Source organism: Chlorocebus sabaeus, chromosome 1 (assembly GCF_047675955.1).
Source record: "Chlorocebus sabaeus isolate Y175 chromosome 1, mChlSab1.0.hap1, whole genome shotgun sequence".
NCBI lineage: Eukaryota > Metazoa > Chordata > Mammalia > Primates > Cercopithecidae > Chlorocebus > Chlorocebus sabaeus.
In genome coordinates this window covers 647,340-916,358 of record NC_132904.1, presented here as the reverse complement: position 1 = coordinate 916,358, position 269,019 = coordinate 647,340, and the positions used below count along the sequence as shown (strand labels likewise).

At 57.0% G+C, this 269,019-nt stretch overlaps 9 protein-coding genes and 1 pseudogene across 36 annotated transcripts; 4 read left to right on the top strand and 6 right to left on the bottom strand.

The window, feature by feature from the left end:
* Positions 1 to 33,872: 33,872 nt before the first annotated feature.
* Positions 33,873 to 38,934, top strand: LOC140708619 (mucin-6-like). The gene is made up of 3 exons (XM_073004803.1): positions 33,873 to 34,024; positions 37,398 to 37,460; positions 38,597 to 38,934. The coding sequence occupies exons 1-3, from the start codon at positions 33,973 to 33,975 to the stop codon at positions 38,839 to 38,841; spliced, it is 360 nt and encodes a 119-aa protein (XP_072860904.1). The 5' UTR covers positions 33,873 to 33,972; the 3' UTR covers positions 38,842 to 38,934.
* Positions 38,935 to 51,460: 12,526 nt separating this feature from the next.
* MUC6 (mucin 6, oligomeric mucus/gel-forming) lies at positions 51,461 to 70,033 on the top strand. The gene is made up of 3 exons (XM_037998791.2): positions 51,461 to 67,622; positions 69,385 to 69,487; positions 69,766 to 70,033. The coding sequence occupies exons 1-3, from the start codon at positions 51,533 to 51,535 to the stop codon at positions 69,941 to 69,943; spliced, it is 16,371 nt and encodes a 5,456-aa protein (XP_037854719.2). The 5' UTR covers positions 51,461 to 51,532; the 3' UTR covers positions 69,944 to 70,033.
* A 1,130-nt stretch (positions 70,034 to 71,163) lies between these two features.
* On the bottom strand, positions 71,164 to 162,385 carry AP2A2 (adaptor related protein complex 2 subunit alpha 2). Of its 3 annotated transcripts, none has more exons than XM_007997935.3 (22): positions 162,173 to 162,385; positions 126,173 to 126,241; positions 113,339 to 113,481; positions 112,256 to 112,449; positions 107,992 to 108,121; positions 103,780 to 103,881; positions 100,033 to 100,141; positions 99,207 to 99,357; positions 97,598 to 97,766; positions 96,184 to 96,321; positions 91,807 to 91,989; positions 91,110 to 91,207; positions 90,541 to 90,772; positions 90,281 to 90,454; positions 82,872 to 83,038; positions 79,354 to 79,436; positions 76,665 to 76,754; positions 75,143 to 75,266; positions 74,072 to 74,188; positions 73,891 to 73,960; positions 73,392 to 73,526; positions 71,164 to 72,789 (listed from the first exon to the last, which is right to left on the bottom strand). In XM_007997935.3, the coding sequence occupies exons 1-22, from the start codon at positions 162,237 to 162,239 to the stop codon at positions 72,712 to 72,714; spliced, it is 2,823 nt and encodes a 940-aa protein (XP_007996126.3). In that variant the 5' UTR covers positions 162,240 to 162,385; the 3' UTR covers positions 71,164 to 72,711. The 3 variants fall into 3 exon arrangements, with proteins under 3 accessions (XP_007996126.3, XP_007996202.3, XP_037854718.2); XM_007998011.3 differs by having other exon boundaries at positions 99,207 to 99,354; positions 162,173 to 162,384; XM_037998790.2 differs by lacking the exons at positions 107,992 to 108,121; positions 112,256 to 112,449; positions 113,339 to 113,481; positions 126,173 to 126,241; positions 162,173 to 162,385 and adding an exon at positions 107,111 to 107,365.
* Positions 140,303 to 140,403, bottom strand: LOC119624579 (U6 spliceosomal RNA; annotated as a pseudogene).
* Positions 162,386 to 178,373: 15,988 nt separating the features above from the next.
* CHID1 (chitinase domain containing 1) lies at positions 178,374 to 218,481 on the top strand. 5 transcript variants are annotated; one of them, XM_007997659.3, is made up of 14 exons: positions 178,451 to 178,487; positions 180,600 to 180,703; positions 185,399 to 185,552; positions 187,038 to 187,187; positions 187,825 to 187,957; positions 189,143 to 189,187; positions 190,003 to 190,109; positions 190,715 to 190,776; positions 194,899 to 194,991; positions 203,889 to 203,990; positions 204,633 to 204,788; positions 217,686 to 217,766; positions 218,073 to 218,115; positions 218,287 to 218,481. In XM_007997659.3, exons 3-14 carry the CDS (start codon positions 185,442 to 185,444, stop codon positions 218,383 to 218,385), a joined length of 1,182 nt encoding a protein of 393 aa, XP_007995850.1. In that variant the 5' UTR covers positions 178,451 to 178,487; positions 180,600 to 180,703; positions 185,399 to 185,441; the 3' UTR covers positions 218,386 to 218,481. The 5 variants fall into 5 exon arrangements, with proteins under 5 accessions (XP_007995686.1, XP_007995850.1, XP_037854717.1 ...); XM_007997495.3 differs by lacking the exon at positions 180,600 to 180,703 and having other exon boundaries at positions 178,374 to 178,487; XM_007997576.3 differs by lacking the exon at positions 180,600 to 180,703 and having other exon boundaries at positions 178,475 to 178,573.
* A 2,660-nt stretch (positions 218,482 to 221,141) lies between these two features.
* Positions 221,142 to 244,933, bottom strand: TSPAN4 (tetraspanin 4). Of its 8 annotated transcripts, none has more exons than XM_007997041.3 (9): positions 244,804 to 244,932; positions 240,446 to 240,545; positions 237,421 to 237,500; positions 225,410 to 225,601; positions 223,705 to 223,779; positions 222,614 to 222,715; positions 222,403 to 222,534; positions 222,232 to 222,315; positions 221,142 to 221,683 (listed from the first exon to the last, which is right to left on the bottom strand). In XM_007997041.3, exons 3-9 carry the CDS (start codon positions 237,481 to 237,483, stop codon positions 221,615 to 221,617), a joined length of 717 nt encoding a protein of 238 aa, XP_007995232.1. In that variant the 5' UTR covers positions 237,484 to 237,500; positions 240,446 to 240,545; positions 244,804 to 244,932; the 3' UTR covers positions 221,142 to 221,614. The 8 variants fall into 8 exon arrangements, with proteins under 8 accessions (XP_007995232.1, XP_007995399.1, XP_007995482.1 ...); XM_007997208.3 differs by having other exon boundaries at positions 244,669 to 244,814; XM_007997291.3 differs by having other exon boundaries at positions 244,674 to 244,810.
* A 28-nt stretch (positions 244,934 to 244,961) lies between these two features.
* On the top strand, positions 244,962 to 247,470 carry POLR2L (RNA polymerase II, I and III subunit L). Its single transcript, XM_007996398.3, has 2 exons — positions 244,962 to 245,281; positions 247,194 to 247,470. The coding sequence occupies exons 1-2, from the start codon at positions 245,187 to 245,189 to the stop codon at positions 247,300 to 247,302; spliced, it is 204 nt and encodes a 67-aa protein (XP_007994589.1). The 5' UTR covers positions 244,962 to 245,186; the 3' UTR covers positions 247,303 to 247,470.
* A 1,356-nt stretch (positions 247,471 to 248,826) lies between these two features.
* On the bottom strand, positions 248,827 to 254,617 carry CD151 (CD151 molecule (Raph blood group)). Of its 11 annotated transcripts, none has more exons than XM_007996048.3 (9): positions 254,509 to 254,578; positions 252,700 to 252,761; positions 251,777 to 251,867; positions 251,482 to 251,673; positions 251,085 to 251,159; positions 250,574 to 250,678; positions 250,310 to 250,468; positions 249,649 to 249,735; positions 248,827 to 249,545 (listed from the first exon to the last, which is right to left on the bottom strand). In XM_007996048.3, exons 3-9 carry the CDS (start codon positions 251,858 to 251,860, stop codon positions 249,486 to 249,488), a joined length of 762 nt encoding a protein of 253 aa, XP_007994239.1. In that variant the 5' UTR covers positions 251,861 to 251,867; positions 252,700 to 252,761; positions 254,509 to 254,578; the 3' UTR covers positions 248,827 to 249,485. The 11 variants fall into 11 exon arrangements, with proteins under 11 accessions (XP_007994239.1, XP_007993783.2, XP_072879592.1 ...); XM_007995592.3 differs by having other exon boundaries at positions 254,513 to 254,578; XM_073023491.1 differs by having other exon boundaries at positions 252,704 to 252,761; positions 254,509 to 254,565.
* A 922-nt stretch (positions 254,618 to 255,539) lies between these two features.
* Positions 255,540 to 261,014, bottom strand: CRACR2B (calcium release activated channel regulator 2B). 5 transcript variants are annotated; one of them, XM_073023324.1, is made up of 10 exons: positions 260,920 to 261,014; positions 258,788 to 258,984; positions 258,598 to 258,709; positions 258,014 to 258,200; positions 257,427 to 257,573; positions 257,222 to 257,309; positions 256,846 to 256,938; positions 256,504 to 256,670; positions 256,240 to 256,311; positions 255,822 to 255,999 (listed from the first exon to the last, which is right to left on the bottom strand). In XM_073023324.1, the coding sequence occupies exons 2-10, from the start codon at positions 258,950 to 258,952 to the stop codon at positions 255,822 to 255,824; spliced, it is 1,209 nt and encodes a 402-aa protein (XP_072879425.1). In that variant the 5' UTR covers positions 258,953 to 258,984; positions 260,920 to 261,014. The 5 variants fall into 5 exon arrangements, with proteins under 5 accessions (XP_007994397.3, XP_072879425.1, XP_072879344.1 ...); XM_073023243.1 differs by lacking the exon at positions 260,920 to 261,014 and adding an exon at positions 260,266 to 260,364; XM_073023300.1 differs by lacking the exon at positions 260,920 to 261,014 and adding an exon at positions 260,112 to 260,211.
* Positions 261,015 to 262,396: 1,382 nt separating this feature from the next.
* On the bottom strand, positions 262,397 to 267,859 carry PNPLA2 (patatin like domain 2, triacylglycerol lipase). The gene is made up of 9 exons (XM_007995471.3): positions 267,470 to 267,859; positions 265,538 to 265,770; positions 265,381 to 265,446; positions 264,783 to 264,992; positions 264,006 to 264,066; positions 263,748 to 263,909; positions 263,478 to 263,610; positions 263,177 to 263,299; positions 262,397 to 263,090 (listed from the first exon to the last, which is right to left on the bottom strand). The coding sequence occupies exons 1-9, from the start codon at positions 267,654 to 267,656 to the stop codon at positions 262,802 to 262,804; spliced, it is 1,464 nt and encodes a 487-aa protein (XP_007993662.3). The 5' UTR covers positions 267,657 to 267,859; the 3' UTR covers positions 262,397 to 262,801.
* Positions 267,860 to 269,019: the final 1,160 nt, after the last annotated feature.

The following is a 269,019-nucleotide window of genomic DNA, read 5'->3' as shown; positions in this document are numbered from 1 at the left end:
GCCCAAAGGGCAGGGCCCTTCAACATCCCTCCACCCCCGCCCCCTTCTGTGGGTTTATTTCCTGCATTTGTAATACATTTAGATTGTTTTGCCACATTCTGCATTTCATCTGTGGCATCCCTCAACCTCCTGAATATTTTTACATTTGCGTCCATTAAGAGTCACTCTTTGCGCTGTTAAGTTTTCTGGATTTTGCAAATGTAGAGCGTCAAATATCCACCAGGACAGAATCACTCTTTGCGCTAAGTTTTCTGGGTTTTGCAAATGTAGAGTGTCAAATATCCACCAGGACAGTAGCATGCAGAATGGTTGCACCACCCTAACACATGCCCTGTCTCAGCTATTCCATCCTTCCCCATAAATCCCTGGCAACCACTGGTCTTTTTTACTGTCACTATAGTTTGGGCTCTAATATATTTTTCTGATTAATTTTAAATCTCTAAGAGCCAAACAACTCTAGAATAACATGCAGCCACTATAAATTATGACTCGGATTTTATGTTGCAACGAGGAAAACACTTAGGATTTACTGGTGAGGAAAGTGCATTGACACAGACTAAAACAGCTTAACTGAGGTAGAATTGACATACAATAAACTGCACATGTTTACGTGTATGATTTGGTCAGTTTTAACATAAATAGGTTGAGCCTGTGAAACCACCACCCCAATCAGGATGGTGAATATGTCCACACCCATCGCCCACACAGGGCTCCTTACACCCCTTTGGAATTTCTCTCTCCCACCCTTCCCCACTCGGGAGGTACCCAGAGTTTCTTTTCCTTGGCATTTGTTTGCATTTTCTAAGACTTTGTAGATTTGTTTGCATTTTCTAGGATTCTGTGTAAATGGAACTACAGTATGCGCTCTTTGGCCTCTTCCACTAAGCATAATTATGATGAGATGCTTCCAGCATTGCTGTGTAACTAGCTCATTCCTTCCTGGGCTTATTCATTTCCTGCTAATGGACACTAGGCTCATTTTCCATTTGAGGCCACTACAAACAAAACTGCTTGGAACATTTGTGTAATCTTCGTGTGAACATACACTTTGTTTTCTGCCAGGTAAATACCTGGGAGTGGAGTATCTGGATTATAGACAAGTAGGTCTATGTTCAACTTTTTGAGAAATCGCTAAACTGCTTTCCAAAGCAATTGTACTTTTCTACATTCCCACCGGCAGTGTATGAGACATCTGTTATCCCACAGCCTTGACAACACTTGGGATTGTCGGTCTTTTTAATTTTAGCCACTCCAGTAACTGTGTGATGTTGTTTCATTATTACTTGAAATTGTATTTCCCTAATGACTAATGATGTTAAGAATTTTTTGTATGCTTATCTAATATCTATATGTCTTTTTTTCTTTTCACTGTTTAAAAAACTTTATTTTAGACTAGGCACGGTGGCTCATACCTGTAATCCCAGCACTTTGGGAGGCCGAGGCAGGCGGATCACCTGAGGTCAGGAGTTCGAGACCAACCTGGCCAACATAATGAAACCCCATCCCGGGCCGGGCACGGTGGCTCAAGCCTGTAATCCCAGTACTTTGGGAGGCCGAGACGGGCGGATCACGAGGTCAGGAGATCAAGACCGTCCTGGCTAACACGGTGAAACCCCGTCTCTACTAAAAAATACCAAAAAACTAGCCGGGCGAGGTGGTGGGCGCCTGTAGTCCCAGCGACTTGGGAGGCTGAGGCAGGAGAATGGCGTGAACCCGGGAGGCGGAGCTTGCAGTAAGCTGAGATCCCACCACTGCACTCCAGCCTGGGCGACAGAGCGAGACTCCGTCTCAAAAAAAAAAAAAAAAAAAAAAAAATGAAACCCCATCCCTTCTAAAAATACAAAAATTAGCCAGGCATGGTGGCGCACCTGTAATCCCAGCTACTTGGGAGGCTGAGGCAGGAGAATCGGTAGTACCTAGGAGGCAGAGGTTGCAGTGAGCCAAGATTGTGCTGCTGCACTCAAGCCTGGGCAACAGAGTGAGAGTGTCTCAAAAAAGAAATTATTTTATAAACCTCTATTATATAGTTTTGTTTTTTCAACAAATACGGAGTGCTGTGTTTAAATATTAAGTTCATTATAGAGAAATGTTTGGTAATGTACTTGTGACTAGTATAGCAACTACTGTCAAAGCACTTTCTCCTCACATCCTTGTGTGACTGTTTAACTTATGATATCTAATTTCTAAAAAAAAAAAAAAAAAAAAGCAGTTTAATTCCGGGCTTATAAGCCCCATATGTCTTCTTTAGTGAAATGCCTGCTCAAATCTTTTGCCCATTATTTATTGGATGAACGGGTCAGGGAGGGATGGATGGGAAGGAGGGATGGATGAAAGGGTGGGTGGATGGATGCATGAGATGGATGGATGGATGGATGGATGGATGGATGGATGGATGGATGGATGGATGGGTGGGTGGGTGGATGGATGGGTGGGTGGATGGATGGGTGAGTGGATGGATGGGTGGATGGATGGATGGGTGAGTGGATGGATGGGTGGATGGATGGATGGATGGGTGGGTGAGTAGATGGATGGGTGAGTGGATGGATGAATGGATGGATGGATGGATGGATGGATGGATGGATGGATGGATGGGTGAGTGGATGGATGGGTGGATGGATGGATGAATGGGTGGGTGAGTGGATGGATGGATGGATGGATGGGAGGGAGGGATGGATGAATGGGTGGGTGGATAGATGGATGAGGTGGATGGATGGATGGATGGATGGATGGATGGATGGATGAATGGATGGATGGATGGGTGGATGGATGAATAGGTGAATGGAAGGATGGATGGATGGATGGATGAATAGGTGGGTGGATGGATGGATGAGATGGATGGATGGATGGATGGATGGATGGATGGATGGATGGATGAGTGGATGGATGGATGGGTGGATGGGTGAGTGGATGGATGGGTGGATGGATGGATGAATGGGTGGGTGAGTGGATGGATGGATGGATGGATGGATGGATGGAAGGATGAATGGATGGATGGGAGGGAGGGATGGATGAATGGGTGGGTGAATAGATGGATGAGATGGATGGATGGATGGATGGATGGATGGATGGATGGGTGGGTGGATGGATGGATGGGTGGATGGATGAATAGGTGAATGGAAGGATGGATGGATGGATGGATGGATGGATGAATGGGTGGGTGGATGGATGGATGAGATGGATGGATGGATGGATGGATGGATGGATGGATGGATGGATGGATGGATGAGTGGATGGATGGATGGGTGGATGGATGGATGAATGGGTGAATGGAAGGATGGATGGATGGATAGATGGGAGGGAGGGAGGGATGGATGAATGGGTCAGTGGGTAGGTGGATGAATAAGATGGATGGATGGATGAGGTGGGTTTCTTTTTAAGATCTAAATGTTATTTATGTATTCTAGATACCAGTCGTTTATCAGAGAGATCCTTTGTTCATATATTTCACCCAGTCTGTGGCTTGTCTTTTCATTCTTTCAATGGTGTTTTTTAAAGTAGGAGTTTTTAAATTTTGATAAAGTCCAATTGATCAATTTACTTTTTTATAGATTTTGCCTTTGGTATTATGTGTAGGAAATCTTTGCCTAACCCAAGGTCACACAAATATTTTCCCCTATGTTTTCTTTTGGAAATTTTATAGTTTGGGGTTTTACATGATGCATTTGGAGTTAACTTTTTATATATAGTGCAAGGTATGGCTTGAAGTTTATCTTATTATATATGGATATCCAATTGTTCTAGCACCATTTTTTGACAAGGCTATTCTTTCTTCATTGCAATACTTCTGCTCCTTTGTTGAAAATTCAATTAGCCAGGTGGGGTGGCGTGTGCCTATAGCCCCAGCTCCTGGGGAGGCTGAGGTGGGAGGATCACTTGAGCCCAGGATGTGGAGGTTGCAGTGAGCTGAGATCATGCCACTGCACTCCAGCCTGGGCGACAGAGTAAGACCCTGTCTCAAAAAAATGTTTGTAAAAAGAAAAAATAATTATTGTTTATATACATGAATTCGTTTCTGGACTTTACTCTGTTCATTGACCTGTTTGGCTGTCATTATGCTAATACTGCACTGTTTTGATTATTGTAGCTTTGTAACAGTTCTCAATCCCAGCCAGTGTTTCAGTTTCCTTCAACTTTGCCCCTTTTTCAGGACTGCTTTGGCTCTTCTATGTCCTCAGCACTTCCCTCTGAATTTAGTCTCGATTTGTCAGTTTCTACCAAAAGAAAGCCTGCAGGGATTTTGACTGAAATTGCATTAAATATATTTATCAATTTAGAAAGAACTTACATCTTAGCAATATGGAATCTTCCAGCCCATGAACAAGGTGTACGTCGCTGTTTCTGCAGGTCTCTAATTTCCCAGTTTTCAGTGTACTCGTCTCTCACATCCTTTGTCAGATTTTTCCCCAAGTATTTCATATTTTTGTACTATTATAATGATATTGTTTGTTCCCATTTCCAATTATTTATTGCTAATATAGAGAGATACAATTGATTTCTGGGGACTTTTTATTATGGAAAGATACACATGACAGAATTTCTCATCTTACCCAGTCTTACGTGCGTGGCTGCTTTTGTGTCTGGCTGATTTCGCTCAGCGTCGTGCTGTCTATGTATTGTAGCCTGTGTTAGAATTTCCTTCCTTCCTTTTCAAGGCTGAATAATATTCCACGGTAAGGACAGACCACATTCTGTTTATCCCTTCCTCTGTCAAAGGGAACTTGGGTGGCTTCCACGCTTTAGCTGTTGTGAATAATACTGCTATGAATACGAGTGTGCAAATATCTGTTCAAGACCTGCTTTTAAATTTTTTTTTTTTTTTTTTTTTTTTTTTTTTTGAGATGGAGTCTTGCTCTATCACCCAGGCTGGAGTGCAGTGGCGCAATCTTGGCTCACTACGACCTCCACCTCCCAGGTTCAAGTGATTCTCTTGCCTCAGCCGCCCAAGTAGCTGGGATTACAGGCACCCACCACCACACCCAGCTAATTTTTGTATTTTTAGTAGAGACAGGGTTTTGCTGTGTTGGCCAGGATGGTCTTGAACTCTTGACCTCAGGTGATCCGCCTACCTCAGCCTCCCAAAGTGCTGGGATTACAGGCGTGAGCCACCGCACCCGGCCCCAATTATTTTGGCTCTATACCAAAAAATGGAATTGCTGAAGCATATGGTAATTATATGTTTAAATTTCTGAGAAACTACCATACTGTTTTCCACAGCAGTTTTGCCATTTTACGCTCTCACCAACAGTGGACAAAAGTTCCAGTTTCTCCACATCCTCAACCACATTTGCTATTTTCTGTGTTTTGATGGTGTGAGGTGGTGTCTCCTTGTGGTCTTGATTTCCATTTCCCTAGTGATTAGCGACGCTGAGCATCTTTTCGTGTGCTTATTGGCCATTCATATAACCTTGTTGCAGAAATGTCTGCTCAAGTCCTTTGTCTATTCTTGAACAATTGTTTTTTGTATATTGATCTTCTGGTACCTCTAACCTTGATAAACTCTCCCACTAATTACACAGTGGGCCCTCTCTATCCCAGGGTTCTGCGTCCTTGAATTCAACCTCAGTTGGAAAATACTTGAGGAAGAAAAGTTTAAAATACAATAATTAAAAATAATACAAATAAGAATACAGGATAACAACTATTTATATAGCATTTACGTTATATTAGGTATTGTAAGAAATCACATACATAGTAAATTTATAATGCCTAATTTTATTTTATTTTATGTTAATATTTTATTTTATTTATTTTTTGAGACAGAGTCTCACTCTGTCTTCCAGGCTGGAGAGCAGTGGCATGATCTCTGCTCACTGCAACCTCCACCTCCTGGGTTCAAGTGATTCTCCTGCCTCAGCCACAAGAGAAGCTGGTATTCTGTGATACACACCACCATGCCTGGCTAAATTTTTTTGTATTTTTAATAGAGGTGGGGGTTTGTTACATTGACCAGGCTGGTCTCAAACTCCTGACCTCAAATGATCCACCTGCCTCGGCCTCCCAAAGTGCCGGGATTACAGGTGTGAGCCACTGAGCCTGGCCCCTAATAGAAATTTTAAAATGATAAAGATGATTTAAAGTATACAGGAGAATGTGGCCAGGTGCGGTGGCTCATGCCTGTAATCCCAGCACTTTGGGAGGCCAAGGCAAGTGGATCACCTGAGGTCAGGAGTTCAAGACCACCCTAGCCAACATGGGGAAACCCCGTCTCTACTGAAAATACAAAAATTAGCCAGGTGTGGTGGCGGACGCCTGTAGTCTCAGCTACTCAGAAGGTTTAGACAGGAGAATCGCTTGAACCCGGGCGGCGGAGGTTGCAGTGAGCCTAGATCACGCCATTGCACCCCAGCTTGGGTGACAGAGAGAGATTCTGCCTTAAATAAATAAATAAATAAATAAATAAAGTACATGGGAAGATGTATGTAGATTATATGCAAAGACTATGCCATTTTATGTAGCAGATTAGCACATGCACACATTTTGTGTCCTAGGGTTGCTAGAACCAATGCCCCGTGGATATCAAGGGACAACTGCCGTTGCCTTTTATAGATTCTCGACTATGCACAGTCACATCATTTGTACAGTTTCACTTCCCGCTTCCAATCTAGATCTCTTACATGTATCCACCTTCCCGATTGCCTGGCTATGCTTTCCAGCACCATGTTGATTAGAAGTGGCGAGAGCAGGTATCTCGGTCTTATTCCTGATTTCAGGGGAAAGCATTAGTGTGTAAGTGTGATGTCATCTGCAGGCTTTCTGTAAATGCCATTATGAGGACGAGGAAGTTCTCCTCTATTTTTAGGAGAGTTCTTATCAAGGGTGGGTGTTGAATCCTGTCAAGTGTGTTCTGCATTGACTGGGATGATCATACGATTTGTCATCTTTAGTCTGTTCAGATGATGAATTGCGTTGATTTTTAATGTTAGACCAACTCTAGATTCTTGGAATAAATCCCCTTTGGTTATAATTTTAATAAATTGTTTGATTTGATTTGAAAACATCTTGTTTAGAATGACTACACACGGATACAGGGAGGGGAACAACACATACCAGGGCCTGTTGTGGGGTGGGAAGTGAGGGGAGGGAGAGCATCAGGACAAATAGGTAACGCATGTGGGGCTTAATACCTAGATGACAGGTTGACAGGTGCAGCAAAACCCACCATGGCACACGTTTACCTGTGTAACAAACCTGCACGTTCTGCACATGTATCCCAGGACTTAAAGTAAAATAAAACTTTTTTAATTTGTTTAGAATTTTTACATCTGTGTTTATGAGGGATGTTGGTTCATAGTCTTCTTTTATTTTTCTTTTTTTTTTTTCAGAAATATGGACACTTTATTTACGTAAAAGAGTCAGGAGACGAACTGGCCACAGTGGTAAAGTATATTATCAAAATAATTGGAAAACATAGGAAAAAGATTAACAGGAAGTAGTATACTGTGTGTTTATTAAGTTGGGTTGTAAATAAGAGTGATAAGAAAACCCCTTCGGCCGGGCGCGGTGGCTCAAGCCTGTAATCCCAGCACTTTGGGGGGCCGAGACGGGTGGATCACGAGGTCAGGAGATCGAGACCATCCTGGCTAACACAGTGAAACCCCGTCTCTCCTAAAAAATACAAAAAACTAGCCGAGCGAGGTGGCGGGCACCTGTAGTCCCAGCTACTCGGGAGGCTGAGGCAGGAGAATGGTGTAAACACGGGAGGTGGAGCTGGCAGGGAGCTGAGATCCGGCCACTGCACTCCAGCCTGGGTGACAGAGCAAGACTCCGTCTCAAAAAAAAAAAAGCCCCTTCGCCCACTCTTTTCCCAATGATCTCATTTCCAATACCTTCATAAGCCCTTTCGTTCATTTGATACACAGTCTTTCATTTGAAAGCAGTCCCACATGTTAATGTGTCAGATAAAGCTTGCATCTAAAGACTGCTTTCAAATGAAAGGTTCATAGTCTTCTTGTAATGTTTTTATGTGGTTTTGAAATTGGGACCTGGCAGATGCCACCTGAACCAAGGGGTCAAGGTTAACATCCCCAGCAATGGGAGAGGCGGCATCATACGCTCTGATAAGCTACATAAGAAGAGTACGTGGCTGGGTCCACTGGCTCACACCTATAATCCCAGCATTTGGGGAGGCCAAGTGGTTCTCTCCGCTTGAGGTCAGGAGAACTGCTTGAGGTCAGGAGTTTGAGACCAGCCTGGGCAACCTAGGGAGACCTTGTCTCTGAAGAAATGTTAAAAAAAAATTAGCTGGGCACAGTGGTGCATAGACTCTGGGGTTCCCAGGGGTCTCAGACTCCACCCCAGTAGGGCTGGACCCCGGGTGTGGCCTGTGCCGGATGTCGCTGGCTGACATTTGCTTTCTTTATGACTCCCTTCCTTTATTGCACTATTTAATTGTATTAAATGGTACCCGAGGCATAAGGTGCAGGATTTTATGGCCTCAGGGTGACCCTGCAGCGAGGCCTGGCCCTTTCCATCTTTACTTTGTGAACCCGGGGCTGCCCTGCCCTCAACGGTGATGCTAGGGAAGCCCTTGACTCATGTACCAGGAATTGGGAGGGACACCAAAGTCTGTGCTGTTTTCCATGCAGAGCCGTGGCACTCGTTACAGAAACCAGAAAACACAGAACCGTCCATGGGTAGAAGAAAAATGTCCCTCTCCCCTTCCCCCCGAGAAGCCGCTTAATCCTTCAACATCTTTCCCACCTTCTGTGCAGTTCTGGGAGATTCCTGACACTGTAGTGGCCATTCCTGGGGACAATTCTGTAGCTGGAGTCTTTTCATTAAATGACATTTGACGTCTCTGAACATAAAGCAACACACGTGCACTGAGGGAACGTCCAGATGCAGAGACGTGTTCGGAAGCTCCAGCGTCCAGTGTCAGCAGCCTGGGGTCCCCAGGCAGCAGCGTCGTTCCAGGTGGGGAGGGGTCCGGCTGCTGGGTGCCGCGGCCTGACAGTTGCTCGTCTGTGATGGGTTCTGGACGGCAGCACCCTTGCTGGTTATGGGGGTGAACAGTGTTCGTGAATCTCTGCCAGGCATGGGCACCCGTGGGTGCTCCTAAGTTCTGGTTATTACTATAGATTGTTTTATAGCTTCTTTTCCACCACAATATATTGGGGAAATTAAATATTTGCTAAGAACATGATTATTTATTTAGTTAGTTATTTAGTCATTTATTGTGAGGTAGGGTCTTGCTCTGTTGCCCAGGCAGGAGTGCAGTGATGCAATCTTGGCTCACTGCAGCCTTGAACTCCTGGGCTCAAGCGATCCTCCTGCCTCAGCCTCCAGAGTAGCTGGGACCACAGGTGTGCACTACCATGCCCAACTAATTTTTTAGTTTTTAGAGATGGGGCTGTCACTATATTGCCCAGGCTGGTCTTGAACTCCCCGTCTCAGGTGACGCCCCCGCCTCGGCCTCCCGCAGATCCAGTACCATCTTCCCAGGCTTTCTGTTTTCCTCCTAGGAGAGCCGTGGTTAAGAGGTCAGCCCGGCCTGACTGTCGTTCTGCCTCTGCTACTCATCACGGCGTCCACATCCCGCTCGCCTCTGACAGCTGAGAGCCTCCGCTTGGCCGTCCCGGGTCCATTCTTCCCATTGCGACTCTTTTCCAGCTGAGGGGCTGTGGCTCCCACTGTGAGGTCTGCAGCCCTCAGAGAAGAGCGGCCCAGTGGTCTGTCCCTATCTCTATCCCCCTCACTAATCTGGTTCCCAGTGTAGGGAAAGGTCTGTCTTCTGGACCTTCTGTGTGGGGGAGGAGGTCTTACGTGACAAACCCACCCTAGCCTTCCAATCTCCCTAGGCCTTTGTGTCCTGTCCTCCACAGTAAACCGAGGCAGGTCTGGCATTTCCAGTTTAATGTGGCCCCTTTTCTGTCTATGTTGCACCCAATGGAGCAGCTGGCGGTTCGCGCCCTGCTAACTCCCCGAACCACACCTCAAAAGGCAGACTCTGCTTGGTGGGCGCCTGCGGCATGCTCAGCATGACCTCCTCATGGTCCTCCCACACCCCTTGACCGCATTTCTGTCTCTGTGGGACGGACACGCCGCACTGCTCTTGCCATGGGTCACCTCTGTGACTTGCACTCAGCCTCCGGCTCTGGGGCCTGCTGGACTTGAGTCAGCACCTGGGATCCCGTCAGTGAGGATCACACCCCTGTTCTTACGCACGTGTTTTCAGGGTGGTAACACATTCCTCTCTTTTTTTATTATTTCTTCCTTTGTATGCTTAGAAAAGTGCTCTTCGCTAAAGATCAGATAAATTCTGACTCTATTTTCTTCTCTTTTTTAAATGATCCTCCTTTTTCCTTTTTACCATATAAGCATTTCTCATGTTAAACATTAAACATTATTTTTTACTAAACATTATTTTAAAATTTAAAATTATTTTAATTTTAATGGGGTTTTTTTGTGGGGTTTGTGGGTTTTTTTCTGGGTTTTTTTTTTGTTTATTTGTTTTTTGAGACGGAGTCTCGCTCTGTCGCCCAGGCTGGAGTGCAGTGGCCGGATCTCGGCTCACTGCAAGCTCCGCCTCCCGGGTTCACACCATTCTCCTGCCTCAGCCTCCCGAGTAGCTGGGACTACAGGCGTCCCCCACCAAGCCTGGCTAATTTTTTGTATTTTTAGTAGAGACAGGGTTTCACCGTGTTAGTCAGGATGGTTTCGATCTCCTGATCTCATGATCTATCCGCCTCGGCCTCCCAAAGTGCTGGGATTACAGGCGTGAGCCACTGCGCCTGGCCTTTTTTTTTTTTTTCGCAGTGTAGTCTCACTCTGTCACACAGGCTAGAGTGCAATGGCGCATTTTTTGTGTTTTTTCTGGTTTTTTTCTTTTTTTCTCTTTCTTTTTTTTTTTTTTTTTTTTTGGTGATAGTCTCTCTCTGTCACCCAGGCTGGAGTGCAGCGGCACGATCTCAGCTCACTACAACTTCGACCTCCCAGGTTCAAGCGATTCTCGTGCCTCAGCCTCCGGAGTAACTGGGATTACAGGTGTGCCCCACCACACCTGGCTAATTTTTGTATTTTTAGTAGAGATGGGGTTTCACCACATTGGCCAGGCTGGTCTCAAACTCCTGGCCTCAAGTGACCCACCTGCCTTGGCCTTTATATTCATGGTTTTTGAATAGGTAAAGAACAGATCATGAAAGCAAACTTCCCTCCTGCCTGGTCGTCCCAGCTCCCTTTCCCCTGCCTGGAGATGACAGATCGCCATTCTCTATACTATTTTTACAAGGATTCTACAAGTCTAAAACGATTTCGTGGTAGGAAGTCTGTGACGATGGTCATTATGGAAAACAGCATGGAGGTTCCCAGAAGCCCAAACACAGAACCACCATGTAATCCGGCTGTCCCACTCCCGAGTGCGACAGGTGGAGGCCGCATCAGTATGCGGAAGGGACGCCTGCACCCATGTTCGCCGCAGCGCTGTCCACTACAGCCACAGACGGAACCAGCCTCAGCGTCCAGCAGCCAGGGAAGGCGCATCCACGTCAGAGAACTGCTCCTCCACAGAAGAGGGAACGTGTCACTGGAACTGCAGGACTTTATGCGGAACGGAGGAGGCCAGGCCCAGAAAGATACACACTGCGGGATCTCACTCATACAGGGAACCTAGAAATGCTGAACTCACAGAAGCAGAGAGGACCCGGGGACATAGGGGCTGGGAACTGGGGAGGGGTTGGTCCAAGGGTACAAAGTTTCTGTTACAGACCGGGAACAGTGGCTCATGCCTGTAATCCCAGCACTTTGGGAGGCCGAGACAAGTGGATCACCTGAGGTTAGGAGTTCGAGACCAGCCTGGCCAACATGATAAGACCCCGTCTCTAACAATACAAAAATTAGGCCAGGAACGGTGGCTCATGCCTGTAATCCCGGCACTTTGGGATGCTGAGGCGGTCAGATCACGAGGTCAGGAGATCAAGATCATCCTGGCCAACATGGTGAAACCCCATCTCTAAAATACAAAATTAGCTAAAAATACAAAAATTAGCTAGGCGTGGTGGCAGGTGCCTGTAATCCCAGCTACTCAGGAGGCTGAGGCAGGAGAATTGCTTGAACCCAGGAGGCAGAGGTTGCAGTGAGCCGAGATGGCGCCACTGCACTCAAGCCTGGCAACAGAGCGAGACTCCGGCTCAAACAAACAAACAAAAAAATTAGCCAGGGGTGATGGCGTGCGCCTGTAATCCCAGCTACTCAGGAGGCTGAGGCACGAGAATTGACTGAACCTGGGAGACAGAGGTTACAGTGAGCCAAGATCGCACGACTGCACTCCAGCCTGGCTACAGAGTGAAATTCCATTTCAAAAAATATATATATATCCGTTAGACAAGAGGAATAAATTCAAGAGATGTACTGCACAGCATGGTGACTACAGTTAATAACACCATACTGCGTCGTCCTTGAAAATCAATAAGAAAGAAAAAAAAGAAAGAAAATCATTGCGAGATTTGTAGTGTTCTCACCACAAAAAAACGGGAAGTATGTGAAGTCGTGTGTGTTATGCCACTTGATTTAACCACCATGTAAACACGTTTCAAAACATCAGGTTGGACATGATAAATATATACAATAAAAGAACAAAATAACAAAATACATTTGCAAAATGAAGTATTCTTATTGTGCGGGCACTGCTGGTCGCCTGGTCTCAGTTCTGGTCTTGGCAGGACTCTGGGTCCAGTCCTCTCTCTGCAGCGATTCGGCGTCCGCTCGGCGGACAGGATCCCTGGCCCCGCTCGCCGGACAGCGAGCTCATATTCTCTCTGTCGATTCAGTGGGAAGAGAGGCCCCTGGGGACAGTCCAGATGTCGAACTCCACATGGCCAGCACCTCGACCCTGGTGGGAGCGCTCCTCCCTGAGGAAGCAGGACCTCCAAGCTAGAGTGAACGGTAGCTGTGTGAGCAGGCGGCTGGTGCCACAGGGATGGTGGCTGTGACTCCCACCCGTGACTCCTGGATACCATCGCCACAGAGAAGCGGCACCGGGCATGGATGGCGAGCATCTGGTCTGTTCCGTGGGGTTGCACCCATCCTTTCGTGGGGCCTCCCAGCCGGCGCCATAGCTGGTCTTCAGGGGCCGTCCCATGCTCTATTAACCCACTGCTCCTGGGAGCACGGCCTGAGCATGGGATGGGTCCTGCTGCGGGAAGCGGCACTGGTGGGGTGTGATGGACAGTGGGGGTGCTGTCGAGTCCATGGACGGAGTCATGCGCAGGCACAGCAAGTCCACACTCAGAAAACTGCGAGGGCCTCTGTGACAGCTGACGACCCGTCCCTGTCCTGTCTGTAGAGGGCCAGCGAGGCAGGCGAGGACCCGTCCCCGGGGAATGGCACGATGAGGGGCGGGTTGCTGACCCTGGAGTCAGCAGGGCACTTGTGCTGTGGGGCCATGCACAACCCCCATCCTGCCACATCCCAGCTTCCTCCTGGGCCCCTGGGGCCTGCCTGGCGTGGCTGCTGAGCGACCGTGGACGCTGACTTGTGACCATCATGAACACACCACAGGCCGCACTGGCTCTCCCATCTTCTGGATCCCTCCACGTCTTTCACGCCCTTGACACTTTTGAGGGGCGCTGGGCAGGTGTGTGTAGAATGTCCCCTTGTTGGGGACATTGGATGTTTTCTTATGATTGAGATTGGGGTTACGCATTTTTGGCCAGGAAACTGCAGAAACCACATGCTCTACTTTATTTTTGTTTTTATTTTATAGACCCAGGTTGGAGTGCAGTGGTGCCATCACGGCGTCAGCCTGAGCCTCGAGTGGGGACAGGATGATGAGAGCTCACCCGTGTCCCAGCGGCTCTCCAGGGCACACTCTGGCTGTGGCTCGGACACAGACATCCTGGGCTCCGGGGGAAGCTTCAGCTGCATTCTGAGCTCCTTTCTGGAGACAGAAGTCAGAGGATACCAAGACCCCTCCGGAGGTCCCCTAGGGCAGGTGTGGCTCAGACCCCTTCAGCCTCTAACCAGACAGGAGCCAGGGCCTGGGGTCCCCAAAGGAAAATAAGGGGTGATTAATGAGGCTCAGGAGACTGGGGTGGGGGCATCTCAGGGGGATGCAACTGGCACCTGGTTTCAGGGGCATTTGCTGTCCACCTGGAGCACCCCGGATTGACCCTGGCCCTTCCTCCCCCTGGAGCAGCATCAGGGAAGCAAAGGGGCTGCCCCGTCGGGCCATGCTGGATCTGAGCACACAGGAGCGCTGTGAAGAGGCCAGGCCGCTTCTCAGTTTTGTTATGAAGATCGTTTAGGGCCCATGGTCTCCCCCGAAAGAATCTGGGGAACCTCCAGGGACCCGTGGGCTGTGGGAGAGCAGCTGAGACAATCTGTCACCTGAGACAATTATTAGTATCACCAGGTGAATATCAACGCCTGGGTGGGGAATTCCCTGGAGCAGGCAGGTGGGAGCTGGAGGAAGTGCTGTCTGCACCGCCACCCTCGGCCCCTGCAGAGCTGAAATTGTTAGAAGAGGCCACCCCTACCTTTTCTATCAACTTCCTCTGTCCGAGATGGGGCTGGGCCCTGGAGGCGACTCGCCTGGCCCAGTCCCAGCGCAGGTCAAACAGGCCCCCTGCACCTGCTCCCTGCCTTTTTGGGGCCTCAGTTTCCCTACCTGGCCCCTGGAGGCCTCTCCAGGCTTGCAGCCTGCTGCTGGATGGAGCTGGTTTCGGGGGGTGGACAGCAGGCGGACCCCCAGGCCTGCAGAGGAGCTCGCAGGCAATGCACCAGCTCCTTCAAGGAACAAACAAAGGCTGCAGTTCCCAGGAAGGGCTGACAGCTGCGGGCCAGGGCGGGGAAGAAAGTCCACAAGGAGGTTCAGCGGCCCACCCCGCAGCCTCGCCCTGACCGCGTTTATGGCCAGATCCTGTTGGGGGCACAAGTCCAGCTCCACCGCCCTCCCTCCTGCTGGCATCTTCCGGGAACTGGCAGGGGCAGCAGGAACCCAGGGACCCGGGAGCCAGGAGACGGGCCAGGATCAGCATTTGCTTCTCATTACTGGAGATGGAGGAAATGGGCAGCTTGTCCCGCTGTCCAGACTGTAGGCCTGGGGCGGCATCATCAAGAGTGGAAGATGACGTCCTCCAGCTCCCCAGACTCGGCCCTCCCGGAGTCCAGGGCTGCCAGGCTGCCCTCTGGCCCAGGGGGAAGTGCCTGTGGAGGATGAATGAAGCCGGAGGGGGCTGGGGCCCGGTGCCCAGGCGTCTGTCCATTGTGTTCTGCAGGGAGCAGCCTCCCAGGGACCCCGCTGCCTCCTGGAGCCCCGGGGGGGGGTGGATGGCGGTCAGGAGGACGTTTACCAGGTGGCATCCGGTAGGAAAGTTAGGGTGAGGCTAGCGGTTAGGGATTAGGGCTTGGGGTGTAGGGCTGGGTCTAGGGTTAAAGTGTTGGGGTCAAGGAGTTTGGGTGGGGGCTTGGGGTGAATTTAGGGCAGGGATAGGCTGGGGTGAGGGTAATTTGGGGTGATACGTTAGGTTAGGACCCTGGGGCCACGCTGGGTCTGACACATTCAAGGGCACTTTGTCAGCCATCAAACAGGGCAAGACACACCACCTGGGCAACACAGGGCCACCCAGCCCTGCACCTGCACCTGAGGCCCCTCCTATGACCACAGGGCCTCCCCTGGTCAGCTGGGAGGGCTCTGCTAGCTGCCTCCTATCCCTAAGTGGATGCAGTCCCTGGACACCCAGCTGACCACTCCCCTCCGGGCCCAGGCAGTCACCAAGGGGGTCAGCTGTCCTCAGTCCACTCAGCCACACAGGCCTGGCCATGGGTGGGGTTGCAGGACACATCTCCCCTACAGCTGGGCAGGTCCATGGTGTCCAGGCAGCCTGCCCTGGCCCTGCCCCAGGTCACGCCTGGCATGCAGAGGACGGGAGGGCGGCAAGACCCCTGCTTCCAACCCCCTTCTATGGCCCAGATAAGGTTCTGGGGAAGTCACTTCTTCCAGGCCCAGCTTCGGGAGGGTTGCAGTGTCCACACATACCTCCCCCTGCAGCTCAACCAGGCACCAGGAGAGGCCCCCAGACAGCTGTGGGAACTGCAGGAAGGAGGGGAGGCCAGGAGAGGGCAGGAAGTAAAGGAGGGAGGAGCTGCCCAGGCATCCCCCAGGTAGGGGTGCAGGCTCCTGGGGACACTGGGGACCCCAGGTCCTCCATGGCCCTTCCCAGCTGGCCCACCTTTGCTCTGCATACAGCCGGTGCTCTGCATACAGCCGGTGCTCTGCATACAGCTGGTGCTCAGCAAAGCTTGCTGCTGCTGATGGACGATTCCATGACTCACTCCAGCATCTCTGTGCCCCAGGAGACGGTGCCCTCCTGGCCCCAGCCTGTGCCCTCTGCGGCCATCAAGGGCCCGACCAGGCCTGTGGTCACAGGTGAGGCCAGGGCAGGGAAGAGGCCCTGACCACAGCAAAGGGGTCTGCAGCAGGGGAGGCATCAGCGTCCAAGTGCCCGTGCCCAGGGAGGTGCCACCTCCGACAGGGCGTCAGGCTTGGGACACAGTTGCCGGGGGAGCAGCAGGGACAGTGAGGGGCGGAAACCCGGCAGCGGGTCAGCTCCGTGACTGCAGCCCCATGGGGGCAGTGGCTTTCAGGGACTCACAGCCCAGAAGGGCCTCACCTTCGGCCCCTCCCAGCAGTAGCACCAACTGCCGTGGCCGTCCACACTACCCTCGTCCTGACGGCTGCCCACACCAGGCCCTCTGTGGCCAGCAGTCCTGTCATCCACATCCCTCTCTTGCTGAAGAGCGGGCAGTGAGGACACAGGAAAGCCAGGCTGTCACCCGCCCAGGGCCAGAGCCAGGATGGGTCCCCCAGGTGGGAGAGGCCTGGTCTCACCCCCAGAATGGCCCACCCTGTCCCACAGCCAAGATCTAATGCCAGTCTCCCAAGGAGTGGGCACAGGGGTGGGGAGGGAACTGTCCATGGCGGTCCAGGGGCTGGGGAGCCTCAGGGGTCACGAGAAGCTGGTGGAGCCAGGGAGCTGTGGCCACAACGTGGGTACAGGTGCCCCAGGATGGGGAGGGGAGGGCATGGCCTTAGGTGCTACCAGCTCCCGCACCGGCACTCAGGCAGCATAGGGGCACATTTTGGGCCTAGGGGACTGTGCCATTGTGGCCAGGAGCACCTTGAGAAGCCAGGAGGGCCAGCCAGGGTGGGGCAGAGCAGAGCAGGGCAGGGACAATCTGCCCAGAAGTCTCACCGCCCCTCAGACATCCCCAGACTTGCCTGGGCCAGGATAATACACAGTCCACGGCCCAAGGCCCTGAATTAGGTACCTGGGGACCTGCATGTCTGGCCGGGACCCCTGCCTCTCTGTGCAGAATCCTGATGCCCCCTGGCAGGCCCGGGGGTTCAGCAGAAGCAGGTTGCAGCCCCCACACCCCTCTAATGGGCCACATAGAAGGTGGGCCAAGGGCAGCGGCTGTGGGGCCTGGGACACAGCAGCTGCGACACTGCCGCAGACAAGGGTCGGGTCCAGGAGTGGAGGACCCAGGGCAGTGACGAGGAGATGCAGACAGACCTGGCTTGAGATGATGTCTGGTTGGAAGTCCAGGGGGTGGGGAACCCAGCTTCCCAGGCGCCGGGGAAGCCCCCGCCCTAGTCCTCGGTGAGCTGAGTCTCCAGGGTGTGGTGCTCCCGGCGTCCTGGCCAGGCCTTGTGGCTGTGGAGGGACAGAAACCAGGCCCAGCTTCCTGCTGGGGGACACCTCTCCCCGGGTGTCCAGGACATCGCTGTGTCTGAAAACGAGCAGGAAAGGGGTGCTCGGTGCAGCCTCAGGGCCTTGGGGACCCCCTTGGATCTTGCCGGCTCCCGAAATGCAGAGGAAGAGTCAGGCAGTGGGGCCAGGGCTGCAGCCCCCATGTCTCCTCCACGTCTGCCCGGCTCTGTCTACCTCAGGGAGGCAGGACTCCTCAGACTGGACCTGGCCCCTACCCGCCCCGGGCGCTTGGAGCAAAGTCTGTGGTCCCAGGCTCCCTGACAGCAGATGCTTCCCTGCCCAGCCCAAGCCATCTGCAGCCAGACCAGAGGCTGGTGTGGCGCTGTGGAAGGTTCCGGAGGGCGAGAGCCGTGATGCTGCAGTTCGCCAGCAGGTGGCAGCTGGCACCCGCACTGCGGCCCGGAGGAGGGTTGGGCAAGGTGTGTGCTCAAGGCCATGCGGCCCAGGTGTGTGCCTGTGTGTTGGCAAGTCCAGTGCCTGGGTGGCTCTCAGGCGTCTTGTGGAGCACAGGCAGCCGCAGCCAGGAAGGAGCACTCTGGTCCCATTGATGGGAGGCTCCGGGACAGACAGCACTGAGAGGAGCTGGGCAGGTGGGGCCGCCAGGGCAGGTGTGAGGGTGACCCCGCCAAGCAGCACAGGGACGATCTGAACCCTGCAGGGCCCGGCAGCACCTGAATAATGAGAGAAGCTGTGCGAGCCCACGTGTGAGCCATGAACAGGCACGACAGCGAGGCGGGCAGGCAAGGCAGGCGGGCGTGGGTCCTGTACACACAGGTGTGGGCATGACTGAGCAACCACTCCCCCTCTCACATCCCCTGCAGTGAGCTTAGGGGCACCGGCCCCTCATTTCTCAGCCCCGCTGGGCCCACCTCCTGCCTGGCCCTCCCGGGGACTGACCTGTGGCCTCCTACCACCCTCGAACTGCAGGGGTTGCCTGTCCCCGCCTTTGTCCCCGCACCTCGGGCCTGTCCCGCCTTTGTCCCCGCACCTCGGGCCTGTCCCCACCTTCCCCACCTTTGTCCCCACACCTCGGGCCTGTCCCCGCCTTTGTCCCCACACCTCGGGCCTGTCCCCGCCTTTATCCCCACACCTCGGGCCTGTCCCGCCTTTGTCCCCGCACCTCGGGCCTCTCCCCGCCTTTGTCCCCACATCTCGGGCCTGTCCCGCCTTTGTCCCCGCACCTCGGGCCTATCCCGCCTTTGTCCCCACACCTCGGGCCTGTCCCCGCCTTTGTCCCCGCACCTCGGGCCTGTCCCTGCCTTTGTCCCCGCACCTCGGGCCTGTCCCCGCCTTTGTCCCCGCACCTCGGGCCTGTCCCCACCTTCCCCACCTTTGTCCCCACACCTCGGGCCTGTCCCCGCCTTTGTCCCCACACCTCGGGCCTGTCCCCGCCTTTGTCCCCGCACCTCGGGCCTGTCCCCGCCTTTGTCCCCGCACCTCGGGCCTGTCCCTGCCTTTGTCCCCGCACCTCGGGCCTGTCCCCACACCTCGGGCCTGTCCCTGCCTTTGTCCCCACACCTCGGGCCTGTCCCGCCTTTGTCCCCACACCTCGGGCCTGTCCCCGCCTTTGTCCCCGCACCTCGGGCCTGTCCCTGCCTTTGTCCCCGCGCCTCGGGCCTGTCCCCACACCTCGGGCCTGTCCTGCCTTTGTCCCCGCACCTCGGGCCTGTCCCCGCCTTTGTCCCCACACCTCGGGCCTGTCCCCACCTTCCCCGCCTTTGTCCCCACACCTCGGGCCTGTCCCCGCCTTTGTCCCCGCACCTCGGGCCTGTCCCTGCCTTTGTCCCCACACCTCGGGCCTGTCCCCGCCTTTGTCCCCGCACCTCGGGCCTGTCCCTGCCTTTGTCCCCGCGCCTCGGGCCTGTCCCCACACCTCGGGCCTGTCCTACCTTTGTCCCCGCACCTCAGGCCTGTCCCCGCCTTTGTCCCCACACCTCGGGCCTGTCCCCACCTTCCCCGCCTTTGTCCCCACACCTCAGGCCTGTCCCCGCCTTTGTCCCCGCACCTCGGGCCTGTCCCTGCCTTTGTCCCCACACCTCGGGCCTGTCCCCACCTTTGTCCCCACACCTCGGGCCTGTCCCCACCTTCCCCGCCTTTGTCCCCACACCTTGGGCCTGTCCCGCCTTTGTCCCCACACCTCGGGCCTGTCCCCGCCTTTGTCCCCGCACCTCGGGCCTGTCCCCGCCTTTGTCCCCACACCTCGGGCCTTTGCTGACACCTGTAAGCTCAGGCACCACGTGGGGCCTGGGACACTGGGGGCCGCAGCACATCGGGGAGGGGAGGCTGCAGTCTGGGCCCAAGGGCATCCAGCCTCTCCACTCCCTCCCTGGTGACCTGGGGCAGGCCGCCCCATCTCTGTGCCTGTTTCCGCATCTGTGTGGGCACAGAAGACGTCTCCACCTGCAGTAAATCCAGTGATGGCAGAAGCGTCCCGCCAGCCGCACACCAGGAGCCCTTTGCTGCCAGGATTGCACTGGGGATGCCTCAGGCTCCGTCATGGCCTAGACCCTCTCTGCCTGGGTACCTCTGACCCAGCGAGAGGGAAGGCCACCAGGGCAACCCCAGAGGCCTGTCCAGCTCGGAGCCAACCCCTCCTGCACCGGGGTCCCCTGAGATTCACCCTGGCAGGCAGCAGGAAGGCACGGTGCCTGGTGGCCTTCTTCCCCCAGGGGAGGGTCTGGGCTGGGCTCTTCTTTGATAGGCCACCTGGGTCCCACCTCAGGCCTGGAGGAAAGTGGAGTCCACACCGTGGCTGATCCTGGGACTGGAGACACATGGGCACCAGGACACACGAGGCCCATGGGGGCCGGGAAAGTCCCCAGAATCCCCACTCACCACTCCGGGTAAGGAAGAGGCGGGGCCAACCTGTTGACGTGCATCTCCTGCTGTCCAGAGAATGCTCCAGACGTCCCCATTTTCCTGCAGAAGGGATGTCCTTGCTGCGGAGCCGGTGGCTGCAGCCAGTTAGTGGTGACTCCCAGAAGGTTCCAGGCCCCATCCAGCCAGAACCCCAGAGCTGGACCTGGGGCCACAGGGCATGACGCAGCTCTGCCTACACGGGGACGGGCAGCTGCCCACGGCCATAGACACAGGCTTTGAGGAAGCGACAAGGCTCTTGCATCAGATTAAAATGCTGCCAAGCGGAAGAGTTGGCAAAAAGCTCTCACGGAGCAGCTGGTTCAGGGCCAGCAGGCGCTGGGGTGGCACGGGGGCCCCTTGGGTGCTGTGGCAGGGCCTGTCCCTGGCTCCCAGCCTGGGAGCCCCAGCAGTGCCTTGCACAGCTGGCCCAGACATGCAAAGGGCCAGAGCCCGGCACGTGGCAGTGTTGACTGTCATAATTGTTATTGCCATAATCATCATGATCATCATTGCTATTATTATATTATCACCAGGAAACTCACCTACCTTCTGCAGGCTGCGGGTGAGGCCAAGGAGCAGAGGGCTGGGGGCTGATGTGGGCCGGCAAGGCCCAGGCCACGAGGGTGCCACCTTCATCCCAGGGATGCCAAGGCCCAGCAGAAGGTGAGCAGGGGAGGAGAGACCCTTCCCCCAGGGTGACCCCATGGCGGGGGCTGCACGTGGGCACCCACTGGAGGCCTGGGGGAGACAGGTGTGGCTCAGACGCTCTTTGGCAAGGTGGGAGCCAGGGCTCCCTTAAGAGGTCCACCTTAAGAGGTCCTCCAGAGTGACCCAGGGAGAACCATTCTCCGTCCCACCCACTCCTGGATCTCAAGCTCCCAGGACGCAGAGAGAACCTGAGCCATTGCCCGGTTTGTGCTGCTTGATCACGGTGGCCCCAGGAAAGCAATTCAAGAGTTGCAGCAATGCTGCCCAGCCCCACGGGCAGGGAAACCAGGGCCAGGAGACGGTGCTGGGGGCTGCAGCTGGGTGGACCGCACGGCTGGGGTGTGTTCGCTGCCTGCTACTCTTCTGCATTTTTCCAGGTTTTATTTAGTGACTATGCTCCAATCTGTATTAAAGAATCAAGATTCCGTTTCATCAAGGACTAGCATGTTTAGCAAAGAGAGTAGCAGAGGCCGGATTTAGCAACTGAAAGACTCCAGGAAACATGGGAAACAATAGCTGTCAAGATGTTGGACATCAGGCGACGAAGAGAGACAGCGGCTCCCTCCAACCCGGCTGCTACCCGGAAACGCCACGGCCTGAGTGGCGTAAAAGCAACAGACACGCATCTCCACGGCTGCGGACGACGGGACGTTCAAGGTCGACGCTCTGGCAGATTCGATGTCCGGTGAGGTCACTCCCTGGTTCACGGACGGCACCTTCTCGCTGGGTCCCCTTCCCCTCTGGTAGAAGGGGTAGGAGAGTTCTCTGAGGTCTTTTTTTTTTTTTTTGAGACAGGGTCTTGCTCTGTTGCCCAGGCTGGAGTGCAACGGCGCGATCTCAGCTCACTGCAAGCTCCACTTCCCAGGTTCAAGTGATTCTCCTGCCTTAGCCTCCTGAGTAGCTGGGATTACAGGTGCCCACCACCAAGCCCAGCTAATTTTCGTATATTTAGTAGAGACAGGGTTTCACCATGCTGGCCAGGCTTGTCTCAAACTCCTGACCTCAGGTGATCCAACTGCCTTGGCCTCCCAAAGTGCTGGGATTACAGGCGTGAGCCACCACCCCTGGCCTCTGGGATCTCTTTTGTAAGGACACTAACCTCATTCTTGAGGGCTCTGCCACCTCCCCAAGTCCCCACCTCCTAATATCATCACCTTGGGCACTAGGATTTCAACATAGGAACTGGAGGGTGAGGAAGACACAAACGTACAGCCCGTGGCAGACAGGAAACACACAAAGGGAGCCCTAAAACTGCCCAGGTCACCGCCGCGAGGGTTTCCAGGACAAGGGGAGCCCTAAAACTGCCCAGGTCACCACTGGGAAGGTTTCCAGGGCAAGGGGCCAGGAAGGGGAACTCAGGAAGAGCTCAGCTGAGAGGCCACGGAGCCCACGGCCGCTGGAGTGCACAGGGCACTGGCAAGGAGAGAGCTGCCCAGAGCAAAGCGTAGAGACCTGCAGAAAGTCCATCTTGAGTGTTTGGCAGAGAACCTGCTCAGCACACGCCTAGGAGGAGACTAAGGCTGGCGAGCAACCACCCGAGAGCAGCGGCGCTCACACAGGCTGGGAAAAGCACGGCTCCCGCCAGCGCCACCGAGAACCCTCGCCACTCAAAGTTCACGGTGCAGTGGGCAGAGTCTCTGTCCCTCAGGGTCTTGCCTCAATGGTGAGGAGTAGTTTGCCCTGGACTCGGCACTGCTTTGATGCCACCTACAAGTCACAAAAGGCCCAGGAGGCCCCTCTCCAATCCCTTAATTACATCCCAGAACAAAGCTCCAAGACACAAAAGTATCCGGCAGCCCACAAGGTAAAATTCACGAAGTCCGACAGCCATTAAAATAGTATCAGGCAGGCAAAGAAAGGCGATAACTCCACCCATAACCAGGAGAAAATTCCACTAAATCCAAACCACAAAACCAACACGGATGTTGGAATTAGCCGATGAAGACATTAAAACAGGCGTTACGACAGTATTCCATGTCATCAAAATGCTATGCTAAAAATTGAACGGATTTAGTAAAAAACATGAAACATATAAAAAGGATCCAAATTAAACATCTAAAGATAAAAATGACTATGTATGAGATGAAACACACTGGACAGGATTAACAGCAGATGGGACACCGCAGAAGAGGAGGGTGGTGAACTCAAAGACATAATAGAGACACAGAAAGACAAAAGAATCCAAAAAATAAACAGCTCCTTAGCGAGCAGTAGGTGGAAAAGCTTCGCGCAGTCTGACACGTCTGTAAACGGAGCCCACGAAGGAAGAGAGGAGGACAGGAAAAACTGAAGAAATCATGGCCAAAATTTGTTCAAATCTGATGAAAACTTGGCTGGGCGCAGTGGCTCACACCTGTAATCCCAGCACTTTGGGAGGCTGAAGTGGGTGGATCACCTGAGGTCAGAGGCTTAAAACCAGCCTGGACAATCTGGTGAAACCCCATCTCTACTGAAAATACAAAAATTAGCAGGGCGTGGTAGCGGGCGCCTGTAGTCCCAGCTACTCAGGAGGCTGAGATGGAGGGACCGCTTGAGCCCCGGAGTTTGAGGTTACAGTGAGCCGAGATCGCACCACTGCACTCCAGCCTGGGCAACAGAGCGAGACTCTGTCTCAAAAAATAATAATAATAATGAAAACTAAAACGCAGAGATACAAGAAGCTCAATGAGCCCAAAGTACAAGAAACATGAAAGAAATGACACCAAATCCTAGTCAAACAGAACCAGTGTTAAAGAGAAAATCTTAAGTTGTAGGGTGGGGGCGTGTCACAAAGAGGAAACATATTAAAATAACAACAGATTTGGGGGTTTTTTTTGGGAACTCGTGCCAGTAAGAAAACTAGGGCAGCACCTTTGCAGTACAAACGGAAGAAGCTATCATCCTAGAAAAACATCTTTCAAAAACAAAGGCAAAATGAAGACATTTTCAGACAAATAACAACTGCACTGTACATTAAGAAATAAAGGAAGCCCTTCAGGCCAGTGGAAAAGGATGCCAGATAGAAATACGGCTGTGTGGCTCATGCCTGTCATCCCAGCACTTTGGGATGCCGAGACAGGCGGATCATGAGGTCAGGAGATCGAGACCATCCTGGCTAACACAGTGAAACCCCGTCTCTACTAAAAAAAAAAAATACAAAAAAAACTAGCCGGGCGAGGTGGCGGGCACCTGTAGTCCCAGCTACTCGGGAGGCTGAGGCAGGAGAATGGCGTGAACCCGGGAGGCGGAGCTTGCAGTGAGCTGAGATCCGGCCACTGCATTCCAGCCTGGGCGACAGAGCGAGACTCCGTCTCAAAAAAAAAAAAAAGAAAAAAGAAATATGGCTCTGTGGCTCATGCCTGTCATCCCAGCACTTTGGGAGGCAGAGGCAGGCAGATCACTTGAGGTCAGGAGTTCAATACCACGCTGACCAATATAGTAAACCCCCACCTCTACTAAAAACACAAAAATTAGCCAGGTGTGGTGGCGGGTGTGCCTGAGGTTGCAGCTACAGCTACTCAGGAGGCTGAGGCAGGAGAATCACTTGAACCCAGGAGGTGGAGGTTGCAGGGAGCTGAGATCACACCACAGAACTCCAGCCTGGGTGACAGAGCAAGACTCTATCTCGAAAAAAAGGATGGACGGACGGACGAAGGAAGGAAGGAAGGAAGATGGATCCACATGATGGAATAATGCATTTGAAACAGTAATTGTATGGGTAAATATAGTTTTTTACTATTTAAACCTGTTTTTAAAATAACTAATTAAACAAAAGTACCAACAATGCAGTGTGCTATGAATCGTGTGTAGAAGTAAAATGTGTGACAAGAATCGCACAACCCGCGAGGAGGGAACTGTGAGGCACTTTTTTTTTTTGAGACAGTCTTACTTTGTCGCCCCAGCTGGAGTGCAGTGGTGCAATCTTGTCTAACTGCAGCCTCTGCCTCCCAGGTTCAAGCGATTCTCCTGCCTCAGCTTCCCGAGTAGCTGGGACTACAGGTGCCCGCCACCACGCCCAGCTAATTTTTGTGTTTTTAGTAGAGACGGGGTTTCACCATGTTGACCAGGCTGGTCTCGAATTCCTGACCTTGTGATCCACCCGCCTCAGCCTCCCAAAGTGCTGGGATTACAGGCGTGAACCTCCGCGCCCGGCCTGGAAGGTTCTTATTCTATATGTGGAATGTGGTAATATCTTTAGAAGGTAGACTATAGTAAGTTGTAGACGTACTATAAACTCTAAGAAAACTACTAAAATAATAAAAAGTTATGGCAGATAAGCAAACAAAGGAGATAAAATGGAACTGTGGAAAAATAGTCAATCTGAGAGAAGGTAGAAAAGAAAGACGAAGAACAAATGGAAGACACAGAAAACAAGTAGCAAGATGGTAGATTTTAACCTGACCACATCAGTAATTACATTAAATATAATAGTCTAAACACCCCCAATAAAAAGATGTGGATTGTCAGACTAGAATAAAAAGCAAGATCACTCTATAAGCTGCCCAGAGAATCTCACTGTAAGGAAAAGACACGCATCAGTTATTGAAAGTAAAGGAATAGAAAAAAACAAACCAGACTAACAGAAAGAAAGATCAAGTGGCAACATTAATACCCAGGTAGATTTTAGAGCAAGGAACTGGCAATAAAGGTCATTTAATAATGATAAAATCATGACTTTGGATTAAGCAAAGATTTCTTAGATACAACACTAGAAGAACGATGAGTCAAGTAAAAAATAGTACATTGGACTTTGTCAAAATTAAGAACTTTGGCCAGTCTAGGTGGCTCATGCCTTGTAATCCCAGCAATTTGGGAGGCTGAGGTGGGTGGATCACCTGAGGTCAGGATCTTGAAACCAGCCTGACCATCATGGTGAAACCCCAACTCTACTAAAAATACAAAAATTAGCCAGGCGTGGTGGCACGCACCTATAGTCCCAGCTACTCCGGAGGCTGAAGCAGGAGAATTGCCAGAACCAGAGAGGCAGAGGTTGCATGAGCCGAGATCGCACCATTGCACTCCAGCCTGGACAACAGAGCACGAGACTCCGTCGAAAGAAAGAAAGAGAGAAAGAAAAAGAAAGGAAGAAAGAGCAAGAAAGCAAGAAAGGAGGGAGGGAGGGAAAGAATGAACTTTCGCTCTTTTGAACAGAAGTTTTGACAGTTAATAGTATCTTCTGACACAATTAAGAGAATAAAAGGACAAGCCCCGACTGGGAGAAAAATCCTTGCCAAGTATGTATTTTTAGTGAAGGACTCGAATGCAGAATATAGAAAGAACTCTCAACACCGAAGCAACCCAGTTTTAAAATGGACAACACGTTAGAACGGACCCTCCAACAAAGAAGATACGCGGATGGCAAATAAACACATAAAAAGATGCTCAATGTCATTAGTCGTTAGGAAAATTCAGATTAAAACCACAGTCAGATAGCACTGCCCGCCTGTTAGCATGGCTAACATTTTAAAAACGGACGACGCGAAGCATACAGGAGGGTGAGGAGGGGCTGGAACGCGTATCACGGGTGGGAGGCACAATGGCACAGCCGTCCCATTAAACAGTTTGGCAGTTTCTGAAAAATTCAGATGCCAACCACGTGATCCAGCAGTTCACACTGGGAGAAGTGGCAGCACAGGCTCCTCTGAGACACAGACGTGCATGTTCTACTGCTTCGTTTGTAATTGCTGAAACAGGATGAGCAGACGAACGGGCCACGCTGTGTTCACCACCGATGGACACCTGGGTCATTTCCAGTTGGGGTTGTTACAAACAGCTCCTGGGAGCATGTGTGTGCACGCATCCGCCTCAGGCACTGGCCATGCCCCCAAGAGTCGGTGGCGTCCGGACTGGAGGCAGCTGCCACTACAGCAAGGGTGCACTTGGCCACCAGTCTTGAGCCAGGCTCCTGGGTAAGCCGGGGGGTGCTCCTCGGCCGCCCTGCTTGTGCTTTCATCTGGGGGAGGGTTGGGCTTTGGGGGACCCCTGGGGAGCTGCTGAGACAGTGGACGGTGGACATGGGCTGCTCTGATGACCGGTCTCAGCCCCGATCAGCCCTGACACCAGCTGGGAGAGCCTGAGCCTCTGGCTTCCCGAGCCCCGAGCCCAGCTGTAGGGCCACGTCTGTGCCACCTGGGCTTCTGCCAGGCCTGTGTGTTCTGGGCCCCCAACTCCTGACCCTGCGGGCCATGTGCACGGGGCCCCCCACGGGCCACACAGCACTCACGGCCACAGGGCAGCAGATCAGACCCAAAGTTCCCCTGGACCGGCACCTGGTGTGAGTGGCTGGGAAACCGCCTGTTCCCTTCTGGCCTCCACTGTGTTTCCCCCGAACAACACCCGAAGAGCCAGCTGTTGTGAGCCTGGGGGCTCCTTGGCTCTCCGCAGGCCACGCCAGCCATGCCAGCATCCCCCAGGACCCTCTGGACCAGGACCTGCCCCGTCACCCCTGCTTGCCTGGGCCTCAGTGGCTGCCCCCACTGCACGTCCCACCGCCTGGGAAGGGCCCTGGACGTGATTCCTGAGAGAGACTCGGGTCTGGCTGCAACACCTGGAGCTTTTCTGGGGAAAAAAACAAATTCTTCAAATTCTCTGCAGGATCTGTGGCCCCAACGCCATTGCTGGCAAAGGCACCTCTGCCGGGGCACCTGCCCAGACTCTGCACCAGCACACAGCACCACCGCCCCCAAGGCTGGCTGAGGGTCCCTTCCCTGCCCCCAGCTCTGGTCCTCAGTGCACCCACCACTCCCAGCTCACTCTAGGCCAGGACACCTTCCAGCCTAATCTCCGACACCTCCTGGCCCCACCCCGCACCCAGTCCTGCTCCTCACCTGGGGGCCCGGGAAGCCCTTCGTCTCGCCCTGGGCTGCCCAGAGCCCACTTGCTGTGAGTGGCACCTGCCCTCAGAGGCCATTTGACTTCTGCTTTTGGGGCCCTGCGGGGCTCCCCAAAGGGACCCCATAAACGTCACCCCCATGAGAGGGATGAGGATTCCTGGGAAAGAGGTGGTCTCATGAGCCTCAGCTCCAGCTTGGCCTCCACCCCCACCTGACCAGCAGCCTCCAGAGTCCCCGAGTCAGCAGTCCAAGGTCCCCCCACCCTCCTCAAAGCCCCCACACCAGCCACCCTCGGAGAGCAAGCCCTTACTAACTCCCCGTCCAGCCACACTCATTGAAGGCAAAAGGTGCCCCGATAAGCCCTGGCCCCGGGCAGTGTGGTGCCCCACGGCTGCCAGCCCAGAGCAGCCCAGGGCGCCCAGTTCCCAACAACCTTATCTGTTTGCATTTCACTCCTCATCCGCTGGTTATCAGCTCCAGAGCCCAGGCGGGGCAGTCGGCTGGACACCCAGCCGTCCTGGCAGCCTCTCCCTGTGGGTGCTCAGATGAGGGCGCCTTGGGTTCAGGCCTGGAGTTGGCAATGCATGGACATCTGCCCCAGGACATCGGAGGTACAGCCCAGCCCTCAGGATCCTGGTCTTCCCCTCGGGGCTGGTGGGGCACAGTCACCCCGGCACGGAAGGCTCTGTCCCAAGAGGGCCTGCTCAGGGCCCCACGGCAGGGGGTGAAACTCTCGGGGCGGGTCTGACAGGCCCTGCTCCTCCCAGGGAGCAGCTGGGGGCTCTGTACCCTCACCTGTGGCACACAGCCACCTCCCATGGGATGGGAAAAGGGGAGAAGGCATTTGGGGTGCCAAGCGGGGAGATGACTCGGCCACCTACCCTGGGGCTCAGAGGTACCCAAGTAAGGTGTGAGAGGAGCTGAGGCCAGGGGCCTCTCCTGGGTGCCTGCCCAAGGTTACCGGCCGGCAATGCTCACCCAGGGAGGTGGGAATCCCGCCCCAGCTAAGCTCCCACCTGGAGGGAGGGGTGACCTGGCCAGGACCCCTCCTGTGGTGCCGCGTCAATGGCCCCAGCAGCCAGTATCCTGCCCCCGCCCCCGGCTGAAACGTGTCTGCTCCTGAGGGCCCCGGCCCACCGTGACCTGCTTCCTGCACGGGGCATAAGTAGACAAAAAGGACAAGGGCCCGTCTCTGGAGGAGGGCAGGTGGCAAGTTCCCCAGCCCTTTCTGGAACGTGAGTCTACCGGCCTGGGCTGAGCCCAGCGTTAGGCAGTGGTTCCTGCTGGTCACTCCTCAACCTGCCCTGGACGTGGGGGCCAGGCCAGCATCCCAGCCACCTCCAGGCCAGCATCCCAGCCGGGGCCAGGCCCAGCATCCTAGCGACCTCCAGGCCCAGCAACTACCAGGGCCCCTCCTGCAGCCAGACAAGACCTTTGGTCCACTCGAAGCCACACAGTGGACTGTGGGCAGCGGACAGCACAGGGCTGGGGCTGGGCTGGGGGTGGGGGCTATGCACACCTGAGTGTCCGGCTCCTGAAGGGGGTCCCAGGGATACGGGGGAGGGGCAGTGCCCCCAAATCCCAGCCCAGGCACCAAGCAGTCGAGTCTGAAAGTGCAGACAGGTGGATGCCCAGGGAGCCCTGGCCCTCGAACATCACTGGACAGGGGCTGTGGGGCCTCACTGAGGAGGGTGGGCTGGTGGTCGCCCGGGTGAGCTGCCCTCCCGGGGTCATGCTGGCCCTCCCCAGGCCCTGGGGAAGGCCCTCACCTGTGGCATGCAGCTGGCTCTGTTTCTACCTCCAGCAGGGTGGACTCCAGCAGCTGAGGTGGGGGGTCTGCAAGGCTGGTGGAGGAGCAGGAGTTGGCCAGGGAGGGGAATAGAGGTCAGAGCTCAGGGAGTGTTAGAGCCAGGCAGGGCCTCCTCTGAGGTGCTGGAGACGATGAGTGGGCACCACACACGCGTGGCTGCAGGGTGGGGGCCACAGCAGGCCAGATTCGATGGGGGTGGCCACAGGCAGGAACTGGACTAGGAGTGTTTCAACATGCTCAGGAGGTAAAACCGCAGGAAACCACAGGGTACTGGCAAGCTGGACAAGTCCACAGGGAGGTCACCAGTGACGCTCAGGGACGGGGGAGAGGGAGAAGACCCAGGGCCAGCCCCACCCAGCCACACAAGGGCCTTGGAGGGAGGGTGGGGCAGGTGACTTCCCCCCAGGCCTGACGCCCCTTCCCTGCCATCCCCCTGCCCCTTGGGGGACTTTGCATCCAGCCACTCTGTCCCCAGGGTCTCGGGGTTCCCACCACCTCCCCAAGCAGTGGGCTCCAGGACCTGGCACAGGGTCAGTGCCTCCCAAGACATCGGGCATCCAGATCAACAGGAAGCCGTGGCGCGCCCCCTCGGGCATGCACCTGGGCACTGGCTGGCCATGCTGAGCTCTGCCGGCCAGCACTGGACCCGCGCCTCGGACGGGATATGGCAGAGATCCGAGCCTGGGCGCGTGCCCACTCCCGGGCTTGAAATCTTTCCCGAACACTCCCCAAAGCCACAGCTTTCAGTCCTTTGATCTGATGGGGACCAGCTGCCAAGCCTCTGGGGGTGAAGCCCCACCTGTTCTCCTCCAGGGGACGTCACACCTGACCACAAGGCCCAGCAGGGCAGAGGCGGGGAAGGGGCTGGCCGAGGGGCAGGGGGCCACCAGCAGGTCCATCCCAGCGCCTCCGTGAATACGAGTCCCAGCAGACCCAGGGCCTCAGCCTCCTCTGAGGGAAGCCTCCTGGAGGCACCTGCAGGGGTGAAGGCCTCAAGTCCAAGCGAAGGTCTGCTAACACCTGTCCGGGGAGCCCCTTGGGTCTAGGAGACAGCGCCCACCCTCACAGTTCAGCCGGGAAGCTGGGACCCGGGGCCCACCCTGTGCTCCCGCTTCACAGCCACACCAGACCCAGAGTGACCGCTGTTCAGGGCCAGGCCACACAGATGGACGTAGAGGGCGGGGCCAGCGATGGGCATGAGAGGGGACAATCGCCCACTTGTCCAGTCCTCAGGCCCTGTTCTCCAGCCAGGCGGAGACTTGGCTCCTATCACCAGGTTGCTCCAGGAACAACACCTCGCACGCTTATCTCCCCCGTTGCTCAGCGCATTCAAGCGCTCCCCGGCCAGGACAGAAATGCCGCTCCCAGCCATTTGCCACCAAGCGAGTGCATTGGGAGAGAGGGACCCCCAGGCTCTGGAGACCCCATGGTGCCACGATGGAGCCCCCACCAGGGCTCAGGGCCAGGGCCTTCTACACACCCCTGAGTGGCCCTGAGATCATGGGGACAATAAATTCTGGGATGCACAGTTTTCACGGGAAATTCAACACATGCACATACAGGCACACATGTGCGCACATGCATGCACACACACATGTACACAGGCACACATGCAAACACAGGCACACATGCACACACAGGCACACACAGGCACACACACGTGCACGCAGGCACACACACACACATGCACACACAAGCACACACGTGCACACAGGCACACATGCACACACAGCTACACACACGTGCACACAGGCACACACACGTGCACACACAGGTGCACACACAGGCACAGACATGCACACACAGGCACACACACGTGCACACAGGCACACGTAGACACACAGGTATACAGGCACACATGTGTGCACACACAGGTACACATGTGTGCACACACACATGCACAAACATCACACACCTACAAGCGGGCATCTTCACCACAGGCCCAGTGGGCAGCCCCATTGCAGGCTGGTGGCATCCAGCCCCCACCCGCCCCACACCTGTGCAAGCTGCAGGGATCCCCCAATCCTAGGGGACGCTGGGGACTCACGTGCTGAACGTCACGGCCATAACTGCCCTTCAAGGTCAGGGTTCTCATGGGCCCAGACAGGCGGTCAGACAAGCACAACTGCTGGGCCGATGCAGCCACAGGGCTCCCAGCCATGCCACCTGCCCGTGAGGCCCCTTTCGGTACCGGCTGCCCTGGTGCAGTGACCCCACCCAGGGAAGGGGGCCCTAAGATCTCAGCCCCTCTTAGTCTCCACCTCAAGCCCGGGTTGAGAGGCCCCAGCTCAGAACAAGGGCCAGCTGTGAGCCCTGTGTCCATCCAGCCTCAGCATGACAGGACAAGGGCCTCACTCCTGTGCCTCAGTTTCTCACCTGAACCACAGGGGCCACTGAGCGTGTTAAGAAGGGACAGCCAAGGCCAGATGCAGTGGCTCACGCCTGTCATCCCAGCACTCTGGGAGGCTGAGGCAGGAGATCTCTTGAGCCAAGAAGTTCAAGACCTGCCTGGAAAACGTGAGACCTCGTCTCTACAAAAATAAAAAATAAAAAGAACAGATGAGAGCAGGAACACCCAGAATGCCTGGTGTGGGGCTCTCGGGGTGGGTAGCACACGTACAGTAATTTCCTACGAAAACAACTTATTGTAATTTCAAGCAACGTTCTGCAAAACAAGCTGATTTAAGTGAAACACCTGACACCTACCGCGTGGGGCACGTGTGGCCCTGGAGCCTCTTCCGGGGCAGGCGGGGCGGCTCCCCGGCGAGTGGGCACAGGTGGGACAGAGGTGGCAGGCCCAGGTCCCAGCCAGCGGGCTCAGCTCACCTGTGGGACGGGGGTGCAGCCCCATGTGGGAAACCCAGCCCAGGGAGACCAGGTGGCCTCGGGGCCCTCCTGGCTCAGGCTGGGATGCTGGCATGTGGTGGGAATGGCCCCAAGGCCAGCAAGGGCTCCTGTTGGGGTAGGGGGCCAAAATCCCCTGCGGGAGGGGTCCCTGGGCTCCCAAATGAGGCTGGGGCAATCCCGGCGACCGCTCAGACCTCCACCTCCCTCCCACACTGCCAGCCACCGGCACCACCCCGATGTCCCCAGACTTTGCCCTGGCCCCTCAGGCGTGGCACGTGCCTCCACAGGTGAGGCCTCCTGGTCATCCCAGTTCCTGCCCCCAGGAGCACACCAGCGACCCCACAGCCCTGCACAGATGCCCCAGCAGACAAGCGGCCCCTGAGCTTCTGTGCCCAAGACGGCCGCCGACAGTGCTCGGGGGAGAAGAAAATAGCTGTGGAGGGGTCTTCAGGAGCGAGCCTGGGACCCGGCGGGCTACAGAGACACGGTAGCTCCTCAGGCCTCCAGGGCAGCCTGTTTGAGCCCCAAGGCTGTTGTCTGTCCCAGACGGCAAATCCCCTGCTCCCCAATGCCCCCTGGCAGGGTCCACCCAGTCCTCAACGCCCCCTGGCATGGTCCCTCCTGTTGGGTGATCTTTCCTGCTGGGCAGGGAACTCAGGGTGAGGGGTGGACCCAGCTCCCTTCAGGGGTCCTGGGACTCAGGGTGGGGGTGGGCCCAGTGCCCTTCGGGGGCCCTGGGATTCAGGTGTAGCAGGGCTCCCCCCAGCTGGGTCAGCACTGGTCCCCCCAGAAGGGGCAGAGCAGGTGCCCCAGGGCCCCTACCTCCCCCAGCGGGCCTGTCCGGCCACCAGGCGGGTGGCTGACAGGGCCCACGTTGACCCAGCAGCGGGGAGGGCCCGGCCGGGATGGCCCCGATGTGGGGGGTGTTTGCAGGGCCTTCGGGGGTGTGCGTGCGTCAGCCCCCGCTGGGAGTGGGTGATAATGGGACCGTTGCCTGCAGGATTTTCCAAAGAAAGCCGAGTCCTGATAAAGCAGGCCCAGATCCTGTTTGGCCACCGCTGCGCCCGCCAGCAGTGGTGATTAAGGGGCTGGACCGTGGGGCGCAGGCGGGTGCGGCGGGGGAGGGCCCACCACCCTATATAAGGCTCCCAGGACTGGCCATTGGAGCCGCACGGGTGGCAGCAGCAGGCCTGCCGGGCCCAGCGCGAGCTCCTCTCCACCGTGCACCATGCTCCGGCCGTGGCTGCTGCTGTCCTGCTGCGGAGCCCTGCTCAGCACTGGTGAGTGAGGCCGAGGGGTGCCGGACACTGCGGTGCCCTCAGAGGGGCCCTGGGCTTTCTCGCCTTGCCAACTTGGCTGGCCCACGTGGACACTGATGGACGGAAGGCCCCACCTCGGCTCTGTGACCAGCCCCTGCTGCTGGGCCCGGGTCCCCCTCGCAGCCTCGGTGCTGGGCTCTGCCAGTTGGGGTCAGGGACCCCATGGGGCCTGGGCAGGGACGCCCTCCTGTGGGCTGACACAGCGGCCAGCAGGGGAGGACGCTCGGCTGGAGTGGGGTCCGGAGGTCCCGCAGGAACAGTGGGCAGATGTGCTGGTGCCCAGGCCTGGCGCTCTCCCTCCCGCCGTGGGGTTCTGAGTCCCGAGAGGTCTCTGGAGTGTGGGGGACAGAGGCACGGTTCCTGCTGCCGTGGGCCTCAGTTTCCTAGTCTACAGAAGTGGGGGATGCTGCCTCCCCCGGTGTGGCCGCTGTGGGGGGAAGGGAGGGGAAGGTGCGCAGCCATTCTGGGCTCAGAACTGCCGCAGGCAGCCTGCCCTCTCCCCCACGCTCCCCTGCCCAGCTCAGGCAAGATCCAGGAGGGACTGACATCCTGGATCCTCTGCCAACCACCTGCCCTGCGGCTGCTGCAGGTGGCCACCAGTCCTGCCCCAGGCCCCCAGAAGGAGCCAGCCCCAAGGGGTCCCTCTGTGGCCACAGCCTGAGGCCTGGGGAGACCCCTCTTGCTGACCAAGGCACCAGCCCAAGGGCCTCTGTGTTCTGTGCCCCTCCTTCCTCTCCAAGCTGGCCCCTGACCCTCCTCCACAGCCCAGAGCTCCCTGGGGTGGACGCTGGCCGGACAGAGCTTGCCCTCGGAGCTGCTGCCAACCTGGGACCTCGGGCTCAGAGCACAGTGGGACCCCCCCAGGGGTGCCCCAAACCCGCCCCACCCCTTCTCTCCCTTGAAGCCCCTTCCCCACCACGCTGGGCACCACCCTTCAACGGTGGGAGATGTGGGGGTCTCTGAGCCCTCCCAGCAGTACCCTCTGCTTGGACCCCGGCCCCCACCTGCACACCTGGCACAGCTTGGGGACAAGTGCCAGAAAGTGGGGCTGAACTTGCAGCAGAGCGAGACCCCTAGTCCCTTGGGTCACCACCCTGGAGCCAGGGAGGAAGGTGTGATGAGGCCCAGGGAGCCTGGAAGTCTGGGCTGTGGGCAGTGCAGAGGGTGGAGGGCCAAGTGGGGGTGTCCGGCTGTTACCCCAGCAAATGCTCTCTGAGCGCCGCCTCTGCCAGCACGGGAGGGGCCTCCGCCGGCAGAGTGTGGAGTCGGGCAGCTGTGCTGCAGGCCTGGGCCGCGGTGGGCCGGGAGGCAGGGGTGGGTGGCCGCCAAGCATGCAGAAGGAACAGCGCGCACCTGCCGCCTCGGGCTCGTCCAGGGGCTAAGAGGCCGGGGGTGGCAGACCAACCCACCCAGAGGCCCATGAGCCTGGCCGAGGGATGAGCCAAGGGGAAGCACAGCCAGTCTGGGCAGGAACGCAGGAGCCTCCTGCTGGGCTTCAGACAGAGCTGGAGGCAGCCGACTTGGAGCCAGTGGACCCGGGGAACCTCCTGCAGGTGGGGCAGGGCGAGGGCGGTGGGGGGCACAGGGGACGCAGCAATGAGGCACCCACCCGGGGCAGTGGAGCCAGCCTGGCAGGGCCGAGGGCACTGAAACACGGGCCTGAGGTGTCTGTGCTGCAGCAGGGACGGCCACCAAGTGCCATCCCCCATCTGAAAGGTGGAGAAACTGAGTTGCAGGGGGCATTGCCCAGGGGAGACCTGTCACAGCTCTGCAGCCTCCAGAGGTGCTGGCCTAGGGGTGGGCAGCCAACTCCTCCTCCCGCTCAGAGCTCTCCCACCCCTCCCCCACCTGAAGCCAGTGAGGGCTCCATCCCAGGAACCACTGAGTTCCGTGGCTGAGGGTTCCGTGTGTTGCACACTCCTACAACAGGTGCTTCTGAGCCCCACGGATCATCCCTGGAAGGAATGGCAGGGGGCTGAGGACCACGACACCTGCTGGGACCCCCAGGAAGGGGATGGGTGAGGGGTGGGTGCTCGCCAGGCTCAGGGCCCAGCATGAGCCACCCCCACCCAAGTCTGGAGTAAACTCAGCTTACATTGGGGATAAGCCAGGTGCAGCCCATCAGAAAACGATCTCAAGGCCAAAGGAGACCACAGCCAAATGTGTGTCCCCCACAGCCAAGACTAGCATTCTCCTTAAATCCAGTCACTCAAATATCCAACACCTCCTGCCTGTGCCAGAGAGGACTCACCCGGGTGGCCAAGGGGCAGGCAGCCTGGCTCCTCCCTGGACCGTGGGTAACACCATGCCCCAGCCGACAGGCCCCTGCCCCTGCATCACCAGAGACACAGGTGTCCAGCGGTAACGGGGGCAGCACCAAGTCAGTCCCAGAAAGTGGGCAGAGCCGGGGGTGGGAGCGCAGGTGGGGAGTGGCAGGAACGGGATCTCAGAGCTACGTCTGGAGGGAGGTGCCGTGAGTGCCCTGCTAACCAATGGGCAGGGACAAGGAGGGTCCCGGCCCTGAGAGGGGTCTGAAGACGTCACGGGTCCTGCTCAGGTGCCCCACCAGTACTCAGACATCGGCGGCCCATGGGAGCCACAAGAAGGGCCATAGTCCTGGAGGCAGGGTCCGGGGAGTTACCCAGAGGTGGTAGAAGTCTCCCTCTGGGTAAAGGGGATGGGACCTGGGGGGTGTCGGCCCCACCCCAGCCTCCGCGAGTCAGAGTGGGGCATCCCCCGCTGCCCTGCCCTGGAGTCACCATGACTGGGCTATCTGGACATTTCTCTGACAACAGTGGCCTCAGTGCCAGGCCTGACATCAAGGCTGTCTCAAGGCTGACGTGCAGGCAAGTGGCCATGTTTAGAGCCACTGAGGGCAGGGAGAACTGGCCGTGGGGCCTTGGCACAGACCCCTCAGGGAAACCAGGCGGCCAAGCTGGGGAGGTGGGCACAGCCCGTTCTGTTGGCTCCACTCTCAAGCCCCTGCCACCCACACCAGCCCCTCCTCGCCCTGCCCAGGAGCCCCAGGGATGAGTACCCTGCACACAGGGTGCCCATCATCTGCCGAACCCCAAGGGGCTGACGGCTGAACTGGGACTGAGTGGACGAATGAGGAAGTGAATGAAAGCAGGGAAGGAAGCCGGGGCTCGTGAAGGACAACACGAGAGGCCGAGCGCTTGGCCTGCTGTTGAGGCCTTGAGCCCCGTGAGCCATGGATGCTTCTCGCACTCCGAGCGTGTGCAGGGCACAGGCAGAGCAGCCCTGGGCAGAGGTGAGCGGCGCCCTCAGGGATGACAGGGCAGCCCCACACCGACCGCGGGTCCCATCCACACAGGTCTGGCCGACACTTCCTACACCAGCCCAGGCCTCTGGAGGCCGAAGGACTCTCCACAGACAGGTAAGAGCGCAGCGGCCGCTGATCCTGCCGCCCAGACCACCCAGGTCGGGTGTGCAGGAGAGAGGGCCCCCCAAGACACACACATCCAACACACATACACACACATGCATGCACCAACAAACATGAACACACATGCACATGCCAGCATATGCACACATACCAATATACACATGCACATACACCTGACACACACACATACATGACACAGATGCATGAGCACACATCACACACACCCAACACACACTACACACAACCAACACACACTACAGACACACAACCCAACACACACGCACATACACCCAACACACGACACAGACACAACCCAACACACACGACATACACACACACCCCCAACATATACATACACACACACCCAACACTACACACAACCCAACACACACTAGACACACAACCCAACACACATGCACACACACCCAACACACACCCAACACACACCCAACACACATGACCTACACACTCCTGACATACACATGCACACACCCAACACAGCCCAACACACATACACACCCAACACCCACCCACGCACACACATCCCAGACATGCAAACGTGCACACATACAACATGCATGACTTACACATGTGCACGCATCCAACACACAACCCTACACACACATGCACATGCACCTTTGTACACACCCTACACACACCTGAGACGTGCCCAACACACATGCACACCAACACACACGCACACACCCAGCATGTACACACAAGCACCCAACACACATGCCCAGCTCACACACACACATGCACACATACACAATCACACACACCCAATACACATGCGGGTATGTATTGTACACGCCTACACAGCTCTCCAACACACACCCCCAATGCACGCATGGACACACCTGACACGTATGCACACACCCCCAACACACACATACGTGTACACACACACACGTGTGTACATATGCCCACAGCAGTGCTGACTCCTGGCCAGGCATATACCATAGCACTCAGGTTCACTCAGATGCCCATGTCTGGGGTTTCCACAGCCTGGCCCCAACTCTAAAACCCTGGCCCAGGGAGATGAGTGACCTCTCTGCCTGCCCTAGCCCTGCCCGGCCAGGATGGTGGGGACACAGGGTTTTGTGTCAGCACTGCTGTCTCTGTAGCCCCAGACAAAGGCCAGTGCTCCACGTGGGGGGCTGGTCACTTCTCCACCTTCGACCACCATGTGTACGACTTCTCGGGGACGTGCAACTACATCTTCGCGGCCACGTGCAAGGACGCCTTCCCCACCTTCAGTGTCCAGCTGCGGCGAGGTCCAGACGGGAGCATCTCGCGGATCATCGTGGAGCTGGGGGCCTCCGTCGTCACCGTGAGCGAAGCCACCATCTCAGTCAAGGACATCGGGTAGGCCAGGTGGGCTGGGGCCCCGGGGCCCGGGGGCCGGAGGACTGAGGGGCCACCACCGACTGCCCTCGCCCCACAGGGTCATCAGCCTGCCCTACACCAGCAATGGGCTCCAGATCACACCCTTTGGCCAGAGTGTGCGGCTGGTGGCCAAGCAGCTGGAGCTAGAGCTGGAGGCCGTGTGGGGCCCCGACAGCCACCTCATGGTGAGGAGAGAGGGGCCGGGGTGGGCCTGGAGACCCACAGCACTGGGGGGCAGGTGGGACTCTGGAGGGGCTGCCCTCCTTGGGAGTCCCAGCCAGCCCTCAGGCTGCCATGCAGCCAGGCCCTTTGTGCCAAGCAGTGCTGACCCCTGGCCAGCAACGTGAGCTAGGACTGGGTTTTGTGGGTGACTCGGTTTCTCCACTGGAAAATTAGGCTCCCACAAGAAGCAGCAGACAAACAGGGTGGGGGGATGGTGGGGGCTCTGGGTCCAGGAGCAGGAACTGAGAGCCCTCCACAGCGGATGAGGGGCACCCCGGTCCCCTAGCTCCCTGGCCCCCAGCAGAGCCGTCTCCCGCAGGTTCTGGTGGAGCGGAAGTACATGGGCCAGATGTGTGGGCTCTGCGGAAACTTTGACGGGAAGGTGACCAATGAGTTTGTCAGTGAGGAGGGTAGGTGGAGGCAGGGCTGGGGGCCTCTGGGGGAGCCTTTAGGTGGGGGCCAGGGCTGGTGGGGGCCTCTGTTCTGAGCAACAAGGGTAGGTGGGGGTAGGGCTGTGGGTCTCAAGGTGGGGGGCAGAGCTGGGGGGCCTCTGTTCTGAGCAAGGAGGGTAGGTAGGGGACAGGGCTGGGGGGCCTCTAGGTGGGGGGCAGGGCAGGGGTGCCTCTGAGGCCCAGCCCCCACGGTGCTGATCCCTGTCCTGTACCCCAGGCAAGTTCCTGGAACCCCACAAGTTCGCTGCCCTCCAGAAGCTGGACGACCCCGGTGAGATCTGCACCTTCGAGGACATCCCCAACACCCACATCCGGCAGGTCCAGCATGTAAGCAAGGGGGCTCCCGGTGGGGCTGACCCCAGGTCTCACAGGGTCGCCGAGACCACCAGGGTCCCCCACAAGCAGCCCCATCACAGATGCCCTGCCCTGACCTCCCCAGTCGTGGTGGCACGGGGTGTGGCCTTTGCCCCCATGACCCTGAGTGGCCCCCCCAGGCCCAGATCTGCACCCAGCTGCTGACCCTGGTGGCCCCCGAGTGCAGCGTGTCCAAGGAGCCCTTCGTGCTAAGCTGCCAGGCAGACGTGGCCGCAGCCACCCAGCCAGGCCCACAGAACAGCAGCTGTGCCACCCTGTCCGAGTACTCCCGCCGGTGCAGCATGGTGGGCCAACCCGTCCGCCGCTGGCGGGGCCCCGGCCTGTGCTGTGAGTCCAGGGAAGGGTGGCGGGGGGCAGGGAGGCCGAGGGCTCCAGACCCAGCTCTCCCAGCCCCTGGACTGCCTGATGTGCCACCTGCATCCCTCCTCATCTGAGAGACAGGAGATCCCGGCTGCTGCTTCTAGATGGAGGAAGGGCTGGGCTAAGTCCTCCACCAAGCTAGGGTGGGACAGGGAGGGGTCGGGGGGGACCCTCTCACCAGAGCCGTGTGTGCCCACAGCCGTGGGTCAGTGCCCAGCCAACCAGGTGTACCAGGAGTGCGGCTCGGCCTGTGTGAAGACCTGCTCCAACCCGCAGCACAGCTGCTCCAGCTCCTGCACCTTCGGGTGCTTCTGCCCAGAAGGTGAGGGCAGTGGCAGGCACTCACTCTCCCCGGGACCCCTGGAGAGAGCCCAGGGACAAGGGGACGTCAGACTCCACCCACCCCGACCCGGCTCACCCCAACATTCTGCCGTCTGAGTCCCAGCCCCGGTGCCTCTTGCCCTGGGACAGGCTTTTCCCGCCCGGACGCTTGCAGCCTGCAGGTCTCCCAGCCATGGCCACCCCTGCAAACCCACAGGCAGTGAGGGCTGCTCACTGGAGTCGGGGAGCAGCTGAGAGAAGGCAGGGTTTGAGCTGGGCCCATGGGACAGTTACACATCCCTGCCTGCTGGCGGCCACCACTCACCAGGAGCCTGGGCCGGGCACACTGGCACGAAGGGCTGTGCACGCACAGGGCCTGACGTAGACTTGCAAATGCAAGTGCAGCTGGAGTGAGAAGTCACGGCCCAGGCTGGAGGGGGCGTCTTCTCCAAGCCAGGTTACAGGGTGGGGGGCGTCTCCCTGGAGCCAGGGAGGGGCCGCCTAACAGGAGAGTGGGAGGCAGTCAGTCCCACCCAAGCCCCAAGAAGCCCCTCTATTGCAGGTACGGTCCTGAATGACCTCTCCAGTAACCACACCTGCGTGCCCGTCACCCAGTGCCCCTGTCTGCTCAACGGCGCCATGTATGCCCCCGGGGAGGTCACAATAGCCGCCTGCCAAACCTGGTGAGTGGGGCGCTGGAGGGGGCTCTGGCTGGCCGGCAGGAGTTCCGCTGGCCTAGGGCGGGTAGGGGTGTGCTGTCCAGCTCCAGCGGCCCTGCCCACCATGCGGTTGCCCCCATGCCCACCCACAGCCAGTGCACCCAGGGCCGCTGGGTGTGCAGGGAGCGGCCATGCCCTGGCCACTGCTCCCTGGAAGGTGGCTCCTTCGTCACCACGTTCGACGCCAGGCCCTACCGCTTCCATGGCACCTGCACCTACATCCTCCTCCAGGTAGGACAAGCCCTGTGGCCCGTGGGGAGGGGCACTCCTGGTGACCCCACCCATGCCTGAGCGCCACCCCCTCGCAGAGCCCCCAGCTTCCCGAGGACGGTGCCCTCATGGCTGTGTACGACAAGTCTGGCTTCTCACACTCCGAGACCTCCCTGGTGGCCGTGGTCTATCTCTCCAGGCAGGTAAGGCCTTCCCGAGCCCGTCCCTGGCAGCAGGGCTCCGCTCCCTGGCGCCTGCGCCCTGACTCAGGCCACCCTCTCTCCAGGACAAAATTGTGATCTCTCAGGACGAGGTGGTCACCAACAACGGAGAAGCCAAGTGGCTGCCATACAAGACTCGTACGTCCTGGCCCAGTCCCTGGCCCCCCAGAACGGTGCCTTTGGGGCGGGCTGCAGTGGGCAGGGAGGGGGCTGAGACGGCCCATTGAGCACTGTGTCCTGCAGGCAACATCACGGTCTTCAGGCAGACGTCCACCCACCTCCAGATGGCCACCAGCTTCGGGTTGGAACTCGTGGTCCAGCTGCGCCCCGTCTTCCAGGCCTACATCACTGTTGGGCCCCAGTTCAGAGGTCAGACCAGAGGTGAGTCCCTGCCCCTCCGGGTGGCCCTGTTGCCTCATTCCTATGGGGCCTGGCCATGACCAGGGGAGGAGAAAGGTCCAAGAGAGGTTCACACAACCCTGTGTGTCCGGGGAGCCCCCGGGGGTAACAGGCACGTGTGGCCCACGTGGCTTCTCACCCAGGGTGCTATTAGAGGAAGGACGGGAGCTCCAGGGCGTGTGGGCAGGAATGGGTGCAGGAGGAACAGGCTCAAGCTGAACTCAGGCCTGCCGGCTCAGGGCTCTGCGGCAACTTCAACGGGGACACTACGGACGACTTCACCACCAGCGTGGGTATCGCCGAGGGCACCGCCTCGCTGTTTGTGGACTCCTGGCGGGCGGGAAACTGTCCAGTCGCTCTGGAGCGTGAGACTGACCCCTGCTCCATGAGCCAGCTCAATAGTGAGTGTCCGGCCCCCAACTCCCCCTGGCTGCCCCCCAGCACCCACAGTTCTGACAGACCCCTGGACTCGACCACAGGCCCAGCTGCCAGGGTGGGGGGTCCCTGGGAGGAGCCGTGGCTGGAATGGGGAGGGGCCAGGACTCACACCCGGGCCTGTCGTCCCCAGAGGTGTGTGCGGAGACCCACTGTTCCGTGCTGCTGAGGACAGGCACGGTGTTCGAGAGGTGCCATGCCACAGTGAACCCCGCGCCCTTCTACAAGGTGAGGGCCCGAGGGCGTCTTGGGAGGGCTGCAGGGAAGGCCGTGGTGGCTGACATGGTCTCAGGCACCCAAAGGCATAGGTTTGGGGCCCCCACATCCCCAGGGCAGGGTGCCTGCCACCAGCCCATGCTGGCTCTCTGCCCGCAGAGGTGCGTGTACCAGGCCTGCAACTACGAGGAGACCTTCCCCCACATCTGTGCCGCCCTGGGCGACTACGTACACGCCTGCACCTCACGGGGCGTCCTGCTCTGGGGCTGGAGAAGCAGCGTGGACAACTGCAGTGAGTGCCCGGCAGGGCTTGAGCGGGATCACAGCAGGCTGGGCTCATGAGGGGGTGTCCTGGGGCCCCAAGCTCTGAGGCTCTGCAGTGCCCGGAAGGCAGTGGAGCCCAAGCTCACCCTCCCCAACTGGCCCCTCCTGGAGGGTCTGATGCCCGGGTCCCCCACAGCCATCCCCTGCACGGGCAACACCACCTTCAGCTACAACAGCCAAGCCTGTGAGCGCACCTGCCTGTCACTGTCGGACCGGGCCGCCGAGTGCCATGCCAGTGCAGTGCCCGTGGATGGTTGCAACTGTCCCAATGGCACCTACCTGAACCACAAGGGCGAGTGTGTGCGCAAGGCCCAGTGCCCGTGCACACTGGAGGGTTACAAATTCATTCTGGCTGAGCAGTCCACCATCATCAACGGCATCACCTGGTAAGGGGCCAGGCAGGGGCCAGGCGGGGGGTCCCTGCCGGGCCCCGGGGGCTCACGCAGCCTCTCTCTTGCAGCTACTGCATCAACGGGCGGCTGAGTTGCCCGCAGCGACCACAGATGTTCCTGGGTACGTACAGCAGCGCCGGCCACAGGCTGGGACTGTGAGGGGCCCCGGCTTCCTCTCAGTGTCCTGACTGGGTGCCCCTCTTTCCTACAGCCACCTGCCAGGCCCCCAAGACCTTCAAGTCCTGCAGCCAGTCCTCCGAGAACAAGTTTGGGGCGGCCTGTGCCCCCACGTGCCAGATGCTGGCCACTGGTGTTGCCTGCGTAAGGGGGCGCGTAAGGGGGCGCGCAAGGAGCGGGAACGCCCAGGCCCCACCTGGGCCATGAGGGAGTTTCCACAGAACCCCGGGAGACCCGGCCATGTTCTGCCCTGCGGCGGGTGCCTGGGGCTGGCCAGGAGGTGGGAGCAGCCCTGTGGCCGGGCAGCTGGAGGCCCCAGGGGCTCGTCTGCAGGGCTCCCTGAGGACAGTGGCCAGCACCAGCTTGGGGAGGGTGGGTTGTCCACGTGTAGGGGTGGGTACAGAGTCCCAGCACCTTCCACAAGGTGGGGGAAGCTTTGCTAAGGCAATAAGCCCAGCTGCCCACAAAGGCCACAGAGTAGGGCTCTATTCAGGGAGAGGGCCTGGGAGACAAGCCAGGTGGTCTCTGAGGGGCCCAGGGCTGGGCAGCGGCTGGCTGAGGCCACCCTTCCAGGGGCCGCTGACGTGCCTCCCTCCAGGTGCCCACCAAGTGTGAGCCTGGCTGTGTCTGCGCCGAGGGCCTCTACGAGAATGCCGACGGGCAGTGTGTGCCCCCTGAGGAGTGCCCGTGTGAGTTCTCGGGGGTCTCCTACCCTGGCGGAGCTGAGCTCCACACCGACTGCAGGACCTGGTGAGACAAAGCCTCGCTCCAGACGCCATGGGCTCCTGGGGCTGTCTGGGGCAGGCAGGGGCTGCCCAAGGTGGGGTTGTCCCGGAGGTAGGGGCATCCAGAGGTGCAGCCTGGCCTCTCCAGGGACCACACCCAGTATGGCAGGAGGGCCACGGGCCTGCCACCCACACCTGCTGTCTCCACAGCACCTGCTCCAGGGGGAGGTGGGCCTGCCAGCAGGGCACCCACTGCCCGTCCACCTGCACCCTCTACGGGGAGGGCCACATCGTCACCTTCGACGGCCAACGCTTCGTATTCGACGGCAACTGCGAGTACATCCTGGCCACGGTATCCACCGGGCGCGGAGCTGCGGGGCCTGGGGACCCAGAGGCACGTCCCCCGGGGCTCCTCCTCAGTGCCCTCTCCCTGCAGGACGGGTGTGGTGCCAATGATTCACAGCCCACCTTCAAGATCCTGACAGAGAACGTCATCTGTGGGAACTCCGGGGTCACGTGTTCACGCGCCATCAAGATCTTCCTGGGGGTGAGCAGCCAGGCAGACTCTGGCAGGGCGGGAGGGGCGGTAGGGGGCCCCTGCCACATAGCTGGACCCTGCCCACTGGAGCCTCCAGGTCCTGCCCCGAGGTGCAGCTCTCCCCGCCTGCCTCTCCTTGAGGGGTGCCTGCTGCCCCTCCCTGGCCACTCAGGACCAGGGGTGCTTGTCCCCCACAAGGTTTCAGGGGCTGCGCAGTGTCTCCCAGGCAGAGGGGAGGGACTCTCCAGGAAGCCCGAGCTTCAGCCCTCAGCCCTGTTCCAGGCATGCCAGGCCCTTCTGCCCCAAGCTGGTTCTCAGCAGATGCTCCTGTGCATGGCCTTAACAGACCTGGCAGCTCTGCCTCTGAGAGCTCGGTCCAGCACAGCTGTGCCACGGGCCGGGGGAGACAGGCAGTCCCATGCCAACCCTACTCCACAGGGCCTGTCCGTGGTGCTGGCAGACAGAAACTACACGGTCACCGGGGAGGAGTCCCACGTGCAGCTCAGTGTGAGGCCAGGCACGCTGAGCCTTGTCGTGGACATCAGTGTCCCCGGAAGGTACAACCTGACACTCATCTGGAACAGGCACATGACCATCCTCATCAGGATCACCCGTGCCTCCCAGGTACCGCACGCCCTCTGCGTCCTCCCAGACCCTCCCCGATGCACAGTCCCTGGGCCCGGCCTGATGCCGCTGCCTGCAGGATCCCCTCTGCGGCTTGTGTGGCAACTTCAACGGGAATATGAAGGACGACTTTGAGACGCGCAGCAGGTACGTGGCGTCCAGCGAGCTGGAGTTCGTGAACTCGTGGAAGGAGAGCCCGCTGTGCGGGGACATGCGCTTCGTGGCGGACCCCTGCAGCCTCAATGCCTTCCGGCGCTCCTGGGCCGAGCGCAAGTGCAGCATCATCAACAGCCAGACCTTTGCTGCCTGCCACAGCAAGGTGGGCACCGGGCAGAGGGCTGTGCGCCTGCTCCTCCACAGATGTCCGGTGGGGGTCGGGGGGGGCTGGGGGCCGGGCCCTGTCTCGCCCAAGGTGGGAAAGCCAGGCACGGTTCTCCCTCCATGGGATCCCAGACCAGCCAGATCAGGGTGCAGAGAGGTTCAGACCCTCTGCCTGAGCGCAGGGCCCTGACATGGGGCCGACTCGTGCACTGTGGCTGTTTAGCAGCCCCTGGCCTCTGGCCACCAGATGCCAATAGCACCCCCAGACAGTGCCATGAGTCCCCTGGGGCAGCATGGCCTGGTGGGGCCCCCTGCTCAGGAGCCGGTGGTCCGGGAGACCTCCAGGATGCAGTGCATGTGCTTCCTGGCCCAGGGTGTGACCCAGTCATCGGGGTGCAGTAAGAACTGAGAGGATGGGGGCAACCCATGGTGGAAGAGCATGGCACTGGCCCACTGAATGTGAGCGTGGCGTAGGGGAAGCGGAGACCCCGGGCAGGGCTGCAGTGGTCATGGTTAGTGGCAGCGTACCTTGGTCCCGATGGCGGATCTCACGGCGTGAGCTCGGGTCAGGCCTCCATGGCAGCATCGGCTTTGGGAGCGTGACTGGCGGTCAGGGCTGAGGTCCATGTGCTGCCGCTCACCCAGTCCCAGTGCCCTTGCCGCCACACTCTGGCCTCACCACCCTGAGGGCACTGCAGGTGGCAAAGCCTGGTGCCCCGCCATCCCCTGGCGGCCAGACACTGACTGGCACACGGCCCTGCAGGTATACCACCTGCCCTACTACGAGGCCTGCGTGCGCGACGCATGTGGGTGTGACAGTGGCGGGGACTGTGAGTGTCTGTGCGACGCTGTGGCCGCCTACGCCCAAGCCTGTCTAGACAAGGGTGTGTGTGTGGACTGGAGGACCCCGGACTTCTGCCGTGAGTGACCACCCCACCCACAGGTTGCTCCAGCCCCTGACACCCAGCACCACTAAGGACCAGCGCAGGGCTGCCCTCGCCCACAGGCCCCTCTCCCTGGACAGGCACCAGGCTGTGCCCTGCAGGGCCACCCTGGTCCTCCCGCAGCCCCCAGCTGCCCAGGGGAGGTTTCGCCAAGAGGGCCCAGGCCTTCCCCGCCCACGCTCAGGTTCCATGCATGCCCAGGGGAACCACTGGGTCAGGGCCGGGGCCAGGGCCAGGAACCCCGCCAGCTGACATGTCCCTTCCTCCCAGCCATCTACTGCGGCTTCTATAACACGCACACGCAGGACGGCCACGGCGAGTACCAGTACACCCAGGAGGCCAACTGCACGTGGCACTACCAGCCCTGCCTCTGCCCCGGCCAACCACAGAGCGTCCCAGGCAGCAACATCGAAGGTGCCAGGTGGCGGGGAGGTGACGCAGATACACAGGGGGACCCATTCACTCATTCATGCACATTCATTCATTCACACACATTCACTCATTCACACATTCACACATTCATTCATTCATGCTTATTAACTCACACGCATTCATTAATTCACACATTCATTCACACATTCATTCACTCACACACATTCACGTTCTTTCATGCAGATTAATGCACATTCACGCATATTCATTCATTCACACACATTTGTTCATCCACTCACACATTCACGCATTCATTCACGTACCTTCATTCATGCTCATTCATTCACGCAGTCACATTCACGCAGATTCATGCACATTCATTCACGCATATTCATTCATGCACGCACATTTGTTCATCCACTCACACACATTCACACACATTCACTCATGTACATTCATTCATGCACATTCATTCACGCACATTCACTCCACATTCATCCATTCACGCTCACTCATGCACACTCATTCAACATATTCATGCTCATTCATTCACGCATTCACTCAACACATTCATTCATGCTCATTCACACATTCACTCATGTACATTCACGCAGATTCATGCACATTCATTCATGCACATTCGTTCATTCACTCATGCACATTCACACATTCATTGACATTCACACACATTCACTCATTCACACATTCATCCATGCACATTCATTCATTCATTCATGCTTGCTTATTCATTCAAGCACATTCGCTCATACACATTGATGCATTCACTTGCACATTCATTCTTTCACACACAGTCATTCACTCGCTCAGCAGATGCGTCCTGAGCACCTCTGTCCTCCAGGCCAGTTCCAGGTCAGGGGACCTGGCCTTACACAAAACAAACAGTCCTACACCCTGGGGCTTCCCTCCCAGCCAGGGAGAGGTGCCTAAGGAGGCAGAACCAGTGTCAGCCAAGGCGCCCACCATGGAGGGGAGAAAGGCAGGCCAGGGCGGAAGAGCTACCCCATGGCTTCCGTGCCACACAGGGTGGTTGGGGTCCTTGGTGGGAGGCAGACGTGAGGGTGAGGATGGGAAAGGTGAGGCGGGGAGCCAGGAAAGTGTCCAGAGGAGCAGCCAGGAGCAGCCTCGTGCCCAGAACCCTTGAGAAAGCCAGGGCAGTGGGCAGAGCGAGTGAGGGGCACGGGGCTACAGAGGGGTGTGGGGTACACAGAAGTGTGGGATGGGGTGTGCCCAGGATGCAGGGGACTTTGCGAGCCCTGTGGCTGACCCAGGGCAGATGTCTGAACGCAGATGGTCCTGGGATTAACAGGTGCTGGCCCAAGCGGTGGAGGAGGGTGATGTCTGGAGCCAGCCGGACACACGGGACAGATGCACTGGGGCTCAGGAGGGCAATGCAGGGTACCTGCATTGGGGAGCACAGAAGAGGGGTGCCAGTGTCTGAGGTCCAGGGGGAGGTGAGGACTGGAAGATGGCACTGAAGCCCCAGCCTCGGGTGATAAGCAGGAGATGAGAGGCCAAGGCCTGAGGAAGGCATGGCGGGAAAGGAGTGGCTTAGAGCAAGGTGCGCGGGTGAAACTAATCCCTGCACACTGGGAGGCCGAGGCAGGCAAATCACCTGAGGTCAGGAATTCGAGACCAGCCTGCCCAACATGGCGAAGCCCCATCACTACTAAAAATACAAAAATTAGCCGTGCATCATGGCACATGCCTGCAATCGCAGCTACTTGGGAGGCTGAGGTAGGAGAATCACTTGAATCCAGGAGGCAGAGGTTGCAGTGAGCTAAGATCACGCCACTGCACTCCAGTCTGGGCAACAGAGCGAGACTCTGTCAAAAAAAAAAAAAAAAAGGCAGAGAGGAAGGAGGCCGCCCGGGCAGGAAACGTGCAGGTGAGCCTGGCTGGCCACTGGTCACACAGCCTGGCTGTTCTCCACCGTAGGCTGCTACAACTGCTCCCAGGATGAGTACTTCGACCACGAGGAGGGGGTGTGCGTGCCCTGCAGTAAGTCCAGTCAGCTGCCCTGAGAACCCCTGCCCCTGCCTACATGGAGGCAGAAAGCACATCTGCATCCCACAAACAAGGGAGAGAGCCCTCGGGCGCTGTGAGCCTTTACATGAGCTCTGGGACTCAACTGTCCGGGACCCTGGCCCCTTGGGTCTCCAGAGACTCAGGCAGCCTCCAGCCCATGGCAGCAGAGAGAAAAAAACAGCACTGAACCCCGTTGGGCCCTCCCATCCCTCTTCCACCAGCCCCCAGCTCCCCCTACCCTCACCAGGCCTGCCAGGGTGCCTGGGGTAGAGAGTGGGAATCATACTGGGAAGTAGAAAGGGAGAGAGGGAAGGGTAGGCTCCCAGCCCCTCTGATCCCCTCCACCTCATCCTTGGTGAGCATCTCTGACTCAGGCCCTCGGAGCTCCTGGAGGCCCCGTGGGGTGGGGAGGCTTCGAGCGCCACAGGGAGCTGACGCCATCTTCTTGCAGTGCCAGCCACCACACCGCAGCCATCCACCACAGGTGATTGCACGCACACTAGGTGCCAAGGTGACGCGGCCCTTTCCTGGGCTCCCCCTGGCTCCCTGGACAAATCTGTTGGGTGGGAAGCAGGGAGGGGGCAGGCAGTACCTGTGCCCTTCCCAGGTCTAACCTGGCAATTAGAGCTGGGGGAGGAGCTCAGCCCACAGCCAGGCAGCAGCCTGGTCCCCGTGGCCCTGGCTGGATCCACGGATGAGCACACAGTGGGGCCTCAACAGGTGACCGCCGCCATGCAGAAGGCCCGGCCAGGAGCCAGGCTGCACTCAGAGAGCCACGGGCCAGCCCTCAACTGAGTGCCTGGCACATCAGCCTCTGCAGGGCTGCCCGGCTTCAGGGCCAAGCAGGCAGTGGGGAGGGTGCTCCCCAAGGATGTGCCAGTGCCCTGCAGCCCTGATGGCATGTCCGTCCACCCAGGCTCACGGCCCACACAAGTCTGGCCCACAACGGGAACCTCCACCACCATCGGGCTTCTCAGCTCCACCGGACCCTCACCCAGCTCCAAACACACCCCTGCCAGCCCCACCCAGACACCCCTCCTTCCAGCCACGCTCACATCCTCCAAGCCCACGGCCTCCTCAGGAGGTAAGGAGTCTCCAGATGAGCCCATGGAGAGGGCAGCTGCAGGGGGTCCTAGGTACACCTCTGGGGTGGGTTCAGGGATGGCCCCGCTTCCTGGCTCAGATCTGCCACTAAGCAGATTCTCAGCATAGAATTTCCTATGCTTGGGAGCCAAACTGGGAATTTTTCAGAAAAACTTTTAAAGACAAGCTGGTCACGGCACGGGGCATTCCTTGCTGCTGGCTGCTGTCACTAGAAACCATGTGGGACCTACAGGGCCTCTGCCAGGCAGCCTGCCCCTGCCCTACACCGAGCAGGGCCCCATCTGCTGCCCAGGGACCCTGGAGGGGACAGGACAACTGTCCACTCAGCCGAGTAAGGGTGGGTGCAGGAGCAGCTGCAGCCCCATGAGCATGTGGTCACTGCTCCAGCTCTGGCCGCCACAGCCAGGAGTACGGCGGGAGGACCTAACAAAGGCAAGAGGAAGAGTCCCTCCAAGGAGGCTGAGTCCCGGACAGCAGGCCAGGGATCCCAGGAGCAGGGCAGGGGGCTGGGACGTAAGCCTTTGAGATGCAGGCCCACAGGAAGGGGATGTTCCGGGCGGCTGTCCTCTGCAGAACCACCTAGACCAACCACGGCCGTCACCCCACAAGCCACATCAGGGCTGCCTCCCACAGCCACACTGAGATCGACAGCCACAAAACCCACAGTGACCCAGGCCACAACCAGGGCCACAGCATCGACTGCCAGCCCAGCCACAACGTCCACAGCTCAGTCCACAACACGGACCACGGTGACACCACCAACACCAGCCACACCAGGGACAAGCCCCACGCTGCGTAAGTCACGGCGCCATAGGATGCCAACCATCGCGAAGGCACCCGGTCCCACCTCCAGCTCACATTTGGTGACTCAGCCGCAAAGGAGACCCCGTATTTCCCAAAGGGCAAGTGGGAAGGCAGCCCAACAGTGCACGCTGGAGCTAGATGCGAGGGAGGGCCGCCCTGCACCCACAGAGGCAGGCCTGGGGAGCAGACGTGCAGGAGGGCAGGGGCCACCACTAGGGCCACAAGGAACCAGACGGGGATAAAGTAGGGCCTGGGCTCCAGTCACACAGTGGCAGCTGCGCTGAAGGAGTCAGCACTCAGCTCGGGGCAGGATGCAGAGCAGGTCCAGGTGAGATGGAGACACTGGGGCAGGCTGGAGTGCCCAGCAGGGGCCATGTCACAGGACCAGAGACAGAGACAGGCAAGAAAAAGGTCACACGGAAAAAAGGCCAGCAGAGGTCAGGGTAGAGACACAAAAACAGTAACAATGACAACTTCACCAATTCCCACAGCAAAATCGACAAATCAGGAAGTGCCAGGAACAACGGCCACCCAGACGACAGGCCCACGTCCAACCCCAGAGAGCACCACGGGCCCAACCACCCCACAGCCAGGACAACCCACGAGGCCCACAGCCACAGAGACAACTCAAACAGGAATGACCACTGAATACACAACGCCCCAAACCCCACACATCACACATTCCCCACCAGTGGGGAGTCTCGCTGCTTCCACAGGTCCTACGACTGCAACATCCTTCCAGACCACCACTATCTATCCAACACCATCACACCCTCAGACCACACTTCCCACTCACGTGCCACCTTTCTCCACCTCCTCAGTGACTCCAAATACTCACACAGTCATCACGCCTACCCACGCACAGATGTCCACTTCTGCCTCTATCCACTCAACGCCAACAGGCACCATTCCTCCACAAACAACAGTCAAGTCCACAAGGTCCACCCACACGGCCCCACCAATGACGACAACAACCAGTAGGACCAGCCAAGACAGCAGCTCATTCAGTACAGCCAAAACCTCTACATCCCTACACTCATACACTTCCTCCACACACCATCCTGAAGTCACCCCAACTTCTACCACCACCATTACTCCCAAGTCCACCAGTACAAGCACAGGCACCCCTGTGACCCACACCAACTCAGCCACCAGCAGCAGGACACCCATACCCATCACAACACACTCCCCACCTACAGGGAGCACTTCTGTCTCTTCCACAGGTTCCATGACTGCAACATCCGTCAAGACCACCACTACCTATCCAACACCATCACACCCTCAGACCACACTTCCCACTCATGTTCCAGCTTTCTCCACCTCCTTGGTGACTCCAAGTACTCACACAGTTATCACTCCTACCCACGCACAGATGTCCACTTCCTCCTCCATCCACTCAAAGCCAACAGGCACCATTACTTCACCAACAACCCTCATGGCCACAGGGTCCACGCCCACAGCCCCAACAATGACGGGGACCATCAGTGGAACCAGTCAAGCCCAGAACTCAATCAGCACAGCCAAAACCTCTACATCCCTACACTCACAGGCTTCTTCCACACACCATCCTGAAATCACCCTAACTTCTACCACCACCATTACTTCCAACCCCACCAGTACAGGCACAGGCACCCCTGTGGCCCACACCACCTTGGTCACCAGCAGCAAGCCACCACCACCCTTCACCACATACTCCCCACCTACAGGGAGTAGTCCCGTCTCTTCCACAGGTCCTATGACTGCCACATCCTTCCAGACCACCACTACCTATCCAACCCCACCACACCCTCAGACCACATTTCCCACTCACATTCCACCTTTCTCCACCTCCTTGGTGACTCCAACTACTCACACAGTCATCACCCCTACCCACGTACATTTGTCTACTTCTGCCTCCATCCACTCAATGCCAACAGGCACCATTCCTCCACCAACAGCACTCACGACCACAGGGTCCATGCACACAGCCCCATCGATGACGGTGACCACCAGTGGGACCAGCAAAGCCCCGAGCTCATTCAGCACAGCCAAAACCTCCATATCCTTCTACTCACATGCTTCTTCCACACACCATCCTGAAATTACCCCAACTTCAACCACCACCATTACTCCCAAATCCACCAGTGCAGAAACCAGCACCCCTGTGGCCCACACCACCTCGGCCACTATCAGTGAGCCACACACACCCTTCACCACAGATTCCCCACATTCAGGGAATAGTCCTGGCACTACCACAGGTCCCATGACTGCAACATCCGTCAAGACCACCACTACCTATCCAACCCCATCACACCCTCAGACCACACTTCCCACTCACGTTCCACCTTTCTCCACCTCCTTGGTGACTCCAACTACTCACACTGTCATCACCCCTACACACTCACAGACGTCCACTTCCACCTCCATCCACTCAACACCAACAGACATCATTCCTTCATCAACAATAGTCAAGGCCACAGGGTCCACACACACAGCCCCACCAATGACAGGGACCACCAGTGGGACCAGCCAAGTCCACAGCTCATTCAGCACAGCCAAAACCTCTATATCCCTCCTCTCACATGCTTCCTCCACACACCATCCTGAAACCACACCAAATTCTACGACCATTATTCCCAAGTCCACTAGTGCAGGAACCAGCACCCCTGTGGCCCACACCACGTTGACCACCATCAGTGAGCCACACACACCTTTCACCACACATTCACCTTCAGGGAGCAGACCCAGCTCTTCCACAGGTCCTATGACTACAACATCCTTCAAGACCACCACTACCTATCCAACCCCATCACACCCTCAGACCACACTTCCCACTCACGTTCCACCTTTCTCCACCTCCTTGGTGACTCCAACTACTCACACTGTCATCACCCCTACACACTCACAGACGTCCACTTCCACCTCCATCCACTCAACACCAACAGACATCATTCCTTCATCAACAACAGTCAAGGCAACAGGGTCCACACACACAGCCCCACCAATGACAGGGATCACCAGTGGGACCAGCCAAGTCCACAGCTCATTCAGCACAGTCAAAACCTCTACATCCCTACATTCACATGGTTCCTCCACACATCATCCAGAAATCACCCCAACTTCTACCACTGCAATTACTCCACACCCCACTAGTACAGACACCGGAACCCCTGTGGCCCACACCACCTCAGCCACCAGCAGCAGGCCACCACCACCCTTCACCACACACTCCACACCTACAGGGAGCAGTCCCACCACTTCCAAAGGTCCTACGACTACGACATCTCTCAAGACGACCACTACCTATCCAACCCCATCACACCCTCAGACCACAATTCCCACTCACATTCCATCTTTCTCCACCTCCTTGGTGAACCCAAGTACTCACCCAGTCATCATCCCTACCCACGCACAGATGTCAACTTTCACCTATATGCACTCAATGCCAACAGGCACCATTCCTCCACAAACAACAGTCAAGGCCACAGGGTCCACCCACACGGCCCCACCAATGACGGCAACAACCAGTAGGACCACCCAAGCCCAAAGCTCCTTCAGCACAGCCAAAACGACTACATCCCTACACTCACATGCTTCCTCTACACACCATCCAGAAATCACCCCAACTTCTACCATCATGATTACTCCCAAGTACACCAGTGCAGGCACTGGCACCCCTGTGACCCACACCACCTCAGCCACCAGCAGCAGGCCGCCACCACCGGTCACAACACACTTCCCACCTACAGGGAGTAGTCCCCTCTTTTCCACAGGTCCTATGACTCCAACATCCTTCAAGACCACCACTACCTATCCAACCCCATCACACCCTCAGACCACACTTCCCACTCATGTTCCACCTTTCTCCACCTCCTTGGTGACTCCAAGCACTCACACAGTCATAACCCCTACCCACGCACAGATGTCCACTTCTGCCTCCATCCACTCAATGTCCACAGGCACCACTGTACCACCGACAACAGTCAGTGCCACAGGGTCCACCCACACAGCCCCACCGATGACGGGGACCACCAGTGGGACCAGCCAAGCCCACAGCTCATTCAGCACAGCCAAAACCTCTACATCCCAACACTCACATGCTTCCTCCACACACCATCCAGAAATCACCCCAACTTCTACCACCACAAATAATCCCAAGCCCACCAGTACAGGCACTGGCACCCCTGTGACCCGCACCACCTCGGTCACCAGCAGCAGGCCACCCACACCCTTTACCACACACTCCCCACCTACAGGGAGCACTCCCATCACTTCCACAGGTCCTACAACTGCAACATCCTTCCAGACCACCACTACCTATCCAACCCCATCACACCCTCAGACCACACTTCCCACTCAGGTTCCACCTTCATCCACCTCGTCAGTGACTCCAAGTACTCACACAGTCATCACTCTTACCCATGCACAGATATCCACTTCTGCCTCAATCCACTCAACGCCAACAGGCACCATTCCTCCACTGACAACGCACATGACCACAGGGTCCACACGCACAGCCCTACCAATGACGGGGACCACCATTCAGACCAGCCAAGCCCAGAGCTCATTCAGCACAGCCAAAACCTCTACATCCCTCCACTCACACCCTTCCTCCACACACCATCCTGAAACCACACCAAATTCTACCACCATTATTCCCAAGTCCACTAGTGCAGGAACCAGCACCCCTGTGGCCCACACCACGTTGACCACCATCAGTGAGCCACACACCCCCTTCACCACACATTCACCTTCAGGGAGCAGACCCAGCTCTTCCACAGGTCCTATGACTACAATATCCTTCAAGACTACCACTACCTATCCAGCCCCATCACACCCTCACACCACACTTCCCACTCACGTTCCACCTTTCTCCACCTCCTCGGTGAGTTCAAGTACTCACGATGTCATCACTCCAACCCATGCACAGATGTCCACTTCCACCTCCATCCACTCAATACCAACAGTCACCATTCCTTCATCAACAACGGTCAAGGCAACAGGGTCCACACACACAGCCCCACCAATGACAGTGACCACCAGTGTGACCAGCCAAGCCCACAGCTCATTTAGCACAACCAAAACCTCTACACCCCTATACTCACACACTTCCTCCACACACCATCCTGAAATCACCCCAACTTCTACCACCACGATTACTCCCAATCCCACCAGTACAGGCACTGGAACCCCTGTGGCCGACACCACCTCGGCCACCAGCAACAGGCCACCACCACCCTTCACCACACATTCCCCACCTACAGGGAGCACTCCCATCACTTCCACAGGTCCTATAACTGTAACATCCTTCAAGACCACCACTACCTATCCAACCCCATCACACCCTCAGACCACACTTCCCACTCACGTTCCACCTTTCTCCACCTCCTCAGTGACTCCAAGTACTCACACAGTCATCACCCCTACCCACACAGAGATGTCCACTTCTGCCTATATCCACTCAACGCCAACAGGCACCATTCATCCACAGACAACAGTCAAGGCTACAGGGTCCACCCACACAGCCCCACCAATGACAGCAACAACCAGTAGGACCAGCCAAGCCCCGAGTTCATTCAGCACAGCCAAAACCTCTACATCCTTCCACTCACACCCTTCCTCCACACACCATCCAGAAATCACCCCAACTTCTACCACCACAAATACCCCCAAGTCCACCAGTACAGGCACCAGCACCACTGTGACCCACGCCACCTCGGCCACCAGCAGCAGGACACTCACACCCATCACCACACACTCCTCACCTACGGGGAGCAGTACCCTCTCCTCCACAGGTCCTATGACTGCAACATCCTTCCAGACCACCACTACCTATCCAACACCATCACACCCTCAGACCTCACTTCCCACTCAAGTTCCACCTTTCTCCACCTCATCGGTGACTCCAGGTACTCACACAGTCATCACGCCTACCCACACACAGATGTTCACTTCCCCCTCCATCCACCCAACGCCAACAGGCACCATTCCTCCACCAACAACGGTCAGTGACACAGGGTCCACGCACACAACCCCACCAATGACGGGAACCACCATTCGGACGAGCCAAGCCCACAGCTCATTTAGCACAGCCAAAACCTCTACATCCCTCCACTCACAGGCTTCCTCCACACACCATCCTGAAACCACACCAAATTCTACCACCATTATTCCCAAGTCCACTAGTGCAGGAACCAGCACCCCTGTGGCCCACACCACGTTGACCACCATCAGTGAGCCACACACCCCCTTCACTACACATTCCCCACCTACAGGGAGCAGACCCAGCTCTTCCACAGGTCCTATAACTGTAACATCCTTCAATACCACCACTACCTATCCAACCCCATCACACCCTCAGACCACACTTCCCACTCAAGTTCCACCTTTCTCCACCTCCTCAGTGACTCCAAGTACTCACACAGTCATCACCCCTACCCACACAGAGATGTCCACTTCTGCCTATATCCACTCAACGCCAACAGGCACCATTCATCCACAGACAACAGTCAAGGCTACAGGGTCCACCCACACAGCCCCACCAATGACAGCAACAACCAGTAGGACCAGCCAAGCCCCGAGTTCATTCAGCACAGCCAAAACCTCTACATCCCTCCACTCACACCCTTCCTCCACACACCATCCAGAAATCACCCCAACTTCTACCACCACAAATACTCCCAAGTCCACCGGTACAGGCACCAGCACCACTGTGACCTACGCTACCTCGGCCACCAGCAGCAGGACACCCACACCCATCACCACACACTCCCCACCTACGGGGAGCAGTACCCTCTCTTCCACAGGTCCTATGACTGCAACATCCTTCCAGACCACCACTATCTATCCAACACCATCACACCCTCAGACCACACTTCCCACTCACGTTCCACCTTTCTCCACCTCCTCAGTGACTCTAAGTACTCACACAGTCATCACCCCTACCCACACAGAGATGTCCACTTCTGCCTATATCCACTCAACGCCAACAGGCACCATTCATCCACAGACAACAGTCAAGGCTACAGGGTCCACCCACACAGCCCCACCAATGACAGCAACAACCAGTAGGACCAGCCAAGCCCCGAGTTCATTCAGCACAGCCAAAACCTCTACATCCCTCCACTCACACCCTTCCTCCACACACCATCCAGAAATCACCCCAACTTCTACCACCACAAATACTCCCAAGTCCACCGGTACAGGCACCAGCACCACTGTGACCTATGCTACCTCAGCCACCAGCAGCAGGACACCCACACCCATCACCACACACTCCCCACCTACGGGGAGCAGTACCCTCTCTTCCACAGGTCCTATGACTGCAACATCCTTCCAGACCACCACTATCTATCCAACACCATCACACCCTCAGACCACACTTCCCACTCACGTTCCACCTTTCTCCACTTCCTCGGTGACTCCAGGTACTCACACAGTCATCACGCCTACCCACACACAGATGTTCACTTCCTCCTCCATCCACTCAACGCCAACAGGCACCATTCCTTCACCAACAACGGTCAGTGACACAGGGTCCACGCACACAACCCCACCAATGACGGGAACCACCATTCGGACGAGCCAAGCCCACAGCTCATTTAGCACAGCCAAAACCTCTACATCCCTTCACTCACATGTTTCCTCCACACACCATCCTGAAATCACCCTAACTTCTACCACCACCATTAATTATAATCCCACCAGTACAGAAACCGGCACCACTGTGGTCCATAGCCCCTTGACCACCAGCAGCGGGCCACCCAAACCCTTCACCACACATTCCCCACCTACAGGGAGCATTCCCATCTCTTCCACAGGTCCTGTGACTACCACACTCAAGACCACCACTACCTATCCGACCACTTCACACCCTCAGACCACACTTCCCACTCACATTCCACCTTCGTCCACCTCACTGGTGAGCCCAAGCACTCACACAGTCATCACCCCTACCCATGCACAGGTGTCTACTACCACCTTCATCCACCCGTCACCAACAGGCACTATTCCTCCACTAACAACATTCAGGACCACAGGATCCACGCACAAAACTCCGCCAAGGACAGTGACCATCAGTGGGACCAGCCAAGCCCACAGCTCTTTCAGCACAGCGAAAACCTCTACATCCTTGCACTCACACCCTTCCTCCACACACCAACCAGAAATCACCCCAACTTCTACCACCACCATTACTCCCAAACAAACCAGTACAGGAACCGGCACCCCTGTGGCCAACATCACCTGGGCCACCAGCAGCAAGCTACCCACAGGCTTCACCACACACTCCCCACCTACAGGGAGCAGTCACATCTCTTCCACAGGTCCTCTGACTGCAACATCCTTCCAGACCACCACTACCTATCCAACCCCATCACAACCTCACACCACACTTCCCACTCACATTCCACCTTTCTCCACCTCCTCAGTGACTCCAAGTACTCACACAGTCATCACCCCGACCCACGCACAGGTGTCCACTTCTGCCTACATCCACTCAACACCAACAGGCACCATTCCTCCACCTACAACGGTCAAGGCCACAGGCACAGTGTCCACTCACACAGCACCCCCAATGACAGCAACCACAAGCGGGACCAGCCAAACCCCGAGCTCATTCAGCACAGCCAAAACCTCTACATCCCGACACACACATGCTTCTTCGACACTCCATACTGAAGTCACTCCAACTTTTACCACCATCACCCCCAACCCCACCAGCAGAATAACCGGCACCCCTGTGGCCCACACCACCTCGGCCACCAGCAGCGAGCCACCTACACCCTTCACCACACACTCCCCAGCTACAGGGAGCAACCCCCTCTCTTCCACAGGTCCCATGACTGCAACATCCTTCAAGACGACCACTACCTATCCAACCACATCACAACCTCAGAGCACACTTTCCACTCACGTTCCACCTTTATCCACCTCCTTGGTGACTCCAACTACTCACACTGTCATCAGCCCTACCAACACACAGATGTCGACTTCCTCCTCCATCCACTCAGTGCCAATAGGCACCATTCCTTCACCGACAACAGTCAAGGTCACAGGGTCCACCCACACAGCCCCACCGACGACAGCAAACACCAGTGGGACCAGCCAAGCACACAGCTCATTCAGCACAGCCAAAACCTCTACATCCCTACATACACACACCTCTTCCACACACCATCCTCAAGTCACCCCAACTTCGACCACCATCACCCTCAATCCTACCAGTACAGGAACCAGCACCCCTGTGGCCCACACCACCTCAGCCACCAGCAGCAAGCCACCTACACCCTTCACCACACACTCCCCACCTACAGGGAGCATTCCCATCTCTTCCACAGGTCCTATCACTGCAACATCTTTCCAGACCACCACTACCTATCCAACACCATCACACCCTCAAACCACACTTCCCACTCACATTCCACCTTTCTCCACCTCCCTGGTGACTCCAACTACTCACACAGTCATCACCCCTACCCACGCACAGGTGTTCACTTCCTCCTCCAACCCCTCAGGGCCAACAGGAACCATTCCTCCAGTGACAACAGTCAAGGCCACAGCATCCACGCACACAGCCCCACCAATTACAGCTACCACCAGTGGGACAAGCCAAGCCCCGAACTCATTCAGCACAGCCAAAACCTCTACATCCCTACATTCACAAACTTCTTCCACACACCATCCTGAAGTTACCCCAACTTCTACCACCATCACCCCCAAACCCACCAGTACAGGAACCGGCACCCCTGTGGCCCACACCACCTTGGCCACCAGCAGCAGGCTACCCACAACCTTCACCACACACTCCCCACCTACAGAGAGCACTCCCATCTCTTCCACAGGTCCTATGACTGCAACATCCTTCAAGATCACCACTACCTATCCAAACCCATCACACCCTCAGACCACACTTCCCACTCACGTTCCACCTTTCTCCAGCTCCTTGGTGACTCCAACTACTCACACAGTCATCACCCCTACCCATGCACAGAGGTCTACTTCTATCTCCATCCACTCAACGCCAACAGGCACCATTCCTCCACCAACAACGGTCAAGGCTACAGGGTCCACCCACACAGCCCTACCAATGACGGTGACCACCAGTGGGACCAGCCAAGCCCCGAGTACATTCAGCACAACCAAAACCTCTACATCCCTACATTCACACACCTCCTCCACACACCATCCTGAAGTCACCCCAACTTCTACCACCATCACCCCCAACCTCACCAGTACAGGAACCAGCACCCCCGTGGCCCACACCACCTCGGCCACCAGCAGCAAGCTACCCACAACCTTCACCACACACTCCCCACCTACAGAGAGCAGTCCTGTCTCTTCCACAGGTCCTATGACTGCAACATCCTTCCAGACCACCACTACCTATCCAACCCCATCACACCCTCAGACCACACTTCCCACTCACATTCCACCTTTCTCCACCTCCTTGGTGACTCCAACTACTCACACTGTCATCACCCCTACCCACGCGCAGATGTCCACTTCTACATCCATCCACTCAGTGCCAATAGGCACCATTCCTCCACCAACAACGGTCAAGGTCACAGGGTCCACCCACACAGCCCCACCAACGACAGCAAACACCAGTGGGACCAGCCAAGCCCTGAGCTCATTCAGCACAGCCAAAACCTCTACATCCCTACATTCACACACCTCCTCCACACAACATCCTGAAGTTACCCCAACTTCTACCACCATCACCCCCAATCCCACCAGTACAGGAACCGGCACCCCTGTGGCCCACACCACCTCGGCCACCAGTAGCAAGCCACCTACACCCTTCACCACACACTCCCCACCTACAGGGAGCATTCCCATCTCTTCCACAGGTCCTATCACTGCAACATCCTTCCAGACCACCACTACCTATCCAACACCATCACACCCTCAGACCACAGTTCCCACTCACATTCCACCTTTCTCCACCTCCTTGGTGACTCCAACTACTCACACAGTCATCACCCCTACCCACGCACTGGTGTTCACTTCCTCCTCCATTCCCTCAGGGCCAACAGGAACCATTCCTCCAGTGACAACAGTCAAGGCCACAGCATCCACGCACACAGCCCCACCAATGACAGCTACCACCAGAGGGACAAGCCAAGCCCCGAACTCATTCAGCACAGCCAAAACCTCCACATCCCTACATTCACAAACTTCTTCCACACACCATCCTGAAGTTACCCCAACTTCTACCACCATCACCCCCAAACCCACCAGTACAGGAACCGGCACCCCTGTGGCCCACACCACCTTGGCCACCAGCAGCAGGCTACCCACAACCTTCACCACACACTCCCCACCTACAGAGAGCACTCCCATCTCTTCCACAGGTCCTATGACTGCAACATCCTTCAAGATCACCACTACCTATCCAACCCCATCACACCCTCAGACCACACTTCCCACTCACGTTCCACCTGTCTCCACCTCCTTGGTGACTCCAACTACTCACACAGTCATCACCCCTACCCATGCACAGAGGTCTACTTCTACCTCCATCCACTCAACGCCAACAGGCACCATTCCTCCACCAACAACGGTCAAGGCTACAGGGTCCACCCACACAGCCCTACCAATGACGGTGACCACCAGTGGGACCAGCCAAGCCCCAAGTTCATTCAGCACAACCAAAACCTCTACATCCCTATATTCACACACTTCTTCCACACACCATCCTGAAGTCACCCCAACTTCTACCACCATCACCCCCAACTCCACCATTACAGGAACCAGTACCCCCGTGGCCCACACCACCTCGGCCACCAGCAGCAGGCTACCCACAAGCCTTACCACACACTCCCCACCCACAGAGAGCACTCCCGACTCTTCCACAGGTCCTATGACTGCAACATCCTTCCAGACCACCACTACCTATCCAACACCATCACACCCTCAGACCACACTTCCCACTCACGTTCCACCTTTCTTCACCTCCTTGGTGACTCCAACTACTCACACAGTCATCACACCTACCCACGCGCAGATGTCCACTTCTACCTCCATCCACTCAACGCCAACAGGCACCATTCCTCCACCGACAACAGTCAGTGCCACAGGGTCCACCCACACATCCCCACAAATAACGGTAACCACCAGTGGGAACAGCCACGCCCACAGCTCATTCAGCACAGCCAAAACCTCTACACCCCTACATTCACACACCACCTCCACACACCATCCTCAAGTCACCCCAACTTCTACCACCATCACCCCCAATCCCACCACTACAGGAACTGGCACTCCTGTGGCCCACACCACCTCAGCCACCAGCAGCAGGCTACCCACACCCTTCACCACACACTCCCCACCAACAGAGAGTAGTCCCGTCTCTTCCACAAGTCCTATCACTGCAACATCCTTCCAGACCACCACTACCTATCCAACACCATCACACCCTCAGACCACACTTCCCACTCACGTTCCACTTTTCTCCACCTCCTTGGTGACTCCAACTACTCACACAGTCATCACCCCCACCCACGCACAGGTGTTCACTTCCTCCTCCATCCCCTCCGGGCCAACAGGAACCATTCCTCCAGTGACAACAGTCAAGGTCACAGCATCCACGCACACAACCCCACCAATGACAGCTACCACCAGTGGGACCAGCCAAGCCCCGAGTTCATTCAGCACAGCCAAAACCTCTACATCCCTACATTCACACACCTCTTCCACACACCATCCTGAAGTCACCCCAACTTCTACCACCATCACCCCCAACCCCACCACTACAGGAACCAGCACCCCTGTGGCCCACACCACCTCGGCCACCAGCAGCAGGCTACCCACAACCTTCACCACACACTCCCCACCTACAGAGAGCAGTCCCGTCTCTTCCACAGGTCCTATGACTGCAACATTCTTCCAGACCACCACTACCTATCCAACCTCATCACACCCTCAGACCACACTTCCCACTCACATTCCACCTTTCTCCACCTCCTTGGTGACTCCAACTACTCACACTGTCATCACCTCTACCCATGCACAGATGTCCACTTCTACATCCATCCACTCAGTGCCAATAGGCACCATTCCTCCACCGACAACGGTCAAGATCACAGGGTCCACCCACACAGCCCCACCAATGACGGCAACCACCAGTGGGAAGAGCCAAGCCCACAGCTCATTCAGCACAGCCAAAACCTCTACACCCCTACATTCACACACTTCCTCCACACACCATCCTGAAGTCACCCTAACTTCTACCATCATCGTCCCCAATCCCACCAGTACAGGAACTGGCACCCCTGTGGCCCACACCACCTCAGTCACCAGCAGCGAGCCACCTACACCCTTCACCACACACTCCCCAGCTACAGGGAGCACTCCCGTCTCTTCCACAGGTACAATGACTGCAACATCATTCAAGACCACAATTACCTATCCAACCCCATCACACCCTCAGACCACACTTCCCACTCACGTTCCACCTTTCTCCACCTCCTTGGTGACTCCAACTACTCACATAGCCATCACCCCTACCCACACACAGATGTCCACTTCTACCTCCATCCACTCAACGCCAACAGGCACCATTCCTCCACCGACAACGGTCAAGGCTACAGGGTCCACTCACACAGCCCCACCAATGACAGCAACCACCAGTGGGACCAGCCAAGCACACAGCTCATTCAGCACAGCCAAAACCTCTACACTCCTACATTCATACACTTCCTCCACACACCATCCTGAAGTTACCCCAACTTCTACCACCATCACCCCCAACTCCACCAGTACAGGAACCAGCACCCCTGTGGCCCACACCACCTCGGCCACCAGCGGCAGGCTACCCACAACCTTCACCACACACTCCCCACCAACAGAGAGTAGTCCCATCTCTTCCACAGGTCCTATGACTGCAACATTCTTCCAGACCACCACTACCTATCCAACCTCATCACACCCTCAGACCACACTTCCCACTCACGGTCCATCTTTCTCCACCTCCTTGGTGACTCCAACTACTCACACTGTCATCACCCCTACCCACGTGCAGATGTCCACTTCCTCCTCCATCCACTCAGTGCCAATAGGCACCATTCCTCCACCGACAACAGTCAAGGTCACAGGGTCCACCCACACAGCCCTACCAATGACGGCAACCACCAGTGGGAACAGCCAAGACCACAGCTCATTCAGCACAGCCAAAACCTCTACACCCCTACATTCACACACTTCTTCCACACACCATCCTGAAGTCACCCCAACTTCTACCACCACGATTACTCCCAATCCCACCAGTACAGGCACTGGAACCCCTGTGGCCCACACCACCTCGGCCACCAGCAGCAGGCTACCCACAATCTTCACCACACACTCCCCACCTACGGGGAGCAGTCCCGTCTCTTCCACAGGTCCTATGACTGCAACATCTTTCCAGACCACCACTACCTATCCAACCCCATCACACCCTCAGACCACACTTTCCACTCACGTTCCACCTTTCTCCACCTCCTTGGTGACTCCAACTACTCACACAGTCATCACCCTTACCCATGCACAGATGTCCACTTCTACCTCCATCCACTCAACGCCAACAGGCACCATTCCTCCACCGACAACAGTCAGTGCCACAGGGTCTACCCACACAGCCCCACCAATAACGGCAACCACCAGTGGGACCAGCCAAGCCCACAGTTTATTCAGCACAGCCAAAACCTCTACATCCCTACATTCACACACTTCCTCCACACACCATCCTCAAGTCACCCCAACTTCTATCACCATCACCCCCAAACCCACCACTACAGGAACCAGCACCCCTGTGGCCCACACCACCTCGGCCACCAGCAGCAAGCTACCCACAACTTTCACCACACACTCCCCACCTACAGAGAGTAGTCCCGTCTCTTCCACAGGTCCTATCACTGCAACATCCTTCAAGATCACCACTACCTATCCAACCCCATCACACCCTCAGACCACACTTCCTACTCACATTCCACCTTTCTCCACCTCCTTGGTGACTCCAACTACTCACACAGTCATCACACCTACCCAAACACAGATGTCCACTTCTGCCTCCATCCATTCAATGCCAACAGGCACCATTTCTCCACCTACAACAGTCAAGGCCCCAGGGTCCACCCACACAGCCCCACCAATGACGGCAACCACCAGTGGGACCAGCCAAGCCCTGAGCTCATTCAGCACAGCCAAAACCTCTACATCCCTACATTCACACTCTTCCTCCACACACCATCCTGAAGTCACCCCAACTTCTACCACCATCACCCCCAACCCCACCACTACAGGAACCGGCACCCCTGTGGCCCACACCACCTTGGCCACCAGCAGCAGGCTACCCACAACCTTCACCACACACTCCCCACCTACAGAGAGCAGTCCCGTCTCTTCCACAGGTCCTATGACTGCAACATCCTTCCAGACCACCACTACCTATCCAACCCCATCACACCCTCAGACCACACTTCCCACTCACGTTCCACCTTTCTCCACCTCCTTGGTGACTCCAACTACTCACATAGTCATCACCCCTATCCACCCACAGATGTCCACTTTCTCCTCCATCCCTTCAATGCCAACAGGCACCATTTCTCCACCAACAACGGTCAAGGCCACAGGGTCCACCCACACAGCCCCACCAATGACAGTGACTACCAGCGGGACCAGCCAAGCCCACAGCTCATTCAGCACAACCACAGCCTCTTATTCCTTCATATCCTCCTCCTCGTGGCAGCCCCCGAACTCTAGCTCAAGGCCACCGTCACCACCTTCTGCCACCACACAACTCCCCCACTTGAGTTCTGCAACCACTCCTGTTTCTACAACTAATCAGCTCTCCTCCTCATTTTCTCCCACTCCTTCTGCCCAGTCTTCTGTTTCTTCTCATGTACCCTCCTCCCACTCCTCTCCCCAAACTTCATCTTCAGCTGGTACATCTTCCTCTGTCGTGTCCACCCCCGTGCACTCCACAACCCTGAGCTCGAGCTCACACTCCTCGTTCTTCACTCATCCCACGACTGCATCAGGGTCTGCATCTCCTCTTTTTCCTTCTTCTCCAGCTGCCTCTACCACCATTAGGGCCTCTCTCCCCCACACTATCTCCTCTCCTTTCACCCCCTCTGCTCTACTCCCCATATCCACTCTTACTGTGTCTCCCACCCCATCCAGTCACCAAGCCTCCAGCACCGCTGCATTTCCGTCCACGCCCAGGACCACGGCCAGCACCTACACCGCCCCTGCCTTCTCCTCTCAGTCCACCACCTCACGGTCCACTTCTCTCACCACCCGAGTTCCTACGTCAGGCTTTGTGTCACTCACCTCGGGGGTGACGGGTATCCCTAGCTCTCCACTCACCAACCTTACCACCAGGCACCCTGGTCCCACCTCACTGCCTACCACGCAGTTCCTGACCAGCTCCCTCACTGCGCATGGAAGCGCCCCTGCTTCTGCCCCGGTATCTTCTCTCGGGACACCTACGCCCACCTCACCTGGTAAGTGGCATCTCTGTGGCCCTCCTGCTGGCCTCACCTCTGTGCTCGTGACTCCCAGGCAGCCACTGCCTCAGTTTACCCCTCATGGTCCTATGATCCCAGGACCACATGCCTGTTCCCCACCTTCCCTACACGCCTGATGGGTTTTTCCCCTCTCCTCTCTTGGGCACCCTCTATGCCAACGCTTTCTTGGCCAAGCAAGTGTCCGGCCTCCCCGTTGGCCTTTCCCCAGCTAACCTTGACCTTTCCCTGCACTGGCTCACTCCTGCCCCGGTCACTGCTGCACTCCTGGCCTCCCCTCAGAGTGATACCTGCCAAAAGCCTTCCCCGGCTGCCCCTCTGGGTGCTCAGAGGATGTCAGGGCTGGCTGGACCCCGGGGTTCAAGCAGCACAGCCCTTCCTCCAAGTGCAGAAAGAGACATAAAGGTCCGGCACAGCCCCTGCCTCGCCCCGAAGGACCTGTTGAAGGTGAAGCTGGACCTGGCAACCAGGGCGCCTGCTCCTTGGTACTCATGCCAATTCTCTGGGCCACGGCTCTTCCCGGCCTCCACTTGGTCTCATGCCTATGAGCGACTCCACTGCTCCCCAGGCCATGGGATGCCTGGAGACAGAACACACCTCAGGCCTCGTCCACGTCCAACTAACCTCACGTTCCAGGGATGTCCCTCACTTCCCTCCTGGGTGTTTCTCTCACAGCAACCACCCAGGGACTGGGTCCCTCGCATGCATCGACCTCCACCAGGTGGCAACGCCACGGTTGGCTTCGTGGTCTCTCACGTGGGTAGCAGCTCGTTGCTGCAGGCTGAGGGAATCTTGGTTTGGGTCCCTCCCTGAGACCAGGACTTGGGTGCAAGCTGTAACCGGGGAGGTGACCCCAAGCAGCAGAGGTGAGGGAGCAGGAACCATCTGGGAGGAGAGGGCAGCTGGGGACAGCAGGGCCTGTGGAGGCACACATAGTCCTGCCCCCTCCTGGAGAAAGCTCCCTGCAGCGGGCAGGTAGGTTCCAGGCGACCTGTCTTCTCTGTGGCCAGGAAATGAAGCTGGGCACAGCCAGGGGAGGGCACACAGGCAGCAGAGTCCAGCCTTTACCCCAGGACTCCTTTTCCACTTTAACCCACACTCCGCAGTGGCGGTTTCTAATGCTGATGCTGCCACTGCCTGCATCAGTCCACCCTGCTCCGTGCTGCCTGCCACGTGCCCAGGCCTCTCACTGAGGCTGGCTGTCTGGGCCTTCCACACGGGTCCCTACCCCGCCCCTTCCAGAAGCCCAGACCACAGGGCCTGCTCCAGTTCCCTCCTCCCCAGCTGGGGCACATGGAACTTCCACGACACCACTTGTCCCCCTCTGGCGTCACTGACACAGTGTCCTCGGCCCCCCTGCAGGTCCCGGGTCCGGCCAACCAGAGATACCCATGCCCACAGGTCGGTGTCGAGGCCTGGGGTGGGGTATCAGGGAAGCTGGGGCTCAGGGGTGGCTCACACAGGCTCAGGGCTCAGTATCTGCTGAGTCCACTGAGAAAATTCTCTACCTTGATGGACTCCAGCAGAGCGACTTTGAGGGGAAAAAACAAACTAGGATGCTGCTGGCCTTTGCCTTTGGGTATGGCTGAGGTCTGAGCTCTGTGGGGCTCCACAAAGGAAGACCACACCTTGGGCAGGAGAGTCCAGAGACAGGTGGGGACCCCGGTCTCTAGCCAGGGCTTCCCTCCCTCCTCGCTCCATGTCCACCCTGAGCGCTGCTGACCGTCCACTCGGCTCCCAGGGGTCTGCAGCGTGCAGGAGCAGCAGGAGGAGATCACGTTCAAGGGATGCACGGCGAACGTGATGGTAACCCGCTGTGAGGGCACCTGCATTTCTGCCGCCAGGTGAGTCCACAGGCGGGAGGCCTGCCCCACGTCCAGCAAGGTGCTCACAACCCCACCCCAGAGAGGCGCCAGGGCAGGTTCGGGCTCCCCACCCAGACACTTGCTGCCCCGTCAGGTTAGCCACTCTGCGCTCCATCTGCCCAACACCGGCCTTGGCCCCTGGGAGCCGGGAGCTCAGCGGGGAGGTCCAGGACTCTGTGGAGCAGCTGCCCTGGGGAGGGAGGGGCCTTATGCCCCTACAGCAACCATGACCCTGCTCTGTCTTGGCTTCTCGGCAGTTACAACACCATCACCCAGCAGGTGGACGCCCACTGCGGCTGCTGCCGCCCCCTCCAATCCTATGAGCAGCAGGTGGAGCTGCCCTGCCCAGACCCCAGCGCGCCTGGCCGGCAGCTCGTACTCACCCTGCAGGTGTTCAGCCGCTGCGAGTGCAGCTCTGTGGCCTGTGGAAACTAGCAGGGTCGCTGCCTGCTCTCCTGGGGCTGAAGGACTGCAGATGACAGACAGGACAAACACCCGCCAGCCCGCTTCCCACTTGTGCCGGCAGCTGCTTTCCTGGTCACCAGGCCTGGCCCCCAAGTGCCCCCGGCCGTGGCTCACCTGGGGCACCGGTGGGAGAGGGGCTGCCAAGCAGAGGCCCAGACCACCACACCCCTGCAGACCCTGAGCCAGCAGAGAGGGACTGAGGCGGGCAGTGGCCACGCACCCTCCCAGGCACACAGGGCACTCCCAACCACCCGTCTGCCATCCAACACCTCCCAGCCCTTGAACTTGGCCCCAGCCCTGCTGGGCCCAGAACCCTGCAGATGAGGCCAGAGCAGGCGCTGGACCAGACCCGTCAGGACCTGTGCCGAGATGGGGGCAAGAGGTCCAGGCAGTCACCGACACAGAGAAGAGGAGCTCCCCAGAGTCAGGGAGGGCAGAGGGTGGCAGCGAGGGCAGGGCAGCCACCCCCGCTCCCAGCCAGGCAGAAGGCTCCCGCCAGCACCACACCTGTCCCCAGCAGCTTGTCCTCGGGAGACGGCGTCACCCGGCCAGAGACTCCAAATAAACTGGTTCTTGTCAAGGCACAGAGGCTGGTCCCTAAGCACTTGAGCCCTGCTTTTGCCTCTCCCCAGTCCCTTAGACGTTAGGCACCCGGCCCACACCTGCACCCTGTGGGCCCCTGGGATCTGAGGTTGGGCGGGGCTGCCCCCAGGACGGTCTGGGCTGGGAAAAGAAGCTGCCTCTGGCCTTGGGCCCCTGCCCTCCCTCCACCAGGACTGTCCCATCTCTGGCGAAGCCCACCGTCCTCCAGGGGCCACCCCCATCTGCCCGAGAGCCCCTTCTATTGTCAGATCAACAGGAGGATCCCCCACGGAGCCTCCTCATACCCACGTGGTTTGGCCTGTTCCCCAGGAGGGAGCCCTGGGGTGCACCCCAACACACTGTACAGCGGGGAGCCCCGGGGCCAGGCTGGAGGGGTTCCCGCGTGACCTGAGTCCCAAAAAATTCCACCACACGCCCAGAATCAAACTGGCAGAGCAAAGGGCAGGTCACTTTCTGATGCCCACTGCCTGTGAGCCCACATGCCGAAGGACAGGCCAGGGACTTTGGGGTCTGTGCCTCACACGGCCCCCGGGGAGCTGAGGGTTCCGTGGGATGCTTTCCCCCCAAAGAAAGCGCACGATCTGGGGTGCTGTTCTAGCCTTTATTTTTCTTTGACGAGGAGTGCCACACTGAGGGCCCCTCTGCAGCCACACAGGGAAGAAGCGGCGCCTTTCCTCTGATGGCGGGAGGGGTCAAGGGACGCAGGAGATCCACGGCAGCACACGCAGCCGGCAGGCGCAGCACACGGGCAGAGCACTGCCCAGCAGCTGGAACACAAGAATGAGGGCCACACCACCCAGCTGCAGCACAAGCCCAGGGCGGCATGTCATGACACCTGGCACCGCCAGACCCAGAATGGCCAGTGCAAGAGGTGCACGCCACCGACATGGCTATCCTGTGATCAAAGTCCGACACGCTGGAAGGAGAGCCACAGACATTGTGGGCTGCACACACTGCAGGGGAGCTGTGGAGACCTGATGGGTCCATGAGCTCCCGCAGCTGCCCCAGGGACCCGTGGAGCAGGTGGCTGAGGGCCAGGCTCAAGCACATGTGGCCACCCACCCTCCCTGCCTCCACGGCATGTCAGGAAGCCGGAACCCGTGCTGGGTGTGTTTAGGATAAACAAGGCCACCGTCCTGGGGACAGAGCACAGGGCCCCAGCCTTGGCTCCTAGGCCAGCCCCACTCTCTCGCCTCTCAGGTGTCAGACGTGCAGCCTGGGTGCTGAGTCCAGACGACAGGTGAGACACAAGCCGCAGGTGGCACAGTGTGTGGCCCATGGCCCCTTCACTTCCTGACGACAGAGGCTTCCCTCCTCCACAGCCCCTCCAGGGATGACTGCACAGGGCCAGTGGAAGCATTCAAGCCTGCACCGTGGCCTGGGGACACCCACTCTTGGCAGGAGAGAGACGAGCACACCTGAGTCTGCGCCACCAGCCCACGCTTTACCCCGGAGTCCTGGGGGCCCCACGGGGCCAGCAGGACGCTCCTTCCCTGGCTGCACATCTAAGGCCTCGGGGACTGCAGGAGCAAAACAGACGCCCTCCACAAACAGGAGCTGGGAAAACAATTACATCCAGCCAGGACACGTGGTTTTGCCAGAAGTCATTACAAATACAAATGCTTCTAAAGTCCAGATTAAAATCCTGCCTGGGAAAACTGTCCAGCTGGGACTGCAGCAAAACCAGGGGCGGCCGTGCTCCTCCCAAGGGCCCAGGACGATGCCAGGTGTGCAGCCACCAGAACAGCCACACACCAAGGCTCAGCCCACGCCACATGTAGTGGCACTGCTGCTCCCAGAGGCTCCGAGGCGGGGTGGGCAGCAGCACGGGCCATCTCAGTGACACTCCCACAAACGCCACGTTCACGCCAACTTCTAATTTCCCTTTAATTTGTAGATTCAACCACAGAACTGTCTTGATTTTTATAAAAACTGATCCCAAGATCCACCTTCTGCCGTGGCTGCCGCAGTCCAGGCTGAGCTTTTCTTCCTGAGCCACACACGTGTGTTCCTGTCCAGCCCAAAGGGGAGAGGTCTGGGGCAGCAGGGGTGCTCATCTGCAGGACGGCCACGAAGACAAACGGCACAGACGAAGACAACGCAAGACACACGAGCCTGGTCTTCCATCCTCAAGACTAAAACTGCGCGGACAGCAATTCACATAATCTCTGAGAAACGGCTTCCTTACTCGTCCGCAGCGTGAGCCGGTACATCTGAAACGGAGAGTGCAGCGGGTCAGTGGGCATGCCAAGGCTCACACAGCCCTCGGGTCCAGGACCCGCCATGCAGAACCCTGTGGGCCACGCCCAGGGACCGCGCTCTGGAGGCACCCACAGCTCGGCAGAGGCTTGAGCACCACACACACTGCCAGCATGAAAACTGAGGGCTGGCACGGGAGCGCCTGGCGCCTCGTACGTAGCTGGCGGGAGTGTGAAGTGGTACAGCTTCTTGTAGCGCTAACCACACACAGGCCCTGGGCAGCAGCGGCATTCCTGGGTGCCGCCCGAGTGAAATGGAGACAGGTGTCCATCGACAGAATGGGACGTGGCGAGAAGGAACAACGTGGTGACAGAGAGGAACAGCTGGGAGAGCCACTGCCCAGGGCCAGGCTGCTCTGTGGCGGGACGATGCTCCAGGTGGCCAGCTGTGGGGAGACTGGGATGCAACCATGTACTGACAGGGTGGTGGTGAAACGGGCACACAACATCTATCAAAACTGACCGAACTGCACTAAAGAGCTACACATCTCACCATGTACATTGTGCCAGAATAAAAAGCAACTCAAGTGTGTTCAGCCATTTCCTGAGGGCCTGACCTGGGCTTGCAGGTTCGGCTCCAGGCGTAGCAGGCATCCGATCTGGGTGGTTTTCGTGTGGATGATTCCAGCTCCCACGAAATTCGCAGGATTAGGATCAACTTCTTCAAGAAGTGCAGAACCAAATCCAATGATCTGTCCAAAGAAACAGGAGAATGATGATCCTGGCGCTGGGTCACAGGCAGCACGTCCAGGGCCATCCCTCCAGACCCCGGCGCTGGGTTGCGGGGCAGCACGTCCAGGGCCATCCCTCCAGACCCTGGCGCTGGGTCGCGGGTAGCGCGTCCCCCGGGGCCGTCCCTCCAGACCCTGGCGCTGGGTCGCGGGCAATGGCCCTCCAGACCCTGGCGCTGGGGTGCAGGCAGCGCATTCCCCGGGGCCGTCCCTCCAGACCCTGGCGCTGGGTCACAGACAGCGCGTCCCCCGGGGCCGTCCCTCCAGACCCTGGCGCTGGGTTGCAGGCAGCGTGTCCCCGGGGCCGTCCCTCCAGATGCCCTACCTTGGCTTTGGTGACTTCTGTGTCCATTGGGTGCTTTGCTTTGAAGATGTTCTGCACCTCCTGCTGTGGACTGTGAGAAACAGCAAAGGCGAGTTTCTCAGCCAGGCCAGAGACCAAAGCCCATCTTTTCAAATGACCCCCATCCCCACCCCCGACCCCTACAGGACAACAGGTTTCTCACTTGCTCAACTGCTTCCAACGTTGAAAGAAATCCTGAGAAGCCATTTCTGTCGGCTGGAAGAATTTGTTGAGAGTGATGGGCAGCTGCACAGACACGTTCTGGAAGGTGCCCCCATACCTGCCAGTAGCAGCAGCAGAAAGAGACAGTCAGCTCCTCCTCTGAGAGCCCCAGGGGCCGGAAAAGAGCCTGGAGTGAGAAGCGTCCCCACCTACCGACACCCACCAGAGCGTGGGGAGCCAAGCCTTGAGTCTCCACAGATCATGTGTGGCTCAGTGTACAGTGTCACCCACAGACAGGATAGGCCAGGGCCGCGTACACAGGCAAGACGCCCCTGTGCCTCACTTCTCCCCATTTATCTGTTTCTCAGAACTCCAAGTCTGTGCAAACTGTGTGATTTTTTTTTTCTTTAAAAAGGCAAAGGCATTTGCACAAAGAATGAAACAAAAATTTGCATGTCTATGTCCCCAAATTCTACGGTATACAATCCTTAAGTTCTCTGTATTTTTAATGTTAGAAAGAGTGCTTTTCTCAACATTCATAACCTTGCAGACACCCAGCAGGGTATGCGCTGACTGTGTACACGCTGTTGTAGCCAATGAAAGTGAGAGTAATCAACAGTTGCAACAGGAAAATCTCATGCTTTTAAAAAATAAGCAAAGTGGTATGATCTGAGTCCAACTGTGCAAAAAACGCACCCCTCAGGCCAGGGTCCGAAGGAAGCCAGCCGCCTTCACCTCGCAGCTATTGTCTGGTACCAAGCCGAGCAGGTGGCACGTGGCCCTGGCTGTCTGCTACCCCATGAGGTAGCCTCCGTTGTGCCCAGAAAGATCCTAGCAAGGCCCCATGTGGGAGCTGCCACCTGCCATCCCACAGCCCAGGGTTTCACCTCCCCTTGTTTCCTGCGCTCTGCAGAGCTGAGGGCAGCAACAGCTCAGGTCGCATCCATGCACCATGAGTACCCGCATGCCCTGGGTCCCCTCAGGAAGGACATGGGGGCACAGCCATGGAGCCCAGGCACACAGCTCAGGCGCCCACACAATCCTTGGCCCGGGGCGCACAGATGGCTCTTACCTGAACTGAATGTTGAGGACTGGCGCCTCCGTGAAGTCGGACACGCACTCTATGTTGACCACCTGCTGCACCTGCGCACCCCCCTCCACAGTCGGGTCCACGGGCTTGGTCTGCAGGTTCAGGTGTGTGTGCGTTAAGGAATCCAGCCAGGCAAGCCCCAGCGGCAGAAGCGGAAACGGGCCGGGCTAGAGCCCCAGCAGGACCCGTGAGCACACTCACCACGCTCCAGGACCAGCAGCTACGGGTCAAGGGGCGGCCACACCACCCGGTCCTGCCCTTCCACCCAGACAATCCTCAAAACACTGTTTGCTTCTCACGCTTCCAAAACGGCTCCTCCATTTAAAAAAGTCGCTTAGACTATACACTGGCTGTTCTCCTTATCTGTTTTCACTCTGTGAGCCTCAGCTCTGGTTCTTACACAATTTTTGTCGCTATTAGCAGAAACTGGTGCTTAGTAGGGCAGGAAAACTTCAAGAATCCTGGGAATAGCAGGCTCCTGAGACAGCAAGACTCAGAAAAGAGCCCGCCTTGCTGGGACCAGCGTTGTTTTCATGCTGGAAAACAAGGGTTTGCCTACAGCCTCTCCTGAAGAAACAGCGACACGAGCAAAGCTGGGTGCAGGAGGCAGCAGGGTGCAGGCCTCGCCTACCCTCTGGGTCGTGTGCTGCCGGCCACTCAGCTGCTGGGCTCGCTGCTGCCTCGAGCCAAGCGGACCCCGAGGGAGAGACCCCTAAAGAGGGGCACAGTAGGAGTCAGTTTCCACTCCGGATTCTCAACGAAGTCTTTAATACAAGTGATCCTACATGTGTATTTTTAATGACTGTTTTGAAACAGCTTGAACAGTCTGCATTACAACATGCTCATGTTAAAATGAACACAGACCAGCCAGTGCCAAGGACGATGTTGCTTCACTCAGGTCTCGGACCATAAACCCCAAGGTGTCACCGTTTCTGGTCAAGCTGGGGTCTTCACGCTAACTCTATTCGGTGGGCCTATCCTTACAGAAAGAGACGTTAGCATCTCCCTCTTTTAGCTGGGAAAGTTCTAGTAACACTTCTGGCATTATGAAGGGAAAATCGTCAGTCTAAAGGCTCTGCCAGAAGCACACACAAGCTCGGCCAGGGTGTGCGCACTGTGCTCCAGTCCCCGCCGGCGCCTCCCATGCTCTGCAAGCAGCAGCTCTGTGAGGCTTCAGAGAGGAGGGATTTAAAGACAATGTCACAGGAGGGTAAGACCAGCTGAAAAAGAAAGGGACTCAAACTAGCCAAATGGAAGTGGAAGAGACTGTGCACAGTATTTTTAGATGCATTATCAAAAACTGACACTTCAATATGGAAGATTGCCTGTTTTCTTTTTGCTGCCCAACACCACAGGCAGACTACGATTGCCTGATTTTCATATAGCATCTGGAATTATCTTGCTATTTTAACAAAATAAGAAAACCGAAAAACTTCCTCAGAAGCCTCCTCTAAGTCCCACATTATGCTGTCTGTGGGCATGGGAGCAATGAAACCAAGGATATTAGGCTGAAGGTCATCTGAACAGATTAGTGTTGGAGTAAAATTTAGGAACTGCGTGGAGGTCTTATTACCATAAAAGATAAACATCCGACCTAGAAGGAAACAAAAACCATTTTTTTCACACACATCATTTTACACTTACCCTGAATATTTACACTGAAAAACAAGAGCCCCCCCACAATCTTCAGCTGAATCAAAATTCACTGTTGTGATGCACGACTGTTGTTAAAATTAAGAACAAATTTTTTCCAGTTTTAGAACGAGCACACCAGTGTTGGAAACGGGCGGGGTATCTCCTCCACTCAGAGGTAACTTCTGCCCTCCAGCACCCTCCTCTCTCGGCCCCTCCTGCACACCCACACGGGATGGATGAGGTCACACGCGTATGCACGGGGAAGGACCTACAGAAAGCCCTGTCCGAAGGCTGGGCTACAGCTGGAGGGGCCTCGAGGGATACCGCAATCATACAGGCTGCTGCCGGCCCTGCCCCACGTCTGCGACACGTAAACACAGGCCGGCCCCGGCTGCCTCCCGTCAGGGGACCCGGCTGGCCTGCGTCCAGCACAGCACTGGTGCTGCACACTGGCCCTCACGGCAGCGGCTCATGCACAGCACAGGTGCACATTTTGGATGTGTCGCTGTTTTTATTTACATCACAGTAACAAATCTTTGTGAACATCTGTATGCCCCTTGAATTCAGAAAGGAAACCTCGAATATTCTGAAAAGGGTGAACAGTTTGGCATCACTCCTCCCACAATTTAAAAAACCAAAACCAACACCTAGGTGAAGCTATCACGGCCCAGAGTTTAAAAACTTAAACCAGGACTGAAAGTACCATCTGTTTTCAATGCAGCATTTCCCACAAGAATTACTCTGACAACCCTCACTTTTCTAACAGACCCCCGATGGGCAAGCGACTAATTCTTTTTTCACACTCTTTCCGTGTTTTTCACAAGCGAGAGACAGGGCAGTCCTCAGGAGGCTCAAGGCAGGTGCTGAGAGGAGGCAGGTCCGCAGCCAGGGTCCCTGTAGCCACAGGGTTCCACGCACAGCGTTTTTTAACACTCAAAGGCTTTTTTATGTCCTTCTTCTAAATTGTGGTAAAATACACAGAACCTAACATTCGCCTTCCTAGCAGTATTTAGGTGGACACAAGGACGCAGGAAATGCAGCCACTGCCACTACCATCTACAGAACATTCTCATCTTCCCAAACTGAACTCCGTCCCCATTAAACACCAACTCCCCATCCCCCTGGCCTAGGCCCTGGCACCCACGAACTACGTTCTGTCTCTATGGAGTCACTGCTCCAGGGACCGCATGAGTGGAGCCACACAGGATTTGTCCCTGTGTCTGGCCCGTGTCACTGAGCACCATGTCCTCAAGGTGCATCCGTGCTGTTTTATGCATCAGAATTTCACTCCTTTCTGCTGTTTCATGGCTGAATAATATTCCACTGCGTCGACGGACCACATTTTGCTTATCTAGTCATCCACCCACGAACGTCTGGGCTGTTTCTAACTTCTGGGGATTGTGGATGCTGCTATGGAGATGGATGCACAGGTACCTCTTTAAGACCCAGCTTTCGATTCTCTGGGGTCTGTCCCCAGATGTGAACCTGCTTGGGTCAGAGTAATTCCACTTTCTTTTGTGTTTTGAGGAACTTCCCACAGTAACTGCACGACTGTACACTCCCACCAGTGGCACACAAGGCTCCAACGTCACCATGCCCCGCAGACACTCCTTTTCCTTCAAGGTTTGTTTTGATGTATGTGTTATTTATGAATGAATGAATGAACGAACAACAGGGTCTCGCTCTGCTGCCCAGGCTGCAGTGCAGTGGCATGATCTCAGCTCACTGCAGCCTCAAACGCCTGGGCTCAAGCGATCCTCCCCCCTCTGCCTCCCGAGTAGCTGGGACCACAGGTGTGGACCACCACATCTAGCTAATTTTTGTATTTTTTATAGAGATGGGGTCTCACCATGTTGTGCAGGCTGGTCTCAAACACCTGGGCTCAAGTGATCCTCCCACCTCGGCCTCCCAAAGTGCTGGAATTACAGGCCTAAGTCACCAGACCACCAGGCCAGTCTGTTTATTTATTTATTTACAGAGTCTCACTCTGTTGCCCAGGCCGGAGTACAGTGGCATGATCTCGGTCAATGTAACCTCTGCCTCCCAGGTTCAAGTGATTCTCCTGTCTCAGCCTCCTGAGTGGCTGGGACTACAGGCAAGCACCATCACGCAGAGCTAATTTTTGTATTTTTAGTAGAGACAGGGTTTCGCCATGTTAGCCAGGCTGGTCTCGAACTTCTGGCCTCAAGTGATCCACCTGCCTCAGCCTCCCGACATGCTGGGGTTACAGGCGTGAGCCACCGCCCAGGCTACCTGTTTGTTTTATAACAGCCATCCTGGTGGGCTGAGGTGGTGTCTCGCTGTGGTTTTGACTGGCATTTCCTTCATGACTTTGTCCATCTTTTCAGGTGCTTACTGAGCATTCCTGTATTCTCCCTGGAGAACGTCCTTTCAACAACTTTGCACCCACCCCTCCCCCGCGGCCCCCTTTGTTTGTAGAGACGGGGTCTTGATTTGTTGCCCAGGCTGTTCTTTTGCCCATTTTTTAATTGGGCTGCTTTCTTACTGACTTATGGGAGTTCTAAGAGAGGGTTTCATTAAGTAATTAAAACACATACCTAAATTCTGCCGAAATTCAGACTTAAGTCCAATTTGAAGCAGCTGATTTTCAAACAACACACCATTGTTTTTACAAACAAACCTAGGGGGAAAGGGACAGTATATGTGTCACTCAAAGCCACCTGCAGAAAACACAAGGGTTTGTTCTGGAAAAAAATTCATAGCACGAGGAGGCCAGAAAAACCTCTCTATGGGACACAAGGGAAGAAAAAAGTGGAAAAAGATTCCAAGGACCATCCTGACAAATAGCCACAGGTGGAGAGTGAGCAGGGCACAGGGACGCGGGCACAGCTCCAGCGAGACCTGTGAAGGCGGTTGGTGCCGCTGCTTTCTAGGAACACGCTGGTCCACGTGTAACGGCCTCTCACGGCCCCAGACAGGACACGGGCGCGAAGGCATGCACACAGCTTCTGGCCACACCACAGACTCCATCCAACACGGGTGCCGGACTTCCACCCAGTGAGGGCCTCTCCATCAGAGCCTGGCTGCTCCCCGCTGACGCGCACGCACACAAGGGCACCCAGCCATCCACCCACCAGCGGCACAGCCCTGCAGGGCCCTGGGCGCCCCCATCTCCCCTCTGGCCTCTCCTCTCGCCCCATGCATGGTTCGTATCTACACTGCACAGGGAGCCCAGGGTTTTGCTCACCACAGGGCACCTATCCACACTACACAGAGTTAGGGGAAAATAAAACAGCATTGGTTAGTTTTCATTTGTGTTTCTCTCAGAAGAGCTCCAAGTTTTCTGACCTCCTCCAGGAAACTGTAACTCCACAGTGACCTGGATCCAAAAGAGAGGAGAGGGAGGCAGGGCAGCAGCACAGGGCTCCTGGGTGAACCCAGCACAGAGATGGACGTGGCACTGATTCAGACCACAGGGTGGGAAGGCAGGAGCTCATGGTGCCGCCCCCTCCCCCAACCCACCCCAGTGCCTAAGAAGCAACTGCTTCATGGCAGCAGCCTAATTCTGAAATCTCCACACCCACCTGCGCTGACGCCGAGGAGATCAAGGTCAGCCACTCCTACGCTCACCCAGTCTCCACTAACTGCACCACAGCTGCCACCCTGGAAGGTCTGAGTGCTGCCGACCTGAAGATCAGCTCATCAGCATCCTGCCATATGGAGACCAGGCCAGGAAGAAGACGGAGGAAGCAGAGACAGACAGCAAGGCACAGTGACGGGTGGCCCTTGGCTTGCTCTCAGGGCCAGGAGGGCACTGCTCGCCTCACACTGCCCCACTCCAGCCTGCCGCAGCCACAAGAGCCACTGAGGCAGCAGTCCCTGCGCACACCTCTGGAGGCCACAGCTGCCCCCTGCACAGCCCGGCAGGCTGCCGGTCCAGCTCCAGCCACATGCAAAGCTTCAAAAGTCAAGTGTGGTCCAACCAACACACAACACAGGATGGTCATCCACAACACGGCCTGGAACACGTCTACTGCGCTTCACCCAGGACGGCCACAGCCGGCCACCAACAAAGCTGAGGCCACTTCACAGGAGGAGCCGGCCGAGGGAGAGGTGTCCACTGTGCCCTGGGATCGCTGCTCTGCCCACAGCCAACAGTCTCTCCACACAAGAGGCCACGGAGTTTACACTCGTGGTTTCGCCTAAGCCACTTTAAAGTGAAATCTGTCAAGGACATGAGAGGGGCTCCGACTGATCACCTATGACGTGGCGTGACAGAGGGGCCCTCGTGGTCAGCGTCTCTGCTTGGTTGCTTGCTTTTTAAAAGGTCATCCCAACTACAACCTGGCCTGGAGGAAGTTTTGGGGAAAATGCAAACCACTCTGCAAGGCCACAAGAACGCAGCCGCCCCGTCCTGTGAGCCGTGTTCCAGCAGCCACCACAGCCAGCTCGCCCAGGCACTCTGTGCCTCCATCTACACCAAACACACGCAGACACCTGATGACCCTCTGTAGCCAGATCAAAGCCAAGAAAGCCACATGCACAAGAGCCCCAACGCTCGGCCAGCTGGAGACGGCGCCACCCAATGTGAGGCGTGCACAAGGCCATGTGCAGCTCCCAGCACAGCTGTATGGAGACGGGGCAGGCATGCGCCCAGCAGGGAAGGGCCACGGCTGCCACGGACTACCCAGCCCCTGGTCCCTTCCTGCCACCACACTGAGTGGCGGCCACCACCAGGGCCCTGGAACCTGGATTCTCAATCGCAAACGCAGCGACTCTAAGAGCAGTAAGAAGACTGTTTTCAGCCCAAGTGGTGATCTGCACCAAACACCACCAAACACCAAACACAGGAAACAGAACTCACATGCAACATGAATACAAAGAACTGAAAAACATTTTAAAAGACCAGAATTCTATTACAGTCTTCAAAACGCGGGACGAAAAGGCCATTCCTCAAAGGCTCTCTAACCTCTATCTGAGACAGAAACCGGCACCTGCACTCCCACCCACAGGGCAGTGGGGGAGGGGGAGGGGGAGGGGAGAGGGGAGGGGGAGGAGGGGAGGGGAGGGGAAGGGAGGAGGGGAAGGGGGTAGGGGAGGGGAGAGGGAAGGGGGAGGGGGAGGGGAAGGGGAGGGGGGAGTGGGAGGGGAAGGGGAGGGGGGAGTGGGAGGGGAAGGGGGAGGCGGAGGGGGAGGGGGAGGGAGAGGGGGGAGGGGGAGGGGAGGGGGAGGGGGAGGGGGGAGGGGGAGGGGGAGGGGAGGGGGAGGGGGAGGGGAGGGGGAGGGGGAGGGGAGGGGGAGGGGAGGGGGAGGGGAGGGGGAGGGGAACGGGCGTCCACTCCGGGAATGGGACGCCTCAGACCTCCGCCAGACATGAAAACAAGCAGACGGCTGAGAGCAGCCAGCAAGGGGAATGCACAGCTGATGAGCCCAGCAGACAGGGCTGGGGAGAGCACGCACCGGGGAAGCAGTTGGCACGGACGATCTGAAGACCGTGGAGACACTGGCAGAGACCTCTGCATGTGGGGAGCTGGGAGGTGCCCATGCATTAGACAGAAATTAGAGCAGGACAAGCAGCAAAGACAGGCTGCCCTCGGGGGCAACCACAGGGTGGAGGCCGAAGGTGTGAGCAGGGCAGGCCTCACAGGAGGACTTGGCAAGTGAGCAACTCAAGGACAAGAGACCGGCCTCCAGGACAGACACAGACAAGACGGCTTAAGTCAGAGTGAAAAGCAGCCCAACTAGACAGGAAAGAGGCGAAGAGAGGAAACGGGCAGCTACAAAGAGTGTTTACCAACACTCAAAGAAAGAGCAGCTGAAGCGTGATCGGACACAGCCGCCAGCCAGACCCTGTGGCTTCTTTCATGTCCTCTTTTCCTCCTGAGAGGAATGTCAGCCCTTTATCTAATGCACACTGCAGTCCACAAGTCAAAGTTCTGAGGGGAGTTACACAACAAACCCACCCACGACACAGCAGCTCCCACTCTCTCCCCCAAGCAGTCATTTGGGAGGTGAACTCCGCTGCCCACCTCTGTCCAGCTGGCCGCGGCCACACCGGAAGTCAGGGGGCACAGCAGTCCCGTGCCCGTCTGCAGGACTCAGGAAACCTGACTACCTGGCAAAGTTGTCTTCGGAGCCAGGAGCGAGAGGCGCAACCACAGAGGCCGAGTCTGAGAACACGTCCACGAGCAGCCCGCCGCCGCCGGAGGAGGGTGGGGGGCCCGCAGGGGCGGGGGGGGTGGCCCCCAGACCCAGCAGGTCTGCCAACGGAGAAGGTGTAGACTGGAAGAGAAGGAAGGAGAGCATCAGCAGAGAGCCTCCCTGGCCTGGCCGGCCCGGGCAGCTCACACCTGCACATCCTCCCCCATGGCGCCCCCTTGGCAGCCACGCACTCCTGGGGCTGGGGCAGGCGGCACACGGCTCAGTGAGTGACCAGAGAGTGAGGGCTAACAGCCACTTCCTGAGTACATCCCACAGTTCAGCCTAAAGATAACTGCACTTAAAACATCAGTCATAATTTCACCAAGACACCCACCCTACTAAGGCATTTTTTCACAAATGCTATTTGAATGAAAAAAATCTCAGAAAAATTTTGCCACGAAAGACATAAAAAATAAATACGTGGTTTAAGAAATAAGATAATGCAGGCTGGGCGCGGTGGCTCACGCCTGTAATCCCAGCACTTTGGGAGGCCGAGGCGGGGGGACCACAAGGTCAGAAAATGGAGACCATCCTGGCGAACACGGTGAAACCCAGCCCCTACTAAAAATACAAAAAATTAGCCGGGCGAGGTGGCAGCACCTGTGGTCCCAGCTCCTCGGGAGGCTGAGGCGGGAGAATGGCGTGAACCCGGGAGGCGGAGCTTGCAGTGAGCCGAGATCACGCCACTCACTCCAGCCTGGGCGACAGAGCGAGGCTTCTTGGGCACATTATTAGTTTAATCGTTAAATCATTATTAATCACTAAAAGTCTACAAAACAGAGACTTTTTAAAAATAACTCCTTTTTGGCTGGGTGTGGTGCCTCACGTAATCCCAGCACTTTGGAAGGTTGAGGCAGAAGGACTGCTTGAGCCCAGGAATTTAAAACTAGCCTGGGCAACACAGCAAGAGACTGTCTCTGTTTTTGCTTTTTTTGAGACACTCTCACTCTGTTGCCCAGGCTGGAGTGCAATGGTGCAGGCTCATTGCAACCTCCACCTCAAGTGATTCTCCCGCCTCAGCCTCCCAAGTAGCTGTGGCCGCCACCACGCCTGGTTAATTTTTGTATTTTTAGTGGAGATGGGGTTTCGCCATGTTGGCCAGGTTGGTCTTGAACTCCTGACCTCAGGTGATCCATCCACCTCAGCCTCCCAAAGTGTTGGGATTCCAGGCGTGAGGCACCACACCTGGCCCCAGTAATTGCTCTTTGATCCTGGGCAAAGGCACAAGGAAAGAGCGCCTATGATCTCATGATTAAAGTCCCACAACAGGCACAAGCAGCCGCGCAGTTCATCGCATGCTTACCCATCCAACAGGGCAGCAGGCTCCCCAGCAATGCCCCAGTGGCCTGACCTCCGGAGCTCAGAGCTGCCCTGCAGTAGCCTGTGCACCAGAGGGACTCAGGTGCTCCCTGTAAAAAGGATACTCAGCCGGGCGCGGTGGCTCACGCTTGTAATCCCAGCACTTTGGGAGGCCAAGGGGGGGCAGATCACGAGGTCAGAAGTTCAAGACCATCCTGGCCAATATGGGGAAACCCCGTCTCTACTAAAAATACAAAAATTAGCTGGGTGTGGTGACGCGTGCCTGTAGTCCCAGCTACCCGGGAGGTGGAGGCAGGAGAACTGAAACCGGGAGGCGGAGATTGCAGTGAGCCAAGATCACACCACTGAACTACAGCCTGGCGACACTCACACTTTGACACTGTACACCAGGGGCTCTTGGTGGAGAAATCCGCCACTCAGCTAAGAGCTTTCTGGAGATGTGGAGGGTTCTGACTATCACAACAATATTGGCATTTCACAGTCAAAAACCAGAGACAAAAGACACCCTGCCTTGAAGACTGTCTTGAGTAACTTTAGAATGTTCCACTGGACATCTAAGAAGGTAAAAAATGAGTTTGTAATTATCTGAGACTCCATCTGAATGCCATTTTACATTAATGCAAAGTTAAGTTGTCACACTGCACTTTCAAAAAAATTACATGTGCAGGTATGTGATATATGAATTTTACTTCAAGATAAATGAGGCATCACAAAGTATGTTATGCAAAAAAGGTGCAGGTCAGAATGGGGGCAGGAGGAGTCAGAATGGGGGCGGGGGGAGCCTGAATGGGGGCAGGGGGAGTCAGAATGGGGGTGAAGGGAGTCTGAATGGGGGCAGGGGGAGTCAGAATGGGGGCAGGAGTCAGAATGGGGGCGAAAGGAGTCAGAATGGGGGCAGGGGGAGTCAGAATGGGGGTGAAGGGAGTCAGAATGGGGGCAAAGGGAGTCAGAATGGGGGCGGGGGGAGTCAGAATGGGGGCGAAGGGAGTCTGAATGGGGGCGGAGGGAGTCAGAATGGGGGCGGGGGGAGTCATAATGGGGGTGAAGGGAGTCAGAATAGGGGCGGAGGGAGTCAGAATGGGGGCAGGGGGAGTCAGAATGGGGGCGAAGGGAGTCAGAATGGGGGCAGGGGAAGTCTGAATGGGGGCGAAGGGAGTCAGAATGGGGGCGGGGGAGTCAGAATGGGGGCAGGAGGAGTCAGAATGGGGGCAAAGGGAGTCAGAATGGGGGTGAAGGGAATCAGAATGGGGGCAGGAGGAGTCAGAATGGAGGCGAAGGGAGTCAGAATGGGGGCAGGGGAAGTCTGAATGGGGCAAAGGGAGTCAGAATGGGGGTGAAGGGAGTCAGAATGGGGGCGAAGGGAGTCAGAATGGGGGCGGGGGAGTCAGAATGGGGGAGAAGGGAGTCAGAATGGGGGCAAAGGGAGTCAGAATGAGGGCGAAGGGAGTCAGAATGGGGGCGAAGGGAGTCAGAATGGGGGCGGGGGAGTCAGAATGGGGGCGAAGGGAGTCAGAATGGGGGCAGGGGGGGTCTGAATGGGGGTGAGGGAGTCAGAATGGGGGTGGGAGGAGTCAGAATAGGGGCGGAGAGTCAGAATGGGGATGGGGGACAGTCAGAAACGGGGCAGGCTCCCAGGCTCTGCTCTTGTGACCTCTGCAAGAGAAGATGACACGGGTCTCACGTGCTCCAAGGGTGGGAGGTCACAGAGGAGCTGGCAGAGAAGAGTCCCAAAAATATCCAAGGCGTGTCTTGATGAAACCATCTGAGGGCGGCACTTCGCTCCCCACGCCTGGGACAGCGCCCACCAACACTGTAGTCTCCACAGCCTGACAAAGCTGTGAGCTATGTGGGAAGCCATCGGCCTTGGCAATGCACCTGCAGCCCAAATGGAGACAATTCCTCCTCTGCATCTAGTCACAGATGTTACCCCTGGTTCCTGCACTGATTCAAATACATCTATGGCTTTTGGTTTTGTTTTTTCTTTTTTTGAGACCGAGTCTTGCTCTGTTGCCCAGGCTGGAGTGCAGTGGTACAATCTCAGCTCACTGCAACCTCTGTCTCCTGGATTCAAGCAATTCTCCTGCCTCAGCGTCCCGAATAGCTGGGATTACAGGCACACACCACCATGCCCAGCTAATTTTTGTATTTTTAGAAGAGACGGGGTTTCACCATGTTGGCCAGGCTGGTCTTGAACTCCTGACCTCAAGTGATCCGCCCACCTCGGGCCCCCCAAAGTGCTGGGATTACAGGTGTGAACCACCGCGCCCGGCCATCTATGGCTTTTAACTGCTTTCTAAAGCAGGAAAGCCCTTTGCCCTAGTAAATGAATTTGTACCTGAAACGTTACCACAGATGGTAATAGCAAGGCCCCAGGACAACAGAGACCTGAAGCCCACTTTGGGTTCTTCATCCCCTCCTCCTCCTCTCAGGCCTGGGAGACCCTCCTCAGGGAGCAGGCCTGGCTCCTGGGCCACACCAGTTCGCCTCCTCCCTCCAATAGCAGGACAACTTGAGGGGTGAAGGTTTTGCCTACAAGGGCCCCAAGGCTCCTGCATGTGAGACCAGGCAGCCTCTGATCCCCACACCCCCGTGCTCCCCAGCACACCCGAGGACACGCACACCATAGCGTCCCCCAAGGAGCTGTGTGCAGAGAGGATGCTCGGAAGAAGTAAAATGTTCTGGCCTCATCTATGATCGTAAATAAAAGACATTTTGGCCAACGTGACACCAAGATAAAGCCACTGCCTTTTGTGGGAAAGGCACATGTGCTGATGCCACCCTGAGGCCCCTTCACGGCCCATGCAGAAGACCCTGAGCAAGAGAACTTCGCTGGGAGTGTCTCCCCATAGGGAGGGCCTCACTGGAGCTCCTGTGAGCAGTGGGGGCTGGGAGTGTCTCCCCATAGGGAGGGCCTCACTGGAGCTCCTGTGAGCAGTGGGGGCTGGGAGTGTCTCCCCATAGGGAGGGCCTCACTGGAGCTCCTGTGAGCAGTGGGGACAGACTGGAAAGCACAGGATAGCAAGGAAGCCACACACCACAGCTCTCGGTCAGAACGGAGGGGCCCACACACCACAGCTCTCGGCTCAGAATGGAGCTGCGTGCCTCAGCCACAGACACCTCCCTAAGGAACCCACCGGCCAGGCGCCACTGACCATCAGGAGTGAAGCCGAACTCCGAAAATCCACTGAATGAGCCCGGAAGGGGGACCCCTCCAAGGAGGGACCTTACAGAAATGCTGAACCTCACTGGACCATCATCCCCCTTTCTAGATGGCAGCATACTGCTCTCACTCCCAGGGTCCAGAAGCTTCCATCTGATCCCAAAGCCACGGTCAAGGCCAGGCCCTCCAAAGTCCACCCTGAGCCTAACTGGACAAACCTGGGTGTGATCAAAGGCCTGGGGTATGGGCACACCTCATTTCTCAGGACCCACATGAAAAAGAAACATCAAAGAAAAACCAAATAGAGTCTGACAACAATCCTACGGCCCCTCTCCGTGCTCCCTCAGCGAGTTCCTCTTAACGTCAAAGCAGCTGGAGGGGAGCGAGAGCACCTGGTGCCTTCCCAGCTTCAAACAGGCAATTCCAGGTTTCCATGGAAGGCTTCACAGTGCCCTTGCTGAAAGCTGGCGGCCAGGAATCCCTGCACACTAGCCTCCCCGGGTCACATCTTCCTGCCCTCACCTCCTCACCCAACTGGGGCTGGGTCCTCCTCTCTGCAGGGCAGAGCCACTGCTGGCCCAGCGCCCACGGGGAGGCCCCTGCTCCGGCAGCTCACAGACAAATCTCCACAAGCAAGTTTCTGTCTCCAGAAACCTATGTCAAGACGCTCGAAGGACAGGGAGAGATGGATGAGAGGAATGACAGAGGCCTGCAGCACCAGGCACCTGGCTACTGACGTCCCACGGGAGGACACAGGATCAAAAGCAGGTCACCAGCTCCACAGAGCACGTGAGAAACACAAGCATGAAGGTGTTTAAGCGTGAAGGGAAGAAGCCCACCTGGGGGGAAACAGCTGCATCTTTCATTTACCTCATTCACTCCAGGATCAGCTCACAGGCAATTCAAGCCTCCAGAGAGCAGGCACAGCAGCATGCCACCACAATGCAGAGAGAGGCCAAGGGGGACAGGGCTGCATGGAGGACACGAGGCGGGGTGGGGTGGGGGGAGGAAAAGGGGAAGGGAAGACTGCTCAATGAGATGTCAGCCTCAGCCAGGAGGGGGAGGAGGGGGAGGGGGAGGAGGGAAAACAGGAGGAAGAGGAGGTGAGGAGGAGGAAGAGGAGTGGGGAGGAAGAGGAAGAGGAGTGGGGAGGAGGAGGAAGAGGAGTGGGGAGGAGGAGGAGAGGGAGGGGGGAGGAGGAGGGAGAGGAGGAAGGAGAGGAGGAAGGGGAAGGGGAAGGAGGTGGAAGAAGAGGATGAAAAAGAGGAAGAGGAGGGGAGGAGGAGAGGGAGGAGGAGAGGGAGGAGGGAGGGGAGAGGGAGGGGGGAAGAGGGAAGGAGAAAGGCAAGGAGGAGGGGACAGAGGGAGGAGGAAGGGGAGGAGGGGAAGGGGAGAGGGGGAGCAGGAGAGGGAGGGGGACAGGGGGAGGAGAGGAAGCGGGAGGAGAGGAAGGTGGAGGAAGAGGGGTGAGGAGGAGGGGGAGGGGAGGGGAAGGTGGAGGAAGACGGGGGAAGAGGGAAGGGGGGAGGAGGGGAAGGTGGGGGAAAAGGGGAAGGAGGAGGGGGAGGGGAGGGGAAGGAGGAAGAAAAGGAGGGGGAGAAGGGAGGGGGAGAAGAGGGAGGGAGAGGAGAAAGGTGAGGGAGAAGACGATGAGGTGCGAAAGGAGGGGGAGGAGGAGGGACGAGGGGAAAAGGAGGGGGAGGAGAGGGAGGAGGGAGAAGAGGGAAGAAGAAAGAGGAGGAGAGGAGAGGAAGAGGAGGGGGAGGAGGGGGGAGGAAGATGAAGGGGAGGAGGAGGAGGAGGAGGAGGAGGGGAGGGGGAGGGGAGGGGAGGGAGGGAGGAAGGGGAGGAGGAGGAGGAAGAGAGGGGAGGGGGAAGGGGAGGAGGGGGATGAGGGGGAGGAGGAAGAGGAGGAGGAGGAGGAGGAAGACGAGGAGGGGGAGGAAGAGGAGGAGAAGGAGAAGCCACTGGGCGTGATGTCAGGCTGAGCCTGGATACCGGCCCCATGGCAGGCCCTGCACTGTCAGCCAGAGAGGCAGGACACATGGTCAGCAGGGCACATAAGCAGGTCCCTACCAAGGAGTGCCAGGACTCCGACACGAGCACCCTCCCAACCAGCAAACTGCCAGGGCAGGCACCACCACAGGTGCTCACCCCACAAAGCCCTGCTGATACCGGGTAGCAGCACTGGTTGCCACCACTGGGCCTGCGTCCTGGACAGAAGATTCTCTCTCCAGAGCTCCTCTAACTGGACAAACAGAAAGCCCGTGGGACCCCAACAGGAGCCCTCCCTGGCAGCGCAGAGGGGGACAGCCGGCAAGCAGAGTCAAGCAAAAGCGTAACTATCCCAACGACACTTCTCTCCCGACAAATACCACAGGACACTCTCAGCCACGGGACTATTCTCATCGCATCACACATACAAGGAAAACCAGACCTAACGCAACTCACTAGAGAAAACCTTGAAGAGCAGGGCAGGAGAGGTCCTCTCTAAATCAACAAAGCATGTGTGGACAGTTGCCTGGGTGAGGCAGTCCTACAGGAGAGGGGACGGCCACTTCCCCTAAAACAAGTCACCACAGCAGATGTGGGAGCTGAGCTGGACAAGACAATGGTCTGAAGGAAGCACCTCGCCCAGCAAGGACAGTGGCCCCCGGGAAAGGCCAGTGGGGAGTCCAGCAGGGACAGTGGCCCCCGGGACAGGCCAGCAGGGTGTCCAGAGCCACAGTCAGCACCTGGGTTCTCAGTACATGCTCCTCCCTGACAGGCAAATGCTCTGCTGGTCCCAAGTCTTGGGGGTGAGGCCCTCACAGGTCTGTGTACACAGCAGGTGAGGAACCCACCATGGCACTGGTGCTGGCCGGGGCAGGCTCGGGGCCCCCATTCACATCCACACTCCTCTCCCGCTTGGTGTCCTCCAGGTCTGTCACTGTGCTGGGGCCCTTCTTCTTCTTGAGCTTTGCCAAGATGGAGGACTCCCGCTCCGGGAACGGGGGCATCTCCTCCAGCACAGTCGCCTTGGAAAGAACACAGGGTGGGCTTGGTCAGAGTCCCTGACCTCCGACCCTCAGTCAAGCCAGCCCGAAGGATGGGGGCCTCCTACCAGGATGTCGGTGCTGGCCACAGTGCTGAGCCGCAGGTACTCCACGGCGCGTTGCTGCAGCTCCACGTCTGCATTCCTCAGCTGGCTGTCGCTGCGCAGCACGTCCTGGATGGTGGGCTTCACCTCCGGAAAGAGGTTCACGAACTTGATGTAGGTGGACAGAAGCAGCGCGCGGGTGGGGACACTGCATAGGTGGAACTTGGAGTGCAGCAGGTTGAACTGGATCAGCGGGCTAGGGGGGTGGGGAGAGCACAACACGGAACGCCATTGTCCCCTCGCAGGCTCCAGCACGTCCCCGCAGGGGAGGGACAGCAGCAAGACCCCCTTGCCTGCACCAGAGGCCGCTGGTCAGGACCCTCTTCCAGCTCCAGATACCACTGCAAGGCACCCCTTTCACAAAGTCAGCCATAAACCCCATGTCTCTATTTTCTCCTAGAATCCCTGCTTTTTTAATCAACTGAAGGAAAACAAAAAGACGCCGATTGGGAGCAGACAAGGCTCTGCGAGGCCTCCCAACAAAGCCAGCTGGCACCTCGCCTCTTGGCCCCGACTCGCAAAGGGCCTCTCACCTGGATCTCGGGTCTCCGGCTATCAGGTTTCCAAACTCCCCCAGGATGTAGCCGCCCACTTTGACCAGGTTCTCGTGGCACGCGGGAGCCTGAAGAGCCTGTGAAGCACAAACACAATGAGCCGGGGTGGCAGCCAAGTGTCCAGAGCTAAGGCGAGGCGGGCATGTCCTGGCACGGTGCACCCTACACCAGCACCAGCCCCTCAGCTTCCTGGAGACCCCAGTCCAAGTGCCCATCCCTGCCTTCCTCAGCACCCTCAGCACCTGTGTCAGCAGCAAGGAACCCGAGGCTGCCACACGCTGACCTGCCCTGGAGGGAGCTGCAGCGTCCAGAACAGGCTCCGGCCAGGGAGGTTCTGCCAGCGTCCTCATGGCACACCCCTTCCCGTTGGCCTAATCCTCTCCGATGGACAGGGCAGGCCCGCCACGGCAGGCCCCAGCATGTTCTCACACACACCGGGGCCGGCTTTCTCAGATGGCCCCCAGAGAGCCAAAAGTTTGAGAGTTAGGGTGAGAAGAAACTGGGACTCTCGTGGGGCGCCAACAGCGGAGGAACTAGAGCCTCAGGGAAGAGCTGAGGGGCAGGAGGGGTCAGCGACAGCCCTCGGCACCTCCACCCAGCCAGGCTGGAACCACTCACTGCTCACCTTCCGCGACTGCCCTCCATCCCATCCTTCCTGCCGTCCTGCGGGCCATACCTCGAACACAGTCTTGGCTGCGTAGCCCTGCACGTCGTCCCGGTTGATGACGATCTGAATGACTCGGTACCACACCTCTTCACTCACGTAATCACCAGCAATTCGGATCAAGTTCAAGATGGTATCCACGTACCAGGTGTAGTCCACCGCGTACTTCTCTGCCAGGATGGCGACCTTCAGCACCTGCAGGGGACGGGCTGCTGAGGGCCGGCACCTGCAGGCCATGGCAATCCCAAAACCAAACTGTCATCCAAAGTCAAAGTGAGGGTTTCAGAAGCACCTAAATGTGTCTACAAAAGTTTGGGACATGCAGAAAGCTTGAACTAGATTCTCAGAAAAGGCCATGAGCCCGACAGTTTAAGATTCCCTGACTTAAACAAGGAAAGCCAGGGAGAGGTGGAGACCAGCGCACAGAAGGCCACGGCCACAGCCAGGCCACCTGCCACCTGGGCCCTTGTCTCCCAAAGCCCCGACACCTGGTGGCAGCACTCCTCTGATCGTGCCACCCTGGGCTCCTGGCGGCCACTTCTCTGGTGGTTTCCTCCAGCTCTGGCCAATCTTTCCTGCGAGCCTCACCTGGGGGTTCCCCTTCTTCCCCTCTCTGGCACACTCTCACGGGTGCCCCCTGGAGGCACCTGCCCAGCCCACACCCACGTGGCAGCCACTCACATGGAGCTCTGCCAGGCTGTCCAACACCAAACTCATCTCCCCAAAGTCACCTCACCTGGAACCAAGCCCCCCTCCAACAGCACCAGCTGCCAACACCAACACCAGCAGGCATCAAGGCCACGCGCCTCCCGAGGGCACCCCCAATACCCTGCCACCCCTCCCCACACCGCTGCCCCCTCTCCACACCCTGCTGCTGGCCTCTCAGGCACTGGTGACTGGGTCCCCCCGCCGAGTCGCTGCCTGGAGCCTGGATTCCCAAATCCCAACCTGACTCCATGACACTTCCAAGGTATCATTCCAAAACGTACTACTGCCTCTGAGCCCTACCCTCAGCCCGGGGCTGTGTACCAGGGGCCCTCAGGCCTCACTGGTAGGGTCCCCACCTCTGCCTCACATGCCCTTCTCCCCACCTTGTGCTAAGTCACCTCCCAACCCTCCACAAATGGCTGCTCTGCCCTCCCAGGGGCCTCTGCACCATCATCCTCTCCAGACCAGGTCACTACCGCCTTCTGCAGAAGTCCACACGGCCCCCCAGGAGTGTAATGCCTGAGGCCCCCAGAACATGGGCACTTCCTCTGGCCATCCCACCCACAGTGCAGCACCCACAGTCCTGCTCTCAATCCGGCCCCCTCTGTGGACGGGAAGGTGCTGAGTAGGCAGGGAGTGGGCCACGTCCAGTTTGGACACTTAGCACCTAGCACAGCCAGAGAACATGCTCTGCCACGCTCGGCTGAAAGGACGGAGTTGGAGGAGCACCATGCCCGGCTGAAAGGACAGTGTGGGGGGAGCACCACGCCCAGCTGAAAGGACAGTGTGGGGGGAGCACCACGCCCAGCTGAAAGGATGGGGTGGGGGGAACACCATGCCCGGCTGAAAGGACAGTGTGGGGGGAGCACCACGCCCAGCTGAAAGGACAGTGTGGGGGGAGCACCACGCCCAGCTGAAAGGACGGAGTTGGAGGAGCACCATGCCCGGCTGAAAGGACAGTGTGGGGGGAACACCACGCCCGGCTGAAAGGACGGGGCAGGGGAGCACCACGCCCGGCTGAAAGGACGGAGTTGGGGGAGCACCACGCCCGGCTGAAAGGACGGAGTTGGGGAGCACTATGCGGCCTGAGACACAGCACCTGTCTTACTCCTCACAGCAGGAGCCAGCTGAGGATTGCCGCTCATCACGTAGAGGGGCGAGAGCAGACACCAGGCTGAAGAATGCCCAGGACCTCAAAATCTGCACAACTGTACCCAGAAGCACACTGCTTCTGTCTCTGTTCAAACCACCCAGAATGACGACCAGGAACGAGGCTCCTGTGACGGCCGTCCCCAGAGCCAGCCCCACCCCACCACAAGTCTTGAGACCAGGCCACACTGCCCCAGCCAGGCCAGAGAGGGACCACTGGCTGCAGTCAACAAGCACCTGCCTGGCCACTCTACAGACAGCCCTGCCCTACACCAAACCCTCCCCGCGGTGCCTGCCCTTGGGGCCTCCTGCCGGGAGTCAGCCCACCCCTGTCCCTGTGCCCCTCAACTTCCCAGGCCCACTGCCCTGTCCTGGAGGGTGGACAGTCCAGCGTGAGAGCCGCCTCCTGGCCCCCGCTCTCTGCAGGTCTGCAGTGCCGCACTGAAGCTCAGTCTGTGATAATTTCACCCCTCAGCATTGAAGTCCCAGTACCTGGGCCCCTCCGTTCACTAAAGACCCCTGAAAACCTGCGTCTCTCACCTGGGCATAGCCACGCACACCCACCCACAGCGACCTGTCACCTGCCACCAGCTCCGACCACGGCTCTCGGCAAAGCTCCTAAGGAGGCCTCGAGCTGTACTTTGCCCAAAAAGACAAATAACAAAGCGTTTTCTATACAATGGAGGCACTGTCTCAGCCTCAACAAGAGGCTGTGGTCCTGGCTGGTGACAGTGGCCAACCCCACATGAGGACACCCGGGCCTGCCCCTTAAACCCCACCATCCACAGACACAGTGAGCCTGAGAGGCCTGTGAGCGTGGTGGAGGCCTCAGGCCCTCTCCTCTGCTGACCATGTGGCCTCCACAAGGGTTCCTTCCCTCAAGTTTTGGGTCATGCTCAGTCTTTAATCCTTTCTTTTTTTTTTTTTGAGATGGAGTCTCGTTCTGTGCAATGGCGCGATCTCGGCTCACTACAAGATCCGCCCCTCCTGAGTTCACACCATCTCCTGCCTCAGCCTCCCCAGAAGCTGGGACTACAGGTGCCCACCACCACGCCCAGCTAATTTTTTGTATTTTTCGTAGAGATGGGGTTTCACCGTGTTAGCCAGGATGGTCTCGATCTCCTGACCCCATGATCCACCTGCCTCAGCTTCCCAAAGTGCTGGGATTACAGGCGTGAGCCACTGCGCCCTGCTGATGCTCAGTCTTTCACACATACAGGTTTGATGAGCTTCAGCAATTTGGCAAGTATGCACGCCTACTTTGTGGATAAAAACAACACGGGAAATTAAGCTATGGCCTAGATCCCGTCCTTCCCAGAGATCAAGAGAGACACACAAAAAAAAGGCAAGCCACAAAGGATTAATTCAAGGGCTCAAAATGCAACATAATTAAACAATTAAAAGAATTTTGCCCACAGGAGTCTGAATTTGTGCAGCCCCAGCGTAGACGGCTACAGCCTCACTCAGTCCTGGGGCTGCAGTGCCACCACCAAAAGGACAGGGAGGCCACAGAAGCCACGCGGGGCAGGTGTTTTAGTTATTTTCTTTTTTTTTTGAGATGGAGTTTCACTCTTGTTGCTCAGGCTGGAGTGCCGTGGCAGGATCTTGGCTCACCACAACCTCCGCCTCTGCCTCCCAGGTTCAAGCGATTCCCCTGCCTCAGCCTCCGGAGGAGCTGGCATTACACGCATGCGCCACCATGCCCAGCTGATTTTGTATTTTCAGTAGCGATGGGGTCAGGGTTTCTCCATGTTTGTCAGGCTGGTCTTGAACTCCCGACCAGGTGATCCGCCCGCCTCAGGCTCCCAAAGTGCTGGGATTACAGGCGTGAGCCACCGCACCCGGTCAGTAGTTATTTTCAAGACCAAATGACTCTACCAAAAATGATTTTTTTTTTTTTTTTTAAAAGACAGGGCCTCTGGCCGGGCGCGGTGGCTCAAGCCTGTAATCCCAGCACTTTGGGAGGCCGAGACGGGCGGATCACGAGGTCAGGAGATCGAGACCATCCTGGCTAACACGGTGAAACCCCGTCTCTACTAAAAACACAAAAAACTAGCCGGGCGAGGTGGCGGGCGCCTGTAGTCCCCGCTACTCGGGAGGCTGAGGCAGGAGAATGGCGTAAACCCGGGAGGCGGAGCTTGCAGTGAGCTGAGATCCGGCCACTGCACTCCAGCCTGGGCGACAGAGCAAGACTCCGTCTCAAAAAAAATAAATAAATAAATAAATAAAGACAGGGCCTCGCTGTGTTGCCCAGGCTGTAGTGCAGTGACATGATCTCGACTCATGGCAGCCTCAACCTCCTGGCCTCAGGTGATCCTCCCGCCTCCGCCTCAGGAGTAGCTGGGACCACAGGCGCCACCACACCCAGCTTGAAAATGTGGATTGAAATGCAGAGGCAGAGGAGCCTTGTATCCAGCATCTCATGGGCTCTCAATCAAGCCCTGTGGGACAGAATCATAGAGCACGAAGGAAATCCTGCCCCTGAGATTCATGCTTGTGGCAGGAGAGGACTCAGAGGCCACCAGAACTCACAATCTCTTCTCGGATAGAGTAGTCGGCCGTCTCCAGATAGCTCAGCATCTCGGCCACGATCTGTGGGGCGTTGCTGCGGTCGCACATGGCATAGAGGAGGTCCACGGCCCGCTGCCGCACGCTCACGTCCCGCTCGGTCTGGGGAACAAGGCAGAGAGTAAGAGGCCACAGGAGCAAGGCCCAGGCTTGGGGACAGGCCCGGCACCACATCTCAACGCCCACTCTGAGCTTCCCTCACACACACACATCCAGGTCCAGGGAGCCGACCCGCACTCGGGCCGCATGTGTCTGGATGGCCCGGAAAAGAGTTCCGCCTACTCACCGGGCCCTCCCACTGCACAGGCCGGTTTCGCTAGGTCCCAGCGCACTGCCTGGGTTCCCTCCGCTCGCCCGCGCCTCCCTCCGCACAGGCCAGCTTCACTAGGACCAAGCGCACTGCCTGGTGCAGGTTATTAAGGCCTCTCTCCCATGAAGCTGAAGACCCGCTGCCTCCGGCACTGCCGTGGAGCTGCCCCAAGGCAGGTTCTCACGCCCCACCCCGGAGCCCGTGCTGATGAGCCCCCAAGAGGCTCTGCAGCATGAGAAAGCCCGAGGTCTGCATAGCTCTGCTCCCAGCAAAGGGCAGGAGAGTGGGCATCGCCAGCCCTAGCACTGGCCATATGCAAATGAGTGTCCAGCCTTTCTGACAATAGGGATTGACTAAAACACACACCGAACCAGGACCAAGAAGAATCCAGAATACCAAACGCCCACCACGAGCCCCTTACACGCCACCCAGAACACCCGTGAGCTGCACACAGACGTGTGGAGGGCTGGGAGCGGCCCTGCCACAGCCTGAGGCTGAGCCAGACGGGAGACGTGCAGCTCCCCACCTCCCACCTCCTAACACATGCACACCGGTGACTAAGGACGTGGCAGACACGTCCTACATGGAACGAACCCTCGGGGTCGCTCTGGAGACTCACAAAGGCTGGCAATGGCCAACCTCAACTGGGTCTTCCAACTCTGAAATTTCAATCCCCAAATAAAGTGAGTTTCCTTTGCAAAAGGAGGATTTTCTCAGAGATAAGGGAAAAAATTTCATCTTTCTACCAAGAAGAACTATTTCTACTTGTTGGCACTATGCACGTGCAGCATGGCACACGGGGACCTGCCCCCAGCAGGGAAAGCGCTGCCAGGGACTTGTGTGCTCAGCCTAACCAAGAGAGCAGGGCCGTCCTGGCCATCGCCAGGCAGCATGGCCCTCAACTGTGGTGTGACCTCCCAAGAGTAGGTGACAGGCAGAGGCCAGCAGCACCAGCCACCACCTCCATCTCTGCGGGGAGTCAGGAAGCACTGCGTCCCCCCAGCCTTCACAGGAAGGCCCACAGCACCTGCGCAGGGTGTGAGCAGACCCCGAGGACAGGGTACTCGCCTTCAGGGCGTTGATGACAGTCTCGATGTGTGTCTTGACAGCCTCGTGGGAGAACTCGGAGCTGGCCAGCGTGCACATGCTCTCCAGGGCCAGGTAGCGCAGGTTGGTCTCGCGGTGCTGCAGGAACTGGCCCAGCTGGTTGCAGGCACGGACGAGCAGGTTCGGCTCACTGTGTGGAGGGAGGGGAAGTGGGGGGGGGGGCGGTTTCCTCAGCAAGTGCGACACAAACTGGACACAGCCCGCGTTCCCCGACGGGTCCAGATGGCAGACAGCAAAGTCACACCACACTCACCGCCACCGCAAGTGGGTGACTTGGGAGTTCACGTGGGAACTCGGGAGCCTCGCCGGATGCACCTCACCCCTACCCCTGACGTCCGTTTTGCATCCATTCTGTGCATCCCCCCAGGGACAGTCAGCAGCCCATGCATCCACTGGAGCTTCCCAGCACCTCCTGGGCCTCAATCTGCATGAGGCTCGCAGGAGGCCGGTCAAGCTGTGACCGGCAATGGGGTCTCAGTCAGAGGCACCAGCCCGGGGCAGGGAGAAGGCTGAGAAGGCCGGGAGCGTGGCTGCTGCCCCACTCACTCTACTGTCCCTTCAGAACGTGGTTCTCCTCACGTAACAACAGAGCTTTCTCCAAAATGGGAAATTTCACTTTTAATAGCTCCCAGCTCTGAAGTCTGACTCTCAGACTGAGTTTTCATCATTTGTAAAAATGCTGTAGTAGCAAATGGGTGGTGTTCACTAGCTGTAGAGAGCGTCTGCCCACAGCCTGGCATGTTTCCTCATTATCGGGAGCCTGGTGGGAGCTGCAATCTCATTCTCACAGGACCCTAAAGCACGGCACCACACGCAAGACCCACGCCAGCCCACATGCAGTTCACCACAACTACTGAGCAGAAAAGGTGTGGGGGCAGAGGAGGCAGACGCTCCGGGCTGTGTGGTGGGGGCAGAGGAGGCAGACGCTCCGGGCTGTGTGGTGGGGGCAGAGGAGGCAGACGCTCCGGGCTGTGTGGTGGGGGCAGAGGAGGCAGACGCTCCGGGCTGTGTGGTGGGGGCAGAGGAGGCAGACGCTCCGGGCTGTGTGGTGGGGGCAGAGGAGGCAGACGCTCCAGGCTGTGTGGTGGGGGCAGAGGAGGCAGACCCTCCAGGCTGTGTGGAGTGGCCAGCCACCCACCCTGTGCCTCTGTGCTGTGTGGATGGGCACAGCCGTTTCCAGCACTGCCCTGGGACCCTGGACCCACCAAGTATGGCTCTACGTCCAGCCAAGTCACAGGACATGTGCATACACCCCCTACCCCATTCCCGTCTCCTCTCCGTTCCATGACACGAGAAGCGAGTCAGGAGTGGGGATGCTCAGAAGAAGGAGGAAAAGGCCCTTTTGGGGGATGAGACCACAGTCAGCAAAGCAATTCATGGTGAGCTCAGAGGAGGACGAGCCGAGCTGCACAGAAAGAAAAGGGTCCAGCAGGGAGCAGACAGGCAAGACGAAGGGAAGGCCCGTGGAGTGGACAAACTAACTAGACATGATCAGCCCAGTCTCATGCCAACGAGAAGGAACGTGTGTGCGTGCGCAAGATGAAGTCCTCTCCACAGGCAGCCGACACACCTGTCATGGTGAATGATTAAGCTGATCGCCTCGAAGAGCACGGCATTCTTCGCATTGGAGTGCTGGACTTTCTTTGACTTGGGTGGTTCTTGGGCTTTGTTCAGGATGGTCTCCAGGCACTCAGTCAGGCGGCCTCGCACTGCAGGGTCTTCTGGGCAAGACAGAATGGTGCTCACCAGGCTCCAGTGGCCCACAGCCCGCCCTGCCCCTCCCAGCTGTACCCATACATCATGAGAGCATTTTTAATAGAGTTCATTCACATCTGTGTACCCAGCCAGGAGCATTTACAAAACTGAGAAAGGCCGGGCACAGTGGCTCACTTCTGTAATCCCAGCACTTTGGGAGGCCGAGGCAGGCCAGTCACCTGAGGTCAGGAGTTCAAGACCAGACTGGCCAACATGGTGAAATCCCGTCTTTACAAAAATGCAAAAGTGAGCTGGGTATGATGGCAGGTGCCTGTAATCCCAGCTACTCAGGAGGATGAGGCGGGAGAATCGCTTGAACCCAGGAGGCAGAGGTTGCAGTGAGCTGAGATCGCGTCATTGCACGCCAACCTGGGCAACAAAGGGAGACTCCGTCTCAAAGAAAACCTGCACAGATCTGATACTATAAAAGCACAATAGACCCAAACCCTAACAAAACTGTAGGCTCTGCAATAATTGCTCCACAAAAGCCAGCGCATATGGCAGTACTGGCAGAAAGGTCGATGAATCAAGAGGCAGGGCTAGTAACACACTTCTTAAAATAATAAACAAACCACTTAAATCTGAGACAGGGAATCAGACCGGCGCTGGTGCAGCTTCAGGAGCCGCGGCCTGCGCGTTACCTGGGGGTGGGTAGCACTGCAGCAGCCTCAGCAGTTTGACAGACAGCCAGGGAGCCGGGACAAAATAGTAAGTGTAATCCTGAAGATCTGTTGATGCGGACGTCACGATCTGTAAGACAGCAAAGGCAATCAGACACGCTGCTGGGCACGAGCCCCCGCTGCAGGGACCCAAAGAAAAGCCATACTCACTCCTCGGGTCATGCCTGAGCTGGAAAAATGGTTTTGTTTCATGTGCCAGGAGCGTCTGACACTGTTTGGTACCCCCAGGTTCGCTGTGAGAGGGCTGTGCTGTCACTTGGCAACACGTTGCCGCAGCTGAGCGGCAACCCTCACTCGGTACAAGACACCATAGCACCTGGATTTGAAACTACAGTCTTTCCTTTGTGGACCAGAACATGAATGAAACGAAAGAGAGAGCTTTAGGCTCCTCAGAAGGAAGAAGCACACCCCCACCCCCAGAAGCCGGCACTCTGACCCTTCCCCACAACCCCACAGTTCCCCCCGACCACAGGTCAACCCAGATGGTGAGCTCGCTGAGGCAGGGAGGCTGCCCGCCTCATTCACATCCCATCTCTTTGTCCAATGCGGCCTTTGGCTTGGCAGATCCTCTGTCAACCTCACGAACAAGTGACAATCACGACCACCTCACATTTCCACTGACATACAGCCTGGTGTCTCCTGTTTCTGGGAGGTCAGTGTAGTTCCTCCCTTCCTACAAAGCTCACATGTGTGACACTTTTAGGCCATAAGTGAACCCATTTAGAAAAGTTCACCCTGACTCCTGCCCTAAGCTGCAAGATGCCAGCCCAGACTTGGGTCACAGACTCCTGCTACAGGGAGGCAAGTTCTAGGCTGTCTGTCAAAGACAGGGCTGAAGGGCACAAACACAAAGCAGGAAAGGCAAGAACCACAGCACTTCCGAGACAGAGACACAGCCAACATGAGCTGTCTCTCAAACATGTACATAGCTAAGCACAGGCTGAGAGAGAAATATATAGCCTTAACTGTACATATTTGAAACAAATATAAAGAGAAAAGCAACAAAAATTCATCTCAAGGGTTTAAGAAGAGACTAGGCTGGGCGCGGTGGCTCACACCTGTAATCCCAGCACTTTGGGAGGCTGAGGTGGGCAGATCACGAGGTCAGGAGATCGAGACCATCCTGGCTAACACAGTGAAACCCTGTCTCCACTAAAAAATACAAAACATTAGCCAGGCGTGGTGGTGGGTAACTGTAGTCCCAGCTACTCGGGAGGCTGAGGCAGAATGGTGCGAACCTAGGAGGCGGAGCTTGCAGTGAGCTGAGATCGTGCCACTGCACTCCAGCCTGAGCGACAAAGCAAGACCCTGTCTCAAAAATAAATAAATAAATAAATAATAAACAGAGACTAGCAAATTAACCCAAAGAAAGCAGAGGAAAGGAGGCCGGACGTGGCGGCTCCTGCCTGTAACCCCAGCACTTTGGGAGGCCAAGGCAGGCAGGATCACTTGAGGTCAGGAGTTCGCGACCAGCCTGGACACTGTGGTGAAACCCTATCTCCACCAAAAATATACAAAAATCAACTGGACATGGTGGCGAGGGCCTATAATCCCAGCTACTCGGGAGGCTGAGGTAGGAGAACCGCTTGAACCCGGGTGGAGGTTGCAGCAATCCGAGATCATGCCACTGCACTCCAGCCTGGGCAACAGAGTGAGACTCCGACTCAAAAAACAAAAACAAAAAAGAAAAAAAAAGAAAAAGAAAACATGCACAGTTCCACAACTTATAAAATAAATTAAATTCATAATTAGAAAGTTTCCCAGCCAGGGCCAGGGCGGTGGCTCACGCCTGTAATCCCAGCACTCTGGGAGGCCGAGGCGGGCGGATCACTAGGTCAGGAGATCGAGACCATCCTGGCAAACACGGTGAAACCCCGTCTCTACTAAAAATACAAAACAATTAGCCAGGCGTGGTGGCGGGCGCCTGTAGTCCCAGCTACAGGATTAGGCAGGAGAATGGCATGAACCCGGGAGGTGGAGCTTGCAGTGAGCGGATATTGCACCACTGCACTCCAGCCTCGGGGACAACGTTAGACTCCGTCTCAAAAAAAGGAAGTTTCCCGGCCAGGTGCAGTGGCTCACAGCTGTAATCCCAGCACTTTGGGAGGCCAAGGTGCGCAGATCGCCTGAGGTCGGGAGTTCGAAACCAGCCTGACCAACATAGAAAAACCCCGTCTCTGCTAAAAAATTAGCCAGGCATGGTGGTGCGTACCTGTAATCCCAGCTACTTGGGAGACTGAGGCAGGAGAATTGCTTGAACTTGGGAGGTGGAGGTTGCAGTGAGCCGAGATCGTACCATTGCACTCCAGCCTGGGCACCAAAAGCGAGACCCCATCTCAAAAAAAAAAAGAAAGTTTCCCACAAAGAAAACTCCAAGTTCAAGTGGTTTTACCAGTTAATGATAAAAATTGTTTGGCAAACTAGATAAAGCAACTTCTTTAATGTGATGAACAGTATCAACAACAACAGAATTCTAAAGCAGACATCATCCTTAATGGCGAAATATTCAACACAAAAAACGGACAATCCAGGGTAAAAATGGGTAAAAGACTTAGGCACTTCACAAAACAAGACAGCCAAATAGCCAATCAACAGGCAAAGTTGCTCAACCTCACTGATAATCAGGAAAATGTAAAGTTAAATCACAAAGAGGCCAGGTGCAGTGGCTCATGTCTGTAATCCCAGCAGTTTGGGAGGCCAAGGCAGGTAGGTTGCTTGAAGTCAGGAGTTCGAGACCAGCCTGGCCAATATGGTGAAACCTCATCTCTACTAAAAATACAAAAATGAGCCAGGCGTGGCAGCGGGTGACTGTGGTCCCAGCTACTCCAGAGGCTGAGGCAGGAGAATCCCTTGAATCAAGGAGACGGAGGTGGCAGTGAGCCGAGATTGCACCACTGCACTCCAGCCTGGGCATCAAAGTGAGACTCCATCTCAAAAAAAAAAAAAAAAAAAAAAATCACAGAGATCCTACTATACACCCAGATGACTAAAACCCAAGGGACTAACACCACACATGCCAGCCTGCGCCTCCTGCTGCTGCTGCGAGAGCCAGGTGCACCACAGGGGAAGCTGGTCTGGCAACACCCGCCTCCTCAGGTTCAGGAGCTGCAGCCCCCAGCTGAGCCATGCCACATCTCAGCAGACACTCGCAGCACCTCACGCACATGGAAACCGAGGGACATCCCAGACTGCTCATGCTGGAGGATGCACAGCAGCCTCAGAGGACAAGAAGCTAAATGTTCAACAGGACAGCGGGTAAACTGCAGGGGTCAATTCACACAGCCGATTCCATGAAGCATCAAATGTGAATGTATAACAGCTGCACACAAAACAAAAGAACGTGTGCTGCAGGTCCATCTGCATAAAACTCAAAACAGGAAGCTGAACAGCAGGCTTTAGCGTGCACACCAGATGGTAGGTCCACGAAGCGCCAGCCATGCTTCCCCAGTGGGGGCCACAGGACCCCTGGGTGCCCCTCCTCCACCCACGTGGTGTTGGGTGCTTGCTCACACGATGGGAACAGGGAGCTGTGTTTCTCTACAGACGGGACAGTTCTCAATTAACAAGAAGGTTGACAGAGAAGCCAAGTTGGTTTTCACCTCTGAATTTATAAACTGACCAAATACCTTGCATTCTACAAGTAAGCTAATAATTAAATAACCAAGACAAAACCCACCCTGACTTCTGTTCCCCCACAAACAGACTTACCCTGCTTAGCCTGGAGACAGCCAGAGACACGGAGGTTTTAAACTCTTCTGGGTTCTTCTGTGCTAAAGTGGTGATCAGACTTGTGGCTGCAGTTACCACACCCTGAAAGAAAACACACACACAACAGACAGTCAAAACAACTGAAGCTAACCACTTGTGTTAACTCATCTTCCAAACAAAACCTGAAACCAACCAGCAGCACACTGGCAGCCCACAGCTACTCTGGCCTCAGGCCTACCCCGAGAAACCTACAATGTTCTCCAAGACGGCACACGTAGGTTTTCTTCTTCCAGCTTCTCCTTAAAAACTGGGAAGTTCTGTCATGCTTAGCCCAGATCCCTGCCAGCGTCAAAGAGCCAGAGGGCCATATCCACCATGCAGGTCAAGCATGTGGGCTGCACACGCCACCTGGCCTGCTGTCCTCTCCTGGCCTGGCCTCCATCGTCATCTGCACTTGCTGCCTCTGGTTTAATCACTCATGTTCATCGCAGAGGGAGACACGACCCTTAGACTGATTTGAATCTTTACAACCCAGAAATGAGACTGTAGAAAAGAGCAACTGGAGAAGTCCTTTTCCATTCTCCTTTTTGGAAAGTGGCCCTGGCAGTCACTGAACCACCACAGACTGGATGAGGCCACCAGGCCCAGCACGTCTTCCCTCCCCGCTCCTCCTGGCCTCAGTGAGAACGGATTCGGGTCCCAGGACACAAGTGGTCCTCCCCAAGCACTGGGCAGCCCGTTACCGCTCCAGGACACAGCACCGGACAGTCTGTTACTGCTCCAGGACACAGCACCGAGCAGCCCGTTACCACTCCAGGACACAGCACCGGGCAACCTGTTACCGCTCCAGGACACAGAATCGGGCAGCCTATTACCGCTCCAGGACACAGCACCGGGCAGTCTGTTACCGCTCCAGGACACAGCACCGGGCAGCCCGTTACCGCTCCAGGACACAGCACCGGGCAGCCCGTTACCGCTCCAGGACACAGCACCGGACAGCCCGTTACCGCTACAGGACACAGCACCGGACAGCCCGTTACCGCTCCAGGACACAGCACCAGACAGTCTGTTACCACTCCAGGATAAAGCACCGGGCAGCCTGTTACTGCTCCAGGACAGCCACCAGGGATTCAGTCACTCAGATCTCTTGAAAAAAGACTTCAATTACGTAAAGACATTCTCCCATAAATTTTTTTCAAAAATATGAAATAAATGATACCAATTCACTCTGAAAATGTAAACAGTGAGCTCAGGAAATGTCTACTTGTGCCGGGAGCGGTGGCTCACACTGTAATCCCAGCACTCTGTGAGGCCAAGGCAGGCGGATGCCCTGAGGTCAGGAGTTCGAGACCAGCCTGACCAACATGGTGAAACCCCATCTCTACTAAAAACACAAAAATTAGCCGGGCGAGGTGGCGCTCGCCTGTAATCCCAGTTACTTAGCAAGCTGAGGCAGGAGAATCACCTGAACCCGGGAGGTGGAGCTTGCAGTGAGCTGAGATCGCACCACTGCACTCTAGCCTGGGTGATGAGCGAGACTCTGTCTCAAAGAAAATGTCGCCGGGTGCAGTGGCTCAAGCCTGTAATCCCAGCACTTTGGGAGGCCGAGACGGGCGGATCACGAGGTCAGGAGATGGAGACCATCCTGGCTAACACGGTGAAACGCTGTCTCTATAAAAATACAAAAAATTAGCCAGGTGAGGTGGCAGGCGCCTGTAGTCCCAGCTACTCAGCGGGGTGAGGCAGGAGAATGGCGGGAACCTGAGAGGCAGAGCTTGCAGTGAGCTGAGATCGTGCCACTGCACTCCAGCCTGGGCGACAGAGCGAGACTCTGTCTCAAAGAAAATGTCTACTCGAATGACTGATGCAGTCCCCCCACCGCTCGCCCTGCACCACGGCTCCTGAGACTGGCTGGGGTACAGCTACTATAGCACGGCACTCTCCTCAGAGACCTGCTATGCCTGTGACCTTGGCAAGGAAAACATGAAAGCTATAAGAAAGAAATGGCTCTGATTGGTCTTCTTCCTGTATTTCTCGGTGAGCAAAGTGCTAACAGATTTTGCCAAATCCAATGAAGAACTTGTAAGAAACTGCAGGTCTGTATATGTAACTTCCATGAGGGCAGAGTCATTCCCCACGGGACTCCTGAATGTCCAGGGTGTGTTCCCCCAGGGAACACGCATCTAGAACGCCCCTGTGACAGGCTGACAGGCACTCATGGGCACTGAGCTCAGCCTCTCACTTAGGATGTCCTCCCCCTGCACTGAGACTGCAAGAGGCCTCTCGAGCACACTCAGGCACGCGACACATGGCCCCACCCCTGTGGCGGCAGCTGGCGCCGCGGCGACCTCAGTGTCTCCTCAGTGGCCTCCAGCCCTTGGCCTGGCCCCCCAACCCTTCTCTCCATGGTGTCTGCTGTCCTTGTCCACTCCAACCTGTCTGCTCCATCAGGCCACCCTCAGGCTACAAGACCCAAGGCTCAGCATGGTGCCCATGCAGCACTCAGGCCACATCACCACCCTCCCCACCATGCCCAAGGTCTGGGTGCACGCCTGACCGCCGACCTTCTGACCCTCACCCACCTGGTCCTGCGCACGCCTCCTGCCCCACTCCACAAGACCTCCCTGAAGGACACATGGGGGAGCTCACTCACTCTAGTGAGCAAATGACACCTTTCTTGGGGGCTCATGACTTGAGACCAGAGAAGCCAAGCCTCAGGCCTTCACTGTCAGAGGTGGAAGGCACTCGACAAAAGCCATGGCCACACAAAAGACAGCCTGCCGGGGGCGTGGGCGTACAAGCTGGGAGAGGTAAGATGGGAAAGTGCTGGTCAGCAGGGAGCCCACCCTGGTGTTGGCTGTGGCACCCCTTCAGGAAGAGTTTCTGTTGCCTTTAACCAAGAAGATGCTGACTCAAGCGCCTGGTGAAATAAAGCCACATGCATAAAAATACAAAAAGCAAACCAAGTAGCTGGGGTCACAGAATCATACAGCATCCAAGGAGAGGTGTCCTCGTGGCCACCTAAGGCAAGGCCCTGCCACCCTGAAAAGCACTCAGGGTGACCCTACGGCCGCATGGCCGCAGAAACTTCCCTCCAAGGCAGGAGCAATGACAGCAGCCCCGGCCAGTCCCACGGAGCGTGCCCAGATCCTGTCTGCAGAAGGCCCAGGGGAAAGCAGGCAGCCCCGGCCCCTCAGCAGCCCAGTGCCCGGCTGCCATGTGGAGCAGGAGCCCAGGGCCTGCCTTCCTGACCAGGCCCTGCCGACTCACGGCTCCCACACAGCTGCTTCACCCGCACACTCTTGGACGCCCAAGGCCCCAGCACGCTCACTCCGGGTACAGGCCTGGGGCTGTGAGAGGACACTTCCTTTTTCTGAGCTTCAGCCTCCTTGACTGCAAAGCTGGAAAATCCCACGACCTCCCAGGGTCCACAGGATGGTGGACGACATCTCCAGCAGCGCTGTCTGAAAGGCTCCCCCACCAGGATGGGGCTCATGGCAACACGGGAAAGTGGCGTTCTCGGCCCTCGATCCTGGGTCCTTGTGAATGCGTGACCGGCCCATACGCCTCCCCACACAGCAGGAAATGTTTCCACTCCTGCCAACTCTGACCCTCTTACTCATACAGCAGAGTTCAGGCAGGACAAGCCCACTCTGCCCACATCCACCCCTGCTGAATGCGGTGGACGGCTCTGTGACCCCCCAGCCCCTGGGGCTCACACGCTGGCGCAGCCCCTCCCCCACACCTGCCTCTCACGGCACCTGAATACACATCACCAAATTGCTGCAAACCTTCACCCCGGTCTATGCCTATACCATGGGGATGACCGCCGCGCCTGGCCCGTGGAGTAGGCATGTGGATTAGTGAGACTGCGCATGGGAGCCTAGATGAGGGCACAGGCAGCCAGGACGCCAGGCAGGAGCTTCCCGTACTAGACAGGTGTTTCCAGGAAACACGTGTCTCAGTTGTGGGTGTCTGCAGAGCCTCCGTGCTACAAGGGCTTCAGCCAGTGCCTGGCCACAGGATGAGCAGAGGTGGAGTCTTACTCATCCAGCCCCAGGAAGGGCCGCCATGGCCTCGGCACTCACAGCCACAGCAGCCACTGCGAGAGCCTCTCCTGGGCATCCCGAGAAGGTGCACCACGGTGTCTTCACAACGGCCATCCCAAAGGTCACCTGGGGAGTGGGGAGAACCGAGGCCAAGGGCGCTTACCAAGTGCTGGTCATTGAGCAGGTGCACCACTCGGGACGTCCAGTCGCCCATGGGGACAAGATCAGGGGACGTCCTGTACAGGCGCAGCAAGCACAGGGCCGCACTCTGCTTCACGCTGTCCATGGTGTCTCTGAAAGACAGACGTCAGAGTCACTCCCAACGGGCTGAGCACAGCACAGAGCTGCACGGAGCACCCCCAGAGCCAGCAGGAGATGCGGGGGTGGGGCCGGCACAGGGGCCAGGACAGCACTCAGGACCGCCTACCAAGGGCCACCTCGGGGGCAGCAGCAGCGTTCTCAGCACACGTGGGCCCTGCTCCAAAGGTCTCCCTGCCAACCTTCTCACCACCAAAACCACCAGCCGACCACACGCAGCTCATGTTGCTCATTTGTTGTCTGAACAATAGCTCTCTTGTTATTGTTACAACTTAATCCACAATCACAACAGAAATGTGTGGAGGGCCCTGCACCGCCATGGAGCTTGCTTGGTGATCTTCCCCTGCCCCACACCCGCCTTCACCCCACCACGCCCCACCCTGAACAGTGGGCTGGGCCGCCCATGCCCTCGCCCCTGGAGCAAAGGGCTTCGGGTCCCTGCAGACACGGTGGGAAGGGAGCCGACCATGGGCTCTCCTGCTCTGCTGCCAACACGCTTGTTCAGGCCACAGCCGTGTTCCATGCTCTGCTTATCCCCCTTCACCCTCTTGCCACTAGACTCTGCTAAGCAGCTGGGAAGGCAACAGGGAGCCTGGGGTGGATGCTGTGGAGATACAGCTGAAAAAGGGCCAGTCTCTTCTCCAAGCACTTCACAGAATCAGCTGGATCCACTGTTCCACATGAAAGAAAAGTGTGTAGAGACGACCTGTACCATTTACCTTCTGGCTTTTTTATTCCTAAATCTCCCCCATACTATTCCAAAGAAAAATTACTTTGAGTAAAAAACTCCCCTTCTGGGTGCAAACGGCCCCTGAAAGGAGAAGTAGGCATTGTGTCCCTCTTCCGGCTCACCCCATCCTCACAAGATCAGCCCAGAGCAGGAACCGCACACACCCTGCTGTGCGTCCACGTGGATGTGTGGTCGAGGCCACGTCAGGGGTGTGTACCAGGAGCCAGTAGGGCTGTCCTTGCCAGGCAGCTTCAGGACCCCTAGCAGTCCTTCAACAGAGAGGAACCAATCAGGTTCCATGCTTGTGGCTACGAATGCCGACACAGGAGGGCGTCCAGCACGCCACGCTCCTCAGAGCAGGAGGATCCGCAAGAGCTGGCATCGGCTCACACAAGGGGGACGGGGGCCCCACCACTACTCTCCAGCGTCGGCTCACACGAGGGAGACCGAGGACCCCACTACTACTCTCCAGTGTCAGCTCACACGAGGGAGACCAAGGACCCCACGGCTACTCTGCATCTCCACGGTGGTTCTCTTTCCATCAACTCCATCCATCCCAGCAGAGACACCACCCCCATTCTTCTGCCTTGGCTGCTGCCCCCCATCCCTACCTCTGGCTCCAGGAATGACCTGACCTCCTCAGCACCCACTCTGTCCTTCCATTTCTAGGTGACACACACACCAGCAGTCCTCCAACCACAGCACCTCCTTCCTGAGCATGGTTTTTTTGTTTTTGTTTTTGTTTTTGAGACAGAATCTCACTCTTTCACCAGGCTGGAATACAGCAGAGCACTCTCGGCTCACTGCAACCTCCGCCTCCCAGGTTCAAGCGATTCTCCTGCACTCAGCCTCCCAAATAGCTGGGACTATGGGACTACAGGAGGGTGCCACCACACCCAGCTAATTTTTGTATTTTTAGTAGAAACGGGGTTTCACCATGTTGGCCAAGATGGTCTCGAACTCCCGACCTCAGGTGATCTGCCTGTCTCGGCCTCCCAAAGTGCTGGGATTATAGGCATGAGCCACCACGCCCAGGTTTTTTTTTTCTTTTTTTTTTTTTTCTTTTGAGACAGAGTCTTATTCTGTTGCCCTGGCTGGCGTGCAGTGGTGCGATCTCAGCTCATTGCAGCCTCCGCCTCCTAGGTTCAAGCAATTCTCCTCCCTCAGCCTTCTGAGTAGCTGGGACTACAAGAGAGCACCACCACGCCTGGCTAATTTTTGTAGTTTTAGTAGAGACGGGGTTTCACCATGTTGGCCAGGCTGGTCTCAAAACTCCTGACCTCAGGACCAGCCACCTTGGCCTTCCGAAGTGCTAGGATGACAGGCGTGAGCCACTGTGCCCAGTCTGAGCAGGTTACTTTGAGTCATCCACCACTTAGACGGATTTCAACAACTGGCCCTTTTCTTCAAGGAAGGTACCATGGGCACCATGTTACCTGAGCTCTCTGAGGTAGGAGAACCCTGCCTGTCACCTTCATCCCCATGGGCCCACTCAAGCACCACAACATGGGCCACCTGCTCCCTTCCGGCTGCAGACGCAATGCACTGGCCCCTGGAGACCCCTCCTCGCCCTGGCTCCTCTCTCCTCTGTCCCTGGCTCCTCTCTCCTCTGTCCCTGGCTCCTGCAGCAGGTGCTCGGTTCAGGAAATGCCCCACTTCATCAATCTGCACACGCTTCAGGGGTGGCCCTGTCTTGCATGCCACTCACGCACAGACGCCCACCAAGCACCTACTAGGGACCTGGTACTGTTCAAGATGCTGGGTATACAGCGGCCACCGCTGTGGACAAAAACCTCAGAGCCCAGGAAGGAAACAGGTAACAAACAGGCAAGCAACAACACTGGGGGCAGGAGGAGAGGGAGGGCCAGGGGGCCGTGGCCCTGAGGCAGAATCCACTGGACCTTCTGGCTGACTCCGATCCCCAGTCCACCCTCCCTCTCCTGCACCAGCGTCCTCTGGTTATTCAAGCCACCTTCCTTCCATCTTGGACACCCTGTTTTCAGGGCACCCACCACGTGCTCTGCCACCTGTGACTGAATGGCCTGAGGAGCAACGGTGCCTTCAGGCCCTGCACCTGCTCCCCCGGTTCTCCAGTTCTGCTCCTGTCCATCCTGCTGCGGGGTTATCCATCTCTGAGCTCTTGTGCTTCTGAATAGCTGTCTTCTCGGGACTGTGCTGCAGTCTCCCTGCCAGGCGGGCTCCTCCTTGCCTCACGGCTGACAAGAGGCTGCCTCATTCTCTATTGTGGGACATCCTCCTTGCCTTGCAGCTGACAGAAGGCTGCTTCATTCTCTGTTACGGGGCGTCCTGTGCGGTGTGGGCTGCAGCACCCTGGTCTCTACCCACTCTAACAACCAAAAATGCCCCAAGACATGGCCCAGTGCCCTCACAAAGCCAATGTGGCCCAGCTAAGATGCCGGGTCTAGGCCTGTTTCTCTCACGCCTTCCCACCACCTTCTCTCCGGTTCTCACTGTGTAGTCTGCGTGGATGTCCACCCAGTCTCCTGTGGTCTGAGGCCCAGCTCAGCTGGATGGCACCATGTGGGCAGGGCGTCAGTTTCCCAACTCCACAGGGTATCCTGGAACACACCGGTGGGGGCCCTGCCTGTGGCACAGATACCCCAGGGCTGCTTTAAGCTCTTCCAGAGCTGGTGACTCAGCCCCACAAGGCTTCTCTCCAAATTAACAAGGGACGGAAGACATGGCCAAGGGCACTTCGGTGTGGTGCTCAGCTTCTCCGCATGAAGCCCTTTGGAAAGGGCGCGAGGAGGAACTGCCCCGAGATGTGTCGTTCTACCCGGTGCCCTGTGGGGCTGAAGCCTCTCCTTGGTTTGGCCAGCAGGGTTTGGGCATTCTTCTTTGATTTGTTTTGAATCTCAGTGGTACTGGAGAGGGAAAGTCTGACTGCACTTTACTGAAATCTAAACTTGTAATTCTCTTTTTGTTTTGGAGACAGGATCTCGCTCTGTTGCCCAGGCTGGAGAGCAGTGGCATGAACACAGCTCACTGTAGCCTTGACCTCCTGGGCTCAAGCAATCCTCCTGCCTCAGCCTACCAAGTAGCTGGGACGACAGGAGCACACCACCACACCTGGCTAATTTTTTTAAACTGTTTGTAGGGATGGGATCTCCCTATGTTGTCCAGGCTGGTCTTGAACTCCTGGGCTCAAGTGATTCTTCCACCTTGGCCTCCCACAGTGCTGGGATTAGAGGCATGAGCCACCACACCCAGCCTAAACTTGTAATTCTGGATCCGACCTCAGGCTACATCTCATCTCCCATAAGACAGGGAGAGTAAAACATTTCCTAGGCTAAGCAGCTCCATATTTGATGCATTGGGCATGAAAGCAGCACATCTTCGGCAGAAGCCCGGCACATACCCGGCTACAAGGACCTTAGGGATCTCCCCGGCAAAGGCCTCGGCCATCTCCCGGCTGCCCACACTGGCGATGCAGTGCAGGGCCAGGCCCATGAAGGTGGGGTTGCGGCTGGCCAGGTCATTCTTGATGGCGTTGTTGATCAGGCGGATCAGCTCACTGTTCGAGTTCACCAACACGGAGATGAAAAGGTAGCCCTGCATTCCAAAAGACAGGAGAAGAGAAACCTCGTGACAATCCAACTCCGCCTGTGGTCCCGAGTCACCCAACAAGCAGTGACACACAGACGCAGAAGCAGCCCCAGCACCACCCATGCACCCAGGGCACTGCTGTGGGAGCTGCGGCTCTCACGACTCAGCAAACGTCTGTTCCGGTGGAACCGGGATGCCTCCGCTACGATGCTCTCATGCCGTAGCGTTCCTGTGGGGCACATCTGACTAGGATGCCATGAGCCAGACGCTCAGGAACCGGACCCCCCAGTCCCACTCACTCCACTGTGGGCCACGCGTCTGAGTGTTCCAGGCATCACACTATCCTCGACTTAAGATGGGAGGGAACCTTCACTGACAGGCTGATTTTAGCTACAGTGGTTTCCAGAAACCCAGCTGCCTGTTCCCTCCCACTCTTTAATCTGCCTGTGTCACAGCCTCACGCTGCCCCGACCCCCCACCCCCACCGACCCAGGGCAAACCCCAGTCCCGTGTCACTGTCACTTCTTCCCAGCCATCCTCACAGGTCACACCCTCCCCACCCAGGGGGAAACAGTGGTTTTCTCCAGACCCAATCCATCACTGACCACCCAGGTTAAAGATGTGCCCAGCCTCCCACAGCTCCCAGGAAGATGCCACCAGGGAGCTCCCGACCTTCCAAACACTACTGCCCCTTCAGCCCCACTCTCACAGCCCAGGCCACTGCCAGGCACCACCTGCTCTGCTCGCCCTGCTCCTCCCGCCCTCAGCCCCCCAGCTGTGGGTAGAGAAGGAAGCGGCGGGTAGAGAAGGAAGCGGCGACCCCACGCGGGCACGGGGCCTCAGTCCTGCCAGGCACAGGCCGTCCTCCACCGCCTCCACCTGTAGCAATACTCACAATCTGCTTTTCCGTGTATCTGTTTGAACTCAGCAGGTTCACAGCCTCCATGTGTCCAAAGTCAATGTCATGACCAAGGAGAAAGATGAAGAGCAACTTGCAGACGTACTTTTTTTTACTATAGCCATCAAGAGCCTTGTCACCTACAGAAAAGGTGGGGAAGAGGTTTTATCCCAGGTGGGCAGAAGCAGGGGAGAGGGGAGGGCAGAGGGCAGTGCAGCAGTACAGCAGGCAGAACGGACAGGCCTCCAGCAGAGGGGTGGCCGGGTCCAGGCAGGTGCAGCTGCAGACACTGCTGAGCATGGACAACCCTTCTAACCTCCTGGTACTCATCAGAATCCAAGTTTTTTATTTCCCTTTCAAAAACAGGCACCAGAACACCTGGCAACAAGAGTTCTGCCCTCCCAGGACAACCCTGGGCAGGTGCAGCCCAACTGGCCCTCACAGGGCCTCACTCCGACCAGCCAAAATCCCACAGAGGGCCCTGCTGTGATAGAACTTGCAAACCCTGCCTTCAACCATCAAGCTTGTCTTTGAAATCAGTTTATTTATTTGGGCAGATGAACACAGTCTAAATTATCTGCCACTCCACAGCCATTCTAGGGCAAATCAGCTAGTCATGAAAACAAGGCCCACACGCGATGGCCCCTAGGGCTTCTGTTTCTCTGCCTCATCCCAGTTTGCCTGAGTCCCTCACAAGGGATCACGGTAGAGCAGGTTCAAAACATGTAACTGGCCGGGCGTGGTGGCTCACGCCTGTAATCCCAGCACTTTGGGAAGCCAAGGCGGGTGGATCACAAGGTCAGGAGATCGAGACCACAGTGAAACCCCGTCTCTACTAAAAATACAAAAAATTAGCCAGGCGCGGTGGCGGGCACCTGTAGTCCCAGCTACTCAGGAGGCTGAGGCAGGAGAATGGCGTGAACCTGGGAGGCGGAGCTTGCAGTGAGCCGAGATCACGCCACTGCACTCCAGCCTGGGCGACAGAGTGAAACTCCGTCTCAAAAAAAAAGAAAAAGAACATTCTGCATTCCTATCCCACCTGAGAGGTGATGGAGCGCCCCTCGGAGCCAGCCTCTAGCAGGCTGTGGAGGCAAGCGGGAAAGGCGGCCTTGAGGCCGGGTCTCACGGAGACTCTGCTGCCACAGCGTGAAGGAACGCAGACTGGGAAGACAGCCCAGCCACACCAACTGCTCTGGCCCCCTTCTTGTGAAGGGCTGGGGCGCTTACAATGGACAACCTCTCAGGCTGTGTAGAATACAGACCAGCCACTATTTCTGGGGAACGGTGCATCGCCCGTCAGCCAGTCAGCTGGACGCTGGACTCCGAGGAGCTCATGAGAAGCCCGTTCCTTGTCAGTAGCAAATTAACATCATTTAACAGACCAGACGATATAAATAAAAGCAGACCCAACCCGGTTCCAGCCTCCCGTCCATGAAGTTCGTTCCTCCCTCCCCCGCCCCGACCCACTTACCTGCTTGCTGTGCCCAAGGGGTCCCAGCAGCCACGTTCTCCGTGCCCTGTTTGTGCAGGAGAGCGCACACAGCGGAGCACGGGCTGCAGCAGAGGTCCTCCACTGGGAAGCCCCAGCACCGTGCCTCCTACCCAGCCCAGATTCCATCACCCGCTGGAAGCCGCCTTGGACAACCACAGCCAAAAATACTGCTTGACCTCCTCCTCCCTCCGGAGACTTCCCTGTTACTCACTCAAAGCACCTCTCGAAGGAAAAAATAACTGACGGGGAGGACCAACAGCCCGACTGGGCTGAGTTTTGGGGGACGGGGACGGGGACGGAGACAGGGACAGAGGTGGAGACAGGCTCTCTCCCAGAAGAGCTGACCAGGCTCTGCTCCTGCAGGACCCCAGACAAAGAGCTGCTCTAGAGCTCCCGGGTGCTGGGAAACTTAGGCCCACCTTTACAAGCTGAGCCCACTGGACAGTGAGGGCGATGCACGATCACCTCTGGGTCCCCGAGGGATGTCACAGAGCACTCTCCTGGGCACACCACCCGATGTGTAAGCATCGTGAGGAGGGGCGACGGAAGTCACCAGCGCGAGGAGAAAGCCACAGTGCTCAGTCCCGCTGCTCACATGGCAGCATGTGGACTCCTGGCTTAACCCAGGGCCACAGGAAACAAGCAGCAATACTCGCTCCACACCCTCACCTATCTCGGTGGGGCAGGTGAGCCCGCCAGCTCCCCTGGCAGGTGCCCACTGTGAAGTTTATCCCTCCTGAAAGGACCCAGACTGATAGTCTTCAAAATGCTAGTTTCAGTACTGGGCTAGAATTACTTTTTTATTCTAGCAATTTTAAAACGTTGAGTTGAACTTCAATTATTCTAAACTAACAAAGGAGGAGGATAACAGTAATACCTGTCTCCTTGGTTTGTGCAGATCAGAGAGAATGGCTGGGAAACCTCATCCTAAACCATAAAACAATCATGATTAAGTTTGGGCTCCAGTCTGAAAGATGCAGTCACTTGCTTGTCTTGTGGTCTCAGACATATCCCTTAACCTCTCTGAGCCCAACTTCCTCGGCAGGTTATTATAAAAATGAAACAGCACAGCAGACACGCAGCGTCGGGGTCTGGGGCAACATAAGGTCACAACACAGGTTCAGGAGCACCATCTTTCACAGATGATAAAATGTGACAAAGTGTCTACCTCAGAATGACTGAAACCTGCTTCTTGTTTTGTTTTTTTTGTTTGTTTGTTTTTTTGAGACAGTCTCACTCTGTCACCCAGGCTGGAGTGCAGTGGCGCAATCTTGGCTCACTGCAACCTCCGCCTCCCAGGTTCAAGCGATTCTTGTGCTTCTGCCTCCCGAGTGGCTGGGATTACAGGCACGCGCCACCACACCCGGCTAATTTTTGTATTTTTAGTAGAGACAGGGTTTCAACATGTTGGCCAGGCTGGTCTCAAACTCCTAACCCGGTGATCTGCCCACCTCGGCCTCCTAAAGTGCTGGGATTACAGGTATGAGCCACCGCACCCGGCCTGGTATTTTTTAATAACAAAACATCAAGTCGAGTAAGATAAACTGGAGAGTGAGTCAGGAACCAGAGCCTCAAGGCTTTCTCCTGACCTGAAAGTTGGGAAGAGGGACAGAGACCTGACTGGTCACCAGCCATCTGGTCACCAGCCAGAGGCACTGCTGGCTCCACTGTCCCCAACCCCCACAGCCTGCATGGGGCTCACGCCCTCGGAGGCACGGTGGGGACTCTTTCCACTTCCTCACCAACGCACACCAGCCCCAACAACAGTGTGTGGTACAAGGCAGTTGCTGTTTTTGCCTTTTACATCAATGAGTTAATAATCAAGCAAACTAATGGTAAAATGAACAACAGGCTGCCCAAGTGGAAGAAAAACTAAAGTGTTTTGTCTTGAGACAAGGTCTCGCTCTGCCACCCAGGCTGGAGTGCAGTGACATGACCATGGCTCACTGCAGCCTCAACCTCCTAGGCTCAGGTGATCCTCCCACCTCAGTCTCCCGAGTAGCTGGGACCACAGGCATGTGCCACCACGCACAGCTAATTTTTGTACTTTTAGTAGAGATTTTTAGGGTTTCACCATGTTGCCCAGGCTGGTCTTGAACTCTGAGCTTAAGTGATCTGCCTGCCTCGGCCTCCCAAAGTGCTAAGATTATAGGCATGAGCCACCGCGCCCGGCCTAGTTAGCAAATTAATGTGCACTACCTGGGAAACTCCTGGAGACGATCGATAATAAGAAATGACCAGCCAGGTGCAGTGGCTCTCGCCTGTAATCCCACCATTTTTGGGAGGATTCACTCGAGGTGGGTGAGTTCACCTGCGGCCATGAATTCGTGATCAGCATGGGAAACATGGCGAGACCCCATCTCTACAACAAGTTTTAAATTTCGCTGGGCGTGGTGGTGCACACCTGTAGTCCTAGCCACTCGGGAGGTGGAGGCAGGAGGATCACCTGAGCCCAGGAAGTCAAGGCTGCAGTGAGTTAGGATCATGCCACAGCACTCCAGCCTGGGCAACAGAACAAGACCCTGTCTCTTTAAAAAAGAAACTACCACGTCTCTACTGTAGAGTGTGAGAACACAACAGTTGTTTTCTAAAGGCTTAAAGACGGAAGCCACACCCGTGAACATCCCAGGAACTCCCCTGGGCTCCTGCAAGCATGGCAGGTGCACATAAGCACTGATTTCCTGCCCACGCATCTACAGGCCACCATCAAGACACCGTCAGATCTGGCCGGGCCTGCTGTCCATGGCTGTGCTCTGGGCCCACGCCACCCAAAGCACGTTCTTGCCATAGCGGAGGTAGGAAGAGCCCAGAGGGAAGACTCCCTTAAAGCTGAGGTTGGGACTGACAGGAACACTTGTGTCCACACACCTTAGGCCACACATCAGATGGTCACACCTAACAACCCTCATTAAAGGATAAAGATCACAGGGAAGCCATCTGGGCCTACAGTTTTCTTCATGGCAAACAAATACGGATTCAACTCTCTGAAGTTCACGGCACTACTGAAGAAACTCCACAGACAGACATGACCACGAGACACAATGCACTGGAGTGACCTACGCATCTCCCGCTGTCCTGCCCATTCCATGCTTTCCATCTCCACGCTTCCATCTGGGATTATTTCCTTTGGAATTGCCTTTAGCACAGGCCTTCTGGTAGGAAATTCTTTCCATTTCTGTCTTCAGCAGGTATTTTTTAGCTTCATTCTTAAAAGGTATTTTTGCTGGATATCGATTCTTTCCCTAGTTGTAACTTTCCCAACATTTTGAGGTTATGTACAGCACCCCCATGTCAAGACCCTGGCTGCAAGTCTGGAAGAGGACTGGCTCGCTGACAGTTCACTCTGCCCTATGGGTATTACCTCGGGGTGAGACCTTCAGTTCACTGTGGAAGGGGGTCTCCAGTCTTTGACTATCATCCCTCTAGACAAGGCTCCTCAGCCCTGGCACTACGGACACCCTGGCCGACACCTCTGTTTTGAGGGCCACTCTATACACTTCGGGTGTTTGACAGCCTCCCACCTCCACCCACGAGTGGACCCACACTCCTAGGGGCCAGGCTCAGTGGCTCACGCCTATAATCCCAGCACTTTGGGAGGCCAAGGCAAACCGATCGCTTGAGCCCATAAGTTTGAAACCAGCCTAGGTAACATGGCAAGACCTCATCTCTACAAAACTTTTTTTACGTGTTAGCCAGCCATGGTGGTGGCGCCTGTGGTCCCAGCTACTTGGGAGGCTGAGGTGGAAGGATGACTTGAGCCCAGGGTGTTGAGGCTGCAGTGAGCCGTGATTGCACTGGGCAGCCTGGTCAACAGAGCAAGATCTTGTCTCAATAAATCAACAGATCAACCAATCGATCAATTGTTTTCAGCAGAAGGGCTGACCTAAATCAGCAGCGCTCATACAGCGGCCTCATGCCACATGCAGCTAGTGAGCAAGTGAGACAGTCAGTCCGAAGTGAGGCTCCCTCTGAGTGCGACACACACAGCCAGACCCCAAAGACCTGGTGTGAAGTAACTCTGAGACTCACTCTGAGTGTGACACACACAGCCAGACCCCAAAGACCTGGTGTGAAATAACTCTGAGACTCACTCTGAGTGCGACACACACAGCCAGACCCCAAAGACCTGGTGTGAAGTAACTCTGAGACTCCCTCTAAGTGTGACAGACACACACAACCAGACCTCAAAGACCTGGTGTGAAGTAACTCTGAGACTCACTCTGAGTGTGACACACACAGCCAGACCCCAAAGACCTGGTGTGAAGTAACTCTGAGACTCACTCTGAGTGTGACACACACAGCCAGACCCCAAAGACCTGGTGTGAAGTAACTCTGAGACTCACTCTGAGTGTGACACACACAGCCAGACCTGGTGTGAAGTAACTCTGAGACTCACTCTGAGTGTGACACACACAGCCAGACCCCAAAGACCTGGTGTGAAGTAACTCTGAGACTCACTCTGAGTGTGACACACACAGCCAGACCCCAAAGACCTGGTGTGAAGTAACTCTGAGACTCCCTCTAAGTGTGACAGACACACACAACCAGACCTCAAAGACCTGGTGTGAAGTAACTCTGAGACTCACTCTGAGTGTGACACACACAGCCAGACCCCAAAGACCTGGTGTGAAGTAACTCTGAGACTCACTCTGAGTGTGACACACACAGCCAGACCCCAAAGACCTGGTGTGAAGTAACTCTGAGACTCACTCTGAGTGTGACACACACAGCCAGACCTGGTGTGAAGTAACTCTGAGACTCACTCTGAGTGTGACACACACAGCCAGACCCCAAAGACCTGGTGTGAAGTAACTCTGAGACTCACTCTGAGTGTGACACACACAGCCAGACCCCAAAGACCTGGTGTGAAGTAACTCTGAGACTCACTCTGAGTGTGACACACACAACCAGACCTCAAAGACCTGGTGTGAAGTAACTCTGAGACTCCCTCTGAGTGCGACACACACAGCCAGACCCCAAAGACCTGGTGTGAAGTAACTCTGAGACTCACTCCGAGTGTGACACACACAACCAGACCCCAAAGACCTGGTGTGAAGTAACTCTGAGACTCACTCTAAGTGTGACACACACAACCAGACCCCAAAGACCTGGTGTGAAATAACTCTGAGACTCACTCTGAGTGCGACACACACAGCCAGACCCCAAAGACCTGGTGTGAAGTAACTCTGAGACTCCCTCTGAGTGTGACACACACAGCCAGACCTCAAAGACCTGGTGTGAAGTAACTCTGAGACTCACTCTGAGTGTGACACACACAGCCAGACCCCAAAGACCTGGTGTGAAATAACTCTGAGACTCACTCTAAGTGTGACACACACAGCCAGACCCCAAAGACCTGGTGTGAAGTAACTCTGAGACTCACTCTGAGTGCGACACACACAGCCAGACCCCAAAGACCTGGTGTGAAGTAACTCTGAGACTCACTCTGAGTGTGACAGACACACACAACCAGACCTCAAAGACCTGGTGTGAAGTAACTCTGAGACTCACTCTGAGTGTGACAGACACACACAACCAGACCTCAAAGACCTGGTGTGAAGTAACTCTGAGACTCACTCTGAGTGCGACACACACAACCAGACCTCAAAGACCTGGTGTGAAGTAACTCTGAGACTCACTCTAAGTGTGACACACACAACCAGACCTCAAAGACCTGGTGTGAAATAACTCTGAGACTCACTCTGAGTGTGACACACACAGCCAGACCCCAAAGACCTGGTGTGAAGTAACTCTGAGACTCACTCTGAGTGTGACACACACAGCCAAACCCCAAAGACCTGGTGTGAAATAACTCTGAGACTCACTCTAAGTGTGACACACACAGCCAGACCCCAAAGACATGGTGTGAAGTAACTCTGAGACTCACTCTGAGTGCGACACACACAGCCAGACCCCAAAGACCTGGTGTGAAGTAACTCTGAGACTCACTCTGAGTGTGACAGACACACACAACCAGACCTCAAAGACCTGGTGTGAAGTAACTCTGAGACTCACTCTGAGTGTGACAGACACACACAACCAGACCTCAAAGACCTGGTGTGAAGTAACTCTGAGACTCACTCTGAGTGCGACACACACAACCAGACCTCAAAGACCTGGTGTGAAGTAACTCTGAGACTCACTCTAAGTGTGACACACACAACCAGACCTCAAAGACCTGGTGTGAAATAACTCTGAGACTCACTCTGAGTGTGACACACACAGCCAGACCCCAAAGACCTGGTGTGAAGTAACTCTGAGACTCACTCTGAGTGTGACACACACAGCCAGACCCCAAAGACCTGGTGTGAAATAACTCTGAGACTCACTCTAAGTGTGACACACACAGCCAGACCCCAAAGACCTGGTGTGAAGTAACTCTGAGACTCACTCTGAGTGCGACACACACAGCCAGACCCCAAAGACCTGGTGTGAAGTAACTCTGAGACTCACTCTGAGTGTGACACACACAGCCAGACCCCAAAGACCTGGTGTGAAATAACTCTGAGACTCACTCTAAGTGTGACACACACAGCCAGACCCCAAAGACCTGGTGTGAAGTAACTCTGAGACTCACTCTGAGTGCGACACACACAGCCAGACCCCAAAGACCTGGTGTGAAGTAACTCTGAGACTCACTCTGAGTGTGACAGACACACACAACCAGACCTCAAAGACCTGGTGTGAAGTAACTCTGAGACTCACTCTGAGTGTGACAGACACACACAACCAGACCTCAAAGACCTGGTGTGAAGTAACTCTGAGACTCACTCTGAGTGCGACACACACAACCAGACCTCAAAGACCTGGTGTGAAGTAACTCTGAGACTCACTCTAAGTGTGACACACACAACCAGACCTCAAAGACCTGGTGTGAAATAACTCTGAGACTCACTCTGAGTGTGACACACACAGCCAGACCCCAAAGACCTGGTGTGAAGTAACTCTGAGACTCACTCTGAGTGTGACACACACAGCCAGACCCCAAAGACCTGGTGTGAAATAACTCTGAGACTCACTCTAAGTGTGACACACACAGCCAGACCCCAAAGACCTGGTGTGAAGTAACTCTGAGACTCACTCTGAGTGCGACACACACAGCCAGACCCCAAAGACCTGGTGTGAAGTAACTCTGAGACTCACTCTGAGTGTGACAGACACACACAACCAGACCTCAAAGACCTGGTGTGAAGTAACTCTGAGACTCACTCTGAGTGTGACAGACACACACAACCAGACCTCAAAGACCTGGTGTGAAGTAACTCTGAGACTCACTCTGAGTGCGACACACACAACCAGACCTCAAAGACCTGGTGTGAAGTAACTCTGAGACTCACTCTAAGTGTGACACACACAACCAGACCTCAAAGACCTGGTGTGAAATAACTCTGAGACTCACTCTGAGTGTGACACACACAGCCAGACCCCAAAGACCTGGTGTGAAGTAACTCTGAGACTCACTCTGAGTGTGACACACACAGCCAAACCCCAAAGACCTGGTGTGAAATAACTCTGAGACTCACTCTAAGTGTGACACACACAGCCAGACCCCAAAGACCTGGTGTGAAGTAACTCTGAGACTCACTCTGAGTGTGACACACACAGCCAGACCCCAAAGACCTGGTGTGAAGTAACTCTGAGACTCACTCTGAGTGTGACACACACAGCCAGACCCCAAAGACCTGGTGTGAAGTAACTCTGAGACTCACTCTGAGTGCGACACACACAGCCAGACCCCAAAGACCTGGTGTGAAGTAACTCTGAGACTCACTCTGAGTGTGACAGACACACACAACCAGACCTCAAAGACCTGGTGTGAAGTAACTCTGAGACTCACTCTGAGTGTGACAGACACACACAACCAGACCTCAAAGACCTGGTGTGAAGTAACTCTGAGACTCACTCTGAGTGCGACACACACAGCCAGACCCCAAAGACCTGGTGTGAAGTAACTCTGAGACTCACTCTGAGTGTGACACACACAGCCAGACCTCAAAGACCTGGTGTGAAGTAACTCTGAGACTCACTCTGAGTGTGACACACACAGCCAGACCTCAAAGACCTGGTGTGAAGTAACTCTGAGACTCACTCTGAGTGTGACACACACAGCCAGACCCCAAAGACCTGGTGTGAAGTAACTCGGTACCTTGTTTTTTTAATTTTTTTTTTCTGGGACGGGGTCTCACTTTGTCACCCAGGTTGGAGTGCATTGGCACGATCTCGGCTCACTGCAACCTCTGCCTCCCGGGTTCAAGCAATTCTCCTGCCTCAGCCTCCCGAGTAGCTGGGATTACACGCGCCCGCCACCACGCCCGGCTAAGTCCTGTATTTTTAATAGACATGGGGTTTCGCCATGTTGGTCAAGGTGGTCTCAAACTCTTGACCTCAAGTGATCCAGCCACCTCGGCCTCCCAAAGGGCTGGGATTACAGGTGTGAGCCACCATGACGGCCAGTTTTTTTCAATTGATTACAACAACATTTTAGATATACTGAACTAAATAAAATATACGATTAATTTCATTTGCTCCTTTTTACTTTTTTCCAATGAGGCTGCCGGAACATTTAGACCTAGGAGTATGACTGAGACTCTCCTGCTAAATTGGAGAGCACAGCTCTAAGTCACCCCATCTACCCACAGCTGGCAGGGCAGGCCTCAGGCAGCACATTTCTTACGGACAAGGAGTAGATTTTCTTCTGTGTCTGCTGCCACCACCCAGGGTATGCGCACGCTCAACAAAAGCCAACACGTCACTGTGTAGGAGGGGCCACCTTCCCTATCTAGGACAGCCAGACAGGCATGAAGTCTCCTTTAGTCCCAAAATATTTATACAGAGTTTGCAAAAAAAGCCTTGCTCTGTCTCCCAGGCTGGAGTGCAGTGGCACAATCTCGGCTCACTGCAACCTCCGCCTCACCAGTTCAAGCGATTCTCCTGCCTCAGTCTCCCAAGTAGCTGGGACTATAGGCACGCGCCACCACACCCAGCTAATCTTCGTATCTTTAGTAAAGATGGAGTTTCACCATGTTGGCCAGGCTGGTCTTGAACTCCCGACCTCAAGCGACCCGCCCACCTCGGCCTCCTAAAGTGCTGGGATTACAGGCGTGAGCCCATGCTCGGCTCCCCCTTTTTTTTTTTTTTTTTTTTTGAGATGGAGTTTTGCTTTTGTCACCCAGGCTAGAGTGCAACGGCACGATCTCAGCTCACTGCAACCTCCTCCTCCCACATTCAAGCGATTCTCCTGCCTCAGGAGTAGCTGGGATTACAGGCACATGCCACCATGCCCAGCTAAATTTTTTTGTATTTTTAGCAGAGATGGGGTTTTACCATGTTGATCAGGCTGGTTTTGAACTCCTGACCTCAAGTGATCCACCCGCCTCAGCCTCCCAAAGTGCTGGGATTACAGGCGTGAAGCCACCACACCTGGCCAGAGAGTTTGTAAATTTAACAGCCTTACAAAGCCTTTAAAGTTATACCTCAACAAATCATACTATTACTCTGAAATCTATAAAAATCTCCCATTCAAATTTAATCTTTAGCATTCTAAAGGTCATGAACCCTTTTCACAAAAACAAAATGGATTAACATTGGCTGGGTGCTGGTTTCTTTTCAAGCAATTTCTATGTATTTCCTCATTTCCTCATAATGAGCAGACACATATCCCGTTCAATGAAGGCTCAGTGATGCCAAGAGTAAGGCCGGCTGGCAGGGGCTGGCTTTGTCAGGGTCAGGCTCCCCAGGTGGAGAGCCACGGCTGAGCGAGAGGGTGCCAGGGTGCAGCCCTTTCAACCCAGGGCCACCGCCTCCAGCCGGCAATCTGGGCTCCCGAGCTCCCTGATGGGCAGGTGGTGGCGACTCTGTCAGACCCACATCTCCTTCTGCTTCTGCCCTTTACTTTTCACTGGTGTCACTCTCCAACAAATCTTCTGTACACAGCCCATTTCAGAGTCCGCATCCTGGAGAACCCAATTTGAGATCACTGGTTTCCCCATTTTACATTTGAGAACAAACATGCACACCAGGCATGGTGGCTCATGCCTATAATCCCAGCACTTTAGGAGGCCAAAGCGGGCGAATCACCTGAGGTCGGGAATTCGAGACCAGCCTGACCAACATGGAGAAACCCCGTCTCTACTAAAAGTACAAAAATCAGCCAGGCCAGGCACAGTGGCTCACTCCAGTAATCCCAGCGCTTTGGGAGGCAGAGACAGGTGGATCACTTGAGGTCAGGAGTTCAAGATCGGCCTGACCAACATGGAGAAACCCCATCTCTACTAAAAGTACAAAAATCAGCCAGGCCAGGCACAGTAATGTCTCACGCCTGTAATCCCAGCACTCTGGGAGGGCAAGGCACGCAGATCACTTGAGGTCGGGAGTTCAAGACCAGCCTGGCCAACATGGAGAAACCCTGTCTCTACTAAATAAAATTCCAGGTGTGTGGTGGCACACGCCTGTAATCCCAGCTACCTGGGAGGCTGAGGCAGGAGAATCGCTTGAACCTGGAAGACAAGAGGTTGCAGTGAGCCAAGATCATGCCACTGTACTCCACACTGGGCAACACAGCAAGATTCCATCTCAAAAAAAAAAAAAAGAAAGAAAGAAAGAAACTACTGGATATCCATTCTCCATTCTCAAGCCCTCAAAAGCACCCATCCCATGAAACTCCAGGAGTCCCCAAGCTGTGTTCTGCCTGCCCCTCCAGTTCCACAGGGGTCAGGCTCAGCCCTCTCCCCGATTCACTGTGCCTGGGCAATTTCAGCTACACTGTGGCTAAGGTATGCAAAGGGAGGTGAGCCAGATCGCAAATCTGTAAACATTAACTGAAAAACTAAGGCTTGAAGGATTAACTGGGCTTTCACAAATGTCCTAAGGGCTGAAAACTAAGTCTATGCTTCACAATTCTCCAAAGTAAGGATGTTCAGGGAAGGCACTCAGCCCGCACACTGGCTCACAGAGAGGTGGTCTGCCGAGAGCGGGTCAGGCCCCTGTTGACCGTCAACAGGAAACGTTTGGTGGCGCCTTGCGCAGAGCGCTTTCCATACTTGGTGTTTGTCCTCTGAACCCCCAGCACACTGGCCTGGTGGCTAACACTGTGACATGCAGCCGGGGACTGGACCGGAGCTGTTCCAGCTCCAGGAAAAGACCAGACACCAGGAGGGGCCGCCGCACCTAACCAGCTGCACACATGCCATTTCCTAATTCTGACAGAGCCCTGATAGAAACTGTAGAAACTGAGAACTTCACTTCAGTGTGGGGGAAAAGAAGGCAGTATTAAAAGACTGGGTTCTTATTACAGAAAATTTACAACAGGACATTTCCTGGAAAAGGTTAAACATACTTACCTTTAAATTTTGATCTGATATTTGCCAGTTCCTTGTTTATCCTTTTTATTTCTGCTTCTTTACTTTTGCCTAAAAAAAAGAACAAAAAGGCATTTTTATTTTAACTGATTTCTAAAGAAACACCATTTCCCTGATAAGACTGACACTCAGAACTCACGAATGGGTTGAGGCCCCACTTCAAGGCAGGAGAAAAGCCAAAGCAGACACCTGCCTCCAACCCAGAGCCGGCAGGAAGGGGCTGCAGCAGGGCTGGGGTCAAGACCCAGCCGAGGGGAGCACCTGGGTCAGGACAGCGAAGCAGCACGTCCTGAACCGCCCGGCCGGCCGCCGCACACCCAGGGGTGCTCCACAGCACCATTTCTAACTCTACCTTTTTACCAAGCTCAGAACTCAAATACCTGCCGGACGTTTGCCATGATAAATCGTCATCCACTAATAATACAGCAGTCTACTCCTAAAATCAACTTTTACTGCCAAAAGTACACAATTTTACTACCATAGGCTTCCAATTTTCTTTTATAAATTCACCTCCACAGTTTCCTCCTGGATCAACTGCAGTCGCAAAACAGATGCAGCCTCTGCAACACAAATCCTTCAAGACTCAGCTCAGATGTGCCGTTAAAATAAAGGCTGGGCCCACCGGCCTGCCTCCTCTGCCATATGGACTGAATGTCTCTGTCCCCCCAAAATTCGCATGTTGAAACCCTAAACCCAGTGTCATGGTATCTGAAGATGGAATCTTTGGAAGGTGACTGGGTTTAGATGGGGTCATGAGGTGGGCCCTCATGATGGGATGAGCATTCCTACAAGAAAAGTCCTCAACAAATACGGTTAGGTACTAATATCATTAATAACATGAGGAGTGCTCCCACCAACAGGCCCGAAGGCTAGCTTCTGTCCATAGCAGGAAAGACTGATCTACTCGGTCTATCTGTTGATAAGATATTACAACCTATGTGTTATAAAATCTAGTCATTTAAAATAGTCTTTCTTTTTGGCTTATCCATCCCCAACGGCAATCAAAATACCTGAATTGACACATTTCAATTTCATGTCTCTTACTTAGTCTCTTACTTAGTTTCACGTCTCTTACTTAGTTACAGGTACTTTAGTCTGCTCTGGCTGCCATGACAAAACACCCCAGGCTGGGTGGCTGAAACAGTTTATCTCACAGTCCTGGAGGCTGGAGGTCTGTGGTCAGTGCACCAGCAGGGTGGTTTCTGGTGAGGGCTCTCTTCCTGGCTTGCAGACAGCCACCTTCTATGTGCTCACATGGCCTTTCTTTGATGCATGCTTATGAAGCGAGCACGCTCTCTCTTCCTCTTATAAGGCCACCAACCCTACAGGATTAGGATCCCACCCCTATGACTTCATTTAACCTTAACTGCCTCCTGAAAGCCCTATCTCCAAATCCAGTCACACTGGGGTTGGGGCTTCAGCATACGAACTGGGGTGGAGCCACGGAGGCAACTCAGTGCACAGCTAGAGGGAACCTTAAAGACAGACTGATGCATCTGTTCCATAAATATCCACTGAGCACCTACAACTGTCCACACACTGTGCTGGGCACCAAGACACAAGGATGAACAAAAACAGACATGGTCTCTGTTACCCTCATGGAAGACACAGTCTGGCAGAAGACTGTTACTGATCAAGAAGTCGCACACCTATTTAATCACCATGTACTGCGTAAGGAAAGCAGATGAAGCTAGGAGGGATTACGATACAGGGAGTAGGTCTGCGCTGCAGGGCACACAGTGGTTTGTAGGAACACGAGGGTTTTCCTACAAAATCTGGTAAGTCCACTTTGATAATATCCGACTGTGATATTATACGGACATGCTGGGTCTGTCCACAGTTCCTGGCTCGTAATTCTCACAGCTCTTACTGTGATATTATACGGACGTGCTGGGTCTGTCCACAGTTCCTGGTGATATTATACGGACATGCTGCGTCTGTCCACAGTTCCTGGCTCGTAATTCTCACAGCTCTTACTGTGATATTATACGGACATGCTGGGTCTGTCCACAGTTCCTGGTGATATTATACGGACATGCTGGGTCTGTCCACAGTTCCTGGTGATATTACACGGACATGCTGGGTCTGTCCACAGTTCCTGGCTAACAACTCTCATAGCTCTTGGTATTTTTCCCCAAGGCAGGCCCTGAGACTAGCAAGGGACTCTAACACCCCCCACCTTTCTGTCTTGGAGCTGGCCACAAATAAATTCTCTGACCTACCTTGTCTGACTGTGGGTCACAAGACCCCCATTTCTCAAGGGGCCCTGCCCCACACCCCGGGGGAGGAATGCTACACAGAGAGGCCAGGAAGAATCTGCACAGACAGGCCCCGCTGGGTTTAGATCACACCCTTTTGGTCCAGTCCCATTTGTACACTGCTGTCAATCATGCCTATCCAATGAAGTCTCCACAAAAGGCCCAGGCGGACAGGGTTTGGGGAGCATCCAGATAACTGAACACATGGGGATCCCTGGAGGGACATGGAGCAGCCATGCCCAGTACCATGCCCTACACATCACTTCACCTGCACCCTTCGTACTAGCCTTTATGATCAAATAAACGTGTTTCCCTGAGTTCTGTGAGCCACTCTAGCAAACTAATTGAATCCAAAGAGGGGGTCATGAGACGTCCATTCACAGTCTGTCATGAGATGTCCATTCACAGTCTGTCATGAGATGTCCATTCACAGTCTGTCATGCAGGAGCACAGGTCACAACCTGAGGCTTGAGGCTAACATGAGAAGTAGGAGGCAGTCCTGGGACTGCCCTGTGGGATGTGACACTACCTCCAGGTAGACGGTGTCAGAATCGAGTTGGAGGATACCCAGCTGGTGCCCACTGCAGAACTGATGGGGAGAAATCCCCAAATATTTTGGGGTCACAGAAGTCTTCTGTGTTGTAGTGGGACAGCAGAGGAATAATAGCTTAAACTATTTTCTCAGCTCACACCCATGAAATTTGGGAATTCTCCATTGTACAAAAGAGGGAAAATACACATTAGACATGCGACAATCAAACTTTCAGTACATGCTAAATCTATTGCTAAATGGCCCTTGCTCAACAAATACTTGCATGTACGTCACAAGCCAGGCATGGGAGAGAGACGAGACCACGTGTAGTTTAACTCTACCTGGACCAGCCGTGAAAACTAAGGCTTAAAGAGTACAAAGTGATCTTAATAGGGACACACGTTTAACAAGCACTGTCAAAATACAATTATTCATCACACAGGGTAACGTGAGTTGTGTGCAAAAACAAGTTTATGTACATTTAAGTCATTTTTCATTCTTATTTTTTATTTTTTAAAAAATTAAAAATATGGCCAGGAGCGGAGGTGCCTCATCCGAGGCAGGTGGATCGCCTGAGGTCAGGAGTCTGAGACCAGCCTGGCCAACGTGGTGAAACCCCGTCTCTACTGAAAATACAAAAATTAGCCAGGTGTGGTGGCAGATGCCTGTAGTCCCAGCTACTTGGGAGGCTGAGGCAGGAGAATCACTTGAACCCGGGAGGCAGAAGTTGCAGTGAGCCGAGGTGACAGAGCAAGATTCCGTCCCAAAAAAGAAAAAAGAAAAAACAGAGACAAGTTTTCACTGTGGTATTTGGGCTGGTCTCGAACTCCTGAGCTCAAGCAGTCCTCTCACCTCGGCCTCCTAAAGTGATGGGATTACAGGTGTGAGCCACTGCACCTGGCCCTAAGTCACTTTTTTAAAGCAACAATAAATCTGACTATTTAAAAAACCTTCTCAAGTGAGTCTTTGGTTTAAGGATCTCTGGCTGAAGTAAAAGGCCTCCGCAGCAACCCATCCATTATCAGAACATGGCACAAGCGGCCCCACCAGGCCTGGTGCGCACAGATCAGAGGACAAGTTCACCCCTGCCCTACACAGTCACAGGGCCTAATGCAACCACTGCTGCTTCCAAAACTGATCTTGCCTCCCCCACAAGACAAGCTCCCTCCTGCAGAACATCGTTTGTCTTTTACCACACATTTGCTAACAAATAAGGCTGAATGTTTCCTGAATTGAACAAACACTCCTTTGAGCCAGTCCTGCCCGAGAAAACTCCAGACGGACAGGTGGTCAGAACAGGAAAATCAAGTGCCTATGAGGCGGCTCCCCCAGCCAGCACTGCCCCAGGTGCTGGGAACACACCAGCTTCTGCCCTCAGAGGACCTTCAACAAGACACAGACACACCCAAACCTCCTGTCCCCATCTCTTCCCAGCCCTGAAAGCTGCTCACGGCAGTGACCCCTGGGCAGGCTGCCCAGTCTCAGCATCCCCACTCCTCTCTGTATGATGGCTGACCAGCGGATGGCTCCGCAAGAAAGCAGGGCAGCAGGCACAGGAGGATGCTGGCAGCCTGATGCCCCCCCCAGGATGGCAGATTTTTTGAACTTGGCTGAAAGTCATGAAAACAGTGTCTTGGGAGCTTCTGCCACACAAAGCCTGCAGGCGGCTTCACACGGCTGGGACTGCGCTTGGGTGAAGCACTCTGCACTGGGTGCAGTGTGCCAGTGTGCGTGTGCCTCATGTGTGCATGCCACTGTGTGTGCACGTGTGTGTGCGCCACTCACGGTGTGTGTGCATGTGTGCTTCTCACAAAGGTGCACACAGATCTGAGCTATTAGGTCTGCAGCCGGGGACCTCGTGCTCTCTGCCTGTCATGTGCCCTCTACTTTACCCACCCAAACACCAGGGAAAGAAACCACTCTGAGGGGGAACTTCTGTTGTCCAGAATCAACAGAGCTCAGATCCAAAGCAGAAATAATAAAAACCTGGGGGCAGGAGAAAGAGAAAGTAATACTACATGAGCTAAATCAACTTTCCTAAGCGGAATCTACAGATTTTAAGTAAGGTTGTGAAATCACAAACTAAAACTAAGAGCGCATAATTTAGAGTTATAGAGGTAACCGGCAGGAGAAACAGGCCATGAAACCCCTCTCCTCTGTGGAACAAAAACACAGACAAGTCACAGCTTCTCATCCACAGCTTGAATTGCCCAATTTTCAACACACACACATACACACACACACACACGTACACACCAAATACACACATACACAAATACACACACATACACAATACACACATACACAAATACACACACATACACAAATACACACACACATACACACCAAATACACACATACAAATACATATACACACGTACACACCAAATACACAAACACACATACACACACGTACACACCAAATACACACATACAAATACACATACACACACGTACACACCAAATACACAAATATGCACACACACACATGTACACACCAAATACACACATACACAAATACACACACACAAATACACACACAATACACACATACACAAATACACACACACAAACACACACGCATACACACCAAATACACACATACACACACACACAAATACACACATACACAAATACACACACGTACACACCAAATACACACATACACAAATACACACATACCAAATACACACACATACACAAATACACACAAATAAACACATACACAAATACATGCACACATACACAAATACACATACACATGTACACACAAATACACATACACAAATACACAAATACACACAAATACACGTACACACCAGATACACACGTTTACAAACACACATGAATACATATTTATACAAACACAAATACACATATATACACACAAATGCACACATAAACCAAATAAACACAAGTACACAAATGTACACACCACACACAAATATACATATACACACATTTACAAACACAAATACTCAAAAATACACACATGTACACAAACACAAATACAACTTATATACACAAATATAGACACAAATACAACATACACATATACGTACATACATACAAACACAAATACACATATACACACACACAAATACACACATGTACACACACGCAGAAACACAAATATACATACATCACACACATACACACACACTTTAAAATGAGGGCAGGCCAGCCCCTGAGGAGAAGCATGGAGGGTGGTGACGAGTGAACCTGGGGGCCGGCACACGAGGTAGGAATCCAAGCCCAGCCTCTGACTCACTCTGTTGTGCCTCTGAGCTCCAGCTCCCTCAAAAGGAAAGCCACCAAGGGCCACACAACCTCACGGCATCATGTCTGTGCAGGAGAAGGTAGAGAGGCCAGGCACAGTGGCTCACGCCTGTACTTTGGGAGGCTGCACTTTGGGAAGCTGAGGTGGGCAGATCACCTGAGGTTGGGAGTTCAAGACCAGCCTAGAAAGCATAGTAAAACCCCATCTCTACGAAAAATACAAAAATTAGGCCTGGTGGCACGCGTCTGTAATCCCAGCTACTTGGGATGCTGAGGCAGGAGAATTGCTAGAACCCAGGAGTTGGCAGTTGCAGTGAGCCGAGATTGCATCATTGCACTCCAGTCTGGGCAACAGAGTGAGACTCTGTCTCAAAAAAAAAAAAAGCGTCTTGGCCAGACCTGAGGACAGGAGAGCCCCAGCAGCCCATGTCCACAGAGGATTGAGCGTGATGCAAGAACCAGGGCTGGGGCCAGGCGCGGTGGCTCAAGCCTGTAATCCCAGCACTTTGGGAGGCCGAGACGGGCGGATCACGAGGTCAGGAGATCGAGACCATCCTGGCTAATACGGTGAAACCCCGTCTCTACTAAAAATGCAAAAAACTAGCCGGGTGAGTTGGCAGGCGCCTGTAATCCCAGCTACTCGGGAGGCTGAGGCAGGAGACTGGCGTAAACCCGGGAGGCGGAGCTTGCAGTGAGCTGAGATCCGGCCATTGCACTCCAGCCTGGGCGACAGAGCGAGACTCCGTCTCAAAAAAAAAAAAAAAAAAAAAAAAAAAAAAAAAAAGAATCAGGGCTGGAGGCCGGGCGCGGTGGCTCAAGCCTGTAATCCCAGCACTTTGGGAGGCCAAGACAGGCGGATCATGAGGTCAGGAGATCGAGACCATCCTGGCTAAAACAGTGAAACCCCGTCTCTACCAAAAAATACAAAAAACTAGCCGGGCGAGGTGGCGGGCGCCTGTAGTCCCAGCTACTCGGGAGGCTGAGGCAGGAGAATGGCATAAACCCGGGAGGCGGAGCTTGCAGTGAGCCGGGATCCGGCCACTGCACTCCAGCCTGGGCGACAGAGCGAGACTCCGTCTCAAAAATAAATAAATAAAGAAAGAACCAGGGCTGGAGTGACCCGGCCCAGCGCCCCTACTGAGCAGAGACGACGCAAAAGCAGGGAAAAGAGGAGGTGCCGTGACAGCGTGCGGACACAGCCAGGGACTTCTAACTGCAGCTGCCAGGCAGGCCACTGTGTGAAGACAACAGAGGAGGGCTCTCAAAAGTAGAAAAGCCACCCAGACCATGTCTCTTCTGACAGTTCAGGAAAATTAATGTCACATAAAAATAAGCAATCAGGGCCGGGCGCAGTGGCTCACGTCTGTAATCCCAGCACTTTGGGAGGCCGAGACGGGTGGATCACGAGGTCAGGATATCGGGACCATCCTAGCTAACACGGTGAAACCCCATCTCTACTAAAAAATACAAAAAGACTAGCCGGGCAAGGTGGCGGCGCCTGTAGTCCCAGCTACTCGGGAGGCTGAGGCAGGAGAATGGCGTGAACCCGGGAGGCGGAGCTTGCAGTGAGCCACGATCCGGCCACTGCACTCCAGCGTGGGCGACAGAGCGAGACTCCGTCTCAAAAAAAAAAAAAAATAAGCAATCAGGCCAGGCGCAGTGGCTCACGCCTATAATCCCAGCACTTTCGGAGGCTGAGGCGGGTGGATCACTTGAAGTCAGGAGTTCGAGACCAGCCTGAGCAACATGGTGAAATCCCATCTCTACTAAAAACACAAAAATTAGCCAGGCATGGTGGCGTGCGCCTGTAATCCCAGCTACTGGGGAAGCTGAAGTGGAAGAATCACCTGAACCCGAGAGGCAGAGGTTGCAGTGAGCCGAGATCACACCACTGCACCCCAGCCTGGGCGACTGGGCAACAAAGAGAGAGCCTGTCTCAAAAACGAGAAAGACAATCTAGCACGACCACGGCTGAGATCACAGATGATGACCTGCAGGGAAGACTGATACATTCAAGTCAACCACCATATCCTAAATTTACCAAAAATGCTCTAGTAGAAGCCGCATGATCAATGTGGCACCCCTGCAGTTGCGATGGACGCAGGTAACAATCTGAGCACTCCAGCGTCTATCAGGGACTCTCCTGTAAAGGAGCAGAGCGTGCTCCTGTTCCTGGCCAGGCGCCAATTTGTGCCACGGACACTGCACTGATCTCCATAAGGCAGAGGCCTTCACAGGAGGACTTCAGCCACCCCACCTTGCCAGGAACAGATCGAGCAAAAACTCTTATCTTTTTAGATAAATTAGCTTGAGGAGAAGGGGAGGAGCTGAATTCTGAAAGGGTAAAGCATGAGCAAGAGTAACTGACCCACAGCAACAAGCCCAGCCACACGCAGAGTCTGATCTTTGTTAAAGAGACGCTGGCCTGGCCGGGCACAGTGGCTCACGCCTGAAATCCCAGCACTTTGGGAGGCCAAGGCGGGCAGATCACGAGGTTAGGAGATCGAGACCATCCTGGCTAACACGGTGAAACCCCGTCTCTACTAAAAATACAAAAAAAAATTAGCCAGGCGTGGTGGCGGGCGCCTGTAGTCCCAGCTGCTCGGGAGGCTGAGGCAGGAGAATGGCGTGAACTCAGGAGTTGGAGCTTGCAGTGAGCCGAGATGGTGCCACTGCACTCCAGCCTGGGCAACAGAGCAAGACCCCGTCTCAAAAAAAAAAAAAAAAAAAAAGAGACACTGGCCGTGGCCATCCTGCACTGTCCCTGTCTGCAACAAGTCCAGCCACACACAGTCTGATCTTCGTTGAAGAGACGCTGGCCGTAGCCATTCTGCACTGTTCCTGTCTGAACAGCAGCCAGCCCGTCAGCACTAAGGGTACTGTACTTACACCAGGGAATTTTCACAGTGGACTTAGGAACTCTGGTGGCTAATGAGTAACCTGAACATGCCATAGCTACCGGCAAAAGCAGGTTACAATTTGCACTCTATGAAGTAGCAAGGAACACACTCTACAGGGGCAGGCTGGGATAAAAGCTCTCGAATTTTTAGGATTATTGTCCCTGGTTATTCTTCAGGAACAGCATGCTGGTTAATGATTTCTTGTTTACAGGCCGAACTAATCAACAGAGAGGATTAGTATTCCGGGAACAGCCCAAATTCCAAAACAAAGAGTAAAGGAGCCTGTAACAGATTATTATAAAATACCGAACTACCAAAATCTTATGTCCTTGCAATGGGCAACAAAACTTGGTCTACAGAGTTTGTCTGTATATAAACTGATTTCAGACTGGGCACAGTGGCTCATGCCTGTAATTCCAGCACCTTGGGAGGCTGAAGTGGGAGGGCTGTTTGAGCCCAGGAACTCAAGACCAGCCTAGGCAACATAGGGAGACCCGGTCTCTACAAATAATTTTTTTAAAAAATCAGACAGGTGTGGTGGTGCATACCTGTGGTCCCAGCTACTAGGGAGGCCGAGGTGGGGGGATCACCTGAGCACAGGAAGTCAACGCTCCAGTGAGCCGGGACAGCATCACTGTACTCCAGCCTAGGCAACAAGGTGAGACTCTGCCTCGAAGAAATAAAGTGATTCCACCGAGTAACCCAAAAGCCCAAAACTGACCAAGCCCAAGAATTTTTGAAGGAAGCTGTAATTGCTAACATCACTATTAAGGTGGTTAGCACGGCAGTAAGCCAAGCAAACTCTGAAAGCAGGCCTAGACTGGAATGTCACTCCATGTTTTACTAGCTATGTGACTCTGGGCTATCAACTTAACCACAATCTGCCTCAGTTTCTCTTCTTCAAATAGGAGTCCATCAATGAAAGAGCTGCGATGAGAAGTGTGAGATAAGAAGCAAAGCACTGGTCCAGCCACAAGAAGCTACTGTGCCCATTACCAAGGATAGCCTCACAAGTTCTTTTTTTTCTTTTTTTTTTGAGACGGAGTCTTGCTCTGTCGCCCAGGCTGGAGTGCAGTGGTGAGATCTTGGCTCACTGCAACCTCCACCTCCTAGGTTCAAGCGACTCTCCTGCCTCAGCCTCCCAAGTACCTGGGATTACAGCCATCCGCCACCCACCTAGCTAACTTTTGTATTTTTAGTAGAGACAGGGTTTCGCCATGTTGGTCAGGCTGGTCTTGAACTCCTGACCTCATGATCCACCCACCTCGCCCTCCCAAAGTGCTGGGATTACAGGCGTGAGCCACCACACCCGGCTCGTTCTCTTTATTCACGCACAGGAGGGACGAGACTCAGTACAGAAACCCTCAGAGAAGCAAACTGGAATAAAAGGGTTCAAAGAGTACTACTTTGTTCCGCTACAAAGCCACAGAGGTAAATGCATGTGCGGCTCTGACAGATGTTAACGGGCATATCTTTTCTTGACAGTTTTATTGGGAAATAATTCACATACCACACAATTCACTCATTTAAAGCATGTAATTCAATGGCTTTTTGTACAGTCACAGAGTTGTCCATCAATCTAACTTCAGAAAATTTTCACCTCCCCACAAGGGGAGTCAGCCACTCACTCACCAATCACCCCTTCCCAGACCCTAGCAAGTAGCAGTGGACTTTTCACCAATTTCTATAGATTTATATCTTCTCAACATTTCACATAAATGGAATAACACGTGGGCTTCTGTGACCGGTTTTTGTCACTTAGGATAGTTTTCAAGGTAGTATTAATTACTATTTCATTACTTTTTAATGCTTAGTAACATTCCATTGTGTGGCTATACCATATTTCGTTACCAATTCATCACTTGATGGATTTTTGGATTGCTTATACTTTTTTGGCTATCATGAATAACATCACTATGAACATTTCATGTTCCAGTTTTTCTATCAACATATGATTTTTGTTTCTTGAGTACATATCTAAAAATACAATTATTGGTCATAGGAATTTCTGTTTAACATTTTCAGGCACCTGACAAGATGTTTTCCAAGGGCAGCTCCATTCTACATCACTACCAGACAAGAATGAGTGTTCCAACTTCTCCATAACCTCGATGACACTTGTTATTGTCCATCTTTTTTATCTTTTTATTTTATTTGTTTTTTAGATGGAGTCTCCCTCTGTTGCCCAAGCTGGAGTGCAGTGGCATGATCTCGGCTCACCGCAACCTCCATCTCCCGGGTTCAATCAATTCTCCTGCCTCAGCCTCCCAAGTAGCTGGAATTCCAGGCGCCTGCCACCACACCCAGCTAATTTTTGTACTTTTAGTAGAGATGAGGTTTCACCATATTGGTCAGGCTGGTCTCAAACTCCTGAGCTCAGGTGATCCACCCACCTTGGCCTCCCAAAGTGCTGGAATTACAGCTGTGAGCGCCCGGCCTCATCTTTTTTATTACAGCCATCTGGGTAAGTGTGATGCAGTATCTCATTGTGATTTTGATTTGCATTTTTCTGATGGCTTTTATATGCTTACTGAACATTCGTAAATCAATTTGGAAGAAATGTATATTTTAATACTTCATCAATTTTTTTTTTTTTTTTTTTTTGAGACACAGTCTCACTCTGTTGCCCAGGCTGGAGTGCAGTGACATGACTTCGGCTCACTGCAACATCCACTTCCTAGGTTAAAATGATTCTTGTACCACAGCCTCCCAAGAAGCGGAGATTACAGGTGTATGCCGCCACACCCAGTTAATTTTTATATTTTAGTAGAGATGGGGTTTCATCACGTTGGCTAGGCTGGTCTTGAACACCTGACCTCGGGTGATCCACCTACCTCAGCCTCCCAAAATGCTGGGATTCCAGGTGTGGCCACCGCACCCACGGCCCCTAACACTTCATCAATTTTTCAATTTAGTTGTCTTATCATGAAGTTCTTTATATATTCTAGATAACAAGCCCTTTATCAGGTACATGGTTTTCAAATATTTTCTCATTCTCAGGTTGCCATTTCACCTTCTCAATCGTACTTTGTAGCACACGTTATTAAGTCCAAATCAACTTTTTTTTCTTTTGTCATTTGCACATCTGTTGTCACCTAGGAAATCATATTCCAGACCGGGTACAGTGGCTCATGCCTGTAATCCCAGCACTTTGGGAAGCCGAGGCAAGCAAATGGGGTTTGGCCAACATGGCGAAACCCCATCTGTACGAAAAACACAAAAATCAGCTGGGCATGGTGGTACAGGCCTGTGGCCCCATCTACTCAGGAGGTTGAGGCAGGAGAATCGCATGAACCTGGGAGGCGGAGGTTGCAGTGAACCAAGATCACGCCACTGCACTCCAGCCTGGCAACAGAGCAAGACTCTGCCTAAAAAAAAAAATTCCAAAGTCACAAAAACTTACCATTTTTTTTTTAGTAGAAGTCTCATAGCTCTTACAGTTGGGTTTATGATCCATTTGGAGTTATTTCTTGTGCATAGTGTAAGGTAGGAGTCCATTTACAGACTTTTACATGTAGATCCATCATCCCAGCACCATTTGTTCAAAAGACTATTCTTTTCCCCACCACTGAATTGTCTTGGCACTCCTGCTGAAAATCAATTCACCAAAAATGTAAAGGTTTACTTCTGCACTGTCAATGTTATCTCAGTATCTATGTATCCGTCCTTATACTAGTACCTTGCTATCTTAACCATTTGTGTATTAAGTTTTAATTCTCCAATCCTGTTCTTTTTTGCATCTATGGAGATGACTAGGTATTTTTTTTATTAATGTAAGTATTACATTGACTGATTTTCAGATGTTAAACCAATCTTGCGTTCCTGGGACAATTCTCACTTGAATCTGGTATATAATCCTTTTTTTCTTTTTTTGAGACAAAGTCTCGCTCTGTCACCCAGGCTGGAGTACAGTGGCACGATCTCGGCTCACTGCAACCTCCACCTCCCGAGTTCAAGCGATTCTCCTGACTCAGCCTCCCGAGTAGCTGGGACTACAGGCACATGCCACCACGCCCAGCTAATTTTTGTATTTTTAGTAGAGACGGGGTTTCACCATGTTGACCAGGCTGGTCTCCACCTCCCGACCTCATGATCCACCTGCCTTGGCCTCCCAAAGTACTGGGATTACAGGTGTGAGCCACCACGCCTGGCCTGTATAATCCTTTTTATATGCTGTTGCTGGATTCAACTGGCTAGCAGTTGGTTGAAGATTCTTGTTTCTATATTCATGATAACAGTCTGTAATATTCCTTTCTTGTCATGTCTTTGTCTAGTTTTGATCTCAGCATAACACTGGCCTTATGGAATGGGTTAAGTATTCTCTCCTATTTTTCCAAAGAGTTTGTAAAGGACTGGTATTAATTATTTTCTTGAGATCGAGTCTCACTCCATCATCCAGGCTGGAGTGCAGTGATGCAATCTTGGCTCACTGCAACCTCCACCTCTCGGTTTCAAGTGATCCTCCTGCCTCAGCCTCCAGAGTGGCTGGGACTACAGGCACGCCACCACACTCAGCTAATTTTTGTATTTTTAGTAGAGATGGGGTTTCACCACGCTGGCCAGGCTGGTCTTGAACTCCTGACCTCAAATGATCACCCATATCGGCCTCCCAAACTGCTGGGATTACAGGCGTGAGCCACTGCACCCAACCAGGGCTGGTATTCATTATTTAAGTGTTTGGTAAAACTCAAATAATGACAAGTTCAGTAACTGGGGTTTTTCTAGAGAAGCCACCTGTCCCAGAGCTTATTGTTGTGACAAGTTTGGTTTTTTTTTTTTTTTGGTTTTTGGGTTTTCTTTTGAGATGGAGTTTCACTCTTGTTGCCCAGGCTTGAACACAATGGTGCGATCTCGGCTCACTACAATACCCACCTCCTGGGTTCAAGAGATTCTCCTGCCTCAGCCTCCCAAGTAGCTGGGATTACAAATGTGCACCACCATGCCTAGGTAATTTTATATTTTTAGTAGAGACGGGGCTTCACCAAATTGGCCAGGCTGGTCTAGAACTCTTGACCTCAAGTGATCCGAGTGACTCGGCCTCCCAAAGTGCTGGGATTACAGGCATGAGCCACTGCGCCCGGCCGTGACAAGTTTGTAAATTATTAATTCAATCTAATTACTTATTATAAGTCTATTTGGGTTTTCTTTAATGGAATGCTTCACAAATCTGTGTGTCATTCTCACACAGGGGCCATGCTAATCTCTGTACTGCTCCAATTTTAGCATATGTGCCGCCAAAGTGACCGACTATTCAGATCTTCTATTTCTTCCTGAGTCAGCTTCAGTCACGACTTTCTAGGAATTTGTCCACTTCAACTAAGTTATCTAATATTTTGTCACCCAATTATTCATGGAATTCTCTTACAGTCATTTTTATTTCTGTAAGGTGAATAATCATCTCCCCTCTCATTCCTGCTTTCGGTAATCTGAGTCTTCTTATCTCAGTCAGTCTCACTAAGTTTGTCAATTTTGATGATCTTTTCAAATAAACCATCTTTGCTCTCATCTTTGTTATGTTCTTCCTTCTTCTTGCTTTAGGTTTTATTCGTGCTTTTCCTGGTGGTTTAAGGTGAAATAGTAGGCTAATGATTTCAGATCTGTCTTTTTTAATGTAGGTATTTACAGTTATAAATTTCCCCAAGCCCTGCTATCACCGCAGTGTCTAATTTTTGGAATGCTGTGTTTTTATTCACATTTATCTCCAAGTTTTTTTTAAGAGACAACGTCTTGCTTTGTCACCCAGGATGGAATGCGGTGGCGTGATCATAGTTCATTGTGGCCTCAAACTCCCAGAGTAAACAATCCTCCTGTCTCAGTCTCCACGTAACTGGGCCCTAAGGGCACACCTCTAGGCCTGGCTGATTTTTTTATTTTTAGTAGAGATGGGGTTTTGCCATATTGACCAGGCTGGTCTCGAACTCCCAACCTCAAATGATCTGCCCACCTCGGCCTCCCAAAGTGCTGGCATTACAGGTGACATGAGCCACCACATCTGGCCTATCTCCAAGTACGCCACCGCACCCGACTAATTTTTGTATTTTTAGTAGAGATGGGGTTTTGCCATGTTGACCAGGCTGGTCTCGAACTCCCAACCTAAAGTGATCTGCCCACTTATATATATAAGGGAGGTTGTCCTCTGTTTATTTTGTTTACCTGGAACTATCTTAATTTCCTTTTTCTTTTTTGTGAAAGGATCTCGCTTTGTTCGCCCAGGCTGGAGTAGTGCAGTGGCACAATCTTGGCTCATTGCAACCTCCGCCTCCCAGGTTCAAGCAATTCTTGTGACTCAGCCTCCTGAGTAGCTGGAATTACAGGCGTGCGCCATCACGCCCGGCTAATTTTTGTATTTTTAGTAGAGACGGGGTTTCACCATGTTGGCCAGGCTGGTCCCGAACTCTCGACCTCAGATGATCTACCCACCTTGGCCTCCCAAAGTGCTGGGATTACAGGCGTGAGCCACCGCGCCCGGCCAATTTCTCTATTTTCAAAGGATAGTTTTGCTGGACACAGAATTCTCAACTGACAGTCTCTTTCAGAAACAGGATTTTCCCACTGAGCTAGCTCATATGATGGCAAGCTCAGTAAACGGGACAGGTCCGAGAGTGACATGCTCTGCAGCCGGGACTTGCTGAGGAGCTCCAGCCTTGAGGTGTCCCCTCCAGTGGCTGCTAGGCTGCTGGCTTTCCCAGCTACCATGGTAACAAGGCAGCTGGTTTCCATGGTTACGACGGAGCTGGGGAGAGGAGAATGGGAGGAGGTTGAGTTAGCGGTTCCACGGTTGTTCACAGATAAATGCTCCTAAGAGTGTCACAACCTTTCGTTAATTTTGAGTTCCTACAGTTGATTTTAACCATTTTTGCCAGTGCTTTCACTGCTTTTATGAAGAACTGGATTACAGAGGCCTCACTCCACCATTCTGGCTAAGTAGCATTTCTGATGCAGACTCAAAGCTGTCACGAATAAAGAGTGTTTAGCACGCATGCCTCTGTTGATTCTGTTTTCTAAACCTCCACACGTCACTCCTACCTTTCCACTCCAGATCCTCGCTACCTCCTCTGGACCAAAGCAATTGATCTTTTCCTAACTGGCTTTCCTGCCTCTAAGCCCCATTAAAACCCATCCTCTAGGCCGGGTGCGGTGGCTCACGCCTGTAATCCCAGCACTTTGGGAGGCCAAGACGGGTGAATCACGAGGTCAGGAGATCGAGACCATCCTGGCTAACACGGTGAAACCCCGTCTCTACTAAAAAATACAAAAAACTAGCCAGGCGAGGTGGCGGGCGCCTGTAGTCCCAGCTACTCGGGAGGCTGAGGCAGGAGAATGGCGGGAACCCGGGAGGCGGAGCTTGCAGTGAGCCAAGATGGCGCCGCTCACTCCAGCCTGGGTGACAGAGCAAGACTCCGTCTCAAAAAAAAAAAAAAAACACAAAACCCATCCTCTATATCCAAAATGACTACTTTTCCTTTTCTTTTCTAATTTTCTGTAGAGATAAGGTCTCACTAAGCTGCCCACACTGGTCTTGAACTCCTGAACTCAAGTGATTCTCCAGCTTAGGTCTCCCAAAGTGCTGGGATTACAGGCCTAAGCCACCGTGCCGGGCCTCAAAATGACTATTCCACTAGCAAAACAGAAATTGAGGCTGGGTGCATTGGCTCGTGCCTGTAATCCCAGCACTTTGGGAGGCCGAGGCAGGCAGATTACCTGAGGTCAGGCATTCAAGACCAGCCTGCCCAACATGGTGAAACCCCATTTCTATTAAAAATACAAAAATTAGCCGGGCGTGGTGGCGGGCACCTATAATCCCAGCTACTCAAGAGGTTGAGGCAGAAGAATTGCTTGAACCCAGGAGGTGGAGGTTGTAGTGAGCTGAGATCAATACCACTGCACTCCGGCCTGGGTGACAAGGGAGAGATTCCATCTCAAAAAAATTTTTACAAATTGAGTGTCATTCCCCTGCTTAAAATACTTAAACAGCCCACATCCTAGACAGGAGGTCCCTACCATCTGGTTTTGGCCTGCCTCTCCCACCTTGGTCTCCAGCCACATTCCTGTGCCCCACTAGGCCCTACCCATGCTAGGAATCCCCCTCAGTGTATCGCACATGTCCTGCTGCTGCTCCTGCCTCTCTGCAGTGTGGCACACGGTACTGCCCACCTTTTCCAAACCATCTCCCACATCCCGTCAGCCTAGCAAGACCAGAGCCAAGCATCACCCCTGCATTCCACGCCTGACCTCTCCTAAGCTGTTCACCCCTCATACCATTTACCACTCTGCATTACAAAGGCCTGAGCTACTGAGGACAGTCAGTGTTTAGCATTCTAGTAAGAGCCATCATCTTTAAAAAGCTCTACAAAAGGCCCTACTCCACCTGTCCCCCACCTCCATTCTCTCCTAACCTAACCCCTTATTGCCTTTCCGCCCAGGATTGCTGTCCTAAAGTCACATGGGCCTCCTGCTGTTTCTTCTGTGCAGCTGTCATCCTCCCCCACAAAGGCCTCTGCACTTACTACTACTCCCTCTGCCAAGACGCCCTCCCCACTGACTTGTACATGTCCACTGCCTCACTAGCTCCAGGTCCTTGCTCAACTGCTGCCTTCACAGCAGGGCCGGTCCTGATCATTCTACTTAAAATTGAACACCTGTACCCTCATTTACCCAACCATCTTCCCTCCTTATTATTTCTCTGTTGTGTTTATCATCTCCTAACATCCCACTAAACTCTGTTTTTCTTCTTGATCTCTACCCACTAGAATGTAAGCTCCATGTGAACATGGAGTTATTTTACTCCCTGCCACAGTCCCAGAATCCTGGGAAGTACCTGGCATTGTAGCAGGCACTCAATAAATACTTGGTAAGAATAAATGCCCTGCAGACAGCAGGTACCCAATAATAGCACCACATCTGAGTACTCATAATGCACCAAAAACTGCCCCAAGAGCTTCTGAGCAATAGAGCTGGAAAACAACCAGCATTTCCTGAGCGACGGGATCACCAGAGATGCTATGTCAATCTCTACAGCATCCTCTCCTTCGGGGCCCCCATCACATCCATCCTGACTGTCGACCTGTCCACTTTTCCTCCAAACAAGTGCTCTATTCTGGTCATTTCAGTTGCCACCTGTATCTCCAGTCGGGACTCTTGCAGCTTTCACCTTCCACTCCTCACTTCCAACCTACTTTCCACAGAGAAGCTGGCATCAAGGGAGGAGACCACCTCTCATATTGTCTTATACCCAATTTCTGCTTCCAAAGAAGAAGAAGTAAAAACTAAAAGGCAGAAATGAAATCCACGAGCACACAGCCCGGTGCCACACCCTGGGCCTGGTAGTTAAAGATCCACCCCAACCTAATCGGTTCTGTTATCTATAGATTACAGACATTGTATAGAAAAGCACTGTGAAAATCCCTGTCCTGTTCTGTTCCGTTCTAATTACCGGTGCATGCAGCCCCCAGTCACGTACCCCCTGCTTGCTCAATCGATCACGGCCCTCTCACGCGCACACCCTTAAAGTTGTGAGCCCTTAAAAGGGACAGGAAATGCTCACTCGGGGAGCTCGGTTGTTGGAAGACGTGAGTCTTGCCAAAGCTGCCAGATGAATAAAGTTCTTCCTTCTTTAACTGGGTGTCTGAGGGGTTTTGTCTGTGGCTTGTCCTGCTACAGCGTAACAGTCTCATATAATTACATCAGACCTGTCACTCACTCGCTTTCCTTCAGCAGCTTCCTACAAGGCACCTAGGATAAAATCAGACTCATGCCAGAGCCTTCAAGGCCCAGCACGTTCTGGCCTCCCCCAGCAATCCGGCTTATACCAGCTCCTCTCCTTGCTCACTGAGTTCCAACGGTCCGGCCTCTCAGATCCTGAAATACAACAAGATCTCCACCACCTCAAGCCCTTCTCCCCTCCAGGCTGGGACAAGGCTGGTCCCAGGCGCTTCAGGACCCAGCTGAAATGTCACTTCCACAGAGAGGTCTTTCAGGAACACCCAACCTAAGGGAGTCTCCTTTTATCATCCACCATGATAAACTGCCTCGGCATCACACAATATGACCACATAACAAACCTGCACGTGTACCCTGGAATCTAAAGTAAAGGCTGAAATTCTTTTTTAAAGCCATCAAAAAACACATAAGAAAAAACATTTCAGTTCAGGGTTTAAACAAATCTCTTGGAAAAGTCAAGTATTCAAACTCCACTGGACTGACCCATCATTACCAATGACAGAATCTACTGACTAAACTACTGAGAGAAACGACAGAATCTACCAACTAAACTACTGAGAGAAACGACACAATCTACCGACTAAACTACCAAGAGAAACGACACAATCTACCGACTAAACTACTGAGAGAAACGACAGAATCTACCGACTAAACTACTGAGAGAAACAACGGAATCTACCAACTAAACTACTGAGAGAAATGACGCAATCTACCGACTAAACTACCAAGAGAAACAACACAATCTACCGACTAAACTACTGAGAGAAATGACGGAATCTACAGACTAAACTACCGAGAGAAATGACACAATCTACAGACTAAACTACTGAGAGAAATGACACAATCTACAGACTAAACTACCGAGAGAAATGACGGAATCTACCGACTAAACTACCGAGAGAAATGACGGAATCTACCGACTCAACTACCAAGAGAAACAACGGAATCTACCGACTAAACTACCGAGAGAAATGACACAATCTACAGACTAAACTACTGAGAGAAATGACACAATCTACAGACTAAACTACCGAGAGAGATGACGGAATCTACAGACTAAACTACCAAGAGAAATGACGGAATCTACGACCAAACTACTGAGAGAAACGACGGAATTTACGACTAAACTACTGAGAGAAACGACGGAATTTACGACTAAATCTGAGAGAAATTTCCATTTACTATATTCTATTACTATCAAGAAACAAAGGTCAGTTGGTCAAAGGCCCCACGCTTTTCCTTTGATTTCTGGGTTTCAGAGCACTACAGACTAATACCATATGTAGGTTTGCAAAGAATACACTGCACTGTTCATTCCCTTGAACAGGGAACAAGGTCCTTCCTACTTGCTTACTTCAGATAAGGAATAAATGCCGAGTCATCATTCTATTTAAAAGAATAGAATTTTAAATTCTATTTAAAATTCCACTTAGAAATACATGCCACACAAGCTCTCAGAACCACCTGCCCAAATTTGATTAAAAGTCAGGTATTATTACTTCAATAAGCATGAGAGGCCGGGCATGGTGGCTCATGCCTGTAATCCCACCACTTTGGGAGGCCAAGGTAGGCAGATCACTTGAAGTCAGGAGTTCAACACCAGCCTAGCCACATGGCAAAACCCCACGTCTACTAAAAATACAAAAATTAGCCAGGCGTGGTGGTACACGCCTGTAGTCCCAGCTACTCAGGAGGCTGAGGTGGGAGAATCACTTGAATCCGGGAGGCAAAGGTTGCAGTGAGCCAAAATCACGCCACTGCACTCCAGCCTGGGCAACAGAGTGAGACTCCATCTCAAAAAAAAAAAAAAAGAATAAGAAAGCGGCCAGATGCAGGGACTCATGCCTGTAACCTCAGCACTTTGGGAGGCTGAGGCAAGAGAATCACTTGAGGCCAGGAGTCCAGGACCAGCCTGGGCAACACAGTAAGATCCCATCTCTAAAAAAAATAAAAATTACATAAAGTCAAGTTATTCCTCCCCAAGGCCTTCTCTCAGGCAGTGATAAACCAAGAGTATATCACAAGTCATAAATGGGGGCAGGGGCATGTGTGTAGAAACAATCCGCCATCAAGGACTGATAGAGTTATCACAAGAGAATTACAGATAGATAACAATAGAGTTATCACAATCCTGGACACTGCCAAGCAATGGTCAAGCAGTAACTGACTCAGCCACGGATAGCAAGCTGCACCCCAGCTACCTGCAGGAGGGAAGACAAGTAAGAAGCAAACCGTCTCCAACAGAGAACCTGAAAAGACTTGGGAACGAAAGGAACCTCAGGAGACCGATGTCAGGAGGATGGGCCTCAAGTCTGTACAGGGAGCAGCAGATGCCTTCCATGAGACCCTGTGGCCAGGCAGGCCCCTCGGCCCCCATCTCAGCAAAAGACAAGCTGGAAAGGTGAGAACACAGAAGCTCTGAGCTCCACTAAGTGTGGAGCAAGGGGTCCCGTGAGAGCAGCACAGTGCAGTGACAGGCTCCCCAAGGGTGAGATACCCCATCCCAGAATAATGGCAGCCGGACTCACAACACCCACCTGCTCACCAAGCAAGAGAAGAGTGTTGTGAGTCCTCTGGAAGAACTGAACTAGCATTCAGGCTCCCCCTCAGACCTCACCCTGCAGTGAAGGCTGCTGCCAAAGCCCTTCAGGTGAGCAGGTACCAGTAAACATGGGTGGACAGCCACTGGCCACCAAGCACAAAGTGAGAGCTCAGAACCTCACAGCATGGGCCAGAGACTAAACAAACCTACACAAAAGGCATTCAAAGCAATGAGACAATGCACAGAAGGAAATGCCAAAGGAAACACCTTTACACAGACGAGATAAAGCACAGCTTGAAGAAACAGATGCCACCAAAAAAGGGGCACTTGGGTCATAAGAAAGCTCTCAAGCTATAAAAGTGAAAGCAGAAATTAAAAATGCAAAAGAAGGGCTACGGGACAAACTTGAGAGTCGTGGAAACAGAACACGAGAGACAGAAAGGCAGGAAAATCTACACTAAGAGGTATAATTTTAACTATCACAGAGAAATACTGAGAAAAGAGAAAGTGAAATGAAACAGAAGAGGTTAGCAAAGAAATATAACAATAATATTTTCCACTAGCCCAAAAGACATGACTTTCTAGACTGAATAAGGCCACCAAATGCCACACTTGGGCAGATCGTCTTAAAATTTCAGACACTGGCCGGCGCAGTGGCTCACGGCTACAATCCCAGCACGTTGGGAAGCCAAGGCGGGAGGATCACTTAAGGTTAGGAGTTCAAGACCAGCCTGGTCAACATGGCAAAACCCCATCTCTACAAAAAAACACAAAAATTAGCTGGGCAGGTGGCACACGCCTGTAGTTCCAGTTACTCAGGAGGCTGAGGCAGGAGAATCGCTTGAACCCGGGAGGCAGAGGTTACAGTGAGCCGCGATCGCGCCGCTGCACTCCAGCCTGGGTGACAGAGCGAGACTCTGTCTCAAAAAAAAAAAAAAAAAAGGTAAGCAAAACAAAAGGCAATGGTTAACTCTTTAAAAAATTAAAAATTGAACCAAAAGTTGAACTGGTATTCTCGGCTGAGAACAGTATTTTCAGACATCAATCAAGTAAAATATTACACATATACGAGTACAGGAGAAGAGAAACTTGAGTAAGAGTTAAAAGACTCATCTTCTATAGTAAGGCATCAATAAATAGGCCAGGCACAGTGGCTCATGCCTGTGATCCCAGCACTTGGTGAGGCCGAGGCAGGCAGATCGCTTGAGGTCAGGGGTTCAAGACCAGCCTGGTCAATATGGTGAAACCCCGTCTCTACTAAAAATACAAAAAAGTAGCCAGGAGTGGTGGCAGGCGCCTGTATAAGCCCAGCTACTCGGGAGGTTGAGGCAGGAGAATCACTTGAACCTAAGAGGCAGAGGTTGCAGTGACCCGAGATCCCACCACTGACTGCACTCCAGCCTGAGCGACAAGAGCGAAACTCCGTCTCAAAAAAAGTCAGTAAGTAATGACTAAATGGGGGAAAGAACCCCCATAAATAGTAGGAACACGCAATTTAGACTTAACAAGCAATCATTTTTAAAGTAAATTTTTAAGAATAAACAGCTATAAAATGAAAATAATTGACTCGGGTTTAGAAATGTGGGCAAGGCAGCTGGGTGCCGTGGCTTACACCTGCAATCCCAACACTTTGGGATGCCGAGGCAGGCGGATCACGAGGTCAGGAGACCCAGATCATCCTGGTAAACACGGTGAAACCCCATCTCTACTAAAAATACAAAAAAAACTTAGCCAGGCGTGGTGGCGGGCGCCTGTAGTCCCAGCTTCTTGGGAGGCTGAGGCAGGAGAATGGCATGAATCCAGGAGGCAGAGCTTGCAGTGAGCAGAGATTGTACCACTGCACTCCAGCCTGGGTGACAGAGTGAGACTCCGTCTCAAAAAAAAAAAAAAGAAAGAAATGTGGGCAAGGCAGGGACAATGTTTTATAATTAACTTCTTAAACTATATTCTTTTTTTTTTTTTTTTTTTTTTTTTTTGAGATAGAGTCTCGCTCTGTTGCCAGGCTGGAGTGCAATGGTGCGATCTCGGCTCACTGCAACCTCCACCTCCCGGGTTCCAGCGATTCTCCCGAGTAGCTGGGACTACAGGTACCCGCCATCACACTCGGGGAATTTTTCTATTTTTAGTAGAGACATGGTTTCACCATATTGGCCAGGCTGGTCTCAAACTCCTGACCTCGTGATCCGTCCACCTCAGCCTCCCAAAGCGCTAGGATTACAGGCGTGAGCCACCACGCCTGGCCTTAAACTATATTCTTTAACCTTTTTAATCTTTTAAAACATTTAAGTAAGGACAAGCCTAGACAAGAAAATCACAAAAAAATGAATGCTATTGGGAAGACCTGCCCAGTTACTTCCTATTAACTAAAAATAAACATATCAACATTTTCATGGAACAGACTAGAAGCAAAGGAGCCTGTAAAAACACACAAACATTTGAGAATACAGCGACGTTGCACCGCAAGGAGAAAAAAGCATTACCTCATAAATGTTCTGGAACATATCTGGTAATCTATGTGAGGAATGATGGAGACCCATCTCACAAGAAAATAAACTACAAGGGGTTAACGGGATAAAAATAAGTTCAAAAGCTTTAAAACCTCAGTATTGTAGAGGGGTTTGGTGGGGACTTCAGGCAACAGGAGAAGCCACAGGGAGGGTCGGTGCAGCCAAGTCAGCATCCGTAAGGAAAGGCCGGCCTTCCCGTGCGGCACCAGCCAGCACACACGCCACCCAGGTGAGAGGCCCCAACAGAGCGTCTGTCACCATCACAAAGTAACGCCCCAGTGACTCCTCAAATGCAAAGGGGCACAGAGAAGTCACAGGAAAGACAGACCAACACACATGCGTTTGTTTCTTGTTTTTAAATGAGACTCCTCCCTCCAGGCAGAAGCACAACCTGGTGCTCAAGGCAAACAGAGGCAGAAAGGCGGCGGGCAGGCACCCGGGCAACTGACGCAGTTCAAACTCCAGCTCTGCCTCTCGGGAGCTCCGTGACTTGGGCTAACTTACAACCTCTCTGTACCACAGCTTCCTTATCTGTAAACAAGTACAGACAGTCTCCAATTTGGGATGGTGCAACTTCTCGATTTTTTGACTTTACAATGGCAGGAAAGCAATACGCATTTGGTAGAAATCGTACGTTAAGTACCCATACGATCACCTTGTTTTCCACTTTCAGTATAACATTCAATCAATTACATGAGATATTCAATACTTTTTTATACACAAGGTTTGTGTTAGATGGTTTTGCCCAACCGTAGGCTAATGTGAATTTGCTGGTGTTGTTTTAAGACAGGGTCGTCTCATCCTGTCGCCCAGGCTGTGCAATGGTGCAAACATGGTTCAATGTAGCCTCAACCTCCTGGGCTCAAGAGATCCTCCCACCTCAGCCTCCCAAAGTGCTGGAATTACAGGCACGAACCACCTTGCCTGGCCCCAAAAGTGAACTTTTAAAAGGTACCATTCGAAGTGTGCTTTGAGAAGATGGTAGAGATCTGACATGCGCTCACTGCACTGAAGGCCTCTTTCTGGAGACTGACAATGGTGTTGCGCTGTGGTCAATGGTAAATAACAACAGGCTGGGCGCGGTGGCGCACACCTGTAATCCCAGCACTCTGGGAAGCCGAGGCAGGCAGATCACCTAAGGTCGGGAGTTCGAGACCAGCCTGGCCAACACAGTGAAACCCCTCATCTCTACTAAAGATCCAAAAATTAGGCAGGCGTAGCGGTGGGCGCCCGTAATCCCAGCTACTTGGGTGGCTGAGGCAGGAGAATCACTTGAACCCAGAGGCAGAAGCTGCAGTGAGCTGAGATCGCACCACTGCACTCCAGCTTGGGCAACAGAGACTCCATCTCAATAAATAAATAAATAAATATAAATACATTAAATACAAATAAGGGAAACTCCCTTGAGCAGAGGGAAGAGTCTCAGGAAAGCGGAGGGAAGAACCCCTGCTGGAGCACAGGGCCCAGCAGCCGGAGGAAAAACCACATCAAACAACGGCCTCAAGAAGCATTCAGAGAAGACACTGCCTCGAGTGAGGCAAAACTAGCCCCAGACTACAGACTGCGGTGGTGCAGCCTTGTAGGAATGACACTGTTCCCAAAGAACTCAGTTTCATCCCAGAACCAAGCCCAAGAATATTACAAGAAACACAAAAATATTCTGCTCCTAGAAGGTGAAATTCACAATGTCAAGCATCTAATAATAAACCAGCCAGGCGTGGTGGCTCACACCTGTAATTCTAGCACTTTGGGAGGCTGAGGCAGGTGGATCGCTCAAGCCTAGGAGTTCGTTATCAGCCTGGGCTACAAAGCAAGACCCTATTTCTACAAAAAAGTTTTTTAAAAATTAGCCAGGTGTGTGGTCCCAGCCACTCAAGAAGCTGAGGCAAGAGGGTTACCTGAGCCCAGGAAGTCAAGGCTGAAGTAAACTATGATCGCACCATTGCACTCCGGCCTGGGCAATGGGAATGAGACCCTGTCAATAAATAACTAATTTATTTATTTAAAAAATTAGCCAGGCGAGGTGGCATATTTTATAGTCCCAGCAGTCACTCAAGAGGCTGAGGTGGGAGGACTGCTTGAGTCCAGGAAGCAGAGGCTGCAGTGAGCTATGATCACACCACTACACTCCAGCCTGGGCGACAGCAAGACCCTATCTCTTTTTTTAAAAAAAAAAAAGGAATAGGCCAGGCGCTGTGGCTCACACCTGTAATTCCCAGCACTTTGGGAGACCAGCCTGGCCAACATGGCGAAACCCCGTCTCTACTAAAAATACAAAACTGGACAGGCACCGTGGCTCATGCCTGTAATCCCAGAACTTTGAGAGGCCGAGGTGGGTGGATTGCTTGAGGTCAGGAGTTCGAGAACAGCCTGGCCAAAATGGTGAAACCCCCATCTCTACCTAATACAAAAATTAGCTGGCATGGTGGCACACACCCGTAATCCCAGCTACTCAGGAGGCTGAGGCAGGAGAATCATTTGAACCCAGGAGATGAAGGTTTCAGTGAGCCGAGATCATGCCACTGCACTCCAGCCTGGGAGACAGAGTGAGGCTCCTTCTCAAAAAAAAAAAAAACTTAGGCCAGGTGCAGCAGCTCACGCCTGTAATCCCAGCACTTTGGGAGGCCAAGGCAGGTGGATTGCTTGAGGTCAGGAGTTCAAGAACAGCCTGGCCAACATGGTGAAACCCCATCTCTACCCAAATACAAAAATTAGCTGGGCATGGTGGTGCATGCCTGTAATCCCACCTACTAGGGAGGCTGAGCCAGGAGAACCGCTTGAACCCAGGAGGCGGAAGTTGTAGTGAGCCAAGATCGTGCCACTGCACTCTAGCCTGGGCGACACAGCAAGACTCTGTCCCAAAAAAAAAAAAAAAGACCAGGCACTGTGGCTCATGCCTATAATTCCAGCACTTTGGGAGATCAAGGCAGGTAGATCACTTGAGGTCAGGAGTTCAAGAGCAGCCTGGCCAATAGGGTGAAACCCCATCTCTACTAATAACACAAAAATTAGCCAGCCGTGGTGGTGCAATCCTGTAATCCCAGCTACTCCAGAGGCTGAGGCTGGAGAATTGCCTGAACCCAGGAGACAGAGGCTGCAGTTAGCCAAGATCATGTCACTATACTCCAGCCTGGGTGAGAGAACGACATTCCGTCTCCAAAAAAAAAAAAAAAAAAGAAAGATGTACTTGCTATTTAAGCTACGTTACATGAAACATGAAAGCAGTCCACAGAAAAAGCAAAACACAAATCCTAACACAGTGCCGCCTGCCCCAAGGAGCTCAAAGTTCTTTACATACGCTAAATAATCCGCATTACACCCTTGTGCTGCCATCAGAGGGATTTTAAAGATAAGAAAAACACCCCACACCGCAAAACAAAAGCCAGGCAACCCATGTTGGCTGTTGGTCTCTATACTTTTTATATACTTTTTTTTTTTTGAGATGGAGTCTCACTCTGTCGCCCAGGCTGGAGTGCAGGGGTGCGATCTCCACTCACTGCAAGCTCCGCCTCCCGGGTTTACACCATTCTCCTGCCTCAGCCTCCAGAGCAGCTGGGACTAGCTACTCACCCACCACCACAGCTGGCTAATTTTTTTTGTATTTTCAGTAGAGACGGGGTTTCACCGTGTTAGCCAGGATGGTCTCAATCTCTTGACCTCAGTATCCGACGGCCTCGGCCTCCCAAAGTTCTGGGATTACAGGCTTGAGCCCCCGCGCCCGGCCTGGTCTCTATACTTTTAAGCAAACCCGCAGACAGACACCAAAGCTTAGGGTGGCTGAGAAGAAAGGTAAATGGGAGTGTCTTGAAGTCAAGCACAGAGATGAACGCAAAACCATCACAACTTGGAGTCTGAATTTCAGGTAAAGATGAAGACTCCAGGCTCTTGACAGGGCTGCAATTTGAAAAGGTGGGAAAGGGCGGGGAGCAGTGGCTCACACCTATAAATCCCAGCACTCTGGGAGGCTGACGGGGGAGGATCACTTGAGCCACAGAGTTCAAGACCATCCTGAGCAACATAGTGAGACCCTGTCTCTAAATTTTAAAAACAAAAATAAATACAAAAAATTTAAAAGTGGAAAACAAAGGAGAGCAGAATCAGGATCTGACCCAAACCTCCGGCTAGAAGTGTTGTTCCTAAGAACGCACCCGGCAGGAGGTCTGCGCTCGACCTGGAGTCTCCTGAGGTATGGGGTGGCGGGGCTAACGGAGCTACATGGGGCAGAAAGAACCTAGCAGGGAAGTCAGGACTTGGGGACACATGGCAGCTGTGGGCACAGCACCCCTCCCAAAATCCTGCAGCGCCTACCAGCCCCTCAGCCCACCCCTGTGCCCTGTGCTCCTGCCACCTTCCCAGCCTGCAGAAGCCTTGATACCCCCAACCATTCCCACACTCCAATCACCAGGTAAATGCTGGCTCCAAAAGGCAACAAATGTTTAAAATCAAGAATCAACTGAACAGAAGATACAAGTTCCCCTCCGCCAACAACACGAAAAAGCGTGCAAAGACGGCAGAAAGTGATGTCTGAAAGCAGAAGGGTGGTTCCAAGCTCCCTGTGTCTCTCGGGTCATCCCCGCTCCTGAGGTGCCCACAAGTCACTGGAACTCGCCTCTCCCGCCCTGGTGCTGGGCATCTCACTGCCTCACACTCTTCTTGGTCCTCTTCCCAATTCAAGTCTCCAGGACACTATTTTACAACAGGGCTGCTTCCTACTCACATGTTATTTCTTCTGTGCGTCTTGCCCAGACCCTTACAACCCTGTCCCAAGCAAAGAGCTCATCTCACCACACAGCTTCAGCCCCCACTTCTACATGGGAACACCCACCTCAACCTATCCCGCCCACCCAGAAATTCTCTCGTGACAAAACTGCACGTACTGCTTTTCAAGACGTTTCAACCAGCTCAACTTTCAAGCCAAAGTCAGAAAGGTTCTGAAGAAGGAACATGCTGCCAGAATCAGCAAATGTGGTTTTATAATCTGAGACATCATGTGGCCTGGTAAAAACTGTTCATTTCTGGGGTTTTGTTTGTTTTTTGTTTTTGAGACAGAGTCTTACTTTGTCACCCTAGCTATAGTGCAGTGGCACAATCTTGGCTCACTGCAACCTCCACCTCCCAGATTCAAGCGATTCTCCTGCCTCAGCCTCCCAAGTAGCCGGGACTACAGGCACGTGCCACCACACCTGGCTAATTTTGTATTTTTAGTAGAGATGTGTTTTTCCATGTTGGTCAGGCTGGTCTCAAACTCCTGACCACAGGAGATCCAACCGCCTCGGCCTCCCAAAGTGCTGCAATTACAAGCGTGAGCCACAGCACCCGGCCTATTTGATTTTTTTAAGAGCCAAGGAAACGCCATTTAATCCTTCAATGACAGCCTTTCCAGGAACTCTCCGACTACAAAACCCTGACACAGATTGTTACCAAAAGTAACAGAGTGTAAGTCATTTTAAGAGGAAAGAGAAGTAATAGTAAGTATCTGGCACAAAGTATGTTCATCACCAGGACACTTCAACTTGTCATAAAAGAAAGTGATCCCGACCTTCAGAGCAGCCAGATTGGAAACACTGCGAAGAGAACCAGGGTGTCCCAGAAGCAGTGACCACCAACCTTGGCAAGAAAAATCCAACCTGAGCAAAGACTTCCTTCCTCCTCTCCACAGCCACCATGACACGCTTCCTACACTGGTTTCTAAGGAACACAAATTATGCAGAAGCACGCAAAAGAAGACATGCAAGAAGAGCATTCTTTTCTGCAAGTCAGCACTTTTTAGGAATGTACAGTCAAAAGGACAAAATGAGCTTTTAACTGTGAAGGTTATTTAAGAAATGCAAAAGCAGACTGACCAACTCTGATTCTGATCTTCACTCCCATGCACGAAAATCAGTACAACTTTATGTTTTTTACACTGAAGTTTAAGCAGAGTTTAAAATTTAGTGTTCAGTTTCTCCATATCTAATTTATGACTCCATAACTGGAATTCCATGAACAAATAAAATCTTTTTAACTTTAGTCACGCTGAAACACAATTCAAAGGTATCTAATTTCAAGAAAGTTAACAGAAATGGCTGGGCACAGTGGCTCACGCCTGTAATCCCAGCACTTTGGGAGGTCGAGGCAGGCGGATCACTTGAGGCCAGGAGTTTGAGACCAGCCTGATCAACTTGGTGAAACCACGTCTCCACAAAAATTAGCTGGGCGTGGTGGCAGGCACCTGTAGTCCCAGCTACTCGGGAGGCTGAGGCACAAGAATCACCTGAACCCGGGAGGCGGAGGCTGCACTCCAGCCTGGGTGACAGAGCGAGACTCTGTCTCAAAAAAAAAAGAAAAAAAAGAACAAGAAATGGAAGGGACCGAGTTTTATGCCAACCACAGTGAGCAGAGCACTGATAATTATTCTAATTTATCATGAAACCTGCAGCAAAACTGCACCACTTTCTTCAAGACCATGGAAATTCATTTTTGCCATCTTGCTAATAACATCTCTCCATCCGTTTCCCTTTCATGTGAGGACCTGGGTGGATTAAAGAAAACGCCTCCAAGCACTTGCACCACACCAGCACCACATGCAGAGAAATAAAAACGGTCATTTCCTGCCTGAAGCTGTGTTTCTGGCAAACTGACCGGGCTCACAAGGATTATCACTTCTTCCCTTTCCTCACAGTCCTGATTGTGTGGCAGTCAATTCTCAGAGCCTGACAACATTTCAGCAGTGTTGTGTCTCTCCAACAACATTCTAGTGTCAGCATGTCAACAGCAATGCATAAAGACGTGCATTAACTAAGTCAGATACGACTCTCCTCTGCAGATATGTCATTTGTGAAAAAACAAACGAAAGTTCCAAAACAACTGAATAAATAGCAAATAACTATTGTCTTGTTTTCCCAATTTCAGCAGTTATTTTGTTTTCTTGGTATCTTCTGCTCAAATACAATGCCAATCAATGCACCAGCCTGAATGGACCTCGATGGGACTGCACTGACAGAAAAATAAAAGCCAATCTCAAAAGATCACGTATGATGTGATTCCATTTATATGACATCCTTGAGATCACAAAATTACAGAGATGGAGAACAGATTAGTCTCAGGAGCGTGGCTATAAAGGGTAGCTTTGTGATGATGGTACAGTTCTGTATCTTGAGTGAGATAGGGGGTCACACAAAGCTACAGGTCCTAAAACTGTATAGAACCACATACACACACACGTGCACGTAGATCTAATGAAATCTGAATAAGCCTGGTGGTGTGTACCAGCGTCCGTGTCCTGGTGTTGAAAATGTCCTGTAGTTATGTAAGATGTCCACATTAAGACAGGTAGGGCGCCAGGCACAGTGGCTCACGCCTATAATCCCAGCACTTTGGGAAGCCAAGGTGGGCGGATCATAAGGTCAGGAGTTCAAGACCAGCCTGACCAAATGGTGAAACTCCGTCTCTACTAAAAATACAAAATTTAGCCGGGTGTGTTGGCGTTCGCCTGTAATCCCAGCTACTCAAAAGGCTGAGGCAGGCGAATCACTTGAACCCAGGAGACAGAGGTTGCAGTGAGCTGAGATCACGCCACTGCACCCCAGCCTGGGCAACAGAGCAAGACTCCGTCCCAAAAAAAAAAAAAAAAAAAGAAAGAAAGAAAGGTAGAGTGAAGAATGCCAGGGATCTCCCTGTCCATTTTCTGCAACTTCCTGTAAAGCTGTAATTATTTCAAACTAAAGATTCTAAAACTTGGACTAAATAAAAGGACTAGGATTTTTTAATGCCAATTTTAAAAAAAAGAAAGAGTTTATTAACTTTCACACGCTGAACTCATACTGAGAAAATGCAGTGGTCGCTGGGTTGAAGTCAATCAGAAATTCGGATGAAGTTAATTTTAGGAGATACTAAGTTAGTTCACTACCTGAGCTAGTTCACTACAAAAGCTACAACTTTGAGGGGCAGAGCTTGGCACGAGGCCCCTTTTCAAATCCTGCAGCATGTTCATTGCTGCCTCTGCTAAGAGGAGTAACGCCCCAAGCCAGTCTGCTGGGAGTGGGTTACTTGAAGTGAAAATACAGCATCCTTAGTTCATGTGTGCACGTGCTCCCTGTCCACTCCCTCAGATACTTGGCACAGGGCTTTTCTTTTTTTTTTTTTGAGACGGAGTCTCACTCTGTCACCCAGGCTGGAGTGCAACGGCACGATCTTGGCTCACTGCAAGCTCCATCTCCCGGGTTCAAGCGATTCTTCCGCCTCAGCCTCCCGAGTAGCTGGGACTACAGGCGCCCACCACCACACCCAGCTAATGTTTGCATTTTTGTGGAAAAGGGGTTTCACCATGTTGGCTAGGCTGGTCTTGAACTCCTGACCTCAGGTGATCTGCCCACCTCAGCCTCCCAAAGTGCTGGGATTACAGGAGTGAGCCACCGTGCCCGGCTGGCACTGGGTCTTGAAGGAGAAAAACTTTTTTTTGAGGCAGGGTCTCAGGGTCTCAATCTGTTGCTCAGGCTGCCCAGGCTGGAGTGCAGTGGCGCAATCCTAGCTCACTGCAGCCTCAACCTCCAGGGCTCAGACAATGCTCTCACCTCAGTCCACTGAGTAGCTGAGACCACAGGTGCGTGCCACCACACCTGGCTAATTCTTTTTTTTCTTTTGTAAAGATAGGGGTCTCACTGTATTGCCCAGGCTAAAGGAGAAAAACTTAAGAAACTAGTCAGAAAGATGCAAATTTGGAGCTCAAACAGGCTTTAATGATATTTCAGCTCAAAATCCGCCCCTTCAACTGTCAGCTGAGAAAACTGAGGCTCTGTGGCTAGTGGCCTCCACTCATGCAGCTTTAATGATATCTCAGCTCTAAATCCACCCCTTCAACTGTCCACTGTGGAAACTGAGGCTCCATGGCCAGTGGCCTCCACTCATGCAGCTGCTAGGAGGCAGAGTCAGGGTCAAGAGCCTTGGCTGTCAGCTCAGAGTCCTTTTGAGGACTGCCCTTTCCACAGGGCCCGACGACTACTATCATTCACCCTCACGAGAGGAAAACTGCACACAAAATCAGAGCTGGCCAGGGAAAGCAGAATCGGGGACCCCTCTGCCTGGGACATGGAGTTCAGGTTCAGATGAGCTCAAACCCTGGCTGGCCCTCCAATCCTATCTCCAGGCACCAGCTCACGTTAATTAATTCAATACATATATACATTAATTATTTGCTATTCCTCAAACACCTTGGTCTCCTGCCTGAATTGCCCATTGGACAAAACCAGCCCAAGAATCACCCTCCTTGTGAGGTCTTCTCTGGCTCGCTCATCTACCCATTCACTGGGTACACCTCGCATGCCAGACGCTCACCATGAGAGAGCAGGAGCCATAATGTGATGAGCGAGACAGGGTGCCCACCTTGTAGAGCCCACCCTAGAGGGCAGCGGGAGAGATGGAGCTGCATGGGTGAAAACCAGCACCACAAGCTGAAGCCACTGCCCAGAGGGAGAACGGTGAGTACTGCAGCTGATGAGAGGCCATCCAACAGCAACGTCGCAAAGAGAACTCCTAGAAGGCGGCCGTATTAAAGAGACCTGGCTGCCCCAGCTAGGACGAAGCGCCCCTTCTTCTGCTAGCTCCTTCAGGGGAGGGGCTGTCTCATTCATCGGGATACATGAGTGGTTCTCCACCGAGGACAACTTAGCCCTAAGAGGACATCTGTCAATGCCTGGAGGCATTGTTCCTTATCACAACGGAGGCATGTGGTGCTGCTATAAACATCCTACAAGGTACTCAACAGTCCCCCACAACAAAGGGTGATCCAGCCCCAAATGTCAGCTCTGCTGAGTTGAAGAAAGTCTGGTCTATACAGTCAAGTATTTATAGAGTACAGCAGTTTCCCCATATCCACAGGAATACATTCCAAGGCCCTCAGTGGGTGCCTGAAACTTCATATAACACTAAATCCTATACAAGCTGCTTTTTTCCCACACATACCTAGGAAAAAGTTTAACTTACAGATTAGGCACAATAAGAGATTAGCAGCAGCCAATAATAAAAGAGAACTGTAATGATATCCTGTAATAAAAGTTACATGAATGTGGTCTCTTTAAGTATCTTATTGTACTGTGCTCACCTATTTTCAGATCACAGGTGACCAGAGGTAACTGAAACCTCAGAAGGTGAAACCACAAATAAGGGAAACCACAAATAAGGGAGGACGGCTGTACTGCGCTCCCCGTGGTAGGCGCCACCCTGTCAAATGCGGACCCTCGCACAGACAACATATCTAACAAGTGGGTGACTTGTTGTCTAAGGAAATGCCTTCCAATCTCATCGTCCTGCCTAACACAATTTTCCTCAAAAATGGAAGGACAGACATCGCAGCTAACTTAACAGTGCTCAGCCTTTGTCCTAAGGAGTCCCCTTAACAAATAATACACACACTTAGTTTTATAAAATGCATGTTAGTCTCATTACATGACAAAGCAAGAGAAAAAATGCTACTCGTAAAAGTGCTAATCTGAGGCTGTGTTTCTAAGCCTTTTTTTTTTTTTTTTTTTTTTTGGACAAAGGTCTCACTCTGTCACCCAGGCTGGAGTACGGTGGCAGGATCTCAGCTCACTGCAGCCTTGACCTCCTGGGCTCAAGTGATCTTGTCTCAGCCTCCCAAGTAGCTGGGACTATACGTGTGTACACCAACACGCCCGGCTAATTTTCATGGTTTTTGTAGAGACAGGGTCTCACCACATTGCCCAGACTGGTCTCAAACTTCTGGGCTCAAAAGATCCACCTGCCTCGGCCTCCCAAAGTGCTGGGACTACAGGTGTGAGCCACTGCACCCAGCTCCATGCTTTTTTTTTTTTTTTTTAAAACAGAGTAGGGGAAGGGTTAGATGGACTTCTACCCTTACACAGAGTGTAGGAGAATGACCATCCTCCTGATCCTCCACCCAGTCTAAGGAGATGAGAATTCAAAGGGAAGATCACAAAAATTCCTCAAAATATACACTAAAAATCATGAGGGTGCAGTGGCTCACGCCAGTAAACCCAGCACTTTGGGAGGCCAAGGTAGGTGAATCACTTGAGCTCAGGAGTTCGAGACCAGCCTGGGCAACACGGCGAGACCCCCATCTCTACAAAAAACACGAAAATTGTGGTGGTGCACGCTTGTAGTCCCAGCGACTCTGGTCCAGGCTGAGGTGGTAGGATCACTTGAGCTGGGAGGCTGGGTGGGCTGTGATGGCACTACTGCGCTCCAGCCTGGGTGCCAGAGCAAGACCCTGTCTCAAAAAAAACAAAAACAAAAAACCATGAAGTCAACTATTTGCTGGATAACAAGGAAAAAAATGAACACACCAGACAGGAAATCGGCTTTGTTTCAAGAGGAGGTTCTGCACACCAAAGTCAAATTAATTTGTGGACCGGTGCACCCACCCCGCCACCCTGCACATCCTTCTAACAGGCCAAGCCTTCCTGGCTTGTTTCACGGTTTGGTGTGGATTTTTTCCACCCCGAGGGGACACGCATGGGGTTGAGAACGAGGTCTGTGATTGGAGCAGCAGGCAGCCAGGCCATCCCACACCCCGACTGCTGACTGCCTGCTCGACTGCTGACTGCCTGCTCGTGTCCAGATTCCCTCCGGGAATGAGTCATTTTAATCGTCGTGGGTGAGATCTAATCAGGGGATAATAAGCCGCCAGAACCCAGCTCACAAAGCTGTTTCCTAGGAAGACACCGATTTCCAGATTTCTGCTCCCAAAGCTAAAATCCACGCCGTTTTGGAAAATGCTGGGTTAAACGCTCCAGTACTAGAAAGACCGAGGTGACATCATACTGGGGAGGGGCATCTCGGCCCGGAACCCCCTTGGCGGTGCCGCAGACCCCCGCGCGGACCAGCAAACGGGAGTGAAGACGTGAATGAAGGACCGTACCCTAAACCCCCAGACCCTGCACCCCTAAACCCTGGACCCCCTACCCCGCACCCCAGACCCAGGGCCCCGCTTTGCATCCTGGCCCGCACCTCCAGACCCGACACCCCAAGACCCTGAGCGCAGTCCGCACCCCCAAACTCTGGACCCCCACCCCGCACCCTGGTCCGCACTCCCAGACCCGGTACCCCAAGACCCCGAGCGCCGCCCGCACCCTCAGGCCCCGGGCCCCGCCCGCATCGCAGCCTGCACCCCCGCCTCGAGCCCCCGCCCCGGACCTCCGCTCCCAGACCCCGTCTCCGCCTGCGGCCCCGGCCACAGCCCCGGCCCCGCGCCCCGCGCCCCGCGCCCCGCGCCGCCCCCGCCACTCACAGTTGCGGATATCGGAGATGAACACGGCCAGGCCCCGCATCCCGTCCCCCTTGGACACGGCTGGCATCTTCCGGCGCTCGGGAGCGGCCTCCGCTGGCAGGCCTGGGCGGAGAAGCGCTGGGAGCGGGAAGCGGGGACCACGGTCGCCTTCAGCGCCGCGGACAAGCCGCCGGGGAGCCGCCTAACCACCGCCGCCTCAGGCTCCCAGCGCCGCTTTCTGGGCCGCCGCGCGCGCGCACGCACGACGCCCCCACTAGCACGCACGCGCACGCACGCCAGCGGCGACGGACGGCGGACGGGGCGGGTGTCGCGTGAGACAGCGCGCGCGCGTCCGCGGCGCGGGGACGAGCTGGTCGAGGCAGGCGCGGGGGCGCCCCCTGCAGGCGGACACCACGGACGGAGCCGCTGGAGCCGCGAGTTCGCGTCCCGGTGCCGCGCCGGGTTGGCGCTGCCGCCTGCGTCCCCCACGGGAAGGGCTTGGATCCGGGCGGGAACTCGCGTGAGCAGGGCGGCCGCCGCCTTCATTGTTGGTGGTCACTGCAAAAGAGGCGGCCACGCAGGCACACGCATGCAGCCTCGCCCTGGGCGTCGGCCCCCCTCGATTGCCCGGAGCAGGTCTGCGTTTTCCTACTTGGAATAAACGACCTGTGAGCGCTGGGCGGCGGAGGGGCTTCGCTGCCAGGGCCTTGTTTGTCCGGGGTGGGCCGGGGCCGGGAGGGCGGCGCCAGGAGGAAGCCAGGGCTCTGGGCGAAGGGGTCACAGCCTCAGGACAGCCTTTGGAGAGGAAACCCTCCCCCAACCCCGTATCCTGAGACTGGGGCTGAGCCGCCCCTTCTCCCGCCCTGAGCGGCCAGGGCCACATCTCTTGCAGTCCCCGAGCTGGGAACCAGGCGGCCCCATGCCCGACCCAACCCAGGGTCTGTGTGGCAGTCCAGGCGCCCCCACCACATCAACTGGACCTGCAGAGAAACAACCGCCCACCCCACCCCAGTGATGGCGGCCGGGGGCTGCAGCTCACTGCGGAATCCCGTCCATCGGCCCAGGACTTTTTGCCACTGTTGCCAGGGCCCCCTCTGCTCCCCGGCCTTCTGCACCGCTGCAAGCTGGAGGCCTAGGGACTCCCCGTGGACGCAGCGGGAGGGAGGACCTTCTGGGCCAGGCTGCACAGCTCTGGGCCTAGGCCAGGAAGAGACTCCAGGGAGTGTGGAAGCAGATGGCCCTGCCTCGCTGTCCTTCCCAGAGCCAGATGGCTTTGAAGAGGAAGCTCCCTCCTCCGGGAGTGTGGGGATCTGGACCCTGTACCTGGAACTGGCCCAGACCCACCAGCCAGGACTTTGCCCCCACCCTGGCTCACTTCCACACGCCCAGATGAGAGCTTAGCCCTGGTGGAGCCCTGCTAGGAGGTGCGGGCAGGACCCATGCCCCTCCCCAATGAACCGGGTGCCACACCCAGGCTCTGGGCCTCCAGAACTCCTGGGGAAAATCAAGATCTGTGACAGACCCCAGTCGGTGTCAGGCAACCAAGTTCATCACTTTCCAAAACAGAGTCACGGAGCTGACCCAGCACAGGCCTTCCTGGAGGAGGGTACGCCCCTCCCGGGTCCCCATCCCCTCCCAGTGCTACCTCCTGGCAGAGAAAGTGGTCCCGGGGCCATTCATCCTTCAGCTGCTCCTTTCCATTAAGAAGCTTCCTTTCCCTATCCCTGACGACAAATAAAGGCCATTCTGGACACAAGAGCGTCTTGTGCCATGTGAGGGGTCCTGGGCTGCTCTCCGGCACAGTCCCAGGAGTCATGAGGACCGTCCACTAACACGCATGGGCAGAGTGTGTGCTCTGGGCGCCAGGAGGCTGGCGTGCCTAATCCAAGCTTCCATTGGCAGTGGCAGTGCCGAAGACCGAGACAAGCAGACCACTGTGCCCCGCCGCCAGCAGCCACTCACAGAGCAGGGCAATGTGGGGGCTGCAGGGGCTGCCCACAGGAGGGCTTGGGCCTGGCAGGCGTCCCCCTCTGCCCACTTGGAAGACTCCTCCACAGTGCCAACTCTGGGACTCCCACAGACGTCCTCCCGTCCACGCAAGAGTGTTGAGGGGTCCCAGAGGGCCCGACGTGCAGCCATGTAAAAGAATTCCCACCGCCTTCCAGCACTGTTGCCGTTGCAGACACACAAGCCCTCCAGATCATTTACTCCAGTCCCAGCCTTGGGCCTGAGTCTGTGTGGACCTCCCTGACCACTGCCACTCCTCGGCTAGCGAGAGGCCAGCTTCAGGAGTGTGCAGTGCTAGGAAACAGTTTCTTTTTTTTATTTTCTTTTTTCTTTATTTTATTTTTTGTAGTGATGGCATTTCGCCATGGTGCCCAAGCCGGTCTTGAACTCCTGTAATCCCAGCATTCCGCCTGCCTGTGTCTCTCAAAGTGCTGGGATTACAGGTGTCAGCCACTATCCCTGGCCTGTTTATTTATTTATTTATGTTTAATTTTATTTTTCTTTTTGATTTTTTCTTTTTTTTTTTTTTGAGACGGAGTCTCGCTCTGTCACCCAGGCTGGAGTGCAGTGGCGTGATCTTGGCTCACTGCAAGCTCTGCCTCCTCGGTTCACGCCATTCTGCCTCAGCCTCCCGAGTAGCTGGGACTACAGGTGCTGGCCACTACGCCCAGCTAATTTTTTGGTAGTTTTAGTAGAGACGGGGTTTCACCGTGTTAGGCAGGAGGGTCTTGATCTACTGACCTTGTGATCCGCTCGTCTCTGCCTCCCAAAGTGCTGGGATTACAGGCGTAAACCACCATGCCCAGCCTATTTATGTTTAATTTTAGAGACAGGGTCTCTCCCTTTGTCTCCCAGGCTGGAGTGCAGTGGTGCAATCATGAATCACTATAGCCTCGACCTTCTGGGCTCAAACCATCCTCCTGCCTTGGCTCCCAAAGTGCTGAGACTGCAGGTGCATGCCACCACACCTGGCTAAGTTTCTGATTTTTTGTGCAGATGGGGCTCACTAGACCAGCCCAAGCTGGTCTTGAACTCCTGGGCTCAAGCAAGCCTCCCGCCTTGGCTTCCCAAAGTGCTAAGATTACAGGCCACTGTGCCCAGCCTCAGTTTCTTTCTCTTTTTTTTTTTTTTTCTTAAGACGGAGTCTTGCTCTGTTGCCCAGGCTGGAGTGCAATGGCGTGACCTCAGCTCACTGCAACCTCCGCCTCTCGGGTTCAAGCAATTCTCTTGCCTCAGCCTTCTCAGTAGCTGGGATTACAGGCGCCCGCCACCACACCCGGCTAATTTTTTGTATTTTTAGCAGAGACAGGGTTTCACCATGTTGGCCAGGATGGTCTCGATCTCCCAACCTCATGATCCGCCCACCTCAGCCTCCCAAAGTGCTGGAATTACAGGCGTGAGTCACCGCGCCCGGCCGTTTTTTAAGTTATTTGAACGTTTGTCATATTTTGGCCACTCAAGGTCACAGTACTGTTCCCAAGGGCAGAGGTGGGGACGAGTCGCTTTCCTTCATCCACAGCCGTGGGGAAGCCAGGGTCCACAGATGCAAGCCCGACGTGTGCATCATGAAGGGAAACAGGCCGCGGCTCCGAGCTGAGGTGTGGAGGTGCTGTCTCACTGCAGGGGGGTTCCCCAACACACAGCCCCTGCAGCGGTAGCTGGCCATGCCCTGGGGCCTACCCAGACCTGAACCTGTCCGTTTTACAAATGACCCAGTTTCCTTCTCATCATCTCCAGTGTGTGTCTCAGACAATGACCCTTCCAGAAGAGGGGCTGGCAGCCTGTTCCATGTACAGCTGGGCCCTGGGCACTCACGGGAGTTCAGGCAGTGAGGTGGCATGCTCAGACCCTGTGGCCCCCCGTGGCCCCCCGTGATCATCTGAGCGCCTACGGTCCCCAGGACTGACATGCTCAGGGAAGGCTGTGAGAACTGACTGTCCCCTGCCACGGAAGGGTGGGAGGCATGAGGGGTGCATTCTGGAACTCTGTGGTGAGTGGGTGCTTCAGATATAGCCAGCCCACTTGAAGAAGGAGAGGATGAGCTCAGGCTCCTGAGTGCTCATCGTGGGGAGGGTGGGAGCTGCCATGACCGCACATCTTTCTCACCACCGCAAAGCCGGGGGAATGCAAAGCCATTCACAGCTGGGCCCAGCAGCAAAGCAGCCGTGAGGGTGGGAGGTGCAGCCTCCCCAGATGTCTGGCGGGAGAGCTGGAGTGCTGTGTGGGGCCCAGAGAACTGGCATGGGGTACATTCGATAACCTGGGACCGTAAGTCCCACTTCCCAAGAGCCCCCGCCCAGCTCAGCCCTCGATCCTGGGAGAGTCAGGCCCCAACACATCCACACCCACAATCGCACCTGAGGGAGAAGACCGGGCACCTGTGAATGGCGGGAAGCTGAGTTTCTGTCAACAAAACCCTACAGAACACATGTAGGATGGGTTCCAAGAGACAGGCCCCGGGCAACAGCTGGGTCCCTTGCGGCACCCACAGTGTCTGGAACAACTGAGCCGGCCTGGCAGCCCAGGGGTCCCTCTGGCTGCTGCTGGGTCAAATTCCTGGAAGCTACAGGCAGGGCGGCCCCTAAAACATGGTTACAAAGCCAGAAATCCCTGGACATAATGCAGAGAAAGGGGCTCAGTGGACTCAGGGACTAAACCTGCCCAGCCTCTCCTTAGGAGACCCTTCCTGCCAAAGGCTTGGAAATGTGTAACTTGCACAGGGCCAGCACCTTCACAGGCTCTCAGGGCCATCCTCTGAGGCTGTGGGGGTGCAGCCACATCAGTGGGCCCCCTGCTGTCAAAGGAGAAGGGCAGCTGGGGGTGACCAAGGCCAAGGAGGCCAGACACCTCACTAGGCAGAAGGGTGATGACATCACCAAGGTCTGTCCCAAGCAGCCTCTGGTGGGGGATACCTGCTCAGGGGACCCTTGGGCCAACAGAGGGGCAGCCCCCTAAGCTCCTGCATAAGATGTATGGTCAAGGCCAGGCACAGTGGCTCACGCCTGTAATCCCAGCACTTTGAGAGGCTGAGGCAGGGGGATCACGAGGTCAAGAGTTCAAGACCAGCCTGGCCAACGTAGTGAAACCCAGTCTCTACTAAAAATACAAAAAATTAGCCGGGCGAGGTGGCGAGCGCCTATAGTCCCAGCTACTCGGGAGGCTGAAGCAGGAGAATGGTGTGAACCGGGGAGGCGGAGCTTGCAGTGAGCCGAGATTGTGCCACTGCACTCCAGCCTAGGCGACAGAGCGAGACTCCATCTCAAAAAATATATAAAATAAAATAAAATAAAAATAAAAATAAAAAATTAGAAGGGCATGGTGGTGCATGCCTGTAGTCCCAGCTACTTGGGAGGTTGAGGCAGGATAATTGCTTAAACCAGGCAGGCAGAGGTTGCAATGAGCCAAGATTGCACCACTGCACTCCAGTCTGGGTGACAGAGCGAGAGTCTGTCTCCAAAAAAAAAAAAAAAAATTTGGCTGGGTAAGGTGGTGCATGCCTGTAGTACCAGCTACCCAGGAGGCTGAGGCAGGAGAATCACTTGAACCCAGGAGACGGAGGTTGTAGTGAGCCAGCCTGGGCGACAGAGCGAGACTCTATCTCAAAAACAAACTACAGCCAGGCGATTCAGCCTGGTGACAGAGCGAGACTCCATCTCAAAAAATAAATAAATAAAGGCCGGGCACGGTGACTCACGCCTATAATCCCAGTGCTTTGGGAGGCCAAGGCGGACAGATCACGAGGTCAGGAGATGGAGACCATCCTGGCTAACACGGTGAAATCCCGTCTCTACTAAAAATACAAAAAATTAACCAGGTGCGGTGGTGGGTGCCTGTAGTCCCAGCTACTCGGGAGGCTGAGGCAGGAGAATGGTGTGAACCCGGGAGGCGGAGGTTGCAGTGAGCCAAGATCGCGCCACTGCACTCCAGCCTGGATGACAGAGCAAGACTCCGTCTCAAAAAAAAAAAAAAAAGAACAAAACAACAACAAACAAATAGCTCCCTGACCATCACCTGATGGTCGACTGACTTTCCTGGTTGGAAGTGGGGAGCAGGGGAGCCCTCTCCCGCCCCGTTCTTGTCTGACTGGCTACCTACTGTAACAGGAAGGCTACGTGGAAATCCTGGGAGCCCCTTCCTAACCCAAAGAGTAGACCAGTGGAGCGGCTGACGACTAGTGACACCCTCAGAGGGTCTGATGGGACGGGCCGGGGTGTACAGCCTGAGTGCTGGGGTTTTTAAGAGCATGCAAGGCAGTTCTGAGGTGTGACCCATTTTGCCAGCCTGACTATCCCGCGCTGAACTTCCACACCATCAGACGCCAACCACACTGTGTGGATATGCAGCACACACCCGTTCTGCTCCCCTGCCCAGCCAGCCTGGCAGCAAAGTGGGGCCAGGGGACTGTCACGAACCTCTGTGGCCTCACTCACTGGTGATGCCAAGGGAAGCCACTGTCCTGGCCATTTCTCCCGCAGCAGCAAATCACATCAGCCCAGGACCATGCCTTGACCTCTCAAAGTGCTGGGATTACGGGTGTGAGCTACTGTGCCTGGCCCAGCTCTGGGAATTCTAACGTTAAAAGGAAGAGTGAAAGAATATAAACTAAGAAAAACCCCACAGCTGGCCAGGCGTGGTGGCTGACACCTGTGATCCCAGCACTTTGGGAGGCCAAGGCAGGTAGATCACTTGAGGTCAGGAGTTTGAGACCAGCCTGGCCAACATAGTGAAACCCTATGTCTACTAAAAATATGAAAATTAGCCGGGCGTGGTGGTGGGCACCTGTAATACCAGCTACTGGTAGGCTGAGGCACCAGAATTGCTTGAATCCTGGAGGTGGAGGTTGCAGTGAGCCAAAATCACACCACCACACTGAGTGACTTGAGACTCTCAAAAAAAAATTAAAAAAATAAAAAAAAAAGAAGGAAAAAACCCACAGCCTCTGGCACTCCAAATATACAGAGAGTGTCAGCACTGCTGATTGCTTCAGCCTGGCAGGGATGGCAGGACACCTTTATTACCTCCCTGCAGAGCTGAGCTCTCTGCTGGTTTAATTCCCAGGGACTCGGTTGTCACATGGCTACCCAATGAGCAGGAAGCAGCACGTACCCTGTGTGCTCTGCAGACCTGCACACACGCTGCGACGGCAGAGACTGCGAGTCCACCACTGCCGCTGAGTCTCCCCTCCTTCTACAGTAGCTGATCTCCTGACTTGGTGGGCGTGTGGCCACCCAGAATCAAGACTACCTTTCCCAGCCTCCTTTGCAGCTAGGCATTGCCTGGTGACAACAGAATATGCAGGGAGATAGTATCTGGGCCTGCCCTGCAGCGTCCCATAGCCTGGGCAGTTGGAACCACAGACATTTGTCTTCCCATAGTCCTGGAGGCTGGAAGTCCAAATCCAGATGTCCACCAGGCCTGCTCTTCCTGAGGCCTCTCTCCCTGGCTTTACGGATGCCATCTTCTCCCTGGGTCTGCACAGGATGCTCCTCTGTGTCCTCATCTCCTCTTTTTTTTTTTTTTTTTTTTTTTTTTTGAGACGGAGTCTTGCTCTGTCGCCCGGGCTGGAGTGCAGTGGCCGGATCTCAGCTCACTGCAAGCTCCGCCTCCCGGGTTCACGCCATTCTCCTGCCTCAGCCTCCCGAGTAGCGGGGACTACAGGCGCCCGCCACCTCGCCCGGCTAGTTTTTTGTGTTTTTAGTAGAGACGGGGTTTCACCGGGTTAGCCAGGATGGTCTCGATCTCCTGACCTCGTGATCCGCCCGTCTCGGCCTCCCAAAGTGCTGGGATTACAGGCTTGAGCCACCGCGCCCGGCCCTCTTTTTTTTTTCTGAGATGGAGTTTTGCTCTTGTCCCCCAGGCTGGAGGACAATGGTGTGATCTCAGCTCACTGTAACCTCCGCCTCCCGGGTTCAAGTGATTCTCCAGCCTCAGCCTCCTGAGTAGCTGGGATTACAGGCATGCACCACCACATCCAGCTAATTTTTTTTTTTTTAAATTTTTAGTAGAGCTGTGGTTTCTTTTTTTTGAGATGGAGTCTCGCTGTGTTGCCCAGGCTGGAGTGCAGCAGTGCAATCTCGGCTCACAGCAAGCTCCGCCTCCCGGGTTCACGCCATTCTCCTGCCTCGACCTCCCAAGTGGCTGGGACTACAGGTGCCTGCCACCACACTCGGCTGATTTTCTGTATTTTTTAGTAGAGACGGCGTTTCACACCGTGTTAGCCAGGATGGTCTCGATCTCCTGACCTTGTGATCTGCCCGTCTTGGCCTCCCCAAAGTGTTGGGATTACAGGTGTGAGCCACTGTGTCTGACCTAGAGCTATGGTTTCACTGTGTTGTCCACGCTGGTCTGGAACTCCTGGCTTCAAGTGATCTGCCTGCCTCGGCCTCCCAAAGTGCTGGGATTATAGGTGCGAGCCACTGTATAAGGCCATAATCTCCTCTCCTAAAAAGGACACCAGTCCTATTGGATTAGGGCCCACCCTAGTGACCTCATCTGAACTAATTACATCTGCCACAATCCTCCAAATTAGGTCACATCCTGAGGCACTGGGGCTAGGACTTAACATACGTGGGTTTGTTTTGTTTTTTTTTTTGAGACGGAGTCCATGCTCTGTCGCCTCCGAGGCTGGGGTACAGAAGCGCAATCTCACTGCAAGCTCTGCCTCCTGGGTTCACGCCATTCTCCTGCCCCAGCCTCCTGAGTAGCTGGGACTACAGGCGCCCGCCACCACGCCCGGCTAATTTTTTGTATTTTTAGTAGAGACAGGGTTTCGCCGTGTTAGCCAGGATGGGTCTCAATCTCCTGACCTGGTGATCTGCCCGCCTCGGCCTCCCAAAGTGCTGGGATTACAGGTGTGAGCCACCGCGCCCGGCTAACATATGTGTTTTTAGGAGACAAAATTCACCCCGTGACAGAGGTGACGTGTGCCCATCTGGGGCAGGATGTTGAATTCCTGCCTTTCCACCCCCTCCTCAGAACAGTTTGATGGCTAGCACTCCGTCTGGAACAGCGTGGCTGGGGGCTGTGCCACACCCAGACAAACCTAGATCCTAAGGAACACCTAATGATTACCAGGCCTCAGTGTGTAAGGTGCACCCCAAGGACAACATGGGGGGTGTCATGAAGCCTCTGGGGCTCCAGGGCATGTCAGGATGTCCTCCATTCTGTCCTGTGTCTCCTCATCAGTACCGCCAAGTCCACTCCCACAGGCACCATCAGTCATCAGTAAATGCCCCCCACCTCCCCAAATGCCCAGAGCCACACAGGAGCCATACAGCAGGTGACACCAGCTGGGGGAGGGGTGGGAAGTGCCATGAAAATCCTGTTGTTCCCCCACCTACAGATGCTGCTACTCCAGGCCTCCTGTTAGCCCCAGAGCAGGAGTCTACAGCCTCGGGGCTCCCTCAGACCCCCGTGGAGCAATGCCCCCCGGCTCTACAGGCCAGACCAGCCCTGCTTACAGTCAGTTTCCCAGCACCCGAGGGGCTCCCTGACCAGGCGGTTTTGCAGCAAGCACTTCCCTCTGGGCCAGCACCCACCCACCCGGCCTCCAGCCCAGGCTTCTCTGTAGGCCCAGTCAGGTGAGCTGATGGAATATTCATCAATTTTAAGGTTGGTCTGAGAAAAAGAGAGTTAGAAAATAAGACTGGCACAGTGGCTGACACCTGTAATCTCAGCACTTTGGGAGGCCAAGGTGGGCGGATCACCTAAGGTCAGGAGTTCAAGAATCAGCCCAGCCAACATGGTAATATCCTATCTCTACTAAAAATAAAACATTAGCTGGGCGTGTTGGCGGGTGCCTGTAATCCCAGCTACTTGGGAGGCTGAGGCAAGAGAATTGCTTGAACCCAGGAGGTGGAGGTTGCAGTGAGCCAAGATGGCACCACTGCATTCCAGCCGGGGCAACAGAGCAAGGCTCCAAAAAAATTTAAAAAAAAAAGGAAAGAAAGTATACTGACTAAAATTATCACTGCAGGCTTTCCACACGGCCATATGAGCTTCCTAGGACTCTCTGAAAAATGACCACAAACCAGAGGCTGCGACTCAACAGAAACGCATTCGGGCCTCGTCATTCAAAACGCAGAAGCAGGTGTCAGTGGGGTTGGTTCCTTCTGGAGGCCCCGCCCCAACGTTCACCCCTTGCATCTGCCTCAATGCTGCCTCTCCCTTCTGTTCTCCCTTTTTTTTAATTTTAATTTTTATTTTTATTTTATTTTATTTTATTTTTTTTTGAGACGGAGTCTCGCTTTGTCGCCCAGGCTGGAGTGCAGTGGCCCGATCTCAGCTCACTGCAAGCTCCGCCTCCCGGGTTCATGCCATTCTCCTGCCTCAGCCTCCCGAGTAGCTGGGACTACAGGCGCCCGCCACTGCGCCCGGCTAGTTTTTTGTATTTTTTAGTAGAGACGGGGTTTCACCTTGTTAGCCAGGATGGTCTCGATCTCCTGACCTCGTGATCCGCCCGTCTCGACCTCCCAAAGTGCTGGGATTACAGGCTTGAGCCACCGCGCCCGGCTTTTTTTTTTTTTTTAAAGACGGAGTCTCACTCTGTTGCCCAGGCTGGAGTGCAGTGACGAGACTTTGGCTCACTGCAACCTCTGCCTCCCGAGTTCAAGCGATTCTCCTGCCTCAGCCTCCCGAGTAGCTGGGACTACAGGTGTGTGCCACCACGCCCAGCTAATTTTTGTATTTTTAGTAGAGATGGGGTTTTGCCATGTTAGCCAGGCTGGTCTTGAACTCCTGACCTAGCCGGGCACGGTGGCTCACGCCTGTAATCCCAGCACTTTGGGAGGCCGAGGTGGGCGGATCACGAGGTCAGGAGATCGAGACCATGGTGAAACCCTGTCTCTACTGAAAAATAAAAAAAAATTAGCCGGGCGTGGTGACGGGCGCCTGTAGTCCCAGCTACTCAGGAGGCTGAGGCAGGAGAATGGCGTGAACCCGGGAGGCAGAGCTTGCAGTGAGCCGAGATCGCGCCACTGCACTCCAGCCCCGGCGACAGAGCGAGACTCCGTCTCAAAAAAAAAAAAAAAAAAAAAAAGAACTCCTGACCTCAAGTACTCAAGTAATCCACCCGCCTTGGCCTCCCAAAGTGCTGGGATCACAGGTGTGAGCCACTGTGCCCAACCTTCCTTCTCTTCCGACAAGGACCCCTGTCAATGGATTTAGGGCCCACCCTATATCCAGAATGATCTCATCCCAAGACCCTCACCTCGGTTACCTCTGCAGAGATCCTATTTCTATTTGTTGTTGTTGTTGTTGTTTGAGACAAGAGTCTCACTCTGTCTCCCAGGCTGGAGTACAGTGTCGCAATCTCAGTCCACTGCAGCCTCCACCTCCCAAGCTCAAGGGATTCTCCTGCCTCAGCCTCTGGAGTAGCTGGGACTACAGGTGCATGCCACCATGCCCGGCTAATTTTTGTATTTTTAGTAGAGATGGGGTCTCACCATGTTGGCCAGGCTTGGTCTTGAATGCCTGACCTCAGGTGATCCACCTGCCTCAGCCTCCCAAAGTGCTGGGATTACAGGTGTGAGCCGCTGTGCCCAGCTGAGATCCTATTTCTAGATACGGTTGCGCGGTTGCATTCATGGGTATGGGGGTGAGGACTTAGAGAAGCTTTCGGGGGCCGCCATTCAACCCACCACCATGGAGAAATGCTACCTCTTGACCTCATCAAGGCCAGGAGCCGGCCCCTCCCCTTTGCTTTCAGATTTTTTTTTTTTTTTTTTTTGAGACAGGGTCTGGCTCTGTCACCTGGGCGGGAGTGCAGTGGTGTGTTCACAGCTCCCTGCAGCCTTCACTTCCCTGGGCTCAGATGACCCTCCCACACAGCCTCCCGAGGAGCTGGGACTATAGATACACACCACCAGGACCAACTAATCTATAAATGTTTTTGTAGAGGCGAGGTTTCACCACATTGTCCAGGCTGGTCTCAAACTCCTGAGGCTCAAGCAATCTGCCCGTCCCAGCCTCCCAAAATGTGAGCCGCCACACCCGGCCAGCCTGCGGTACTTTAAGTTGGCTCTGTGATAGAGAGAAGCATGAAACCCACGATGATGCCATGACACACAGCCCTTTGCAAAAGGCAAATACACACAGCTAGGGCCACGTACCACCACATATGCCCGCCTCGGGGCTCAGCATCAGCCTGGCAGCCAACCAGACACCTACACGCAACTGTCACTGGCCAGGGCTGGCCGGGCCAACAGGGGCCCACACGTGGGACACAGACAGAGATCTGCTGTGCTGGCTCTGGCACTGGATCCAGAAGCTTCCGCTGGGCGTGAGTGTGCCACTTCTCCCTCCTGCTGGCCCTGGATTTGCTTATCCCAGCACCCAGAGAGGATGTCTCCGTCCACAGGTGGGGAGGGCTCGGCAGCAGGGAGTGCTGGTGTGTGTCCTTCTCTTCCTGGGCTTCCGGCCTCTAAACTGGAATGTTTCAAGGCCTAGGAGTGACAGGACGTGGTCAGCAATAGTGGCCCAGGTCCTGCCCTCTGGGTGACCCAGGCCAAGGTCTCCTAGTTAGAACAGGACAGAGTCACGAGGCTGCCACTGTCGAGAAGGGCCCTGCCTGTGCTGACTCTGCAAATGAGGAGTCGCCCAGAGCTGCCTGCGACCCCACCCGGGAGCACTGGCCAGCTCGGGGAAGACGAAAACCCAGCCCCAAAGACCTCACAGCCACCAGGCACCTCCAACAACCAGGTGTGAGTAATTTTTTTTTTTTTTTTTTTTTGAGACAGGGTCCTGTCTGTCGCCCAGGCTGGAGTGCAGCAGTGCAATCACGGCTCACTGCAGCCTTGATCTCCTGGGCTCAAGTGATCAGCCTCCCAGAGCGCTGGGATTACAGGCATGAACCACCACTCCCAGCCTTCCAGTGCTTTTGAGGATGTCTCTGAGAGGCATCCTCAGGCTGGGGACCCAGGAACATGCCAGGTAAGGCATGGGGTCTCCCAAAGCAGGAGCCAGGGATCCAGTCAGCAGCAAAAACACTCATCTCTACAGGCCTCCTCACCCCACCGGGCTGCCCCTGCCCTCCTCTGTCCCCCCATGCCCACTGCAGACAGGCCATGGGCAAGCAGGAGGGCTTCAGGACAGGTCAGACCTGGGCCTACAGGGCAGAGCCTGGACCTCCGCCAGAGCACCCCACACCCACCCCTGGTAGGGAGGGCTGGAAATGGGTGCTGAGGGCTGGTTTAGTGCCTGGGCAAGGTGGTTATGCTTGGATTTACGTTACATTTCAAGAGTGAGGATTTGATTTATTAAAATTTAATTTCAATACATTGAAGTTATAAATTCAAAACCCAATTTATTAACCTGTTAAGTTCAATTTTACAAACCCCTATTATTCCCTTTGTAAGCCTAGAAGACTTTATAGTCACTTTTGTTTTTTTTTTTGGAGACAGAGTCTTGCTCTGTCACCCAGGCTGGAGTACAATGGCACAATCTCAGCTCACTGCAACCTGCACCTCCCAGGTTCAAGCAATTCTCCTACCTCAGCCTCTCGAGTAGCTGGGATTACAGGTGCACACCACCATGCCCGATTAATTTTTTTGTATTTTTAGTAGAGAGGGGGGGTTTCACCATGTTGCCCAGACTGGTCTCGAACTCCTGAGCTCAGGTAAGCCGAGATCAAGTGATCCGCCTGCCTTGGCCTCCCAAAGTGCTGGCATTACAGGCATGTGCCACTGTGCCGAGCCTTTTTTTTTTTTTTTTTTTTAAACAGTCTTACTCTGTTGCCCAGGCTGGAGTGCAGTGGCTCAACCTCGGCTCATTGCATTCTCTACCTCCCCGGTTCAAGCGATTCTCACACCTCAGCCTCCCAAGTAGCTATGACTATAAGTGCCTATCACCAAGTCCAGCTAATTTTTTGTATTTTAGTAGAGATGTTGCCCAGGCTGGTCTCGAACTCCTGAGCTCAGGCAATCCGCCCACCTCGGCCTCCCAAAGTGCTGGGATTACAGGTGTGAGCCACCCCGCCCGGCCTGTGGCCACTTTAAAGGGGCTTCTGCATAATATTTGGTCCCATCTACAAACTCAATTAAGCAATTTTCAACATTTCAAACAATTTATAAATGAAATCTCTTTTCACTCCTTTTTGTATGCTTTAGGTTTTTTTGCATGCTTTAGGTTGTCTGAGTTGACAACAGAATCTTGGGTGCTTCAGTAACTCATGCATTGGTGTGGTGAGGTGGCTCATGTCTATAATTCCAGCATTTGGGGAGGCCAAGGCAGGAGGATTGCTTAAGCCTAGGAGGTGGAGGCTGCAGTGAACCATGATCCACTGCACTCCAGCCTGAGTGACAGAGTGAAACCCTGTTTCCTTGTAATACTTTTTTTGGGGAGGGGCGATTTTCCTGCCTTGGCCTCCCAAAGCATTGGGATTACAGGGGTCAGCCACTGCACCCAGCTAAAAACTCATACAAGTTAACAGATTCAGATTGTAAACGTGGTGAACTGCAAGTTATCTTAGATGTTCCAAAAACATAAAATACGAAATGTGTTCAAGTTTCACTTAATACAGGAATGCTAACACTTTGGTTCTGATTCTCTTAAACCTTGGTATGTCTCATTCAACATCTTCCTGAGGGTAAAAGATGGGTGCCCACCTAAAGAAGTCAGTTTTCAATCCAGGTACACAGGGCCCATTGGCACAAACTATGCAGTTTGGGAGGCGGACCACTTTGTGCTGGCAACTGACAAGACTCCCCCAGGAACCCGACCGGGTGGGAGCTCTGCAGAGGGGCCTAGCTGGGGGCTTCCTATCCTCCCATCTGCTCTTGGGGTCTGTAGTTCTGGCCCAGAGTGAACCCTAAGTAGATTCTGCAATTCCTTTTTTTTTTTTTTTTTTTTTTTTTGAGGCTGAGTATTACTTTATCACCCAAGCTGGAGTGCAGAGTGATCTCTGCTCACTGCAACCTCTGCCTCCCAGGTTCAAGTAATTCTCCTGCCTCAGCCTCCCCAGTAGCTGGGATTACAGGCATGCGCCACCATGCCTGACTAATTTTTGTATTTTTAGTAGAGACAGGGTTTCACCATGTTGGCCAGGCTGGTCTCGAATTCCTGACCTGAAGTGATCCACCCGCCTTGGCCTCCCAAAGTGCTGGGATTAAAGGCGGTGGCTCCCGATCGATTCTGCAATTCTTTAGCGCCAAAGACCTCTGACCTTAATGTGATCCTAAAATGGCTAAGCGCCTTTCCTAAGAGAAGTTGCATGGCCTCCTTAGCATTGCGAGGACAGTGCATATGTCCCTGAGGACACCTGCCATAGCTTACTGGGACCCTTTCCAGAGCTCTGCCGACTTTAGGTCTTCACCCGCAAAGGTCAGGTGTCAGGCCACCATCCAAGCCGTTTGCTGAGAGCGAGTGCTGAGCTGGGTGAAAGCTCACAGCTGGTGGGGGACGTGCCTCGCACTGCATGCAGCCCCCAGCCCTTTCTAGGAAAGGCGTAGGCGTCAGCTGGCAGAAAATACCGGGAAGGGAAAGAAGGAAACGTGACTAGAAAGAAAGAACAAAGCTTAGTTTAAGGAGAAAGCTCCCAAGCAGCAGAAATGGGGAAGCAGCCGTGCAGGGTGTCTCGGAGTCCACGCGCACCCGGGAACGGCAGAGCGGGGCAGGGTGGGGCCCGGCCGTGCGGTTTTCTGCAGGAAACTGCGCTGGGAACGGCTAGGGCTGGGTGTGGCGGTCGGACTGCCTGTGCCGCGTAGAATGCGCGGTTACCGAAAGTGCTGGCCACGCGCGCGTTCATCCAAGCACGAGGGGCTGAGTCGGGAACTCGGTTTGCCGGCCGGGGCTCCGGCTTGTGCAATGTGCAAGGCGGGGCTGCGGACCGAGAGAGCGCCCGTTTCGGGCCGTCCCCGCTGGAGACTGCGTCTCGGGCGCCACCGGCCTGGGGATGGAGATGGCCCACCCAGGCGGCAGTGCGGCGGAGTTTGGGGGGACTCCGGGTCCCGAGAGGAGTGTGCCGGGGCGGAGCCCACCGTGGGGTTCTCCCGGCACCGCCCAGCAGGGCAGAGACCCTGGAGCCCGAGGCCCCGTGCAGCCCCACGCCGTGGGCACCAGGACTGCCCAGGAGCCGTGGCGCTGGGAACCTAGTGCCCCCTGGGCCGGGAACCTGGGAGTCGGCTCTAGCGCGAGCACTACAGGGGCTCAAGCTGAACGCGCCTGGCCTGGGCTCCGGCCCCGCCCGGGCCCGTCCCCACTCCCGGCCCAGCCCCTCTCCGTCCCAGCATGCCGTGCGCGGCGGCGGCGCGCTGGCGCCTGGGGCGGGACTTCCGGCGCGCTGGAGCGTCTTCCGGCTGTGAGTGTGTGGCGGTCAGGCCTCCCTGACATGCAGGTGAGCCCCGCGGCGGCCGGCACCTGCTCCTCCTCCTTGCACGGCCTCAGTTTCCCTTTCGCGAAGTGGGCGCGCCGGGCAGCGAGGTTCGGCCCCGGGCGGGACGGGCGTGGGGTCGCGGGCGACGCCGCGCGGGCGCGTGAGAGCGAGTGTGTGAGGGGGCGTGTGAGAGGGTGTGAAGGCGAGGGTGAGAGAAGGTTGCTATGAGTGCGAGGGTGAGCGAGGGCGGGGGTGGAGGGCGAGTGTGGACGGGGGCGCGTGTCGGGGGAACCGCGAGTGGGAGGTGGAGCGCGTGCGCTAGGGCGAGCGAGGCTGAGAGCGAGGCGCGCTGGGTGGAAGGGGCCTGAGTGCGCAGACAAGGGATGTGGCCGGCGGGTGAGGAGTGTGTGAGCGCGCGGCTCGTGTGGCAAAGTGGTGGCCATTGGGTCCCCAGGACCCCCAGGGCGAGCAGCGGCAGGAGGGCTCCAGGCGGCCTGCCCTCCCAGTGAGGGGTACGCGGTCCCCGTGAAAGGCGGGCACATCAGACCGGATCCCACCCTTGGTTCAGCCCCAAACCTTGAAGCTTCCATTGCTGACTGTCCGAACTGGAGGGTGACCCGCCCGCCCGTCCGCCTCGACTTCCTGGGCTCAAGTCATCTCTCAGCCTCCCAGCTACTTGGAACCACAGGTGTGCGCCAGCGCACCCAGCTAAGAATTTTTTTTTTTTTTTTTTTTTTTTAAGACAAAGTCTCACCCAGTCACCCAGGCTGGAGTGCAGTGGTGCGATCTCGGCTCACCGCAACCTCCGCTTCTGGGTTTAAGGGATTCTTCTGCCTCAGCCTCCCGAGTACCTGGGAGTACAGGCGCACACCACTGCACCCAGCTAATTTTTTAAATCTTTTTTAGAGATTGGGTTTCACCATGTTGGCCAGGCTGGTCTTGAACTCCTGATGCGGTGATCCGCCCGGCAGAAAAATATTTTTTGTAGAGACCAGGTCTTGCTTTGTTGCCAAAACCAGTCAGGAACTCTTGGCCTCCCAAAGTGCTAGGGTCACAGGCCGGAGCCACCATGCACCAGTTCTTCAAAACACAACAGAATAGGAGTTGTCAGTGTGTCCATCACAGAATGGAGTTAGCTCTGATTGGCTGCTGTCGCCTTACACATGTGCACACATGACATACACGTGTGCTGGGTTGTGATGTAAAGTGCATTTCTTACTGCTGGTCTCCATGAAAAGCACTGGAAAGCCCCTGCTGTGACTCCCATCCTTTCCATCACCACCACCGAGGAGGTCCTGGACCTACGGACTGGGAGTGCAGGAAAGTGGGAGCAGTAGTGCTCCACCTTAGCTTGTTACAGAATGGTTTCTGGGACCGCTTTGGGTGACCAGGGTCGGGGCCTGTGCCTCTTCATAACACCCCACATTCCCTTTGTGTGCGGGGCCGTTCTGCCCAAGGGAAGGACATTGGCATTTGGGGAAGAAACACGTTTTGATGCAGGAACAAAGTGTGTGCGAGCCTGGGAGTCTGTGTTATGTGAAGAGCATGATGGAGAGTGTCCTCACAGGCCTCAGAGCAGAACGGCCGGTGAGCAGTGGAGAGCCGGGGAGGTACCAAAGCCTAGACAAGGACCTGGTTGCAGTGTGAGCATCCCTCACACATCACACACACCATCTCCCTGGGGCAGTTGTCTGGAAAGTTCCATGGCAAGTCAGAGAAGCAGCCCAGCATTTGTGAGTAGCCTGTATCCGAGCACTTCATCGCTGAGCTGGCGAGCTGAGTGTGAGTGGACAGGGGCAGTACCCGCCCTGGCCTTGTGCTCAGTCAGGTTCTCCTAGTGCCCCCTCTGCTGGACACATGCTGACAGGACTCTTCCTCTTCCACCCTTTCCTCTTCCTTCCCTGAAGTGTGAAATCATAGGTTAGGGGGCAGGAAGGTCACAGGTAGAGGGGCCTCTAGGTGGGTGGACAGTGGCCCTGTTTCGGATCTACAGGACGGCAGGTAGGGGCAGAGACCCAGCCCCATAGTGGTTGGTCATTTGGTACCTGAGTGTGCCCTCAAATTACTCCTGAGCCAGTCCCCTGGAGAACCACCCATTTGGTTTTTCATTCCTTTCCTTCGTCCCTGACCCAGATTTCCACCCAGAAGACAGAGAAGGAGCCAGTGGTCATGGAATGGGCTGGGGTCAAAGACTGGGTGCTTGGGAACTGAGGCAGCCGCCGTTTCAGCCTGGCCAGGCAAGTGATTCTGGGCCGTCTTCCCTGTGCCATGACCAGAACCCTCTCCTCCTTCCGTGGGGCTGTTGCTGACTCAGACCAAGCCTCAGCTGCAGCAGACAGATAGTGGGGCTGGGGGCAGGTGACAGCAGGCTGCTGCCCTTGGTTGTGATTCTGGGATGTGTCACTGAGGAGAGGGGCTGGAGAGGTTGGGCGTTGGGGCACAGGGTGGTGATCTGTGCCTGGGCCTTCTTATTCCCTCTGCACAGCCCTCGGAACTGCCATGGCTGTTCAAACACTCACTGTTTTGCCTGTGGCTCCATGTACCAGGTGCTGCTGTGCTTGGCCTGTGAGTTCTCTTCCTAACTCCCCATAAGCGTGCAGGTCAGGCTGTCTTGTGGCTCCCTGCCTCCTAGGTGGGGGAGCTTCACTGGTTGACCTTGCTCTAGGACCATGTTCTTCCCACGCAGGTGTGTTGTGGGTGTATTGGGTACCAAAGCATGCAAAACCCTGCCCGGGGGCAGCCACAGTCCCCTCAGTCTGCACCAGGAGCACCAGTCTCACCCAGGGAAGAGACAGGGCAAAGTGGGACAGTGTGTGCCTCTGCAGAAGGAAGCGGGTCAAGGGGACGGTTTCAGAGGGAGTGAAAACGGGTTCCTGGCCAGGAAGTCTTTTGGGTAGGAGGGTAGGCACTGTGGTAGGCCTGGCTCTGGCAGCATCCTCTGACAGGTGCACCTGCCTGGCTGGGCTTCCCGGAGCCTCTTGGGCCTAAGCTCCCATATCCTCAGGAGCCTGTGACCCGAGGGGAAGGCCATGTGCCCACTTGCCGGGTAGTGGGTTGGGCTGAGCTCCCCACCTTTCAGGTCTCTGTCTCTGCCCAGGCTGTGTGGGCCCCTCAGCTGGTCTAGAGGGGTCTGTGCTGCCAGAGCTGTGAAACTAGCCAAGAACTTCTTCCCAGCAGTGTCCCAAAGCTTCATGAAGGACTAACAGCCTGGCTGGTCTATGGTAGTTGTTCAGCTCTCCCTGCTGCTGCCCCCAACCCCAGTGAAAGATGGAAAGTAGAATCACTTTTTTTTTTTTTTCCAAGACGGTGGTATCTCGGCTCACTGCAAGCTCCGCCTCCCAGATTCACACCATTCTCCTGCCTCAGCCTCTCCAGTAGCTGAGACTACAGGCGCCTGCCACCACGCCCGACTAATTTTTTGTATTTTTAGTAGAGATGGAGTTTCAACATGTTAGCCAGGATTGTCTTGATCTCTTGACCTTGTGATCTGCCTGTCTCGGCCTCCCAGAGTGCTGGGATTACAGGCGTGAGCCACAGTGCCCAGCCAGAAAGTAGAATCACATTTGTTGGTGGTCCGTAGAACCTAAAAGTAAACAGTATAATAAAAGTTTAGTGCAGGAAGACCAGAAGATACAGATAAAGCAGAAGAGAAGAAACAGAATGACCAGTAATTCCAGATAGCCTGCTCATTTATTTTTTGTTTTGTTTCTTTTTTTTTTTTGAGATGGAGTTTTTGCTCCTGTTGCCCAGACTTGAGTGCCGTTGCGCGATCTCGGCTCACCTCAACCTCTGCCTCCTGGGTTCAAGTGATTATCCTGTCTCAGCCTCCTGAGTAGCTGGGATTACAGGCATGCACCACCACACCCAGCTAATTTTGTATTTTTAGTAGAGATGGGGTTTCTCCATGTTGGTCAGGCTGGTCTCGAACTCCCGACCTCAGGGGATCCACTTGCCTTGGCCTCCCAAAGTGGAGCATGAGCCCCCGCTCCTGGGCTACTTTTTTGTTTTGTTTCTTAAGCTTTCACCTTAAGGGCACATCATTTGATTTTTAGCACCCCTCCCTACATGCTTTCTCTGTGGGACTGCACTGTGTAAGTGCTGCTTTGTAGTGTCTTCATTGACTGGCACATCACGAGCATGGCCGTGCCTGTGTTCCAGCATCTGGGAGAGCCAGGTCCATGAACATCCTCATGTTTTCTACATATGTGGAAAATCCCCCATGGCTGGGCATGGTGGCTCGTTTTGGGAGGCAGGCGGATCACTGGAGGCCAGGAGCTTGAGACCAGCCTGGCCAACAAGGCGAAACCCCATCTCTACTAAAAATATAAAAACTAGCCAGATGTGGTGGCACACGCCTGTAATCCCAGCTACTCGGGAGGCTGAGGTATGAGAATCACTTGAACCTAGGACGCGGAGGTTGCAGTGAGCCGAGATCGTGCCACTGCACTCCAGCCTGGAAGACAGAGCGAGACTCCATCTCAAAAGAAAAAAAAAGAAAAAAGAAAGAAATTCCCCCAATGTGGAATTTGTGAAAGAAAGGAAATGCATGTTGGAAAAAGAAAAAACAAAATAACAAAAATAAGTAAAAAAGGAAATGCATGTTGCAAAGTATATTTATGACCAGATTGTCATAAAAAAAGCTTTTTCAACTTGAATTTCCACTAACAGCTCAGCAGAGTCACTGTTGTCCAGGTCCTGTGATAGCATCGTTTTCACTTCTTCATAGAGCGGGTGGAGATCCCGTCTTATTTCAGGGTTTGTTCGGTTCTTTGTCGCTAATCAGGCTAAGCTGCTCATTTCTGGGGCTCTGGGTGTCTCTGTGTTATACCTCTTTTCATCTGATATTTTTTTTTCTTTTTTCTTTTTTTTGAGATGGAGTCTCGCTCTGTAGCCCAGGCTGGAGTGCAGTGGCCGGATCTCAGCTCACTGCGAGCTCTGCCTCCCGGTTTTACGCCATTCTCCTGCCTCAGCCTCCCGAGTAGCTGGGACTACAGGTGCCCGCCACCTCGCCCGGCTAATTTTTTGTATTTTTTAATAGAGACGGGGTTTCACCGTGTTAGCCAGGATGGTCTCGATCTCCTGACCTCGTGATCCACCCGTCTCAGCCTCCCAAAGTGCTGGGATTACAGGCTTGAGCCACCACGCCCGGCTTCATCTGATATTTTTATAGTGGGACATTTTTTGGGGGGAATGGAGTCACAGTCTGTCGCCCAGGCTGGAGTGCAGTGGCAAGATCTTGGCTCACCACAACCTCCGCCTCCCAGGTTCAAGAATTCTCTTGCCTCAGCCTCCTGGGTAGCTGGGATTGCAGTGCCCGCCACCACGCCTGGCTAATTTTTGTATTTTAATAGAGACGAAGTTTCACCACATTGGCCAGGCTGGTCTCCACCTCCCGACCTCAGGTGATCCGCCCACCTCAGTCTCCCAAAATGCTAGGATTACAGGTGTGAGCCACTGCGCCTGGCTGTGGGACCTTTTTTTTTTTTTTTTTTCAGTTGGAGTCTTGCTATGTCACTACCCTGGAGTGCAGTAGCGCAATCTCGGCTCACTGTAACCTCCTCCTCCCAGGTTCAAGTGATTCCCCTGCCTCAGCTTCCTGAGTAGCTCGGACTACAGGCGTGCACCACCACACCCGGCTAATTTTTTGTATCTTAGTAGAGACAGGGTTTCACCTTGTTGGCCAGGATGGCCCCGATCTCCTGACCTCATGATCCGCCCGCCTGGCGTCCCAAAGTGCTGGGATTACAGGTATGAGTCATCGCGCCCAGCCAGGACATTTTTTATTCAAGTGTCTTTTCTTGATTTGTGAGATTTATTTGCATGTTATGAATAGATTATGGGTAGAAAACTATTGTCAAGTATGTTCCAAATATTCTTTGGTTTATTATTTGTCTTCACATTTCCTTCTTTATTTCCTGAATGAAAGTCTTACATTTGTATGTAGTTCTACTTTAGTGGTGTTTTCTTTGCTCATCTCTCCCAGTACTCATAGAGCTGGAAAAGCCTTCTCTACCCTGAGATTGCATAAATGGGTACCTATATTTTATCTTAGTACTTATGTGGCATCACCACCGTCGTCGTCATTATCGTAGGCTTCTCTGAGTCTACGATTTTTTTTCTTTTTTTTTTTTTATCTGAGATGGAGTCTTGCTCTGTCCCCAGGCTGGAGTGCAGTGGTGCAATCTCGGCTCACTGCAACCTCTGCCTCCTGGGTTCAAGCAATTCTCTTGCCTCAGCCTCCTGAGTAGCTGGGACTACAGGTGCACACCACCACACCCAGCTAATTTTTGTGTTTTTAGTAGAGATGGAGTTTCACCATGTTGGTCAGGCTGATCACGAATTCCTGACCTCAGGTGATCCGCCTGCCTCAGCCTCCCAAAGTGTTGGGATTACAGGCGTGAGCCACTGCACCCGGCCCAAATATTTATTTTTGTAGGATCTCACTATGTTGCCCAGGCTGGTCTCGAACTCCTGGGCTCAAGTAATCATCCCACTTCAGTCTCCCAAAGTGTTGGAATTACAGGTGTGAGCCACTACATGGCCCAGCTTGTGACTTCATTATTTTACACTTAAGCCCTACCATGGTTTGGCTTTCTTTGGATTTGAAGGAGGCCATGCTCTCCTAGATGGCTAGTGGTGGTCAGGGCGGCCTTGGACTGTGAGGGGAGGGCTCTGTGGCTGATGGTGAGGAAGCTCTTTTCTGGGTGTCTGGGAGGAACTGGTGGCTCAGTCAGGAGGCCCAGGAGTACTGGAGAATGGACTCTGGCCACCAGGGCTGGTCCAGGGCAGGGCTCTGTCCCAGTGGCCAAGGCCTCACCCAGTGCCATGAGGACCCAGGCCCTGTTAGGAGAAAGTGGCCCCCTCAGCAGAGGAGTTGCCCATGTGCTGCCTCTCTCTACTGGTTGTTTGAATGTGCTCTGTTCTCCCTGCAGCCCTCTGGACCCCGAGGTTGGACCCTCCTGTGACATACCTACCATGCGGACACTCTTCAACCTCCTCTGGCTTGCTCTGGCCTGCAGCCCTGTTCACACTACGCTGTCAAAGTCAGATGCCAAAAAAGCTGCCTCGAAGACGCTGCTGGAGAAGGTAGGGGTGGCCTGGGGACTTGAGGCAACTGTCCTGGCTGAGGGCTAATCCATCATCCTCTTCTCCTTTCTGTCCACTGGGACCTGTGAGCCAGGAGGCTCCTCACAAAGGCGCCTGATGAGCCCGCAGCTGGTGGGCGGCCTGTGTAGTTCTGGGGCTCTGGCCAGTCAGTGCCTCTGAGTGAGCAGCCTCTGGAGCCAAGTTTTGAGGGTAGGGTGCCTCCCTACTCACCCCACATAGAGCTTGTTTTATGTGCCAGTTGCCAGTTTCCATCCTCCACCTCTTGCTTGTATCACCTGCATCTTCATCTTGCCGTCTTTGTCATGGCCTTGAGCTGTGTTTGCCTCATGCTTTTTGGGGCATTCCCCTGGGATGGCCCTGGGATTGCACGTTCAAGGGTGTAAACTCATAGAACCACCCTTCAGTCCTAGCAGTCCCCATGCCGCTGGCTAGACCCTGCCACAGGACGGTTCCTGTGACCTAGTCTTGGATTGGCAGCTGCTCTCTGTGCTGTCTGGGGGCAAATAAACTATGCAGTGGAAATCTCTCTGTCACGGAGCCCCTTGGGGCGAGGTCAAGGGGAGGCTGAGCCAGGCCGCAGAGTGTGGACAGAAGAGACGAGTTGATAACTGAATGGAGGGTTTCCAGGAGCAGAGGTGGAGTAGGGGGAGGTGTGACATGGCAAGAAAAGACTCTCATTGGCAGGAGCGGTGGCCAGCGGTGGTTGGCCAGCAGGGTTGCATTGGTGGGGGTGGTGGCAGGCGGTGGTTGGCTAGCATGGTGGCGTGTGCCTGGCATGTTCTTTTTTTTTTTTGAGATGAAGTTTCGCTCTTGTTGCCCAGGCTGAAGTGCAGTGGCGCGATCTTGGCTCACTGCAGCCTCTGCCACCCAGGTTCAAGCGATTCTCCTGCCTCAGCCTCCCGAGTAGCTGGGATTACAGGCGCCTGCCACCATTCCTGGCTAATTTTTGCATATTTAATAGAGATGGAGTTTCACCATGTTGACCAGACTGGTCTCCAACTCCTGACCTCAGGTGATCCACCTGCCTCAGCCTCCCAAAGTTCTGGGATTACAGGTGTGAGCCACCGCACCCAGCCCACCTGGCATGTTCCTGTCCAGCAAAGTGTGTGGCCCTGGAGTGCCCGGATGGGTATAAAGTGGCCAGAGCTGGTGCAAGACTATCTACCCTCACATGCAGGGAGGGAGCCACCATAGCCGTCTGGCTGCCTGCCTGCCTTCCAGCCCAGAGCAAGCGTGGGAAAGGCCCTGTACAGTCGGCCAGTGTCTGTTGACAGCCAGAGCCCTTCTGAATTGAATTGCCTGCTGTGGTCTCCATCCTCTACGTACAGGGTCTCCAGGTCAGCAGCACTGTGTTGATCCAGAGACTCGGCTGCTGGCTGAATGGAAAGGGTTTGCTGGGTGGGGTTTTGTGTTCTACACTGAGGACAGATGACTGATGGCTTTCTCTCATTCCTTTTATTTCAGAGTCAGTTTTCAGATAAGCCGGTTCAAGACCGGGGTTTGGTGGTGACAGACCTCAAAGCTGAGAGTGTGGTTCTTGAGCATCGCAGCTACTGCTCAGCAAAGGCCCGGGACAGACACTTTGCTGGAGATGTACTGGGCTATGTCACTCCAGTAAGTTGGGGCCGTCACAGTGCAGAGGGAGGGTCCTGAGGCTCAGGCGGGCTGCCCTGGCCCCGCGATGGCCTATTCTGGCCAGTCAGTGATGGGGGTCTGTGTTCTGATCTCCTGGGGCTGTCACTGCTGTGAGGCTACAGTGGGAGAGGTGCCATTCTGGAGATGGCAGAGTGTAAGGCCTTGGGGGTCTCTCCAGTGGCTTGCTGTGGTGTGGTGACCTCTGTGGGTTCCCCCTGAATCCCAAGGTGGGCTCTCAGGTTGTCTGGGGTCAGGAAGTGTGTGTGCAGAGCCAACCCTGAGCCAGGGAGGGGTGGGTTCTCACACCCAGCATCCTCTTCTCTTGCTGTTCCCAGCTGCCAGCCTGCAGTGGTGGTGTGCACTAGCTCTGGGCAGGGCTTGAGACAAGCACCAGTCACTTTTGGTGAAAGGGATGTCGTGGCCTGGGTCCCAGGCTGTGAGTGGCAGTCCAGAGTGGGAGAAGGATACCCCAGGCCAGGAGCTGATGTCAGTCCAGGCTGAGATCTGTCTACACTGGCCAGCCCTGGGCATGTCCAGAGCCGCCAGAATGACAGCACCATGGTGAGGCAGGCGCTCACTCACCCGTCCTCCGTCTGATGTCTCCATCTTTTGCCAGTGGAACAGCCATGGCTACGATGTCACCAAGGTCTTTGGGAGCAAGTTCACACAGATCTCGCCCGTCTGGCTGCAGCTGAAGAGACGTGGCCGTGAGATGTTTGAGGTCACGGGCCTCCACGACGTGGACCAAGGTTCTCATCCTTCCTGCTTGACTGTGCTTGCCCCACAGGCTGAAAAGAGTGTGAGTGTGAGAGCAGGGCTGTGTGTGTAAGTGGGTGTGTCTCTCTTTGTGGGTGTCTCTGTATGGGAGTGTGTGTGTGTGATTTAAGTGTGAATGTGAGTGTGTGTGAGACTGATGATGTGGGAGAGAAGAGATTGTGAGTGTTAAATGTGACTGTGTGGATGTGTTTAAGTGTGAGACAGCGGGTGTGTGAGTGTGATGGCCATGAGGCCCACGCCCTCACCCCTTGTGGCCAAGCCTGGAGAGCAGGCCCATGGTGTGGGCTGGTGTCCTGAGTGGGAAGGGGAGTGGAGCAGGGCAGGCCTGGTGGAGGGGGTTTCTGAGGTGGTTGCCACTGTGGGACCCTCTACAAGGCCAGGTTGGTGCCTCAGAGTGTTGTGCCCAGCTCTGCTGTCTGGTCCAGGTGGCTGTGAGGTGGGCCTTCCCTTTCTCTTCTGGGCCGCACACAAGCATGAGCAGGACGGGCTCTACAATGACTCGGGCAGCCTCTGGGCCGTGAAGGGCACAGGCCATTGGCCTCTCCTCCTCTGTCCCTCTCAGCAATTTTCATTCAATGCCAGGGAGGAGGGTGGCGTTCAGGCAGAGGCTGCCTCCTGATGGCACATCCTGATGACATGTGCCCAAGTTTACATGGCCGCACCTTGCATTTGGTCTCGGACAGAGAGAAATGGCAGGGGAAGTGTTAGCCAGTTTTGGAGTTTCGAGAGCAGGAGTGGTTTTCCCTGACACTGAGAGAACCGTGGGGAGGTGATGGAGTGTTGGCCAGTGTCAGGGCCTGGCGGGTCTGGCCATCCTTCAACTCGGAGAAATCCTGACCTTCCCCAGGCCCTGGGATGCAGCTGCCTGTCCCCCTGGCCGGCCACAGGCTTTTATCTGTCCCAGCTCAGGGAGGGCAAGCTCAGAGCTTCTCTGCAGGGTCAGGAGGGGGCCTTGGCCAGAAGGGTGAGAGTTGGGGTCAGAAAGGGAGTGTGGAGGGCCAGCCCTGGGCCAGGGAGGGGTGGGTTCTCACACCTGCTTCCCCGCCACTGTCCTTCCCATTGCGTATGGTGCAGCTGCCACATTTTCCTCCTCAGATAGGCTGGGTCTTCCGGCGGGCGCACGTCCCTTTGTTGACTGTCCCCTCCATGTCCCACAGGGTGGATGCGAGCCATCAGGAAGAATGCCAAGGGCCTGCACATAGGTGAGTCCGGCAGGCGAGGAGTGAAGGCCCTGATGGCACGACCTCCGAGGGTGGACAAGTGGGCGCTGGGGTCTCCACATGTTCCTGATCACCCAGCTGTGCTGCCGCGGCACAGGTTGACTGCTCCAAGATGAGGCTGGCCCTGGCCTGGCATTCACAGCCCTTGGTCTGGCTGGAGTCCTGGGCTCTCCTCCCCACACAGGCCGTGGCCCTCCAAAGCCAGCACCTCCTTAGCTAGTGTCATTGCCTTCATTGTTCTCCTTTCCATTTTTCCTTCCTTCACCTGATGAGTCCTCTCAGGGCAGCTAGGGCCAAGCCCTGGGCTCGGCCTGAGGGTGATGCTGACCCTGGCTCACCTGTGCCCCTGTAGCTCATGGCTGGGGATGGGGGCACATGTGTCCCCACGTCCAGTGGCAACCTCAGAGGCAGTGGATTAAGAGTACGAGTTGCTGAGGGAGAGACTCTGAGGGATGCTAGAAGCAGGTGACAGGTCTGAGCTGGAGCAGCTGGAGTCTGTCCCAGCCTCCCTTCTGTAAGGTGGGGCCACTACCATGCTGAGCCCTGTGGGGAGCTGGTGTCAGGATATCAGGACTGTCAGCGTCTGCTTGCTCCTTCCCCACCACCCCCCCTCCAGCCTGTGAGGCTCTGGGACATAGTCTCTGGACACGTGGTTGCTCCAGGTGGCCTCCCTGCCCCTCACTGTCTGGTCTCACTTCCCTCTGGAGGCCAAGGGGATGCCCTTTTGAGGCAGCAAGCAGCAGGGGCCTCCAGCATTTCCCACTCACGGCCCCCCTGTGTGTCTGTTGCCACTGCAGTGCCTCGGCTCCTGTTTGAGGACTGGACTTACGATGATTTCCGGAATGTCTTAGACAGTGAGGATGAGATAGAGGAGCTGAGCAAGACCGTGGTCCAGGTGGCAAAGGTGAGGCCTGTGTGCTGCTCCAGCCTCTGAGCATAGCCCCCCCAGGTCCCACCTGGCCGTCTGGCTGGGCCTCCCGCGAGGCTTCCACTCGACTTTTCTGGCTTCTTCCTTGGGCACCTTCTGGTGTGGCCCCCGTCTTCCAGGGAAGGCAGCATCAGCCAGGCTCAGGCTACTGCTCACTTTCGTGACCACAGTTCCTCTGGAGGTCCCAGGCATGGGACACCTGTCTGCTGGGCCATGGTGTTTCCCTTGGGCAAAGCCCAGCTGCCTGCTACCCTCCTGGGAGGGGACCCAGCCCTGCTGGCTGCCAGTATGTCTGGGTTGCAGGGGTCAGGGAGCCCCCAGGCCCCGGGGGTGGAGTTGGGGGAGGCACATGGGTGGGCGGGATGCAGGAGAGCACTGGCCCTTCCGCTCCTGTTCCTCTGGGACCCCCACACTTCCTCCTTTAGACAGGCACTTCTGGGCATACAACCCAAGCTTGGGTCTTGCCTCGTGAGTGACCAGGCCACGACCTGACCATGTGGGCCGAGGTGGCGGGCTTCTTGTCTTTCCACTGCTCCCTCCTGGACCTCCAGGCCCTCCTTACCTGTGACTGCTTCTTTCAGAACCAGCATTTTGATGGCTTCGTGGTGGAGGTCTGGAACCAGCTGCTAAGCCAGAAGCGCGTGTGAGTGGGCACAGGTGGTGGGGGGGGCCCACCTCCTGGCCCTGGTGTTTGTAGGAGGCTGGAGGAAAGACCAGGGGTTTGGGGAGGGCCTTCCTTCCGCAGTCCCTGTGCCTGGGGTGGGGATGGGGCCGCACAGAAGATGGACACCTGCTCAGAAAAGTGGAAGCAGCCTGCTCTGAACGCATTGCTGCACCGGCCCTGATGCCTCTCTTGGGTGGTCAGAGGAACTTGAGGACCCTCATTCATGAGGGCTTGGCAAGAGAAAGATGGCCCAGATGGTGACAGCAGGTTGAGCTTGGACACAAGCAGAAATCCTCACTGAGCATCGGGGAACCTTCCTGGGGGTGTCCCTGAGCACGGCCGGGACCCGTGGTGTGGACTGCCATGGTGGCCTCTGGGGAATGCCTCCCAGGCCCCCAGGCTCTGCCGCAGTCCACTCTACCGGGACGGCCACAGCGCTCCCGCACACCTCCTTTCGCCACATCAGAGCCCAGCCCTCCCATGACCCTTGCGGGTTCCCACTCCCCGTGGGCCACTTGACCAGGATTGGAGGGAGTGATGGAAAGTGCTCCACCGCCTGGACTGGACTGGACTGGCCACAGCCCTGAGGAATGGCTCTTCCTTGGTCCTACCCAAGCAGCCCAGCCAACTCACCTGAAACAGCCACCTTTCCTGTTCTGCCAAAGTGGACGACTGCCCTACAAGATAGCAGGGGGGCAGTACTGCTGCCCAAGATGTTGGTAGGGGGCGTCCTCAACGTGCTCAGGACAGGTGGCTTCGTCTCACTCCACTGGTTGCAGCGAGTGAGGCTGGCGCCGTCTCCACCGGGCGCCTGGACAGCAGAGTCCTGTGGCAGCTGTCGAGCTCTTCAGCCTTCTGTGCGAGACGTAGGTTCTGGAATCGGCTCCCCCGCCCCTGCCACCTGAAATAGTTCTGGTTGTGCTTTAAGAGCCCAGGCCTGAGCTCAGGCTCCATGGTGTCCCCTGCAGCAGCCATGGCACTCTCATCCCATTGCTGCTGTGGGCAGAGGAGCTGCAGGTCCAGGCTCTGCCCACCCGGGGCAGCATCCCCACACAGGTCTTAAGTTTGAGGGAGGGAAGGGACATTGTTGAGGCAGAGCCCATGAGGGGTAGGGCAGGATTCCCACCCAAGGGCTCAGAGGACCCTCAGCCTGGAGCTGGTACAGGTCCTGCCCCTTTGGGCGGCTCCAGCCTCTGCAGCCCCGCTGCTCCTCCCACTAGGCTCTGAGGGACTCACTGGCTGGGAGAAGAGCCCTGGAGTCCTGTTTCCTGGTGCCCAGACCCCCACACCCTCTGCCAGCACCCCTCAGTGTGCTCCCCACTGGATCCTGGTGCCCAGACCCCCACACCATCTGCCAGCACCCCTCAGTGTGCTCCCCACTGGATCCTGGTGCCCAGACCCCCACACCCTCCGCCAGCACCCCTCAGTGTGCCCCCCACTGGATGTGTCCAAGAGGCTCCTCTGTCTGCTTTCCTCCTGGGAGGCCTGGCAGCAGCAGGAGGACAAGGAGCTGCGTGGAGGGAGGCTGGGAGGGGCACTGCAGTAGGGGTAAGGATGTCCCCAAGACTGTGGGAAGCCTGTTGTCTGCACAGCCCCTGAGGGGCCCCAGCTCTGCTGGAGGATCAGGTGCCTGCGTTCCTGGCTGAGGGACAATCCCAGGCCCTGCCTTGGGGGGCTTCTTGCTGAGCAGTGGGCAGAGGACCCTGCTGGGGCTGACCTTCCGTTACCCTCTGAGGGGAGGGGTGTCTCAGCAGGAGACAGTCCGCCAGCTTCCAGCCTTCTCACTCATCCTGGGAGAACGGGTCTATTAATCAGAGATTTGCCGTAACTCATTTCTGTTTCAGAGCATTAGGTAGGCAGTGAGGCAGCCCCAGAGGCTCCTCAGGAGACAACCTCATGTCTGGGTTGGCCTGGGGGCACTGAGACAGCCTCGTGTCTGGGGTGGAGGCTGAGGGTGCTGAGACAACCTCGTTGTGTCAGAGCTCCTGACGGGTCATAAACGTCAGGGTGGGAGGGCAGGAGGCAGTAGGGGAATTGCCAAGCCGGAGTGGCTGTGGTAGGCGAGGACGGGTGGGAGCAGCCTGTGAGCACCTCGTGTCCAGGCTCCTGCAGGAAGGTGGGGAGCTGCCGGCATGGCAGGGGCAGGCAGTATCCAGGCTCCACAGATTCCTTTGGGCATTCTGCTGCCTGGGAGCTGCCTCAGCACAGTCCTGCCTCCGACCGCCACTTGGACCCCAGCCCCCAGTGTGCCAGGCCCAAGGCTGGGCTCCGCAGGTTCTGGTCCCAGCACTGGGCCCTGTACAGAGGCTCAGGGCAGCTTTTCCTGCAGTTTGTTGGCAGTGCCCTTGGCAGGGGTGTTGCTGCCTCTGGTCCCTCCTGAGCGCTGAGTCAGCCCCTTACCGTTGTCCCCACATCCAGAGGGGTTGTGATGGGGCGCTCGGAGCCACTAGTGCCAGCAGCTGGCAGTAGGAGGGGTCTGTCGTGAGGAGCACTCCGGGCAGTGCTGCACCACTGTAGCTGCAGCCCACATCACCTCCAGGGCCCATGTTGTCTCTGGGGGCCCAGGTACACCCGGGCCACACGGCCTGACTGCGGGTGGACACCCAGGCTCCCTGGGCCCCTCACAGAGTGACTGGGGGCACCTTTTGGCCTTCAGGTCTGGTGTGGCCCTGGAAGAAGGCCATCCCACCACTGTCCTGGGGAGCTGTGGGTACCTGCAGACAGCACAAAGCCCACAGGCTGGGAGCCAGGCAGGAGACCCCCAGGTAGAGTCAACTTCCCCAGGCATCTGGGCAGGGCTTGCTCTGCTCGCTTTGCTCTGGTGTTTCAGGGGTGGGGGCAGCACCCTCCGTGACCACCACCTCTAAGTGGCGCACAGTGCGTGACAGCCTCTGGCACCCATAGAGTTGTGGACACAGCTGCAGAGGCGTGAGGACAGGCTGCCCAAAGACTCTGCTCCTTGCTAAGGACTGTGCCTGCATTGCAGCCAGCAGAACTAACACCAGATGATCTGGGCCAGAGTTACCCAGGAATTGATGGGGGCTTAGCTTGGAAAATGACAGTCCCATTTGGGCCATGTCAGGGAAACAGGAGCTGCCGCTATGCAGCAGTTGCACGTGCCAGGCCCTGATCCTGGCACCATCAGGAGCACCAGGACCTCTGGATACTGGCTAAGGAACTGTCACGCCTCCTGACCTAACCTGGTTCTCACCGAGCCCCACAGAGGCTTGTGCTGGAGCGGGGCGGGACCTGAGGCCAGCAAGGCCGGCTCTTGCCCCGCCCTCAGCTCTCCTGTCATCCCCTGAGGGGTGGGTCTGGGTCTCCTCCCCAGATGGGGCTGCTCCCCGGGCTGCAGCGCAAGAGTGACAGTCTCCCATGCTCGGTAACAGCCAGAGCCGGCCCAGTGTGGACACCTCACCCTGAAACCCAACTTTGCAGCAGCATGTGCTCCAGGCCAGTTTCTGCAAAGAGGCCACCTGCAGGGTAGACTTACGGGCACCAGCATGTGCACATGGCAGGCTTGGGTCCTGAGGGCTGCTCCCAGGCCATGCTAGGAGGGAGGCTAGTGCCGTCCCTTGGGGAGCACTGCTCCACTCCAGGGGCCAGAGGAGGCCTCAGTGCTGCTCCCTGTCTCCTCCGCTGCCCAGTGCCCTGCCCTCTCCTTCCCTCAGCTACACCAGGCAGGCGTGGCCCTTGGAGTGCCCTGCGGCTGCCCTCGGGTCAGTGTCCTGGGCCTGCTGGGGGCCTTTCCTCACCTGGCGTGTCTTTTTTTTTTTTTAAACTGCCATGTCTTTAGGCATCTGAAGTGTAGTGTGGACACGTGGGGCTGTCTCTGGTTGAGCCCCTCTTTCTGGGGGTTCCTAGGGTACTGCACAGGCCCCCACTCTAGGGGGGCCCATTGGGGCATGAGACAGTGTTGTTGCGGCTACATTCAGAGATGAATAGGAAGTTCCCACGAAGGGACTCACAGCCTCGTCTGCCCTGCTGCAGGGTGTCAGGTTGGGGACCAGCCCCACCCCTCCCTGAGGCAATGGGTGTCACAGAACCCTGGGAGAGGCCTCAGTGCCAGGCGCTGCCAACCCTACCTCTTGGTTCTTGCAGGGGCCTCATCCACATGCTCACTCACCTGGCCGAAGCTCTGCACCAGGCCCGGCTGCTGGCCCTCCTGGTCATCCCGCCTGCCATCACCCCCGGGTAAGTGCCGCTCTGGAGGTGTGGGGGTGGCTGTGGAGGTCTCTGGGATCTGGGGCAGCCAGTACAGGGTGTTGGCCAAGGGCCCACGCCCTCCTGCTCAACACTCAAACCCCAGCCCGTCTCTATAGAGGCTTCAGCTGCCACACACACTCTGTGCCCCTGTGCTGGGCCCAGAGAAGGCTCCAGGTCAGCACGTGAGTCCCAGGGGCAGACCTGGGGGCCAAGTGCACAGAAGCAGGCTGGGTTGGGGAGTCACAGAGCCCAGGCAGGGCTAGCCTGGTTGGGGGTACCCCAAGGTGTCGAGGCAGAAGTCCCAGGGCTCTGCCCAGAGCAGCCCCTCAGGCAGACACTGGGCTTCCCGGCCCGCCACTCTGGAAAGAAGCTGCCAACCCTCTGCACTTCTGCAGCCTTCTGTCCCTTCAGAGGCAGAGGTGACTGTGGGCCACTCACTGTGTGTGGTTGGGTGCACCCCCAAGCCCGAGGATGTCTAGAGGGACTCACAGAAGAGCCAGTTTGTGCTCACAGGAGGCTGCCACCCTGCAGATGCCTGTCCCAGCACAGGCCAGCCATGCCCTCAGGGTGGCAACCCTGGCTAAGCAGGCAGCTTGGTGGCCTCCTTCACAGCCTGGAGGCTACTGAGGGCGCTTTGCACGGTCAACCGACTTTTCTCTCCAGGCTTTCCAGGGCTCTCCACTGATCAGTATGGGCTTCAGCCGGGCAAGGCAGCGCTGGGACAGACACAGCAGCATGTCCTGCAGACCAGTTTCAGACCTGTGTCCCTGGTCCCGCTGTCGTGGCCAGGTTCCTTCCCTGGAGCTGGGGCGGGCTGTGCTCAGACCCTTCTGGCTCCCAGCACAACGCAGTTCCTAGTTCCTGGTGGACTCAGACTGACCCTTTGATGGAAGACCTTGGAAAGTGGAAAGCAGAAGGGGTGCTGAGAGCTGAGCCCTGGGGGCTGCTTTGTGCATGGCCTAAGCTTGCACACATGCCCAGCATTGTGCTGACAGGACTCGCTCTGCCTGTGACCAGGCGTTCGGGGTCCTGTCCCAGACCGAGCCCACACTGCTATGTGCCCTGGCCCCTCCCTCTCCTTTATGTGCCAGCTGGGCTGACCCGTGGGTGGTGCTCGGGAGGGAGGAGCCCAGCTCTGCCTTCAGGATTCTGCTCCTGCAGCCTAGCAACCTCACCTTCCCCAGCAAGAACGGGCCCAAGTCCAGGGCTGGGGTCTCACCTCTATTCTGCGTTTGGGGCCTGTGTCATCCCCCACACTGCATCTTTTTCTTTTCTTTTTTTTGAGATGGAGTCTCACTCTGTCACCCAGCCTGGAGTGCAGTGGTGCGATCTTATCTCACTGCAACCTCTGCCTCCCAGGCTCAAGTGATTCCCCCACCTCAGCCTCCTAAGTAGCTGGGACCACAGGCACATGCCACTACGCCCAGCTAATTTTTTGTTTGTTTGTTTTTTGTTTTGTAGAAATGAGGTTTTGCCATGTTGCCCAGGCTGGTCTTGAACCCCTGGGCTCAAGCGATCGTTCCACCCCGGCCTCCCAAGCCACCATGGCCAGCCTTTTCCGACGTGAGACACTTATGTCTGACCTGTGTTCCCAGAGTTTGAAGGGGGCTGGCAGGGGCTGGCTGTGAGGACACACCCTTCCTGAGCTGACAGCACCTGTCTCAGGTTGTTGGGAGGACTTTGCAGGCCTGGGGCTGGGAGAAAATTTCTCAGGGTGGCAGACGTTCCCTGTCCAGAGGCCATGGGCCTGGCCACCTCTGTGAGGCACAGACTTCATGGGGCTCCTGGGTTGCCCTTTGTACTTAGGGGAGCTGCAGAAGCAGCCATCAGTGGGGACCAGCTCAGGAGCCCAGGGCAGTTCTTGAGGCCGGGGCAGAGGGCCAGGTGCCTGCCTTTTGCTGGTGGCAGCCTCTGCCTGAGCTTCTGGCCCTAGGCAGGAAGTGGGCAGTCTGAGCTGGGCCAGGTCCCTGCCCCTCACCCCACAGCAACCAAAGCTCACAGCTCCCTTTGCATGGCGCTGGTGGGGGTTGCGGCTATAGGGTGGGATGCACGCCAGGGGTGTGGGCACTGTGACTGGACTAGGGGTGGGGCCAAGGCTCACGGTGGGGGTCCCTGGGGAAGTGGGGCCCAGCTGGGCAGAGGGCTGGGCGCTGCTGTTGTGCACCTGCTCACCTGGAGCACGGGGCTGTGCCCTCCCAGTTGGCAGGGCCCGTGAAGGTGCTGAGGCTCCCTTGGGTTCTCCTAGGCTCTGGCTGCACCCCCAGAGGTGAGGAGGACTGTTTTATCATCTGTGTTTATCCTCCCAACCCCACTCTGAAGGAAGATCAGCTACTGCGGAGAAGCCTCATAAATCCCTGTCCCTGGCACTTTTGCAGCAGAACGTAATTATGCTTGTCATTCACCTCAAGAGCCACGCTGCCAACACACGGGCTCTCTCTTTCCAGGGGCGCTGTCTGTGGAACAATGGCCCCGGAAGGGAGGTCTGCGTGCTGCAGGGAGGGGCACCCCAAGTCGCCAAATGCAAATTTATCGTGTCCTTTGTCAGCAGACGGAGAGGCAGCTCTAACTCAGCTGCCACAGACCCCAGGGGCTCTGGTCCTGGAACTGAGCACTCTGCTGACCTCCAGCCCTGCTTCCATGGTCACAGTCTCAGCAACGGAGGAGACCCAGGGGCAAAGCTACAGCATAAACCCCACAGGCCAGTGGGACCAGCAGACTGTCCCCAGGTGCCAATGTGGTGGTGCCACTCTTACGTGGGGAGTGGAGCCCTTGTTTTAGTCTCTAGTTGGCCCCTCATGTTTTCTGGGCATCCTTAGCTACTGGGACCCCTTTGGGTCCAGGGAGTGATCTCAGAAACCCAGGGAGGGCCAGGTTCCTTCCTGGGCCCTGCTGGCGCCGTTGCTGGCCTTGTAGGCAGTGGTCCACTCTGAGGTGGGTGGGGCCACGACGCTGGCCATCTCCTCCAAGCCCCATGGTTTAGGGCAGGCCATCACTATGTGGAGCCTGACTCAGCAGTCAGAGAAAGGTAACGCATGGGGGCGCCATCACCGGATCCTCAGCAAACACGTTTGCACAGAGGCCCCTGCTCCCCGCCTACCTGCCTCTTGTCTGCACCCTCAGGGGATGGGGCAGGCTGTGTGCTGGCAGTGTGTGTGGAGGCCTCTGGGGGGGACTGTAGGCACCCTGTGCAGTGTGGACAGGCTGAGATCCAGGCTGAGGTCGGTCCCCAAAGAGCTGAAGGGTGCTGACAGGCCAGTCAGGGAGCAGGCTAGGCCTGCAGGCTGATGGACAGTAGAGCAGCCATCGTGAGGGGTGAGGAGGCTGGCAGCAGCAGATGGGTGAAGCGACCCAAGGCCATGGGAGACAGGTTCAGAAATCTCCGACAGGTAGTCAGAGGGGGAGGGGAGCTGTGGGTGGAGGAACAGGTGTGGGCACTGGCTGCTGGGGGCAGATGCCCTGAGCGTGGGAGGTTGCAGGGACAGTGATGCCAGCATCTGTTAGGGTTGGGGAAAGGTATTCCCTGAGGATGGCCGTGGGGCCTGACACTGATGCCACCATCTGTTAGGGTTGGGAACTGGCATTCCCTTAGGGCTGCTGTGGGGCCTGGCTCTGCAGGTGGGAACTGCGGGGCCAGGCGGTGTGGCTGGCAGGGACTGGGGACCACAGGCTGAGCCCACACCTTCCTCACAGCCTGGAGGGAGGTCAACTGGGGACAGACTACGGCTCTCCCCTGCTGGGTGGCTGGAAGATGAGAATCTAGGGAGAGATGGAGGCTAAGCCCGTAGGGTCTGGTAGCTGCAGTGCAGGAGCAGGGAAGAGATGGGCCCACCCCGGCAGATGGTGGCGGGAAGGGTTGACGTGGAGCCAACGTTCCTTTTGCCTGGCGTCGATGCAGTGAGGCAGACATCACCCGGAGATGGTACCTGGTTGGCCGAGGGAAGAGGGGGCATCTGCCACGTGGGCCTAGTGTTGAGACCAAGGTGAGTGGGTGGGGGTTTCAGGGAGGTCGTAGGTAGAACGTGGGAGTCGTGCTGTGCTGGAGGGACGGTGTGGGTACGTGGCAGAAGACTGTGGGCTCACTTGTGTTACCATCTCCTCTCGGCATCTGGGAGGACGCTGGTCTGGAGGCCGTATCCACCCTGGCCTCTGGCAGCTGTGGGGTCTACGTGGCTGGAGGGACCTGGGATTGTTCCCCAGCCTGGGATTGTTCATCCCCTCTTTCTGGAAAGAGGGAAAGAAAGGGTGACTTGGGGAGGAGAGTGTGAGGCAGCCAGCTGGGCAGTGCACCCCCAGGGCCCCGGGGCACAGAGCGCCCTGTCTCAGCACCAAGCTCGTGCAGGGGCAGCCCGGGCAGAGCAGAGCACGTCCAGCCATCTGGAGGGGCACTGGCGTTGGTGTAGGCCCAGGATCCAGTCGAGGCTGAGTGGGCACTCACTTTCCTTGCTGCTGCCTGCATGGGGCCCACCCAGGACATGGGCGATGGGAGGGTGGGCAGCTGGCTGTGATGAGCTCCTTTTCCTTCCTTCCTCCTGGGGCTTTCGTTCCTCAGAAATGAATTCAGAACATGGTGTTTTCGGTGTGAGCGGTAATTCCTGTTCATCTGAAGTCACGCTGCGTCTAATCCAGGACAAGCTGTTACCTCATTTCTCAGCCGTGGCGATCCCCTCTTGTCCGGGTGCCGTGGGGCACAGAGACAAATGGCTCCGCTGCCGGCTCTCGTGGCTGTCTGGGTGAGGGACATAGGCTGGGGAGGGGTGGTCCTGGCAGTGGCCCCTTTGCAGTCTTTCTTGCGGGTAGGAGGAGGTCCACATTCCCAGGTGGTCCCCAGGGCCAGCGCCAGGTGGGGGGTGGCAGGACCAGGGGCACGGGCCTGGTTCCCTCCCCTCTCCCGCACTGATCACCACCGTGAGCTGCTGCCACCTCTGGACAGGGCCTGCTTTGTTCCCTCGTGTTGTTACCACCCTTGAAAGCGTGAGGACCGTTCCCAGCCTGTGGCCGTGGTTGGTGCCCGGCTGTAGCAGAGTTGTTGGGTCAGTGGGCAGCAACGTGAGCCCCGAAGGGAACACACAAGCTGTGCCACATGTGTGTGGCGTGTTGGCATGCTGCACTGAGGGGTGCAGTGTGGAGCCCTGTCCCCTGGCAGGACTGCCTCTTCCTGCTTGGGGACATCGTGGGGCTGCATTTCTGGTGGAGGCATGAGGGGCATTCGTGGTTTCTGTGCCACGTTCTGTAGCTGGTGGGAGCCAGATCCTGGACACATGGCCTCACCTACCAAGGCCTTGTGGAGTGAAGCCCACTCTGCCAGGAGTGTCCGGTGCGGCCAAGGCCTTGAGATGGTAGAAGGTACGGTGCCCACGAGAGGGACAGCGGTGTTGCAGCACTGTGGATGTGGGGGAGGCACACGAACCTGGCTCACGGCAGGAGCCCACATGTCTGATATAGCAGCGTGTGAAACAGGACTGGGTGCTCGGAAGGGCATCATGGGCACAGGGGAGGAGTTGGACTGGGACAGGCGCCTGCAGAGTAGAAACTGCGACTGACAGGGCTGCCATGAGATTGGCAAAGGAGGAGCCAAAGGGACAGACAGTCATGCTGGCCACAGCCCTGGGTGCAGCAAAGGCCGAAGTTAGAAGCAGAACCATGGAGCACGTGAGAGGAAGGAGTGACTGACAGACACAGACAACTCTGACCAGGATGTCGGCACATTAGAAGACACCACAAAGGAGCGAGAAGACCAGCCTCTCACCAGGAGGAGCGGTGCTGCCCACGCCACTGACCAAGAGCACATGACCACCTGAGAGAGCTAGAGGGAGAGAAAATGCGAACATGGCGGTGGGAATGCAATGAGGGGCTGGGTGTGGAGGCTCGCGCCTGTCATGCCAGCATTTGGGGAGGCTGAGGCTGGAGGATCACTTGAGCCCAGGAGTTTGACACCAGCCTGGGCAACATAGTGAGACCCCATCTTTACAAAAAATTTAAAAATTAGCCGGACGTGGTGGCGCCTGTGGTCCCTCGGAGGCAACAGCAAGACCCTGACTCAAAAACAGAAGAGAAGAAAAGCAAGCAAGCAACAAAGACCCCACAGAAAAGCGGGCAGGAGACCTGGACTCGGAGCCACGAGAGGGCACAGGAGATGTGTGCACGGAGCTGGTGGGCAGGCTGGGAGACGCTCAACCACGTTATTCATGAGGGAAGCGCAAATGCAAGTCACGGGGAGATCTCAGCTCAGGAGCAACCGGGCTGGGATGGAACCGACAGCCCACGCTGCCTGGCATCTGCTGCCAGGGCCTGAGTGTTGTGGGCTGTGAGCCAGGGGGCTCTGTGTGGGAGGGGCCGGGGGGCCGCCTGGGGCTGACTTGGAGAGGCGCTGGCAAACCTGAAGGCTGCCTTCCGGTGAGGCCTCTTCCTGGTGCAGTTGGCACCTTTTTGCTGCGTCCTCACATGGCAAAGAGCTGTGGTGTCTCTTCTCATAGGGACACTAACTCTGCCATGGGGCCCGTCGTCATGGCCTCGTCTAGCCCTAACCACCTCCTAAAGGCCCCATCGCCAGAAACCGTCGCATCAGTGGTTAGGGCTTCAGCATAACCATTTGTGGGGGGACAAGTACCCTGTCCACAGCAACACCGATTCATTGTCTTGCTCTGTTGCCCAGGCTGGAGTGCAGTGCAGTGGCATGATCATGGCTCACTGCGGCCTCCACCTCCTAGGCTCAAGCCATCCTCCCACCTCAGCCCCCCAAGTAGTTGGGACTATAGGCACACACCACTATACCTGGCTAATTTTTTCATTTTTTTGTGGAGACAAGAGTCTTGCTGTGTTCCCCAGGCTGGACTCCAATTCCTGGGCTCAAGAGATCGACCTGCCTCAGCCTCCCAAAATGCTGGGATTATAGGTGTGAGCCGTCACACCCAGCCATTTTTCCTTTTTGAATCAACTAAAAAAGGCAAGAGGATTGCTTGAGCCCAAAAGTTCAAGGCAGTAGCAAGATAGGATCGTGCTGCGGCACTCCAGCCTGGGTGACATAGAGACCCCATCTCAAAAATAGAAATGAGGCCGGGCGCGGTGGCTCAAGCCTGTAATCCCAGCACTTTGGGAGGCCGAGACGGGCGGATCACGAGGTCAGGAGATCGAGACCATCCTGGCTAACACGGTGAAACCCCGTCTCTACTAAAAATACAAAAAACTAGCCGGGCGAGGTGGCGGCGCCTGTAGTCCCAGCTACTCGGGAGGCTGAGGCAGGAGAATGGCGGGAACCCGGGAGGCGGAGCTTGCAGTGAGCTGAGATCCGGCCACTGTACTCCAGCCCGGGCGACAGAGCGAGACTCCGTCTCAAAAAAAAAAAAAAAGAAATGACCTTGGGTGTCGGTGAGAGGACCTGGGTGGAGGCCTCGGCCCAGAGGGAGATTGCAGGGCGGGAAGGGTTGAGTGGACAACTGGATTGGGGGCTGAGGTCTTAGGGGCACCTGGCTATAGAGAGGGGCCCAGGCACCGAGGAGGCCACCAGGAGTGATGGGCATAGCACTGGGAGGTGTTTCTCAGGGATCCAGGGAGGCTGACCATGCCTGAGCGGTGGGGCTGGCAGGCATCAGGAAAAGAGGTCAGGGCTGAGGACCAGTGATGATGCTCCATGTACCCGCAGGCCGGGACAGCGTGGGGCGGACAGACTCTGGGGCCTGGGTCTCCTGGTGCCCAGCAGAGGAGGAAGGCCCAGATCTTGGTCCTAGTAGACTCAAGGCAGGGGCTGGGGTAAAACTGCACATCTGGAGAGGGGCTCCTCAGACCTGCCAAGTGGGTCCAGGGATCTGCAGGGGTGTCTTGGGCCCTGAAGCCCCTGACAGAAGCCCCAGCACTGAGGCCCTTGGCATGGTCCAGATTTGGAAGCCCAGTGACCCTTGAGCAGAGGAGGGGTCACAACTGAGGGAGATCAGGGCTCACAGCCTCACTGCCTCACAGGGGCCCACCTCACTTTGGTGAGTGCCGCTCCTCCGGCCGCGTCCCCCATGCTGTTGTCCTGTGTCCTGCTGCCATGGAGTCCCTTGGCCCCCTCAGTGTTGACCTTTGTGTACCACTCCCATCTCCCCTTGGCTTACAGACCTGGGTGTGGAGGGGCTATAGGCCAGCGCCCAGCTCTCCCTGGGCCAGGCGGGAGGGCTGCCCCAGGAGACACTAATTCCCAGTGGATCTAGGTCAGGAAAGAGCAGGTCCCCGAGGGAAGGGCTGCCATCCAGAGATGGCCCAGGGGCCAGGCAGATAGAACAGGACTGCTTCCTCTGCAGTGCCCATGCCACAGGTGTCCGCAGCTGACCAGGGAATGTGCCACACAGCCTTGCTCCATCCCTGGGAGCCAAGCACTTGTACTTCCCATCTACCTACTGAGGTCCAGTGAGGGCTTTGGACAGTCTGATTGGGCCAGGCTGACTGTGAGTGGGCTTGAGGGCTGTGTCCCAGGAGCCGCCTCTGTTTTCAGGGAGGCTTTGGTGCAGACCCTGGAAGGGGACGCTCCTGGGAGCCTAGATCAGTCACTTCCATCTCAGCGACTCCAGCTCTCAGCAGTGGCCCATCCTCTTAGCCACTCTCCATGGACCTTGCCCCTCCATGGGCAGCCCTGGCCCAGGTGTCCCCACCGTTAGGCCTGTCATTCTCAACTGTATCCTGGTCTCAGGCCTCTGGGCCCCCCTGACCACATCCCCGTGTCTCCCAGCCCCCAGCCTCTGTGGCCCCGACCAAGCTGCAGGCTGCCCCCACCCCAGAAGGACACTTTTCCCCTTGGAAGAAGTGACCCAAGTTCCCCACAACCACTTGCTGTCACCCCAGCTGAACCGCAGCTGGGGAGAGTTTTCAGGCAGGGCATAGCAGTCTGAGGTGGCTGCACCTGTCTGTTGCAGGACCGACCAGCTGGGCATGTTCACGCACAAGGAGTTTGAGCAACTGGCCCCCGTGCTGGATGGTTTCAGCCTCATGACCTACGACTACTCCACAGCGCATCAGTGAGTGTCGGCTTGGGGGCTTCTAGGGTACAGCAGACTCCACAGTGCAGCAGTCAGTGTGGACCTGGGGGGCTCCTGGGCACAGCTGACGCCCTCCCACCTGTGGTTCTGTGCACAAGGCCACCTGCTGAACCTGGACGCCCACCTGGGGGAAGCCAGTGGCTCTGCACCTGTCCCGTGCCCTGTGGTGGTCCCGTGGGTGGGGCCCTGCCTCTGGTGGAGCCGGGTCACGGGTGGGGCACAGGCACAGTCCTGCTGCTGCCCAATGCCGCCCTGTCCTCCTTGGCCTGAGCCTCACTGTTGTGGGTGGGCCGTGTGACACAGGGCGCAGGCAGGGACATCCATCCCAGGAAGGGTGCTCAGAAGGCCTCATGTCTGCTGACCTTCTCACTGTGTCATGTGAACTCCTGCCTGTGGCTCTGGGGTGGGGGCCGCATATGAGTTCCTGGCCCTGGATGTGGCGTGCCTCCTGGAGCCGCTCTGCTGACAGCCCGTTATAATGGGTCACTTCTGTTCTTCACAACTTTCTAGAGGTGTTAGCCGCAGCATGGGAAGAATGCATCCCTCGGTGGAGGGCCCCAACAGTGGCTCAGGTGCGGGGCCTTCCCTGTTGCTGAAACTTGCTCACCCCTTGCCCTGCAGGCCTGGCCCTAATGCACCCCTGTCCTGGGTTCGAGCCTGCATCCAGGTCCTGGACCCCAAGTCCAAATGGCGAAGCAAAATCCTCCTGGGGCTCAACTTCTATGGTATGGACTACGCGACCTCCAAGGATGCCCGTGAGCCTGTTGTTGGGGCCAGGTGAGCCAAGGGCTCTCCCTGCTGTGCTGATGGTGTCACTGGGTGTGGGTGTAAGGAGACGGAGTGATGGGGAGGGTCCCGGTCCCCTGGGGCTCATGCCCCACAGAGTCAGAGATAGGGGTTGGGCCAGGAGTCAGTCCTGCTTGGTGCCCGCCCCACCGCAGCCCCCACTGTGGTCGCCACCCATGACACCGCCACGTCAGCTGTCCCCACATCTGGGCGAAGCTGGGACTGAGGCTTCCCCCACCTGCCAGCCTCGCCGACAGCACCCAGGCCGGCCGGGGCCTCCTGTGTTGAATTTGAATGCTCCTCTCCTCTGCCCAGGACTGATTTCCTGCTTTGTGTGTTCTTGGTGTGCTCTACCAGTGTGGTTTCTTTTTGGCATTACTTTACTTCATTTCTGGAGGACATTTTCCTGGCTGTAGAGTTCTGGCTGTCGGTTTTTTCACCGGCACCTTAAGCACATTGCTGCCTTCTCATTCGGACAGACAGCGTTTCACCGCCACCTTGTTCTCCTGCCTGTGTTGCCGTCCTCCCTGCTCTTAGGACTATCTTGTATTTATGGCTGGTTTTGAACAATTTGATTGACACGTCTTCGTTTTCCTTTTGCATAGCGTTCATGGAGCCTCTTGAATCTGTGCATTCGTACTCTTAGCAAATTTGGAAAATTTGGGGCCAAATTCTTCAAATATTTTGTGTTTCTTCTGTCCTTTTCTTTGGAGACCACAAACACTAGATCCATTGAATTTGTCCCACAGCTCACGAATACACCGTTTACCTTTTGGGAATCTTTTTTTTTTTTTTTTTTTTTGAGACGGAGTCTTGCTCTGTTGCCCAGGCTGGAGTGTAGTGGTGCCATCTCGGCTCCCTGCAAGCCCTGCCTCCTGGGTTCACGCCACTCTCCTGCCTCAGCCTCCTGAGTAGCTGGGACTATAGGCGCCCACCACCATGCCCTGCTAATTTTTTGTATTTTTAGTAAAGATGGGATTTCACCATGTTAGTCAGGATGGTTTCGATCTCCTGACCTTGTGATCCTCCTGCCTCAGCCTCCGAAAGTGCTGGGATTACAGGTGTGAGCCACCGCACCCGGCCAGGATTCTTTTTTCTGTTTCCTTTTTTTTTTTTTTTTTTTTTTTTTTGAGACAGGGTCTCACTCTGTCGTCCAGGCTGCAGTGCACTGGTGTGATCATAGCTCACTGCAGCCTCAACCTCCTGGGCTGAAGATATCCTCCCACCTCAGCCTCCCAAATAGCTGGGACCACAGGTGCATGCCACCACGCCCTGCTAATTTTTGTACTTTTTTGTAGAGACAGGGTTTTGCCATGTTGTCCAGGCTGGTCTCAAATTCCTAGGCTCAAGCGATCCTCCTGCCTCAGCCTCCCAAAGTGCTGGGATGACAGGTGTGAGCCCCGCGCCTGGCCTGGCCATTTCTCTCCCTATGCCCAACCTGCCATTAATCCCATCCGCCCTGAACCTGACGCAGTGATTTCTCTCACCACCCAACCTTCCATTAATCTCATCCAGTGCTTTTGTCACCTCATGTGTCGTAATTCAATCTTGTTTTATTTTTTATGAGATGGGGGGGGTCTCACTATGTTGCCCAGGCTGGTCTCGAACTCCTGGGCTCAACCATCCTCCTGCCTCAGCCTCCCAAAGTGCTGCTGTGACAGGCGCGAGCCACCGAGCCTGGCCAACATGTTGCAATTCTCTAGAGGCTTGTTTGGGGTCCCCTTTCCCTCTTCCATGTCTCTACTAAACTTTTGCAGGTTGGGATTCAATTGTAATAACTGCTGAGTGCTCATGTCTGCTGGTTCTGATATTGGGGTCAGTTTCAGTAGACTGCTTTTCCTCCTTGTTTGGGGTCCTATTATGCTGCCTTTCTGTGGGCCTGGTACTCTTGGGTTGATGCCTCAGGCATTGCGAATTTTACCATGTTGAGTGCTGGGTGTTTTAGCATTTTTTTTTTTTTTTCTTTTTTTGAGACGGAGTCTCGCTCTGTCGCCCAGGCTGGAGTGCAGTGGCACAATCTCGGCTCACTGCAAGCTCCGCCTCCCGGGTCCACGCCATTCTCCTGCCTCAGCCTCCCGAGTAGCTGGGACTACAGGCGCCGCCACCTCGCCCGGCTGATTTTTTTGTATTTTTTTAGCAGAGATGGGGTTTCACCATGTTAGCCAGGATGGTCTCGATCTCCTGACATCGTGATCCGCCCGTCTCGGCCTCCCAAAGTGCTGGGATTACAGGTGTGAGCCACCGCGCCCGGCCTAGCATTTTTATAAATCATCTTAATCTTTGTTCTGGGTGCAGCTGAGTTTCTTAGAAACAGTTTTAGCTGCTCGCTTTTCTGGAGAACCTGGTCCTTTCTGTGGAGGCCTCAGCTGTCATCTTTGTGAGTCTCTGCAGGTCCCCCACAGGCCTGCCCTCCATGAGGGGTGTGTGTATGTGTCAGCCCAGGCAGGTAAGCAGAGGCCAGACCATCACCCCTGCTTCTTCCTGGTCAGCCATGGGGAGAGGCAGAGGTAACCTGCTGGATTCGTGGGTCCTGAGGGTGGCGGCAGTGGATAGAGGAGTATGTCGGGGCAGTGTTCCCTGCCCGGCCTCCAGGGGTGCCCTCCGTGAGCCCCTCCATGGCAGATGTCAGGTGGGCCATGTTGCAAGACCAGGGTTGTGTGTGGAGTCCTTCCCCCGACACTCTACGTGCACGCTCCTCTCTGTGCACACTCCTCTCTGTCCACACGGCTGGTCCTGGGGTCCAGCACAGGCCTGGGCTCCCACTGTTCTCTGGCTCCTGGCCCTAGGTGTGCTCTGGGTCACTGAGCAGGGCCTGACGCTGCTGCCGGGGTGGACGCGAGCGGGTGCTGGCTGAGGAGGGCCTAGGGCCAGCCTGGGCATCAGGCAGGGCAAGGAGCCTGGCATCTTCTGTCCCACGTCTCACCCAATGAGTCAGCCACACACTGAGACACGCGGGGCTCCACACCGGTGGGGGCACTGCCCCAGGGCCCCGGCTTGTTTGGGTCCCCTGCTCCTGCTGAGATGGGGCACGGGTCAGTCACTGGGTGCCGGCTCTCATGTTCCTGCAATGCAGAGTGAGGGGTCCGGCCACCCTGTCTGCCCAACTGTCTGTTCTTTCAGTCGGGACTGGTCTGTGCTCCTGTGTGTGCTGCACCCTCCCCCACCACAGCCCTCCTTTGACGCTGGGAATCCCGAGAAGGCTCTGGAAGCACAGCTCCTGTTCCCCACCTTACCACATCCCTGACATGGTGCCTGGTTCTGGGGCCTTTGGGTGGAGCCATGTACAGAGCTTGGACTCCCAGCCCAGGGTGCCCTGTGCAAAGCAAGAGGCCTCCCATGCACCCAGCCCTGACTCAGCTCCAGCTGTGAGCTCTGCTCACCAGGCCTTCAGGGAAGCCTCACTTCTGATTGGGCTTTTGGAAGGCAGATAGGTGTTGGCCTTGAGTCACCACCGCACTATTGAAGGGTAACAAAGTACCACAGGTGGGGCAGCTGAAATAATAGCTTCATCTCAGTCCTGGGGGCTGGAGGTGGGAGATGAAATTAAGGTGCCATTAAGGTTGCGTCGGCTCCTCCCAGGGCCTCTCTCCTTGGCTTGTGGATAACTGCCTTCTCCATGTGTCCTCACAAGGTCCTGTGTGCGCCTGTGTGTGTCCTTATCTCCTCTTCTTTTTTTTTTGAGACGGGGTCTCGCTTGTCACCCAGGCTGGAGTGCAGTGATGCGATCTCGGCTCACTGCAACCTCTACCTCCTGGGTTCAAGTGATTGTCCTGCCTCAGCCTCCTGAGTAGCTGGGACTACAGGCGTGTGCCACCATGCCCAGCTAATTTTTATATTTTCAGTAGAGATGCGGTTTTGCTATGTCGGGCAGGCTGGTCTCAAACTCCTGACCTCAAGTGATCCACCCAGCTCAGCTTCCCAAAGTTCTGGGATTACAGGTGTGAGCCACTGCACCCAGACAGGGATTTGTTTCTTATAGAGGCTGAGAAGTCCAAGGTCCGTGGTCAGTTCTGTGAGAACCTTCTTGTTGGTGGTTACTCCAAAGAATCCAGAGGCAATGCAGGGCGTCCCGTGGTACAGGCTCTGAGCGAGCTACCCAGGCCGCCTTCCTCTTCTTAGAAAGCCACAGTCCCATGCCCATGGTCACCCACTGGTCCATTAACCCACTAGTCCATGAATGGATTAATCCATTCACCAGGGCAGAGCCCTCATGACCCAGTCACCTTCTAAAGGCCCCGCCTCCCCACAGTGCCACCATGAATGGATTAATCCGTTCACCAGGGCAGAGCCCCCATGACCCAGTCACCTTCTGAGGGCCCTGCCTCCCCACAGTGCCACCATGAATGGATTAACCCATTCACCAGGGCAGAGCCCTCATGACCCAGTCACCTTCTAAAGGCCACAGTGCCACAGTGAGGATTACATTTCAGTGTGAATTTTGCAGAGAACATTCAAGACATCACACACTTCACCCTGTGGATTTTAGGGGAACAGCTCAGCCATTTACACCATCTGAGGGTGAAGAGTTGGGGCTCACTCACTGCACAAGAGCCTGGGTGAGGTCACACAAGGCATCAGTGTGGCCTGGCACAACAGCTCACACCTATAATCTCAGCACTTTGGGGGGCCAAGGCAGGAGGATTGCTTGAGCCCAGGGGTTCAAGACCACCTGTGCAAAATAGACCCCGTCATTACAAATAGTTTAAAAAAAAAAAAAGGTAGCCGGGTATGGTGGTGCACACCTGTGGTCCCAGCTACTCAGGAATGCCTGAGCTGTGGAGGTGGGGACTACACTGCACTCCAGTCTGGGCTACAGAGCAAGACCCTGTCTCCAAAACAACCAAAGCCTTCAGCAGCCTCCCCTGGGCAGTTGCACCCACCCATGATTGTTCTGAGAATTGGCTAGTGGGTTTGGGGTCAAGGAATTCTGATTACAAAGGTGTGTACATGAGTGTGTGGGGGTATATGCCCTCAGGACCCCCCAGTTTTGCACAAGTTGGGGTCTGGGTGTATCCAGTCAGGAAAGAAAGGCACTGCTTCTGGGTCCTCACTCCCATCTGAGAAGTCCCCTCCTAATCTGCCCTCTTTGCCCACCCAAAGTGCCCTTGTTAATGACCCCTGGGCCTGAGTGGCACAGAGGAGAGGTGTGGGCACCTGGCAGTCTCCAGCCTGGACGCAGGACCACTTGAGGGGAGCAGGCCATGGGGAGATCTGGGTCTCAGGGGCCCCTAGAGTACCTGTCCCCACGTCCCATCCTGGGTGGCCAGTAGCTCTTGCCCTGTCTGACCCTGCCCAGAGACCTTGGCCAGGGCAGCAGCACAGATGCCAGCTCAGCAGGGCCACCTCCCACAAGGCTGGAATAAATAACCAGCTGTCAAGACTTGCTCACACGTGCATCCTCACAGCTGCTGAGCCAGCCGAGAGAGCGCTGACGCTGCACAGCCATGGCTCCTGCCTCAAGGGTATAGCAGGGAGGGCGCCCCCACTCTAGTCCAGGGGGGACACTGGCAAGGATCACAGGTGGAGGCATCCCTGCCGCTGGGAGTTTGATGCCTGACAGCCACCAGAGTCTTCCCTGGGTAGGTTCCTAGCTCCCAACTGTGACAGAGGCCCCTCTGCGAGTGGACGGCACTCCTGCCTCTGCCTGAATGTCCGCGCAGGGGAGGGGCCGTGTTCGCAGCTCCTCAGAACATTCTTCCTGACCCTGGCTCTGCCCTGGTGGCATCTGGCCCCTCCGCAAGCCCCGACCTCCCTCTCAGCTGCACTGTTCATCTGCACCCCGTCCGTGGTCCTGCCCTGGACAGGCATCCACTCTGGACACCAAATCCAGCCCAAGGGCTCACTGCCTGCAGCATGCACAGGGTGAGATGGGCCACCCATTGTGGGGTGTTCTGTGGGTCCTCCCTATCTGTTCCAGAAGCTGGGGCTCCTCTCCCAGCCCTTTCTCAAGGCTTATCGGTCCTCGCACCTGTGCTGGCTCCTGCTGAGCTCTGGCGACATCACTCAGATGCCTCTCTTCACCCTCTGTTCTCGCCTTGTGTTGGCACCAAATGTCTGCTTTTCTAGCTGAAATCTCACTTATTAGCTGCAGCCACCCTAAAGAGCAGAAGACGGCCCCCAGCCTCACATGTCCCCACACACCACGTGCACCGCCAAGCAATGCGGCGCCTGCCACCCACACCAGCCAGTCATCCAGCCCCAACCTCCTCGTTCCTCCAGCCTACTGTGTCCTCTGCAGAGTGGAGCCCATCTTCCCTTCATCCTGTCTGTCACCCCCCAGGGGATGTCTGGGAGGCCGGAAGCAGCAGGGGTTGTGGCCCTCATCACTGCCCTGGTGTCTTTTGCTGCCACAACTCGGTGGACCTAGGCGTTTTCCTCCTGTCTTGTGACTCTTTTACTGTGAGAATCTTCAAGCATAAAAGTGCATAGAATGGTGTGGCAAGCCCCTCATGGCCACCCCAGGACTTGACGCGGCCTCATGTGGCGCCAAGGGTTTCAGCAACCCCAGCCCCGATCCCCAGGCTCACACTCACCATGTTCTCCCAACACCCCAGCGCTCTCTGCTAGCCAGTGACGAGGGGCCAGGTCTCCTCCATGCCCGGGGCCCTCAGTGTCTCCAGCCTGTGCCTCTGGGAGCCCTGGGCTCCGACCAGCCTTGGCTGGCTAGCAGCAGCTCCCGTGCACGTCCCCAGTGGGGCTGGGTGTGGGGACTGACTGGCATGTATCTGTGGCCTAGCCACGCCCGCCTCCATGGGAGGGAGACGGCGAGCCTCAGGGCTTCTGGTCTCAGGACGTTGCTGGATCCCACATTTCAGACAGGACAGCCCTGGAGAAGGATGGCCACCCACCGAGGAGGGCTGTCTGGTTGAATTCAAGCTTTGAGAGGCGACTGAAACGTGTGAAGATAGGAGCACCTGACCTGGGGTTTCAGTGTCTGCAGGGTAGGCTTGGGGAGGGGCAGCTGTCAGCTATGTCCTCCCTCCAGAAGGAGGCCTGGGCCTGGGGTTGGGGGCCTCACCATTGCCCACAGCAGCCCTGGCCCTGGGCAGAGCCTGCAAGCCCCTCCTCCCACTAGCCAGCAGCAGCTCCACTCCCTTGGATCCCTTCCTTGGAGGTGGCTGCAGAGCCCTGTGGGGGCTCCTGAGGGGTCCTAGGAAGGGCTTCTCTCCACACATACTCCTGAGACCAGAGCCGGGCCTCGTGCATTGTTCCCTGCAGGAAGCTGTGTGCCGCCAGGCTGTCTTCTGCCTGCTGCCTCCAGGACACAGAACCGCTTCCTAATGGCGGCTCAGGGCGGCTCACAGCATACCATGATTGTGTAATTGCACTGCTATACCTTTGGAGCCAGTACAGCCCTAGCAGCCGCTTGGTCAAATCCAAGGGGTGCTTCGTGTGGTGACTCATGCCTGTAATCGTCACAGCTTGGGAGGCCGAGGTGGGAGGATCACTTGAGGCCAGGAGTTTGAAACCAGCTTGGGCCACATAGCAAGACCCCCATCTCTACAAAAATGTTAAAAGTTAGCAGGGTGTGGTGTTGCACACCTGTATAGTCCTGGCCACTCAGGAGGCTGAGGCGGGAGGATTGCTTGAGCCTTGGAGGTCCAGGCTGCAGTGCGCTATGATCACACCATTGCATGCCAGCCTTCGTGACAGAACGAGATCCTATCTCTTTTTGTTTTGGAGATGGAGTTTCACTCTTGTCGCTCAGTCTGGAGTGCAGTGGCTTGATTTCAGCTCACTGTTGCCTCCACCTCCCAGGTTCAAGCGATTCTCCTGCCTCAGCCTCCTAAGTAGCTGGGACTATAGGTGTATGTCACCATGCCTGGCTAATTTTTTGTATTTTTAGTAGACAGGGTTTCACCATGTTGGCCAGGCTGATCTGGAACTCCTGACCTCAGGTGATTCACCTGCCTTGGCCTCCCAAAGTGCTGAGATTACAGACATGAGCCACTGCGCCTGGTGACCCTATCTCAAAAAAACAAAAAAAAGTTAAGTCTGGGGAGAGACAGCCATCCAACTTGGGTTCTGGGCATGGCCAGGAAGGGTCTGGAGACTCCGTCACCATATCTGGTAACCGCGTCCTCGGGTGAGGCAGCCCCAGCTATAGCACAGGTACACACCTGGAGACAGGCAAGACACAGGTGCATAGCTCCTGGCCCCAGCTGTGGCACAGGTACACACAGGCACACACCTGGAGGCAGGTGAGATACAGGTGCATAGCTCCCACTCCTTGTCCTATCCCATGTCTCCCCATCCCAGCTGGCCCAGAGTTCTCATACCTTGCCTTGCTGAGATCCTGGGGCTACCTCCCCAGGCTCCTTCCTTGCTCAGCCCGGGCTGGCTCTGCACATGGAGTCAAGGTGTCCTGGAACATCTGGTCAGATGCTCTTGTCAGTCCTGTGTCTCAGGAGGCTGCCTGGGCAGACTCAAGGAGGGAGGCCCCCATCAGCCTCTGATGCTGGCCTCCCCTGCGGCCTCCCATGAGCTGGCTTCCACTCAGGGGCCAAGAGAGGGACGTCCTTCTTGGTGGATGACCAGGGCTCCCGCCAGCCACTGGGCCAAGACTGTAGGGTTGGGCCCGGAGCCGCTCAGGGCAGTGGAGAAGCATGTCCCACTGCCCTCCCGGAAGTCACGAGCCCAGCATGTCATGAGGCCAGCATGCCAGCAACAGCGTGTCCATGTGGGCCAGTCCTCCGTGGGCCTCTTTGGTTAGCAGGGTGGAGGGATTGCTCAGACTTGGCTGCTCTGGGGGGTCGGCACGCCTGCTCCACCGGGGCCACAGCACAGAGTGGAGGTGAGGTATTGGGAGTTTCCGCCTCCGCCCGCCAGTGCCGCCTCCCTCTCCCCCTCCCTCCAACAGGCTTTTGTTTTGTTTTTTTTGGAGACAGAATCTCACTCTGTCACCCGGGCTGGAGTGCAGTGGCACAATCTCAGCGCACTGCAACCCTCCACCTCCCAGGTTCAAACGATTCTCCTGCTTCATCCTCCTAAGTAGCTGAGATTACAGGCGCCCACCACCACGCCCAGCTAATTTTTGTATTTTTAGTAGAGAGGGTTTCACGGTGTTAGCCAGGATGGTCTTGAACTCCTGACCTCAGGTGATCCACCCACCTCGGCCTCCCAGAGTGCTGGGATTACAGGTGTGAGCCACCACGCCCAGCCCCCTCAGGCATCTCTGTTTTTCAACCTTGCCTTTTAGACCTTGGCAAACTCCCCAGGCTTTGGAGCAAGCCCCTCATCCCACTTATTTTGGTTTTCTGGAACCTTCTCCAAGAGAAGTTTCCAAGCTGGTCTCCGTGGGGTGACCCCCGCCCTCCACATCAGGAGGTCCAAGAACATCTTTCTCACACTTGATCTGCTTTCTCCCTAGAAACGCGTCAGACCTCTGTCCCTGGTCCTCCTAAATTCCTCTGTAGCGTGTCTCGGTGTGTTTTGTGTGTATATCCTGTTTGGCTTTCCTTGACTCTTTCCATTTAAGGCCTTGTAACTTTTTTTGAGGTTGGATAAAATTCACGTACCATAAAATGCACCATTTCAAAGTGGCATTTAGTATGCTCGCAAATGCACCATTTCAAAGTGGCATTCTGTATGCTCGCAGAATTGTGCAACCCTCAGTACCGCTCCCCAAAAGCCCTCTGCCTTTTAGCAGTTGTGCCCTCTTTCCCTGCCCTAGCCTGTGCCCATCTCCAGTCCACCGTCTCTGTAGGTTTGTCTGTTCTGGATGTTTCTGTGAGGCCGAGGCTGTCCGTGTTAATTGAGTCCTTATTCCTCCCCGTCCATGTGCTTGTCCCTCCCCTGGGCTCCTGCGGTGCTCCCCACACCCACCCTCAGACTTTAAACTTCCCCTGCCTTCTCTGTGACCCTTCCTTCCTCCCAGGCAGGCCCCTCGCCCACTCCCCCCTCACTGTGGCTGGTGCCTGCTCCCCGAAAGACCTGTGTGGCCCTTGTTCCTCCTGGGAGCCTGGCCCCCTGGTGTGCTTGTCCATCACACCAGCCATGCTCCTTGGGGTCCTACAAGCCCTCAAGGGGGTCCCAGTTACCAGCCTGGGTGGCCACTCAGACCCCCCAAGGACCCAGCCCCTCTGTGTGTCTGCGGCCCTCTGAAGACTGTCCTCCCTCCGCTATGGGCCTGGACTCCCTCCCTGTGCCTGCAGCTGCCCCTCCTCACTCAGCCCCGCCCCTACACCCGGTGGCCTCACCCTCCTCCCCAGGAGTGACTCTCGGACCCTCCCTGGGCTTTTGGGAGCTGGGCACACACCCCCACCCAGCACCTGGGCTCTAGCTTCTCCTTGTTCCCAGGGCCTGCTTGGGAGTAGCGATTCCCGGGGTTGGAGTCCCTGACAACACCCTGGTCGTGGCTGCCCCCACAGCGTGGTCACTACCCACTCACCAAACCACCAGGCTGGGGTTCCTGAGTAGGAGGCACTCAGTGCTCTTAGGGATCCTGGCCACCCACAGCCTCACCTCCTCCTGGAGGCAGCAGATTATGAGCAGTGACCACAGAGGCCCCCCAGGAGGAGGAGTGTGTGGCATGGCCAGAGCTCCCCACAGCCCGAGGGCCATCCCTGCCCTGAGGCATCTTCCCACGACCCTGCACGTCCCATTCTTCTCACAGAGCCACCCAGCGGATATTGGGGGGAAGCTGCAAATTACACCACCACCACCTTGAGCCGTGTTTCAGTTCAGGAGAAGGCGGTCATTTTAGAGCTGTCGATGGGGTTGTGGCTGTGCCGGCAGCCTCCATGATGTTGCCTGGCCTGGAGGGGCTTCTGGAAAGACTATGTTTGCATATGGCTGTTGAGGGGCCTGGCCCAGCCTCAGGCCAGGGGTCCAGCAGTGCTTTTCCACGCCTGGGATGGCTGGAGCTGCTAGCCACTGCTGCCGTCCCATTACCAGCATCTAGGGGGACCGGGTGTGGTGGCTCACACCTGTAATCCTAACGCTTTGGGAGGCCAAGGCGGGCAGATCACTTGAAGTCAGGAGTTCAGGACCAGCCTGACCAACATGGAGAAACCCCATCTCTACTAAAAATACAAAAACCAGCTGGGCGTGGTGGCGGGTGGCTGTGATCCTAGCTACTTGGGAGGCAGAGGTGGGAGAATTGCTTGAACCCAGGAGGCGGAGGTTACAGTGAGCCAAGATCGTGCCGCTGCACTTCAGCCTGGGTGGCAGTGAGACTTTGTCTCAAAAAAGCAGAAACAGGCGTCTAAGGGAAACTGTCTGGGTTGGGGAGGCCGCCCGAGTGCTAATTCCCACCCTCCCTGCCATGTGTCTACCAGGGTCTGATGTCTGCAGAGCAGCCCCCGTGCCCCGAAAGACCAGAGCTACCCGATGGGGTCTGGCACTTTCTCGAGCACTGCTGGGCAGGTGGCAGCTGCTCCCGCTCACAGCTCTGAAGTGACGTGCCTTAGCCTGGAAGAGGCTCCCAGTGTCAAGGGGACTCTGCCCCACTCAGGACAACAGCAGCCTCCCCCACTTGGGATCCTCAGACATCCATTCCTCCTGGGCAGGAGCAGGAAGGTGGCTCGAGGTGCAGTCCTATGGCTGCCATTTCTCACTTGGATAAACCCTGCAGTGTCCAGCCATGACCCCTTAGGGTCCTGCCGATGTCCATGCCACACAGCCCAGGTCCTTGCGCCTCTGCAGCTGCCCACTGCCTGTCCTCCCCTCCCGCATGGTGTCCGGGCTGCAGGCCCCACTCCAGGCCTCCTCCCTGAGGCTGCAGCCCCAGGCATGTCGGGGGCACTTTTCTCACGCAGCAGCCACTGGTCATGTTCCGTCGTCAGCTGCCTCCACCTGCACACACTCCTGTCTGCGGAGACCAGAAGCTTCCAGAACGATCTGTCGCTGCTGCTGGTGGCTGTGGCCCATAGTGTTCTGGAACCACCTGCCCTGGTCCCAAATGTGCAGTGTGAGACGTGCCCACACTCAAGGTCCCCCATGACCTGGAAACCGCTGTTGTGTCCCCAGCACCTTGGGAATGAGCCTGTCCTCTGTGAAGGAGGGGGTGGTTCTCAAACCACTGGCTCTTGGTGCTCCGGGGGGGCCTGCTGCAGTCCTGGGCCTGGGGTGGTGGTGGTTCAAGACTGAGACAGACTTAGCCTTTGAAAGGGTGCAGAGGCTGGGCGCAGTGGCTCACGCCTGTAATCCCAGAACTTCGGGAGGCCAAGGCGGACAGATCACGAGGTCAGGAGTTCCAGACCAGCTTGGCCAATATGGTGAAACCCGTCTCTACTAAAAAATACAAAAATTAGCCGGGCATGGTGGTGCACACCTGTAGTCCTAGCTACTCAGGAGGCTAAGGCAGAAGAATCACTTGAACCTGGGAGGCAGAGGTTGCAGTGAACCAAGATTGCACCACTGTACACCAGCTTGGGTGACAAAGCGAGACTCCATCTCAAAAAAAAAAAAAAAAAAAAAAAAAAAAGGGTACAGAAACCACTGCCCCAGGCAGCCATCCCCAGTATGAGGCACTGCCCATCAGTCCAGGGCCAGCAGCGGGGCCAGGGCAACCTGAGGCCTGTCTGGTTAGCCTCTCACCTGGGGTCTAGACAGAGTGAGGAGCCCCGTCCAGCAGCCACTGTGTAGCCTGAGGGCCATCCCCAGGGTGAGGCAGTTTCAGGCCTCGTGTCACTCTCCAGGCCATTGAGAGGACTTGGGGCGGCTTCTCCTGAGGAAGCTCCCGGAAGATGTGCTTCCTCAAATACAGGGTTCACAGGACCCGAGGCTCTGGCCACCCCACCAGCCATCGTCCCCCAGACCACTGGGGACAGTGGCTCCCTCTACCTGCTGCCCCGAGTGGCCTTGCCCCTGCTGATAGCCACAGCCTTTGGGGTACAGGGTGGGGGAGCTGGGTGGGCTCCCAAACCCACACCTTGTTCTCCCCAGGTACATCCAGACACTGAAGGACCACAGGCCCCGGATGGTGTGGGACAGCCAGGCCTCGGAGCACTTCTTCGAGTACAAGAAGTGAGTGTTGGGAAGTGCATGGCCCGCCTCGGCCTTGTGTGCAGGGAGGGACCCTGGGGGTGGAGACGAGGGAGCAGCAGGGCCCAGGGGATCCCAGGACCCGGGGGGTGGAGATGAGGGAGCAGCAGGGCCAGGGGGTCCCAGGGTCACGAGCTGACTTGCTGCTCCCGGCCCCGGAGCACAGCTGGACAGCAGGTGGCCACCTGGCGGGTGGGAAGAGTCCAGGCCGTGGACCTTGGCTGTAAGGGGAGGCGGCCTGGAACCAGCAGAGGCGGCGGACGGGCCGACAGTCCCCTTGTCTTGCAGGAGCCGCAGTGGGAGGCACGTCGTCTTCTACCCAACCCTGAAGGTGCGTGTCTGCCAGCCATGGGACTGGGGGAGAGATGGGGCATGCGACAGCATGGCAGGCACTGGCCCACGGTCCCTGGGGTCCAGGCAGTGCTGCCCCTCGGCCTGGAGGACACTCCTGGGTGTTGGGGGAGAGGCCCCAGCAGGCGCTCACACCTCCATCTGTGCTCAGTCCCTGCAGGTGCGGCTGGAGCTGGCCCGGGAGCTGGGCGTTGGGGTCTCCATCTGGGAGCTGGGCCAGGGCCTGGACTACTTCTACGACCTGCTCTAGGCGGGCTTTGCGGCCTCCGCGGCGGACATGTTCTTTTCTAAGCCATGGAGTGAGCGAGCAGGTGTGAAATACAGGCCTCCACTCCGTTTGCTGTGACGGCTCTGCTGCAGTCCTCAGTCGGGGGTCCTGGGCACCGTGTGACTCCCCACCCTCTTATGAGGGGTCCCTGCCCTGGGATGAGTCCTGGCTGGGGGGCACCCGAGAGCTCAAGCCCCTTCCACCCGGGCATCTGCTGGCTGCCTCCTGTCGGCTGGGCAGGCAGGACCCACAGTACCTGCCCCACCATGACAGCCTGGCTCAGGCCTTCCTGGGCTGCTTCTCACATCCTGGGCCAGATGTGGGTTTGGAAGCTCTGGAACCATCCCAGACTCGCCCACTCCTGGACTTGAGGGCCCTGGCAGGGACAGCTCTGCCCAGCATCACCCCAGGGCCTGGCAGTGACAGAGCTGAGAGCTGCACGCCCACATGTCACCACCCACCTCGCCAGCCACAGCATATGTGTGACATCTGCAGAGAGCCACCCAGACGTCCCCACCGAGTCCAGCATGGCAAGGGTGCAGGGGCTGCCCTGGAAATGGGCACAGAGGAACCTGGCCCACCCTCTTGAAACTGGCCCTGGACCTTGGCTCAGCTCTGCCGCCTCAGGTAGCGTGACCCCCAGGCCAGCCTGGCCACATCAGGGAGCATGGTGAGGGGCAACGGCAGGACCCGTGGGCCACATCAGGAAGGGCATTTCCAGTGAGGGGTGGGGCAGAGGACACATGGCTGGCAGTCTGCACCTACCCCGAAATGCAGCGGTGTCCAGGCTCTGGGGAGGCCCTGGGGAATTTGGAGGCATGAGCCAAGGCCTGGCGGCCTTCATTCCCCTGCCCCTCATCGCCATCCTGTCCTTGGCTGGCCGTGAGAACTCCTCTCCTCACCATTAGGACCCCCAGGGCTGAGGTGGGCAGCGGAGGGCATAGGTGGGTACACATCCCAGGCAGGGTCTCTTGGGGGGACAGAAGTGAGTCCAGGGAGTGGATGGGCCTGGGCGTGCCTGAGAATGCCGTGGGGTGAGGGACGGTGAGGCCAGGGTGGGCACTGTGTTCTGGTTCAGAGTCAGTAACATCAGGGTGTGGTGGGCAGGGGGGTCAGGACATCTCCAGCTGGTGGTAAGAAGCATGGTGGGGTCTCCTCCACAGGACAGAAGCTGGGGAGGGGGTCCTGGGTCGGCGCCAAGGCACTCACGCCTGAGAAAGGCCTGGACGTCAGGGAGGCCTGTGAGCCGCCACACTGCAGGTGCAGCCCTTCCCACCGCTTTGCTGCTGCTTGACACGGGTGTAGGAGATACAGGTGGTGTGTGCAGTGGCTCATGCCTGTAATCCCAGTACTTTGGAAAGCCGTGGCGGGAGGAATGCTGGACAACATGGTGAAACCCCGTCTCTACCCACTAAAAATACAAAAGTCAGCAAGACGTGATGGCATGGGCCTGTACTCGTAGCTACTCAGGAGGCTGAGGTGGGAGGATCGCTTGATGAGGTTGAGGCTGCAGTGAGCTGTGATCAACTACACTCCAAAAACCTTGTCTAAAAAAAAAAAAAGCTGCCACTGGCTTTGGGGCACTGACCTTGTGTCCCCAGAGGCGCTGACGCTAACATTTGAGTTGGTTCTCAGGGATCCTGTGGCTTCCATCAGAGTGAGGGCAGGGGACACGCAGGTCTGGGGGGGTGGTGTGGGCCTGGAGCTAGGCATTGCCAGATCAGCACTGGGTGCAAGCAGGGGTGGGGATGCCACATAGGATAGGACGCCTAGAGCGGGCTGTGTCTCCAGGGTGATGGGCAGAGGATGAGGCAGGAATTAGCTGGAAATTGAGATTGTGGGGTACAGTTTGGGGATCAGATGCCCCAACCTGAACTGACCGTCATCTCTGTGGCCAGTGTCCCCACACAACCCTCCCCTGGCTGTGAGAATCCTGTAGCAGGCACGTCGATGCATGTTTTTTCTGTGCCCCGTGATAACTGCTTTGTGCTGCCAGCTCACTTAAAGGGCAGAGTTCTAGGAACAAAACAGACGGGGAAAAAGCGGAGCCCCACCTCGACAGGAGGCCCCAGGGTGGGGGTGATGTGGAAGGAGCCCTGCCTCAGGAGGAGGCCCTGGGGTGGGGGTTTTTGGGCAGGAGAGCCCCACTTGGGGAGAAAGACCCTGGGGTTGGGGGTGAAGCAGAGGGAAGCCCACCTAGCACAGGCCGGCAGTTCAGGGACGCCCCCCCTCCCTCCCACCAAGGGCCCTTGGCACTTTTTTTTTTAATTTTTATTACTTTTTCCTTTGAGATGGAGTCTTCCTGTGTCATTCAGGCTGGAGTGCAGTGGTGCGATCTCCACTCACTGCACTCTGTCTCCCAGAATCAAGTGATTCTCCTGCCACCAAACCTGGCTAATTTTTGTATGTTTAGTAGAGACAGGGTTTCAACATGTTGGCCAGGCTGGTCTCAAACTCCTGACCTCAAGTGATCCACCCGCCTTGGCCTCCCAAAGGGATTACAGGTGTGAGCTACCGTGTCTGGCCTCATCACCACTTCTTAGAGCTAATGTCATGATTTCCTTAAAACCAGAAGTCTGGAGAGTCCTCTGCAGGCGGCTCCCCCAAGCCTGTGCACCAGGTGACCCCACAGCCACAGGGCTCTGCCTAAGCCTCATGCCAGAGGCTGCCCTGCCCCAGGCCTGGGTGCCAGAAGGGAAGATGGGGTAGGGAAGGCAGACTAGCAGTAGACGCAGGGCTGTGGCTCACACTTTATTAGGATGCAGCAGGAGCCCCACAGGCCCACTGTGGAATGTAGGTAAGGGGTCCATGGCCCTGCCTGGAGCACCAGGACCAGTGGGGCCACTTCCAGGATGCCAAGCCCCTGTTCCTGCAGCCCCAACCCGCTTCCCGGGAGGCTGGGGGCCACAGGCTGGCACCCGTGTGAACACTGCTTTGGAGAATATGTAAATATAAAAAGTGCTGGAGACCCCTCCCACCCCTGCCCTGGGTTCCATAGCCAGCACGTGGCCACCCCTCCCAGCGGGGGTTTGGAGGCCTTGAAGCCACCTGAGCCAAGGCCTTGCAGAAACAGGGTTCTAGGGGCTCCGGGCACCTGTCCCTCCCTCCCTCCTCCCAGCATGGGGCAGAGCACCGAGGCTGGTGGTGGGAAAGGCAGCTGTGGGCACGGCCATCTCCCTGTGGGCATCCTTTTGGCAGAGAAGCGGGCAGCCTATGCGCAGTAGGTGTCTGCCTTGACCACCTGGCAGTACATGGTCATGGCGAAGGTCAGGCCTAGGATCTGTGGGGAGGGGAGGAGGGCTGGGCAGCTCCATGGCCTCAGGCCTCAAGCCCAGAGGGGTCCCTGTCCTCAGCAGGTGCCCTGGCCCTGACCCCAGGGCAGGGGACACAGCGGCAGAGCCCTTCAGCTTCCTGCTGGCTCACACACCCCACCCAACCCCTGCGGCTCAAGCCATAGCACCCTCCCCTGAGCCTTGCAAGCATGAGGACACCCAGGACTTCCTGGGGGCTGTGGAGTTTGGAGAGCAGGGGCCACAGGCACCAGGACCCCAGCTGCCACTCTCTGCACACTGACCAGTCCTGGGCCACCAACCAGCACGGATGGCCGCCGGCCTCCACCCCATACCAGCCTCTGCCTCTGTCCACTAGGAGGGAGCCCACCGTCCCCACAGGCCATCCCTGCCCATCCCCCCGAACTCACCCTCCTGCTTTTGCCCCAGCCTCCCCCGATCATGGGTTCCTGGGGGCAAGGCCTTTGCTACTTTGTTCCCTGGGCTCAGAAGGCCCCAGCAAAGGGGTAGGCGAGAGTCTGCAGTCCCCAGGCCATACCTGCACCAGTGCCGTGCACAGCCCAAAGATGCCCACAGCCAGCAGGTTCTCCTGGAGCCACACCTTCACCGTCTCGTAGCACGGCTGCAGGAGGCATGTCCTGCATGTCACGGAAGGGCCTGCCGGTCCCACCCTCTAGGCCCCCACCAGCCCCCAGGGTGGGGGTCTCACCGCCTTCCACCAGGTGCCAGGTGCATGCAGCCCGCAGCTCTCGCTGAACTCCAGGCAGCAGGAGTCAGGCACCCGCGTGGCGTTGTACACCTCAAACCAGTCAGTGTAGTTGGAGACACCACAGCAGCGGAACTGGGGGACAAGCTCAGGTCGGGCTGAGGCGGGAGGGGAGGGGGCACCTGCTGACCCCACCCACCTGCCCAGGCCTCACGTCAGTCTGGATGATGCTCCAGGCGTTGGTGAGGCCCACGTTGCCCTGCGTGCCATACAGGTGCAAGCCTTTCTTCAGGTCTTGCTGGGCGTACCTGTCAATCTGGGGGTGCGGGGGGGTCAGCAGGGCCCCTCCCACTGTACCCCGCCTCCCTCATCCAGACCCCCTCGCTGGCCCCTAAGTTGGCCCCCTCCTGCACCTGGTCCTGAAGTGTCTCCTACCCTTCCCAGCCCACCAAGCTGCAGACACACTGGCCCCATGTCCTCCCAGCAACCCTGAGGCCCAGGGCCCCCACCTCCGGGCTTCCTCCCCAGGCTGGGGGAGGACCATGGGTCCTGGGGGAACAGAAGACAGGCACACAGGGACTCCACGTGTCAGGACACGTGCAGCCGTGCTCTGTGAGCTGGAAGCCAGGAGCTATGAGCGCAGAGCCCACCCAGCACCCTGGCCACGGTCCCCAATATTCAGTGAGGACCCAGGGCACCCTGGAAAAGGGGCTGATTCCTGGGCCAGGGCAGGGAATACAGGAGGAGCTTGGAGCCCCCTACAGTGCCAGGAAGTCAGGACGTGCCCCAGAATGAAAAGTGTTGACAGGGGCACATCAGAGGACCCAGCAGCCGATAGCAGGAGCTCTCCTTACTGACAGTGTGATTTACAAAACAAAGCAGTGTTGTGTTCTAGCTCAGAGTGCAGCCTCCATAGCTGTGACTTCATCCCAATATAAACAAATGGCTGAATATATAAATGAGTGACCAAGAAGAGGCCGTTCTACAGAGCAGAACCCCACGGTGAGCAGCCAGGACAAGGCGCTGGGAGCAGACGGCCCGGGATGCTGTGTCGGGTACGACCTAGGGTGCGCCCTCTGGGTGGGGGAGCAGTGCCCTCGTGCCCCAGTCACCGAGAGGCACAGCACAGCCTCCCAGGGTTGGGGGTGCTCCCCCTCCAGGCCTGGTAAATCCACACCCGCTGTCTTGGCTGCCAGGGAGGGCAGATGGGGGGCCACTCTGTCCACACCGGGCCCACGGTGCCCCCTGGGAGCGAGGATGGAGCCCCCAGCCCTGCAGCTGGGCCTGCGGCCGAGGCAGCCATACCTTGTCCGTGTAGGCGAAGAAGAGGATGGCAATGGTGGCCTCCAGCAGGAACACCAGCAGCAGCAGCAGGAAAAACTGGGCGGGGGGGTGCAGGCTCAGACAGGGACCTGGCAGGCCCCACGGCCTCCACCCCATAGCATGCCAGGGGCCAGGACCACACACCTCATGGATACCTGATGCTGCCAGGAAACCCCTGCCAGGCCCCCAATCCGAGACTCCAGAATGCCACCCCCACCTCAGAACCCTCAGCCTTGGCCCCAGATCCAGGGACTGTGGCTGTCGTGTCCTGCTCAGCTCCTGAGTGTAGGGCCCTGGGCTGGCCTAGGCTCCCCTCCCCTGCCCCCATCCCTGGGGCAACCCAGACACCCCCAAGTGGGCACAAGTCCCTGTTCCCAAGGCTCTAGCCCCTGTCAGCTGGCTTCAGACACCTCCGTCCAGGGGCCTGTGAGTGTCCGGCGGGTGCCTCGCGGGGTGCCTGTCACGCCTGGGCTGCAGAGGCCCCTTCCGCTCCCACATCACAGCCCTCAGGGCAGCCAGGGTGGCTGATGCCCCCTCCAGCAAGACCACAGGCTGCAAGCCCCACCTCTGACCACGCAAGCTTCCCCCTCCTGGCGGCAGCCCTGAAGTTCAGCCTGACCCCAGCCCTGCTGCTCCTCCATGCGGAGGTCACTGACACCTGCAAGAGGAAGGCAGGCATGGACAGGGTGTGTCCAGGAACTGGGGGGCCCAGGCAGAGTGGGCGTGAGGCATGAGTGGGGCAGACAGGGTGCTGGGCTAAGGACACAGGAGCCCCTCACCCCCAGGAGGTACCCAGGGTTCTGGTCCCAAGCCACCTGTGGGAAAGGGTAGGGCTTCTATCCCTGCAGGCCTGGCGGGGCCCACACACAGCAGCTTCCTCAACTGTTGGAGGAGCTCCAAGCCCCAGCATGGCTGCCACAGACCCCCACCTACTGCCTCCAGGGGGCTCTGGGCCCCAACAGATGCCGGGGAGGCTGAGAGATGTGGGGCTCACCCCCAGGAAGGGGTACAGAGGGGAGTGGGCTGGCTGAGGCGATCTAAGGGAGGCCCCACCCCATCCAGGGCTTCTCAGACAAAGAGGTGATCTGAAGCCTCTTGATTTGGGACCTCAGCAGGCTGCAGACCCGCTTCGGGCCCACGGCCTCAGCCAGGCATATTAATCGGTAGCAAGCCTGTGTTTCCATCTAGGAGCCCTCTTCATTTTTAATTATCTGTGATGAACATTTCCAAGGAGGATAAACATCCCTGCCTATAAGTCCATCCCTGAGGCGAGGTGGGGGCCGGGAGGGTCCCAGCAGATGGTCCCAGGGAGCTGAGAGACCAGGCCCCGGACAAGGAGCTGGGGAAGGGGCCACAGCGGGGGTGGGGTGGTCAGGAATGAGTCATGGAGACCGCAGCCCGTGAAAGGCTGTGCATGCCTGTGCACACGTGTATGGGGCTGTGCCTGTGCTCACCAGGGCCAGTGTCCCGTCAAGGAAGGCTCCCAACAAGCTACAGCATGTTCTCGAGTGACCCCGGCCCCAGTGCAGCCCGGAAGACCCAACAGTGGCCACACGCCCAACCTGGAGGTCAGGCCCCAGAGGTGGGGCCCACGTCTGGGGGTCACTGCAGCACCCAAGGCCTGGGGACCACCGGAGCCCCACCCTGCGTGGTCCCACCCAGAGCATGCCTGGGCCCTGGCACTCACAGCGAGCAGGAGGCACTTGTTCTCCTTGATGGCGCCCAGGCAGCCCACGAAGCCGATGGCCATGACAAAGGCACCGGTGATGATGAGCAGGTTGGCAGCCGACAGGGACGGGAAGGAGGAGGACAGCGTGGCGAAGCTCCCCTGGGTGGCGGCCAGCCAGATGCCAACACCCAGCACACCACAGCCCCCCAGCTGGGGCACAGCAACATGAGAGAGACAGACAGGGTGAGGCCCAACACAAGCTCTGGACCCCAGGGCAGAGCCTGGTCCACAAGCCAAGGCCACACCGCCTGCCGGCCTGAGCCAGAACCGCCCGGAGTCCTGCTAAATCCCACGGCAGCCCTGGGGGGTATCCAGGGCAGGCCAGTCTTTTCCCGACACCCTGGGTTGGCACCCCATCCCCAAACCCACAATCCCTGGCCACAGTGGTGGGGGCTCCCTTGTGCCCCTGAACCTCCCTCTAGGGGGGATCTGCCCACCCCCCAGCCTGGAGCCAGAGGGGCGGGATCTTAGGCCCCAGGACGCAGCCTGCACACCCCCAACCCCACTTCGCCCTCTGGTCTGCCCAGCACAGAAGCCCACTCCCCACCTGACAGGCCACTCCAGCCTTTCCAGACTGTGCTGTCAGGGACACCCAGCCCTGCCCTCACTCCGGCAGGTGGTCTCAGGATTCCGGTGCCCACTTCCCAAGAAGGTCTCTGTGATGTCCCCGGCTGTCCCGCCACTCGTGGCAGGAGAAACGCTGATTCCCTCACACTTTGTCTCTCTCCGCTCTCCCCTCTCTCTCCTCCCTCTGTCCCTTCCTTTTCTTTCTTTCCTTTCTTTCTCTCTTTTTGGACATGGAGTCTCACTCTGTTGCCCAGGCTGGAGTGCAGTGGCGCCATCTCGGCTCACTGCAACCTCCTCCGCCTCCCAGGTTTGAGTGATTCTCCTGCCTCAGCCTCCCAAGTAGCTCGGACTACAGGCATGTACCACCACACCTGGCTACCTTTTTGTATTTTTACTAGAGACAGGGTTTCACCATGTTAGCCAGGACGGTCGTGATCTCAATCTCCTGACCTCATGATCTGCCTGCCTTGGCCTCCCAAAGTGTTGAGATTATAGGCGTGCGCCACCGTGCCCAGCCAAGTTACGATTTCTTACAGCCACACAGGCACTGGCAGGAACGGAGAAGGCAGGTCCCCCAGAAGCATCTCCCGCAGCCCCTGTAACCGCTGGAGCTCTTACTGTGTTTCCTAAGTGCTTGTTCTTATAAAAATCAATTAAAACAGGAAGAGGCGGGGGAGACGAGGGGGTCCTGCGCCCGAAGAGAGGGTGCTAGGCTGCCAGCCCAGCAAGGCCTCAAGGGAAGCAGGGGTCCAACAGGACCCCCACCCTCTGACGCTGAGGCCTCGGGCTTGGGCCGTTTCAGCAGGAGACGGAAGATACGTTCCAGACCTGGGCACAGGGTAAGCAGTCGCCTGAAAAAGCTGACCAGCTCCCGGTCCACAGCGTGGGCACCCAGGTGGGTGGTGGGCAGACGTCCTGGGCTGCCGATGGTTGACTGGTTCTGGGGAAGGGCCACACAGCCCTGGGGGACGCCTGCCCCACCCGACTGGACGGGACTTGGGAGTAGGCTGGCAAAGCCACCCCTCCACCCGATGGAGCCCCTCGGAGCACCCAGACCACAGGCTCTGGGGGTTCCCTGGGGGCTACCAGAAGCCCCAAGTTACTCCATAAAAGCCTCCCAAGCCCCAGTGGCCAGACTCACACCCCACTTTCCAGACACAAACCAAGGCTGGGAGATGAGCTGCTGGCCACCAGCACCGCGCCACCCCCACCCGCCACAGCAGCTCAGCTCAAGACAGGCCTGGGGCCTCCACCCTGGCAGGGCTCCCGCAGGCCCCATGGGCCCCAAGACTCTTGCCTCAGGGGGCCTGGGGGTAGGAGATGCCCCCTCCTCGTGTGCACGCTCCCCTGCCCCTCCCTGAGCAGTGCATCAGCCAGGCCAGGCTGCAGGTTGGAGGCCGCCACCCTTTCACTGGCTGGCAGGCAGGCAGGAGCCCGTGCTGGGGAGATGGGACACGGCTCCCTGCCCAAGGCTGGCATGGTCACTTGGTGCCCAGAGGTTCAGGCCAGGCCTCTCACTGGTGTCTTGGGTCCCTCTGGACTCCACAGGGTGAAATCCCCTCAGAGCAGAATCCCCCGCTGCTGGGGCCCACGAGTCCCACACATGCTCAGGCTGTCCTGGGGAGAATGCAGGCTCTGTCCTTCCCCGGCCCTCCAAAGGCAGCATCTCTGCTTAACGTTCACAATAGAACGCTGTCCGGAGGCTGCCGGTGCAGGGCCTGTCCTGGGAAGCTCTGCCGAGCCGCTGGCTCCTGGTGCCTGCTGAGCTCTGACACCCAAGCCCAGAGCCCCTCCCCAGCAGGCCAGGCATAGGGCACAGGGGCGCAGGGGAGCTGGACAGACCAGGTGCAGGAAGACGGGTCACCCCTGTGCTCTGGGCCCCAGGATTCGGAGTACCAAGGCAGGGGCTAACCTGCTGGCTCTGACCACACAGCCCCTCATAGCTCCAGGGGTGCTGCTAAGGAGCCAATAGGAAACCTGGGCACAGTGCCCAGCCTGGGTGTTGCTTCTGAGCAAACCCAGCCCCAGAAGCAGCTTAGGGGGATAGAGGAGGCTTCCCAGGAGACCAGGAAAAGGCTTGGGGGTGGGAGCCAGCACAGCCTGGCAGAGGGCGGCCCAGAGATGCACCAGGGGAGGGATGCATGAGCCTGAGGCATGTGTGAGCTGGGGTGCCTGTGAGATGGGGTGTGTGTTAGCAGGGGTGCATGTGAGCTGGGGTGCAAGAGGGGGTGCGTGTGAGCCGAGGTGCATGGAGGCCAGGGAGCGTGTGAGTGGGGGTGCGTGTGAGCCAGGGTGTGTGTGACCTGGGGCGTGTGTGAGCCGGGGTGCGTGTGAGCTGAGGTGCATGGGGGCCAGGGAGCGTGTGAGCCGGTGTGTGTGTGAGCCGAGGTGTGTGTGGGTCAGGATGCCTGTGAGCCGGGGTGCGTGAGTCGGGGTGGGTGTGAGCCAGGGTGTGTGTAAGCTGGGGTGCATGTGACCCCAGAGATGTGTGTGAGCCAGGGGGGGTGTGTGAGCCGGGGTGTGTGTGAGCAGGGGTACATCTGAGCCAGAGTGTGTGGGAGCCGGAGTGCGTGGGAGCCAGGGTGCGTGTGAACAGGGGCGCATGTGGGCCAGGATGCCTGTTGGCCAGGATGTGTAGGAGCCTGGGGTGCATGTGAATGGGGGTGCATGTGAGCCAGGGTGCACGGGAGCCTGGGGTGCATGGAAACCAGGGTGCGTGTGAGCAGGGTACGTGGGAGCCTGGGGTGCATGGACACCGGGGTGCTTGTGAGCGGGGTGTGTGAGCCAGGGTGGATGTGTCTGGAGTGTGCAGGACCAGAGGCCAGCTCAGTGACACAAGTGCTGGGGACATCCCTAATTAAGAGAATCTGTCCTCACTGGAGCACCAGGCTTGGGTCACAGCCCCAGGGTAGGCAGGGTCTGCCAACTCTACAGAGATGCCCCCACTTCCTGGGGGACCTGGCCCTGCTACGGGATGCACCAGCAGCTGGGGAACGGGCTCTTGAGGGTGCTGACTGCTAACGCAGCACCCCCACCCATGCATCTTTGGAGAGGTGTCCCTCGTAATATCCTGGAGCACGGGAGAGGCCTGGAGGCACTGGCTCACTCAGTGCTCCCTCCAGACCGTCGGGCACAAGGACACGCACACCAGGTACAGACCAGTTCAGACAAGGCTGTGCGGAACTGAGGGGCATTCCCGAGGAGCACACAGGAACCCCAGCCTGCCCCTGGGCTGTCCCCATGTCCTCCCACAGTTCCCAGGTTTCGTGGAGGGGCAGACAGGGCACCACACATGGCCTGACATGGTCACTGCCCCAAGAACTGGGCAAAGAAGGGATATGGCCCTGGGTCCAGATCACCAGGTGATGAGGGCAGAAGGTCAGAGGGAAACGAGAGGCCCCAGAAGAAGAGATGGCCATCGCCAGCTCAGAGCATATCCTGGCCTCAAGCGCCAAGCAACCCCGCAAGTTGCATTCCAGGCTAAATGGCCAGGCTGGGGGGTGAAGGTCCCTGAACTTAGGGGAGGTGCTGGCGCAACAGAGAAAACTGTCATTTAAAACCCAAACTGGGGCCGGGCGCGGTGGCTCACGCCTGTAATCCCAGCACTTTGGGAGGCCGAGGCGGGTGGATCACGAGGTCAGGAGATCGAGACCATCCTGGCTAACACGGTGAAACCCCGTCTCTACTAAAAATACAAAAAATGAGCTGGGCGAGGTGGCGGACGCCTCTAGTCCCAGCTACTTGGGAGGCTGAGGCAGGAGAATGGCGTGAACCTAGGAGGCAGAGCTTGTAGTGAGCTGAGATTGCGCCACTGCACTCCAGCCTGGGCGACAGAGACTCAGTCTCAAAAAAAAAAAAAAAAAGACTGCCTGCACCGTCTGCCTCTGCCTTCCAAGGACGGCAGACCTCTCCTGTCAGCAGGAAAATGAGCTGTTCCGAGCTCCCCTCGCCCCAAGGGGATGCCTCGAAGGGCACAGGGAGGACGTGTGCAGAGTGACTGGTGCCATGCCAGGTGTGGGACACTCCCGTTCCACGGGGGCTGGGCAGGAAGGGGCCCTACACCTCCAGCCCTGGACCCCTTCCACAATGGCCCCAGCCCTGGCAGGAACTGATTTCCCTAATTAACACTCCACGAAACATCCTCACCGCCACCTGAGACGGCAGGAAAGACCCACCCACTCGCTGTCACCAGACAGGCTCGGTCACACACACTGTGGCAGACGACAGCCCACATCGCCACAGACACCTCACACCATCACACGTGGCCACACACACACACTGTGTGTTTTTTGTTTGGGTTTTTGGTTTTTTAGTTCGGGGTTTTTTTTTTTTTTTTTTTTTTTTTGAGACGGAGCCTTCCCTGTGACCCGGTGTCACCAGGGCCCTGGCTGGGTCACACGCTGTGACAGACACCAGCCCACATTGCCACAGATGCTGCCTCACACCATCACACGTGGCCACACCCGCGCAGTCTTGCCCTGCGACCCGGCGTCCCCCAGGCCCCAGCGTGCTGCACCTGCACGCTGCTAGACCCACACAGATAAAGTGTGTGCACGTGGTTAATAAAATTACCTGCAATTTTGAACGTGTTTCTGTGTGTGCAGCTTTTAAAACATTTTGGCAGGAAAATTACAGCCTCAAAGTGCAAGAGAAAATGCACCCCATTTGCTTGGAGACAGAACATCAAAGGCAGGATGAGCAGGGCTGAGGCCAGGAGGGCCAGGTCCCTCTGGTCAAATGCAGCCAGAGGGGCAGCAGCTGGGGGTGTGGCTGGCAGCCTGTGTATCCTACCAGGGTCCCACCCAGCCCTCTGGGCCTGGCCCCGGAAACCAGAGGAGCTCCATCCCGTCCCCACGCACTCAGTACAAACGGGAATCGGCTAAAAACCTCCCTCCCTCACTGCTGCCCCCACCAGGCCAGACACAAGCTTAGGCGGGAGGGTGACGCCACCCCATGACAGATGGGGAGAGGAACCCTGGATGGCAGCTGGGGGAACAGCCCAGGCCAGCGGCTCCATCCCAGACCTCTTCACCTCCAGAGTCAGCGGTGCCCGGGGCCCGTCCTTCTCCCAGGCATCAGCTCACACTGTCCAATGCCCAGAACCTGTCCCCAGTACCTGCCTGAAACCATCTCTGGCCAATGTCCGTCCAGCACACCTGGCCCCAGGCTCAGTCCATCAGACACGTGCTCACCCTGATCTTCAGCAGCAACTGATGGCTCAGCCCAAGACTAGGAGCCCAAGAAGCTCGGGGGGCCGTCCCCCAGCGCTGAGCGTGTGCAGGTGCTGCTGAGGCCTGTGCATTCTCCACTCCGCCCTTCTTTTCTGGTCTGGACAGCCCACCTGAGCCTCTTGGGCAGGTGCTGGGGGACGGCCCCCTTGAGCCTCCTGGAGGCCTCGGGCAGGGGTGCAGTCACTGGAGTCCATGGAGTGTGCTCCCTCCAGGCCCACGGGGGCTGCACTGACCGGCTTTCCATCCTCAGCCCACTGCCCCTCTGGCCACATGCCTTTGTGTGGCAGATGGCTGGGCTGCCAGCCACGTCCTTGGAATAGGATGGGGGGACTGAGTCCCCGCAGGAGCCAGGGCTCTGTCCAGAGACAGGGATGCTGGCAGCCAGCACAGCCTCAGGACCCTCTGGGCTGCAGGAACATCCCATCATGGCTGGGATGCTGGTTTCCAGGGATTACAAGTCTGTCCACTTACAATGTTCGCTGTGATTTGTTTCCTTAAAGCTGTGGGCCCCGAGCAACATCCTGTTTCCACACCCCCATCTGTCCTCCGTTCCCTCACCCCTGAACCCAGGAGCTCTCCAAGGGCCCCCAGGGCCCAGAGATGAGGAGACCAGCCCCACCCAGTGACCAAGGCCTACCCTGAGGCCAGTGTCCAAGGCAGGGAGAACAGAACAGCCCTCGTCAGGGGGCACCTGCCCAGGGTGCCAATGCTGGGTCCTGCAGGGTGAGTAGGAGTTTGCTGAAGGGTGGGGAGGAATCCAGGAGGAGACTGTGACCCAGCGGGGCTGTGGGTGCAGCAGGGCTGCGTGGGAGCTGGCCGTTGTCAGGCCAGGGCCACGGCTCACATCACACAGGTGCGGCTGGGAGCCCAGGCCCCCACGCTCACTCCCGTGCCCCTGCGTGGGCCTCCTGACTTCTCTGCCTGCCCCTGCAGCCCTGAGCTGCCAATGCCACATCTCTGCCCCCGGAGAGAGCCCTCTCCACACCGAGGCCCGGCCTGCCTGCCCTGCCACCAGCTGAGACCTGGAACCTGCGGAGGTCCATGGTGCCAGGCCTGTGTCACCAGGGGAACAAGTCTGACCTACCCCCAACAGCGCCAGAGCTACCTGGAGCCCACAGCTGGGCAGGCAGCGTCCCCCAACCGACCGCTGCTGCTCCCCACCCACAGAGAGCCACACACTTCCCAAGGCTCAGACACACTGTGGTCGCCGGCATCAGGGCCTTCCTTCAGAAACGGATGTTGGGAGTTTGCGGCCATCCCCATCCCAAAGGCTGGCCTGGGATGTTGAACTCCTCAGAGGCCTGGGAGCTGGAGGCAGAGCCCTCTGCCACCTGTGGGGACACTGTGCTGCCCAGAGGCGAGCACCAGGCGGGCCCGCCATGGTATCTGCCAGATATCACCTCAGCTCATCCCAGGGGAGGGGAAGCCAAGGACTGGCCCCTGCCGCACCCCTCCACCAGGCTCACTGCCGATCTCAGAGCAGAGGCCCCAAGCGTAGCCAGGACCTTCCTTCGGGACAACAGAGTGGGCAGTCAGGCTGAGGGGCCCCCACACCTCCAGGGTTGACAGCCCAAGCAGGACAGAGCCAAGACAGTCCCCGTGTCCCCTCCAGGCTGGGGCCCTGGACCACATGGCTCCAACACACTGCCCACCTGGGGTGTCTCCCCGGGGGTCAGTGCAGGTGGCAGGGGGTTGAGGGGCCTCCCACATTTCCACTCACCCCCCCCCGGGTCAGGCCAGCACCTGGGGACCTCATCCTGTACCGCCCCACGTAGTGTTGATGGGAAAATGAGGCCCCAGGAGGGCAGGACCTGCCCAGCGTCCCACAGTGGCAGGCAGGACTCCGACCTCCACCCCGGCTCCCCAGACGGGCCCTAACCACACAGTGCAGAGAGGGCCTGAGCTTCCGACGAGCTCCTGGTGCTGGGGCGGGGAGGGGAAGGGGAAGGGGAGCGGCACCCACCCTGAGGAGCAGCGTCGGGAAGGAGCCGAGGCCAGGCGGGCAGCAGGACAGCCCTTGGTGGTGGCACCTTGCTAAGGAGCTCAGCCGCCTCCACCCCTGATGGGCAGGAAGTGCAGGCCCCGTCCTCTCCCCTCCGCCCCTGGGACCTCCACTTCCATTAAGGGAAGAGCGCTGCTGGCAGAGGTTGAGCTGACAAGGCAGCACAGAGGCCTGAAGGTGGGGGTCCCGGGGCAGCAGAGCCCCCATGCCCTCACTACTGCTGACCTGTGTCTGTGTGGGCACCTGCCTGGACCCAGGACACCTTGCTCAGGCTCACGGGCCCTGCACTCAGCTTCCCCCAGAATGGGGCTCCCAGGAGACACCCGCGCCCCATCACAGGCTGCGTGCTTCCCACTCCCCACCCTGTGCAGGGAGGGCTCAAAGGCAGGCTCAGTGGCTGTGCCCCAGTGGAGCTGCCATCACCAGGTGGGGCTCCTATTTGCTGAAGGCAAGCACTGTGTCCCCAGATGTCCGTGGGGCTGAGTTGGCACCACTGCTCTGAACTCTGAAGGCCCCACCGGGTGCCCCACCACCAGGTCAGGACACATCCTACCTCCCCACCCTGGCTGCCCCAGGAACCCTCCCCACTCCACCCAAAGCTGGAGGCTCTGAGTATAGACCCTTGTGAGCAGCCCTATCCTCCCAGATCCCAGCAAAGATGCCTGCCCCGGAAATCCGAACCAATGCTGTAAAGAAATACGTCAATCAGTCTTCTGGAGCGAGCCCCTTCCTTCCCCCCACCAAGTAGGTCCCGAGGCTGCCCCAGGCCCAGTTAGTGACTGTGGTCTCAGCCAGGGGCCCAGTCTGACCGTGGGTGTGGAGGGGGGCTCAGGTCTGGACCCAAAGAGACCTTGGAATCCAGGAGTGCTGTCAGGGCCTTGGAGGGTCTGCATTTGGAAGAAGGGGGGCTTTGAGAAGAGCATGAAGGCAAAGGTAGCAGAGAGAGGTGCCAGGCTGGGGCTGAGGGCACAGGAGAGCAAAGCTAAGGGGCAGGCGGGCACGGTGGGGGCAGAGGGAAGCTGCAGAACCATCACTGCACCCTGACCACTGCCCCGGAGCCAGGCACGGGTCCCCCACTCAGCTCCCCAACTCCTCCCAGTGCCACAGGACCCCTCATCCTGGCCACACCCGTACCACTTACAGGGCTCAGCCTCTGCCTCCACACCCACAGCCACACCCAGAACAGGCACAGCCCCCGGGTCACACACAACTTTCCTCACCCCGCCCCGGCTCCCACCACCGCCCATGGCTCTGGTCACTGGCTGCCCACTGGGGCTCCCCCATGCCCTCCCCACAGGCCCAGCAGGACTCCGGCAGCAGGGGGTCAGGACAGACACACACGGGCTCTTGGGGTCCCACCAGGGGGATGCCCCTCCCACCACCTTAACCCCTGAGCTTCACTCCTGAGGAGACGGAGGAAATGATTCTGAGGAGGAACGGGCCAGGTTCTGCCCCCTGGCAGGACAGATGAGTTGGAAATGCAAAAGCCCTTACGACAGAGAGCTGGCACCCCCAAAAGGAAAGGAGCCCTGGGGAAGGGGCACTAGGCCTGACTCCTAGAACAGCCTCCTGCCAAGAAGAGGGGACTTAGCTCACAGTGACTCACGGCACAGCAGGTGTGGACGTCAGCCCAGTACAGACTCTCCTGACAAAACCCCCACCCATTCTTATTTCCCCTGCCCCGCTCCTGCCCTCAGACCCCCACTGGGCACCAGCCCAGGGTTGAGGGAGCCAAGGCTGGTATATGAGGCCAGCGGGGCTCCAGTTTGCTGGACTGGGCAGCAGGTGGTGATTGAATAATAAAAAATAATTGGGGCCGGTCACAGTGGCTCACGCCTGTAATCCCAGCACTTTGGGAGGCACTTTGGGAGGCAGAGACGGTGGATCATGAGGGCAGGGGTTCAAGACCAGCCTGACCAACATAGTGAAATCCCGTCTCTACTAAAAATACAGGAATTAACCGGGCATGGTAATGCACATCTGTAATCCCAGTTACTTGGGAGGCTGAGGTGGGAGAATCGCTTGAACCCCAGAGGCAGAAGGTTGCAGTGAGCCGAGATCACGCTACTGCACTCCAGGTGACAGAGCAGGACTCCATCTCAAAAAATAAAAATAAAAAAGAGAGAACTGGATTTTCCAGCCCAGAACAGGGTCCCAAGAGGGTTCCTGGTGTGTTCCTTCCCAGGTTGAGGACAGCAGAGTGTGTCTGCCAGCGGTAGAAATGGAGGCCTTGGCCGGGCGCGGTGGCTCACGCCTGTAATCCCAGCACTTTGGGAGGCTGAGACGGGCGGATCACAAGGTCAGCAGATCGAGACCATCCTGGCTAACACGGTGAAAATACAAAAAAATACTAAAAAAATACAAAAAACTAGCTGGGCGAGGTGGCGGGCGCCTGTAGTCCCAGCTACTCGGGAGGCTGAGGCAGGAGAATGGCGTGAACCCGGGAGGCGGAGCTTGCAGTGAGCTGAGATCCGGCCACTGCACTCCAGCCTGGGCGACAGAGCGAGACTCCGTCTCAAAAAACAAAAAAAAAAAGAAATGGAGGCCTCTTTGGAGGTCACAGAGCAAAGCGGGGTCCACCTGGGGTCTTCCATGAAGGTGGGCTGCTCTCAGGGCAGAGACCCCCCCACCGGGACCCTCTTCTTTCTCCCTGAAGGCAGGTGTCCAGGCCATGGAGGAGGGGAGGAGGGGGACAGAGGAGAGGGCTTCCCCTCCCAGGACCTGCCTGCCTGCCGGGCCCCCACACCCACTGCCCTTCAGTCATTCGGTCCCGTCCCCCCATCACAGAAACACTCTGGCCACTCAGCCACCTGCAGCCCACCCCCCATACCCACCAGCTCCAGCCCAAACCCAGGTCTCCCACCCCCCTACCTCCAAGGCACCCCTCAGGCCTGGACCTCACCCCTTCAAGAGCCTCTTGCAGAAAACAAACCCTTGGGGTGACCCCTTCTGGAGGTGGATATCTGGACCAGGAGGCTCCTTGGGTCACACCTGGCAGGCAACCCAGGCTGACTGTCCCTCCCAGGGACCCCCGCAGCCCCCACCCCAAGCTGGTGAGAGAAGGAGCCAGGGCTCAGGAAGGGAGAGGTGGGAAGGCGGACCCAGGCTTCTGGGCACTTGGCCCCAGCTGGATCTCATGCAGATGCACAGCCTCCTGAAGCCCAGAGCCCAGGCAGAAGCTGAGGCCACACCCCTGACTCCCAGCTGCAGGAGCTGGTTCAGGAATTAAAGATAGGGCACAGAATGACCTTGGCATCACTTCACCTCCCCCAGCCCAGCCAGCAAAACCCCAGGCCCAGCCCAGGTCATCCTCGGCCACCCCCAACTCCAGCTGCCCTCCACAGGGGCCAGGGACAGGACAGGGTCGCGGCTCCACGAGGCGTGCTCCAACCTGGCCAGGTGGGAGTCCTGCCCCACCTCCTGCCGACTTGGGGCTGGGGTGGAACCTTGTTCTCCCTCTACTTCAGCTCTGCTCCGCCCAGCACACAGGGCCCACCCTGGACACCACTCCAGGTCTGAGCACACCTGACACCACCTCGGCAAAAGTTAGGGAAGCCTCTGCTGACGGAGGCGCGGGAAAGCCAGGGTCTGCCGCGAGCACTGATGGCCCACGGCCCTGCTCAGTGTCCGGGATTCCCTTCCGCAGCGCCTCCCGGCGACTGGGGAACCTTGGCGGCAGCCGGCTCAACCCCTCGGAAGTGAGTCCCTTGGCCGGGCAGGTCGCCTGCCTGGAAGAGCGGGGCCGAGGCAAGGATGCCAGCTGCACCGAGGAGGGGGCGGGCCCAGGGGAGGCACCGGGGCCCCGCGCAAAACTGGCCACGACCCGGACAGGAATCCCGACCCTAAGGGAGGCGCAGTGCCCGGGTGGCCCTGCCCGGCGCGCACGTGTGCAACGTGTCCCCGTCCCATCAAGAAAGGAGAGGAGAGGGGGCCGGGGCGTGAGGCAGCCTCTCGGAGTGCAGGGGTCAGACCCAGTGATGGCGAAAACCTTCCCCACCCGCCCAGGCCAGGCCCCAGCCGGAGCAGCGGTCTTGAGTCCTCCTGGACCACCCCTCCAACCGCACCCAACGCCCGGCCGGGGCAGCGACTCCGGCCTCCCAGACCCCGCGACCCGCCGCGGCAGGGACCCCGGGTCTTTCCCGGGCACCCACCCCGGCGCCCGGACTCACCCAGAAGAGCAGGTTGAAGGCGAACATGAGGTACTTGACGGCCTGGAGGCAGGCGCGCGCCATGCCGCAGCGCTTCAGCTCTAGGAGGAAAATGAAGGAGAGGTCCAGGTAGAAGACCACGTACTTGTTGCCCTTGGGCGACGTGTAGCGCGCCTGGGCCGCCTTGGGGCCGGGATTCGCGTGCAGGCCGAAGAAGGCGCCCCCGGCGTCCCCGCCTCCCGCGCGCCCGTACAGGCTGCTGTAGCGCCGGAAGGGGCCGCCGCGCGCGAAGCCCGGCTCCTTGCCCTCCGGAGAGGGGCTGCGCCGGTACGTGGACTCGTCCGTGCTGGAGCGGCGCATCTCGCCCGGGTGTGCCGGGGCCGCCTCTCAGCGCCCCACGCCCGCTGCCCCGGAAACCCCCATCCCGCCGGCCGGTGCCTGCTCCGGCCCCGCTCCCGCTCCCGGTCTGGCCCCCGCGGTGGCAGCAGGACGCGCGGATCCGCACGGACCCCGGCTGCGGGACCCCAACACCTGCCCGGCCCGCGCGCTGCGGACCCCGCGCCCCGCGACCTCGCGCGCCCCGCCCCGCGCCCTCCCGGCCAATCCCCGGCGGCTCCGCCCACGCGCGGACCCCCTCCCCTCCTCGCCGCACCGCCCGGCAAACCCCAGCGCTCCGCCCGGGCCGACCAATCGCAGCCCCGGCAACGCACCAGCCGCGACCCCGGCCCCTCTGCCGGCGCCGGCGCCCCAGCCCTCCCCACCTTGCGCGCGCGGCAGGAAGATGCTCGCGAAGGGCGCCTGAGGGGACTGGGGACCGGGGCCGGGGCCTGGGGATGAGACCTGGGCAGCTCTTGGCCCGCGACCGACGCCCCCAGCGCTTTCCCCCATGGTACCTCGCCTGGACCCCGGCCCCGGGTCGGGCTTGGAGACCTCCGACCACGCGAACAATACGCAAAGCACCACGCAAATGGAGGGTTACCCCGTTGCTGTCTGGTGGCAACTTGGGGCGGCTCCGCCCCGGGCGCTTTGGGAAGCCCTGGGTGGCCGGGGGGCGGGGGGAGGCCTGGGTCAGCCTGCATTGCACGGAGCGGGTGCCGTTGAGTCTTTGACTATACGAGACGTTCCACAACACAGAAGAGCGCAGGTGTGATTGCTGAGACATTCCCCCCACCAGGCAGCCCCGCGGGAGGCTGGCAGCCCCAGGCCAGACCCAGAGCGTTCAGGTGGGCACGACTCGGCCTGCGCCCCATGTAGTCCCCAAGGCGGGAGCGGGGCCGGCTTCAAGGGCAGTCGCTCACACCCACCCCAGCTGGCTTGATGCTCTGCTGTTCCCGTCTTGAAATTCTTGGTAATTTTTAAACAAAAGGCCCAGAATTTCATTTTCTTCAAGCCCAGGCTGGAAATCAGCCTGTAAGAGACCCCACCCCGCCCCCGGCAGGTACAGACATACTGGCCCCGTGCACAGATGTGCCTGCACTCCTGGGTGTCATCACGCCGGGTGCGCATACGCCTCCCACAGCCGGAGAAGGGGACAGAGGCCCCCAGCTGTGCCCCGCAGCCTACCCCACGTCTCTGAAGCCCCAGCACCAGCGCAGGGCACAAGGGCCCTACGGTGTTGGGAAGACACCAGCATGTGGCCCAGATTCCTGGCAGGTGACCTGAAGCCCAGAGGTCGGGAATGAGGAAGGGAAGGAGGAAGAGGAGGGAGAGACCGCTAAGGGAGGGGAAGGGGTGCTCCCTGGCAGGACTGGCCATCTCTGGAGGCCTGGGTCCTCCTGGAGTAACTGATGTGGGAGGTGGGAGGTCTGGGGAGGACTGCCGTGGGAGACCTGGGTGCCCAGGGAGGTCTCCCACCTCTGCCCGCCCCTGAGGACCTGCCCCAAGCCTCTGCTGCCCCCCAAGGGCTCTGTAGAGAACTGCAGCCCAAGCCCCGGGGCAGCACCCGTGCCCAGGTCCTCACTGCGGGAAGGGGACAGGGGACCCCCGGAACAGGAGGCTAGTCTGGAGGTCCCCTGAAGGCCCACATGGCCATCCTGGCGCTTCCCATGGCCCCTACCCTGTCCTTCCCCTGAGGGTTCTTTGGTGGGTCTGAGCCCCAGGAATGGGTCAGAACGGAGGCCACGCATCGGGGCCCAGCAGAGACCCCAGGAACCCTGGGACCCCGACCCTGACAGAAACACCCACAGCTCTGCCCAGAGAGCAGATGGCGCCCCCTTTCCCCCAGCCACGCAGGTACAACCCGAGGGCAGACACTCAGCCGTGGGCAGTGCCTCCAGGGAGCTCGCATGTGACCTGGGCAGCGCTCAGAGCACCTACTCGTGGGCCAGGCAAGGGGAGGTGCCACGGAGACCTGGGAGGACCCCAGGCTGACTGGGAGAAGCCAGACCCCACCTGCAGTCAAAAACACCACCTGAGCCACCCCAAGGAGAGCATCTGCCGCCAGGCTAGCCAGTGGCACCCCTGCCCCACCTCTCCTGCATCCCTCTGGGGCTGCGGCTGGAAGGAGAAGTGGCGGGCAAGGCTCGAGGGTCTCACGCGGGTGGGAGGGCAAAGGGAGAGCTGGTCTGGGTGCCTGCACTGAGCCCAGCACCCAGGAGGCAGTCCCAGTGCCCCCCAAGACTCCTGCCACCCCCTTTCCCATCTACAAAGCCCTGCACACATCACCCAGGTGAGCAGATGAGGCCTATTCAAGAAGAAATCAAAAACCTCAAACAAGGCTACCGAGGGCCAGTAGGAGCAGGGGCTGGGCTTGCTCCTGTTGCCAAGTTCAGGATTCACACTGGGTTGCTCAGACACAGGCAGGGGCCCGGGCAAGGCCACAGTGTCAGAGCTCAGCCGGGGAGGGTCCTTCCTCAACACCCCAGCCAGGGTGTTCTGGGACCCTGTCTCCAAAGTCCAGCCCCTCCCCACGGGAGCTCCGATTAGACGCTCAGGTGTGTTGTCAAAGTGTCCGGCTGGCAAGGCCCCTGGGCCGGCAAAGTGAGACCCAGAGGCAAGACCACTGCTGCCCACCACAACCATCCAGCCCCACCGGGCTGTGACATACCTGGGCTGGCCACAGGAGAGAGGCCAGGCGCTGCTCAGGGCCCCTGAAGGCTGACCAGTGGGCAGGCAGGCGGTGGGTGCGACCAAGGCAGCCCCAAGCTCTGTGGAAGGAAAGACGGGCAGAGTGGAGCCCTGGCTTCCACCCTCAGCACAGCCAGAGATGCTCCTAGACAAGGGCAGGGGAACCCCCACCTGGGGCCAGGTCCCTACACGGCAGAGGGGCAGTCGGGGGTGGGCAGGGGATACACCACCAGCCTCGGGGGAGAAGACCACTGAGGAGTAGCCCCAACCAGGAGAGCTTTGAATCAATGACTGAGTCACCAAATTCTGCCCGTTCAAGCCTCTGAGACAGCCAGGCAGGGACACAGGCTCACTCACAGAGACACGGTGTGCAGAGAACACATGTTCAAAGACATATACTCACAGCACAGGGACATGCAGAGACACAGACCAAGGCACACGCTTGCACCCACACAGACACGCAGCAGTGCCTCCCTGCTGGGGTCCCAGACCCCTGGACCAGCCTGCTGTCTGCTTCCTGCCAGGCACGAGCACTCCCACCCCACCCTACCTTGGGCTCTGAGCAGACACCCCAGCACAGGAAGGGGGCCTCGCGCCCTCCCCATGGAGCTGTCAGCAAGGACCCTCAAGGCCCTCCTCCACCATGGGTTGGGGAGTCTGTCCTCCTCCTGGCACTCATGGATTTCTGGCCAGGGAGAGGCCCCAAACTCACCTGGGCAGCCAAACGCAGTGCCCAGCACTCCCTGCCCTGCTGGCTCCACCCCGCAACACCTCACCCCTCAGACCTGGCTCTCTGGAGTGAGGTAACTGTCCTTCCAGTAGCCCAAGGGCAGGAGGAACCATAGAGGCTCCAACCCAACCCTGGCTGAGCGAGGGCCCCAAGACAGACACCCAGAGCTCTGCAGGTTGGAAAACCTGGGGGGAATGAGCTGCAAGGAAACCTCGGACACCCACGAAGCCAGAGGGAGGTCCCCCCCAAGAGGGGCCTGCCCATGCGACAGAGCAGCCTGTCTGCAGTAGCCTGGGTGCCAGGCCAGTGGAGCGGCCTCTCTGAGCCCCGGCAGCAGGGCAGCAGCTCAGTCCTGGCCCAGCCCAGAGCCCAGGGTCGCCACACAGCCCAGCAGGGGCAGTTCAGGACAGACAGCAGAGCCAAGCCCACACACCCTGACTCCCCAGGCTCACAGGCTCTGAGGTAGCTTTGAGGAAGCAGGGAGGCCCGCCAACACAAACAGCTTATGCTGTGGGCTTTCTGGCTGCCTCAGCCCCTGCGGGGCCCCAGTGCCCGTCCCAGACCCTCACCCTGGGCGGGGGGGTCCCAAGCAAGCTAGCACCCCCTCATGCATACAAGGAGCAGGGACTGGGGGCTGCACGCAGAGTCTGGGTGGGACCAGGCCTCTCCTACCCAAACCTGAGCCCTGGAGGCTGGAGACACCACTCTGATCCCCCCACCAGCCCCAGGGGAGGGACAGACAGTCCAAAGGTTCCCCAGTCTTTCCTCCGAGGACCACCGAGGCCAACCCCACACTCCAGGCCTTCCCCGTAACCCTCCCCTGCACTGTTGGGTATTTCTCTTCTGGGATTTGGGGGTGAAAGCAACACACTTAGGACCCTGGGTGGGGGGCACCTTCCCACAACCCCCAGGCTCCAGGAGCAGCCGCACCTCAGGTGCCATCCCACCACAGCCCGGGCCCTGACCCGTGCAACCTAGACCCCTACAGAACAGTCTGGGGGGCACATCAGGCCTGGGCAGCTGCATGGCAGGCAGTGACATTCCCAAATGCCACCAGCCCAGGCATGTGAGTGGTTAGGCTGGGGCCAGTTCAGCCTTGGCCCCATCTACAGACCCCACTGCTCAAAATGCCGATCTCCCAGGACTGCAGGGAGGACGCGGACGTCGTGGGTACGGCAGGCAGTGGCCTTGGCTGTGTGCACCGCTGAGGTGTCGGGCACATGTGCTCGTGACGCCGTGTGCACCCACCCCACCCCACCCCACAACATCCTCAGGGTGAGCACACATCTGTCCCAGCCATGGACAGGGCCAAAGGGCACAGGTGTGGGGGCGAGGTTGGGGACACACACCATGATCACCCTCTCCTAGCCAAAGGCCATGCCTGGTCTCAGTGGCAGGAGGGATGCAGCCCTCCTGGTGGGCAGCTTCTGGTCCCACCTGAGCTTCACAGATAGGGAAACATGGGCTGTGATCCCAGACCAGAGTGCAAGTTCAGCTGAATCCCAGCCAGGGCGCAGCCCGTGCTCCCCCTCCCAGCCCTCCCGGTCCCGTGGCTGGCCTGTTTCCAGGGCAACACCCGGGGTGGGAGGAGCTCAGCAGCTAAAACTTCAATCATGGGTTTCCCCTGGTCACTTGCCCTGAAGTGACCCCTCCTCTAGCAGGAAGCGCTTGGGGGAGCCCACCCTCCGCTCCCTTTGCCCTGTGCTGACCACAGGAGACTCCACAACGCCCCCTTCTATAAAACCAGTGCCTCACCTCCTGGCCCCATCCCAGGCCCTCCCCAGAAGCCAGGCCGGGTCTGTACCAACACTCCACACCCAGGAGGGGCCCCCACGGGCCCCTGCTGGCCAGCACAGTGCCCTGCCCCCCCACCAGGCTCCCTCCCACCCCCGCTAGCCTGAGGAGGGTCGGGCCCAGGCCCCAGGCTGTTCCGCCCCACACGCTCTCAGAGGGACGCACCAGGCAGGGCTGAGGCAGGCCCAGGCTCCCCAGGGTCCTCAGGTATAGCCCAGTCTGGGCTGAGGACAGGCCTGGGCTTCCCAGGGGCCTCCGCACACATGTGGTGGGGACTCGGGGGAGGGGCACAGAGCCTGAGGCTGGGGCAGTCTCCAGGTCTCAGGGGCTCTGCTAGGAAATGGAGGGATAGGAAGCGTACACACTTGGAATTCCAAGAATGTCAGCTTGGCCCAAGCCAGGATTTGGAGGGCAGCTTACTCTCCCCGCCCCCCCGTGCTCCGTGCTCCGAGTAAACAACTCCTGCAGGCAGGAACAGGGGCAGGACAGGCCCTGGACCCTCCTCCAGGAAGCCTCCGGGCACCCACCCATTCCCCAGGGCCCACCCTGCTAACATCCCGGACCCCCCTTCCTCCCTCACCTCCACAGCCACCAGCAGCCTCTGCAGCTGAGCCTGGCTCTGACCCCAGGCCACCGTTACTCACGGCCCCTGTCCTGCCCCTCTGCCCGAGCAGGATGTGCGTCCACTCATCCTGGGGGGAGGGGGTCAGGGAAGGGAAGTGGCCTCCGCTCGTGGCTCTGCACGTGGCTGGGTGGGGTATGACAAATGCCACTGGGGAAGCTGCCCAGGGCCCTGGCCAGGGTGGGAGCAGAAATCCCAAGTGTGCAGTGAATCTGGCCAACACCACTCTGGACCCAGAAAACCCTTCATCCTCCTCCCCTGCAACTAAGGCAGACCCAGCATTGCCCTGAGAAAGCGGCAGCTGACGCCTGGAACCCAGCACAGGTCCCACCCCAGCTGGAAGCCCCAGCCAAGAGCCCCTCCATGGGTGCCACTTTGCAGCCCACCCCCCACAGCCCACCTCGCACCTCCAGGGAGTCTTTGCCTCCTACTGCACACTGACCTCCCATTTCCTCACCCCCACCCCAGGGGCACAGCAAGAAGGGTGCTGGTGCCAGCCCCCCACCGCACTCCATCCAAGAGACACAGGCTCCCCCTCCCTCGTCCTCCGTAGGCCCTGAGCTCCAGAGCAAAGCAGAGCTGCCGCCTTCAGCGGGTCCTGCCAGTGCAGCCTCCGGGAATCTGCCCAGGGGTCCCCTGTACCGGGGTCTTCAAGGTTCAATTCAAAGAGTACCTCTTCCACGACGCCCTCCCCGACCTCCCTCCCGGGCCCCCTCTCCCCGTGCTCAGAGGCGCGTCTCAGCGTCGGGACGGCGAGCAGCCCAGCAGAGTGCACCCCGACCCCCTTCCTGGGAAGGAGCGGAAAGAACGCGGACAGGAGGCCGGGGCGGGGAGCAGCCGGCGGGGGCCGTAACTGCGCGGCCAAGGCCAGGGCGGCGCCCCTAGGGGCTGGGCCGCGTCCAGAATGGGACCCCCCGAACTCGGCGCCGAGAGCTCCGGACACCCCGCGGGTAGAGGCGGAGGCGGAGGGACCCCACTACCCGGCGGGGCCAAGAGGGGCAGCAGGAAGACCCGCCCCGGCCCCCGCCCGCCCTCTCCCCAAGCCCCCGCGCCGGACCCCACTTGTTGCTGCGTGTCGGCTCTGGGCTCGAACTCGCGCGCCCCGCTCGCGTCCGGCTCCAGCCGCTCCCAGTCAGACACCTCGGGCCGCGAGACCCTGGCCGCACGCCCCCACGAGCCCGGAGCGCTGTACCTGGGCCGCCGCCTCGCGCTCCCTTCGTCCGCTCCCGCCGCGCAGCTGTCAGTCAAGCGGACACGAGAAACGCGAACCGCCGCCGCGGCTTTCGGCCCTGCTCAGACGCCGTAGCTCCGGGACGCACCAAGATGGTGGGCGGGGGTGTGTCGTCTGTTGGTGCCGCGGCCGCGCAGGCCCAGGAGCCCCGGACCGCATGGGGAATCCCCATGGCGGCGGAAACTGTGGCCAGCAGCGCCGGGGCCAGTGGATGAACGGCCGGGGCAGCGGAGAACGAGCGGAGCCGGTTCCCCCGCGACAGTGGACGCGCCCGGGGCGGGGCCTGGGGGGAGTTCTTCCCGTGCGGCCGGACCGGGCCGCGCAGTCTGGGACGCGCCGCCGCCATGATCATTCCTGTACGGTGTTTCACTTGCGGCAAGATCGTCGGCAACAAGTGGGAGGCCTACCTGGGGCTGCTGCAGGCCGAGTACACTGAGGGGTGAGGCGCGGGCTGGGGCCGGGGCTGGGGGCTGAGTCCGCCCTGGGGTGCGGGCCGGGACGGGAGGCGCAGCGCTGCCTGGGGCCGGCGCTCCATGAGCAGCTTCATGCCCGGCCACTCCGGCCCAGCTCTGTGATCTGCTTTCGGGAGAACATTGTCCCCTGAAGTCTGGGGAGAGAACGGAGTTGGGCTTCAAACCAGTGGTGTCCTGGGGATTCTAGGTGGCCTGGCGGGTGGCAGGCGTCTTGTCACCCGCAGTAAAGCCCTTGGTCTCCGCCCTAATCTCCTGTCTCTGCCCCCAGACCCACCCCATGTCCTGCAAACCTCGATGCAGGACGGGCGGGCGCGGCGGCTCACGCCTGTAATCCCAGAAGTTTGGGAGGCCGAGGCGAGAGGCTTGCTTGAGCCCAGGAGGTCGAGACCAGCCTGGACAACCTGGGGAGACCCTGATCTCCAGAAATTTTCTTTTTTTTTTTTTTTCTTTTTTGGGACGGAGTCTCGCTCTGTCGCCCAGGCTGGAGTGCAGCGGCGCGATCTCGGCTTAGTGCAACCTCTGCTTCCTGGGCTCCAGCAATTCTCTTGCCTCAACCTCCCGAGTCGCCGGGACTACAGGCGTGTCCACGCCCGGCTAATTTTTCTATTTTTAGTAGAGATAGGAGTTCGCCATGTTGGCCAGGCTGGTCTCGAACTCCTGATCTCAGGTGATCCACCTGCCTCGGCCTCCTGGAGTGCTGAGATGACAGGCGTGAGCCACCGCCCCTGGCCCTCTTTATCTTTTTAATTCGCCGGACTTGGTGGTGCACACCTGTGGTCCCAGCTACTTGGAAGGCTGAGGCGAGAGAATCGCTTGAGCCTGGGAGGCAGGTGAAGATTTCAGTGAGTCGAGATCATGCCACTGCACTCCAGCCTGGATGAGAGAGTGAAACTCCGTGTCAAGCACACACACACAAAAAGAAATGCAGGGCAGACTTGCTGACCACCCTCATCATCCGGCTTTGTGGGGGAGGCATCGTTCTCCTGTGCTTGTCCCTCAGTGCTGCTGTCACCACCGTGCCTGAGTCTTGGTGCCCCCGCTGGAGTCTGACCCTTGCCTGCTGAGTCCTGGTCACATGTGAAACCCCAGGCTCGTGTGTGCCAGCCTGCCATAGGCTCTCAGTGCAGCTTGCTGAATGAATGAGGAAAGCGAGTGGGCTGCTAGAGTGAGTGGCTGGTGGCCTGTCCAGACCCTTTCCCAGGGATATGAACGGCAGGGGCCTCCCATGTGGCCTCCCCTTTCCCAAGCTTCTGTCTCTGCACATTGGAGCCATCAGTGTGGGAGTTTTCTGGAAGTCTTGATGGTGACTGGACCCTGGTCCCAGGGAAATTAAAGCTGCTAATTGGCTTGGGAAATGGGAGAGGTGGCTCCCTGGAGAAGCAGTCTCTCCCTGATTGAAGGAAGCAGAGGTGAGGAAAGACCCCACAGTGACAGAGTAGGGCTTGCTCTGGCCGGGGTGGGGGATGAACCAGCTAAGGGCAGGCCCCTGGAGAGCTACCCTGCTGTGGCTGGTGCGGGATGAGGGGAGCTGCACATCAGGACCTCGGTGGCCTTGGTTTTCTATGCTCCCCCCAATTACCTCTAGTTTTCGTTTCATTTATATTTCTTACATATGTTAGACACACATATGTACAGCCAGAGTAGGTGGGAGAGGAGGCTCCTTACACTCCACCCAGGGATCTGGGCATTGCCAGGTTACTCCAGCCAGGATCATACTGCTAGGTCTCAACTTCTGATCCGGGTGAATGTGTTCGCCTTGCCAGTAGCAGGGGAGTGAGGCCAGCAGGCAGTGAGAGGCAGCTTGGATGTGGGCTCCAGGCCTGTGCAGACCGTGCAGAACTCAGCTGGCCTCTCTGTTCCTCCCCTCGCTTGACACAGGGATGCGCTGGACGCCCTGGGCCTGAAGCGCTACTGCTGCCGCCGGATGCTGCTGGCCCACGTGGACCTGATCGAGAAGCTGCTCAATTATGCACCCCTGGAGAAGTGACCAGGCTGGGGTCCGCCTACCTGCCATGCTGACCATGGGCCATGAGCATCCTGCTCCAAGTTCACAAGGCTGAGGCATCCAGGAGCTGGCGCAATGCCTCGCCACAGCATGTGTGTGTCCCATCCCCCACTCTGGAAGGAACCATCCAGTAAAGGTCTTTCAGAACTACCAAGGTCCCAGCCCTCACTAGGATGTCAGGGGCCAGGACTAGGCCCAGCTCTCACACTGTGGCAGCCCAGGGAAGCCGACTGGGCCATGAATTCTCCTAGCCCTGGGGCCAGCCTGTTCCACAGGTACCCCTGCAGGAGGTGCTGCCAGGAGCGCCTTCCATCTCAGGGCTCTGAGGTTCCCTCCTTCTGGGTGCTCTTCAGACTGAGCAGAGGCTCCTGTACCCTCTCTCTTGGAATCTGAAGAGCCACATTTAGGTCAGGCACGGTGGCTCACTCCTATAATCCCAGCACTTTGGGAGGCCAAGACGGGTGGATCACGAGGTCAGGAGATTGAGGCCATGCTGGCTAACACGGTGAAACCCCGTCTCTACTAAAAATACAAAAAAAAAAAAAAAAACAGCCAGGCGTGGTGCCAGGCGCCTGTGGTCCCAGCTACTCGGGAGGCTGAGGCAGGAGACTGGCATGAACCCGGGAGGGGAGAGCTTGCAGTGAGCTGAGATTGCACCACTGCACTCCAGCCTGGGTGACAGTGAGACTCCATCTCAAAAAAAAGAAAAAAAAGAACCAGATCGTCTGGGGCCCAGTCTTTGCTATGGTCACGGCTGCCAGCACCTACTGGCCCCTGCCCACTGCTGCCTGTCCCTGAGGGTCCTACCTGAGCCTAGCAGGGAGGGCAGGCCTTAAGACACCCCTAGCTGGCTTGGGAGGCGGCCTTAAGAAGGCCCTGCTGTCCAGGCAGTGCTGCCAGCAAGCACCCCAGGTCAGATGGCCCTGCTGCTGAGATACCTGGCGTGGTGCCCTCTGGTGGGGGAGAATGGGTCTGCCTGAGGGTCTTCAGTTCTGAGCCTTAGGGACAGGAGCCTGGGCAGTGGGGGGTACAATCAGTGACTGAGCCCTGGCTCCCATCTCCAGGGTACCTCTGCCAGACACCAGGCTCTGGTATCTCCCACCCGTGCCCCCAGTAGGGCCTATAGGCTCCACCGTGTAAACCCCCTCACCCTACTGCCCCCACCCATCTGCCTGACGCCTCTTACCTGGGCACAACCCCCAGTCTGCACCCTTTCCATGTCTGCTCCCCACCATGACCAGAAGGGTCTTTGGAAACCATTTTTCCTCTCCCCCAGGGGCTCTGAACACACCACCATCTCACCATTTAGGAACATGCTCAGTTCTTTCTGCTGTGAGACCTGTGCTTGGCTGTCCCTGGCATCAGACCTCCCTTCCCTGGAGCCCCATGGGGGCTGTGTCCTGGCTCTGCCCTTCTTTGTCCTGACACTGAGAGGGGGGGGTCTGTCTACCCTGCTGGACGTGAGGGGCCCTGAGAACAGACCACCATCTCACCAGCACAGCGGGCTCGTCCATCTGCCCCACAAGTGTTTATTGAGCACCTGTATGTGGCAGGGATGGTTGTAGGCATCTGGGTACAGCAGTGAACAAAACCGGGAGGCCCCTGCCCCACACAGGCACATGGACGGGGCAGTGCACAGTGACCACGTGGCATTTCGGGTGGTGGTGACTGCGGTGGGGAAGACAGCAGGGGCTCTGAGGGAGACGAGGCCTGGGTGGGGAGGGGCAGAGGCCCAGGCCCAAGGGTCAGAGCTTACTCAGCTTCTCCGACTGGGATGGGGCCATGTGGCTGCAAGGCAAAGCCCTAATCCCTGAAGGGCCTGGGATGTGAAGGGCTTCTCCCCCTGCTGGGAACACTCGGCCTTGCCCTACTCAGCAAGGCCCCTTCTAGCCTGCATCTGACCACCAGGCAGAATGTGTTCAGGCAGCCCCACAAAACACCCCCGATACCGTCGTCCCGCCAGCCCCCCTCACTTCCCTGCTGGGCTTTGGTGTGCAGCAAAAGGCACTTGAAGCTGCCTCTGGGGTTGGGGTCCCCAGAGGTTATGGTGATGGCACAGGGTGGGTGTCATCAGGGAGCCCAGCCCCTGGCACTTAGTAGTCTCAGCTCAGTAGTTGGGTGCAGCAGCAGCAAGGCACAGAGCCGCGGCCAAGCCCAGGGCAGGGTCAGTAGTGCTCCAGCTTGAGGCTCCTGTACAGGCAGCATGTGAAGATCATGCCAAAGACCTGTGTGCAGAGCCAGGCGGGCATAAGTAGACGCCGTGGGGCCAGCAACCACCGCCCTGCCCCATGTCCCCAACAAAATACCCGTCACCCCATGTGCCCTCACCTGCACACAGGCAATGCCAGTCCCCACAGCCCCAATGACCCTGAGGTGCTCCTGGATGAAGGTCTCCAACTTGGTGATGCAGCCGCCCTGCGGGGCGCAGATGGGTGCTGAAGGTGGGCCCAGGGGGCACTTCCCACCGGCTCCACCTCCAGGGTATGGCCATGCCCACCCCTAACACCTACACAGCCAGGCCACTGACAGCTCAGCCAGCCACTGGGCTGCCCACCCACCTCCTCCTAAGATATCAGAGGCGTGGTCTCACTGCCCACATCCGGCCACTGGGCTGCCCACCCACCTCCCGTAGATGTTGGAGGCGTGGTCTCGCTGCCCATATCTGGCCACTGGGGTGACCTCCCTCCTCATAGATACTGGGGTGCCTCCATACCTTCTCATAGATACTGGAGGCCCCCCACACTTCCTCATAGATACTAGAGGCCCTCCACACCTCCTCATAGACACTGGAGGCCCCCCACACCTCCTCATAGATAGTGGAGGCCCCCCACACCTCCTCATAGACACTGGAGGCCCCCCACACCTCCTCATAGATACTGGAGGCCCCCCACACCTCCTCATAGACACTGGAGGCCCCCCACACCTCCTCATAGATACTGGAGGTCCCCACACCTCCTCATAGATACTGGAGGTTCCGCTGCCCACCCACCTCCACCTTGTAGATGTTGGAGGCGTGGTCCCGCTGCCCACAACCAGCCACCACCGTCTTGCAGCAGCTATCGGGGACCACGCGGCCACCGGCCTCCCCTGAGCGGATCCACTCACTGTCCCGCCAGTCCTGTGAGTTGTTGCTGCCACAGCAGTGGAACTGCATCAAGAACAAGGCTCAGGGTGAGACCTGGGACCAGAGGCTCCTGCAGAGGTCCAGGGAGGCCCTGGGGATGCATGCACCCTCCCAGCACCACCCACCCACCTCCTGCTGCAGCTGGTCCACAGCGCTGGTCACGGCCTCGTGACCCGGCTGGTGGTAGCGCTTGGCCATGGTGTCCTTAAGGTTCTCCTTGAGCTCTGTGTTCAGCTGGGGTTGGGGTGCAAGAAACTTCAGTCTCAGTCTAAGACCTTCCAAGGTGGGGCTGGCAGAGCCCCAGGATGGCCTGAGGGGAGGCCCAGGTCCTGGCTCAGAGCCAGAGGGAAGGGCTGAGGTCAGACCTCGGCATGAGGGGAGGTTGGGTGGTGCCAGGACCGTCACCAGGGTGACAGTGGAGTGCGGCAGAGGCAGAGATGGCTTCCGGATCCCCTGGACACCTGCCTGACCCCATGTGCCCCTGCTGAGACCTAGACCTCACCTCCAAGGCCCAGTGGCACGTTGGTCAGCTCTGGGACCGTGGCGATAGGGGCTGGGGCTAGCCATGTGTGTGCATCTGTGTCTGTCCACCCCACCTGTGCATGTCTGTGTCTCTGAATGGCCTGCCCAGGCCCCTCACCTGCTGGTAGTAGACATAGGCGAGGACACCAGCGATGATCTCCAGCAGAAAGATGATGAGGAGCAGGATGAAGTACTGGGCGGGGGGGGCGGGGTGCACAAGGAGGCCTAGTTCTGAGGCCTAGTGCCTGGGCACCTCAGAGCAGAGTCCCCACCCCGGCTCCCCAGGCTCCAGGTGGGGGCTGAGTGGCGGCCACCCTCCCTGAAGGTTTCTTGTGGAGCTGGTGTCTTCCCTCAGCTGGTCCAGCGGGAATGTGGGGACCCACAGGACTAGGCAGGGGTGGAAGGACCGTGCCCCCCCAGGTGAGCACAGCAAGGCACAGGTTCAAAGCCTGCAGCAACAACCCCCTTGGGCCCCATCCAAACCACCCCGCCCCGTGGCCCTGCGCCCTGCTGACCAGGCGCAGCAGGTTCCGACGCTCCTTGAAGGTGGCACAGCAGCCCAAGACCCCGGTCACCATGACGACAGCGCCCGCCACCACCAGGATGTAGGCTGTGGCCAGGTAGGTGCCCGAGGCCAGGAGGCTGATGTAGTCACTCTTGAGGGCCAGCGTCCAGATGCCCACTGCCATGACAGCCAGGCCGGCCAGCTACAAGCAGTACACACCAGTCACCGCGTCTGCCCAGGTCTGATGGTGACCCAGGAGGGGCGGGGGTGGGGGTGGGAGTGGGGGCAAGGCGACCCCTCCTCACCCAGAAGCAGCAGTTGTAGGTAAACAGCAGGTACTTGAGGCAAACGGTGCCACATGTTGTCTTCTTCTCGTTAAACTCACCCATCCTGGGGCTGGGGAGGCAGGGGAGGGGTCAGCAGGGCCACAGCACCAGACCCCTGACAGGGACAGATAGGAGAAGGGAACACAGATGCCCAAGCCGGCCCAGGAGTCGGGTGGAGCCAGCCACTGTCCTGGGAGACCTTCGAAGGAGCCCCTGTGGGAACATGACGTGTCACCTCCTAGCGACTCAGGAGCCCTGACCAGGTGCAGCCACGAGAGACCCCTGGTGCCCACAGATAGGCCAGGGGTCATGGAGGACCGCCCATCATCACTGCTGACTCACCCCTGCTGGCGGCCGGGGGAGGAAGCCCTAGCGGGTACCTCCGGTGAGCTCATGCCAGCCTGCCCGCCCCCCACGGCATTCCCGGGGCCCCACGTCACAGGCTGACAGGAGACTACGGGCCTGCAGTGAGGGCGGAGGAGGCCACTCAGAGACAGAGACAGCAGAGGGGCAGAGGCTCAGACAGGCCCCAGCTCAGCCCCTTCCTAAGGCTCTCCGGGCCTGTTTAAGGTCTGTCAAAGGGCAGCCCTTCCTTCCTCCTGGCCCGAGTGGGGAGAATGGAGCGTGGAGGCAGGTGGAGCCTGGCAGACTGGGAGGGTTTTTCCTGGACAGGGGACCCACACCAACACGAGGGGGCAGCACAGACAGGCTGTGCCCCTCCCCAGAGGCCCCCGGTGCCCTGCCCAACATGCAGCAGTGGGCAAGCTGTGAGCACAGGGAAGGCAGGGACCGCGTGGGGTGCAGACAGCAGGTGAGCGCCCCGGGCCACGTTTCCAGACAGCACAGCCAGGCCTGGACTTTCACCGCCCCGCTTGCTCTGCCCCACCCTGCCCAGCACACACCAACCGGGCTGGGAATGACTCCTCTGCAGGACAGGTGGACAGAAGCTCCCCAGGACTCTAGGCTAGAGGGGCAAGGACACGTCAGGTCACAGGTTACACGTCTGGCCCAAGGGCCAGAGTGGGCTGGGTTCATTCTGGAGGCAGTGAGAGGAGTGGCCAAACCTGGTATTTTAGTCTGGGCTAGGGTGGGGCAAGGCAGAGGACATTTCTTTTTTTCCTTTGAGACGGAGTCTTCTTCTGTCGACCAGGCTGGAGTGCAATGGTGCGATCTTGGCCCACTGCAAGCTCCGCCTCCTGGGTTCGCGCCATTCTCCTGCCTTAGCCTCCCGAGTAGCTGGGACTACAGGCGCCCGCCACCCGCCCGGCTAGTTTTTTGTATTTTTTTAGTAGAGACGGGGTTTCACCGTGTTGGCCAGGATGGTCTCGATCTCCCGACCTTGTGATCTGCCCGTCTTGGCCTCCCAAAGTGCTGGGATTACAGGCTTGAGCCACCGCGCCCAGCCTTTTCCCTTTTTTTGAGACGGAGTTTCGCTCTGTCACCCAGGCTGGAGTGCAATGGTATGATCTCGATCTTGGCTCACGGCAACCTCCACCTCCTGAGTTCTAGCAATTCTCCTGCCTCATTCTCCTGAGTCATTGGGATCACAGGCGCCCACCACCACGCCCAGCTAATGTTTGTATTTTTAGTAGAGACAGGGTTTCACCATGTTGACCAGGCTGGTCTTGAACTCCTGACCTTAGGTGTTCCACCCGCCTTGGCCTCCCAAGGCAGAGGACATTCCCGGACAGTGTCTGATCCTGGGAGGGACCTCATGCCTTCCCCAGGTGCCCCACTCTTGGCCTTCGCTCCAGGCCCATCACTGGCCCTTCTGCCCCAAACAGCAGCAGCTACAGCCTGGGAAAGAGGCATCATGAAGCTGGGGGGGACAGACCTGACCACTGAGCTGAGAGGGGATATTCACCCTCCATGAAGCCCGGGGCCTAAATACACGCACGAGGGGTGGCACGAGCAGACCCTGCCACCAGCGGGGCGGTGTGCCTGCCACCGATGGGGGGGATGTGTGTCTGTCACTGAGCTGGGGGGATGTGTGAGCCCCTCACGGATCTGCCCCTGGCCTGGCTGTGAGGTCCCAGGCTTTCTAGAGAGGCTGGTTCAAGGCACAGATGCGGCCTCCACCGCGAGGACACAGGCGACCGGCTGAGGAGTGGCCCCTCTTCCCAGGAATGCCCAGTCCCTCTGAACCCCTGGGAAAAGGCCATCCAAAAACAGCTCTCCGGCCCTCCCCGAGTCCCCGGGACCCGCACCAGGCCCCTGGGCGACCCGCGCCCTATCAGGGGGAGCCCCAGTCGGGGAACCTGGGACTCCGCGCCTGCCAAGCCTCCCCGCGGCACTGCAATGAGGTCACCGCCGCCGACCCCGCCCGGCGCGGCCAATGGCGCGCCCACTTGCACGCGGGCGGGGGCGGCTGCGGGCGGAGGGAAGGCGGCCGTGTCCAGGGACAATGAGCAGGGTGTCCAGGCTGCGCGTCCCGGGACCCCTGGGCCGAAGGGTGCCGTCAGGCCGGTCCAAGGGTCTGGGAGGCGCCTCTCCTTGCCACCGCGCCTCCCTCACCCGACCGGCGTCCGTCTCCCGCAGAAGGGCCTGCGAAGGAGCTGGGCCGGGCGGTGGGTGCGGCCTCCCGGAACCTCCCGGCGCCTGCGGCTGGGCCTCCGGGACTGGGGCGCGCAGGGCCTTCGGCCTCCTCGTTCCCCTCGTTCCCCTCGTTCCCCTCGCCCCGCTCGGCCGGGCTGCCGTGACGTCGCACTCACCTACCACTCGTCGGAGTCCGGGACCGGGCGGCGGCGGCTGCGGGGGCGGCGGCTCCCAGCGCTGAGAATGCGCGGCCCGGCGCCTCCGAGGGGGACGCCCCACCCCGCCCAGGCCCCGCCCCGGCCCCGCCCCGTCCTCAAGCCCCGCCCGGGGCGCAGGAGCTCGACAGGTCTGAACCCGCGTGGCGGGCGGGAGCCGGTGGGTGTAGGCGCTGGGGGTCGACCCGACTCTGCGGAGGCCGGGCGAGCTGCAGCCCTGGGGGTGCCAACAGCCCATCAAGGGCTCATCCGGTCCAGGGACAGAGGAGCTGCGCGGGAGGCGGGCCCGGAGGTAAGACGGCGACCAGCCCAGCCAGAGGGCCTGGGCTGTGGCGACCGGGCCCTCCTCCATGCCCAACCCCCATCTCTTTCTCAGCACCCAGGAACCGCCCAGAGGCTGCAGGGGTCGGCAGAACGGATGCTGGCCTGGGGGAGGGGAGGGCCTAGCGCTGTGGGTAGATGCAGGAGAGGGGCTACTCTGCGTGCAGTGTGGACAGCCTGGAGACCCAGGCAGGCCTGGGGTCCCAGCGAGAGATACCCATGGGGTTCTAGGGGGCCCATGCCCTCCAGACTAGAAGGGGCCACTGGGAGCGGTGCGAGGAGGCGAAGGAGGAATGGTAGGGCTGGCCTAGGGCTGCACCAAGACGCCCAGAGTGGGAGTGAGGAAGGAGGGGGCTCCCCACCCACCAAGCTCATTCATCACTGCCACAGGTGAGGACCAGCATGGGAGGGGGTGGCCGACTGAGGCTAGGAACTGCCCTGGCTCCCTAGTGAGACAGTGGGGAACCCTGATCCACACACTGGCGAGGGCCTTGTGGACGTGTGAGTTTGGGGCATGACCAGGGACACAAGAGGACACGCAGGACCTCAGCCCCATCGCCGCAGGCCGGCGCTCCCTGTGTTCACCCACACAGCATGTGTGCACAGTGCCCACCTCATGCATGTGGCACACACAGGCTGTGGCCCCCAGATGCACGGAAGGCCCAGGAGGATGCAGTGCAGTCAGTAGGTTTTATTTGATGAGGGGGATTTTCTGCTGAACTGAGTTGGGGTTGCTTGGGGACAGAGCGAAGACTGGCAGAGGGCACACGGGACCCTGACCACTCCCTGGACCCTGACCACTCCCAGGCTAGGTCCTTCATGTCTTCAGTTCTTCAGTCAGGCGATCCTGGGGCCCTCTGGGGAGAGCCACATCCTGAGTGGGCACCCCCTACCCATGACAAGCCTCCCAGAAGAGCAGCTTCTAGCTGATGCTCTGAGTCACTCGGAGCTGGTCACCGGGCACTGGGAAGGTGGCCAGAGCCACGTCTGTGGGGCCGAGCCCAGCAGCAGCAGCAGCAGCAGCAGGTGGGCCCAGGCAGGTGGGCAGTCGTCAGAGCCTTCCTGCGGCTGCCACTCGCCCGCCTGGCCTCGCAGGCGTCCCTGTCATCCCGCAGCCGTGTGTTCAGTTCCCTAGGGAAGGAGGAGTCAGACACTGAGAGGGTCTGAGGGAGCTCAAGGTTGGGGGGAGGCGGGCTCTGACTCCCCTCAGACTGAAGAGAGGTGTCTGGCTGGGACTGCAGCGTGAGGGGTGAAAGGCAGACATAAGAAAAGACTTCCAGTGGAGTAGAGTGGCAGCCAAGAATGTTGGGGAGCTTGGAGCCCCCAAGCTCTGCTGAGCCCCTTCCCTCTCAGGCCTGAGCCTGACTGTACCTGAGCAGCTCCAGTTGCCGTAGCAGGCTGTCTTTCTCTTTCTGCATGTTCCTGGAGACGGCGACCACCTCTCTGTGGGTGGGAGGGGGTGATCCGGCTGCAGGAAGGCTCCTTGGGGAGCCCCAGGACCCCCTAGAAGACCCTCCCTCCCACTGGGCGGGCCTGGGACTTGAGATGGGGATGAAAGTGGCCCAGAGCTGAGCGCCTGTCGGCCCCGCCCGCAGGACACGTACCGGGGCCCGCCCCAGCCCCATCCCCCGGCACCGTTGGGTTTGCTCCTGGCGGCCTCGCGCTTCGCTCTCCAGCCTGCGGATCTGCTCCTGCGCCCCTTCCAGCTGCGTTCGCAGCGCCTCGTGCGCCCGCCACAGCTGGGAGTTCTGGGCCTGCGCCTCCAGGTGCTCCGCAGCCCGGGCCTGCAGCTGCTGTTCTAACTGGAGGGTGGAAGGGTGGAAGGATGGAAGGATGGAGACCGGCAAGGAACGCCCCCTCTTCCCCGGGGTGCTGCGCGGGCCCCAGGCTCCAGACAACCCGGGGACTGGGGACGCTGAGGCATAGGGGGAGAGTGCACGGGTGACCCTAGGGACGGGGCAGGGGCCAGGTGCTCACCTCCCGCTGCCGCAGGCCCGCGCGTTCCAGGTCCTGCTCGCGGCTCTGCAGCTCCAGCTCCAGGCGGCTTCTCTGCTCCCCGCGGGCAAAGTTCTGGGACGCAGGGAGGACCACTGAGCCCCCGCTGGCCGCCCGGCCATGCAAAAGAGGTACACGGAGGGCCAGGGGCGGGGAGTGGGCCAGGGCGAGGCGGGGTGGGGTGGAGAAAACCAGGCGGGCGTGATGGGTGAGGCCCAGCGGGGTCTCATCGGGCTGAGGGCAGCCTGGACCCGCGGAGGTGGGGCCGTCGGGGAGGGATTAATTCGGAGAAGGCGGAGCCAGGAAGGCCAGCGCGGTGGGATTGGGCCTGGCGGGAGGGGCGGGGCCCGAGACCCACCTGACTCGGCTGGCGCCGGCTCTGCTCGCGAAGCTGCTCGGTCTCCTCGTACAGAGCGCGCACCTCCCTCTCGTGCTCGCTCTCGCGCCTTCGGGGGACCAGGCGACCCCGGATGAGAACTTGCCAGTGCTACAGCCCCCCGGCACCACCTCTGCTGCTACCCTGAGGCCCTCCACTGGCTCCCAGACCCCACCCTGGCCCTCACCTCCGCAGCGCCTGCTCCAGGCCGTCGCGCTCCCGGGCCGCCTCCTCCAGGCAGGCTGACGCGCGTATCAGAACATCCTCGAAAGAGCTCAGCAACTCGGGGCGCTCGCGCTGCAGCCGGGCCCAGAGCGTCCTCACAGCCCGCTGCCTGGAGGGCGGGCGGGAACTGAGGCTGGAGCTGGCAGAGGCGGGGAGCAGGCTCCCCTCCGCCAACGGCAAACCCTTGGGAGACTCCTTCGTCTCTGGGCAGGACAGGAGCACTTGCAGCGTGCAGGGCATCCCTCCCGTGAGCGCTTTCGCCCCTGCCCGGCGTGCGTGGTCAGTGTGCGTATCCCGGGCAGTGCCAGTATGTGGCCCCGCGCCCGGCGCTGCCCCTCCTCCCTGCAGCCCTGGCTGCTGCCTCATGAAATGCAAATTCTGCGGGAAATCACGCCAGGTCCCTCCCAAGGAGTCGCAGCTGACGCTAGGCTAGGCCTGACCCGCCCTAGAGACCCTGTGCAGGACCAGCACTCGGGTGACAAGGGCAGACAGCATGCAGGCAGAGAAACAGCAGAGGGGGCAGTGGGAGCGGGGCCAGCGCCAACTCACTCGCCCAGGACCGGGGCCACCCCCAGTTGCTCCAACACAGTGTGGAATCGCTCCTCCTCTTCCTCCTCCTCATCCAGAGAGGCCCCCGTGCCCTGCACGTCGAGCCAGCCCCAGCCCGACTCAAAGGTCTCCTCGGGAGTCCTGCGGGGGTTCGCTCCCTGGGCCGACTCCACCCCCACAAACATCCCTGCGGGCATGGAGCGAGTGATTACCACTGCTGTGGGTCGCCACCCTGGCTCTGTCCCCGTTCACCCTCCCAACAAGTATCCTGCCCTCTCTCAGGGCCCAGTTTCCTGTTTTTCTTCCTTATTCTGGTCCTGTTGGCCTGGGAACAAGAGGTGACAGGCCGGCTCCCAGCCCCACCGGAGCTTAGCACAGGAGAGGAGGTGAGGGGCAGGAAGGTCAGCTCCACACACTGGACAGCAGCTGGGAGCCCCCAAGCGCCAGTGCGTGCAGATACCAGCATAGGCCCCGGAGGGAGGAGGAGGAGAGGCACAGGCAGCCCTCGGGGCGCCACAGGTGCCAGGCCTCCTGATCAGGCCTCCAGCTCTAGGCAGTAGGAGATAGGCAGGCCTCAGGCTCACCCAGGCCCAGGCAGAACTCCCGGGCAGTGAGAAAGCCAGTGTGAGCCTGGTCCAGACTTTCAAACACGGCCTCCAGCTGCTCTGGTGTGAGGGGCAGGTCGCTCTGGAGTCCCTGGTCAGGGAAGGAGAGCAGAGATGAGCTGCTGAGGTCAACCAGGGCCGAAGCAGTCTCTTGGGGCAAGGGACTCACCTGGAGGTCGTGCCTGGTGATGAAACCCTTGGCCTCCTTGTCACACAGCAGAAACAGCTCCTGGGCCTGCTCCAGCATTGCAGCCTGTGGCCCTGCAGAGCCCCCCTCAAGTTCCCCCTCCTTCTCCTGGGCCTCATCAGCCCCAGGCTTTCCAGGACTGGCCATGGGAGCAGGGGACCTCAGTTGGCCTTCAGGTGCTGTGAAGCCAAGGGAGGGTCAGAAGAAATTCAGGAGGGGAGCAGATGGGGTGCAAATATGTCTGACGGCTCAGCTGAGGGCCCTCCCTGCAGCAGGTGGGAAGGTGGGCGGAAGGCAAGGTGAGGCCAGGGGGGTGGGGTGGAAAATGCTGCAGGGTTGGGGCGTCACTGGAGTGGGTGATGCAGGCTCAGGACCTGTGAGTACTGCCCCAATGGGTCTGGCATCTCAGGAGGTTGGAACCCAGGGAGAGGCTACAGCCCTAGGAGGGGCTGCTGACTTTGGGAGAGGGGGAGCTGGAGGTGAGGGCAATCTCAGGGGCCAGTGGAGAAGACCTGGTGATAAGGAAGGTGGGATCCTGAAAGCTGAGAGGAGCTGGCTGCAGGTCAGTGAGGGAGGAGCCCGTCACGCTCTGCAGCTGGAGGTCTGATCCCAAGTGAGGGCTCAACCAGTCCTGACCAAGTCCTTAGCCCCTGGCCTGGGCCTGTGTGGCCCTGCCTCATGACAGCTGGCAGGCAGGGCAAACTTCTCCCTTCTGCCCACCGGCCCCTCCCTCCCCACAACTAAGCCGACAGACTGCAGGGGCAAGGTCCCAGCCTGCGGAGCCCTGCGCCTCTGAGGCTCCACTCAGAAACACTCAGATTCAAGACCTAACACCCCTGCCCCCCAACACTAAGGCCCTTCCCTGTCCCAGAACTCCCTGGGGCCTCCCATCCCACCTCCTTGCAGGGACACCCCTCCCCCTAACCAGAGCCACCTGTCCTTCACACAGTGTCCTAATCCCGGATTTCCCAAAGCTGCTCCCCAGCAAAACCTGCCTTCCTCAACCAGGGAGCTGTGATCCTCTCCCCTCACTCCCCGCCCAGGGTCCTTCCAGGTTCCTTAGCCCAGGCGACCTTCAAAGAGGGCAAGTCTGGGCAGGTGAGAGAAGGGGACACAAGAGGCCAGGGCCATTGCCTCCAAGCCACGTTGTCGCCTCTCCCTCCGGCTTGCCGGCTAGACCGGAGGTCCACCCTAGCCGGAAGCCGCGTGGCGGCAGGGCCCCAGGGAGCTGGGAGGATGGGCTGGCTGGGTGGGGCGGCCAACCGCCTGCGCTCCCCGAAACTCTGGGGTACAAGCCCGCCCTTACCCCTGCCGCCGCGCGCCCCGAGGGTATAACTCGAGTTCCCGACCGAGACGCTCAGGTTTGGCGCGGGCCACGGCGGCCCCGAGGGGGTGCCGGCGGCGGGTGCAGGGCGGGCGGCGGTGGAGGGGCCTCAGCGGCGGGACCAGCGGTCGCCTACCTGCGAACTGCGCCGCCGCACCTGCCGCGCGCCCGGGGCCGCTCCTCCCGGAAACGCTGGGCGCGCCCCGCCCCAGCTGGGACCCGGACGGGGCGCCGGGGGCACCGGGCCCGGAGCGACCCCTGCCGCCTCCCAGGCACCGAGACCCCTGCTTGGGCCGGCCCCGGGAGGAGCCGCTCTGCGCCGCTGTGGCCTGTCCCCGCCTCTCTGCGCTGCCCCGGCTGCCCGACCCGTGGAGGCTCGAGCGAGCAGTGGAGCAACGATGTGTCCCAGAGACCCAGGGACCCCCCAGAGCAGGGACAAGGCAGCGGGGGGCGGGCGCAGACACCAGCGTCTGGGAGGGGCCGCTCCTGTCCGTGGGGAGCCTGACTTAAGGCACCAAAAAGTGTGTGTAGGAAAAGGCCGGGCAGGAAACAGACCAAATACTTTCACCGGTTATCTCTAGGGGTGGGGAGCCTTTACTTTCTTCTCGATACTTTCCCAGTTTTTAAACAATAAACATGTAGGCCAGGCGCCTGTAATCCCAGCACTTTGGGAAGCCGAGGCAGGGGGCGGATCACCTGAGGTCAGGAGTTCGAGACCAGCCTGTCCAACATGGCGAAACCCCATCTCTACTAAAAATACAAAAAATTAGCCAGGTGTAGTGGCGAGCACCTGTAATCCCAGCTACTCCGGAGGCTGAGCCAGGAGAGTCACTTGAACTCAGGAGGCAGAGGTTGCAGTGAGCAGAGATTGTGCCATTGTACTCCAGCCTGGGCGACAAGAACGAAACTCCATCTCAAAACAAAACAATGAACATGTAATGCTAGAAAATGTTTAACTTAGCAGTATTCAGTGTACACGTACGGGTGAACGAACTGGGGACACAGGGAGGTCCCACCTCCACAGCCCCTCCTGGCTCTCCTTCTGGGGCCCAGCCCTGACTGGGGCTCCCCTTGGGGGAGGACTGGAAGGAGGAGCTGCCTGAGGCCAGAATGAAACCCTCCCGTGTGGGGAGAAAATTCCACCCAAGACCGAGGAGCCCTCCCCAGCCCGTCTGGCCCCCGCACCCACCTGAAGGGCTGGAATCACTCTCCTGCCCAGCAACCCTGGAGGGGTGCAAGGCCTCTGCTTCTCAAGGAAGGGGCCTGGGATCCAGCCTGCGACCCAGCTGAACCACAAAAGGCTGGGCTTATAGGACAGGACCTTGAAACCAAGGAGGGGGGTGGCCTCTGGCACAGGCGCACCAGGGACCTGCCTGGCCGGCTCGCCCAGTCCCAGATCCCAGAACCAACCGTTATTGTTGGCAGGGGGCTGCCACCACAGCCGCCCCACGCCTTCTGGGAGGAGCAGGTGGGAACTGACTCTGACAGGGCTAAGAGCTCTGGACAGCCAGTCAGGCCTAGGGCTCCACTCCAGCACCCTCAGGCCATGGGGACCTTTTGGTTACCAAGGAGGACTGGCCTTCTTCCCTCATGGCCTCCCCACCATGCAGAGGATGCTGTCAGGAAACCACTTCCTCAGCACAAGGCTGAGTCCCCTTCAGCTAGGACCTCACCTGCCTCCATATCCCAGCCCCAACCTGTGTACTGGCTGGGCACAGGAACAAGAAGGTATGTGCACCAGGCCAGAGACGCTTGTGAGGGTGGGGGACAGAGAACTTTGGGCCAAACGCCCAAGTGGAGCAAGCACCAGGCTTCCCAGGTCCCCTGAGCTCAGTTTCAGGAACCTCAGCCCCCACAGCTGTCCAAGCCTGAAAGCAGCCACACCCCCGCTGTGTGTGGGGAGGGGCAGGTGACACCTTTTGTAAACATTTTGGTTTTTATTTACCAAGGATCTCGGTCCCAAATATTTCCATTGGCCTTCAGAAGGCTGTGGCCAAGGGTCAGCCAGGAGGCCGAGGGCAAGTTGGGGGGCATGTGGATGGGTCCTAGACAGGGGGGTGGGCAGGAATGCAGCAGGCTCACATGTGCCTGTAGCGGGGGGTTCCTAGGCCAACCTGGCAGGTTCCAAATGCCAGGCCCAGGAGTGCGATGCTGGGAGACCCGGCCTGCAGCTGTGGAGACGCTAGTCAGCCGAGGCAGGGCCAGACCCTGGCCACCAGGCTCTGCAAGCAAGCGGGCAGTCACATACACGCGAAGTGGGCAGAGGCTGGGCTGCAGCATTTATTACATGTGCTTTCGCGAAAATAAATAATTCTTCACACACATTTTTCAGCAGGACATGAAAAATGGGGCGGGAAGGGAAGCTGCAAAGTTCTCGGGGGTAAGGGGGTTGGGGAGGTGCTCAGGCAGCACAGGGGAAGGAAGATTAAGGCACAGGTGCGCGGGGCCTCAGCGGCCCAGGGGAGAGATGTGGAAACCTCCCCACTCAGTGCAGCTGGTGAGTAGCTGGCGAGGGGCCCACGGTAAAGGCCCCTCTTGGCAGCTGTGACTCCCCCCATCTCCTCACTCTGCAGTGGTAAAGCAGGCATCTCAGGCAGGATCCCTGGAGAGGGTTGGGGTCTCAGGCAGCCTCAGGGCCCCGATCACAGGCCAGGCCGCGAGAGCAGCAGCGCTCAGCAAGGGGGCAGGCCCAGCGGGTGCTGCGGGGACGCGAGGTCAGCTGGGTCGGTGGGGGCGGGGTCGGCGGACACGCGCATGCGCAGGGCTTCGGGCGGGAAGGCCACGTTGGTGCAGAAGAGGCCGAGCAGCAGCTGGCGCTGGCACTCCTCCCACTTGGCCAGCGCGTCCCCCAGCGACAGGTTGTTGCGCATCCAGCCGGGCAGTGCCTCGCTGTAGGTGGCGCAGGACAGCGGCACGGAGGGCAACGACTGGACGCGGCGCAGCTCCACCTGCTCCGGCAGCCTGCGGGGCAGGGACATGGTAGGGAAGGCTTCAGCTCCCGGCACTAGCACCACGGGCCCCGGGTGGACACGCGGTCGGCGGCTCACCTGGAGGACAGGTGCCTGCCCAGCTTCCTCTTGGCGCGCATCACCAGGTACTGGCAGATGCTGCCCGTCTGCTCCTTCATCCACCGGATGTCTTCGGGAACGTCGGGCAGCCACTCCAGCAAGCTGGGGACAGGGCAAGCAGCGCGTTCAGGGGCTCGCATGCCCACCCGCCGGGCCCTGTCTGTGCCCTGACTCAGTACTGCCCACCCCACCCCACCCCACCTTCCCTGGTGACCATCACTCGTGGATGATCCCAAAGTCCGTCCCCAGGGCTCCTCTCCCGACCCCCCGGCCCCCACACCGGATGGTGAAGGACAGAGCGCTCTCCAGCGGCAGCGTGTAGGGCACCATCATTGCAGTGGCCAGACGCACGGGCAGCATGTTGGAGAGGGTGGTCAGCAGGTCTGTGGGCTCCATGCAGGCCTCCAGCAGGGCTGCAGGTAGAAGGGAGGTCAGCGGCCAGTGGAGGCAGAGGAGCCCAGGACCCTCTAGATTTCCCTCCCGGGCTCACCGTCGTCTCTCTCTTCCCCTCTTGCCTCCCCTCCTCCCCTCCAGTCCCTGAGGTGCGCACCCTCATTGAGTCGGATGGGCAGGTGCTCCAGGATGTGATCTTCCCCGGGTGGCTGTGAGTGGTCCTCCACTTGGGCACTCTCCATGGCCTCATCCTCGTCCTCTGGGCCGTGGGGGTGGGCAGGGGGCAACGCCAGCAAGGGTTTGGGCCGGTTCAGGAGGCCTGGGGTGGGGGCAAGAAGGAATTCCCAGTTCATCAGGCCCGCAGGGTGCAGCAGAGCCGAGCCCACCCCGCCCTGTCCCACCCGGGTCCACGCACCATTCCGCTGCAGGAAGCGCAGGCCGTCCCGGTAGCCCTGCTTGCACATCTCTCGCAGCACCTGCGGTAAGGAGGGTTAAACGGAGTGGAGGGAGCCAGGGATGTCTGTTCTGCCCCTGCAGTCCCTGGTGCCCCTGAGAGCCACCTGCCTTCACCACCTGCAGCCCCCAACCCCAAAACCTATCCTAGACCCATCTCTACTAAAAATATAAAAAATTAGCCGGGCATGGTGGCGGGTGCCTGTAGTCCCAGGTACTCGGGAGGCTGAGGAAGGAGAATGGCGTGAACCTGGGAGGCTGAGCTTGCAGTGAGCCGAGATCGCACCACTGCACTCCAGCCTGGATGACAATATGAGACTCCGTCTCAAAAAAAAAAAAAAAAAAAAAAAAAAAAAGTGGTTTAAGACCAGCCAGGCATGGTGGCAGGCGCCTATAATCCCAGCTACTTGGGAGGCTGAAGCAGAATAGCTTGAACCCAGGAGGCAGAAGTTGTAGTGAGCTGAGATCGCATTACTGCACTCCAGCCTTGGCAACAGAGCGAGACTCCATCTCAAAAAAAAAAAAAAAAAAAAAGAGAGAGAGGCTGGACGGGGAGCCTGGACAGAGGGTGGATAGGCCATCTGCCCCTAGAGAGGCTGCGCACTTTCCCGCAGCCCTCAGAAGAGGCTGTACAGACCCCACCCTACCCTGGGCACTCAGAAGTCAAAGGAGCAGTGTTCTCCCTTGGTGCTCAGTGAGGAGTGGCTGGGAAGGCCACAGTCCCCGGAGCAGAGCTCACCAGGGGCTCAGGCGGGAAGAGAGCCTTGGAGAGGCGGTAGAGGTTGCGAAGGTTGAACTGGATGCTGGTGTTGGTGACTCGCAGCTCGTGGATGTTGGTGGAGCTGTCCTGTGGACAGATGTCACTCTCGCCCGAGAAAGGGGACACTGTGATGGTGTTCTTAAGCTCATAGAGTGGCAGGTTGTCCGAAATGCCACCATCCACATAGCGCTTCCATGGGACACACAGACAGGACTGTACGTGAGGGCCTGCGGCTGCACTGGCCAGCTCCACCCCGCCACCGCCACCCCACCCGGCCACCAAGGGCCCCATTCAGTGGCTATTTCATTTGGGCATTTTACCCACTGGGCATTGACTGTGGGCCAGCTTGGGCACTGAGCAGATGGCAGATGGGGGAGGGCAGGGACAGAGGAAGGGATGGCGGGGGGCAGGGCAGGAAGCGTGCGTCGCCATGGCTGCTTCTTGAGTAACACAGGGGAAGTGGGGTAACAGGCGGTGGCAGGACAAGGGCCTGAAGGATGGCTCTCGGCGGCCTCCCCCTCTGTCCCTCATCCCACGGCCCACCTCATGGAAGGTGCCCAGGGCTAGGGATACTCACCACCCCCTGGAGGGAGGGAGGGATGAGCCCACAGTACACGGGGATGAAACCGCTGCAGACATTGGCCTTTAGGACAGGGACAGAGTGGGAGAGAGTGAGCAGGGTCCTTGAGGTTCACACCGCGCCCACCCCCAAGCATGGCTCCACCAGGCCCCACCTGGATGAGCTCGTCCTTGGAGTTGAAGTGGGATATAATGACATTCTCGCCGTCTGACACGCGGGTCAGGGAGATGCCCAGGCGCCCACTGGCATGCTCATGGCTATCAGCAGGCAGAACCTTCAGCAGGAAACTTCGGATGATCTTTACCAGGTTGAAGGAGGGGTGCAGGGGGCCCAGGAACCGCTTCCGGGCCTCTTTAGATACCTCAATGAACTTGGCACCAGCCTCACCTGGGGCACAGGGCCAAGGTTAGGGGCCCGTGCTCCTGGGCTTTGCAACCCACCTTCCTTCATAGCCCCATGTCCAGGGTTCCATGGCATACAGACCCTGGAGGAGGCCCAGTGCATGTGGGACCTGGCTTATAGTTGGGACTTTGGCCACCTTCCCTGAGATGGCAGACAGCTGAGGCTGGCCAGCTGAGACCAGGACCTGCCCTCTGCCTGGTATTTCCCAACTGTCTGTCCCCATGAGTCACTGGGCCTGGTGTGGCATCTAGCCCAGGAGTGGGGACAAGGCAGAGACTCAACTCTGACCAGCCTTAGCCTTCACCCACTTGGCCAGATTCAGCAGTGGGGGGATGGGGCAGACCCACAAAGCCCAGCCCGGCACACAGGTCACAGTTCACAGGCCCGGGCTGGAAGTAGTCAGGACCCAGTTCCTAAGAAGGCACACCTGTGTCCCACTGCAGCCAAGAGGAAGCACCCCAAACACTCCTTTTGGGCCCAAGGGTGCTGGCCAGCTTGGGGCTAGTCCCTGGAAGTGGTCTGGAGCGTTGTGGGAAGAGCTGAGGTCCAAGCCCCTCCTCCAGTGCATCACTCTTGTCAGGACTGGGGCAGTGTGGAGTCAGGAGCTCCTCAGACAGCACCTGCTGCACTATGGGCTCCAGCTGTGCAAGACCACCCGTGAGAAGGAGTCTTGTTGGGAGCAGGGTGGGGAAGCTATAGGAGAAGTGTCCTTGGCTGGGGCAGCAGGGACCTTGATGTGTCCTGAAGCCAGGGGGCCGACTGAGGCGCTTGTCTGAAGGCCTCCAATAACAGCTCTAGTTATTGGGACCTGGGGGGTTCACTTCTGTGGTCCAGCCCCCTCCCTCCCAGGACAAAGTTCAGAGGAAGAGGGCAGGGGTGAACCCCGGACAAGCTCCTGCTGAGCAGGGTGCCTGTCATTTCGTGTGTCCTCACAGGCTAGGAGCTGGGCAGCAGTTCCCAGGACTCCTGAAGTTATGTGCTGTAAATGCTGCTCCTTCATGGCAGCCGATAGTGCGAGCCGAGGCCAGCCCAGCACACAGAGACCCATCCACTCCTGACCACAGGCACCAGAGCCCAGAAGCACCCTCACCATGAAGTGTGCAAACGCGGTGGGCCTCAGCGGGGAGCCAGGCCACAGGGCACCGTGTGCAAGGAGAGGGCAGAAGAGCCCCTTCGCGCCCAGCCCTGACCTCAGCGGGGCTCCTCCTCCGGGCCCTTGGAAAGGACCAGGTCACGGTTCCCAGACGCCTCTCAGAGGCCACCCCCATGCCAGGCCCCCTGATAGCAGCTTGGAATTGCAGAGGCCCAGGACACTGTGACCGACCGCTGGCACCGGGTGTAATATCCAGGGCCACGGGGTGACTTAGGTCCCTCCTTGGATTCTCACGGTCCCGCCCACGAGTTACTTTCTCTGTCCAATTAAGCAGCTTCTGCTGCACCTGCCCGTCCCCCAACCTTCGCGCCCGAGAGGCGGGCCCCGGGCACCCTCGGAGCAAAACAAACCAGGCCCCGCCCCCGGGCCAGCGACCCGGATTGGATCCTCGCCGGGTTCCCCAGGCGCGGACAGGAGCCCTCCCCACGGTACCCACCGGCTCGCCGCGGGGCCCCTCTGCTCACCGAGACCATCCCCCGACCCCGCGCGGCCTTCCCGCCAGCCCCGCCTGCCGCCCCCGGCCCCGCTCACCCAGGCAGACCCCGGTGACCAGAGCCGTGGCCGTGAGCGCCCCGGCCGAGGCGCCATAGATGTGCGTGGCGTTGGCCACCAGGAAGGGCGCGTGCTCGCGGAGGCAGGAGGCCACGCCGACGTAGTAGACGCCGAGGAAGCCGCAGCCCGCGAACGAGATGTTCCACGTCTTCTCCCGGGGAAACATCGCGGCGGCGGCCGCCGGGCTCCGGGCTCCGCGGGCGGCCGGGCCTCTCTGCGCCGCTTGCTCGCCGCTCGCTCGCTGGAGCAGGGAGCCGGGGGCCGGGAGCCGGGAGCCGGGAGCCGGGAGCCGGGAGCCAGGGGCCGGGTGGGTCCAGCTGCGGCTCTAGCTCGGGTCCCGGCTGGCGGAGGCAAAGAAGCTACGCGAGCGGCGCGGAGCTGGCGCTTTTAAGTGTGAACTCACGGCGGGGGCGGGGCCGGCACACGAAGACCAATCGGGGCGCGCGGGGAACGGCCGTGCCTTCGGGCCCCGCCCCCGTCCCTGACCCGCCCCCCGCGCTGGAGCCCCGCCCTCCGCTGCCACCCAGCGAAGCCTTCTGCCCTCCCTCCGCCCCTGCTGGGCACGGCTGGGGGCACGCGCCTACGGGAGCGGGGTGGGCCGGGCGCAGGCCCCCAAGCCTGGGGACTGGAAGCCTCACACAGACCTGGGTACCCGCGAGAGGGGGCTCTGGTTTCAGGGCAGCCGCCGCCCCTCCCCACCGGGTCCGCCTCGGGACAGAGGAGCTGGTCCCTGGGCAGAGACTCACTGGCAGCACCCCAGACCTGAAAGCCGCACAGGCCTCGGGAGCCCCGGGACCCCACTGGCTCACCCACAGACGGACCTATAAACATCCAAGGCGGGATTCTAGTCCCGCAAACCCTTCGTGGGGGACCCCAGCTCCGCAGACCCACGCGCCCTGACGTGGGGCCTCAGCCTTGCCCCGCGCCCGCGACCCCTCCGGACCTTGGCCTCTTACCTGGGTCTGTACCTGGGTCCCGCCCTGCCTGTTCAGGCTTTGGGGCTGTCTGCGTCTGACTGGGGCCGCCCCGCCCCCCGATAATTGCCCCAGAGGTAGAGCAATCCTGGGTGATGTCACCCTTCCGTCCCTTTTCCGCATTTTTCTCCTTGTCAGTGGAGCAAGCCGGGCTTGGTGTGGATCCAGGATCCGTCCCTGAACCTCACCCCACCCCCAAACGAGAGGTTCTCTTAGGTTGGGGTGGGAGGCAATGAGATTCTGTCTCCCCAGGATCACTGGCTCTCCAGGCTGAGGTCATCTCTGGCCCTAGCTGTTGTCAGGGCTGCAGAAGGTCTGGGACGGGGCTTGGGGCTGCCCCCAACCCAAGTTGAGTTAGAGAAGCCAGAGCAGGGCCTTCCCAGAATGGGACGATGTAGGGGGATGCTGCCCAGTCCTCAGCCTCCATGCTCCCAGCCATCCCAGAGAGCAGTGGAAAGTCAACCCTGCCCCAGCCCTACTGGGGGCCGGTAGGCGTCCACATAGGCTGAAAATGAGAGGAGGCTGGGCACGGAGGCTCACACCTGTAATCCCAGC

Excerpts from the sequence above, each read along its gene's own strand:
- LOC140708619 (XM_073004803.1), top strand. The coding sequence starts at position 33,973 with ATGCTCCGGCCGTGGCTGCTGCTGTCCTGCTGCGGAGCCCTGCTCAGC. Across the intron at positions 34,025-37,397 it reads CGGAGCCCTGCTCAGCACTG|GTCTGGCCGACACTTCCTAC; the intron begins GTGAGTGAGGCC and ends CCATCCACACAG. Across the intron at positions 37,461-38,596 it reads GAAGGACTCTCCACAGACAG|CCCCAGACAAAGGCCAGTGC; the intron begins GTAAGAGCGCAG and ends CTGTCTCTGTAG.
- MUC6 (XM_037998791.2), top strand. The coding sequence starts at position 51,533 with ATGTCACAGGACCAGAGACAGAGACAGGCAAGAAAAAGGTCACACGGA. Across the intron at positions 67,623-69,384 it reads ACCTACGCCCACCTCACCTG|GGGTCTGCAGCGTGCAGGAG; the intron begins GTAAGTGGCATC and ends CTCGGCTCCCAG. Across the intron at positions 69,488-69,765 it reads ACCTGCATTTCTGCCGCCAG|TTACAACACCATCACCCAGC; the intron begins GTGAGTCCACAG and ends GCTTCTCGGCAG.
- AP2A2 (XM_007997935.3), bottom strand. The coding sequence starts at position 162,239 with ATGCCAGCCGTGTCCAAGGGGGACGGGATGCGGGGCCTGGCCGTGTTC. Across the intron at positions 83,039-90,280 it reads CGGCCAGCACCAGTGCCATG|TCTACACCTTCTCCGTTGGC; the intron begins GTGGGTTCCTCA and ends CTTCTCTTCCAG. Across the intron at positions 75,267-76,664 it reads TTCAGATGACCTTCAGCCTA|ACCTGAACCTGCAGACCAAG; the intron begins ATATCCTTGGTT and ends TAACGCACACAC.
- CHID1 (XM_007997576.3), top strand. The coding sequence starts at position 178,482 with ATGCAGGTGAGCCCCGCGGCGGCCGGCACCTGCTCCTCCTCCTTGCAC. Across the intron at positions 178,574-185,398 it reads TGGGCGCGCCGGGCAGCGAG|CCCTCTGGACCCCGAGGTTG; the intron begins GTTCGGCCCCGG and ends TTCTCCCTGCAG. Across the intron at positions 187,958-189,142 it reads CCTCCACGACGTGGACCAAG|GGTGGATGCGAGCCATCAGG; the intron begins GTTCTCATCCTT and ends CATGTCCCACAG.
- TSPAN4 (XM_007997041.3), bottom strand. The coding sequence starts at position 237,483 with ATGGCGCGCGCCTGCCTCCAGGCCGTCAAGTACCTCATGTTCGCCTTC. Across the intron at positions 222,716-223,704 it reads TCTTCGCCTACACGGACAAG|ATTGACAGGTACGCCCAGCA; the intron begins GTATGGCTGCCT and ends CCGCACCCCCAG. Across the intron at positions 222,316-222,402 it reads CTGGCACCTGGTGGAAGGCG|CCGTGCTACGAGACGGTGAA; the intron begins GTGAGACCCCCA and ends TGCCTCCTGCAG.
- POLR2L (XM_007996398.3), top strand. The coding sequence starts at position 245,187 with ATGATCATTCCTGTACGGTGTTTCACTTGCGGCAAGATCGTCGGCAAC. Across the intron at positions 245,282-247,193 it reads CAGGCCGAGTACACTGAGGG|GGATGCGCTGGACGCCCTGG; the intron begins GTGAGGCGCGGG and ends CGCTTGACACAG.
- CD151 (XM_007995841.3), bottom strand. The coding sequence starts at position 251,860 with ATGGGTGAGTTTAACGAGAAGAAGACAACATGTGGCACCGTTTGCCTC. Across the intron at positions 251,674-251,776 it reads CCTACAACTGCTGCTTCTGG|CTGGCCGGCCTGGCTGTCAT; the intron begins GTGAGGAGGGGT and ends TACTGCTTGTAG. Across the intron at positions 249,736-250,309 it reads CCAACATCTACAAGGTGGAG|GGCGGCTGCATCACCAAGTT; the intron begins GTGGGTGGGCAG and ends TGCGCCCCGCAG.
- CRACR2B (XM_073023324.1), bottom strand. The coding sequence starts at position 258,952 with ATGGCCAGTCCTGGAAAGCCTGGGGCTGATGAGGCCCAGGAGAAGGAG. Across the intron at positions 257,574-258,013 it reads GTGGCCCCGGTCCTGGGCGA|GCAGCGGGCTGTGAGGACGC; the intron begins GTGAGTTGGCGC and ends CCCGCCCTCCAG. Across the intron at positions 257,310-257,426 it reads CTGGAGCAGGCGCTGCGGAG|GCGCGAGAGCGAGCACGAGA; the intron begins GTGAGGGCCAGG and ends GGTCCCCCGAAG.
- PNPLA2 (XM_007995471.3), bottom strand. The coding sequence starts at position 267,656 with ATGTTTCCCCGGGAGAAGACGTGGAACATCTCGTTCGCGGGCTGCGGC. Across the intron at positions 265,447-265,537 it reads CCAAGGACGAGCTCATCCAG|GCCAATGTCTGCAGCGGTTT; the intron begins GTGGGGCCTGGT and ends CCTGTCCTAAAG. Across the intron at positions 263,091-263,176 it reads GGCAGGCACCTGTCCTCCAG|GCTGCCGGAGCAGGTGGAGC; the intron begins GTGAGCCGCCGA and ends CCTGCCCCGCAG.